Source organism: Larus michahellis, chromosome 3, assembly GCF_964199755.1.
Source record: "Larus michahellis chromosome 3, bLarMic1.1, whole genome shotgun sequence".
Taxonomy (NCBI): domain Eukaryota; kingdom Metazoa; phylum Chordata; class Aves; order Charadriiformes; family Laridae; genus Larus; species Larus michahellis.
Window position 1 is genome coordinate 26400269 of NC_133898.1, and position 287197 is coordinate 26687465.

Genomic DNA, 287197 nt, shown 5'->3' on the forward strand with positions numbered 1-287197 from the left:
GGCACTCAGGAGCCAGAGCTGCCTGAGAGGGAGGGGAGGGCAGAGAGCAAAGACCTGGGTTTGTGCTGCATCTCCCTGTAGAGTGAAAGGTTTTTGTGAGCTACCACGCCTAGGCTGAGGGTCATTTTCTTGCACCCTGAGGTCAACTGTCAACATCAATATTTGGCTCAAGTTTTCTGCTGGAATTTTTTTTTATTTTATCATCACCTTATCACAATCTTAATAGAAAAACCCAAACTACTGTAATTGCACTATGAGATTAAAATCTCATTTCTTTAAGTCTAATACTACTCTTTACCTATGACTGATACTGTTTCTTCAAGGAGAAAGACCTTTGAACCTAGAAGTTGACCATAATTCAACTCTCTGCGGGTCTCATTCCAATCTAACAGTTAGAGATTGCTTTTAATCCAGGAGCAGGATTCTTTCCATTCTTTTGCATTTGTTCTTCTTTGCTGTTAAAACTGTAACATTCTTATGGCTGACACAGGCCTTGGACCACAAATACTTTTTTTTTGTGATCAGACATAATGGCAGAGTTCATGATTTTGTTAGGAGAATTTCATAGCTACACGTTGCATTGAACTTGACCTTTTCTTTGTTTGTCTGAAGATGGGATGTACACATGCTGGTAAAATGTAGTATTGCTAAGCCAAATGGAAGATATAGCGTTACCCAGCTGCGTTTCTTTGTGCATGCAAGTTAATTAGTGAATTAATTTTATTGTGAACATTAAGCAAAAGAACAGATTCTGCTGAATACTTAACCTCTGCAAAAAAAAAAAAAAAAAATCCTGCTTTATTTGTCTTTATTAGGTATCCAGCTAATTGTTACACAATGCAGTCGTTGCTTCTCCCACTGAACAGTCAAGGATTAAACAAATGCCATTAAAAAAAATAAAACAACAATTCCCTGTGTACGATGAGGTACATTATCAACATTAATGTAGGAGAAGAATCTTTTAGGCTTGGTGAGTCACCCAAGACTCTTATATTGTCAAAGAGTACCTAATCAGAGAGTAGTTGCGTCTAATAAAGTAGTAAGTTGCAGGAGCTACTCATCCCATTGTGAGGGCCAAATATTGATCATGAATCATACACTGAACTTGATTTGTTGCAAAGATTGTTGCTGACTTTAAAGATCCTCAAAAGCAGACACGAAAAATAGGTAAAATGAGTCTTTCTAACCCTCGTCTAGGTCAACAGCGAATGGTCTTGAAAATATCTTGGAAGTTAGCAGACAATGAAGTAGTATGTACAGGTTTTCAGGTGAGGAAGCAGCTGCTATATATATATACGTGTATCTCATAACAGTGTGGCTCCACAAAAGAAGACCACGTGTGCATTTCTCCCTATCTTGTTTGCTCGTTGCAAGAGAATTCTAATTTTTCATTATATTCTGCTGAAACTGCTGCACTTTGTGGCTTGTTGAAAGTTTTGCTTGCAGCAATCCCCACTTCTGGGAGTTTCAATGTAATTCAGTACGAAATCACAGAGGCCTTACACATGGGGAATCTGATAGTATCACTTAAAGTGCTGTGTGAAGAATAATGGCCGTTCCCAGGGATCAGTTTTACCCGCCTCACGGGCCAGACATATCATGTTGTAGTAAATTGTGTGTAGCTGAAGACATTGATTGCAATTAGTTTCCCAAGTACACGAGAGGTCAGATCTATAACGAGTTTTTTTTCTCTTATTATTTCTGCCTGAATGATCATCTTTCTCTGGACACAGCACAGGCTGTGACTGTATTCCAGACCACTGTGGCAAGAAGTGGCAAGCATGAGGGAGGACTGAAAAAAGCATCGTATTGTGGATCACGGATGCGTAGGCTGAGTAACTGTTTTACCGTGAGAAACACAGTGAGAGTAGAACATTTATGAAGACGCAATTTTAAACGTAGGCATTGCTTTTCTTTTTATTGATCTGATAACTTCACATGCTGTTAGTGCATTTACTTATCTGATCCTACCAGATGCTCTTTATCAGTGTGGATTGGGGGAGGCATTGCCTTTGCTAAGTCTTGCTGGGAGGTTAGTTTTGTTGCTACCCACCTTTATGGCCATGACCAGCCTCACCTGGGGCCTCCACCCACGCCTCTGCCCATGGGCCCTATTTCAGCTTAGCCCTGGGCCTTCAGTCTCTTCCTGAGTTATGCTTAGGAGTGCTGGTCTCTAGCTGTGCTACAGACATATCCAGTCATGGATGTTGATCCTGACCTGCAGGCTGACTACCTGCTTTGACTTCAGCCCATGCCCATAGAGGTGCCTGATGCTGTGGGCTGCTCCCTCACGGAGGGTGGTGGGATAGGCCCTGGCTAGAGAAACCTGTGCCCTTCTAGTCCCCATGGGGATTTTCCGTGTGTTCCAGCCCTCAGGCTGCTGCATGGTTACCTGATGTTAATTGCTTGATATTCTGCAGGGAGCAAAATACCTGCAGGAAGAAGATGGCAGTGTGGTTTTGCCAGGAGCACAGAACAAATGTGCTGACCTTTACAAGATTTGAAGCTAAATAGATCATCATAGATTTAGGACAAGGTCCTGTTTCTCCTAAGCCATGGCAGTAATTTACTTCCAGGAACAAAGAGATAAATTTGTGTCCATTCCTCTATTCTCTCCACCTGCATTTGAGGGGTTGTAATCTTTAATGTCTTTGCAAAGTGGAAAACTGCTTTTTGTTGTTTTTTTCCCCAGTCCTTCAAATCTACCTTTTGTTCCCCTGGCATCTGAGGCTTCCCAACCTGTTGTTTGGAGTCAGCAAGGTAATTAAGCTAATTCCCTTCCCTTTCCTTGGGGCAGGAACATTGCAACACTGCCCTGTGCCCTGGAGAACCCCTTAGTACTTTTGAAGGGAGTGGTGAGCTCCCTCAAGTGAGTTGCAGCCAGCTTGCTCAGCTATTCTCATCTCACTTTTCTAGGAAAGTCTTCTTGCACTGCAGCTTCAACCTCCAAGACCTCTCTCTTGTGCCTAGGCCTTCCCTGCTGCAGCTACATCGCCTGCATGTATCACTGATGGAGAGAGACTGTAGGGGAGAGGTGGATCACAGGTGAGGTTGGGTGAAAAGCCAGAGCTAATATGCAGCCAAGCCATGGCCAATGCTTTCTGCTGGCCCAGTTTGTCTAGAAAATGTTCTGGAGAAATCCATTTAGTCTCTCAACTGCATCCACTTAACATGATCTCTCCATGCATGATAACATGTTAACTGCATAAGCTTTTCAGTATTGCCATTTATGAAGGCCTTCCCACTTAGAGTTTATGCGCTAATTCTGCTGCATAGCCCCACAATAATTAAATATATAAAATTTGCCTTGAAGTCAGAACAAGATGGTTCATTTACGACAGCCAGCCCACAGCATTTAGATTCCAAGGTGATATGGACAATATCTGTGATAGTCTTTTCATGCTTGCCCCTCTTTGATTACTTTCTTAACACAGTGCTAAATTTGGAAATGTTCCAGCTTTGGGTTTCTTTTCGAGAGTAGGATGCAAAGCCAGAATCTCTTGTTCACTAAAAATAGCCATATATGTGATTCCGTATGGAGTGAATTGTGCTGACACTTGCACCTGCCAGCTCTCGATTTAATACTGTAATTCTTTTGAAACCTCTGCGCAGAAGTGAGAATGGGTTTTACTGAACTATAAGCTGGACTGAGTCTTTATCACCTTTGCAAACCACTTCTATATATGATTTTTCTCATATAGACAATAATTTTGAACATATAGCATTTGATTTAATTTCCCCTGGAAATGCAGCTTGATTTGCTGGAGAGATGCATATTTATGGAGAATTCACATGCTCTGTTACAGATGGAGTGAGCTTATGGCATTTACAATGCAGCAAACATGTTCAAGAACGGCTGTGCAAGAACTAGTAGAGAGGGCAATGAAACTGATGTAATAAGCTGAGAAACCGCCTGTCTTCCTTGTAGCTGATACATTTATTTGCAAAGATATGGCTCCAGTTTTCAGCGTAAACGCCCATCAGTTTCTCAGCTGGATCCCTCGCTCAGATAAGTGTGGCTGATTGCTTTTTTCTTTTTTTTCAGTGCTTCCAGGAGTAGACCCTGAAGTAGCAGAGAAAACCCAGAATTTTCTGAGGAAATACAGCAGCAAGATCTCCTGTACAAGAACAGATCACTCACCAGTAAATTGAGCTAAGAGCTCTGTTGCAGATTGTGGCATATGTTGTTAATCCAGCATCATGCACCTTTACCTCCTTTGGCAGAAATGGGGAGAACAGGGTAAGTTATAGCAGGTTTCCACAGTGCAGGTTACTTTCTGCCAGACAAAGTTCTATCCTCCCCTCTGTGGAGACCTAGAAGAAATACATCTCTTCCTCTCTCTTATGCCTGGTGCTGTTCTTTGGGAATAGCTGCGCGAAGAAGACAGACATGCATCAGCAGTCCAGGCTGCCTCTCACACCTGCCATGGCCACTGTATGGTTAAGGACCATTTTGCTTCACGTGAACTTAGGCTGATTAGGCTGATCAGCACATTTCTTCCTGGGAAAAGATGAAGTGCTGATTCCCCTGTGGTGATGTGCGATAAATGAAATCAAGCCTCAGTGTTAACAGAAAAGGATTGTTCCAGACACGTAAGGCGTAAAGGCAAAAGGAATAGCTGAATTTTGAAGATGAAATAGAAACAATACAGAGAAAAGAAATGTTATAAAAGTAGTTGCTTCCAGCTAGTACTGGATAGAGGTAATTTTAAGTTTTGACACTGAGTTGCTTAAGTAGCTAATGGTAAAGTCTGGAGTCATTGGCTTGGTGCCACTGCATCTAGAATTGCATTTCACACCTCCAAGGGCTTTTCATGCAGGTAAATGAGAAACTGAGCTTTTGCCAAATTGTGGAGTCAGCATCCTTTTCTGTTCACGTTAAACCAGTTTTTAGTATAAGGTCATATAGATGTTCTATTGAAGAGGATCTGTCCCTGGACGTTTCGTATCATCAATTTATCGTGCAGCGCACTGTCATCCTGACTCAGCACAAACACTGAGCCAGCAGGAGCAGGCGAGCAGGGCTGCTGAAGGGAAAACCTGTGGAAAGGCTGCCTGCAGGAGGAAAACACTGGCAGATTCTTTTGTCTTTGTTCCGTATAAGCCCTTCCAGGTAGGGAAGGAGTTTCCTTTCCTCAGGCCTGAGAGAGGGAGCAAGATAGACAGTTCTTTGTCTCTAATGCTTGCCCCAGGTTCCATAGCATTATGGCCTCAAGGCGGATAATAAAGGGATAATTTGGCTTCCAACCATACAGTGAAAGGTATTTAATTTGAGTTATCATTGTCTATGACCTGTATTTTTGGGTTATCCAATCAGAGCAAAAAAAAAAAAAGGTGTACCTTTTCCCAAAGATGGAACTACTGGAATGAAAGGGAAGAGAAGGAAATAATTCACCTCCTTAAAGCAAAAGGAATTACTGATCAAAAAAGACGTTATACAGGAGGAGTCTACAAGCTCCTGAATCCACGAGGCATCATTTTAAGGCTTATGAGAAGTGAAGGGAGCCTTCACAGAAATATAACTCCAAAATTAAGTTACATCATCTGAACTGTGGAATGCATCTTGAATTCATTCGAGGCCCTGGGACTGGTAGGCAGGTTCTCCACTGTAATTGTGACACAAAGCTTTCAGAACCACTAAATAGGCATCAGTGAGGAACGGCTAGAGAAAGTCTCTGAGGGCTCTTCTAACCTTCTGGCCCTCTCTCACAGACCTTGGCAGACTTCTGTGTACTTCTGAGTAAAGGCTGAGACAAACAGAGAATGAAATGGAGAACAGGAATTGCTGTTTGTGGAAAAAGTCCCTGTTTCAGGATATTTACAAGTGGCAGACGTGACATGGAGTAACCCTGGGCTCAAGTCCTTTTCTGCATGGGCTCAGCTGTAAAAGTGATTTGGAGTCTTGTGCACGGGAGAATACTTTGCTCTTGGCAGTGCAGCAGCCTTCTTGTTGCCTTCTGTTATACCACCACCCTTCCTTCTGTATGAGGAAGAGTGGTTGTGACTCTCCTGTATATCAACTTTTGGAAAATTATCATTTTGCCTTGTCTTTTACTAAATACAGCCAAATGAGCTCTTCAGCTATTAAAAGATGCTTGTAGAAAGCGGCATTCAGTGGTGATTTATGTCATGCGCTGGTTTAATCCATTTGTGCTTATTCGACAGCTAACCTCTCTGGGAGGCCTCAGCATCAAACTCCAAAACCTGAACAAATCTGATAAACAAATTTCTTCTATCAGCAGAGGGCGCATCCTCATTAACCAAGCCAGGGCCCTGCTGCTCGATGCCAGACCCCGCGTCTGGATGCTCATCCACTGGGACTTGGACTTGGAAGATGGGATGAAGTGAGGCAGTGACAAACCGGTGAGTTGGAAACCTGTCTCTGAGATCCTTTTGGCACACACCAAGCAGCAACACAGTATGCCACCCTGTTTGTTGTTTTGCTAGAGTTCATGTGTTTGCAGAGTGGGACTCATTTCTTGGGATTGGGCACTGAAATGCTTATTTAATTTCCCGGGAGTCTTTCATCAAGGCTGGCCATATTTGATAGTTGAGCGTTTTGTCAGGCTGTTGCCTGTTCTGTCAGAGGCAAACTATAAATACACACGTGCTTCTGCATTTCCCTATCTCTCACTCTGTAAGAGGAAATGGGCTTCTTTTCATGTGATTAGCAGGCAGAGGAACTTGTGAAAGTGACACAGCTGTACTGTAGAAACTCCAGCCCACAGACTTTGCTGCCAGAGGAACTTAACTGCCAGTGCTGGTGGACCCAAGAACCAGGATTACCTGAGACATGGAGCGAGAACCGATGCGCATAAGGGAGGGCTACTTGGTTAAGAAGGTAAGTGGGCATTTTTGGACTGAGTGGAGGAGGAAGCTAACTCTGAACAGGTTGGGGAGGACTAGGGGAACATACTTTGGTTTCAGTTATTTAAAAAATGATCCTTTTTTCCTAAAAGAAAAGGCAAATGAACAGAATTCCTTGAGCAGTAAACCAATGTGGTGTTAGTGATTATAGAGGTACTTGCTATTGGTTATATCTTGTCAGAATACTACATAAGGCATTTTGCACGTATCTCAGATGTACCTTTGGATCAAAAGATTTGTATTTTTATGAAGTAACCTAATACCATTAGTGGAAGCTTGGCAAAATAGGTAAAAGCTTGAAATGGCCACACCTACTCAATAGTACTTAATCACCAAGTTAAACATCAAGGAAGCACAGTGAGATTAAAGAGATAGAGCACCTTGGTCTAGAGACAGCGTGTGTGGCCATGGGCACTAGCCTTATTTGGGAATGCAGTCATGCCCCACAGCAGTTTTGGAGACTTTTGTGGGAGGGCCCATAGGATAAAGCCTTGACTTACTTAAATCCTTAGTGAGATCAGTCTGGCTTAAAGCAGCTTAGGTAAACAGTGTCAGTAGTGGAGCAAGATGTAGTGTCTCTGCTCATCAAAATGAGAATTTCACTCATTAGAGCAGCTGGCTGGAGGGATCTCTGATCTGGCACCCGTATTGTGAAGAGGCCACTCCTCAGTCTTATTTCCACTGATGCTGAAAGGAAGTAAGTTCATAAAGTAATCGCAAAGCTGCACAGCAAGTTGTGCTATCTGCTATCTCCAGCAGATCTCCAGTTCCAGTGGCCTGATATGTAGAGCAAGTGGCTCACAATCTATATTCCTCTGTGATGGGGAATGGCTGGAAACTTAGACGCTGTGACAATCCCAAACTGTGTGCCTGGCTGGGTCTGACAGGGATAAGATGCATACAGATGTGTCAGTCCCTCACATTCCTGTGGGTGCTGGGTCCCCAAAAAGTCTCTCTGTGCAGGTAATACTAAAATTGCTGCTGGGTGCTGTTGCAACGACAACAGGGAAGTGGAAATTGTGCCAATTTCCTAGAACAGCCAGCCTTGTAAGTGGCTCTGTCCTTGCAGAAATGAGCTTCTGGTGGTGGTGAGGAGCAGCAGTGTGCTAGAGGAAGGGCTGGAGAGGGGAAAAGGAGCAGAAGATACAGATCAGACTAGTACCAGCTGTTTGATATATCAGTGAGGCTGTTGTGAACTCCATAACCAGAGCTTCCAGCTAGGATGAGCATGCTCCTGATTAACTTTACCTGCTAATTATGTAGTCTCTTCTTCTCCCTTTTGCCTGTAAAGTGAAACCAAAGATTTGACCTCCCAAAGGAGTCAGCCATGCAGTCACTGACTTTCTCGTCTTGATATTTACATCAGGCTGGGGAACAGTGCTGTGCTTGGGTGCCAGTGCTTTAGCTGGGACGTGACCTCCAGTAAACCTGGGTTCAGACTTCAGCGTTGATTTAGATCAGCTTAAACCTCTGTTTGTGTATTTTGGCGGCCTTGTGTCATCTTCTGAGCATAAGAAACAGCTAATTTTCTAATCTTGTAGTGCTGCAGATGTTAAAAAGTTGTCCTACCAAAGGGAAGTTGCGTGTGTTTTTAAAGTGGCTAATGATTTCAAGAGAGCAATTAAAGGAATACCTGTCTGTATCTGCAGTCTTTGGAGTAGGTGTGACAATTTGCTTTCTAGTCCAGGAAAATCAAATCCAGCATCCTGCTTGCTTATGTTTTGTGAGATGTTTTAGATGAGAACAATGTGACCGTGTTTGCTTTTGCTGATGGTGTGTATCTGAGACTACCAGTCTAAAACTGCTCCGTGATGGCTTCCATTGGCAGAGCATGTCAGAGTCTGTTGCTTCAGTCTTCAGAAAGTCTTCAGAAAGTACTGGACTTGTCTGTTTATGAGTAGAACTGTTTTAACCTGTGGTAAATCCCCAAACAAAAGGAAATTGCAACAGCTCTTGTCTTGGCTCGTCATCTTAATTGATTTCTTAGCAGAAAATCAACCAGTGGGTCAATTTGGGCTCTCAAAAAAGGTAAATTCTTAGGGCTGCTTAAAAAAAAAAAAAAAAAAAAAAAAACAAAAAAAAAACCAAAAAAAAAACCCCAAAAAACCAAAAAAACAAAACACAACAAAAAAAATATCAAAAGAAAATAGCAGTCAACCCATATGTGGTATACCCAGATGAGATTCTTTTTTGTAGTTCCCTGTATAGCTGGGTTTCCAGAGAACCCCCAGGGCAGTGACTTCCCTTTGGAAGGTAGCATTCATTTGTGGGGCACCTTCTGCTTCCAGTGAGGGCTGCAGAGGCTGGAAGCCGGTCTTGCTCTTATTAAGATCTCAGCTGACTGTTTTCCCTCCCCACCCTGTAATTTAACATAAGGTCCAATTCAGAGTGCAAAAGGCCTTTCTTGGAAGGTAGGGCAGCCACAAAGGATGTGACAGACAAAAGGTTAATTTGGTGAATAATAAAAAAAAAACCTCAGCCTGTTTCTGTCCCATTCACTACTGCAGAAATACAAAATGCAAAAGTAACTAACTCTGCCCAGCTTTCAGGTTTAACAAATCAAATGAAGCCATTTGCACAGAACAACAGTAGCTGCCTTGCTTCTGTCTGCAGCTTTAGCACGGCTTAGCCACCGTGGTCTGAGAAGGACAGGGATGCTGTGGATGGAGTTGTAGGAGTGGGAGGATAAATTTTGGTCTCTCTTTGTAACAGAAAAAGCAAGGGAAGCTAGTATTTTTGAAGGATGGCTTCTGATTTGGGACCCACAAATATTGGTTGTGTGTATTGGTAGTAACTCTTCAGAGGAACTGTTGGTATTCAGCATATCTAAATGTTCATTTGGCTCAGCAGTAAGTCACTTGGGTATCTGGGATTGTGACCACTTCTGAAGCCAGTTGCAGGCAGGACCAGAGGGATCATCTAGCTAGAGTGCAACAGTCTGTGTAATTTCAGCAGTTAATTGTGCTCAACACAGAGAAACAGGTCGTTCCTCTCAGAGTCCCTAAGAGTTTTGCTGTCTGTTTCACTATATGTAGGATCTAGCCATGTTTTTATCTCTGTATTTCTTGCATCTAACAGCTGTGTTTCTGGAATAGGAAGTAAAAGCTTTACAAGATGAAATTAAGAACCTCAATTCCTCACCACAGCAGCTGGAGATCTCTGGAGATCTGCAACCTCAGGCCCTTAAACTCTTAATTACTCTTACAGTTTGTCCTTATATGTCTAGAAATCCTCTGAGATGTGTGCTTTCTTATCAGACAGCCAAGATTCAATGACTGACTGTATTGTAGCATCAAGTCCTAAATACAGCACGGGATACCCAAGTTAAAAAGGCAGTCCTAATGTGCTAGTTTACATCCAGAAATTTTGAGGATTATTCGTAATATTAACACTATGTCATTTTGAAGACAGTGGTTGGGACTGATACCTGCTGGGGCAGGCAATGGGATTTTGGAAAAACTCATGGCTGGGATGACTACAAGGGGAAATTAATGGTGGTCAGAAGAATAACAACAGTGTTTTTTAACTGCGTGGTAAGATGGGTGTGGTTGTGGTATGTTCCCCTTGAGACACTAACTATACTTATCTTAGCATCAGTCAGACACTCCCTGAAAGGTTATATCTTTAGTGGATATCACGTGAAAAATGATTTATTGAACCTAATATACACAGTGGTTTATTGATGCAGGGCAGCATGTTTAATACCTGGAAGCCCATGTGGGTCGTGCTCTTAGAAGACGGAATTGAATTCTACAAGCGGAAGGCTGACAACAGCCCCAAAGGGATGATCCCACTGAAAGGCAGTTCTATTAACAGCCCATGCCAAGATTTTGGCAAAAGAATGGTAAGTACTTTTTTAATAACAATGATTGACAGCATACTTATACTCCTGGAGGCACTGAAGGAGCACAAGGGTGGTGGTTACAAATTCCTTATGCTTATACTACTGGCAACTCTAACTTGTTTTGGAAGGTCACAAGCAGGCTTGGACTTGTGTAGTGTTTGAAAGGTGTGACTGCTCAGGAAGAATTCAGGATACTTCAAGAAGAGCAATTCAGAAAGTGATTTTTACTTTTTTTTCCCCTGTTTTTTAAAAATCTCTGGGTCTGTCAGAGAGCAGAGACAAATTATATTGTTGTGAGTATGTTTAGCAACTGAATGGCACAACTCCTGTATTAAATATAAATCTAGCTGCCATGGAATAAAAATGTGGGGAACTATTTCATGAGCAGTGGAAGTGTTTATTTATTGTCAAAGAGCAATAACTGACTTGCTCAGACAGGAAGGAAATAAATGCTGTGACATAAATACCCAAGTAATGCAGTAATTCCAAACCTTTTTATTACCATTGGATAACTACCTGACCCTACACACTTCACATTCATGCAATCTCTATTAATCGCACACTGCATTGTTACTTGTAGAGCTTTTGCAAATGACTAAGAGTCACATCTACACTGAGAGAGAACAAAAGCCAAAACTGATTTATAGAAAATAGTTGAATCATTGTCTATGTGTTTGGGATATCTAAGGTCAAGGATAGCAAGTGCACAGACTGAGGTCCCAATTCCTGGTGAAACACACAGATCACTATATTCACAAATTTGGAGTCTTATTTGACAGAAAATAAGGTACAGGAAGATAAACGTACAAGCATATGTATTTTGTTATAGGGTTCCTGAAAAATAGTTCTTGGTAAAACAGGATTTCTAGTATGAGCAAAAAGTCATATCTTTAGGCAGTCATTTTTTATTTCGGCAACTGTCAATTTCATCAAATAGGCATTATACCCCCAGGATTTCCTCTAACAAAGGGGTCCCCCAGAATCTGGAACGTTATCCAATTACGGTTTAAAGTTGATTCTTTGTTGAGTCTTGTTAGAATTACATCTGTTAACAAAAAGGGGCTCTTGCCTCAAAGAGAGCTTTTAAGTTATTTACAATAAAAAGATGGGGCAGAGAATAAAGATTGCTGTTAATCCTGTGCTGAGTCAAAGAAATTGTAGATGGCTGCTTTTCCTGGTAACAAAAAGGTTTTAGAGGGCCATTACCTTGGAAATCCCACCCAGAGCAGGATTATCAAGAGCTCCCTGCTCTTTCTTGCTCTTTCTAGGTACAGGGAGTTGTCCACAGAAGGAGACTGTATTATCATGCCTGGAAGGAGAATTGCATGGTCATGCATTCCCACCTCATGCCAGTCACAGACATTTTGATCCCTGAGCTGGCTGACTGATTCGGAAGGGTTTGAGATTGACTGCTGGTCAAGCCCATTTGCTCTTCCTCATTGCTAACAGCTCCTGCCTGAGCCACTCTCCGGCAGGGCTGGGGAAACCTGACTGCTTAACCCCTTCAGCCTCAGATCTGACCTTCTACTTCAGCTGCGTGGCTGTGTGTCAGTCCATTGCCTGGGCACCCACTGGGAGTTCTTTGTTACAGTGCTCGCCTTTACATTGTCTGCAAACCATGAATAAGAGAATTGAAGCATAATTACATCTAGGGACTAGAGCACAGAGCAGGAACACTAAATAACCAAGTAAAGGAATAAAAATTAAGTATTTTATTCTAATTCTGCTGATTTGAAGCCATGTTTCTACATCATCTGATTAACAAACCTCAGCACAGCACTCCTTACTCTATACATGAGGTATAATGCATGGGGAGAAGGGTACTATATTCAAGAGTATCACAGATCCTTCATTATAATGGTAGAAATGAAGTTTTTCTTGCAAAGCATTCCTTTCCAAACAGTTTTGTGGTGTTTTTTTGTTTGGTTGTTTTTTTGTGTTTTGTTTTTTTTAACTCCCACAGAGATACTGACATCAGTATTGGTCTATAGTAGTTGCTTGGAAATGTCAGTAACAGTAACGCATTTAACAATAATAAAAAGATAATTCAGTAGCATATATGCATTCTACAAAATAGGCAGAGAGATCCAAAGTATCGGATGTCTGCTGAAGGCAGAACGAGAGAGATCCTCGCCTGCCTGAAGGGTTGCTTGAGGATGTACCAGTTTGCAGAAGATGCACTGCATCTGTGTCAAAGGGAGGTGAAGCCTTTGAGGATCAATTTTTACATTATGCTTCATTTTACGTTATGAGTTTACATAATAAGTTTTACATTATGTTTAATTTTATTTGCTGGGACCTTTTTTGAGGGAGAATAGAGAAAAAGGGAAGGATCTTAGACCTGGGGGTTGAGGCATTCAAAACACCTTTTCGTAAGTAAGATCTGATGCAGAGCTTGATGAAGGGGGTGGAAGCGAGCCAAATGACACTTCAGCAGGTGTTGGAGCAGATCCTCCTTATTGAGTTGATGAGATCTTTCTGCAAGTTTGTAGCCCAACAGCCCTGGAGATGTATTTTCTCTTAAAATTTGCACTGTTCAAATAGTCAAAATTGCAACATGCTCATTCGTATGAGCAATGCCACCACTGGGATTGTTCTTACAAGCAGTTACTGCCCAATATGATTAAACCTTAATTTCTACATGTATTCCTTGGAAATATAATATCTTGATTTTTGTATCTTACATTTTACAGCTTTAATTTACTGATGAATCCAAAGCCTCTGCATTCCATCCTGCCTTCTTATCGGTTATGTGCCGAAACATACAGTTCTTCCTCTTATGGGAATTATTCTGGTTCTTAGTGGTTTGCGTACATTTACTTCATACAGCTAGAAATTAAAGTGTATTTTTAGGGCAGGAGTTCTGTAGGGTGAAAAGTGGGATAATTCTCATTAGGCCAGTTTTAAATCCAGTCTCACTCACTTGGGCCCAGTTTGGAGCAGGGGCTACTGAGCCACGAGCAGACTTTTATATTCATCTGGTTAGATTTCAGCTTTTTGAATACGCTTGTATCTGCATCAGGGCCTAGCTTGAAACATCAGGCACGTCACCAACACACTTTGTTTACTAAATCAATTGCAAAAAGCAGGTGCTGAGGGGAAAGGAAGCCATTCTGGAATTGTTAAACAGAGATATAGCCTGTTCAGAAGAGGCTGCAACTGCATATTTTGAGATTTTTCTTTCAAAATGCATTCACCGCTGTTCACTGTTCTTGATCTGCAGTTTCATCATTGCTTAATGTGATGGTAATTCTTCTATATTTGTGTTTTCTGTGTTTTCTCCATGGCTTTCCTGTGCATAGCATTATCACATATGGTTGCTTATAGTCAGATTAATTTGTCCTAACTTAAAGTATCTAAAATGTTGGTGTTTAGTTCAGTCTAATGGCCTACTTTTCTTAAGAGCACAAACAGATACACATCATCTCAGAGAGACTTGGTCACTTTTAGGATTGGAGACTCAGCCTTCACCAATTTAAGAGGAAGCTTGAATGTCAGTTTTAGTGATCTGGCTTTCTAAAAGCTCAAGTTAAGAGAAAGAGCTTTCCCAGCCTCCTCTGTGTACTGGAAATGAAAACTCTTCTTTAGCATTTCACCGTACGTTGCTTCTCAGCTCTTCAACTTTGAGAATGCTGATTATCGCTTTAGTAAAAGCTTGCTTTAATGCTTTGATAATTCATTCTGCTAACCTGGTGTGTTAGCATGACTCATGGATGTTGGGATTTGGAGAGATCTGTCTGCTTTTCACATGCACCCTACATTGATTTTCAGGATGTAGCTCTTTACTGCAGAATAGAAAAGGTAGGTGATGCTGGAAATATGAACAGTATCAGATATGAAGTGGTTACTTTTCTGTCTGAAATGGATTTTTGAAGACCCACTGCTTTGTAAGTTTGAAATCTGTCTTCCATGAAAGTCAGTGGGACTTCTGCACAATTGCAGGGTGTCAGAATTTTTCACATTGGCAATAATCTGGAAGGTGCATATTAAGGATGTTCAGAAACCTGCCATTTACAAACGTGGGCTTCAGTAGACTCATTCAGTGTTTTGATTTCGTTGCTGTAGGCTCACCCCTCTCTGCTCTTTGACAATAGTCTCTGCTTTCATTGCCCTCCTAAACCCATGCTGTTTGCTGCCGATTAGCCTGTCATTTTTAGGTGCCTGCTGAATCAGTACCTGTTGTATTTATTCTAATAAAATTGTGGAACAAAGTACAGTTCAACTTATGGGGAACTATGTTTTAGAGGAAGTGGAAACCCTCTTGCCTGAGTAATTAGATCCAGATTTTCCATCTGAAAGATCACTGGATGAAAACGAGATCAAACAGTGTGAACTTTGTGGTTTGGTTTTGGTGTTTGTTTTTTGTTTTTTGTTTTTTTTTTTTCCAAGTTGGTGTTATGTTTTTTCTGCTAAGAACTACCTTTAAAAGAGCTTTTCTAATTTTTGGGAAATAGTCTTTCTATTGTTGCTAGGGTGTGGATAGGCAGTGATCATAAGGTATAGCCAAGGGTTGGATGTGTCATCTCCCTACCAAGCCCTTAAAGGTTTGCTGGGCTACGAATGTGTTCAGCTGCTCTCCTGTGTGACTGTGACCTTTTCTCCCCTTGTGAATCACTAGCTGAGCAACATGATGGTTTTTTTTTTTCTCCTTCAGACTGACGATGTCCCTAAGTGTTAAGACAAATTTACACCCGCTGTAAGCCTGCAGGGGCTGGGCACTTTCTTTCAGCTGTGTTGAACTTTCCAGCAAAAGTTCAAATCAGCAGCTATATCAGTGCCACTCACCTTGGCTGTACTGACAATGTCAGGATCGCTCACAAGGAAATAACAAAAGGAGTCAGTTACCTGCACTGCCTGTCCATGCTTTTCTTCAGAGTTTTTTTTAGTTTAACTGTGGCTCTAAGGCACTTTCCACAGTCCCTTAGGCACAGGTAGGCTGTATGTTACGGTGGTACTGGGTTAATCATGCCTCACTGGCTACACCAGAGTAACTTTTTAAAAAGCCATCATGTATCATTCCAGTTTGTCTTCAAGCTCACTGCAGCCAAGCAGCAGGACCACTTTTTTCAAGCTGCCTACCTGGAGGAGAGAGATGCCTGGGTCCGGGATATAAAGAAAGCAATTCGTTGCCTAGATGGAGGCCAAAGGTTTGCCAGAAAATCCACAAGAAAGTCTATCAGGCTGCCTGAAACAATCAACCTGAGGTTTGTTCTTATAGCTCTGCTCACCCGTTTACTTCCATCTGCAGGCAGTGTGACAGATAAGTAACCTCAGTCTGGAAGAATTATGAGTTTATCTGTCCATGCTACCTCTCTAGTTTCCTCAGAGCCCTTTCTGCATGACTAACAGTTTCAGAGTGCCTAATGTGTCAGAAATGAGCTAGCAATTAGAACTGGGAAGATAATTTTTAGTACCAAAACATGCTTGTTTATCAAAGGATTTTGCTGATAAGGAAATTCCTACACCGCAGTGCAAAAGGAGACCCCAGCCAAAGTGTTATTCTTCCAGGAGAGGCATTTTTATACAGTGTATAATTTGTTGCAAAAATATTTTAAACCTTTTGTTTGCTCTCCAGACAAACGCTGATGTTAGCCTAGTTTTTGGATAGTGAGGGAAGAGTGGTGCCTGCCAGAGAACTTGGAACTGGCAAAGGGAGAAAAAGAGATAAAGGGCACACATAGGAAGCCATCTCTTTGTGAATACCTTAAAAAAATTGAGGACAACTTATTTTTTGCCTCTGAGCATTAAATAAATACCAATATACAAATGAGCCTGCAGTGTTCCTTAGAGGACAGTAAAACTGCACAGGGCCAAGATCCAACTAAATCTGACTTCACAGGCTTCAGCAGAGGATCACCCTGACTTAGCCTGTGACATTTAATATTTGTCCTTCTTGTCATTCCAGAGCTCCAGGGAATTAAGAGTTCTGAGCAAGTGAAAAGCGTCTGGGAGGAAGGAAGTCAGACCAGGGTCACTGAGGTTACTTAGGGCCTCTGAGAGCATGCAGGCTTTGGAGATACCACAGCCACAAGTTTTCTGCTCAGCCAAGGACCTCGGGGGGAACGTAGCAAAGCAGCGAGCACCCCTCTTGGCACTGAGGCTGTGGGACCCTGTGAATGTGCCTCAGCGATGGGTGTTCCTCTCTTCACGCTACAGTCACCACAAGTTGTTCCATTCTGAAAATATGGGGGTGTGGTGAGCCGTCTGTGCACTCCCCGCTCTGCTCCCACAGCTGTGACAGTGACGTAGTGAGGCCTCCAGGCTTTGCAACATAAATTTTTCAGGAGATTAAACTAAGCCATGCTATAGCTCTGCAGAGATTAATAGCCAGCAAAACATGAAGACCCCATGAATGACAATGATATTATTGCATGAACCCGCTAAAACTTCTTATTTGCTAACAGTTTCTGTGGTTCTTTTTATGCACAGTGCTTTGTACCTCTCAATGAAAGATCCTGAAAAGGGAATAAAGGAGTTGAAGCTGGAAAAAGATAAAAAGGTGTTCAATCACTGCTTTACAGGTAAGGAGCTCCTGTCCCTCTTTTCCATACGATAAAGGGAGCAAAGGGCCGAGAGGCTATAGATAGATAAAAGAGCTCTAAGCTCTATAGACCACAGAGAAGTTTGAAAAGAAAACCTGTCTTATGTTTTCTTGACCAGCAACAGGAGATGCTTAAAGGATGAAGTTTGAAAAAGTGTTCAGTTATGGCCATAGTAAGCAAGAGAATATGAAGAAATTTAATCAGTGCCAGAAAGATTGAACTAGGTCTTTGTAGAAAGTTGCTGAAACACTTAACTCCACAAGAATTATTCCTTTCTGAATTTTTCATCAACAAACTGTTACACATTGTCATTCCTGTCCTGCTCCAAGTCAAATCTGTGGGTGCTAGAGTTGAAAGTCTGTTTGGACAGCACTGTGTCAGTAACATAGCAGCCTGGTAGACTGCCTTTTCCAGGTGTGGCTGTCCTTCCTACTTCCCTAGTCCCTGTCCCTCAGGCTTTCCAGCTCAGCCCTGTGTCTCCTCCCAGTTCTTGTCTCCCTCAGGTACAGTGTTCCAAGAGTTGTACTGGCCCCTGCCATCAGTTGGATCGGCTGTACCTCACTGGATGACCCAGGCACTGTTCCAGATTAGCTCTCTGCACTGTCACCAAGAACACCTTTCAGGATATTGCTGAATAGATGGAATAGGCTTATTGCCTGTGTATTTTTAGGCTTCTTTGTGTCTGTCTTGGTTTGTGGTTGATATTATTGGTTCCTTTGTAATCAGGTGCCTCTGTGATTGACTGGCTGGTGTCTAGCAACTCCATCCGAAATCGCAAAGAAGGTCTGATGCTTGCCTCTTCCCTCTTGAGTGAAGGCTACCTACAGCCTGCAGGAGATACATCCAAGGCTGCTGCTGAGGGACTGTCAGACACCCCCTTCCTAGATCTCAGTGATGCCTACTATTACTTTGTGAGTGGTTTGGTTTTTCTACTGTCTCAGACTTGCTGATGCTCTGCTTTTCTCAGGTTTTTTATCGGGTTTCTTAAGTCCTGGAGGAAAGATTGTACAGAAATAGAGAGATCCATGTTAATTGTCTTTCTCTACGTGAGACTCGGAATGAACTGGCTCACTTTAATGATTGTAAGCAGGACATTTTTTATGGCATCCTTCTAAGTGTGAACTGAGTGCTGAGATCAAGCTGGGTTCTTTTTAATTTAGACTTTGTTCCTGGTAATTTCATCAGCGACCAGAATTTAGCCATTGGTTCCCCTGATGATTCAGTGGAAGGGAAGAGAGTAATTCATTATCATGGGGCTTCTCAGAGTGGCACAAGCTACAAACCCATTTTTGTGCAGAGCCATCAAATCTGACTCAGCACGCGCACACACACCCACACACACACACACAGACACCCTCACACCCACCCCTTGCCTGTGAGGGGAGAAGCAAAAGTTTTTAATATTCCCCAGTGACACCTGTGCTGGGTAGCTTACCCAACCTTTTCAATTTATTGCTTTGTATTCTCTAGATTGATTTGAAGAACTTGCAATATCACAATCACAGTCAAATACTGTTTTAAAGATGTTTCACTTAGGAGCTTGTGCTAACAAAAAAGTGTGCCTTCTGTCAAGTAAAATGCTTAAATATTACAATTCGGTTTATATTTAACACATAGAATCACTCCACTTCAGCAAAACGAATCTCCCATTATTTCATTCGTTTTCCTAGAATGTATCCCTGGTAGGGACAATTTACCTGTGCAACAACGGAAGCAGAGATGCTGGTGGCGAAGGCAGGCTTGTGGCCATCACAGTTCCTGGCTACCTGGGACACTTCACCAAGCAGCCCATGTGTGCTCTGCCAGCTCTCAGCTTGTTTCTAGTTTGATTCAATACCAGTGTGGTGTGAGGAAGTCACAGCTGGCCAATGTCTGACTTGCTATCATACAAGTAGGCAGCACACATATTTATTCTGAGCTATGTGAATGGTTACCTACATTGACATTTAAACAGTGTAAGGTTTCAGTAAGTAGCATCACAATTTATCTGGTGTGGAATGGATGTGATGCATGGATCCTGAGACAGACAATACTCAGTCCGCACATCACAACATCACAGCTATAGAAAATGGCAAATTTCAAAAACTAAGGGCAGTTCTTGTTGTTGAAGACAGCCTCAATGGAGCATTTTTCTTCACAAATTCTAGATAGTGGTAACGATGGATGGAGGAAGAGAAAGGGTGTGTTGGCTGCAGGGATGTCCAGCCTGGAGTGTATTGGCTGTGCTGGCATTGCTTCATATGAACTGCTGTCTGTGTGCTTTTAAAAACCTGTGATATCATGGGATAGAGGCAGCCTGTCCATCATGGAGAAAATGTGACACCAAGAATCATGGAGAATGGAGGCACTAAGATACACACAGATGCTCCAGCTGTCCCCAGATCCCCTGAGACCCATTGATGTAGTCCTAACTCACACTGAAATGCTTCCATGGTAACTTGGAGAGCTTCTCAATTTCACTGGGAGATTTTTCCAGTAAAAGAGTTGATTTTTTTTTTTTTTGGGGTGGCAAAAACAGGGTGGAGAGAAGCCAGATATTTATGTGTACATAAACATGCAGCAGCTGTGTAACTTCTGAATTTTCTCTTGTGGTCATGCAGCCAGACAGTGGGTTTTTCTGCGAGGGAAATTCTAGTGATGATGATGTGGTCCTGAAAGAAGAATTCAGAGGCATGGTAGTCAAACAAGGATGTTTGCTGAAACAGGTCAGTATTGCACGTGTTCCATCCTGTCACTGGGATGATGTTGCATGGATACAAGATTACTCTTTTATGCCTAAAAGCTTTAGAGAAGAGAGAAACTAGCCTATGCCACCTCTACACTTGCCAGGTTTCACCTCTCTCCCTTTTGGCTTTGCACAAAGAATGGTTGCTGCAGCATGGCAGCAGGGCTTTTGCCCAACATTGCAAGGTTTATTGCTCTTACTATGAAATAAGACAGTTTATAGTTTTAATTACGAAAGAGTGCTAAAGCAGAAGATGTGACAAGTCATTGGTTAAATGCAGAACTGAACTCAGGTAAAAAGGCTGCCAGTCCAGTGTCCCTCTGGACACACAACTGGATTCAGTTTCCAGTTTTCACAGGCATTTTCAGCATACCTGAGCAAAGGAGTCCTTTCAGTCACTTAACATTTGATCCTGTCCCATCTGTAAGATGGAAGATAACTGTATACCTTCCTTTTCCAGCAAAACTTTAATCAATATGGTGAATATCATGGTAAGATCCTGACTTGCCATTAATCACCTCTCTAGGATGCCTGTTCTGGTGTTTGACCACCCACTGTGTAAAGAAAGTCCGAACCTCTACTGTTAAAATACTCCTTGGGAGCCTAAGAACTTTTTGGTGGTTCTCACTTGTATATCTCTTGCTCAGTCAGATTACTCAAAGGCAATGGAAGAAATTAGATACACATCTTTCTGCTAACTTTTACACTGTCACGTTCATGTCTGTCTAATTAGTAAGAGCTTCCTTGCAAACAGCGGAGCTAATTGAGAAACTAATATTTTGAAATGCTCGGAGGAAGTGAGTCATGACAGTTTTCCAGCAGTATTAGTCTGGATTTGGTCACCCTCAGTGAGTTGTAGATCGTTGTTTGGAAGTGTCGCTGCTTCTGCTGAAAATGCTTTCGGCAGACCTATATTTTCCCCACCCATCATTTCAGTCTTGAAAACAGGCAATGAGGCATCTACATCCATATCGGATGGTGGTGTTATTTTTGCTTGAGCTTCTCAGCCATGAACCCTCTGCAGAGTGCTTGAGCCAGATAAGCCTTTGTTGTTGTTGTCTTTGCAGGGAGAGAAGAACCTTCAGCTCATTGTTCCCAGTAGTTCAAGGTACCTTCCTGCAAGGCATTTCACAGCCAAGTTTTCTGGCAAGCGTTTAAGCCCAGTTTTCACAGCCCTCATGTGAATGTCATAACTACCAGACTACGAGACATGTTTAGGGGAATCTTCCATGTTGAAGCTGTTCTGCTTTGTACAAAAAATACAAAGAGAAACAGTGTGATAGCCCAGTTGTTGTTCAAAACAGTGGGATGCAGAAAGGCCACATTCATGTCCTACTCAAGTGAATATTTCCTGTCCAAAATATTCAGCTTCTCCCTTTTGTATTTCCCAGTTCTCTCACCTGTGGGTAAGCTGCCTGTAAGCGCTTGCAGGCAAATGAGTTCACGACATTCCTGGTTTTGCATTTTCCTAGGGACATCGGAGGAAGAACTGGAAAGTGAGAAAGTTTGTTTTAAGAGATGACCCTGCATATCTTCACTACTACGATCCTGCTGGAGTGAGAGACATTTGGTTTATTTCCCTGTTTGTTTTAAAGCCAATGCCTTGTAGAAATATCTGAATGGAGTATTTGCAGAGGAATGTGTAATAGGGAAGACCAAGCAGGACAGCAGGGCTGTTTGTGTTCACATGGCCTAGCCGTCCTCTGGAAAAGCAGAGTGAAGGATGGTTTCTGGGGCTGCCAAGTCAGGGTGGCAAGTGCTACCCAGACCTGGGAACAGATCACACTGAACTGGGCTCTCACCTCTTACATGTGATTAACTAGAATTAATGTGTGCTCTCGCTTGATTAAAATGAACTAGGTCATAAGTGCAAATGAACACAATACAGTCATTTTGCAGTTTATAACTGAGATATTTTCTGGTCAGTCTGAGACATGGTGTTCCATTTCTTTTGTAATTCTAACGGGCCAAACCTTGCCCTAAGAAAGGAAGGAGCATTGCTATGGGCAAAACCTGTCCCCAGAAGCTGGCATTCAGGTAGATTCAGCCCACAGGGTTTATTTCATCCTGCATTGCTGCAGGAGCAGTGCTGTTGTGGGTTACAGGGACTTTATGTCGTGCCTGTCCCCCTTGGCAGAGGCAGCCTAAACACACTGCAGAATCAACGCTGAGGAGTTTGTGACCTCCCTATTCCCAGCTTGCCTTTCCCTCTCCTGGCATCCCCTCCCAAAGGGCTGAGGTGTGTCAGCTTTTAGGAACTGCTTCTTTGGAACTTATGACAACAAAAATGCATCTTCACCTATTCATTGACTGTCACAGTCCTCAAGTGCACAAGAGGCCAAGTTGTAAATAACAGTATAGCTGCTCTTGCTGCTCGATAAGAATACTTCTATCATCTACTCTTTTTCTAACTAATCTTTTTTTCTATTCACTGCAACATCAAAAGAAAAGTTACAGTTGGCACAAGGCTTATATTCTTCTTGTACATTTGTTCAGGACATGCTAAATACTCTGCAGATCCTGAATTCCAAATCCCAAAAGGGACTTCCTATTTATTTGTAGGTCTTCCCCCTACCACACCCCCCACCCTCCATGTCACACACAGACTGAGGATCCCCTGGTTTCCCAGGGGACATACTAAGTCAGCAAATGTTTTTGTTTCCATTCTGCCGTTGTAGGCAGATATTAACATGTGAAAGTTTCAGAAGTGTTGCATTTCATTTCATGTCCTCACCAGGGAGAAGAACCACTAGGAGCAATTCACTTGAGAGGCTGTGTGGTGACAGCAGTGGAAGATATGCCAGACTGTAAGGAACCATATTTAATGAGCTCTGTAATAAGTTTTTGGTACAGTCTTTCAATCTGTCTGAAATCAAAAGTTGTTTTTACTCAAAAGCAATCTATGTGCAATGATTCAGTAACTGTTCTAGTAAGTAGTCTCTCTATTGCCGTCTTAATTACGGGAGGATACTGTGGTAAAGGTAGCAACAGGGAATCTTGTGTTTTCTCAGTTGTTTAGAGAAGACTTGTCAAAAGGATGACACCATCCCTATGTTAGGATAAGTGGCCTTAGACAAAGTAAGATGGGTTTGCTCTTTCTAGTTGATGAATCTGGGGTGGAAGCTTTGTGTTAGAAATAGTTATGCCAACACAGTATTACTGTTCACGTTCTGTTCCCTCCCAAAACTAGAAGTTGTGGGAACAGCAACGGTTAAGCATTGCTGCAAGGAACAAGAAACACTCATTCCATGCATTCTCCCTTCCATGGGAGAGGCAGACTATCATAACCAGCAAGAAAGTCTGTTGGCATCTCAGCATCTGTGTAGGCTGTGCTGGCAGATACAAAAAGAACCGGAGCTTGTGGATGTGACATGGACCTAAACATCTTGATTTTGTAGCTGGCATGGGAGGGTTTGGGGAATATGACCTGTCTGCAGGACTGCAGATCCTTTGATGATTGGAGATCAATTAACCAGAGACTCTTGAAGGTGAAAAGTGCAGATTTCGTGGGTTGTTTCTCCAAGAGGGAGACCTATCTCATGGACCCGATTTGCAATCTGTTTGTGAAGGCCTGATCAGGCACTGGTGTAGAAAGGAAAGACATCCCCTTACAGTGTGTAAAGGAAGAAACATTGTAAATACAAGACTTTATTCTCTCATAGCTGATTTCCTTGTTTCTTCTCTGTAGCCAAGAAGTATGATGTTGACAACATTCTCTTTGAAATCATCACAGCAAGTGAAATCCACTATTACTTGCAAGCAGCCTCATCTGCAGAGCGTACGGAGTGGATCAAAGCAATTCAGACAGTTTCTAGGACTGGAAAATGAAGATGATCTGCCAGCAAGAAGACAGACAACTGAAATTAGTTACTCAAAACAAAACAATTTTAGCATTTCACTGAGAGAAAGCGATATCATCCAGAAAGGCATCCTAAGGCTTGTGGGTTGGGGGTGAGGGCGGGTAATAAGTTTCAATTCTATAGTGGGCACTAACAAACTAACATTTTTCCACCTGTGTTATGGTAATATTTTACTAAATTATAGCATAGAGCATGCCATATTACTGTGTGCTGCTTAGAGTAATCAGTCTACCTTGGGAAGGTTGCACCCTTCCCTGCTGCCACAGCTGACAGTAAGAATTTCACCATTAACAGAGGCCAGAGTCATGTCACTGACTGAGGAACTCAAACCAGTCACCTACCATTCAGCCTGTGTTGTGTTTCAGTATCTTCAGATATTTCGAAGTCTTCCCAGGATAAACTTTACACTTTGTTCTTCAGCAGATCTTTTTAGTGCTTGTTCACCCATACAAGTGATGCTGTAGATTTAAGGAAAGAAATCAACTTACTTGGAAACCTGATCCACTCCTTTATAATCTTTCAGTGTTAAGGAAGGGAAAAATGCAGACAACTATGGAAATGCCATGTGGAAAGCAATGACAACTCAATGACAGCGGTATGAGGAAAAGTCTCTTCCCACAGTATTTCAAGCAGGAAGCAATTTCAGTTCAACTTCTTTATCACCTGGTTTTGATTTTGCTAAATTTCTCCACAAGAATCTGCTCTAGGACCATTGCTTCCCTTCATTTAGGTCTCCAAAACGGTTGCTAGGGTGTCATGTACTGCTGATTTGACCTGTATTTGAATTAAGAATCTTGCAGGAGAAGGGAAAGGATCCATGGGTTACTTATTTGAACTGCTGATTGAAGTGGTTTTGTTTAGGTTTTTCTCTTTTAACCTCCAGCAACATACTCAGTCCTTGGTTCTGTGCCTTAGTAATATAAGAGAAACCTTATGCTTGCTGTAACCGAAATAAACATTATTATTTGATAGGGTCAGTTTACCTGATGAATCCTTATTTTTTTTGGCTGACTGTACGTATCAAACTTCTAAGTTTAAACTTTAAGCAGGAGTTGAAAGTCAAGTTCATGTCAGACTGTCAGTCTGTCACACGTCATACTGATGTTTCTGCGTGCAAGTAAACTTCGAAACTTTTAAAACTCTCTTTGTAGATGTAATAAGGTACCTTATCTTTAAAAATTCTTATTCACATCTTTTCAGTCTAGGGAGAAATCTAGAGCTAAAGCTTCTCTTCAATGCTGCTTAATTATACCTGTATCTGAGCTGATGAGCCTGAAGTTGTTTTGTGCTAGTGTTGCTTATCACAATGAAAACACAGCCTTGCAGGGCAGCAGGCTGGCCAACATGGCATTGTCTTGTCCATTTAAGACATCCAGAGGAAATCAGCTTCTGGCAGGCATTTCCTGTATCTCACGCAAGCTGACAGGACTGCTGAACCCTGGTCTGTCATTCTGAGGAAGGAAGACTCATGGCAAAAAGATACCCTGTTTGCACAGCCTGCTTTCTTGATAATTGCTTTGTGGTCGCTGCTTATTTTTGCTCTCATAGCTCACTAACCCAAAAATATCCTATGGCACAGGAAAATAGAAAAAAAAAAAAAAACCAAACACAAACTAAACCACACAGAACCAAACAACAGAAACTTGCCAAGCTTAGCAAAGGAGGGATGCAACTGCCAATTTTTAATAAAATTGAAAAGTTTTACCAGTCTTTGACCTTGTCATTTCGTCCTGCGCCCAGTCCAAGGGTACAGCTGTCCACCTATGGATGGTATTTTCTCTGGAAGGTGATGGTAGGCATTGTATTTGTGGAAGAGCTCTGATGTTTGTATCGGACTATATCAACAGCTTTCTAACCTCATAGGTATCTTTTGAAGATAGATCACAAGGGTTTGTATGTGTCTGTGCTTCTTGGCGGAAACGGGAAGAGTGGAAGTGCCACCCTGCCTACATGTCCTGCTATAAATGCTTTCATTTGCCTGAGACAGGTACTGGGAGTGACTCCGAACTGTTCTTCCTTATAATCAGGTTCTCATGCTTTTCTGGACATCAGTAATTAGCTCTACATTCCAGAGTGAATGTGCTCTAGTCTATTTTCAGTCAAGGCCTGACAAGAAAAACAATACATTTCACAGATCTTTCTTTCTGATAAGCTCTTCACAGGGGATGAATTGGAGACCAGGGTTGTTACGGGGCTCAGTTTCAAAGATATTTGGTTTCCTAACTCATGGCAGTGCTTTTGAAAAATCAAAGTAGGTACCTGAATGCCACCAGCAGTCTGACCTTAGGAATTGTGCATGAGGTGATGACAATTGTCACAACCCTTGAGCTGAGTCAGGAAAGTCTCTAAGGAGAGAGCTACTGGAGTTGAGACAATGTGTCGAGGATGTAATAGATGACTGCCTGTGAGAAAAAAAAAAGGTTAGTTTTATATCACTATAATTTCTAGAGATACTAGGTAGATCTTGTCCAAGGGAATTCAGTATTACAAAACAACTGCAAGTCTATCATAGGTTACAAGGCCAACCCAGTTACTCAGAAGGCATGAAGGGAAGAGGCACATATCCTAAATACTAGCACAAGAGGGAGCAGACCTAGTACAAGGAACTGCTAATTGAAAGAGGAAAAACAGAAGAGCAGATCTTCATGTGCCATGCTTCCTCCATCTGTTTTCACCCTCAAACTATTTAAATTGCGCTTCTACGCACTCACAAGTACCACATCAACATCAGTTCCTTTTGTACTTATAATGTGAACTAGTCTTTTCTGTTAGACTAAAGGACAGCAAATTAAACCATTGTGGATAAGGACTGTATAATCTTCAATTGCTGTAAAACTTGTATGATATAATCTACTATAAAGATCCTCTTAGGTTTGTGTTTGACTTGCCACATCTTACATGGAGCAGTTTTCCCCTCCCCTGGAATGCTGATTGCATGGTTATTACAGTCAGGTTTTCAGGAACATTGATTAACCATGCATCCATAAAAACACACATGTAGACATGGAGCTCCTTATTCCGTGGTTTGAAAGAAAACAGGAGAAAGCAAACCCCACGCAGTGAAAAAATAACATCCATGAGGACTGCAACAGCCTTACAAGCTTTCAGCCACAGGTGCTGCTGCTTCTTATAATCCAATACACACCACATATGGAGGTAGTTATTTCTTAATGTGTTTCTAGCAGTGGTTTCCAAGAGCTGTTTACTTTCCCTGCACTGTAGCTTTCTTCTGAAGGGTGAGGTTACTATTATTTTGTTGCTAAATGTAGCTATTTTGGTGGTGTTCTTTGCAGTATGCTGTCTTTGCTTTTTATTTGAAAGAATAGTTAACAGAAAGCATTAAAGGTCTACTGAAAATGTGTTTTTAGTAACAGAATGCTTTATTGAGGAATCTTTAACCAAAGTTTGTTCATAAAGAAGAAAAAACTTGTTAATGCCTCTGAGGTATGATCTATTGTGTACTGTAAAATCCCTCTTTTACACAAAGTTTTTATTTGCGTTTGTTAGTGCAGTATTGCAGATAATTTTTCAATGCAGCAACACTCCTGTCTTTTTCTTAGATTTCACTTTATTACAAATGTTAAACACTAATTATTTCCTTTTTTTTTCACCCCCTATTTTTTTCTCAAATATCTAGAAGGCATTTTAAGTTTAAATGACTTGCTTCACAGGGCTCTGGATAAGCGCTTTTATTGTTTGTAATGTCTCGCTGTTTGTTCCGAGTTCAGGCTTGGTAGTGCTAAAACTAAGAATCCTGAAAACTTGCTGTAGATAACCTTTTTGGTGAGGGCCAGAAACATTGTAGTAGGGTGGGGGTTTTTTGACGGGGTTTTTTTGGCTGGTTTTTTCACTGGGGCTTTTTCTGTTTATACATTTTAAAACCATAGGAGACTATAGTGGGAACTTTAAAAAGCAAAAAAAGAGAAGATAACAGTCCTCTGCTGATTGTTGTTGGTAGTCGATATTTCTGTGGGTGCCTTCAGTTTGTGTTTTGAAAAGTGCACGTGTTTTCACTTGTGAACTGTGGTCTTCTCCTTGATATATTGAGGCTTGATCGTGCTCAGTATAAATGTCTGTGTGCAATGGAGGACTTGAAGCTGGGCTTCAAATTAGAATTTCTCTCTCCCATTTGGGTTTCCTGCTGGCTACTGAGGGGATGCGAACTCTCATCTTCTTACCAGCCACTTTTTGGAGGAGTTTTTGTGTTTGATAGCTTTGGCAGCTTGAGAAAACTGCGTGTGCCACGCAATAAATAGGGCTAAGTTCTTTAGGTTACCTAATTGAATAATTTTTAAGAAAATATGTTATGTTGAGTTTGTCCTAATGTACATGGAAGTAGAATATGTGTGTTCTTACACGTTAGTAATATGCCACAACATGCAAGATGTTCTTTTCAAAAGCTAGGATGAAGTAAAATGCAAGGCTGTTTGCACAGCCTCTGGTGGGAAAGATTGCTTCTGGATTATACAATGAAGTAATTGCATAGTTATATCATTTAGCCTGTAAGCTGAGCAGTCCTTGATGTGTAAAGTGTCAGATGTCTGCCCTTTACCATCAGGACACAGGATGGAAATCTCAGTTGTGCTTCTCGTGACCACTGTTGCCAGTGATTAAGGAGCCTTTCTCTCGCTTTCTAATCTTTTCTCTGCTACCCAGCAGCATTGTTCCTGTCGTGAGTATCTGTCTCATATCTTTCTGTGTTACTTGTGTGACACTGAGGAGCGCAAAGACAGCTTAAAAAGCAAAAGGTGGAGGCAGGATCAGCGTTCTGCCTGAGGGAGCACTGGTGCCTTTGCAGATGACTTTTGCCTGCCAACTCCATGTCGTTCAGCTGCCTGAGGGAGCCTTGTAGCAGTGTGGAGCCTTTGTAACGCTCCCACCTGCCTTCAGCAGTTGCTGGATTGGAGCCTGAAATAGGAGATGTCTCTTGGCCAGATCTGTGGAAGTAGCATCAGTATGAGAACGTGATGTGGTCCTGGTCAGTCCGCAAAATGAACGTGGCAGGGAGCCACCATCTGTAGCTGTGAGTTGTTTTTGTTGTGTGGGATGATGATATAGTTGAAGTATGAATCTGTTGCATGAAGAACAATTTGAATGTGGTTACTTCATCACCTTTTGGAGGTATTTTAGGAACTGCTTTACCTCTTAAAATAGCGGGTTGGTGATCTGCAAGCCAAACAAAAAAACAGCCTTGAAAATGCTCTGGCTGAAAACAAGCTGCTGCTTTTGTTGTTACTGGTGAGGCTTCTTGAAATAGAGCTTCTCGTTTGGCTTCAAAATGAGTATTTTTTTTTTTTTTTTACTGGATTAGAACATAGGACTTCCTGCTTTGCATTTAGAACCAAAACTGTGGCTTTCCACGCTTTGTTTCTGGTTCTTGTAGGCTGCTTAATTTTTTTACCTTTCAGTTTGGTTGAAGGGAGAGTAAAACTGTGTATGAAAGCTGAGGAAAATGGTGCTTTTCATACTTCATTGGACTCCATTGTAAGTGTAATGGGGTGTAGGAAAACTCTTCACCTTCCCTGCATGGACTCTGCTTTTTTTGTTTTTTTGAGATGGCAACACGTTTCCCTGTCTTTCTTCATCTCACTAAAAAATGACTGAGAATGAGTGAGGAAAGGAATCGAAGGCAAATACTGATGAAACTGATGGATTTTTGCTTCCAGCAGTTGAAAGGGAGGGAAATTATGTTCGTATTTTTTTTTTAAAACTTGCCTTCAGTATGTCTTTCACAAAAACCTTGAATATTAATAAATCTCTTCCGCCATCCTCAAACCCAGATATTAAAAGGACATTGAGAACTTTCTTCTTAAGAGTATTGCCATTAGCCTCTCTATCAAATATAGAAGAACAATGTATTACAGGCTGATAGAATATCAATTGTACAAATCAATAGATAATCAATGTTGTCATGTACCTGCTTCCACATCATAAGGAAAAGTCTGAAAAGTGCTAAAGTGTATCAAAAGAAAAACAAGAAACTATCTCTTTTGTCCTTCAGTGCTTCTGCTACAAGTGTATGTACGTGTCCTGCTTTTGAAGGCTTAAGTTGCTGTGTGACTCCCTCGTGTGTGATGGTGAAAGTACAGGAACAAAATCAACGTGCACATGTGAGATATTTTTGAATAATAGGAAGAGTTGTTTCTATCAGATTTTTAACGCTTCTGTGCAGTTTTCTTATTAATAAAAGGAAATATTTAATCATTCTGGTATGTAAGTGGTAAAATAAGGTTGGTGGTTTTCTTTTTTTAACTTAGTATTTTTACTTAAAGGAAGGCGCTTTTTTTCCCAAGTTACAGCTTCAATTTCCCCTTTCTCCTCTTCCCCCCACCCCGCCTCCTCCTCCTTAAAGCTGTTTTCACCTAAATTTCCTAATTTACAAAAAGAGCTTGTGGCTCTGCTTTTTAGGCATCACAGAATGGAACTCAGATACATAAATTTTGAGTGGCTACACTGTGTGTGCTACAACATACCATGTAGTCTTTAGTCACCCCTCTAGAACAGCAAAAACTTCCACTAATCTCATACCTACATGCTGTATATAGATGTTTGGTTAGGACAAGCTGAGAGAGTTGGGGTTGTTCAGTCTGGAGAAGAGAAGGCTCCGGGGAGACCTCAGAGCCCCTTCCAGTACCTAAAGGGGGCCTACAGGAAAGATGGGGAGGGACTCTGAATCAGGGAGCAGAGTGATAGGACACGGGGTAACACTTTTAAACTGAAAGAGGGGAGATCTAGATTTGATATCAGGAAGAAATTCTTTACTGTGAGGGTGGTGATACGCTGGCCCAGGTTGCCCGGAGAAGCTGTGTCTGCCCCATCCCTGGAGGTGTTCAAGGCCAGGCTGGATGGGGCTTTGAGCAACCTGGTCTGGTGGGAGGTGTCTCTGCCCATGGCAGGGGGGTTGGAACTAGATGATCTTTAAGGTCCTTTCCAACCCAAACCATTCTGTGATTCTTGGGTATTGCATGCCATTATAGTCTCCCTGTTTAAGCATTTGCAGAGCCCCTGGCATTATTATCTCCAAGGGTGCGTGTTGATAAGAGCTGAATGTTAGAGCAGTATAATTTAGTGATAAGATGGTCTACATACTAGCGATGTTTAAGAATAAAGGTGCATTAGAAAAGCTGATTGGTTAGCCACATTAGATGAAACTTGAGGCACATTTCTGTTATTAGCTATGCTGTCAAATGGCTATATAGTGTATCTTATGAAACATAAGTGTTAGGATCTCCTAGCTAAACTTGTACAGTGCTCTTGTTCTTTAGCATTGGGATAGGAGAATAATGGAAGCTATTGAAAATATTCCCTCAAATGAACAGATAAATTAATAAAGTCCTTATGGGGTATTGTCGTACTTCATTTATTAGCTGTAAGATATTGCTGGTGCAAAAAATATTTTGCCTTTCTCAGCTTTTCTTCTTTCTCCTGTTAGGATTAAAGGCTTAAGTTGGCTGGTTTGTTTGTTTGAAGTTTTCCCTCTGTTCCAAACTTGCTCAGCCTATACCTTCAGTTCAGCCTTCATGTTGAATCCTCCAATAGGTAGCTGATAGTATCTTGTGGTCTTTTGTAATTGGTGTTCTGAGATCCCTGAGATATTTAAAAGCCATATCTAGTGCTGCAGCTATTACATTATCTCATGGGTAATGGTGTCCCATGGCATCAGGAGAAGTCTTTGTGTGGAGCTTCCAGTCTCTGGCATCTCAGCAACAGAACAGGCTGTGCAGTTGACACCCCCGTATTGGCAAGCAGCAGCTCCTTTGCCTGTTAAGATTTTTAAGGACCGTGCATGTGCCGTTCTAACAATATTTTAAAATGAGAAACAAAAAAATCTAATGTTGTAGCTGATTTGCATGCTTTTGCAGGCTGGGTTTGTTGTTTTTTTATCTATTCCCTCCTTGCTTTGTAAATCCTCAGTTGCTGGACATGGGTAGCAGTGTTGAACAGGGTGATTCTGAGGAGTTAGAGGGGGCTGCAGGGATAACTGTGGTGGTACGTAGAATTGTCCTCTTGGGTTTCGTCTTGGTAGGTCGCCCAGGACCTCTGAGGTTTGCTGTCCATCACCTCTCTCCTCCTCCTCCTTCTCCCCACAGTTGAAGCTTGGGTTTTTTCGGTTTACCAAAATACTAGAAGTGGGTCTAGCCCTTAGCACTGAGGCCTGAAAAAAAAAAAACCCTACAAAATACACCACCAGCCCCTGATTCTTAGTGGTGGTGTGCTGATCAGAAGCTGCTGCTGACTCACAGTGTTAAACGCAGCAGGTGACTTCTTCCACGGTTTTCGGGACAGAGTTTCCTGAACAAGCTGAAAAACAGCCGCAAAGCGTCAGGATGCTCTCAGGAATCTGATATGCCTCTACCCGAGTTCATTTGGAGAGAAAAATAACACCACCACCTCGCCCCAAATCCGCCCATCTGCATGCCTTTATCGCCCTTCTCTCGTTTCTGGTGGGCTGAAGCAGCTGATCCCAGTCCTAAGCCCAACTGTTCTGTCTTCGGCTGGGATAACTCTGTCACTTTGGACCTTCTAGACATGAAACGGAAGTGCCTGCCTATCAGAAGAAATATTTGTCTTGGGGGAAAAAAAAATCACTTTGAAATTTGAGTGGCCCAGTGAAGAAAAGTCTACGGTGATTAAACATCTCATGCTTTCTTTTTCATTTAGTCTGACTCGTAATGACGATGGGCTGAAGCCACATCCTGCACTGTGATGAAACAAAGCCACACGCTCAGCTCCTCCCTTCAGAAACAGAGCACTGCAATACTGAGTAGTTGCAAGGAAGGTTCTAAAACCACCATTTGGAAATGCAGAAATAAAATACCGACCTCAGGAGACCTGAGGTTGAGCTTCAGCGCCGGACATTTTGATGTCCAGCTGTGTGCAGCAGCTTGGGACCTTTTGTGCAGCAGGGAAACATTTTTTTTCATTCCAGAAGCCTGGCTGGTTTGAGGCCGTGTTGCATAGTTGGGGTGTGTGGGCGGAGGACATGCTATTTGCTGTGCACTGCACAAGCTCCTCTCCAAAGGCCTCTGCCTTACGACAGCTGGGTGGGCAGGAAGGAGAAAGGCAGGAAGGCTGTGTGGCTGACGGGATGCCTGGGTGATGGGTGCCTCTGGCACCTTTCTGCAGCTGATGCCTTCCAGGTAGGAGGGTAGAAGTGGTGTGTGAATGCAATGGGAAGGTTGGTGGGGTTTGCTAAACTAGAACTTTCCACTTCCTCAAAAACTTCTGGGTAAGAGAGCTGGGTGTTGAAGCAGAAAAAAAGGTTTCACCAACCACCTAAGTGTGAGAATAGCTGGTGCCTGTCCTGGGGTGGTAGGTGGGTTTTACGTGCCTGACCTCATCTGCTGAGGATGCTCTCTGGGGAAAGATACCTGTGCATTAGTGCTAATTTAGGCACGATTACGGTCTTCCTGTTGCCGGCATTTCAGTGGTTTTTGCGTGGAGGGAAAGAGATGAGCCTAAATCAGCTGGTGTAGGAGGTGCCAATGTTTGGAGCAATGGACGCTGCTGGCGTGTCTTTAAAAGGAAGAGAGCTGAGAGGCTGAGGAGATGGTGCAGGGGCAGAGCGTGGGGGAACAGAAGAGCAGAACTGATGTAATAAAATCTCCAGGGGGAATTAAAACCCTTAAAGGAGGGGCTCAGAGTGGGGAGGGGAAGCAAGCTTTGTTTTCATGAGAATTTGTGCCTAAATACTTGGGGTTTTTTCTTTCAGTAAGGATTTTCATGAGAAACTTACAGCACCACTACTCCTGGTTTAAAGATCCAGGCCTTGTCTAATTGCATAGTTGAGCAACTAATTTCTGATGTGTTTAAAGAGTCACAGCCACCTGATCTGGACAGAGGTAGCAGCACGACAGATGCCGGTGATTCCTATGCGCATACCAGAATGGGGAAAAGCTACAGCTAAGTGCCCAGTGAAACAGCTCTGTGTCTTCTAGCTCTCTTAAAGACAGGGTAAAAGATACTGAGAGCAGGGAGTGGTACAGCACCCTCAGTGGAAAAAACTGTTGTGCTTCGGTGTGGTTTGTTTTGCTTTTTTTTATTTTATTTGAGCTAACTAGATATGTTGTTGATGGGAAAGCTGTCTCAATTAGATATGCTATTCATGATTTAGAAAAGGTACTGGTGCTTATGACCTGAAAACCTGTTCTAATGGGGCAAGTGTAGGAGGCTGAGGGAAGTGGATCAGTTTTAATGAAATCTGTTGAATACTCCAAACTAGAAAAGGGATCAGGTAACTTCCTGTTCTTGGAAGCATTTCAGAACTACCAGTTTCACTAGATCACCAGTTTCAGTTGTGTTTCTTCCTTGGCCTGTAGATATGGGGACCTACAACAAACAGCCTGTGAGCCCAGACACTTGCAATAATGGGGAGTAAAAAATACTAGGTATTTTCACCAGGTATTCTCCAATGGTTAAATAATTGTGAGGGGAAAAAAAAAAGCGTAAGTTGGAAGCAAGTTTAAACTGATGGATTGTTTAACCACCAGCACCATGAAACCAGAAACCTACAGGATCTGAGCGCAGAGGACCATGGGGTGTATTTTCAGAGCAAAGCTGCTCTACTGCTCCATCTAGTGTTATTGGGCCCCCCAGTTAAAGGTAAGGGCTGGACGTCATTTAAATAAACGTTTATCTAACAGGAACCTGATCTAGCGCCATTGAACCTCATGTTCAAGACAGGACACTTCTGTCCTTATGTTGCCACGAGGTCCTCTGCCAAAGTCCGCAGTAGTTAATTTGAAATCAGTTCATATTAGTGAAGTTTCATAAGCATGGCAGAAGTCTTCCTATGGAAAACGGGTCCCAGATTGGTGACTGAATGTTGTAGGGATACCTCAAGCGATAGGGACCTTCCCTGCATTTTCCCACTTTATACTCTTTAGTGCAAAGTAGGTAGAGAAAGGTGATATTCAAACAGAATTGTAATAAAATGATCTTGTGGTCACTCTTATGTTGAGTACATGACAGGTATCTCCTCTTTTACTAGCAGCAGTTTGTAAAGTCAGTCCCAAAAATCAGCTCTGGTAAAGCAGGGTCTGTGTGGTGGGAAATCATCATGTAGGAAAAAATGAAGTTTCTGAATGTGTTTTAGCCTTACTAAAAAAATATATGAAGTTGTGTTATCTCACGTGGTTATCAGAATTATTTTGTGTAAAGTAGTAAATTTTGCTCTACTCCCTGTCATGCAAATGACTAAAATGCATAGCTAATGGCAGAGAGGCTGCTTCCATCCTGCCTGGTGCCTGGATCTGGGAGTCCTAATCCAGAAATCCCACAGCCAGGCAGTGGAAACGCAGTGTTGCCGAGCCCTAACACCTCTGTGGGTGCAGCTTCAGAGAAGATCCTTGTAAAGACTCACTCCCTTGAGATGAGCAGTGGGGATATTCAGCCTAAGGTGGCTGCCTTGTCCTCTTTTCTTCCCACTGTCTGGATTTGTCCCTTTTCCCAGCCTTCCTTTGTGGGCTCTTGTGTTGTGCTGCTGGTACGATACCCTTCAAGTCAAACACACTTTTTTTTTCCCCTCTTAAAAGTAATGTCTTCCAAAATAAAAAGTGCAAATTGAAAGTACAATCAACATCTTTTTGACAATACAGCAGAACATTAAATTTACAAATATAAAATTACAACTGAATATTTAGTCTTATTTAGAATTGAAAATTAATAAGATAAAGTGCAAATTAAAAAAAAAAAAGGACGGGGTTTTTTTTGAGAAACTTTCCTCATATGTTTGAAAACACAACTGATTTTGAACAGCGAAATATTTACAGTTTGGCAGTCTGTGAGTTGTTGATCAAATGTTCTTGAGTTGCAAGAACCAGCACTAGTTTCTCATCTCTCAAGTTCTGCTTCCAGGATTTCTCCCCACGTGTCGACATCCATCGGATACATGCTTTTCTCTGGCAAGCTGTTTTGTGAAGGAACGTTGCTGTATTTCCCACTCAGCCATTCTTGCTTCACTTTGCTTTTCCAGTAGTTTCTCAGTAATGTGATCTGGTGGAAAAAAAGACAGCTCAAATCTTGGAAATGACCTGATTTAAGTTGCATTCAATACCAGTAAGTTTCGCATTGGAAGATTAATGCTAGAAAAGGGATTTGTAACGTGTCTTTGGACATCTAGTCACTACGCCCAGGAAGGTGCACTGCTGCCAAGAAGCAGACCTTGGTCTACTTCCAGCTTTTCTAAGTTGGGTGGAAAATTGCTTCTTGCCTTAATTCCTTGAGGGACAAGATGAAAACCCTAAAGCAGGAATTCATCTTACTCCTTAAAAGAGGTGCCTTTCACTTTCTCTTCCTCTTTAGATTATTTGTGACCTTTAACTCTTGTTTGGGCTCTTACTGCAGGCTGGCTGGATTCTTCTCTTCAGCCAACCTTTTAGTGCAAGAAAATGCTGACTTGGTGTGTGTTTGCTTCTACTTCAAATGCCCTCTTCAAAATACAGATAAAATAGAGAATCCGTGCAGGGAGCTCTGGAAATTCCTGTACAAGAGTAGTACAATCTGTACATTCGAAGGGCAACCACTACCTGCTTCTGACTTTGCCTCATACTGAAACAACTCTACTGAAATGTGGGAGTTCTTGAACTGTTGTTGTTTTTGCTGCTGCTTCTCTTTTCACTGCTGTAATGCAGCCCTGCTCTCTAAACACACCAGATCCCCACACCGGGTGGGGATCATCCTTTAGCTGGTCCAGAGCAGTAACTGCAAAACCACTTCTATTCCGATCTACCTCAGCTTGCAAGCTGGACTCAACAGTGACTGACAAAATCATAGAACTGTCTAGGTTGGAAGGGACCTTTCAGATCATCGAGTCCAACCATCAGCCTAACACTGACAGAAAACATCATAAAACCGTGTTGCTAAGCACTATGTCTACCCGTAGATCTTCCAGCATGTTCAGCTCCCAACTCCTCAGAGCAGCTATAACTGGGAGTGCGAGTGGGGAGAGTTTCAGAACAGCTTCTCAGAGCTCCTGCTTCTTTCCTCTTCTCTACCCCACCTTTCTTTCTTCTGGATAGAAGTCGCTCAAGGTGTACTGAGACAGAGCCACCCAGGATGAATTTCCGGGAGGCAATTCCTCACTAGCAGGGCTGTTCTCATGAAACCAGAGCTCACACGCTGCCTAGCAGGGACATGTTGTCTTCTCCTCCCCAGCCCTGTCTACTGGTATGTGGCCTTTCTTCCCTGTCAGGGCTGCGCAGATGTGGGTATGATGAAGACGAGTGCTGGCCAGCGTGAGGACTAAGCGGATGTGCTGAGCTGGCCAGGTGTGGTCCTGGGCAGGGAACAGGACAGCATTGCTGTCACTTCTCTGTGTGTTTAACCAGACGTCCAGCTGTTGAGGTTCACTACCAAGCCAAGCCGTGACTATGGCGGTTCCCCCATTAGCCTGGGACAGGTGACGTGTCCTGATGTCATTTCTTTACGTATTCCTATTACCAGCCCCAGAAGCCTCGCCGCTGCGGACGTTACGTGGCTGGCGCTAACTTTACCTTCCAGGAATACCCGTTTCCCCGGTCGCAGTCGATCTCCCGCCGGCAGACGGCCCTCAGGCTCAAGCAGTGGTGCCTCCACAGGCGCTCGCTGCCCTCGATGACGCGGTGCCAGCCCTTGCACGTCGCGGCCGCATGACACAAGCTCTCAACGTCCAGGTCGCCGAAGATCCGACAGCTGACCTCCGCAGGGAGGACGGCCACGAAGTCGGCCGGGTCGTCTTTGTTGTCTTCTCCTCCTCTCCGCTTCTCCCGGCCCACAGGGCGGAGCGCGGCCCCCTCCATCCCTGCCTACCCCCCTCACCGCGGCTCCGGGCGGCCGGTGCCAGAGCCGCTCCTCCGCCGCCCGGCATCTCCCCGCCTTCCGTCTGCGGTGGGACGTCCCTTGTTTTTAAACCGAATCTTTCGGCTTTTCGGGCCGGCGGAGGTGAGTGACGTAGAGGGCTGCGACGTCATCAGGCGGCGCCCGCGCCTGAGGTAAGGCCGGCGCCGTCCCTCGGGAGGGGAGGAGGCCGCAGTGGACCCCTCACTCCACTCCTCCCGAGGGGAAGGGGGCGGCTGCCGCCCCCGGTGCGGGTCCCTCGGGAAGGGGCTGGCGGGGCAGCCCCAGCCGCCCGTGTTTCTCCTCTCCAAGCAAGGAACCGGTGGGCTTGTGCCCGCCCTGCGGCGCTGAGGAGGAGGCGGCAAGGACTGCCCGAGCGGTGCTCACTCTCCTAATTTCCTCCTAATTCTCTGTGCTGGTGAATTGGCTAGTAGAAGGGCAAAGGGGTGAAGGAAAAATAATTGCGGTTTTGGTGCGCTTTCGCGACTGAAAGGCATTTCAGACGCGGTGGCTGCGACCTGAGGCGTTTAAAACCAGCGCCCGAGGACGTGGTGTCGCCTCAGAGCTGCAGGTTGTAGCCCGTGTTGAGAACTTGACAACTGGGCTGCATCGTGGCCAGCAGGGCGAGGGAGGGGATTCTGCCACTCTGCTCCACGCTGGTGAGACCCTACCTGGGGTATCACCTCCAGCTCTGGGGCCCCCAACATCAGAAGGACATGGACCAGTTGGAGCGGGTCCTGAGGAAGCCACAAAAATGATCAGAGGGCTGGAGCACCTCTGCTGTGAGGACAGGCTGAGAGAGTTGGGGTTGTTCAGCCTGGAGAAGAGAAGGCTCCAGGGAGACCTTACAGCAGCCTTCCGGTACCTGAAGGGGCTACAGGAAAGAAGGGGCTCTTGATCGGGGAGTAAGGTGATAGGGCAAGGCATAATGGTTTTAAACTGAAAGAGGGGAGATTTAGATTAGGTATCAGGAGGAAATTCCTTCCTGTGAGGGTGGTGAGACACTGGCCCAGGTTGCCCAGAGCAGCTGTGGCTGTGGTGTCCCTGCCTATGGCAGGGGGGTGGAACTAGGTGGTCTTTAAGATCCCTTCTGACCCAAACCATTTGATGATTCTAAGTGCTGGATTCCTTGGGCATCTGATCCTGAAAACTGTATCTTAATGTTGTTACCTAACTGTAAGTATAGAATTAAATTTTGGGAAGTTGCAAATTCTAAGCTGTAATTTCACCTTTCTCAAAGTCTTCTCAAAGTCACTAGCAGTGCCTAGTATAAATTACGTACTTAAAAGCGAGAACACAGTACAGTAGGGTTCTGCAGCAATTGGAAAATATTTGCTTCAAATTACTTTCAGTGGAAGGTGGAAAGGAAGGCATGTTTATTTCCTCTGTAAGTTGATGTAAAATTATGTTATGTTTAATTTAGAAGTGTTTTAATGGCAAATGTTCAGACCAAGTTCTGTGGTTATGCAAAAAGTATGTGTTTATATTCATAATGAGTTTGACTAGCTAAAAATGAATTTGTTTTCTCAGAAAAAAATCAGGAGGCTGATGTAGAAGCAGCACCAACTGTTCATCCTGTTGAGATGTCGTGTAGTCCATCATTAAGAGAACCAGCACGTTCCAACTGTGAGATACAGGGAGCTGCAAAAATTAGGAAAAATGATGCTACTTCCAGACATCTGGTGAGTGCTTAATTTTTAAGTTAATATTTGTAAGCATGTGTTGAAAATGAAGTAATGGTGTGTTTTCTAAACCTTTTTCTCTGGAATATAAAAAAAAAAAATGGCTGCTGCTATAGGAATATTTTGAACTAACGATATGGTAGCTGAGTTCAGTACTGCGGAACAAAATCCATGGTCTCTGGTCTGTGCTGTAAGTACCTGTGCTGCAAGTACCTGTGAATGCCCAGAGGAATGAATGGCTCTTCTTCCAACCTAAAAGCCTCTGAAACTTATATCTGGAGAGCGTGCGGTTGGATTGTAGATGCTTTGTGCTGGCTATGAGTAATATCTGTTTATAGTGTACTAGCAGCCCATTTCATTTGAATTGTACAGTTTTGATGGAGTTGTGTTGTCAAGATCCATACAAACCCACAGAAAATAACTCCCCTGTTTTTTCCCTGGCAGCCAGCACCTTGTCCAGCAAAACAGAGTTTTCCAAGCAAAAATCTTTCGCTTTTTTAAAATGCGGCTGAGTAAAAATGGCTTTCAGACAGTCTGGTGTGTGTACAGAGCTGGCAGGATTTTTCTTAGGTCTTCTGTTGTGTATCCAGCGATGTAGTGCTAAAAGGGACACATTGGTCAATGTCATTGTACAGTAGATAGCTACGTACGACGAATGAAATGTCAGCCTTTACTGTAGCTGAGATTCCTGGGATGGATACTTGCCTTTTAGTAAGTAGAGATTCAAGCTGATGGTATTACTTCCAGTACATAAGTATGTACTGAACATGACTTCGGTGTATTTAATTTGTTTAGAGTCTGGTTCCTTTCTGGAGAAAGGAATTGAGAGAATGCTAGCAAGACTTTTCTGGTTTTTTGGTTCTTTTTTTGATAAACAGGCATTTGTTTGTTAAACATTCTCTTATTTCAGTGTGTTGAAGCTCTATAGCAAGATGCTGATATAGCTCTTCTATGACACTTTCAGTCTGTAGCTTTTTAGATATTTATTCTAAAGATCTAAGGAGGTGTTTGGGTTTTTTTTACTACATGAAGGTTTCTATGGAATTGTTTTTCTGAGTGTGTAGGAACTATAGAAAAAAAAAAAAAACCAAACAACAAGCCCAAATCAGGCAACGGGCACCATCCAGAAAGCAGGTAGTTATCCAGGATGTGTTTGAAGAACGTAACTGTGTATAAACTTGTGATCTAGTTTTTTGCCTCTCTCTTTTGCAACTGGAAAAAGGTACTAATCAGTAAATGTTGTTTCAGGTTCCTCTTTCTGATGATAATGAAAATGAACAGTCAAAATCTATTCAAAGAAAGAGAGTGCTTCCGTCTTGGATGCTGGAAAGAGATCTCCTGGTTCAGAGGATTTCTGAGCCTGTAATGAAAGGAGGTAGGTTTGCAGTGTAGTACACTTGCATACCAATATACATTCATGTGTTTTGATGCTATGTTCTTAAATTATAATGGTGGTGATAGAAAGTATTAGTTTGCTACTTCTCTTTCCATGTTTTGCCCCTGGCAGCTGGCAGAGACTGACTTCTGTTGTCGTCTTTATTATCAGCCCTATGGGTGTGACAGAGCTCTTTCTGATCAGTTGATTTTCTTCCTGTTCTTTTTTTTTATGCCAGATAGTATACTCTCTTTGGACAGCTGAACATCTGATGTTCTGTAGCCTGTTCCTATAAACTTACGTCTTTCATTTAGTATGTAAATTCTAGGTAGTTTCTGTGCCTTTAATTCTAAGCCTTCTCCACACTTAAGTCACTGATGTAGTGCCTTTCTAAGTTTAGATTCCTCTAATTTCACAGGTTTTAGAGCTGGGGTGTTTTGGGTGGTGGTGTGTGTTAGTTTATTTTTAACTGTGACTGAATCAGACTTGATAATTTCAAGTCCAGAGTTTCTTCCTAGGAGGAGCAGTTCATCGCATTATAGTAATTTCTGACTAGTATGAAGCATTCCCTTGTGTCCTTCTTGCAAAAAGAAATTGCTGAATATACAATAAGCTTCGACCCCTGTGTATCAGTGGTAGCAGCATCAAAATTACTGTGTTTAGTCACTATCAATGGGAGACACATGGGTGCAAGATTGGCACAAGCCCAGGAAAATTTTCTAGCAGTCTGGCTTCTGTCCTGGGAGCTTGTAAAGAGTTCTAAAACTGCTATTAGATGGTCTCTGACAAACTTATTGCAAGGCATTTATGGAACTGAAGGACTAAAGAACTGAGAGAAGGGAAATGACTAAGCACATTAACAGTGCTTCTGCGTTTCTATGTTTCTCTCTGATGAAGGCAGCATGCCCCACCCTGCTCACGCTTCTGTGGTGAGGTGTGAGGTAGTTTAGGTGCTAACGGCTGAGTTTCCTTCATTAGTCAATCTAAGTGTATGAACTGTGGCTGGTGGGTGTATGTCCGCTCCTCTGTGTCCAACAGCTATTCTGTCATGCCTCTGTTTCCATCTGCTATCTCTGCTGAGGTGATCTAATGGAAAAATTTGGCTCTTGATACCCAAGCAGGCCTGCAGAAGTATTTCATGTGGTGTCTGACCAACTGCTTCTTATCTCCTGTAGTAAATGCAGGAGTCTGGATGGATTGACCTGGGCAATTCTGGCTGTAAACACCTCTGTCATATGCCGTTGGCTACTCTGCCTATTCCTCTCCTCAAAAGCTAATTTTGAGAAAATTAGAAGAAGCAAAAGAAATTTTACTCCCCCCCCTCCCCCTTCCAAATCTAGACTGTTCCCTGCTGGCTTATTCCCTCAGGTGAAAAAATTGCATGTACCAGAGGACTGCCACTGGCCACGTTGAGTTGTTGAGTCCTGCACTACTGTAATTGTTTTCTTTATGTTTGATTCTTGGGGGTTTTTTGGGTGGGGTGGGAGGTTTTGTTTGTTTGCTTTTTCTGCACAAGTACTAAAATGTCTGTTCTATATGTGTTTATAATGTTTGTTTCAAACATTATAAACTGAACATTTTGATCACATAGGTGCAGAGATTTGGAGCTGTCTGAGCAAGGGATATCTGTCTGGTGTTGAAGGCCTGACCTTGGGGGAGCTAGAGATACATAGGAACGCTATTGGAGCTGTTTAAAATTCCCTATAAGCGGGAAGTGCAAAATGTGTTGTTGAAATAGCAAATGCACAACTGCTGCTTTTTCTCATGCTTTTTGCCCAATCTTCTGCTTTGATGTAGCTTTAGATTTCTAATGCGGTCAGGATTTTTATTGTAATAGTTGCATTCCAAAAGTACCCTTTTATTTTTCTTTTAAGGTAGTAGAATGAAAAAATGCCAAGGAAGGGGAGAAAGTAATATGGACTCATTAAAATCAGAAGTAAATGTGCAGCAGAAAAAAAGATTAGCTTCTGAAGAAACTGTAGAGGATTTTGAAGGTGAAGAGCAAGATCAAGGGAAAAGGAGCTGTCTTTCCATCCCTGCCCCTTCATCTCAGGTAATTTTTTGGCTCAGGGCAGAACCATGGTATTTCAAAAAATGACAATGTAATTGGCAATGTCATATTGAAGGTTGAGTTTACAACATAACTATGTGTTCTGCTTGTGATTTGTTGTTTGAGTTGTTTTAAAATGCCAGTCCATTGGACAGCACTATAGCAAGGACCTGGAAGTCTTCAGAGACTTGGTTTTCTGCACTTCCTTCTCAGGATCTGGGATTTAAGCCCCAAATGTTCCACAGAAATACCAGGCTTTCAGCTTTACAGCAAGAGGCTGGAATATGTGGGCCGAAGTACTGGTCCTAGGATTGGCTTAGTGTGTGGTTTCTTTTTCCAAGAACCGTTTGGGGATAGGTGATGGTGTGACAGTGATATAATGTGACACTGGACTTTGCCCGAACGAGTGCCATTCTAGTTGGTGAAGTTTTATGGTCAGAAAATTATGGCGTGTGGCTTAGCAACTGCTATGTCTTGAAGAAAGGTAGCAGGGAGTGTGCTTATGGCACTATCTAATAATCCAAGCTCAAAAAAGGAAAGCAAAAAAGTAATCTGAAATCCAAAACTATCTGTGGCAGTGAGCGAACGGGCACTTCAGTCCAGCTGCTCGATGTGTCTGTGTCTTTAAATTACAGCTGCATTTATAGGTGGTTAAATGCTTACTGATAGCACCCTGCTAATAATGAATGGAGAAGGGTCATTATCAAAGACAACATATTCTGATGAGAGGAAAGTGAGGCTTTCACAGACTTTTCCTTTAAGTGAACAACCTGGGCAGGTGTTTCTAATGTCTAGCATTACAATTACCTGGATCTGTTATAGGATCTGATAAAATACTTAAAATACTACTACTTGGTAAGCTTCATGGTTTTTGACACAGAAAACAATTGGGGGTTGGTTTTGTTTTTTAATTAAATCTTAAGGTTAATTGAAATTAGCTACTCAGCGTACCCTTCAGGGTGGTATCTTTTAATCCGAAAAAGTGTTCTGAGAGGGGAGCTTTGTTGTTGGCTGGGTACGTTAATACCAGCTGCAGTGCTGCTTTCTCTTTGTCAAACTACAAGGTGAGTGACTACATAATGAATTGTTTCATTTTGCAATTTGTGAGTATGAAGCCTTACTTATTTTCTCCTAATAATGTCATAAATCATTTTTATCTTGAGCACAGTGTAAGAAATTGCCTTCAGAACTTTGCATAAAAAATAATGTCTTCGTGCAAGCAAAAATAATAATCATAGAGAACTCTAAAAAAAATTGGAATTTTGTTAACAAAACCAAAATCATGCTCCTACTGTCACATTTAAGGCAATTGAGAAAATCTGCTGTAGGGTGGGAAGTAAAAAGAATATTAATTCTCCTAAGTGCCAGGGGCCACCAGATGGCAGTGAGGCTACATACGCGCTATAACCAGTGCCAATAGTCTGTTCTGTGGTTTTCCTTGACTACAACCTGTTTTTTAACTAATTGTCATAATAAATGTGAAAGTGTTTAGTCTCGTTATATACAATATAGGCAATGGATTGAAGTATGTTTAGAGAAGTCACAAGTGGGAGTGGCAAATTAGAGTAATTTAGTCCTCCTTTTCTAAAAGGAGGACTAATTTCCTAAACTGCAGTTGTTTGCTGAGCCTGATTTTGGGAGTCTCGATAAAAGAGTCATCATTGTCTCCAAGTTGACTTGCTAAATATGCTGCTGTCAGGGTGATTTGATGTTACTGCTGACTTTGGCCTTTCTTAATCATGTTGCTGCTCAGATGTAATTGTCTCTGGTTTTGGTTATCATTTTATGAGACTTGCATCGAAAGGAACAAAATCAAATAGGAAACCACCAGCTGATTTTCAAGCTTTGCCAAACACATACTTGTAAACCCAGTATAAATTTACCGGAAGGGAGCCTAGATAATAAACTGTAGAGAGCAGAGACCTTTGAATAGTTCTGTAGTGTATCAAAGTAGTTCAGCCTTCAGTATAGGTATGATTCCAGGTAATGTCTCGGTTGTCAGGATGATGTTCCTGTCTTGATTATGTATCTTATTCTTTTTCTCAAGCACACATCTCTTATTTTAAGTGCATATATGATCCAAAATTTAAAATGCAGTGTCTGTCAAAAGTGAAATTCTTGCCTGATGGTATCTACTGACAAACTGTATTATGATTTAGAGTCATGAGCTAAAGCATTTAAGATGTATTGGGACGGGATTAAGCTCAAGGTGTATATCATGAATTCCCATATATAGATAAATATATATATATCCCCCGTATACCTTGGTACTTCAGGGATTAAAACTGATTCTTGTATAGGAATGTATGTTCTTCTAAAGTGTATCTATAACCCCCATTCATTCTCCAGGAGCAGTACGTTTAATTTAAAATTAATTTAAGCTGAAGTCCTTGGGCTATTCACAAACTGAGGTGGTGAGAGAGGAGCCTGTCTGTGTTGGGAGGGAACTGAAGCTGAGGACAGGAGTACTAGGATAAGTTTTTCTTTAAATTGTGTGTGTGTCTGTGTGTTCCTAACTTGAGCCTTTCATTCAGCAGCTGCATTTTGCAGCTAACTTCAGTTTGGAAAGTGGAGTAGAAGGTTTTAAAGGCTGGACCAGATGATTTTTTGAGGTCCCTTCCAACCTGGCTGTTCTACGATTCTCTGATTTTGAAAACTGGAATGATGAGATGAGGCAGAGTTTGACCTTAAAGCTTTTAATTCTGAAGAACGTAAATTTTCAGGTCCTTCAAAATGTAACCTTGTTCCACAGAATACATCTGGATTTCCCCTTGAGAGTACCGTGAGAAAAATGGAAGAAAATGGCAAGACTGGAACAAAAACCCCTGGAAGTTCTCTGGAAAAAAATGGTAGGCAGCTGCATAGTAAATGTTCTAAAAGAATAGGTCAGATCTCCAGTAAAACAAATGTAATTGAGGAAACAGAAAACAAAGAGCAGATTACTGGTTCTACAAGCCAACAAGCTCACTGGGGCAGGACTTACCAAAATTTTGGTGCCCAGGAAGGGATTCTTGAGCCTGATGCAAATCTGGATTACGAGACTGAAATTTCTGATTCAACCAGAAGTGCAGATGCTTCAGAAAGCTCCAAACAGATCAAGCGTAAGAGGACACCTTGCATGTATGGAACAGGCTGTTACAGGTAAAGCAAAATTAAAACTAGCTTAAGATAGCTTATTATTAAGAAGTAATGTATTAGCTATGGAAGAAAAAAACGTAAAGTCGTTACAAGCTTTGATTTGAAAAAAAATCTTTTGGTAAGCAGGGGACTGATGAGAAACAAATGGCATAACAAAAATTTTAAAAGTATAAAAGGAGGAGCCAGGATGTTGTGCTAACTGCTACTATAACCCAAACAAGGGATGAAATACTTCAGCAAATTAAAAGATGAAATGTAGGAAATAAGAAACAAAGGTCCATTTTAGAAAAAAAAAAATAAAAAAACCCACTGTGTGTACAGTACGTGTACCAGCAGGGAGAAGAGATGTAAATGGTTTAAAGCCCAACATAGACCCTGTAGGCTTGCTTTATTACCAGATAAAACTTTTATGAAAGATGATTGTATTTATTGAAGTTATTGCATGCTTTGTGATCTGAATATTTAAAATACTTATTATTGGTCCTCGCTAAATAACCAAGAATGATTTTTATTATAAATTGGCCGGTCTGCCTTTTTTGTTGGGTTTTTTTTTTGATGCTTTTAGTTCCTACCTAAAACCAGAACAAGGCATACTTACAAGCTCCATGTTAACCCTTGTCTGGTCAGTGTCTTTGATAATACTTCAAGTGAAGAACAATTTTACTCTTTTTTTTCCCTTTTTTCTCCTACTCATATCCTCGCACTTCACAGTGAAAGATCTGTCATACAAAAATTGTGTGCGATACAAATGTTCCAGCAAAGTTCCAAAACACCATTGCTGAGTGCCTGGCCTCCTGATAGTTCTTTCTGCCCAGAAAAGATCTGGGGTGCTGTGTATTGATATATCAAAGAGAAGATACAAATCTAGAGGTGGTCTTGAGGCTAGCAAATGACCAATGACCTGAGGACTGCATTTAGAAGACTTTTGGCTCTACATAAATCTGTGTACACCATAAGCACAAAATATAAGGCTAAGCCAGGAAACAGGGGGCCCTGTGACTTTTCCTTTTTTTCCCTTCTCCTCTCCCTTCTCCTCTCCCTTCTCCTCTCCCTTCTCCTCTCCCTTCTCCTCTCCCTTCTCCTCTCCCTTCTCCTCTCCCTTCTCCTCTCCCTTCTCCTCTCCCTTCTCCTCTCCCTTCTCCTCTCCCTTCTCCTCTCCCTTCTCCTCTCCCTTCTCCTCTCCCTTCTCCTCTCCCTTCTCCTCTCCCTTCTCCTCTCCCTTCTCCTCTCCCTTCTCCTCTCCCTTCTCCTCTCCCTTCTCCTCTCCCTTCTCCTCTCCCTTCTCCTCTCCCTTCTCCTCTCCCTTCTCCTCTCCCTTCTCCTCTCCCTTCTCCTCTCCCTTCTCCTCTCCCTTCTCCTCTCCCTTCTCCTCTCCCTTCTCCTCTCCCTTCTCCTCTCCCTTCTCCTCTCCCTTCTCCTCTCCCTTCTCCTCTCCCTTCTCCTCTCCCTTCTCCTCTCCCTTCTCCTCTCCCTTCTCCTCTCCCTTCTCCTCTCCCTTCTCCTCTCCCTTCTCCTCTCCCTTTTTTTTTTTTTTTGCCTTCAAATTATTTTTTCTCCCTAAGGCGCTTGAACAATAGGAAAACCAGTGAGGTTATTTAGAAAACAAACAAGCACAAGTAAATGGATTCTTGTTTATGTTCAATCTGTAAATCAAAAGCATAAAGCTGTTATGTTAATGAATACATCAGATTTCCAGCTTTCATGCAGGTTTTTTTCATGTATCTCAAATTTTGCCCTTAATGAATATGATGAAAACATGTTTTATTAGGCAGTTAAGCTCATCCAGTAGTACAAATGCAGCCTCTGGTTTGCTATAGCTACTTTTAATTTTGCTAAGATAAGTTTTCTCCTGTATGGGGGTTAAGCTGATTTAATGCTCTAATATGCTGAAGGATTCCTAATGTTTAGGAAGGCAAATTTTAGCTACAGCTAATATGGAATAGGAGTCTGTATGTGTGTGTTTATTCTTGGGTCTTTATTCACTTCAAAAGCAATACTTTTCCAAAAGTATAGGTAATACTTAAGTAAAAAGAAAAGTAAAGTAAAAGAATGCTCTGGAATAACGCATAACAAAATCTTCTTCTGTTGGAGAAGTTTGTAAATAGGAAGTATCAAAAACATCAGCTTTGATCTGCCAGAAATGTCATGCGACTAAATAGTGAAAGAAATACTCTTTGTAGTCTGTCTTAGTATTTGCTTTTAATACAAGATGACCAAGTCGTCTTTCTGCATCAATGGCATAGCTATGTTAGATTAAAGCGAATAACTGCAACTACTCATGTTTTCAACAGACCATGTATGTAAGTGTGACGTGTATGGATGCTTTGAAGGAACACGTTGATAGCATATTCAGTTTTTCATTGTGTAGTGTTTTCCTTGAGCAAAAACTAGTTTTTAGAGTTGCTAAGGAAGAGGAGGTGCTTTGAGTGCTCTTTTGAGTACAGTGGATAGTTTCCCTCTCCTTCATTACTTTAACCTTATGAAAGGTGTCTTCCAACAAGATATGCTATAGGAGTCAACATCCTAAAATAGTACTGCTTTGGTAACTATAACATTTCCTTAAAGTTCTTTTCTAGGTTAGATTTCTTATTCATAAAATGTCATTTATCCAATAACTAAATACTCTTCAGAGTTCTAGTCTTTATTTTGTAAAATCCTATTAAGAGATACTTGTCTTCTGGATATGATCAGTAAAATAGTACAAATCGAAAAGATTAAATGCTAGTTCTGTTAATTTTATTAGATTTCTCTAACACATATCTTAAACGTTTAGGAAATAATTTTGTAACCCACAGTTCAGTTTCTTCATTTATGAATTTGAAAACACTGCTTTTGAAAGAATCAAGCTTGATGCACACCTTTTGCTCCAGGGTTTCTTCTTGTCGTTGTCCTTCAGTGACAGATTCTCTTTCTGAGGTAGCCTGAAGCTTTACCAAATTGAAAGAAACTGCTGTTACCAACAGGACGCAAAGTGCTCTGTGTGTGTTATATCTGACTATATTTGTTGTGGAGGAACTTACTCTTTGAATACTGTCTTGTGTTTGTTTTCTCTTCTGGTGCTTCTTTTTCTGAACTTAGAAGAATAGGGAATTAAAAACAAATCCGAACCCAACCTCACTTTTCAAGGGCTGCATAGAAGGGGTGCGGTAGACCTGAACTCCCATCTCTAAAACCGTAACCCACAATTTTCGTCCACACTGGGCATGTGTAAATCTTTCCCATAGCTGTCAAAGCAGGGGAACGCTCAACCAGCCTTTGGATTACTATTGTGTTCTTTTAAATACTTAGCTTTTTGTTTGCTTGTGAAAATAAGTATTTTTCCTTTCACCTTAAGCTTTTAAATCTGGCAGCTGAAGACCTGAGTGTGTCTTTTGGAGTCCTGTTTTCTAATAAGACTTAAAATTTATAGCTTACAAACATCTTAAACGGAGTTGTGGCATAACTTCAGGCTTGAATTCTACAGCTCCGTAACTCCTGCTGGCAATTCGTTACAACTTCCCTACCAGTTTCTTTAGTAGCTGAGAAGATAAGCTCTTGAAATGGCAGGGGTCTTCTGCATGTGGTTATGAAGAGCCAGGGATTCTGACCTAATCAGTTCAACTTGCGCTGGAAAAAGCATTTAAGTTGTTTTTGGTAGCTGCACAGACAAAAAACTGTCTTAAATATTTCACTGAGCAATACTCAACTTCTGCTTGAGATGGCTGTATTGATTCTGAATAACTTTATCAGTTTTATTTGCATAACTTTTATTTGCATAATTTTCTACATCATGAAGTGTGAGTATACAAATTCAGAGCGTCTGTGAAAGTAAAGTTACAGTAACTGTGTGAGTACGTTTATGAGAAGGCAAATCTCCCATAAAACTTCATTCTTAAAATAGGCTTTTAATTGGTTGATTTTTTTGTGTGAGTAAAGCTTACTGATTTTGTTTTTATCAAATGAGTAACATATTCCTGTGCAGTGGTTTTGTTGTGAAACTAATTAACTTTGGAGTGCAACTCATGGCGTGATAGATGTTGTGCTCTTACAACTCAAATCTTTTGTGTCTTAAAAAAACCCAAACAACCCCAAAAACCCAAACCAACAAAAAACCTCAAACAAACCAAACCCTTAATAAAAGAAAGAAGCCTCAGGTTTTTGCAAGAAGGGAAAATGTTTGCCTAATATAAGCTGTGTACTTCTCTGCGTCTATTTATTTTGCTGGATATCATTACACAACACATAGAGGTGGAATTATGGACAAATTATCCCAGTAAAAGGAAGATAAAATATGATGTTTCTACTGGTCCTGAGCATCTGAAGTAAGACATGTTTAAGATGCTTCACAGGTAACGTATAATTTGAGGATCATCATCCACTGGACCAAAGAATCCTGAAGCCTCGTAATCAGGAGTGTACATCAAGACCTTTTAATCTCTTCCTCCTTCCTCCCGTACTACTTTCTTTTTCTTTTTCCTTTTTTTTCCTCTCTTCCAACAAGGGCTGTTTGGTGTTGTCCAAGTAGGTTTCAAAGTAAATTTTTGAAAGAAAATGGGTATCTTCTAACATACGATAGGTTGGCTAAATGACAGCTATTAGGCCTTCTTTCCTCGGTGGCTATGATGCTCCATGTATCTTATTGTAGGAATAAATATAAAAATGATTTCACAGAACATTAGTTGCTTCTGTATCCCTTTCAGAAGATAAATCGTGTCTCAAATGACTCAAAACTCTTGCTTATATTGCTAATAAGCTAGCTTCATGGGTTTAGAAAACAAAGCAAGTAGCCTCTAAAATTACTTGATTTCATCCCATTTTACAGCCAGCCTGAATTTGGTGTAAGTGAAGTTTCCTGAGAACTTGTGGTAGAATAAATGATGAGTAAATGCAATCTTGCAATGACTTCTAGTGAAAAAATATTTACTTACCCTACAGTTTGCAGGAGTTAACAGAAAAGACCGGGATAAGAAGTTTGTCACCTCTGTAAATAGATCAAAGAGTTACTGGGTCTTTGATAAGTATCTCATTGAAGAGTTTATCTGTAGCTTGCTTGTTGAGCTTCCTGAATGAAAGATACCAGGCAAATGGAGATTTGAAGTATCAATACTAAATATCTAGTAGTTTTTGAATGCCTAAAAGGAGTCCTGAATGGCTGGTAGAGCTCACAGTGCTTAATCATTTTGCAAAAGCTGTAACAGAAGCTTTTTTTTCTTATGGTAGTAGGTGAAATGCTGAAATTAACATTGGCTGTTACCTATAAAGTTTGTAAGAGGTAGTTGTGAATTTAAAGGAGAGAATGGCTGAGATCAATGAAGAAGCTGTTGTGTATGTAGCTAGCTACATACATGTTTTTGGCTTTGTGTTTCTAAATGCAGCTGTAACAAGTGTAAATAAAAGCAGTAATCACTCTGTAGTGTAAAGTTGTCATTCCTCTTGCTTGAGGCAAGAAGTTCGCCTTTATAATTTGCACAGATGCATTGAAGGTTATGTACTTAGTGTGGTAAATCACTGAAGTATTTTGTGGATGTCTTTTGGAAAATAATTTATTAAAATATCTCACATTCCATGCTTTTAAATATTATGCTTGGAAAAAAGTGTCTCTAAAAGAAATCTTAGGGAAAAAGTAGATTTGCTTTTGGTATGAGTATGTTCGCTTTGACATAATTTTTGTAGTGTTTTGATCTGTCACGTGAATTTCTCCTGAAGTTGTAACCCGTTTTTCTGTGTTCTTTTTAATGTCACTTACAGAAGTTTTGTAATGCAAACTCTTCTCTAAGTAGTGTTGTTATAGCTGTCTCGTGTTGTATGGTGTGTATCCAGACATATTGCCTAGAAGCAATAGGAATGTTCTTTCAATAATGCATAGGTTTGTATTCACTACTTGCACACCCTGGATTCAACTCTGTAAGTGTTGCAGAGCAAAATGTCATGGATGCTACTAATGTGCCCTCATCACTAACATTGGTGTGACTCAACTACATGCAGAGCCATCATGTCTTATGGTACAACTTCATGTCATCGTTGTAATTTGGTATTTCAAATAAAACGTCATGGTAGCCAACCAAACTTGCCAGCATAATCAATGTAACGTCTAATAGACTGCTCCATCTGGAATAATGTGCTAGCATTTGAAGTATTTGAGTGAGCAGTAACTTGTATACGGAACAGAAATAATAGTTGAGGGCAGATTGCCTGAGGCTAATATGCGATTACCCGAGGATGTGGGGAGTCTTTAGTGCTGCAGTTGTTCAGCTGGCCCTTCCAACTTGTGCTAAGGCTTCAAGTAGAAGTTTCTATCGTGCTTCGATAGCTCCAGAAGGAGTCATAACAGAGCAAGTTGTCCACTGAGTAAGGTTCATGCTATGTGACTACATCAGTAGATTGTGTATTTGTTGGAGGTCTGAAACTTAAAGCTGAGATGGCAAATAGGAAAATTCCTGTTTTAACCTCCTTTGCAGCCTGTGCTGCAAAGCAAAGCTTTTCTTCTGTTATCATGAAAGTAGGTCTTACATTCTGTATAAAGTTAGATGTTAGAAGCTCTTTCTTATGTAACCACAGAAAAATGAGTTGTCACTGATTCAGTAACACCCTTCTTATCTCCACTTCTCATGTTTAAATGGAACAGTCAGTTCTCTCTATATATTTGTCTTTTCCAGGAAGAATCCCGTTCACTTCCAGCAGTTCAGTCACCCTAATGATGATGACTATCATGAAACGGAGATCGTAACTCAGGGTAACAATGATAACCGGCCTGAATGTCCATATGGAACGGCTTGTTATAGGTAAGAAACACTGTACAAAATGGCTTTTCTTGTTTTACAGGTTAAGACTGTTCTCCCCTGGAGTTACAAAATTATAATAGGATAATGAGTAATTCTTGACGTTAAATCTTGAGTGTAGGCTATCATTATGGTTCTTCCTAAAGTCTCACTGCCTTCTGAAATTTCCTGTGGACAGACTGCTACCTTTAAAGTACCCAAGTCTGTGCAAAATATTTGTTAGTGATTTCAGCTGGTAAACATGAAAACTTGACTTTTGGAACCTATTCAGTGACTCAAAGATCAACACGTTTGTCAATGTAGTAAACTATTCCCCCTTTTTTTTTTTTAACATAGATTATAGTTACATGTTGTTCTTGATATGTAATTTATAAATTTTGATAAAGTATTTGTTGAGGTTTTGTACAAAAACTATTTTAATCGGTTTTGATTTGTTAGAAAGCATAATTTAGGTAACAGCAATAAAATCCAGTTTATGTCTGACTTCAGTTTCTTCTAAGCACTGTTGATTTTCTTCAAAAGATTGGTTTACCTCATTGTATTTCTCAGTGTCTAGGTTTTACACTTCTATTTAGCAGAGTTTAATGACTGCTCTGTAATGGAAAAAATGGACAAAAGGATATATTTTGAGGCAACAGCAATTCTGTGGGAGCATATTGAAATTAACAGCTGCTGTTAATAAAGATTTGCCTTAGCAGAAACACTTTCTCCTCTCTCTCACAGAAATTGTGATGATCCTAAAGAGCATGTTCTCTATGAAATGTAACAAAATGAGGGTGGCTTTTAAGAAAAAGCCATGTTATATTCAGCTAATGCAGAAAAGGTTTCTCTTCTGAAAAACAGAAAATTGAGAAATCTGGGTTTATTTCGATAACGAAATTGACAACATACTTTTCAGGAGTACAACGGATGCTTTATGCAATTCCAGATAAGACAACCTCTGTGCTGTATTAATTGATAATTTCTTAAATGATCTAAATGCTATGCCTTGAGTTGGGATCAAATGGTCTGATGCTGACAATAGTAGTAAAACACTGAAATAGGCAATTCTTCTTGTTCCAGTACAGTGTATTTAATAAGAAGCTGTATTTTCATTTTTTATTCAGGTAACTATCACTTCTGTCTAATGCACACATAATGTACATTGGGATGGCAGTAGAGATAGAATTGTAAATCAACTTGAAGCATGTGAATTTGTGACAATTTTTTTGACATAAAAAATAAGACTTTTCTAGTGAAGACTAACTGTACTATTCTGTTCTTTGAAGAATAAGAAAACATAAATAAGCAATTGCTTTTACAAGGCAGTCTTCACAGCAAGGGTATTCTGTAAAATATAGGAAAAAGGGATGAAAATTATCCATAAAATACCAAGGAGTTCTGGGCTTGTTAAGTGTGGAACAAGGTGGCAAATCAAGCTTTTACTGTTTTCTTTGCAGGAAGAATCCACAGCACAAGCTAGAATACAAGCACAGTGCACCTCCAGGTAAGCCAACTTGTTCGATGTAGCTCAAAGTGTGGGAGGGTGAAACTCCAGAACCCAGTAATGGATACCAAAAACTTGGACTAAAATGCTTTCAGCTACTGTAAGTGAAAAACACCGCATTTACAGCTTGCTTTGTATTGCCCTGCACCCTTGTGCTTCTTAAGCTTGAGTTCTTGCCCTTGTCTGTGATAAGGAAGGTTGCTTGGCCACTGCAAACCTGCGCTCACTTTTTCATATGTTTTTCAACTGAAGTGAGATGGCCTGGGTCAGACACAATTGACATAGTTTATATGCGTTTTATCTTACATATTGACAAAACTGCTGTGTGGCAAGTGGCTATTTTCATAGGTTTTATTGAAAGTTAAATATGGTGTAGTGTGACATTACTGGATCTCTGTATTCTACTTCCTCCATTCAGAGCTGCAGTATTACAATGAAAGCAGGCAGTATAGTTAGGTGTTACTGAAGTTATTTGTCAACACTGGGTACTGCAGTAAATTATTTCTGTAGCTTTTCTCTCACCCCCATAGCAAAATGTGTACAGAGAAATATTTTATGTTTTAACTGTATAGATTTATATGTTAAGACTTCATACTTACTTTTTATTCTTATTTTCCTTTTGATAGGAAATCCTCAGGTAATATGATTTTAAAGTCTTGTGATGCTCTAAAACAAACATTGCAAGCGTGTCTGTCATCTTATTTTAAATTTTTTTTGGACCAATGATTTTCATACTGAGAGAACAAATTTTTTCATGTATGTTCTCTTGAGGCTTGGAGGCAATATAATTAAAACTGAATCTGAGTTTCTATTCTAAAACTTTCTAGTCTTTTATATTCCAATAACTAGACTTGTTGAAAAACACAGGGGAATGTGCTGTTTACATTTTTTCTGTTTGTAAAGAATTCAAAGAGATACTTTGCATTTTTTGTGCTTTTCTTGATTATTGGACTTGAAATTTTTTTCCACTTGAAATCCCAGTGCAATAAACAATACTTCAGAGCATGACAGTTATGGAAATGCAATGATATGTATTTTACTTTAAAGAATCAGCATTATGACATTATTAAGGAGAAATGGCATTTACGGAAACAATAGTGTGAAATATTTAAATGTTTTGAAATACTCCAATTTTCTACTTAAAAAATCCAACCAGTATTGATGACATTTGTCTGCAGATGGCATGATTCATAATAGCAAGAACTGTTCATCTGGGTATTCTCTCAAGAATCATTCAATACTAAAAAAAAGGGGGGGGGGGTTGGGCAGCAGAGTAGTTTCTGTACTTGTAAATACAGCAGAACCATTGCAGCATTTATTTTAATAGGTCAGTCTTCTATTCTACCAACCTCGATGAATAACCCTTATGCTAGGTTGTACTCTGTCCTGACTAATAACTTTTCTCTCTTTAGTAACCGAAAGAAGAACCCGACAACGGACTTCAAAAAATGGTGAGCATGTTCTAACGTTGTGAATGGGCACATCAGCACGGGGTGCAACTGATCTGCCTTGGTTTTCGGGCATTTAATAGTGCTGGAGATGCTTGATAATACTTAGCTGAGGAGAAAATATTCGTTATTTTAGTATAACCCTGCTTGTTTTATCACATGTAATAGTGCGGAAATTGTCTTTGTGTCAAGCTTCCTGGGTTGACGTACCTATACTTCCCTGGAAGCAGACAAGAAAGCAAACAAATGTTTTAAAGCAAGACACGTGGCTAAATTGATTCTTCCTTCCTTGCACAGGGGTCATAACAGGATGAAAGGAATCCAATATTTCATCCACAACTAGTTAAGGTTGCCCTGTAAAGATTGATTGCTCTTGAAACATTGGTATATTCCTTCTGCATTGCATTGACCTTTAAATAACTTTCAAGTGATATCTGTGCATGTGCTAATGAGCTTTTCTTATACTTACTAAGAGGTATTGATGTTTCAGGTAAGATACTGGCTTGTTAGGACTAAAGTATAGAAGAAGGTTAATGTCTTTGAGATCGGGGCAGCTTTAACTTTAAACCACATATATATCCTTCTTACTTTAATTTCTAGTAATCAGTGAGGATTATGTAGTAGCACAGGTGAGCTGTAGTCTCTCTTGATAATGTAAATTGTAATACTGTGTGTGAATATCTCCTCCACTTACCAGTGGCACACATAGCTTGCTTTGCTGCTGCCAAGAAGGTTAACTTACACATTGTGAGTGCGTGGACTCCAGCTTTAAATATCCTTTCGGTCTGTTTTCAGGCTTCTTTTGTGTCTCTTTCATGTGTGAAGCTTCCTATTCTTTCTAAAATAATTTTAAAAAGAGCTTTAAAGAGCAGCCTGAAAGTCTGATGGTATGCCATCTTCACTTCCACTGGCCTGAACAAAGCATGAGGATGTGGAACTGCGGCATCTCAAGTAGAAGTGGGAACTGGCTTGTCTTCCTTGAGATCACCAAGGTGATCTCCCAAAGAAATCGTCAAAATAGAGAGATCTACCTTCTAGAGAAAATAAATAAAAGTGCAAATAAGTATAGTTAGTTTTCTAGGCAGGGTGTTTTGCCCTCCGTTTCCGTTGTGGGTAGATGCAAGAGTTTGCCGTTATTCTTTCTGCTGACAAATTTTTTCCCCATCTCATTTCCTTATCGTGTATGCACGCACTCTTGCTATCACTGAATGCTTGATAGGGTTGTATCTGTGCACTAGTATATTCTGAGGCGTATTTGTTACTGTCTGTTTTGATGCATCCCATGCCCCATCTTGGTCACTGCTCCCTTGTAGAAATGTGTATTACAGCGTCGTGAGAATTGTTAGCAGCATTGTAAGAGCAGTGAGGCGTTAAGATTTTATAATGAAGCAAGATGAACTGTGTGCATATCTGAAGTCCTCCTTACTCTAAATCTAAATCTTGAAGGTTTTAAACTGTAGCTGTGCTTTCATAGGTATACCTTCCTTACCTGAATGGTAGATCTTGCGTGTACAGCTCATGGCACGTCGTCAGCCAACCGTGACTATGGGTGGAATAGTCCTTCTCTTGTAAGCACATAAAACTTTAACACGGAAGTGAAATTCAGTTTATCAAATTCAACTCCTCTTACTAAGAAAGAACCAGGGAAGAACTGATGTTCCGTGCACAGGGAAAAGAAGGGAATTCATTAATTAAAGTGCTGTTCATATTTACTGGATTTTTAGTTTATTTTTTTCTATGTCTTGTTGACTGGCTTGCTTAGCTCTCTTGAGGGCAAAGCTTGTAAAAGGCTGGGCTCCACAAGCTCATGTCTGAGGCAGTCAAATGGAGGCATGTAAGGTCAGTCCCACAGACAGTCAGGGCTCCACTAACCCTTATTTCGTGCTGTTTGTCACAACCGCGCTGTTAAGCACAGCAGCATTAATTTCCATACAAGTGTATTTAAACTCCACCAGCCAAGAAAAGAAGGGTACCATCTACGTGACATTTGATATGTTCAGTTTTTAACATTTTTAGCCTAATTGTTACCAGAGGGACTGCAGATTGCCTGTAGAGAATGCAGTCTATGTTTTGAGAAATAATCTAAGGCTAATTTCCGGGAGAATAGTTGTAAAGGAGGAAACAAAACAAAACAAAAAAAGGTTAGAGTTATGCTGTCATTAAATTGTCACTACTGAATGACCTCACTACGTTGTTGCTACCCAAGATGAATGACCTGCTGTGGCTATAGACTATACAGGATTCTCCTACATGCTTCTTTGTAGGTTTTCTAGCAAGCTAATCAGCTCACTTCCAAATATAACTCTTTGAAAAGGGCAGTCAGCATGTCAGCAAGCTTTTTCTCCCCACGTGGAGCAGATAGATACTTTCAGAGAAAGTTTTAAGGTCATCTTTAGAAATATGGTACTAGGGAAAAGGCAAAATTGCGCCTAATGAGCAGCTTTAGGGGCTGTGGGGCTGAGTTAAACTGTAGTGGAACGAGGTGGAGTGGGAAGACATGGAAGGAAGCACATCATTCACTGCTGAAATCTAAAAGCATTGATGTATGGGGAGGAAAACCATAGTATGCTCCTTGTACATTTGTAGGAAAATATATGGAAGTAATCGGTATTTTGCCAGAATTGCTACTTCTGTTCTAAAATACCACCCCATAGTGCTTTGAAAGTGAAGAGCAGCTTTTCTTTGCTAAGCAGGTTTTGGGCTTATTACTCTCATAAGCTTAGCCTTGGAAAAGGGATTTTGTTCTTATTGTATTTAGCATCTTTGTTTTGACCTCTCCCCTCCAAGACATAATCCATGCCGCAGGACCATAGTCTGTGATTCTTAGAAGCAATTCTGCTGGTGTGGGTAAACATGGGCGTGATTAATTTCCTCTGAAGTCTGGTAAACAATAAACTAGCAAGCAGAATAGTGGATTACAGCTCAAATTTCAGTGTTGGCATTTTCAGGATTTTTTGCTAGGTAGTGCACAGTCAGTCCTTCAAAGAATATAGATTGCTAGCCATAGCATATTTCTCAGCTATGTTATTGGCTGTGTCACGCGTGGCTGAGGAGGTCATTCAGTGCCCCCGTAGCACAATTCACCCATAAAACTGTGTATCTTTGAGAAACTTGGCTAATGTTGTAAATGCTTTCGAAAGCCTTGGCTGAGAGTTGCTATAGAGTGCAAAATGTTAATCAAACCATAAGATAATTCTGGAATAGTAATGTTCCCACTAGTAGAAAAATGTAACTGATAGAAGATGTGATCTGACTACATAAGGTACTAGTGTTCTCATTAGTTCACCACAGGCATAGCTTGCATGCCTGGAGCTCTGACCTGAGGTTGCAAGAAGCTGCTAAGAAATGCTTATGGTTAATATAAATGTTGATGATTTGGACTAGGATCTGTAGCTGAGAAAAAAAAATACATGTTGATAGTTTCATATGAAAGATGATAACTGCTCAGCAGATAAATTTTCTGTATGAGATCATTGACAGGCTATCTCTAGATGAAATAAGAATGCAGAAATTGGAGGCTTGGAAGAAGAGAAACAAATATGGTTTTACTCAGAGGTATGACTGAAGGGCAGAACACTTGGTTGGAATATTAACAGACTGTGGCTAGTTAGGAATTGTGGACATGTAAGAAAAAGAGAGAGAGTGCAGGCTTTTAGAGCAAGGGTTATGCACATCTGCCAAAATCACGAAGCAGTGGAAATAAACTTGTTAAGGTTCACAGCTACCAATAAATAAAAGGAGAAGACATGGCAGCAGCTTTATATAGACAATACCAAATCAGATAAGATAAGGCTTCTTCAAATAGTAGAATTATCCTTCCCCTGGGAATTGATTTAAATGTGCCAACGTAGTCAAACAACTAAAAGAATACTGCAAAACAAGCTGTCTAAAAAAGTTTAGGAACATGCTGTGAATAGCATCCATTTCTTGTAAACAGAGGTTTCTGAGTCTTTGATTCTTGCCAATACAGAGTATTACGAAATACCATGAAGGCAGGAGGCAATTTGATCACAAATGTAATTTGTGAAGAAGATGGATGGACAGCCAATTAGAAAGCAGTGCGATAGAATAGACTGAACTGGGAAACAGGTAGGCTGCACCCAGCTCAGGAGAGAAGTGTTCAGCACGTGTTGTTTCCTTAACCTGTGTTCAAAAAGGAAGCACAGACTATCCAGCATGGATCCAAGTTGAGAATGTAGGAGGCGAGTGATCTAGCAGATTCCCTTCTCTCACCTGAAGCTCAGGAAAGAAGTGAATGGAAATTAAAAGCCATGTCAGATTCCAAAGAGTATGAGTATCTAAGTAAGTACTAAGTAAGTATATATGGATGAAGGCAGAAAAGCGATGGTCAAAATAGCCCTTTGACAATAGCTAGAGGCTAAATGGCAAGATAGATGGATTGTTTAGGTACAGAAGCAGCAGGAAGCCAACTAGGAAAATTGTGTGTGCCACTCCTTAGGGAAAGGAGGGTTATCAGAAGACATTATCTCATAGTGTTTTCATCTGATATCAGAAGACATTATTAGAAGAGGCCTGATTCTGTCTTCCAAGTGCCGGAAGAAAAGCCAGTAAGGAAGACTGCTAAGTAGTCAGAGTGCTAAGTGGTAAGTGCTGCAGTAGGGGTCAGAGAGAGATGGCACAGCTTTTCATGAATCTTGAAAATCAAACCCAAAATTGTCAGCATTGCATAGAGTGCTTTAGTTGATTCTTTCCCCTCCTGAGGGGAGAGACTAACTAGATGGTCTCTGGAAGGTCTCTCTAGTTCTGTATTCACGATTCACGAATATATGACATTTTGTCCCTACAGGAAGAAGGGCTGTGGAGAAAGACAGTGCCAATGATGATGAACCAAATGAATATGACCTTAACGACAGCTTTATAGATGATGAGGAAGAGGAGTGTGAACCTACTGATGAAGACTCTGACTGGGAACCAAGTTCAGAAGACAAGGATAACGAAGATGTTGAAACGCTTTTGCAAGAAGCACATAGATTTGTTAAGACCAAAAAATAGCTGCAGGGGAACAACATTACGAATGTCCAGTCTGATTCTGCTAAAACATGGATGTGCAAGGAAAGGAATTGCTTGGAAAACTGTTTTTTTCCTCAGTGATGTAGGCACTATAGGAAGATTTTAATGGGGTCGAGGGGATTCAGCAATGCCTCTCTTGTCCATATGTATTATTTTGGTGGGGTTTTTTTGTTTTATTAAGTGGTGGAGGCAGAGGACTGAGCTCTGGAAGTTTTTGGTTTTTCTCATCTATTTCTTTTGCAACACCATTGGTGTCTCATAGTTTGAAATACAATTTTAAAGATTGTTAATGCTTCCTCTTCCTGTGCTTGAAAGAAATACTGGCATTAGGAAAGCCATTTGTTTTGCTAAAACACAATATATTCTGTGTTGAATTAAGAGGAGTTACACGTCACACTTGCAGTATCACAGGCTAACTCTTGGGCATTGCAGGAGAATCCGTCTAAACCATTTTTTAATGTTGTTTTGAGTTAGTGCAGTCTTAAACTTCATTAGTCTGCTACTAGCTGTCCTTTTAGGTGTCATTTCTTTGATTCTCTTGATGTACAGTGGTTAAATACAGGTTGTCTAAATCACGTGAGAAGAGTATCTCAGTGTATTGAACCACTTGGTTGCCTCAATAATTTTGGTGTATTTGCTCTAATTACAGTAGTAGCTCTTTCCATGCCTGTACATCACTGGAATTGTGTTCAGTTCATAATAAAGCTGAAGTCTTGATGACTGTATTTTTGCACAATTAAACCTGTAACATACTGTGGGAAAAACGTGTAACTGTGTCTGTGATTTCTAAAGACTTTGGGGGGAAGTCCTGCCTTCAATGTGTTCACAGCTTCTCTGAGCTTTCAAGAAAGGTAAGGTCTCAGTGTGGTTTGGGACAGATGACTGGAGCCATGTGAATTGGGTGCTTTTTTGGACATAATCCTGAAATTCTGCAAGGCAGGCATTCTGTGGTTGTGGCTCCCCTGTGAACACTGCCCAATCATGGTTGAAAATAGACATCCAAATACACTCAAGCTTTTCAGTTGGGTGGCAAAATATTCTGTGCTTAAAATAAAATGGCCATTGCTGCAAGGTGGCATTGCTTTTAGATGCAGGATCATCTTTTGTCAATTGTTGTTAGAAGCTTCTCTCAAAAATTGTAGATATCGAAAATATAAACGTTTACAATGGGCAACTGTTCCAAATGTGGAGAACATCGGCTTCTCTTGGCCCGTGGGTTACTGTTTGCTAAAGCTATTCCATACAGAAACAATCTAGTTGGTGTTTTTTACAGTGTCTGATGATTTCTGTGACTGTAACCCTCCTCAAGCCGAAGCATTCTGCATTGTCGTGTTATCTTGTGAATAGCTGTTTAAGCTGCTCTTGGGTGCTGCTAGCCTTGACTTTGAAAGTAGAAATAGCTTTTTGTCACTGGAAGCTCCCAGTCAGATATGTAATCACAAAAGCAAATTTAGAAGTAATTCTTGGTTTTTCATGATAGATCAAGTTTTATTACTGAACTGAAAAAGGACTGAAATTATGTATGACCAAAGCAGCACCCTGGGACAGTCGAAGCCATAAACCAAGCTGCTCTGTACTAGTAGATTGATGTTATCTCTATTTAAGCGTATTTTCCTGCTCTTGTATTCTTTCCTTAACACAGGATATATTTTTAATCTTATGGAGGGATGAATGTGAAACTCCAGGATATTGGAATATTGATTGAAACCACTCTGAGGTATGGATGAGGCTACTCCGACTCTCCGCAGACGCCCCAATGTCAAGTGACCCGATGCCTTTTCAGTGAGTCAGGAATGCACCACAACTTAGCGGGCTGACTCTAGAGATAGTCCTGTGATTACACTCGCTCTGGCTACCGTTTACTCTGTAAATGTATTAGTGAAATAATAAGGGGTACATTCTGACCATCTATGCCGATTGCCTTCGAAAGGCAAAGTATAATATTTCCCCAGGTAGTCTCTGCATCACATTACCCTGTAATATATGCTTATTAGTTCTGAAAAGAAGAGGCTGTTGGAATCTTTACCACCCCCCCAAAAAAAGTATTTTAAAACGGTGTACTTTAAATGACGTGAGTAAGAAGTGCTTTTTTTCAGCTGTCCCCCTTAGCGGGTACCCATCCATTTTCACAAGACAGGACTAAGATGCGTAAGCTCTCTTTTCCTTGCATTATGAGGCGCAAACCGTAATTCCTCCTCCTCCTCCTCCTCCTTTTAACTCATGATACCATCCTTCCAAGCTGCCCCGGAATTCCCTTCCCGTAGCACCTGCAGGTTTTGGTATGTTTTCCCTCATTCCCGGCTTCCCCTGGGGCTTCCCCCTCCTCTTACTCCACCGCGCCGCCCCCCACCCTACGTCGGCGTCGGTGTAGGCGCCCGGCGAGGCGGCCGTTGGCGGCAAGGGCCGTCGCGCGAGGCGAGGGGGCCGTTGGCGGCAAGGCCCGTCGCGCGAGCGCGGGCTGTGGAGCTGCCGGGAGCGGCGCCACCCTGAGGAAGAGGAGGAGGGAGTTGGGCGTTTTCGGGGAGGACGGCCGGGGGAGCGGACACCTTGTCCTCAGGTAGTGGGGAGAAGACGGAGCCGCTTTGCTCCGGAGAGTGGGGGCAGCGGGCGGGCCAGATGTGTGGAGACTGCGCCCGGCCCTGCCGCGATGGCGGCCACAAGCACCCAGTGTGTCTCAGGCTGTGGGGTGTGGGTGTCACAGTGGGTGTTTGGGGCCTGAGGTTCCAGCAGGCCAGAGGCTGGGCACCTCAGGTGCTGCCTGTTTGCACCTCAAAAGTGGTCATTACACACCGCTCCCTTGGCATTTGGGAACTAACAGAGTTGGTTTAGTATTGAAAGTTTCATAAATGTAACTGTATTCAAAAGCTGTTCTTCAGACAGAATTATTTGTGTTGAAGAATTGAATCCTGGCCCAAGCAATGAGGTACACCTGAGGGGGCGGGGGGCAGAAACCAGCCAAGAGCTTTATGCTAAGGGAGCTCCAGTCGTCTTGTGGTGGACATGGGGTGAAGGGAATGTAAATCACCCCTGAGCCATGCAGCTCCCTTCGAGCTTTTCCGATGTGCGTATCCTCCAAATAGTGGTACCTGACACTTCCCACCTGTCTGTCTGACAGGTCTGCTTGCACTCAGCCACAAAAAATGGAGAAATTTAGCAGCATCTCAGATTATTCTAGAATACCCTTTGCTTTGAAATGTATTATTTTCTGCTCAAAAGTGGGAAACGAGCACGACAAAAATACCTTCCACTTGATGCATTTCATAAAAATTCATCTATATTCTTAGATCAGCCTATTGTCTCTGAAGTGTATTGCATTCCTAAAGGGTAATCTCCTTAGTTCCTTCCTCTCTGCCTTCCCAGTGTTAATTCATTTGGTAGGGTGGAGGGATTCCCCTTTCTGCTTGGTAAGTACAGTGTCATATCTGGTGCTTGTTGGTGACATCTTGCATTAGGGGAAAAGCAAGCGAGAAACATTTGTTCCCATTGGGGAGGTCAGTAGCAAGATTTGCAGTTGTTGTGGACCCTTGCAAGGCCATATGGCCCTTGAGTCATCCTGAGAGAGCTGTCCTGGGGAAACGTGCTTTCTGGGAAATGAGTTTTCTGGGGAAATGCGGCTCTCTGCTTGAAGCCTAGTCCTGTCCGCAATGCTAGCACATGCTTTCTTTCCTGATCAGGCAAGGGTACCCCGTCCCTGGGCCAACAGTCCTTGTTTCTCACAGCAGAGTCTTGTGGTCATAGGAGCCAGAGGCCTGACTGTGCCACCAGCCTGATGGTGTTAAGCATCAGGCTCTGTTTGCTCCTGTTTGCACCTTCCTGAGAAGCGTCCTGCCAGGGACTCAAGCTCTTCTGCTAGATAATGCTTGGTGTCATTGATGTCTGTGGGGATGCCTGGGAGAAAGGCAGGGGATGGGAGGAAAGGAAGGCAGGAGGTGGCTGCACAAGCATGCAGGCAATGGAGAAGGCCTGCCCTGCTTTCCCCAGCCCATCAGGATGTATTCTACAAACCAAGAGAGAAGTCTTGCCTTGCCTCGCCCTTCTGCCTGTCCTCTACACAGAGTGAGTCGCCTGTGTACAGGCAGGAGCACCCCACCTTCCCCTGCCCCTCTGGGCTGTTGTACAGATGAGCAGTATATTTTCTAAGTACAGAGTCATCTCTTTGGTCTATAGACAGCCTATATTCCACGTAGTCAGAATAGCCCAATACAGCCTGTGTGCACCAAGTCTTTACTCTGCAAAGACAAAGGCCTCACTTCCCCTGTTTGTGTGCCATTTTATCGTCTGTATGGTGACAGAAAGGTATTGCCTCACCTCACCCTTTTGTTGTTTTCTGTTCTCTGTACAGCCAGTGTCCACTATATAAGCAGACCAAAAAACCCTGCCTTGGCATATCTAGTCTATGACTAGACAGAAAAGACATATTCTGTCTGCATACAGTCTATCTATAGATGGAATATAGTCTCTATCTGGAGAGAAAAGCCTCGTTCCCTCTTTTCTATAGGCAGAGTATATCCTATTATATGCTACAGACTGAGAAACCAAGTCTGACTTGCTTGTCGATGTGTAGTCTTCAGGAAGACAGTATGTAATCTGTATAGTGACAGAAGAACCTCCCCTTGTTGGAATGTTGTGCATACGCAGCCGGTAGATACTAAATGTAGACATAGGTGAGGCATGCCTTTTCTATGTATGTGTATATTTAGCCCATATAGTCTCTGTGCACGCAGAAAAGCCTCTCATCCCCTTGCCTGTGTATATTCCACATATAGATAGGCTGTGTTCTTTGTAGACTGAAAAGCCTTCCTCTCCACTCTGTGTATGAGCTACACACAGAATGTATTCTACAGGGGTAGGCATAAAAAAATCCTGTTTTTAGGATTGTCATATTGTATTGCGTGTCTTCATACGATATGATATGGTATTTCTTGTACTTATGATAATATATGTATTCTATCTATTATATTAGTTCCATTGTATGAGCCCTTGGCCACAACGCCCCGGAGGAGCCCTTCACTGTGAGGCCCCGGAGCGCAGCCCATCATTTCCATGCTGCAGTGGAACCCCTCACTATGCCGCACCAGAGGAGCCTTTCATCATGCTGCGCCAGAGGAGCCCATTGTTGCACCATCCTGCAGGAGTCCATCATGGTGCCACCCTGGAGGAAGCCATTGTGGTGCCACCCCAGAGAAGCCTTTTGTCTTGCCACCTTGGAAGAGTCCTTTGCTGCACGATGGCAGAGCAACCTGTCATCGTGCTGCCCCACAGGAGCTGAATGACGCACCACGCCAGAGGAGCCCTTGCCCATGCTGCCCCAGAGGACCCCGTCATGGCTAGATGGCAGAGGTGCCTTTCTTAATGCTGCCCTGGAGGAGCCCTTTGTGTGTTGCCCTTGTCTGCATTCTGTGGTGGGGTGTGGGTTCTTTGGTGTGGTGTTTATAATATTCTATTGCATGTTTTGCATACGCTATGGTATGGTATTTCTTGTGCTTATGGTAATATATGTATTCTATCTGTTGTATTAGTTCCATTGTATGTAGTTTATGCCATGGTATTTATTTTCTTGTATGTATTGTATGGTGTGTCTCGTATTGCTTGTATTGTATGGTACGTATTACTTGTGTTGTTTGGTTCCTTGTGCCGCCCTGGAGGATCCCTCATCATGCTGCGCTGGAGAAGCCTGCTGTGCTGCTCGGGAGGAGTTCTTCATCACACTGCCCAGGTCTTCTTGGAGCCCCTCGTCACGCCACGCCTGAGGACCCCATCATCGCTGGAGGAGCCCATCACGGTGCTGCCCCTGAGGCATTGTATGAATAGGCCCCTATTCCATTGTATGGTCTGCATTGTATTGCATCTTTTCTCTTGTATTTTGTGTGGTATGGTACGTATTGCCTAGTCTGTATTGCATGGTACGTATTTTATGACATTGTATTGTGATCTTTTGCATTAAGTGTTTTCTTGTGAGTGTTGCATTGTATTGTACAGGCTGGTATTGTAGGTGTAGTGTTTTGTATTGCACTGAGCTTGTGTTGTCCAGTGTATTGTGTGTATGGTCTGTATTTCTTGTGTTGTATGTATTGTATCTCTTGTGTGGATTCAGTGGTATCGTGTGGTACTTTTTCTGTTGTTTTGTATGTCTGGCATGACATGATATCGTTATTTACGTATTTTCTATATTCTGTTAGTTGAGTTGTATGTAGCTGACGTAGTCTCTGGTATGGTATTTATTTTTTCTGTGTATGGTATGTATAGGATGGTATGTATGGTATTGCTTGTAATGTAGTATATTGCTTGTATTGTATGGTATGTCTTCCTGGTGTGGCTTGTAGTGTATCTTTTATTTCTTGTGCTGCCCTGGATGAGCCCATCGTTGCGCTGACACGGAGGAGCCCATCATTGCGCCAGCTGAGAGGAGCCTTTTGCTGTGGCATCCCTTAGGAGCCTTTCCCAGTGCTGCCTCTGAGGAGCCCTTTGTGGTGACGTCCTGGAGGAGCCCTTCATCGCGCCATGCCGGAGGAGCCACTGATTATGTTTTCTCGGAGGAGCCCATTCTTTTGCTGCTCTGGAGGCCCTTTGCCGTGCTGCGCCAGAGGAGCCCTTGGCCCCGAGAAGCCCTTCACTGTGAGGCCCTGGAGAGGAGTCCATTGTTGCCGTGCTGTGGTGGAGCCCTTCATCATGCTGCCCCAGAAGAGCCCTTTGTGTATTGCCCTTGTCTGCATTCTGTGGTGGGGTGTGCCAGGAGGGAAAAGTGGTGCTTGCTCTCAGTGTGTCCGGGGCCTGCTTTCACTGCTGCAGTAACCTCGGTACTAACAGTCTCCCGAGAGCTGGGCTCAAAACCAGCAAATGCCTGTGGATTGCTCCCACATGGAAAGTGCCAGGAGGCAGAAGTGGTGCTTGTTTTTACTGTCTTTTGGAACTGCTTCCATTGTGGCATTAACCTCTGTGCTAACACTCTCCCAAGAGCTGCTCTGAAAAACAGGAGATGGCTGCGGATTGCTCCCACATAGAAAGTTCCTGGAGATAAAAAAGTGGTGCTTGCTCTCTGTATTTCTGAGAAAGGCTTTCATTGCCGTTCTAACTTCTGTACTAACAGCCTCCCGAGAGCTGGGCTCAAAACCAGCAAATGCCTGAGGATTGCTCCGACATGGAAAGTGTCAGGAGGGAAAAGTGGTGCTTATTTTCACTGTGTCTAGAAAGTGCTTCCATTGCACCAATAACCTCTGTGCTAACACTCTCCCCAGAGCTGGGCTCAAAAGCAGCAAATGACTGAGGATTGCTCCCACATGGAAAGTGCGACCTCCCACATGGAAAGTGGAGGGAAAAGTGGTGCTTGCTTTCACGGTCTCTGAGAGCTGCTCTCACTGCTTTTTGAACCTAAGTGCTAACACTCACCCTATTAAACATATAGAGATTACTCCAACATGGAAATGTTAGCACTTAGGTTACTGGGGCAGTGAAAGCCGTTCCAGAGACAGTGAGAACAAGCACTATTTTTCCCTCCTGACACTTTCCATGTTGGAGCAATCTGTATATGTTTGATGGTTTTGAGCCCAGCTCTGAGGAGAGTGTTAGCACAGAGGTGACTGGAGCAACGGATGCAATTCAGAGATACAGTGAAAGCAAGCACCGCTTTTTTCTCCTGGTGCTCTCCACGTGGCAGTAGTCTCTATATGTTTAATCAGTTTGAGCCCAGATCTGGGCAGAGTGTTAGCATTTAGGTTAAAAAAGCAGTGAGAGCAGCTCTCAGAGACCGTGAGAGCAAGCACCACTTTTCCCTCCTGGCACTTTCCACGTGGGAGAAATCTCTATATCTTTGATGGTTTTGAGCTCAGATCTGGGGAGGTAGTTAGTGTGGTGTATGAAGGCACGGACTCCGTCTGTGATAAGCACGAAATTGGTTATTGCTTCTCAAGTCTCGACTTTTATACCCAAGCTCTAAAACTTTCCGTGCACCTGCTAGGCAAGTAAACACATATTTCAGATCACTAACCCAGTCACCTTATTCAGTTCCCACTAAGATAAGTATGCGAAGTTGTTTTCTGTTCCATGTTTATATTGGACCAATTCCTCTTCATTCCATCCGTATCGACGTCTGCGTTCCTGTTTCTGTGTGCTCTGCTCACTGTGTCTTTGGCTGTATGCAGGCCTCTGCTTCTAGATCTGCCACAAGTTAGCACAGAGGTTACTGGGGCAGTGAAAGCTGTTCCCACAGACAGTGAAAGCAAGCACCACTTTTCCCTCCTGGCACTTTCCACGTGGGAGCAATCCTCAGGCATTTGCTGTTTTTGAGCCCAGCTCTGGGGAGAGTGTTAGCACAGAGGTTACACTGGGCCAATGGAAGCAGTTCCCAGAAAGAGTGAGAACAAGCACCAGTTTTCCCTTCTGGCACCTTTGCTGTGGGATCAATCTCTATGTGTTTGCTGTTTTTCATCCTGGCTGTGGGGAGAGTGTTTGCACCAGGTTTAGATGGGCTTTCATAGCAATTCCCAGAGGCTGTGGAAAGAACAAGCACCAGTTTTTCCTCCTGGCACCTTGGGTGTGGGAGCACTCTCCGGACAGTTGCTCTTTTTGTCCCCAGCCCTGGGGAGACTGGGAATAGCTGTGTTTTGAGGATGACATCGCCAGGAAAGCATGGAGCCCCAAGGTTTGTGGGGCCATGAAAGCAGTTTCCAGAGACAGTGAGAACAAGCACCACTTTTTCCTCCTGGCACTTTCCATGTGCGAGTAATCCCAGTATGTTTCCTGTTTTTGAGGATGGCTCTGGGGAGAGTGTTAGCCACACGTTTAGAGGGGAAATGAGAGCAGTTCCCAGAGAGAGTGAGAAGAAGCACCAGTTTTCCTTCCTGGCACTTTCGCTGTGGGAGCAATCTCTGTATGTTTGCTCTTTTTCAGCCCAGCTCTGGGGAGAGTGTTAGCCTGAAGTTTACAGGTGCAATGAAAAGGTTGCCCAGAGAGAGTGTGAACAAGCATCAGTTTTCCCTCCTGGCACCTTGGGTGTTGGAGCAGTCTCTGGACATTTACTGTTTTTGAGGCTGGCTCTGGGGAGAGTATGCACCACGTTTAGAGGGGCAATGAGAGCAGTTCCCAGAGACAGAATAAGGATATCATTTCCCTCCTGGCACTTTCCATCTGCGACCAATCTCCACACATTGGCTGATTTTGAGACGGGCTATGGGGATAGCGTAAGCACAGAGGTTTGTGAGGCGATGCAAGCGGTTCCCAGAGAGAGTGAGAACAAGCAACCAGATTTCCCTCCTGGCACCTTGGGTGTGGGAGCAATCTCCGGACATTTGCTCTCTTTGAGCCCGGCCCTGAGGAGAGTTAAAAAAGGTGGGTTTGAGGATGACGTCACCAGGAACGCACGGAGCCGCAAGGTTTGTGGGGCCATGAAAGTGGTTCCCAGACACAGTTTTCATTCCTGGCACCTTCGCTGTGGGAGCAATCTTCACACGTTTGCTGTTTTTAGCCTGGCTCTGGGGAGAGTGCTAGCCCCAAATTTACAAGGGCAATGAAAGGGGTTCTCAGAGGGAGTGAGAACAAGCACCACTTTTCCCTCCTGGCATCTTGGGTGTAGGAGCACTCTCTAGACATTTGCTCTTTTTGAGCCTAGGTCTCGGTAAACTGAAAAAAGGTGATTTTGAGGATGAAGTCGCCAGGAAAGTGTGGACCCCCAAGGTTTGTGGGGCAATGAAAGCGGTTCGAAGACAGAGTGAGAACAAGCACCAGTTTTCCCTCTTGGGGAATTGGGTGTGGGAGCAATCTCCGTACATTTGGGTTTTTTTAGCCCGGCCCTGCATATAGCGAAAAAAGGTGGTTTTCACAATGACCAGTCATTTAATCCAGACCACTGAGAGATATGCATTGAATGTGGCAGCACTTTTTGTTTCCTTTTTTTTATATTATGATAGGGTCCTTTAAGACCCCTAGATTTGGAGGTTTGTTATTTACAACTATATAGACAGTGTTTGCTCTGAAGAATATCTAATTTCTATTTATTTCTTCCACTTGGGCCACATACATCATTCCTTCTTTGTTTTCAAAACTCCTGTTTCTGTTTTGTCATCTTTTGTTCTCTGGTGCAAATCACAGCTGCTTTAATTTTTTTTTTCGCTCCTGCCTGCTCTTCAGCTGTATCATATCTTCATGAAAACTAATTTAGTTAATTCTCTATTTTAAAACTAGGCTGTGGTGCCTGGTCCACAGTTGCTTAGGAACAACTACCCTCCGCACGCAGAGATAACTGGCAGGCAGGGATGCCAGCCTGTGAGTCTGGCCTAGAAAGGTGAGAAAAAAAAGAGCAAGACATATTGTTTCCCTCCGGGCTTTGACACTGCACATCCTACTGCTACACACCAGCACATATGTTTGAAGGGCATGGTCTGCTTTTGTTCCTAGAACTGTTTTTTCCAATAAAAAATACTGGCTTAGCACAGGACAGGAATCCAGTGCGCACAATACTATGTTTTGGATGCATCTATAAAGATCTAAGGTATCCTATTAATAAGCATTAGGCATGGATTACAATTAAACAAATCCCAACACTGACAACTTCACATAAGCTCAAAGTGCACCAAGGAGGAATGTGAGTAACTTTATTACACAGAATTTAGGGGCCTAAGTGTTGCAATCTCCAACCAGGAGGCCTGGCATTTCCATGATGGGTATGTAGGATTTTTGCTACAGATCCCTTCTGTCCCAAGACTGCCTTCCAAAAATGCAGAGGAAACTGTGTGAAGAAAACTTTGTGGATTTTCACCATCCTCTATAGGTATTTGTATGTGGGAATGTACCTTGGCTCTCTGTTAAAAGTGTTTCAACCACATCTGTAGGTGAAAATTAAGAAATGCAAAAGATAAAACTCTGAGTGGGGTAGCATCAATCACAAATATTCAATGATGAAAAGAGATTCAGATTATCGTAAAAATCTTATTCCTTCAAAAATAAAAATCTGGAGTATGAATTTAGGATTCAAATTATCTAGAGTTTTGATGTGATGCCGTGAAATGCCAAAGTTAAGACTCAATAGCCTCGGTGACTATTAAGCAGGTACTCTTTATTGAAGCGGTGGGCGCACAGGGGATTGGTCCACCTAATGTGCACGCTGACTGATTTAGTTGCACAGTTTAAACACATACTATGTATACTTACTCACCAGTTTTCCAAGAAATTATTACCTATTCATTAACTCATTATTACAGGTTACTGCCCACTCCCACATGCACGTTAGAGTCTCTCGGTGGTCTTCAGAGACATCTGGTGGTCGTTTACTTCCTTCATGCCTCTTCATTTTTGTGACCTTCTGGTGAACTGCAGGCCTCTACTCGACTTCTTTATTCTTGGTGGCGCATCAAAAGTGTTAGTTTTGACTAGTCTCTGCATACCTCAGTAATCCTGGGCCCCTTGTTTTGAGAGATAAGCTTCTACTACAAGGCTATATTGTCCTAAAGCATTCCGTCTTAAAAAATAAGAGATAAGTTCTGACATTTAGTACTACAACTGTTGCATCTGCTCTTTGTACAGCCTTAAGGCACCTAGTCTCCCAAATTAAGCTCCTACTCTAACTCACAGTTCTAATATATTAAGCCCCTACTTCAATTAGTTTACAGCTTTAATATATCAAACTCCACTTCAGATGAAAATGTTCCTTTACTTGAAGGCCAGGATAGTAAACACACCTCTCCAGACAGATTTGTGAATAAAATCTCAGTAGTAGTCAAGTTGAGACACCAGTCTTCATGCTTTCCACATTACCTCAAGCAAAGGACGAAACTGGAACAAGGCACAGCCAGAATTTTGTTAAGCCTTATGGGCTCTTGTAGATAAATTTCAGCTGGAGCTGCCTGCGGCAGCCCACCAATGTATGCAGAGAGGAAAAAAACATTGCTTAAATCCAGACTTAACCCGACTCAGAATGATCAGAACAGATGTACTGTCTGGCCCTCCCTCTCTTCACTCCTGTCCTGCCTTTGCTGTGAGTCAGAACAGCTAATCTAGGGGCAAAATGGAAGTAATTTCTTCTGTATGTTGTTTTCCCTTCTCAAACTCAGGCTTAGCATGTATTTTTTGATATGCAAGAAATGTGGTTTATAGGAAAAGAGAAATAGCAAGTGCATCTTTCCATCCTCTGTTCTTCAAATACAACCTTTCCTAAATGCCATAAACTGTCTGTAGCAGCACTAACGAAACTTTGTGCTTCTAACCCTGCCCCAGTTCTGCCTCGTGCCCACGTGGGAACGAAGGCATGCCTTGGAACAAAGAAGTCAACGCCTTGTCCACTGGGTAGACAGAAAGGTCTGTTACAGACATCCCAAGAGAGATAATTTTGTGACATACAGCTCTTTTTATATTTTCATATTTTATATATCTTTATATGAATCTGAATTTAGAAATTAACATAAAGATATAAATACGCAAATGGATGTTCAGAGGTGACAAGCCACTGTAAGTTATGCTGAAGCTCTGGGAATCGCAGATATTTGGCGTGTGTGAGACAGACACCACTTACTGTGGCACTAAAGGACGCAGTTCTGTGCTTAGCTGTGATCGGGCAGCGGTGAACGGCTGGGCACAAGTGCGAACGTTTGACTGAGATTCTCCATATTCTCTCTGTTCTCTGCATTTTATTGAACACTGAGTAATTCTTGCTCCCTCCCCATAAGTGCTAATTCCATTATGGGAAGCCACTTATGCACGTATTTGGTAAGGTGACAGTTTGTATCAAGCTGACATTATGGTATAGGTGTGTCTGCTCTATTACTGAATTGTTGGTTTCATTTTCACTTCTTATCAAAGACCAAATGCAGGGCTCTGGCTATGATAGTACAATCACATTCATTTATGCTAACTATCATGACTGAATGACAGGTGGAGATCATCACATCACTGATGATGATGAAAGCAGGGTTTTACCGGCAGTACTCTGCAGATCTGTGGATTGACCCTGAGCAAATCACTTAATCTTTCATTACCTTTCTTTCCCTGAGTGAAAATCCCCAACATCCATAATTATGCATTTTTGTAAACTGCATTAAGGTCTCCAAATGACAGGACCTATGTAAATGCAAAGTATTGATTGTTATTATTGTAAATGTGTTGTTAATTTTGGATATAAAGCACTTATCTGAATGGCTTCAAGAACTTTGATTAATATTTATGGCAGAGATTTTTCAAAGTGTTTTTTTTTAATAGCCTCCCATGTAATTATTATGAATATTTAAATATTAGTAAGTATTGAAGAAGGTATAACAAACACACAAAAGGTAATTCAGTAGCCAAAATGATAACGTGAGATCACCAGGGCTCAATCCTGTCTTGAAATATTAATTAATTTGCTGAATTATTCATTGCCTTATTTTATACATTAATTAATATCTTGGCAGTTTTGTAGCTTGACTTCTTTGGGTACAGCAAACCAGGCAGGGAGATGACAGCGTCTTATGCTGTTTGCTAGTGTTTAAATAAGGCAATTTTCATAATGTGATGAAAGCGTCACTAAAGAACGACAAAAGAGGTTGTTAATTTAATTTCTTGCATACTCTTTATTTATTCACTTGACATTACTAGTGCCTTTGCATATTACACATCTAAAATGTCATTGAATTTTTTCTTCCCCACAGGCTTTACATGTTTAATTAGAGCATCTTCAAAGTCATTAGCCATTCCTCCGTACCAGTTGCTTTCAACCTTTACCACACTGTGACTTTATTTCTGAAGAACCTCTTTCCTATTGGTACGCAGCTTGTAATTTTATGATTGTTCAGAAAAACAGAATTCAACAACTCCGTATTGAATAGCCACGGGATTATTCATCTGCTTAAATTCAAGTCTAACCTGTGTATTGCCTGAGCAGCCACAGTTTTCAAACGTAAAAACAAAATGTCCCTGCTGTTGCTAAGGGCAATGTTGGGTCCCCGATTGCTGCAACAAAATAGAACAGCTGAAGGCACTAAAAAGTTGTTGGGGTAAGTTAAAGCCAGTTTCTTTGAAAACGTGACAGAGGTTTTCTAGAGTTTATAGTCAGTTACAGTCCGTGCCTTCAGGAAAGTACAAATTGATTCCAGTTTGGAATTAAACTTCTCTTAGTAAAAATCTGTCCAGTCTTAGAAAGTCTTGAGAGACCACACAAAAAACCTAGACAACAAACGAAACTTTCAGAGTGACTTGGACTATTTGCTCAATCATTTCTACTTTTAACTACTAAAGACACACACGCATTATTATCTATCAAATAAAAGACATCTGTGTGAAAAGAATCAACAGGATTTTATATTAAAGAAAAAAAAAAGGCCTGGTAAAGTAGCATCCATTAAAAAAAATTGTAAAGGCCTGTTGTCCTGGTTTTGGTGAGGATAGGGTTAATTCTCCCCAGGCTCCAGCAGGGACACAGACCTTCCATCGACCGTGAGCCATGCCCAGTCTGAGCAGCTCAGAGCAGGCTGGGGCATCTGGGTCTGGTCGGTGAGCATCTGTTCCATAACTGTGTTTGTATATTTCTCTATCGGTGTTACTGTTGTTTTCTTGTTCCCTTTTGCTGTTCTGTTAAACTGCCTTTGTCTCAACCCACAAGTTTTGCCTTTTTCTTCCGATTATTCCCCATGGGGGCAGAAGCTCGAGAGAAGGGCATGTGGTTATTTGTTGCTGTCTGATGCCAAACCACAACACCTGTGGATAGGTCAATTTCTTTCTTTGAGGCCCAGAAAATGTCCCCTGGTGTTATTTTCACACGTGCTTTTTCTCTCCTTGCCCTAGGGGGGAGATTTTTGAAGCTGTGGATCAGCTGTCAACACTATACTGACGTCACTCCACAGCAAATCTCACTCATCATAATCACTGCTTCCACTAAGATGCCTTGGTGACCAGAGATGGATTAGAAATAGTTTGACATTAAACCCAAACAAAACCTTTATATTCACAAGAGCAATTAAGATGATTGAAAGAAACCCCATCCTCACTACTTGTTAAAGGTGTTCCCTAATCATCAAAGTAACATAGGCATTTAGGGCTGTACTGGTTTCATCATTAGCCTGGATGATGAAATTTTATCAGCTTCTCAGAGCACCTTCCTTTAGACTCAGGCCAGCTGGGAAGCTGTCTTGCCTTCCCTACCAAGTATGCAGTCATTGCCATCAGTGAAACTCTCACATGCCAATTACTGCCACGGACTGCATAATGATGTAGCCCTGAAAAGCCAACACAGGGCTTGGCGGCTATTCTTCCTCATGGAACAGATCATCCTGAGTGCCATTATGTGGCACGTGAGGGACAACCAGGCGATCAGGCCCAGTCAGCATGGGTTCATGAAAGGCAGGTCTTGCTTGACAAACCTGATCTCCTTCTATGACAAAGTGACCCGTTTGGTGGATGAGGGAAAGGCTGTGGATGTTGTTTACCTGGACTTTAGTAAGGCCTTTGATACAGTTTCCCACAGCATCCTCCTGGAGAAACTGGTTGCCCGTGGTTTGGACAGGAGTATTCTGCACTGGGTTAAAAACTGGCTGGAGGGCCGGGCCCAGAGAGTGGTGGTGCATGGAGTTAAATCCAGTTGGCGGCTGGTCACGAGCTGCGTTCCCCAGGGCTCAGTATTGGGGCCACTTCTCTTCTTTAATATCTTTATCAACGATCTGGACCAAGGGGATTGAGTGCACCCTCAGTAAGTTTGCAGACGACACCAAGTTAGGTGGGAGCGTCGCCCTGCTTGAGGGTAGAAAGACGTTGCAGAGGGATCTGGACAGGCTGGATCGATGGGCTGAGGCCAGTGGTATGAGGTTCAAGAAGGCCGAGTGCCGGCTCCTGCACTTGGGTCACAACAACCCCATGCAGCGCTACAGGATTGGGGAGGAGTGGCTGGAGAGCTGCCTGGCAGAAGAGGACCTGGGGCTGTTGGTCGACTGCTGGCTGAATATGAGCCAGCAGTGTGCCCAGTGAGCCAGCAGTGTGCCCAGGTAGCCAAGAAGGCCAACAGCATCCTGGCCCGTATCAGGAACAGAGTGGTGAGTAGGACTAGGGAAGGGTCACCCCCTGTACTCAGCACAGGTGAGGCCCCACCTCGAGTACCGTGTCCACTTGTGGGTCCCTCACCACAACAAAGACATTGAGGTGCTGGAGTGGGTCCAGAGAAGGGCAACAAAGCTAGCGAGGGGTCTGGAGAATAAGCCTTGTGAGGAGCGGCTGAGGGAGCTGGCATTGTTTAGCCGTGAGAAAAGGATGCTGAGGGGAGACCTTATCACTGTCTACAACTACCTGAAAGGAGGTTGTAAAGAGGTGGGGGTTGGTCTCTTCTCTCAAGTAACAGGCCATAGGACAAGAGGAAATGGCCTCAGGTGTGCCAGGGGAGGTTTAGACTGGATATTAGGAAAAATTTTTACACTGAAAGAGTTATTAAGCATTGGAACAGGCTGCCCAGGGAAGTGGTTGAGGCACCATCCCTGGAGGTATTTAAAAGACGGGTAGAGGTAGTGCTTAGAGATATGGTTTAGTGATGGTTTTTGTCAGAGGTTGGACTTGGTGATCTCAAAGGTCCCTTCCAACCTAGGCAATTCTATGATTCTGTGATTGGTTTGCCAAGACCAGGCATTCACAGCCACTCGCTGGTGCTGGCACCTGGGCCGTGAGCAGAAGTAGCCCCGAGGGCCGCAAGCATATGGCAGCTCTACCCCAGCTGCGCTGCCCTCAGACAAGGCCATCACAGCGGCCCCATCCAGCTGCAGGTCAAGGTCCCGGGAAAAAAACCAACATGTAGCCGCAATTCTCCTCAGGAACCGCGACAGGGAGGCAGCACTGGCCAATGCCAACCCTGCCACCTCTCCGCTGGGACCGTTACCTGAAATAAAAGCCCTCGAAACCAAAAGTAGCTTAGAGAGGAGATATTGCTTTATTCGATGTCGGGTGCTAGGGGGAAAACCCACAAATCTAGCACACCGTACCGGGGATATTCACCCGTTTTTTATACACAAAATATTCTCATAATTCCACCTACCTAATACATAACTCCACCTAGGCTTACGTATTCATTAGGATGACCGAATAGTCTTTTTGCACATGCGTAACAAATTTTGCTGCGTCAGCAAAACACTTCTGCGAGTGTCTCGGTGGTCATTTGTGTAAGGAGACCCTTCCTCACGCTATCCTTTTAAGGTATTGAGTCATCTCAGGACAGTAAAAGTTTGCTGTAAGTTTGCCAACTTCTTGAAGATAATAAGGATGTTCTCTGAGGCAGCCATAACTCTGTTCTAATTGGTATAGCAGTATAGACGTATAGAAGAACCTTGAAGTGATTAACTACTTCTGGTTGTCTCCTCATTATCACTATTTGAAACATCAGCTCAGTGACTAACTATTTTTACACAGTACGAAGGTCAGTAAGTCGCTATTTTCTCACACAGTAAGAAGGCTAGTAAGAAACAACTATTTTAGAAGCAAGGCAGAGGCCTGTCTTTGGTAACAGGACGCTTGTCTTGCGACGGCCAGCAGCCACGTCGCTGCTCGGCAGCGGCAGAAGAGCACGAGCACGAGCACGAGCCCGAGCCCGAGCACGAGCCCGAGCCCGAGCACGAGCACGAGCCCGAGCACGAGCCCGAGCACGAGCCCGAGCACGAGCCCGAGCACGAGCCCGAGCACGAGCCCGAGCCCGAGCCCGAGCACGAGCCCGCCCCTTCTGCGTCCCCTCCGCTCCCGCCGGCCCGGGGCGGCTGAAGACCCGCGGGCGCCCCAGGGTGCCGCTGCCAAGGGCGGCCAGGGCCGCGCAGGAGTGGAGGGGGAGGAGCGTGCCGCTGCGCCGTGCATGCGCCCTGCGCAGGGCCGCGCGGCGCCGAGCGTGAGGGAAGTCCGCGGCCGTTTCCGGGTTGTGTGGCGGCGGTGGTGCCATGTCGTGCGCTCTGGTTCCCTTCGGCCATTTCCAGGACCTGGAGGTGGCTCGCGACTTCCTCTGCCAGCATCGCCGCCAGAGCAGCGCCACAGCCGGCAAGGAGAGCGGTAGGTCCGCCCTGCGGTGCCGGGGGGGGGAGCTGTGGGACCGGCCCGGCCCGACCCTGGCCCGGCCCGGCGCGATGCTCGTGTGGGCGGTGGTGGCGGAACTGTGACCCGCGGGCCTCTCGGGGCTCCGTGGGGCGGGAGTCTCGGCTCTCCCGCCGAGAGCCGCCCGGCGACAGGGGACTGTCCTGGCGGGGCCGTGCGCCCCGGCCTGGTGGCCACAGGCGGGGCTGCCTGGTGGCGAGGTCGGGGGTGCTGGCCGGGCTCTGGGCTCGCTCGTCGCCGCTCTCCTAGCCGTCCCCATCAGCTCAAGGGCGTGCCAGGGGCATGCAGGGGGTAACCGCGGGTAGCTGAGTGCCCCGGCATCGTTAATGCGATAAAGGGCTGTAAAGGGCGGGCGACCTGCTACAGGTGCCGCATCTTCATCTGCAAGTTCAGATTTTCCTGCTGTCCGGAAGTTTCAGGTGTTCAGCTGTTGTCAGATGCCAGTCTGTATCCTGTAGTGTGTAGGCGAAGCTCTTTGTCCGCCCATGCTGTGTGCCACAAACTTCGAGATTAAAGTTTGTAATTTTGTCGTTAAGAGAGTGCAGTTGTCTGAAGCTGTTCCAGTAAAGTTAACAAATGTGCATGCAGGGTTGTCTAATAATGCAAAACTCAAAGTATAGTGAAGATTTAGTTTAGCAGCTTAAATTAAAAGACAATACATTTTAGAGCAACTACAGTCTGAAGTCGTGGACTAGACTTCTGTTGAGTGAGACAATGCACAGCAAAAGCTGAGCCGTCTGGCATAGAAGCTGTGTTCTCAACGGAGAAGGACCAACAGATCCACACCCAAGACAGACTGTACAGGGAAATGAGACACTGGCCTGTATGTTGTTAGTGCAGTACTGTGTTAACTCTAAATTTGGCTGATGTTTTGGCTTGGAGGTAAGGTCTTTGAAGAGGTTAATGATGATGCTTGTAAAGCCCTCTGAACTGTAAACAGAGCTAGAGAGAAAGCAGAAAGCTTAAAAGGTCTGTGGGGGAATTAAAAGAGAGGGAGATCATAAGATGGTTTGTGTCGGAAAGGACCTATAAAGTCCATCTAGTCCAACCTCCCTGCCATGGGCAGGGACATCTTTCACTATATCAGGTTGTTCAAAGCCTTGTCCTTGAACACTTGGAGTGATGGGACATCCCTATCTTCTCTGGGCAACTTGTTACAGTGTCTCACCACCATCAGCGTAAAAAGTTTCTTCCTTATATTCAGTCTAAATCTACCCTTTTTCAGTTTAAAACTGAAAAAAAGAAACAAACCAAACCTGAAGCCTTTGTCCTGTCACTATAGGTCCTTGTAAAAAGTTGACACAGCAATTGTGAAAAAGTTTTAAAAGTACAGTATATGTTCAGCTAGTAAGCTTTACCGCTAAAACTTCTGTATGCATGTTGTTATATTTTATTATTGCTTTTTTTTGCATTCAAGATTGAATTTTATTTACTTTGTTGTTGAAATGCACTTGGAAGGAAGTAATTCTGGAAGAATTTTATACAGTCAGTCTTCATTGTCCAAAACTTTTGGTAGAAGACAGTTATGTGGTGCTACTTGTGCTTGTTTTTTGACTTTAATAATGCTCTGAAAAATGCATACAGATTCCATATGGCTTTTCTTCTGGTATCATCCATATCTAAAGGGATTCTGGAACCAGTAGGGTCCTGTTAGTGCCTCTTGAATGCTGAAGATAAAAGCAAAAGATTGTAATATGTTTGTGTTTCTAAAAGTATGTGCTGAAATAAATGAAAATATTTCTCTCATATGTGGTGGTTCATGTGAGAGAAGTTTGTGTAAAATAACTCTTGAATACCTTTGTTGGAGTGGATTTGTCAAATGGCAGCTGTAAAGAGAGAAAACATTTAGTATGTTGTAAAACCACAAAAATGATAGAAACAAAGAAGCAGCAAGTTCTAAAATGTGCTGTTCTTCCATTTTAGTGAGTTGGCTGTGTTCTGGACTATTTTTATATTTGCTCATTCAGTCATTGAGGCAGAGTGTCAGAATTGAGTATTTTTCAAAATTTTGCTCATTTAGATTTTTTGAAGTCTTTTGGATTTGTGCCTGTAATTTTGTGATACCACAGCTGTTTTCATGGCTCAGGGTAAATGAACATAAATGTACGCAAGTGAGAGTTCTCAAAGCAACTTTTGTATAAGATCATAAATTAGTAATTTTGAAGGAGAAATCTGTAGTGCATTTATCTTTGACAGGGAGAAACACTGTTACAGCTTGCAGAGGTATCTTAAGTTACAAATAAGTAAATTGTGGAGGTATCCTAAGTTAGAAAAAACAGGGTTCGGCTGTGTGGAACTGGAGATTCTTTTTCCCTTTGGGCTGGTTCCTCCAAGTCTGCTTTGCTGTTACTTTGTGGCCTGACCAACTCGATAGCTAAGCTGCAGGGTTGTGTTGAAACTCAGGCTGAGGCGAGGTGGTATCGATCCTACAGTTGCTGCCGGTCTCTTGGTCTTGCACTCACAGTTATTGCTCTGGTTGGAAACACTTAATTCAGTTTTTCATTCTCCCTTCCTTTGTTTTTTTCACCTACATACTAATCCATTAATTTTTTCTTAATAAGCAACTAATCTGTTGTGTGGCAATCCAAAATTACTCCCTTTTCTCTTTGATGATTGCTGTGTACCTTGGCTTTTACGTTGTTCACATGGAAGAGCTCTTTGCTGTAAATCAAGTATAAGAACATAAAACAAATCTCTGCTTCTAGTGTTGTGCGTCAAGGAAAGAAAAAAAAAAATTGTCCAAGCAAGTTTTTGTTGGGTTTTTTGTTCTGTTTTTTTTTTTTTTTAAAGTGCATATTGCACTTTTATGGCACAAAAAGACAAGGCAAATATTTTTAACTAAGCCAAGATGTAAATAAATGTGTTTTTTTTTTTATCAGGGAATGCTTTAGTAAAAACTGTTCCATCAGCAGAAAGTACTGTCTTAAACAGTAATTTAATAAAGGTGTATATTTAAAAACTTGAATTTTAATCTGCTTTTGTATTTCTACTCTTTAGGGGGAAAAAATAAAGAGTAGTTTGTTTTTGCTAGTATGTTCAACAAAGAAAATATGTTTGTTTTCTATCTAATACAGCTTTTGTACTAAACTTCAGCTATATTTATTCCCATATAAGCAATTACATAAATATTAATAAACACAGGTCAAAGTTCTAAGTATTTTTTTATTTTGAAGTGGAGAATCAGAACCTCTTATTTACTATTCTTTTCTTGTGTGGTTTTTTTTTTAAGTTATGCTGCATTTGTATGGAAACTCTTTCACTAGTATTTAAACTTTATAGTTAAATGCAAAATGCTGTCTACCTTAGGGAAATAAATGTTTGTTAAATATTTTAATTTTATTTATTTTTATTTAACAAAGTCTTTCAATTAACAAATTGATTACTTTTATTTTGAGTCATAACTTAATGTTTTAGATGCTTAGAATTTTCAAAAGCTCCCATCAGATTTTTGCATAACAAATGTTTTTGAGAAGGTGCCTCCAGACTCTCCAGTGCGAGGGGTTTAGGGTTTTTGTTAGAAGCTGTAGGTCTTTTCTTTTTCAGTTTCTTAGTTAAAAGTCAAAGAAGTTTTTTTCCGCTGTTTTAGCTTTGGCCATTTTTTCATTCTAACCGAACAAACCAAAATATTTTCTGTGAGTGTATTTGCTACGCTAAAATCTAGGGTGATTAATATAACAGCATTTTTGTAGGTACATTTTCAATGAAAAGAGTTTGCTTGGTTCTGAAAATGCAAGCAGTATACATTTCTAAATCACTATGTGACACTGTGACTTTAATAAATGTTTGAAGTTAGGTGTCTTTAGTATGAATAAAAAAAACCTGTGCCTTCTCACATAGTTGTATTTGACATAGCAGCATATTTAACTTATTTATATGTTAATATAGGCTGTCAATTTCAAATTTAATTTGAAAAGGTTTATCAAAATGCTACATATATTAAAAATACTGATGTAGGTAACTAACTTGAATAAAAAAAATTACTTTTTTTTTCTTAGGGAACTTGATTATTATTTTTTTCTTTCCTTTGTTCGAGTGAACATTTAAACACATTCAACAGTAGAAAAAGATAATGGGAAGCATCCTATCAACTACAACTACACTTAATCTTTTTCTGTAGCCCAACACTGTCTAGTTTGTGCAAAGGATATACTTGTGTGGTAAACTGGGGAGGAAAAGAAAAGGTTTCCTCCTCCTTTGAATCCTGTGTAAAGTCAGTTCTGCAGGTGCCTGTCGACTGCTAGGTCAGGAAGCACTGGAAGGAAGGGGTCATGTCGTTCTTGCTTGAATTATGTAATCATATGTTAAGATTGCTAATAATGAAATGCTGAAATAACTTAATGAATGTTCATAAACTATTTGATCTGCCATGAAGCAAAATATAGCTACTTTTTTATTGTACATATTAGCATAATAGGTGTTGGGGTGCATCTTGCCTCAAGTGGCTTAAAAAAAAAAGGTATTGTGGAGTAAGCTGGTTAAAGATGCTTCATATGGAGTTCCCATGCTTTTATTCTGTAGAAAAAGAAGGGTTTGAATGCTTTTTCATATTTTCATGAAGAAGCATGAGAACTTAAGTTTCTTGGGAAAAGTTAATGGTAATAATGAGGCACAAATCATGTGTGGAGCCCACGCCCAGTGGTAGCTAAGTGGCTTTGAAAACTGCTGTTTCAACTGTGCAAATACTGGGAATAGAAAGTATTTGCGTTACATTTAATTTGACAGCTTGCTGTTTTGAAAGTGTTTTGGGATGTGTGTTGGCTAGATCAGAAAACAGCTGTAACACTTAACTCCGTTATACAACTGTCTATAATAAGGTGTAAATATGAATGAAAAAATCCATCTTATTTGAAAAACGTGATGAAGCTTCACAGTCATAACAGAATTTTAGCGTTAAGAGACTAATGGATATTTAACTGAAGAGAGCAGAAAATTGAGCAATAAAGACACATAACATTTTCTATAATATTTATAAATTGAGGAATTTAACTCACAGCTTTGAGATACTGTTGCTTATTTGGGGGGAAGAAAAAATCGCCCCCCTGATTTTGGGGGGGGCCTGCTCAGAGCTATAAGGTGTCACTTTACAGCTTTTTTTACAGTAAGAATGATGGCTTAAGCCTGGCAGAGAAACTCTTATCCAAAATCCAGCTCTGTTACACTGACAGCATCCTGAAAAGTGCTCTTCAGCCCAGTTCCTCTAAACAACATCCTTGGAATTGTGCTTGCACACTTTGCTTTATCTGGATCAACTAACTTAATTCAGGAATACAGAAGGACAGGCTTTTTATTTCAGAGTTGCAAACAAGGTTACAAAGAAAAAAATACATTCCAAAATCAAATTTTAGATTGCATTTAGCAGTAGGGTTGTTCCTAACTGCTCCTGTATCCCTCTTCCTGAATTTGTTATATTGCTATTGAAGAGTCTTCTGACAAGCTCTTTTGTATTGCCTCTTTAATCAGATCGTCCCTCTCCAGATTGCATTATATACCTTTAAGATTCCTTTCTTTCAGTTTTCATGTAGAATATCATAAAAATATGTACTCGACCTGAATTGTGTTACATTCGTAATTGTTAATACATTCTGAGATATGAGGGAGACTAAATGACATGTTCTCAACATACATGTTGATGTGTGACAATGATGTCAGAGTACTTTGTCCAAATTATTTTTGCACCTGAGTTTTTTGCTGCTTTAGCACCTCCTTTACGGGGTAGACTTCTTTCTTGCTCTACTGTAAGCTGTCACTTGCATGTGAAAGAAAGCTGAAATACTATGTTCTGTATGTAATCTGTTTCCTGTGCTATATAGAATCACAAAACTCCACCCCCTACCATGGTACCCCGAACTTTGGTTTTGGAGTTAAGTTATAACTGTAAGCCATAGAAAGCTGCAGCATTACTTTAAAGAATCTATGTAGTACCTGGGTTATTTTTAACTTGGTGATCTTTTATTCTATTGAAAGCTATTGTGACTATCTAAAGGAAGAGAAATTGCTCAAGTTATTCTTTTTCAGATTAGTGAGCTAACTTAGTTTGAGTGTAATGTTTAGTTGTTTTTTTTTCCTCACTTACGGATGTCTGAAGTGATAAGACAAATGTAATACTAGTCTCAAAAGGGGCTTCCTCGTAATACTGGCAAAACAATCTAATGTATTTGTCAGTCCCTGTGTCAGAGGAGCTTTGGGTAAGTGGCCTATGATTACTGAATAGCAAGAAGATTCTAAACTGTTTTTAAAATTTGTTGACCTGAAGAGAAAAGAAACTGCTTATATTTCTTCACTAATTATGCAATCTGATGGTATCAGAATTGCAGTAAATATACATAGAAAAAAGTCTGAGACTCTTGCACTTCAGTAATAGTGCAAGAAATGATTGCTTAATAATTTTATAAATTCTTAAAGCATGGGTGGTAAACAAGCTGGAAGACCATAAACCCAACAAGCTACACACCTGCAATTAAGTGTTATGGTTTAACCCCGGTAGGCAGCTAACACCACACAGCTTGCTCACTTCCCCCTACAGTGGGATGGGGAAGAGAATTGGAAGGGTAAAAGTAAGAAATCTTGTGGGTGAGATAAAGACAGTTTAATAGGTAAAGCAAAAGCTCTGCATGCAATAAAAGCAAAATAATGAATTTACTCACTGCTTCCCATCAGCAGGCAGGTGTTCAGTAATCTTCAGAAAAGCAGGACTCTGTCATGCATAACAGCTGCTTGGGAAAACAAACACCATAACTCTGAATATCACCTCTCTCTCCCCCAGATTTTATTGCTGGGCATGACATCACATGGTATGGGATAGCACTGTAGTCAACTGGGGTCAGCTGTCCCAGTTGTGTCCCCTCCCAACTTCTCACACACCCCCAGCCTGCTTGCTGCAGGACATGTGAGAAACAGAAAAGGCCTTGATGCTGTGTAAGCATTGCTCAGCAGTAGCTCGAACATCGGTGTGTTTATGTCGTCACAAATCAGAAACATAGCACAATACTAGCTACTGTGAAGAAAATTAACTTGATCCCAGACAAAAACAGTACATTAAGATATGAAAAAAATTGATGCATTACTTGTTTTTTAATAATTTTTAAATGTACAAAGAGTGTACATATTTTTTTTGTCTTATGCAGCTTGATATTTTATGGCAAATAATCTAGATGATTGGCTTGTGCATGAGTTGAAATTTTTCTTATCTATTAAAAAAATAATCTATGAACGTAAACTTGCTTGTTTTAAAGCTGTAGATCAGTGTAGATGGGGGTAGTTTGACCTCTGGGGCTTTGAGGGTCCAGTTTTCAACACATGCTCTCCCACTTGGGCAAACATAGGCTCTTCTGGGAAAGCCCATGCCAAGTGTGTCTGCTGGTAACCTGCTGCATAGAGCTGGAACATAGATGTGAGTGTGGGAGGGAAGGGCTTCTGCTGCCTGCCCCAGGTCATCATGCTGCTCTGGAAGCGAGGACACTGGCTGTTTTCTGTGCTGAGAGATATATTCTGCAATTTGGGGAGGAAGTCTTAGACTGAGTAAAAACATGTTTCATATTTAATTGGACCCGTTAAATGCCAGTTAGACCTCATTGGTCTAGATCTGTTGCTACAGTTTCTCTCTCAAAGGAGAGTTCTTGTCTTTTAAACAAAACACGCTTATCAGTAGAAATAGTTCTTTTGGGTATTGAGTTTATGATAAATATACTTGAAATGAATTCTGTTATACATTGACACCAGGGCTGCACATGTGCAGCATTTAAAGCAGCTCTAAAGTTTTAAAAGTGCTGCTGCTGAAGTTTTAATGCTATATGCTTCAAATTAAAGAATTAAGTGGTTCTTGTAGACCCAGTAGATTAATCTTTATCTTTTGCAATCTCTCCAGTAAAGCAAAATCTGGAATACTGCTGCTGCTTTATCAAAGTAGGGAGAACCGTTTACCAGACATCTACTACTAGTCAGAGGTTGAGGTGAATGGGAATGTAGATTTGCACAGGAAAGCTTGATTTTTTTTTTTTTCCCCTACAGTAGACTGGAAAAACTGAACATGTTACAAGTCAAGAACTGCTTAGGGCTTGATTAAGCTTGGTTAATTGATGATGTCTTAGATTCCACAGTTGCTAGTTATGATCTGTAATGTTACTAAAGGAAATGATGGGGTATTTCTTAAAATCTTTGTTGTGAACAGAGCTTTGGTCAAGTGAGAAATGACACAGGATCCACCTTATCAGGTGCTGGTGCATGGGAAAATCTCTGCGAGCTGACAGCTTCTGTGGCATATTTTGTAATTCATTGGCACAGGTGAATAACACCGTGGTTTGAGTTGAAGTATAACAGGTATATCCCTCTGTTGCTTCTCTGTCCATTGTTTCAGAGGTTAGTTGTCTATTATTTAATACCTTGCTTCAATACCCATTGCATAGGTGAAGTGTCTGAAAAATATGGATAAGGAAACACTTATTTTTAATTTGATTTCTTTTTTTAAAAAAAATTTAATGTATGAAAGAAGGGAAAGAATGCATGCAGGGGCTTGAGAAGTACGTATGTTTAACACATACAGGAGCAGTCTATGCAATTTGGAGGATGGATATGAAGGAGCAAGCTTGTAAACTCTTGTTAAGTTGGAGGAGATGCTGGCTTTGCAGAGCAGGCTGCAGTTCTGAAAGAACTCTGCAGCTTCATCAGTAGGATGACGGCTCACCGTTACCTTATTTTTTCCTCCTTTTTTGATTGATCGAGTTTCATCTGTGGACAAATGAACCATGAAAATGTAGCTACTCACAAACAGGCCGCAAGAATCCTCACAGCTGAAGTTCTGTGTTGGGTGTTCAGTCTCAGAATTGAAGTGACTGAGGTTTCTTGGAAAGGTTCGTCTGCCCTGTGCTGCAGGGAAGGCATTGGCCCTGAATGTGTTTCTTGGATATGGTTGTTTCTGTCTGTACGGTGGCACTCTGACGTGAATTTTATCTTTGCTCCATGAATTTTATAGGAAGGCGATTTTGTTGCCTTTTGAGATAATAAAATGCAAACAGAAGTAGAATTTTGTTAGCTATCTTAAACTAAACATTGAAGTTAGTTAATGTTTTCTTCTTGTGATTTATATTCAACAGTATTTGCCATAATTCTCCTTTATATACACTGGAAAATTCTCAACCTCAAATATAAGATGAGACCGTGACCCCGTGGAAGCTTGTTGCTGATATAGTTAGGCCTGAAATAACTGTTCAGTCAGATCTGTATTGATGATGATGCAGTAAAACTGGCTGACTCACCTATTTTGTAGATGGTGCAGACTTTCCAGTTTCAACAAAGGTTATTCATGGAGCGGGCATTTTGTCTTCTACGGTCTTGTGAAATACCTTTCTTAAGCTAAAATATTTTTTTAAAAAAATTTCGTCTTCATTAGTCGTACAAAAGTTTAAAAATCTGCCTAAACGGACAGAATACAGATTTCTGTTCTGTTGTACTGGATTCTGCCTTTGTTTGGTGGTAAGGGAACCAGAGTTTTTAGACCAAATAATATTGGAGTGTTCTTGATAGAAACCTTCTCATCCATACTGTTTGACCATCTAATATGGCAAAAATCTTCCTTGCTTAAAACTAAATTTAAACTAATTTGAAACATGTCATTTAAACTTCTTCTTAAGATCAAAGCGGCCGTGACATCAGTTAACAAAAAACTTGAAAGTCTTGAAGTCTTATTGATGATGCTTCAGATTTCGTGCTAGTGCTTCTAGATGGAAGTCAGTGCTTGGCTTTTCTACTGAACTACAGTGATGGTTATTGGTTTGTTGAGGGTCCTGATGATGATGGTGTTTGAGTTGTACATCTTGTACTACTGAATGCTTGTGGATAATTACCCTTTGCTTAGGCTTTTAAATTCACATCAAATTCTGTGTTTTTAGATGAAAGAATTTCAGATTTTTTTTTATATGACTAATACATTCACTCTTATAAGACAACTGAGAAGTAGGCCTGTCTCTGTGAATCTTCATTTTCTCAGGTGTTTGAGGTATTTTGTAAGCTTGTGGTTTCTCTGAGGTTCCTGAATGACCTAATTGAAACTGATCAGTGTCTCATTAATTTTCCTCTGTGTTGTCTTCCAAAGACCTGAATAGCCAAGGTCCTTGTACTCACTTTCCCTTCAGAGGCCACAGCTTCAGCTTTTGCTTTGGGAGTGGTGGTGGGTTCTGCATTATCCTGGGCTCGGATGTTTTGTTGTCACAAATTAATTTCCATATACTGTTGCTCCCTGTTAAAGTGAACTTATGTGCTACTGGATGAACCTGCAATTGACTTGAGCCAAAGCAAAATCCACCATTAGGGAAAGGAAGATATTTTATTTGTGTATAGAAAAACTGTTTATCATAAAATTGTGCATATGTGGTTCTTGTGGTGTGTTACAGGTCGTCTTATGCCAGTTAGTAAAACATCTGGGGGCATATACATAGAGTCCTGAAGGGCTGGAGAAAGCCTGTTGTCCCCTTACTTTCCCTCTGTAGCTGCCTAATATGTACCATATGGGTCTTTTGTTGTCTTTGAAGTAGTAATAATTAGATAAGCTGAAGCTTAAATTTTGCAGTGAGGTCTTAGGTCTCTCTACCTCCTGGAGAAAGTTTTTTGTCAAGTGGACACATAGGGTTTCCCCACCTTATGCCCTCACTCTTCGCTTCAGCTTACTGTATAAAACTAGAAAAATGTCTTAGCTCTCTTGAAGCGTTGGTGAGAAACTGAGAAAAAACAAATTTGATTGAATAATTTGTTCCAGTAAAGTGGAGAGTGGCCCTGTAGAAGCATTAATGATGTGTTGTACCAGGAACTGTAAGATGGTACTTACACAGAGTTCTAGCTGCAGTCTGTCAGAATTAATTTTACAGAGATGTCATTACACCTGTTTCCAATTTGTACTTAGGTTACATTTTCTGTTACTACTTCTCCATAGTGTTAGAAGTGCAAGTAAATGCAGGGAAATAAGACAGCCATTTCTACTGCTACATGGTTCTTTCTGTAGAACTTGTTTAGTATCTGCCATAAACAAAATTATAATGCATTGGTGGGGAAAGGAAAGCAACCACTAGCAATCCTTTTTGGTTGTGTTTTTCATTGCCTATGCTATATGCCTGTGACAAATCTTTTTTTGTTTAAAGCAGGGAAGTCAACAAGCTGGGAAGATGGTGGCTGGGGAGCCTGGGATGAAGCAGAATTACAAGAACCTGTAAGTTCATATATATATGGGTTTTCATTGCTAACTTTCCCATTCTAAAAGACTTTTCCACTTGTTTGTATGTGTGTAAGTTGTTTTTTTTCCTCCTATGTAGTTATCACCTGGACGAGGGGGATCTTGAATGTTGTTTTAAATGTGACTGCTTGTTTGTCCGTTGCTCTTCTAATTGTTTCTAAATATAGCTTGGATGTTACCTATTGTGATAATTACTCATATTCTTGTATGCTGTATTTTTTTTTCTCACTAGAATATATACACATCTTTCTGTGCTGCCGCAGCTGCGGGTATCTTTTTTGTCTTATAGCTAGTCAGAGACAGTAGGGCATGGCAGTGGATATAATAATCTACTATGAATTAATATAAATCAAGGACTCCTAAATCATGAGCCAGTGACACAAGCATCTTTCTAATGATCGTGTAGTACTCCTTTTATGTTGTGATGTGTGGATGGTATTACAGGTGGAGGATGGGACAGCACAGTTGCTCGTTAAAGGGGGAAAACCATCCCTCTGTCCAACCAGTTCAACTAAGGGTAATATGGCTAGTCTATAACTGTTGGTAAGGCTGAAACTTCTAGCTGCCAGCTGACTTGCATAAAATGTTAGGGAAACTGTGAAGAAATCCTCTACACCTGAATGAATCATCTGAACAGAATTGTTTGATTAATTCCCTGTTAGAGAGAGCTAAGGGGGTAGACTGAGGAATGCAGACCTCACCTCGCTAACAAAACTCTCTTATCTGCTGTCTTTATCTCAGTATGCAGGAAGTATGCCCAAGGAGTTGAGCAGTATCCTTGAAACTGCTTCAGCAGGGAAACAGATTTTTCAACTGAGGCAAGAAACAAATTGAAATGAGCATGGTGTCTCCCAGGGATGAATCACTGACGCTGATGTCAGGGAATAACAAGAGTACAAAAACTTTTAAATAGGATGGCTATTCAGCTCCCCTGTAACTTCCAGGAAATGAGTATGTTTCTCAGGCCACATCTTCGTAGGATGTACTGTAAAGTTTATCACTTCCTTAATGAGGAGAGCAAATGCTTTGTTTACTACTTATGTTGTAATTTGATAGAGCCAGCAGGTGTTGCTAAATTGAAACTGTTGTCTTTTTCACTCTTTAAAATGTCAAACTCTTCTGCCAGGTAGTTCACACCCTTCTTGCTAAAGATCTCCTTCTCCTCTGCCTACCTGTTTTCCTCCAAAGTTGCTAGTGGTTCTGGGTCAAACTCTTCAGAAAGAAAGAACTGTCATCCACAGCAAACAGGTTGTTCTGTGTAGAAGCATATAAATATGTGAGTCTGTCTGAACGTACACCAAAATGAGTGCATCAGTCTAGCACGGAGTTGAGAATTATTAGTATAATATAACAATGAAGTCCCTTTTTAAAACTTTTAACTGTTGATTTGCATTATAGTTGATCTAAAATGACTCTTTTCTTGGAATTACTCAAGTTGCTTGGACAAGCATCTATTTCATGGAACATAGCAATGTTTCAGAAGGCATTGAAATTTAAAAAAAAAAAGAAAAAATCTAAAATTTAAAGTTTTCTTTTCTTTTTTTCTATGAAGTGTCTTTTTATAGAATTCATTAGCTATTTTGTAGGGATGCTGATGTTGAATCCTGTCTTAAATGCTGATTTTTGATCATTCTGTCTTTCACCTTTTAAAATGGTTTCTTTTGACAAGTTCAGTGCTTTTCCTGTTTTAACTCTTAGCTTATTTTTGTCACTAACATGACATGGCCGTATTTTATGTCTCTAGATTTCAAGTTCTTTGTTTATGCATGCAGATAACTTCATATAAATTCTCTGAAATATAATTTTAATTCCGCTTAATCCTTAGAGGAGCCTTTCATTTCTGTTTCTTTATCCTCAGTTTGAAAATCATTACATTAAAAATTACTAAAAGGATTTTCTTTGCGTTTTGATTATGCATTTTTTACACATGATATGTTTATCTCTGTCATGAGGAGTTAAAGTTGTCACAAGTATCACAGTCAACTTCATTATCTCTTTATAAAGTTTTGAAAAGTATCAGTAATCAGGGAAAATGTGTTGCTATGGAACTTGGTATCCATCAACAGGCAAAAATGACATGAAAATAGAATGTCGTCTTGCACAAAGCAAGTGATAGTGTGGACAAAGATAGGTAGCTGAATATTTGTACTGTGCTAATGTAGACTTTGATGGACATACAGAGTAGTCATGTGTGCACAAAGTGACTATTTTTATGGTACAACCTTATGAAAGGAAATAAATATAATGAATAGCTGATTATGAGTATGTTATGTAAAGTTTTTTTTCTGCCTGAAGTAGATGTGTGTATTTTCAAGTACATGCAACTTTATTACAACAGAATAAATTGCATAGATCAGAAAATGATCATGCTGAAGTTGTTGGGCTTTTTGTTTGTGTATAGCTGCTTTGAGATGCTAGAGGACGGAGTAGTATTTTGAGCGGCTAGGAGGAGGTAGGATTGGAGAGGTGGCTAGGGAAATGGAGACTGCGGATAGGGCAAAGTGATTTTCATTGCTGTGGTCAAGAGGATGGAGCTAAGAAAGCAGGAGTAGCATCTCTGAGAGACCTTGTAGCAGTCTGCCTAAAACCTGTTGTAGGAAAAAAAAGATGCAATCGTTTTATATGTAATGATGGTATCTAATGTACCCATTGTTGAACCCTTAAAATTTGGCACTTCTTAGTTTTAATTTGTTTCTTTGTAGTTCCTTGTTGTGGAAAGGCACAAGGTGATAGCCTGTTGTATGTTACCATGAGGCTTTAGTGTGAATGTCAGCTTAGTTACTTTCTTCATATGTGCATATATTTATTCAATGCTGGTCGGTGTGTAAGCTTGGATAAATGGTTTATTTTCAGTACAGATTACAATGAGAATAACTGAGGACATTCTTTCCAGTCTCTAATGAATAATAATAAAAACTTCTCAGTCTTTTAGTGTTTCTGGTGAAAGGAGAAGATTTGGAGGAGCAGTGATGAGTTCTTTGTTTTCTGTTTTGTAAACATACAGATAGAATTAGTGCAAGGTTGATGCATTTCTCATGGCCTTTCGTGCAAGTTGGAGCTCTAGTGACTTGACAGGTTCATTTAGCGCTGGTATTGAGGGTGAGCCAAAATGTTATAAATCTTGCAAGTGCTGCAGCATTTAAAAATTGTTGCATACGTTGATTAAAGCTTTACTTGTAGGAAGAAGAGGAAGCTGCTTCCAAGAACCAGAGAAATTACTGGCTTCAGGACTGTGTGTTGTCCTTGTCACCAACAAATGACCTGATGGTAATAGCTAACGAACAGAAAGCAGTCTTTTTAGTGCGTGAGTATACATTCTAATAAGTACATATACTAGTACATTTAATAATAATAATTAGGGCAAGATTGTGTCCTCATCATCCCCCACCCTGCCCCACCTGATTACTTGCAAGAGTTTTGGAGTGGTATATAGTACACATCATGCATTTTCTAGGTATTGCTTGGAAAGTAAGTTGTTTTGTCTTTACTCCTCAGCTATATTTTGATCTGAAAAAAACATTTTATCATGAATAATTAAATTTAATGTATAAATTTGTATAATGCTTGTGATGTTATTGACATTAATTGTGGTCAATAGCAAAACAAAACTTTTATATTACTTCTAGCCATTAAGAAATATTTGACCTTATTTTTCTTTTTCCTTGAAAAAAAATGAGCTAACTGAGGCAGTGTCACTTGGAGGAGGAAGTATTGAGCAGGGCTCTCAGAACAGCTTTGTTTTTTACTCTAAAGGAGGTGTCTCAGAACTCTTTTAAAGGTACCCTTAGTAATATGTGAACACTGATCAGCCAGCTGCTTTTTACAGATGTGCTGTTGCCTAGGGTGCCGGTGCTATTAACAGCTGCAGTTGGTGGCACGTGAGCATGATGAAGGGAAACCTCCTGATGTAGGGAATATTATAACAAAAACACAGTGTTGAAGCTTGGAGTTGCATAATTAGGCAGATTGCACTGAGTTGTCATGCTGCATGTATCATTCTCTGCAAAGTTGTGTGTTCCAAAACTGATGTAGGTTAGTCACTAATTTTTCACAGAAAATGAAAAGATAGCAATATTCCCCAGAAAATTCCTACTGGATCAAGAATAAGGAGATGATTTAGCTCACCTGCTGCAGAACTGCTTCTGATGAAAAGCACAGTGGCAGTTTACCACACAACAGCAGAAATGTCCCTGTGTCCCAAGTTTTGTCAGACAAATGGCACATAACACTAATATATTTTTTTTTAAGTTGTCCATTGGCACCTGGGAGGTGATTCAACAATCAAATGTTATCTGTAATAGCACCTCATGAATAACGAAGTGTAATGTTTTCTAACCTTGATGATGATGGGATGATTAAAAATTGTCAGTCACTGTAGGATTCCCATGTCTGTCTTGGAAGTTAAAATTAAAATTTTCTATTTATTTAAGCTCATCTTCAGTAATCATTCCAGAATAAGCTTGCTCTTGCTTAGTACTTGTTTCTTAAGGATCCCTGTTTCATTAATTGAATCTTTTAAAATTTGATGAAGTAGATATTACTGTATAAATCTTTTAAAATTAAACTAGGCATTTCAGAATTTCAGTAGATTGTTGTTCTGTGTAAATTTCTAAGAAAGCATAGGAATTCCTTAGAGAAGTTACTAAAAAATGTAGTGTTATTTTTATGATCTTCAAGGTTTATAATTGATGCTTAATCTAAGTGTGGTAGGACGTATCGTACAGAAGAGAAGGATTAGGAATAGAACTATATCTGTGAAATGCAAGACATTACAGTTTTACAGATGCTGTATTTGTTCTTAATGGCAGCTAAATGGAAGCAGAGTGACAAGGGAAAAGAGGAAATGCAATATGCTGTTGGCTGGAGTGGCTCTCTGAATGTTGAAGAAGGGTAGGTGTTGAAATGCAGCTGTGATTAAAGTGTCATTTTCATGTTTAATAATTAGTAGCATATGCTTTTTACTTGTACTTTTTTTTTTTTCTTTCATCAAAGTGCATTCATGGTCTTAGGCATTTTAATGTCAAACAGAAATGGAGTAAGCTGGGTGACCAGAAACATTTTCTGCAAAGGTCACTCTTCATGTGTAGTGGGATATCTCAGAACAAGTTCACGCAAATTAATAGAAGTACTCTGTGTGCAAATCAGTGTATTTGCATATAACATAGACATCCTAGTAGATCTGGGTTATCATGCTTTTTATAAGTTCATGTTCTAGAAGGGGGGGGGAAAGTATACGTACCCTTTTTGAAAATCTACTTTTATAATAGAGATGAAATTCTGTTAGCATATGTTGCAACCGGAAATGTATGAAGTTGTTTTAGAAATACTTTTTAATTTTCAGAATCAAACAAATATAAAGTTATCTCACTGATCAAAAAGTCACTCCAAATTATAAGCAGTGAGCAACATTTGTGTGATAGAAAAAGTGTTTATCTTTTGAAATGCAGTGAACTTCATCTACGCTTTTAATTTTTTACCTCCCTTGTAAATATCCTTTTATGTTGTCAGTCGGTTTAAGAACTGTTTTGGGGCTCCAAGCTGTTTAGTGGACTTGTGAAACTTGCTTTGGTCATACATTTGCTATTTATACAACATTTCTGCTCGATCTGTCTTCAAATCAACCAGGCAGACGCTTTCTTGAATCTCCCATATGGAAGAACATTTTTGCATTTTGTTATTAAGTTTGCAGCCTTGAGTTGCTGTCTCCCTTTGAATATGCTCCCTGTTGGCTTCAACCTTCTGTTATGCTGCAAGAGGTGTTGATTTAATCAGCCTCTCTCCAATCTGTAAAAATCATAATCCTTTTTTATAAACCTGCTGCTACACATTTCAACTGTTTTATGTGCATCTCTTTAAGGTTTTTTTACCCCATACTAACACTAAAATTACTTTGTCATCTTTTATTAAAAAAAAGGAAAAGAAATTCTATTTGGGGGTTGGTTTCTTACTACTGTTACATCTCCAAGAGACACTATTGTATGGAACAGGTAGCTTTCTTTAGATAGACACGGTTATATTCACTACATCTTGATTTAAGGTTTGCGAGTGTTTCCTGGAGGTGTGGGTTCTTGGGTTCTATTTCTGTGGCAGTGCAAATATGGCAATTACTGTCAGACTGTGGAAAGACTTGACTTTTTTTTTTTTTAATTCCTTAATGTTGCCGTCAACTGACAATGTTCTGTGGTGGCCAAGCTTTGCTGTTGGAAGATGAGTTTTCACTGACATACTTAACGTTGCTTTGAAGTTGTAATTGAATTGCAATTCATGTCAAACTTGCATTTAGAAAACTGCTTTTTCTGTAATTGTCTAGCCTGATTATTTAATCACTCATTGTGGAATGGAGGTGACCTGAAATGCAAATAATCAACAGTACTGCAGGCATTTATGCTGTTTGGGATGTCATCTTGAATTTATATAGTCTTTCATAAAACCTTTGTACTGGTTCTGTTTCCCCAGTCACTGTAAAGCTTTCTATCATGGTAACAGTTAAATAACTTTTGATTTGAGATAATGAGGCCTGCTCATCTGCTTGCCTTCTGCATGCTTTACCTGTCATGCATTGAGCATGCTCAGTTATTGCATTAACTGGGAGGACCATATTAGGTCTTCAAATGCTTTCAAATTATAAAGCAGTAAAATGCAGTGGATATAAACTCTCCCTAATTGTGTAATGTGTTTCAAAAAAATATTTTGATAAATATAGTTCGGTTGTTTTTTAAAAATAGTGGTGGTTCTTGGTATATCATTATAGATCAGAAAAAAGTTATTTACTGTAAGATTTAACTTGAATCTTTACTGAAGAGTACTCATAGAATGTGAATGATGAAAGACAACATTAACAAGGTGTAATAAGCACTCATGCAATCTATTTGGGTGCTCTTGAACTTGTAATTGAAAATGTCTTTAAGAATGAAAGGGTGGGTTTTGCCTTTTTAGTATGAATTTGATATATTGTGTGCTGCACTAATATATTGTTAAAATATTTTAAATGCTGACTCAGCAAGGTCTCTTGTGTAAAGCAAAAAGAAATTTCACAATGGGAGAAAAAATATGCTTATTGGTTTTATCTTTCTGTTTCTAGTGAATGTGTGAGTAGTGTACTGTGTATCCCTTTGGCAAGTCAGAAGAGGTAAGGATTGATATTCGTATGTATATGCATTATCAGTCTCCTTCCATTACACTTCTGTATGTCTGCAGCTTAGGGTGGTATTTTTTTTTTAACTTCTAGTATATCTTTGTGAAACAGGAGTTCAACAGGCCGTCCTGACTGGACCTGCATTGTTGTCGGCTTCACCTCTGGCTATGTTCGTTTTTACACCGAGGTATGTTTCGCGGCATGGCAGGCCCACAAGCAAGCTATTGTAATAAACATCTATTTCTATAAAACTTCTGTTTCTACAGATAGTGCTTTTTGCCTTCCCTAAGAAAAGGGACAGAAATGTTCATGCTTATTATTCTTTCTGTTCTAGAGTGGAGTACTGCTTCTTGCGCAGCTTTTAAATGAAGATCCTGTCCTACAGTTGAAGTGCAGAACCTATGAAATTCCCAGGCATCCTGGTGTCACAGAACAGGTTTTGTCAGATTATTTCAAAAGCAAAGTGGCAGTGTTACGGGGTATGGAAGGGAGTTTTGTCTGTGAATCCTCTATGTCCTTTACAAGTTTTTGATGGGTGGACAATTCCTTAGAACAAGAGACTCTGGTTTTCTCGTTCTAGAAGTATTCATGCCTGTATAGTTTGAAGATTCAGAATTTCTTTTTATTTTTTGTAGTATTTGGTTAGCTCTACAGATTTGTTCTATTTATCTCTGTGGTGGCCTTGCAAAGAAAGGCTTCATTCATTTCCTGTTTATTCATTAATGTGCACAAGATACGATAATGTATGGATGAAAGGAGAAAATGCAACTTTACAGGTGCCAAGAGATATATGTACTCATTCATAAGAACTTACCTTAGTTATTTCAGAGAGAAGATAACTGAAAATGAAAACAATCTATATAGGAGATAGTGCTAGGAACCTGCATGTCATTATATTTCCTGCAGAGAAGGCTCTACTAGAGCTCAAGCTATGTAGTAGAAAAGCCAGCTTTTGCTCTTGGCAGAGTGTATATGCTTTATGCAGAAAACTAATGAAGTTACAGAAATTTCCAAGTTTGCTTTATACAAATGCTCATGTGATTTAGCATGACATTTTGGGATCAGTTTTGAAATACAGAAGCATTAAGGAATTTGAGTCTTGAATTTATATCACCAAACTAGCATTTACGTGCCCAGTTGGTAATTCAGAGGCTAATGCAGTTTCAGAATTTGGCTCATAAAACCTTGATTCTTGCATTCTAGATAAACTTGTTTTTCTGTGGCCTTCACAAGCTGCTGTAACTTTTGTGTTTTTTCCCTAAGCCATAAAATATATTAAGCAAATATAAAAGTCATTGAAAGAAGATAAAAGTATAAAATTATGTGCGTAGATAACATACTTATTCATATATTGGATTGTTTAATACTGAATTTCTGTAGTTTTGCCTTACTCTGGACTTGTTAGATTTAACTCTCTGGATGTAATCCTCATCTTTATGTAGTTAATAGTACAGAAAGCTAGAAAGGAAGCTGTTACAACAGTAACAGTGATTTTCTTTTTCTTCCACAGAATGAAGAACTAAGTATCTTGTACCCAGCAGCAATTGTGACAATTGATGGTTTCAGCCTTTTTCAGTCCCTTCGTGCATGTCGCAATCAGGTAGCAAGAGGTATGTTTGACAGGAAACGTTTATTTCTGACTTTGTTAATAGTACTTTACGTGAAAATTACTTACGTTTGTTAAATACAAATTCCACCCTGATTTGATATCTGCCTTGCTTGTCCATCAATATGTAGGCATCTACTGCATATAAGCAAATTTCTTCCTCTGCAGAAAATGTTCTTGAAGCCCAAGTTGTGCAAGTAGCGTTGGCTGTCTTGTACATTCTCACCACAATACTGTATACTGGTTTTGGCTGGGATAGAGTTAATTTTCTTCATAGCAGCTGGTATGACGATGTGGTTTGGATTTGTGATGAAAAACAGTGTTGATAACACACCAATGGGGTGTTTTTAGCTATTGCTGAACAGTGCTTACACAGCATTAATGCCTTTTTCGTTTCTCACACTGCCCTGCCAGCAAGCCGGCTGGGACTACAGAAGAAGTTGGGAGGGGACGCAGCTGGGACAGCTGACCCCAACTGACCAAAGGGATATTTCATACCATATGATGTCATGCCCAGCGATTAAAAACCTAGAGGGAAGAAGGCAGAAGGGGGAGAAAGTTCAGAGTTATGGCATTTGACTTCCCAAGTTATGCATGATGAGGCCCTGCTTTCTTGCAAATGGCTAAACACCTGCCTGCTTGATGGGAAGTAGTGAATGAATTAATTATTTTGCTTTGATTGCATGTGAAGCTTTTGCTTTACCTGTTAATCTGTCCTTATCTGAACCGACAAGTTCTTTCACTTTTACTCTTCTGATTCTTTTCCCCATCTCACTAGGAGGCAGTAAGCGAGCTGCGGTATGGTGCTTAGGTGCCCACTGGGATTAGCCCACAGCATGCTGCTTAGGTGCTGCTTAGCACATCAGGATGCTGATTTCACTGACTGTTAGTGAAATACTTTTTCTTCCCTGTAAGGATTTTGTGGCAAGAGATAATGCTGTGATGATGACATCGGTAATGGTCACTGCATTTTGTGTTAATGCCTCAGAGATTTTGATACCTTGTTTGATTGTGCAGCCTTTGATCCTGTTCCTTTAGTGTAGTTCGTGTTTATGCTCTATTTTGGAAATAGGGTCAGTTTCCTGGGGTGAAAGGAGAACTGTGTGACAGTATTGTGTAGTAGATGGCACAAGTATGGGGCTGTTACCATTCTGCAAGATAAAATGTTAAACTGGTGCTGTTGCTGAATTGTTCTCCCGAATTTCCTGATGGTTGTTCTCATTGAACTTCAGATTTGTCAGATTCTTGTTGCCTCTACAGCAGGCCACACCAGCAGACAATCATGAGGCTGGGTGTAGGTGGGAAGCACAATGGATGTGCCGGCATGACAGCATTAGGAACTGTTGGGACAGCAGCACTCTTAATCTAAAGCTTGAAACTTACATAGAAGGGATGAGTGGTAAAGAAATGAGAAATGCTACTGTGGTGAGACAGCTCTTTTCTGAATCCTATGGGGACATTCAATAGAAATGGATTGCTCACTCTTTCTTCCAGTTTAGGATGAAATGGCATGAAATGAAGCTAGGTGATAGTAAATTCAAAATAAAAAGTAGATGGGTGTTTGTGCAGCGTGAGGTTAAACTGTGGAATTCTTTGCCTGAGGTTGACATGGATGCGAAAAGCTTCCTTGGGCTTAGAGGGAAACTGACAAAAAAAATCAGTGGAGAAGAAAGCTGTGGAGGTTTACTGAGTGCTTAGAGCTTACCTCTGGCTGAGGAGGTCTCTTTACAAGCTGGTTTAGAGGAAGTATCAGATATGTGTCCTTGTTCTAATATTCTTCCCTAGACATCCAGTTTTAGCTGTGCTCAGATCCTGAGCTGCTGTGCTAAATGGTTCCCTGGGTCTATCTAATAATATCTGTTCTTATCCTCTTAATGAAAAGGTAGCATTTTCATGGAAAGTAACAGAAGACAAAACTCTTGTAAATCAGAACTTTAAAAACTTGATACTCTGTGAATCATACAACAAATAAGACAGAGACAGACACTAGAATGAGAAATATCCATCTACTTTCACAACCAGAACATGCTCTGTTCTTTCAATGAGAGATCACTATTTGCAGGGAGACATTTATGGCTAGTTGTAATATCTGCAGCCAGAGTAATACATCTTCTTTCATTCTTGATCATTTATGTTCGTGGCAATAGATATTTTGAAGAGTTTAAATCATCGCTTTAGTTTTACTACTGTTGTTACCTCACATTGTTACAGACCTAGTGGGTATGCTGACTTTGCAAGTACTTTGGCAGGGGAGCTTCCACTTAAATGTGCCCAGGCCATAGAAAGAAATAGCATTTTAAAATTGTACAGAATATTACACCATAAAACAAAGCTCTCTGCAAGTACAAGATATAGTTGTGATAGGATATCATATGCAATTTTATTAGGTTATTTTTTTAAAATGTTTTAATTTCATTAACGTATGTATTTCAAAAGGCCATTTTAACTCAGTGGGTGTTTAGATGTATGTTATTTTAAAACTGGCTTGTTGTGTGGCTTGCATCAGTTTTTTTCCCCTCTGTTATGCTATTACTTTGCATTTTACTCAGTAGGAATTTTGTGTTTTGTCAACTTTTGTCAGCTGCAGCATCTGGCAATGAGAATGTTCAGCCTCCACCATTAGCTTATAAGAAATGGGGTTTGCAAGATGTGGATACGATTGTTGACCATGCTAGTATTGGTAAGCATTTCTATTTAATTTGAAATATTTGGCTTAAATGAGACTGAATGTTTTCATGCTGTTAAATTTGGGGTGAGAGCACTTAGTGGTACTGGCTGGATATAAATAAATCATGGGAGAAGGCTGTAGTAGTGATTAACCCATCATCAAAAATATATTTTACTTTCTTTTCTTGTCTGATTGAGCCTCCTATCTCCACTTGAAGGGAGAAAGGATGTTCAGCTGTAGCTGTCTTGTACTCTCTTGTTTGGTAAGAGACAGCCAAGACAGACTGGATCAGATGCAGTTATTGCGATTTCTGCCAGGTTAAAGAACTGTCTGGCAGGCAGGTTATAACTGGTATGGGTCTTTACTGAGTCTGGCACATAAAGAAACTGAATTTGAGATTGCTCCTTTCCAGAAAAGACAAACTGACTTCTAGGCTCTCAAAGACTTTTAATCCTTAGGGATTTGCAGAAGCCCAGGTTCTTGTCAGACAGGCAGATCTGAGGGACAGTAAGCTTCATTTCTCTTCCACTCTTTTCACAGAAGCAGGTAAGAGGTTGGAAGGGGGCTAATGAGGCAGGTGAAGTGAATTTGGTAGATGTGTTTTTCTTGCTGAACTCTGCTGTTTTTTTTTTTTTCTTCTAAACAAACCAACTTTATATGCTTTATAATTAACCTAAGTACATCAGGTTCTTTGCTCTGTTCCTTGTAATTTCTGTGGTTAAAGCTGCTCCTCCTCCCTTCCTTCTGAATACTGGCTGGTCAGTCAAGAAGACAGGAATACATTTAGACTTTTAGAGCAGTTGCATACCTTTGTTCTGAAAGTATAAGACATTCACCTTAATGTTTTTGTTAGGCATCATGACGCTGTCTCCTTTTGATCAAATGAAGACTGCCTCCAATATAGGTGGATATAATGCAGCTATAAAAAACAGCCCACCTGCTATGTCTCAGTATGTTACTGTTGGATCCAATCCTTTCACTGGTTTCTTTTTTGCCCTTGAGGTATGTACTACAAAGCTGACTTGCTGAAACTTTGAGTAATTAATCTTTCTCTGTTCTGTATGGGTATTTCTGAAGTATCCCTATGTTCATTTTATGCTGACAGTTACCCCTCTTGATCTTCTGAAACTGGAATGATTTGGAGTAGGTGTGTTAGTAATGCCTACTACAGGTTCCTGCTAATGAGAAATTTTCTTTTTTGTCTTAAAATGAATGTGATAGTCAAGTAATTTTAAAATTTTTTTTCATTTGTTAATTTATTGCCAATTAAGTAACATAAGGTTTTTAAAAAATCAGGTTGAGATTGTGTAAACATACATCTTACGGATTTTTGGAGGCCTTTGGCCTTTCAACATGTACATATATGGCCTGAGTATACTGTGGTGATTTCGTATAGTGGAACTACTACTTGTAAGTGTGCTATAGGTATCATTAAGCATAATTTGCAGTTTTCTCCTACATCTTCTGTTGTATCGGAGGAAAGGGGCAGCAATGTAGCTGTGTGTCTTTTACATTCAGACCGTATGTGTGTGTTCTCCTTACCAGGATTGAAAGCTGATTGAAAATGCTAGAATTAGGATTTTGACTTTGTATTTGCTTTTCCAATATGTTTATGAAAAGCTGCTTACATTGATATTTGCAAGGATGCCAAAGCCATACACCAGCTAACTCTCCATGGTAAATCATACACAGGGTTTTTTTAACTTCTGTTGCAGACAAACATACTGAGCTACCAGTGACTTGCAGGAGGATTTTGAAATGGTAAAGAGATGTCAGAATGGCTTTTCTGGGGGCAATGAATTAAAATTTTGCAGAGTCTTAAAGCTATGCTTTCTGAGCTGAAAGTCCATAGGAGGCCTGAAAAACTATTCTGCGGTTGAGTTCAGTGTAAGAACTATTTCTTCGCTTTCTAAACACTTTGTTCCTTCATTTCAGGTTGGCTCACAGCTGACTACTTCTTGACTTTCTAAACACTTCATTCCTTTCTTTCAGGGTAGCTCACAGCCACTGTTGTCTCATGTTGCCCTAGCAGTTGCAAGTAAACTGACTTCAGCATTATTTAACGCTGCCAGGTAATAACATAAAAAATTACATTAAACTATTTTTGTTTTAGTAGCTACATAATAGTTTGAGGATTTTTAGGACCATTAGTATGATCCTCCTAATGTGTTTTTCTGTTGCAAGTGGCTGGCTTGGCTGGAAGAATAAACATGAAGAAGAACCTGCCCAAAAACAGAAACCAAAAGTTGAACCCGCAACCCCATTGGCAGTGAGGTAAGTTTTACATACTGTCTCAATTGCTTTAAATCTCTTGTGGTTTTAATTGTTTGAATTATTTTGAAAGGTGCATAATTGATGAACATGTTTATTTTTCTTGACTTGAAGCAGCGATGATAGTTTGCAGGTCATCACATTGTGTTTTAAGTTTTGTTTTATTTCAGTTTATAATTATGGACAAATTACTCATCTCTTTCACTTCCAGTGTGTAGGTTCATTGCTACTGTAAAAGAACAGTGTGCACAGTTCAGTGACAGTATAAATACATGAATATCAGTCCTGAAGTTTATCACTGAAGAGCTGCAAAGAAGCTGCCTGAAGTGCTTGCTGCTTAAGATATTTTAAAGCCTCTTACAAAAATATTAGGAGGTATTGTGTTTCCCAGTTGATTGTGGAGAGAGGAGAATGGGAACAACAGGTTGTAGCCTAATGTTTTTAAGAAAGCTGATAAAAGACTAAATTAATTCCGTATTGATTTTCGTGATTTTTTTTTTTTTGAAGCATTCTCAAGACTAGTCAACAGTAAGAGAGGGCTTACAAAGTAACCCACTGCTCTGAGATCCTTGCCTGACAATGCATGACAAAGCAATTGCTTATCCTATTTTTTGAACTTTGGTTTTCAGTAGGACTTTAACAGACCTACAAGATCTCCCAGTAGACAGCACAAAACCCTTTTTTCATACTTTGCTCTTAATTTTACCCATAACTTTATGTTATAAGCTGTCAATTTTTATTTAGAAATAGTAAACAGAGTATCTAGTGGTTTTGCTTGATTTTTTTTTTTTTTCTTTTTAGGTTTGGACTTCCAGATTCCCGTCGCCATGGTGAAAGAATATGTCTTTCTCCATGTAACACTTTGGCAGCAGTAACAGATGATTTTGGAAGGGTTATTTTACTGGATGTTACAAGAGGACTTGCAGTTCGCATGTGGAAAGGTATAGCAAATAATATTCTTCAAAATACTGTGGCTTATTATGTTCGGACTTAAATTCCAAGTGTTTTTCCATTATTAAGAAAGACTTTAGTACATTAAGAATTTAGTACATTTAGAACATAGCGTTACTACAAATCAAATATTAAAGTCAGATGTAATATAAAGTCCATAAGGATATTGTTTTACCAATTCCTCAAGTACTGATATGGCCAAAGTAAAATTTTGGTCTGTATTGTATAGATTTCTTAATTCTTTTTTTTTTTTTTTCACAGACTGTATCCCAACAGAAAGCTTTAGACCTAATAATTTTTTCAGAAGAGCTTTAGCTCGATTCTCCAAGATGCTTTCTCTTGATAAACTCTAGAACTCTAGTTTCTTTTTTAATTCTGCTGAGGAAATAAACAGAAGTATGAAAAATCAGTAAGAAGATATACAGCTTGTTAGATTCTCATTTCATCGTGATGACTGCACAAGAAGGGAATGTTCAGTTTCTTCTAAACTGATGGCTTTTTGAGGGGGAAAAAAAAAAGCAGATGTTAAGCTCTCGAATTGTAATTATACCTAATGTTACAACTGTTTTTTTCTATTTAATGTTTTTCTATTAAATAAAATTTTGCAGCTCTTTAGGAGATGGAAGATAAGTTTTAATAACAGATAGAAAATCTCTATCTCGTTCTTTCTCTCCCACACTACCAGTTCAGAAGATTAGTGGTCATTAATATAGCAGCTACTTGAGCAACACACAGTGTGATAGCCAGAGTAATCATGTTTCCACTGGGCGTTCTCCTTCTCTCGTATTTTGAAGCTTATTAGCTATGATATGTGCTTTCTGATATTCTTGGACTTTTTTTTTTTTCATTACTGAGAATTTCATATTATCTAGGAAATACTGTTAGAGTCCTAAGCTTTATTTGATAGTCAGACGCATATTTACAATAAGCAGAAAACAAAGCTGTATATTGAATTAAATCTTTTGGATCATACCTTTTCTCGTTAATTGAGTTGTGGATAATTTTCAACCTTCTTGGTACAATATATCTTTCTATAAACTTTTTGTATAGATTAGTATTTCACTTGTGGTTTGGAGTCTTCATTCATACTTACTAAACTATTACATAGTTTAGTGGTGTCATCAGAGCATCTCTGCCTTTTTTGTTTAGGAATATTTTATGATGGAAAGTATTTGCGTTACCCAGAGAGAGAGAGGGAAGATGAGTAGTTTTATTTGGTTCCTAAAAATTGCAAGTTAATGATGAAAACATATGAATAAAAACTTACATATCCTATTTAATAGGTTATGCAAATTTCCTTCCTTAAATCTTCTTTTTTTGTTGTTTTGAAACATGAGAAATCTGGACGCTTACTTCTTCGAGAAGCTTTTGCACTGGTGTAATGTGCAGAGTCATAGACCTGATGAGTTTTAGTTCTTTTCTGGCTTCTCCCAGAAGAACTTATTCCTTTCCAAAGCATTCCAGAAGGCTGCATTTGTCATTGAGGAGTCCTCTGGTGAGCCCTTCTCTGAGTCAATAGTCCAGAGATGGTTTTTGACAGCAGTCTGGCTACTGGCTAGAGTTGCACAGTTTGAAACAAAGTTTAAGACAGCTTGCTGCTGGAATAGTAATTAAGTGGATGGTGATGTGTACTAATTGTGTATTAATTGCTGTACACTAATGAACTTCTGTCTTCTCTCACAAAGGATACCGTGATGCAGAAGTTGGTTGGGTACAGACTGTAGAGGACCTTCATGAGAGGGAAACTGAGAAGATGGATTTTTCTCCTTTTGGAAATGCACAAGGTCCAAGCAGAGTGGCTCAGTTCCTTGTTATCTATGCTCCAAGGAGAGGCATTCTGGAAGTATGGAGCACACAGCAGGGGCCTCGGGTCGGAGCCTTCAATGTGGGGAAATATTGTAGGTAAGAAACAGTTAGCAGGTAGGCATATTGACTGTTCTGCTGCAATAGTGATATGTGGATGTGCCAATGGTAACACTGGAAAGTACCAACAGGCACTTTTTGTGTCGCTCACAGTGTTTCTACTGAATGCAGCTTGTTGTTTTATAGAAGGGGATATTGTCATGTTTCATCACTCCACAGTCTTTCCTGATAAAAGTATTTAGTGGTTGGTAAACCTTAGCTTTATAAAATTTGTCATCTTTTTATTCAGTGTGTGGAAAGGGAAGGTTGCTAATTTTGTTCTTCACTGTGAAGGCTGTGTTTTTTGTTGGTTTCAGATTGTTGTATCCTGGTTATAAAATAATGGGTCTAAACAATGTGACCAGTCAGGGATGGCATCCCCAGACTTACCAGATATGCCTTGTTGATCCAGTCTGTGGAACTGTAAAAACTGTCCACGTACCTTTCCATTTAGCATTGAGGTAAGGACTTTCTGTGCTCTGTATAACCAAATGAAGTTCTTTATTGCTTTTGGAATCAATGTTCTATTTGGAGAGAGCAATTCTGGTTTTCCTTCTCAAGCTGAATAGTACTCTGGTAATAATCTCATTGGTTTGTATGCATTAACTTGATTTTTTATTAATGTGATGTTACCTTAAAGTAACATAAATAATGTAAAAAATATTTTTTTTCTGAATCATTCACTTTAGTTCTCTTCACTCATACGATTAAAATTATTTCCCTTCAGTGATAAAAAGAGTGAGCGAGCCAAGGATATGCATCTAGTGAAGAAGTTAAATGCATTACTCAAAGCTAAAACCTCAGATCCAGGTAGGTACTCTTGTATAATTTCTTATGGTTGTGTGCTATCAAATGGTTCTTGTATTATCTGTACTGTAAGTGTACAGACACAGGTATGATTGTGGTGCATTCTGACATTAATTATGTGCTATGAATTATGATCTTTTAGTAGCATTTAATCTTGTACCTTATTTAAAAAAGCCAAACTCGTACAAGGGTGCTGTATAAGCCTTGTCTGACATGTAAATCTTTAACTAAACTCTACTTTGAGTGCTTGTGTAAAATGTGGTCTGTTTGCAAACCTTTATGCTATGTAATGGAGTTCAGCATTTGACTCTAGATATCCTTCTTCTTGTAAGTAATACATATTTCTTACAAAAGACAGATTTGGAGAAGGAGATGCCACTGAGCTGTTATTTTTGTTTCATTTTCCCCAAACTTATTTTGGCAACTTCTGTAATAGTGTCTTCATCTCGGTAAAATGAACCCATGTGCATCTTAACTGTGGTGCGGGTTGACTTGCTTTTCAGAATGCATTTAAGAAATATGAAGTTGTGATTGTCTTTGTTTGCAGATTTGATTGAAGCTGAAGCAAAGGAATTAATACTTGATATCAAATACCCTGCTACAAAGAAACAGGTGAGTATTTAGAAGCCAGTATACTTTAATACTAGGAAAAAAAAATATTGCGTTATCAGATTAGAGTGCTAAATCTTTCAAAAACTTTCAAAATGTGTTATTTTTTCCTAGAGTTACTTGAAGCAAATAATTAAACTATTTTGATGTGTGTGTTTGTAGTGGGGTTTTTACAACGTATTGATTGGAATCAATTTTGACTTGCGACTTCCCCAAGGCATCTTCCATCGTAAAAGTCAAAATAATAAAAAGAGAACTGACCTTTCTGTAGGATCAAATTATGCCACAAGTATACGTGAAGACAAAATATAGATAAAAAAATCATTGTCAAAGTTGTGCTTTGTTGGCTTACCTCGTATGTTTTTACACTAAAATTAAGCAAATGTTTAATTCACTTGAATGTCTGCATAACAGGCTCTGGAAAGTATATTGACAAGTGAACGTGTGCCACTTTCATCTCTCACAGACATCACTCAGACATTAATGGTTAATTTAAAAAAACAAGGTAGGTGGATATTTATCTTGCAAATATGAAGAGGCATTTGCACTTTGTCTGCAGTGCTGTAAGACCATTGTAGAACTGTTCTGTTCCACAGGGACACCACACTTGGTCTGCTTAGTTTTGCTGCTAGATATCACAGGATGTTGCTTCTACATATTATTTTTTTTTGATACAGACTGAAAATAGCTTGCTAGTAAGTATGCTTTGCTATGCTTGCTATGTGCCTAATAACTTGTGTTTATATTCCAAAATAAAAAAAAAACCCCAAACAACTAAGAACTTGCATCTGGTAAAAGCTTCCTTCAGAAGGGAGCTTTCACAGTCTTTTGCCTGAAGTTTTAGTTTGTTGTCTCTCTCCGAGGAAGGCAGTAAGGATATGGTACTTTGGATCCGTGAAGAAAATCCTTATCAGTGAGGATCTGAGCTCTGGCCAGATGCCTAGCATCTTGTCATGGTAAACTTCACCGAAGTTACATTTCATATGTTTTGCAAGAGATTTCAGAGATAATGTTGGGAAGTGTCATTGCCTATTCAAAATCCTGTTGCTGGATGTCTGCAACATTGTTTTTTTCTTTTTCTTTTTTTTTTTTTTTTTTTTTTTTAAATGATACGCTTGGAGCTTTCTAAATTGGGAGAGCATTCTTTGTGCTTGAGGAGTGTCCTGCTTCAGGCAGGGATAGTTAATTTTCGGCAGGCTCTGGCAGGGACACAGGTATTCCATCCCGTGTGAGCCATGCCCACTCTGAACTGCCTGGGGAAGGGGCAGGAAGTTGCTGCTGGGAGCAGGCTGGGGCATCCTGGGGTCCGGTTGGTGAGCGGCGGTTCCGCAACCATGTTTGTATATTCCTTTATCCCTGTTATTATTGTTGTGTTCTTGTTCCTTTTGCTGTTCTGTTAAATTGTCTTTGTCTCAACCCACGAGTTTTGTCTTTTTCTTCCGATTCTTTCCCATATTGGGAAAGCTTGAGAGAGTGGTATGTGGTTCTTCGTTGCCGTCTGAGGCCAAACCATGAGAAGGAGACCCAGATGGGTATTGAGGAATAGAGTGGAGAAGCATGTGCCTGCCACTTCCTTTGCGTGTGTTGGGACTGCTCAGCAATAGAAGTCTATTGGTTTTGTTTGGGTTTTTTTGTTGTTGTTATCACTTGAATTCATTTCAGCTTGTTAGAAGATGAGACTTTAGCAATAGGAGTTGAAGAACCACTACCACTGTTGTGTGGAAGACTTGAATAAACCACTTGTCAATTAGAAAGGCTGTATCCCTTGTCCTACCTCAGTGACAACGTGACAACACATTTTCATAGTTTCAAAGCCTTGAGAGGAAATCTTTCTTTCACTTGTATCAGTGTTTGGTTTTTTTACCATTTTCTTGAAGTAGATAGAGGAGATTGAGTGCTTCACATGTGCAGTTCTCCTCCTAATTTTGGTGTCACATTTTAAGTCACTAGCATTATCCATTTCTAACAGAACTCCTAAAAACCCAAAGAAAACCAGAAACATGCTCTTTTACACTGAAGAGAGATTGACAGAACTGTGTAATTACTGAGGTCTGTTTGAGTGCATATTTTTCATCATTAATCTCTTATTGTCATACATAACGTTATTTCCTCATAGTCACAATAAAGAACAAACTTAGCTGATGTTCCAGCCTTCTAATTTCAGAAGAGTAGTGGCATGTCGTTCCACTTGTGCTTAGTAGGTAAAACACAACGTGAAGCAGATGCTGTGGTTGTGAAGAAGAGGTCAAGTGACTGTGTGTCAAGCTCTCTTCGTTTCTCTTTTGTTTGTACAATTTTTGATAGCAACCTGTCAAAAGTGTTTAAGGGTCTGCAGGGAGAAAATCATGTTTAGAAGCTGCTTCGTGTGAAGATGATCTATGCAGAGATATCTCTTCTATAGAAAGGTCCTTTTAGGATCTGTGTAAAATGCTTTCTTTTAAAACAAGTTAGAATAGAGGTTTTTTTCAACATTGTGTTGTATTCTGATTGCTTTAATTGCTACTGAAATTTGAATGTCAATAGATACATGAAATTTCGGAGATTTAGATTGTAGAAATAGAAGAGGCGGTGTCTTGCAGAGATGATCCTGAATTTCTATCGGTAGATATCAAGCTCTCTTATGATGCAAGGATGCTTAAAATATTGGTGTAATGAATAAAATATTATAGTTTGATATTTAATTATTGATAAAATATGTTTGAAACACTGTATTTCAAATTTTGGCAGTCTCTAGTTTGGCTTTAAACCAGGAAAAGACAATAGATTTTACTTCGTTCAGTTCCGAACCTCCTTCAGTTTGAAAATGAGCCGGATTTCTTTCTCTGATAATTCTTGTAAAAATAATCTTGTTTTAGGCTGCTATGAATTACATATGAATATTGCAAGCAGCAGTGCATCAAAAAATTACACTGACGTAAGTTCTCCAGTTCTAATAAAGGAGTTAAATGCAGCTGCTGAGTGTTTTTCACTATTCCAGACTATCTATTCAAGTTCAAATGCAGTTTTATTTCTCCTCAGAACTTGAGTGTGTGGATGAAGGACTACTGCAGTTCTGCGCAAACAAGTTAAAGCTGTTACATCTTTATGAACTTGTTAGCAAACTAAATTCCCAAAGCATACAGAAACAAACTCCACCCTCAGATAATGTGAGTAAATTCAAAATTCAATTCTCTTATAGAATCAAGTGATGATTTAAGCATAAAAATATGTTTTTAAGGCCTTGGGGATAAAATAAGAAGGTAAACAAGTTACATGTTTTTGTGGCCTGGAACTTTTAATGAAGTAATTGTTTTATAATGGTGTTGTGGTTTGTTTCTTGGTTCCCCACCCCCACCCTGGTACAAATATCTGGTAATTAATCTACCTAATATTCTTTAGCAGTCACATAAAGTTGAGACAGAAGTGAAAATGGAACCAGGATCTCCTGATTTCAGTCCTTTATCCAAAGTACATAGCATATTCTTAACTTTGTTCAGTTTTGGAGGGGTATTTTGGGACCAGTAGAAATTACAAATTCTGATACTTGCTTGTAATAGCATCATAATTTGGCTTGCTTTTGATATCATTTATAAAAGGAGTGGTGTTATATAGGCTTGTTTGCTTGATGGGTAATTGTTATACTATGAGCAGGATCTAAATATGGGAAATGGATCTGATGATGTCCTTAAAAATGAAGATAGACAAGGTCTTAATTTTGGCCCTTTTTAAAGACATTTTTAATGTTCAAATTGACTCGTCTGGCTTTTAGTTTTTACTGTGTTTTGAAAAACATCCTTTTGCATTAGTCCTGTGGTGTGTGCTTTTTTTTGGCTTTTAAGGACTTGGCTAAACTGCTTCGGCTGGAAGAAAAAGATTTTCATAGGCTCCAAACTTTATTGGAGAACTACAAGAAAGAAGACACCCAAACTAGTGTTCAGTTTGCTGATGAGAAGGATGATGTCTTGTCTGTGAGAACGTTCTTAGAGTATTTGGAATATGAAAAGGGCATGATTAATGTGAAAAATATGGAAGACGGAGAATATGTGGCTTTAGGTAAGAGCTACTGAACTGTTTGAGTTACTTAAAGACTGATTATAATCTAAGATGGTATAAATATTTTAGCGTTAATTTGGGCCTTTACAAGCTGGTTTGCCTTGAAGTAGTATGTGAAAGTGATAGTTCCAGACTCTTACATTTAGCCATAGGACAAGTCTTTCTACGTAGATGGATATTAATACAAATTAACTATGTCTCTGGATATAATCACCCTAAAGCCATGTTATCACTGTGCATTAATTTATTAACGCCACTAAGTTGAACAGTGGTAAGTTAAGCTGTAGCCCGCTGTCTCTTTTGTGGTCACAGCACCTCAAGAGTTCAGTTAATGACAGAACTGACTTTAGCCTCAGAGATGGGGGAGCTGACAGAGGCAGCACAAGACCATTAGGTGACGAAATAAAACTCTCATTTGTGGAGTTGCAAGAGTTTTGGACAAAGTGATCTGAAATATTATGGTTGACGGGGGTGTCTGTTGGGGTGTGGGAGGGGGTTATTGTTGGTAGTTCCTTCAGTTTGCAAATCTGTTCTGGACTGTCCTTGAAGGGCTCTTGGGAAATAACTAGTTGAAAGCAGCTTGAGTTAAATCTGTCTCAAAGGCACTATTTTTCTTGATTATTTCTTTTCTGGGAAGATTTTGGTGCAAACACAGAATTCTGTGCCCAGGTGTTATATGGTGTTCACTTTGTAGCCTTCTGCTTCTTTTGGCTTTAATCATCAGACTTTGAGAGGAACTGGGATTGAAAAGTTAGGCAGAAGAGCTTGGCTTTCATCTGTATGAAGGTCAAAGGCTGTTTCTAAGTAATCTTAAAATTTTCTTTTTCTCTACCATAACACTATACTTGATTTGAAAACTGGAGTAGGAGTACTCTTCTCCCCACCCCCTTGAATAGGGATTACCAGTAACTTATTAGGGTGCTCAGCTGTAAACAAGTATAATTGAAACATAAATGGCATGCTGAGCAGTTTAGATAGTTTCTTGAAGATCTTGTTTTTCCAATCTTCCTCTGCCCAGATGGACACTCACAGTTTTTGTCGTGCTGGTAAGGTATGAATTATGTAATTGTTTGTGGTTTTTTTTAGTTGGTTGAAGTACCACTAGTTTGCTGTAAAAAATACAACATGCTGCCACATAGTTATGGGCTACTCCATGGATAAACTTGTCTGACACTTCAAGCCATTCTTTGAGTTGAGCAAAATGTGTAATCCAAGCAATACAATAACCTTTGTTTTGTTATAAATTCGTTTTCCGTATGACTCCTGTAGTGGGAGAAACACTTGTATCCTTTGTAATGAACCACCTTCTCCACTAAGGGTAAACCATCAGGATATCCTGGATGTAAGTTAGTCCTTAGTATCGGACTCAGTGGGACCTGATCAATAGATGCTCTTTCATATAAGTGTAAGGGGAGAGGCTGTGGCTTTAGATGTCATTCATAATGTCAAATAATTTTTGCTTCAGGCAGCTTTTTCTTCTGGAAGTGTTTGTGTGGGGAGAGTTCCACAGAGGAAACGTGTCATGCATTGGAATCGGCAGGTTTTAGCCCTCAGACCTTGTTGGTAAGATATTTATTACATAATTTAAAACTTTGATTTAGTATTTTGAAAACAAAACATTGAAAGGAAAAATTCTGAATGTTGATCTTTAGATTAATGCTGTGTTCAGGCTGTGTTCAAATGTCCCCATATTCAGTTCTTTAGGTGCTCATATTTTATTTCCCACTTAAGAGATGTCAAAGGAAAATAAAAAAGGAAATATTCTAGTAGAAAATGTGGGTATTCTAGTGGGGATGTCTAGGGTATGCATTTAGGGACTACAAGAAGATTTGCTGAAGATTTCTTCTACAAGGAAGCAAAAATTAGAGTAGTTCATTTCAGATACTGATACATTTGTTGTAATTCCTTTTTGCAAGCAAGGAAGTTTGAAAAGCAGTAAAAGTAAATTTTTTAGAATCAGTAGTAGCGTTCAGGCAATCATCTTTATCTTTAATCTGCATGTAATTTTATTGTTTTGCTACTTCCATCCACTGTGTAATGATAGAAATATCTATTTCAGTATTACTTGCCTGTGTTAAGATTTTCAGCTGTAATATTAATAACTACTAATGTTTACCAATTTGAGATGGCTAACATACTGGTATTAGCTGGCTGTGCCTTCAAAAGAGGGTGTTTTCTAAGGTATCTTCCTAAATAAATGGTATAGATTGTATTGTTTGATTTCAAAGTCTGCCATAGAATGCCTTATGCAATACGTTTTTAACTTTCTATGTAAATACAGTAAGGGTTCATGGATATAACATTTCTGCTCTGTGACACAAAATTCGTTCGAGAAAGTGTTTGCGTCGGGTATATTGCGATATTAGAGTTTCATTCCATTGCTTTAATTCCATATTCTCTTTTTTTTAACAGTCACTCCTTCTCAATTTATGGCTTTCCAAGGAAAAACATATTCTAGACAAACCAGATTCTGTCAGTTGCCTTCACACTATGCTGTCACTTCTGAGCAAAATGAAAGGTGAAATGTGCATTTGGAACACTTAAACAAAACTGCTAATAATTTGTTACTCTGTCTAGTTTATGTTATCACTTAGGGTTTTTCCCCCTCACAAATTATGTAACAGAGCTAAATGTTGCCTGTCGATGAACTAACTAAAAATACAGTCACAATCTGAAGAGTGTGACAATTAAAGGCTTTCTTCGTGGCCTGCAGTTTCATTCTCCTCTAAGTTGACACAACTCCTGTTTGGCACCAGAAGGTGGCTGTCCGGCTCCCCCCTCCCTTTTTGGGGTGTATATTCCCGCCCCTCTCCCTTGTGCTGACTGGCTCTCAGAAGTCCTTCAAGTTGCTTTAACTCACTGAGATGCCATTATTCTAGCAGCAGTTGTATATTGAACATCTCTGTAACTTGAGGGCTACTCTATAAAGTCAACTTGCCATTATTTGGGGTAAGTTGTGTAATGAATAAATACTGATTCTCCTGCTTCCCACAGAGCTGCAATGGTTGTGTCTGTGCCACGTTCCCCTATGCCTAGTTCACCATAGGGCACCATTATCAGCTTGAAACTGGAAGCTTGAATAAGCACCTGCTGTTGTATGAATAAATTAATTGTGCTGAACACAAGGTAGCCTGAAGAGAGCCAGCTTGAGTGCATTGAATATGTGTGGCATCTTGAAGTCACAAAAGAAGCTGTCTGCATTGTTAAGTGTCATTTGGTAACATTCCTTAGATCTAGTAGGCACGCAGCAGGTTTTACTACCTGGTGATTTAGGTCTATTGCCTGTTTCCTACAAATGAAACTTGGAGAACAAGTAATGTACGTTCTGATCTTTATTTTAAATTTGAGTTATAATCTAGGAATTGTGTGCTACAAATCTAGAAAACGATTATGTAGAGTGATTGGAAATTGCTCCTAATATAAGCTGTATTAATTCATGTGATGCTTTCAGGGTTGGTTGCAGGAAGTTTTAACACTCAATGACTCCCTTTCTCTACAGTTGCTATAGACGAGTCATGGGACACTCAGTCGGTTTCCCCCTGGTGGCAGCAAATGCGTACAGCTTGTGTTCAGTCTGAAAATAATGCAGCTGCCTTGTTATCAGCTCACGTTGGACATTCTGTAACCGCACAGATAATTGACAGTGTGACAGAGAAAAAGGTAAGGCATCTTGGACCTCCCCCTTTTATTTACCATATCAGTTCTATGAAAATTGCTGTCTTTGAATCCTTGTTATTCTATCACATTTGTTGCCATTCTGACATGGGCACAAGCATGCCATCCTGCAGACCTGAAAACTTGTATTTGAATTAGAAGAATATTGTGCCAAGGTGAATGAATGATATATCGGAATTGTTTGCTGAACATACTTAAATATGTGATGGGAACTCTACAGTGAGTTTTTCCTCTCAAATCTCTCCTCCAAATGATGTTGACAAAGCCTACGCAGTTTCCGTATAAATTTGAGAAGTTGACTGAACTTTGGGTGGTGAACCTGCTTCAATGCAGTTTGGATTGATTTTTTTTTTTTTTTTTAAATATACTGGTGAATTTTCTTAGCCCTTATGTTACTATACTTTACTTGTTAAGGTGATGTGGTTTTTGGCAATAATTATCTTTTCACAAAGTTATGATTAACACTGTGAAATTTCACACAGCATTGCCATTCAAAATGGAAAAAGTTACTACGTTCCTAAATAGCAGTAGGCATATTTGTATTCTACTGCTTAGATGGGGTTTAGGTGATATTCAGTCTTGTAAATAGACTGCCTTTATAAATTATAACTAGATTACTGGGAAGTGTTTTGGTGTTTGTGCACATTCACCTTAACTATTGCAATTGCCTATATTAAAATTGTTAGTGTTGCCCAAATAGGAATGTTGGTATGTTGCAACATATTATGCTTTACCTATATGCTATCTCCTTTGTCACCTTCTCTTCTACTCTTAAAAGAATAAAGTAACAGCCTTATTTCCCTCAAAACTTCCTTTTTATCTCTTTTATCTCTTCCCCTGCCCACCCAGTCCTTTGATTTAAGCCTAACACTGTTAATGGCCAGGCTTCTGAGAACTCGGGGTTTGCTGTTTTGATGCACAAAGCTAAAAATCAGATCTGCACCCTACTGGAAAGATTCTTGGGCTTCCTGGCAGAGCATTTGCTGATAAACATGAAAATGATCAAAATAATACACAGAACTGTAATGTGTTGTGATGCAGTGCTTTTGGGTGCATGATACATATTTTTTAATATGGTAGGAAATTGAAATGTAGGTGGATTCATCCTATGTGTAGGAAACGTGTATATAGTGGAGGACTTAGAATTAAATCTTTTTTGAAGGGTTCTAATCCACTTTTCAACTAAATATTAACTTTAAAACGAGACTACAAGATGACCTTTCGGGTCCTTTTATTTCCTTATGTTTCTTATTAAGAATCTGTGCCTTCTGTGAGCACTGTCAGATATTAATTGATGTTTGCATAACAGTTAATGTACATATCTTGAACTAAATTATTCTTTAAAATGCAGTAGCTCTTAGGATATAGCTTTCCATTTTAATACTACGCATATTTTTAGACAAAACTGTGCTACTTTACGTGAACAGACCTAAAACAGTTCATATGTTCTGTTAGTTTTCCCAAATAATTGTAGGTTCGGACACAGAATCCTGGGAAGCACTTTCCCTTGATACTGAATATTGGAAACTTTTGCTAAAACAGCTAGAAGATTGTCTGATACTTCAAACACTACTGCATAGCAAAGTGAGCAAAAGGACGAAAAGAGTTTCGTCACTCCAGACTGAGCCTTTGGGCAGGCTTTCTGTAAAGAAATTGCTTGAAGCTGGAAAAGGTACATTTTTTCTCTTGGAAAGGTGGTTGATTGTTTTTCTAATAGACTTCTGAGTCATCCTTATCTTAATTTATGGTATGTGCTGCACTGGAATTTGTTCTGCTGGTTATTTTCCTTAATTTAAAAACCAATGCAAATCACGTAGAATAGTGTTTTAAAATTGTAAAAGAGTATTACTGTAAAGACTGCATTGTAAACCTCTAATCAGTTAATTAGGAAGTTTTCTAATTGGCAAAGTTCTCCTTATATAATTAACAGTATTAGTTAAAAATCCCGTGTCTCCACTTGTCCTTCAATTCTGGACCATAAATCTTGTGGGATACATTGACTATACCTTATCATTTTTTTACAATTTTTCTTTTTAATGTCCTAGGAGGTATTGCTGACGCTGTAGCAAAGTGGGTTTTTAAGCAAGGCTTCAGTCCTCTTGTACTGAATTTGGCCCAATGCAAAACCAATACAGATAGTACTGAAGAATCTGTAGAAATACACACTAATATCTTTCTTGAGGAATCGGAAGCAGATGCAGGCTTGGATACAATCCTAGGTAAGAAAATAACGTGAATTTTTTGAATTCTAAATGTCTGCAGAGAGATTTTAGATATTTTAGTTGTTGTGAAGTAATAGAAATTATAGTAGGAAAAATCTGTCTTGTAACTTCAGATTTTCTTTTTCTAGAGCTGCTGCAACTAGCATATCAGCAGTTTCCGTGTAGTCTTGAAGTGGATGTACTCCATGCACATTGCTGTTGGGAATATGTGGTGCAGTGGAATAAGGACCCAGAGGTAAAAGAAGTTCATTTGCGGGGAATAACAGTTAAAAACAACTCAATCGAAGCAGTTTCACAAGTCTATAATAGTTCATAAAAACTTTCATGCAGAAGACTGACTTTGAAAGCACGCTAGTTACAGTTTTTCTGTGGTAAGCGGAAAGCAGAAACTGAATTGAGAACTTGAATGCAGGTCCCAAGGAAAGACACAACTGTATGTTTCTAAGCTATCAGATTCTCAAAAGTGGAAGTGTGGATTCAAATAAGCAGCATGAAGAGGCTTTTAAACTGTTTTGTACTTGCACAAAATACAGTCAAGTACTGGAAAATAGCGATGAACCTTTTTTCTGTTCTAGATATACTAAAACAGATCACAGAATACTAAATTTGTTAGAGCAGAATTCATTCCATTTCAAGAGGAAGGAGAGAGTACTTGAATATTCTTAGATTCCCTGTTGGGAACTGTCACAGGAGAACGAACAAAAAAAATCCTTTTTTACACTGTTGTCCTGTAGCTTCGCTAATACTTGAAAATGTTATCCTAAGTTCTGATGATATCAAAATTGAAACTAGCACTCCTTAGACCTGTGCAACATAACACCTTGCTGTAGAACAGATTGTTCCTTTGAGATTGTTAAAAACTTAGTCCATCATAATGAAATGGAGTAAAAATTAATGTTTCTAGCTCAAACGGATTCTGTATTTGAAAAATTACTGTAGTCACTGGAGGTACCTTTCAGCAAAGGCTATGTTAACAGTACATATACTAAACCAGAGCCCTGAAAATAGTCCTGAAATCACAATGTGTGATTACTGATTCAGTGATTACTGAAACACACTTTGCCACATACACATGTATTTTTGTCAGATAGTAGCAGAGAAGATTGCAATATCAGAATAACTTACAAGTTTTGTAACTGTCAAAAAATAGTAGCTTTAAAATGGTCTGCCAGAGCCTTTTAAGAATTAATAGTTTACATTTAAACTAGGTTTTGAATAATGTAATAACTTGTCTTTTACTTTTTTGTTTTACATAAGGAAGCATGTTTTCTCATTAGGTCTATAGATCATCTGAGATGCATCATTAATGCTCATGTTCAGCATGGTAAGTATGAAGCTATTATTAAACTTGATCTTTGTTGATAGTGTAAAACAACAGAATAAATGACTGTTTGTTGACTAGTATAAATATATGTAATTTGTAGTAGTGATGGCCATTTTGTCTAAAAAAAAAAAAAAAACAACAACCCCAAAACTTTCTGCTGACGTTCAAGCTTTTGCGTTTCATGTTGAAACTGTTTCCATTAGAAACATGAAAATAAGTTTGTTAAATAAAATTAATGTATTTAAAAATATTTTAAAATACAATTACTCTGAATTTTTTTTATTTGCATTTAAATAGTGGCACATGCTTATTGCAGTCGATTACTTTTAATGCATTTCTTGATACACTGTTTTAGTGAATGTGATGACAGTTGTCCTTTTTGTAGGCTATATATGCAAATAAGTGCACTCTGCCTAAAGCACTAGTCTTAAACCTTCATGCTTACCACCAAAGTTTCTGTGTATCTATAGTGTTTAACCCAGTCTGCAAAATATAATAATTTTAACAAATGATTCATTGTCCTTCTGACTGCATTTCCTCCTGAGAAATCTGAAATCTAATATAAAGCGGTGAGGACAACTGCCAGTTCCTTCTTGTTTCATTCACCACCTTTTTCAAATTCCAACCCCCCCATCCCCCACCCCCAATTAAAGGAACTGGCCCATGGCTTTTCACTCCATACCTGTAAGATCTCTTTTCTATTCACTTGGAGTTTACAAATTTGTGGTTGTTCTAGGTATCGCTCTGATGATGTGGAATACATTCATAGTAAAAAGGCTTTCTTGTGCTACATATCTAATGGACAAGGTGAGTGCAGTGTTGTGACAGTATTTTTGAGGATGAATTTTTATTATTAACTGAAAAGTGAAACTAGTATTTTTAAACCACTGTTGTGTTTTTTCAAACTAAGTTTGGAATATCTGATTTAAGCATCAAAACCCCCCTGCTTAATTTGATTTATTGTGTAGCTATCTTTTGGAATTGATGAAGGCATGCATATTTTAAAATATCAGATCTGTGGAATGATCGGCTATGGGCAGCTGATCAGCCCTGGCTGATGTGCACTGAAGACTTATGCGCAGTGTTATGTTGTAATTGCTAAATAAAAAGTATTTGTGAAATAGTTTGAAACTATGTATGTGTGTATATAAAATTTCTAATTAGAAAACAATAAATAACTTAAAGTGTGTTCTCTGTGCCTGTTTCTTAGCAAGTTATTTCCATTGAAACATTCAGGTTCCCACAAGCAGCGGCTTTTCCAAGTGTTGTGGGGCAAGTTTTGCATTTGTGAGCTCTTATTTTGCAAAATGCAGAATGCTTTGTGGATGTTTGAGCATTTTTAGGTGTCGTTACCATTGTAAATCAGATGCTGTTCTAGTGTGCAGCTTGTTTGCTATGGGTTTTAGCAGTCTTTTGTCCCTGCTAAACTTCAGGTTTTTCATGCTTATAACTATGCAATAGATCTGTTTACTGTTTAGACAAATCTGTTTAGAACTGGAAGGCAGTTTAGGAAGAGCACTGCCAGTAAGTGATAGATCTGTTTAAATTTTAGGGGAATCTGCCTGTTGGTTTCCTGATGTAGAACAGCAGCTAAACATTTTTCAGCATAAAATTCCAGATGCAAAAGAAAGAAATGTTGACAGTGATTTAAAAAAAAAAAAAACAAACAACAAACCCTCAAAAACTTGCTGGCTTGTCGTCTTCTTTCCTTTGCTCCTCTCATTTTCTGCTTTTGCTTTTTGTTTAACTCTGTAAGAATTGGAGAATATAATTTTGCTCATTACTTTCAGCAAATAGGCTCAGTTGTGTACAGTTGTAGTAGGTGTTTCTTCTGCAAAAGCTCTTTTCCAGTTTTTCTGCATGCCTTTATGTAAGTACACCACCAATGCTTCTGCCTAGATTAACACCCACATAAGAGATAAAGGTTTTTATTAACTGTTTTTGGACACATCGGCTACCTCAAACCATTACTGTATAATAACAAATGTTGCTAACTTTTAATAGTTATTTATGTATGTTTGAAAGATGAGAATTAGTCCTCGAGATTTGTGTTATAGAAGCAGTAACATAACTGTTCTCTCACCAACTTCCAGAAAAATACAGTTTCCAAGTCTGTTGGCACTTAATCAGTCCCAGAAGTGACAGCTGAAAGTTGTACTGATTTCAGACTTTGAAACAGCATGATGGATCGCTTGAATTTGAGTTTAAATAATCCTATAATTCAGGACCCTGGAATCTCACTTCAGCTGTTGTTTGGACTCTGCCATGATGTTGTGGTCATTACTCTTATATTTTTTTTTGTGCTATGGAAGAGAGAACTTCCACTGATGTGTATGTGCTTCATCATGTGCAGCATGCAATTCAACTGTAGAAATTGGACCTCAGAGTAATATTCCTAAACAGGATATGATTGAGGTGTCTCTCCTGAAGAATTCAGATGGGCAAAGCAGGGAAACCATGTAATAACTTTCTTACTAGACTTTCTCCATCTCAGTGAATATGCTGGAGCTTTTGTTCTTCCGTTCCTCTTCCCTTGTTCCGTAATGTTTCTTTCTAATATCACGCTTGGTATTGTATCCCTAGTTCTGTATTGTAGAAATCACTAGGAATATTTTAGCTGCCTTTGAGATTTGAGTGAGGACCTTGGGGCCTTATTTCTAATTCTAGACTTTAAGAAGGATGAACTAATTATTGACATTCGTGATTCATTTCAGAATTGTATGATCTGTGTCAAATCTTTCATTGAAAGCAAGCTACGGAATGTGTTGCGTTATGCAGCTGTAATTAAGTATTTTCTCATTTTATATTAGGAAAATAGTAATAAAAGGTTAAAATTTGGGGTAACGGATACCTTAGGATGAAAATTATTTTATTGTGCTGAATTTTTTTTTTTTTAAACAGGTTGGAAAAGCTCCAAAAGACAGGTTATGCAGACGGGCAAGTAATACCACCTTTGTCTAAATGGAGAAAAAAAAAAAGCCTTAATTTTAGTACTAATTTGTGATTTTGAAAGTTTGAGGAAAAATTCAAAATGCAGTCCTAGAGAAAATCTTATGAATTTTAAGAAATGTGAACTAATCTTTATCTGACAAAGCAAATTAGAACAGTAGTATAACCATGAATACTAGACAAGGTAGACTTGAGACTATAACTTCACAAATTACTATTATTTTTCATGCATAACTTCATTAGTTATAAATTTTTTGGAAGACAACTGATGTGTGTAGAAAATTAGATTTACTAGATGTGATTACTTGAGGAATTCGGTCTTCTTTCAAGATACAGTATTGTAAATAGCTACATTTAGCTTTATTCCTACTTTTTCCCCTTTTATTTCTAATTCTTTGTTGTACTTCAGTGAATATTTGTTTACCTTTAAATATGTTAGGTTAATAAACTGGGCTTGACAATGTGTTTTATGTCAGCAATTGTCTTCTCAAACACAGGCCTAATAAAAGCCTGTTTCAATTCCAACTGAAACAACTTCAATCCTGCTGTTTGTTAACAGGACGTAGGTATGGGTGACACAGCAATGACAGCTTTTCTTGGCTGCTGTTCAGATCTTCTGCAAACGTTGCTAGAGGTAAATTTTTAATTTTTCAGTAGAAAGTAAGGAACTAATTCATTCAAATTTAATTTTAAAGAATATGGTTATGCTAATTTCTGTACCATTCCGTTCAGATAAATAGTAATGAACTTCCAGACAATATGATATTTTCTTTCTCATTTCGCTGCAGAGAGCTTGTGACTAAAACTGTGTCTTTTCTGTAGAAGGCCAATACAGGTGACATTTTGTGCGTGACTCCTTTTCTCTGTTCCCCTGGCAGGCTGATGTTAGCAGTGACGAAATGCAGGCTCCTGTCTTAGATACGGAAGACGCGTGGGTGTCGGTAGAAGGACCAGTATCGATAGTAGAACTCGCCCTTGAGCAGAAACGCATTCACTACCCGCTTGTTGAACACCAGTTTGTGTTATGTACTATCTTGTACGCCATCATGAGGTTTTCCCTGAAGAGTGTGAAGCCTCTTTCGCTGTTTGATAGCAAGGTACATCTTTTGAAAGCACGCATCTTAATATCGCTATCCTTCCTCTTGGCACTTATAATATATATGCTAGCTTTCAGCCTTTAAGCAGTTCATGCATAATTTTATGAAAGACATTTAGTCCACTGTGGTGCATTAATGAAGTTGTCACCAGAATTCAGGCTGAGACCCAAACTTGGTGCTTTTCCTCATGAATAAAAGATTCGTAGTGACCTCAGATGCATGAAAACCTCCTCCTTAATAATTAGCTGGCCTGAAAATACTGCATGGTAAAAGCACTGAATGACAAGTTGTTCTAGGTGCTTTGAGAAGTGCCAGATGAGACAAAACATAAATATTTAAGGTCAGAAATGTTATGTTAGTGTCACTGTTGTATCCATTATTGCTGATGATTATTCCAGAATTCTTAGCATCTTGAAGAGAATAAACAGCTTGTCATTTAATGCATATAAACCACTTAAAAAATAAAAAAAAAAAAAATAGAGAAAAGAAAAGGTCACTGCATTTGAAATGCAGTATATCTCCAATCAGAGCTCGACCCCGATACAAATCAGGTACCACAAACTGAGCTTTCTTCCTCCTAGCTCTACCACACTACAATTCTGAAAAAATTTAAACACAAAGTACTGGCGTAGACTGTCACTTAATTCCTGCTGGTGAGAAAATTATTTAGTCCTCTAATGCTGTGCGGATTTAGTAGGCTTCTTAGTATTGGATCAAATGGATTATTTTTATTCCCCTGTATTTCTGAGGCCTGTCTTTGCGCTCAATTTTAGGGCAAAAATGCATTTTTCAAAGACCTTACTTCAATTCAGCTGCTACCTAGTGGGGATATGGATCCAAATGTGTTATCCATACGACAACAGGTAGGTCTAAGTTTCGTTAGAAGTTCTTGAATTTCTAAAATCTCAAATAATACTGAAGTAACCTGCAATTTTTGCTTTCAAGTTCTTGGTTAAAGTTGTGAGCTCTGCTGTTCAAGCACTATGTTCATCACAAAAGGCCAAAGAAGTCTCAGAAGAGGAATTGTTTCCTTTTGAAAAGGGGAAGAATTGGCCAACTTTGGCTGTGGACCTGGCTCAGTATCTTCAAATCTCTGAGGATGTGGTCAAAAGGCATTATGTCTGTGAACTGTATAGTTATGGGATGGATCATCTCGGTGAAGAGGTAATAACAGCTTTTAACAATTTTAAATCAATACAGCATTATGTCAGATGTTCTGATAAAATTATTTTTTTCACTTATTTCAACACCTGGAAGGGTTAGGGAAGTATTATCAGGCTCAAAAAATCCCCAGGGTGGAAAAGACCAGTAATTACCCTCATTTTTCTTTCTTCCCGACAAGAATCTGCATATAGCAACTAGTGGAAACATTATAGGGCGTCACTCTACTGGTCTAAACCAGTACAGCCTTCTTTATTTTACTATATTTGATAATTTCAGGAATCTCTTCTTTTAAGAAAATTTTACTAGTCCTTGGACAAGAAAATCCTTCCCTTTCTTTAGGGGAAAAGCAAATGAGATTAGATGGAAGTTAGGAGTATGTTGCTGAGCGTATGCTTATGCTAATCACTATGTAAAGTACAGAGTAATTCTCTTTGTTCACTCCTCTGCTGTTCTGAAGCTTTTTAATAATATGCTTTATTACACTAACAGGTAACACAAGAAACAGTCTCAAAACTATTGTCCTTTTAGTATAGAGAAGCTTCTTTTGATACAGCTTTTCAAGCCTCCAGGTAAATGAGCTGTGTCATGCATAAATGGTTTCTAGTTCCTTATATATTTCTATTTTCAGGCCTTTTTTCAGGTGAATGACAAAGAAGTGCTTGCGTCGCAGCTGCTCATACTGGCTGGACAGAGACTGGCCTTCACTTTACTTCATATGCAGACAAAGGAGGGAATGGAACTCCTTGCTAGGCTGCCTCCAACACTCTGTACTTGGCTCAAAGCTATGGTAAGTTAAGCTCAATTTAGGAAAACAGCTTGATTTTTCAGAAGCTTGCGTTCACCGAAAGAGAGATTATGTCTGAGTGGCCCTTTCTTACTAATGGAAACAAGAATTTGTTCTCATTTTCCTGGTGCTAGTTCTGTTTCATGAAAGGTAAAGCAGCGTCATGGCTCAGAGCATCAGCATACTTGAGTTAATTAACCTTAGTAATCTGTTTTATACAAGTTCAGGAGGGCTTATATGCAGATGATCATCTGTAAAATTACTCTAATGCTGTGTTTGTTCCTTTATACAGGACCCCCAGGAACTTCAAAATGTAGAAGTGCCAATTGCAACAACAGCTAAACTAATTAACAAAGTCATAGAGCACTTACCGGAGAATCATGGGCAGTACAGCCTTGCCTTGAACCTGGTGGAGGCGGTGGAAGCCATCCCATCGTGACGTTCTGGGTTAGCGCGGTTCTGCTGTGTAGCAGCAGAATGCATGATGTCACACAGGGAGGCTGTGTTTCTTACAGAAAGAAACTTCCGTGTGGCTCTTGTTAAACAACAAAGAGAACGATGCTCCCCATCCCAGAATTTCGGACGGTAACTTTAAATTGGAGTAGATTTTAAATTCTGCACTAGTACAAAGATGTTTAGTTTCTTGTCAGTAGCTGAAACGCTTTGTTATTTATTTCTGACTTGAGTGCTTTTTGCGGTAGTCTAAACTAGGTATATTTGACAGCAGTTTTAGTCCACTTACCAAATCACATCTTGTGAAATTCTGTATCTCATGCTGTCAGTAACTGCTGCACTTTCAATGTTCCATGTAGGATTTGTTTTGCAAAACAAGCTGTAGAATTACACATGAGGAAAAACTTCAGTCTCTGAAGTTACCGTGTAAAGCCAACGCTGCTTTTTCAGAAGCTGGAGCTGGTGTTGGGCTCACACCTTGTAACTGCATTATATGTGACAGTGACGACTGCACTAGACATAGGATGAAATGAGCTGGGGCCGTACGCAAAGGGAGAACAGCCCACATTAGAAACAGCTTGGGAAGGAGAACCCAGTTCTCCAGACACAACTGTGGACACATCTTTTAGTCCAGACCTGCCGCTATTGTCTCTAGGGTGCTGGGCTTTCGCTAGAACTGGATTTACATCCCTCTCCTTTATTATTAAGCTCTGTGGAGTTTAAGTAGGACAAGGAATGTCTTATTTTAAGATTGTTCCCCTATCTTATCATGGTAGAAGATGTAGTATGCTATAAATCTCTGCACATATTAACTTGTAGTCAAAACAGTTGACCCAGCTTCACTGAGGATCCATAGAACTGAGTACTTTAGCCTTAAAAAACACACTTTTACTTATGGTACCTACAGGGAATCATATAGTATCTTCACTATGGGAGTAGTATTAAACATGATTATCTTGCATCAGTTAGTACAGAAGCCAGGAGTGAAAAATGAAATTGTGCAAACTGTTTTTTGTCTTGGAGTCAGCTGAAATTACTAGCTCCATCTTGTAACCTGTTCCTCTTGCATTACATGTAAGAAACATTCATAGTGTTCTGCCTTGCTGGAGACAGAATTTGGTCTTATCTTTCTGAAGTATGTGCTGCTGTCATCTAGGGTGACTTTACCATCTTGCCTCACAGCACTTCAAACTTCTGCAAAAAGGAGGATGCTGGAGATTTGGTCATCATGGAACCTGAGAAAACCCAAAAATGTTTCTTAGTTGCATTCCATTCCTGTATCCTGGTACAGCTGTGGAAAGGATTTTCCTGTCACTGAGTATCATGTCAGAGCTGACACACTACACCAATCCAATCTGTAATGTATTGTAAGTAATACTCTGTATATAGTGCTATTTTGTGTCTAATTTGCTGTGGATTTGTGTAAATTGATTAAATAAAATTTGAGGTTTCGTTGTGGTTTTTTCCTTCTTTTTAGGGAAGGGTAGTTACCACCTTTTCTTCTTCTGTTTTACAAGAGGAGTAGACATTCTAGGGGAGGTTCTGCAGAACTAACTGGTGCCAGGGTAAAAACTAAATGATAGCTGTTTCACTGCTAGGGAAGTGAAATTCCAAAGAATGCAGGTTGCTAAACCAAGTAAATTGGTCAGTTATTTTGAAACAACCTTTTTATTAAGCTGAAAAGTGATATACAGAGTTAGGGGTGTATATATATACACGCATAAGGTTTTCCCCCCAAAACACATAATAATTCTGCTGAGGCTGGGGCTTAAGCATCTGCTTCTACAGGCTTTGGTACACAGACCGTCTGGCAAGCCACCGCTTTTGCGTACTTCAGTACTCATGACGTTGGGGCAGCTTGTGGCCAGGCACTTCATCTTCATGTGCTCCCTTTTCCAGCCAGGACTTTCAGGCACCGTGGGCAGGGAGTGCTTGAGGAATCAGAAGTGTATCTCCTGCAGCGAGGGCATTTTGCTTTGGCAATGGGTAGGGCTATAACTTCATATGAAGATTCTTCACGGATATCGCCACCTGTTAAAGCAAGCATTATCACTGAGATGGGGTAGGTGCAATGCGTATACTCAACTCTACATACGAAGCAAATAAATAACAAAGTACGGTGTAGTGCAGAAAAGAACCAGCTGCTTAGCACAGCTGTCCCTCTGGAATAGTTCTCTTACCTTCCAAGTTAATCAGAAAGGTCCCTTTGATGATGTTTGCATCTGCAGGTGTTTCTTTAGGTAGCTCACTCAGCAGGGTTGTCTGGGAAGCCATCATTATTTCATTCAGCTGTGAAACACTGGAAGTTTCTTCAGCCTGGAGTGCCTAGGGAGGAAGAGAGGTAATTTTCAGGCTTGCAACCTGTTTTTTGTTCCTCAGCATCCTCCTCCTTAAAAACGTTAAAGCAAAAGTAGAATTAATGTGTATGTGATTGCAATGGCTGCCATAGCCTTGTCAGGGAAGCAGCACAAGTTTGTTACACATACATGTGTGCCTAAATAAATGCATATACAAGATTACATTTAAATCCAGCATCAAACCAGCTATCTACCACTGCAAGCTCTTTAAAACGAATGCAGAGACAGTGGTTCCCAACCAGAGTGGATAACTTGAACCAAGAGTCTAATTTACTTGCTCAGGGGTCAGTATGAGATCCAGTACCCTTTTAACCCACTAATGAATAACCTGGATGTTGGGGGCAGAGCACACCCTTAGTAAGTTTGCTGATAATACAGTGCTCGGAGGAGCTGCACTGTCATTCAGAGGGACTTCAACAGGGTGGAGAAGCAGCCTAGCAGCTCTCTCGTGAAGTTCAGTAAAGCAAAATGCCCAGTCCTGCCCTGGGGAGGAGTAGCCCCAGGCACCAGTACGCACTGAGGGCCGACTGCCTGGAAGGCAGCTGAGCAGAGAAGGGCAGCTGACCGTAAGCCAGCAATACGCTGGCCCAGAGAAGGCCAGCAGCATCCTGGATGACCTGGAGAGATTCAAAATCCAACTGGCCACAATCCCGGGCAACCTGCTGTAGCTGAGCCAGCCTGAGCTCAGGGCTCAGGCTACACACTCTCCAGCAGCCCCTTCCACCCTCAGCTGTTCTGTGATTTTCTGTCAAGTGCAAAGCAGAAGAAAGTTTACAGAAATTAGTACTTTGTGCACAGATGACACTACTCTTAGTTGCATTTTTTACCTCCATTAATTCAAACAGCAATCCAGGCTCAATTACAATGACAACTTCATATTCCAAAGCATTCTTGCCAGAGATGGACCCAAGGAAAGAGTCCCTCATTGCACATGCACCTTCTATTGCTTCCTCAATGCCAGGCTTCTTCCACGCTGAGCTTGCGTTAATCCATCCAGTACGAAACACACCCTCTGAGTCTTGAAAGCAAAGCAAAGGAATTTTTAATTTAGTGTAGACAAATAAAAAAGAATGGCATATCTCTGTATTCGCATTCCTTTTAGCTGTGCAATTAAACAGTGCACTAAGAGAAGTCCTTAGAAATTACACGTGCTTTACCTTTCTTATAAGGGAGGTGCTGGAAAACCTCCTCTGCCAAGTGAGGAAGAATTGGTGCAAAGGAGCGGACTACTACGTCCAACGCCTCTGCTAGCACAGTTTGACACGAACGGCGCTTTGGATCTTTTTCTTCTTCACAATAGAGCCTGCAAGACAGAGATGAAAGCTGGAAAGTATCTGTACGTTCATGTTACTGTTCTTGCTCAAGAGCCACCGAAGGGACTGAAGTCTGACCTAGCTCACCTTTCTAAGGAAAGCTTTTCCTAACTGCCCTCCCCCGGCAAGCACAGTGGTATAGGTACCGCAGGACCATTTGCAGGTGCAGCCACATCTTGTCATAGGAAAGGAGATTTTGTACATGGCATGTTAATTTGCTTCGTGTAGATGAGAATCTTAGGCAGCTCTGTTTGCCCTTTGTTCTAGTTCATCTGCCAAATTCTAGTTCATCTATCCCTGCCTTTTCTTGCATTCTGGAAACTAAAGGTCAGTATAACCCTCCATGAGAGAGCCCTTTCAAAATTTACAAAGCTTTCACATCATTTTTTCATTCACATCCTTAGGTTTCTTTATCTGTTTTGGTTTTTTTTTTTTTTTTTTAGATCAGTAGAAGACATTAAGTTGCCCAGAGAAGTGCTGAAAGCCTTTCCCCTGCCTTCCCAAATTCAGATGCACACAATTCCAGGTAGAAGTACAGATCCAAGAATTTATCGTTAAAACTTTTGTTTAGTTTTAAATCTGCACACGTGATTACCTTTCAAAATGATTCAGTGCCCCCAGAGGACAGAATATAGAAGCACAACGATGACAAGACACTCAGCTGAAAGCAGCCAAGCCTTCGCCCATCTGCTTTATTGCACTAAAGCACAATATATAACTGAAACGTTCTCTGAGAGCTGCACTGCCTCAGCGTTTGCCTGGAATGTTATTGCCTCCATCTCAAACCGATTAACTTGTTTTTTCCCTTTTAAAGGCAGCAGTAATGAACTTACCTGTCTTTGATTATACTGAAATAAAAGTTAGACAAGTTTCTGGAACAGAACGCTTGCAATAACCGAACAACTTTGCTATAATCGTATTCTTTGTATGCTTCTGTAACCTGGGAGAGGGAGCAGAGAGAGAGAAGAATGGAGTAGCAGTTTTCATCAGATGGCCTACAGTGACAACCCCTGATGAACCCGAACTTACAGAAACTGTGAGCAGTGACACAAAATCTGTGAGCATCTTTAAAAGGCTGGGGAAGGGGGAAGTTAATTCAGTGAACAATTATGACAAAGAAATAATTTTAATTCAAATTTGAGGGGAGAGCATGGGGGAACCCCAGAAATTATGCCCATACTTTCTCCTTCAGCAGAACAGTTCTGAGTGACAGAAACAACTAAATTTTAGACTACAGCAGATTTCCAAAGCTCCAGAAGGTTTTTTTTTTGTTTTGGTTTGTTCTTTTTTTTAATTTCTAACCATTTCTAAAGACTTCTAATTTGACAAGTTAGGAATGTTAAAAACAAAGCCTTCCTCTCAAAAGTTGAGACGGGCCTAATGTAGTGCACGTGGCATCAAAGAAGCCTCTGTGGTCATAATTTGCCCACTGTTTACTCACACTTGAAGAATTTTCCCTAGAGGGTATAACCAATGAAAAACTTTACATATATATTCATCGAAATACAGTTTTTCCCTACCTTGCTGCCATAATCTTGCAATAGATGCAGCATGTATTGATCTACTATGTACATCTCTGAAGCGGGGATGGAATCGGTTTCTGGATTGAAGCCAGCCATGTTTCCCAGCATGAAGCGTAGTGTATTCCGTAGCTAGGAACAAACCAGACAAATTAACATTAATGGCCTGCACTTTAGATGAAACACAAAATGATAATATTCTATAATGAATTAGCTAGACTTGACTGCTTTTAAAAATGATTGTTTGACTAGTTAACAAAGGTACCATGAAGAACATATGCTAAAAGGACCTACAGAAAAGAAGACTGGCTATTACTGAAGCATGCTACAAAAAAACCAGTGTTTTCCTTAGTACACTTTACTATTTGATCCACAGACGCAAAAAGCAGTAGTACCTACCTATCTAAGTTTGGGAAAGCTTTCTTTAGTCTAATAACTGAAAAGCTTTGCAATAAATTCTACTCAGCCAACGCAAAACCAAATATAAAGAGGGCCTGTCATTAGAATGAAGAGCATTAGCGTATTTGGCTCTTACCTTGTTGATATCATCTCTCGCAGCATTAAGTACAACAGGCCCAATCAATACCTCGGTAAAAACGTTGGATTCTGCCACCCACCAGCGGAGAACATCAGCACCATATGGAGGATCCTTGCTGTGATCCTATGTCGAGACAGAAAGGCACATGAGTGAAACTGCTGGCGGTCCTGCAGCACGGGGAGCAGTGCAAGTCCATGTCGTCAGTGCTGCGAATATACCCACAAGTGTGCCCAGAAGGCCACTGTATCTGGAGGCCTTCACCCTCTGTTAGCAAGATTTACTGTTAAGCCAGGGATACAATATGCAATATATATAATCGCAGCAGTCTGTGTACAGGCAATGCTAGAACTCAGGTAAATTGAGATAAGCTCATTTTACAGCCTTGAATCCTTTGAACACTTAACATTAAAACAGCAATGTAAATACCTAAAACTACATACTTTTTATGTCTTCTCTCCTTTTCGAAAGAAGAGAAGCTAATGTGTGTTTTATTGAATCAGATAAGCAAGTCTTTGTGAGGATTGATTCTTTTGTCTAGAGAGCTGCAAAATCTGCTCTGCCGCCTCAGAAAGCGCAACAGCAGGACTGGGGAGGGGAAACAAATTCAGAGCATCACCTGCAGCGCAACCTCCGTGACCATGGATTGCAGCACGTTTCCAGAGTCAATAGTGAGCCCAGGCTGAAAGCAGCCGGGCTGCTGGGGTGCAACTGCTGCTCTCACTGCTGTACTGCTGGGCCCAGCTTGTAGGTTTCAGTTTGAAAGCAAAGTTTAATTATTTTGATTTTTTTTTAATCCCTCCCTGTCATTCCATCAACAGTGTTCCCAAGTAAAAAGGAACCATTCTACACCTCCTATACAGTGTATTTTCTTTTCTTTTAGCACAAAACAAAGTTGGGGTTTTTTTAGGCACCACAGCTGAAGCAAAACAACTCGAGGTTTTCACTCCAGCCACATGGAAGTGCAGTGTAGGCAAAGTCTTCAGAAAAGCTTTACAGAGTTCTGCCACAAGCCAGCTGTTTAGAGAAAAACATGCCATAAGACAGCTGCAGAATCTGGTAGCGAAAAATTGTAACTAGGGATTTTAAGAAACTCAAGAGCTTGACTTACTTCGCCTCCATTGATTACTACATCAGGGTCAACCACGTTGCCAATAGATTTAGACATCTTCTCCCCTTTCTCACCAAGTGTAAATCCATGAACTACCAGAGTCCTGAAAAAAAAGATTTAGTGAAAACAAAATCCCAGAAAAAAAATAATAAAACCTGTTTTAAGAGTAAGGATATTCTTAAGTCAAAACATACAGAAATCCTCTATTTTGGTAAGCCTGAGGCTTCATCTGTTGAGTTCAACCAACCGTGAATATGCTGCACTACCATCCAAGTAGTGCATACTACTAAATTTTCCTCATTTATCCAGGGCACGTGTATTTCAGACGAATTAAAGACTAAAGAGTTATTTACTCTTTAAGCCAATACATTTCTCCAAATTGTACAACCTCCTTGCAACTGACCTGCATCACCCTTCCCTATGCTTTTCATCTTCAAGGGGACAAACAGTATATGGCACAGCTCCCGCACAAGACCTGCACACAGTGATTCTGAATTCCTTATAGTCCAACATTCAATTCACAAGTCAACGATCATAAGAGATTTTCATACTGCACCTCCCGTAATAATCCCTTTGGTTACAGGAGTGAGAGAGATGGCGAAAGAACAGACCTGTATTTGATAGTGTAATAGGATATACCAGAATGACTGAGAAAGAAAACATCTATTAAAATTATGATGGAAAAAATTTAAATAATAACTCCATTACAATCCAACCCGAGAAAAGCTTTATACTGAAAATATAAGAACACAGATCGTCCACTTAATAATGGCTTGGTTTCTCTTGTTTACACACTACTGCCACACTATCAAAAGCCCAATATTTAATAAATGAACTAGCAACGTGTTTGCAATCCATGCACTTACTTATATGGTGCTTTTTTCCTCGCTGCCACACTAGTTAATAGAGAGGACTGAAACCAACCTCCCAGTTGGTCTTTTCCTTCAAGGTACGTATCTGCTCTTTGCTCTGCTCCTTTAAAAACAGAAGATTTTTTTTAAAAATATCAGCCTGTATCTTCAACAAATTAGTACACTTAACAGAAAGTGTCTGAAAGTGATTACTAAAGCTTACTCTGCTCTTTAATGCTAGTAGATAAGTTGCTTTTACAAAGAGTGTCTGGTTACTTGAACATGATACATGTGATTCATTAGTATCACAATTTTTTTTTAAAATCCAAGACTTGCTGAACTCCAAAATCTAACAAATAAGCTTGCTTTCCCCCAAACAAAAGATAAATTTTGAAAACAGAAGCTATCATGCTCAGAGCACTTCATAAGAAGTTCTCAAAATACTTTCCAAGTACTCCTAAGCCAACTGAAGGACCTAAGAAGAGCTCACATACTTTGGAATTAATAAAAATTACGCTACAGCCTGAAACTTCATCAGTTGGTAATTACTCAGAATACAAGTCACAGATGTAACATGCCTGAGTAGCCTGTGTAAGGCAGCAGGTATTTTCGGAGGAGACCAGGAAGCTTTGGCAGTGACCACAGCTCACCTGCGACAGAATTTACATTTCTGGTCACTGGCGTTCCAGGAAGATTAAAAATTTCAGGAAAGGATTAAGACAACAAGGGAAACAGAAAGCCTGTTGTGGGAGAGAGTGGTCTGGAGGAGCCAGGCTTCTTTAGCTTATCCAGGTGAAGGCTGAGTGGAAATATTCTCTATAAATACACAAAAAAAGAGGAACGCTGGAGCAGAACAACTGGAGCTAATGAGTACTCTTGGCGTTAGAGAAACAATGGGCTACAAGGCATTGGCTGACTGCACGTTAAAAGCAGCAGAAGAGCACACCCAGCTTTCTCAAGGGGCTGAAAGAGGGTGGCAAACCTTTAATGGCTTTACTGGTGGAGTTCAGTCACGCTACAAAAGGGTGCAAGATTTGTTGACTCAATAAGTCCCTCCTCATCCTAAACAATCCCAGCCAGGTCATCATCAGAGTGAGAACAGAATAATGTCGAGCACAGCAGAACGTGCAAGTCAAAGCCTACAAACGTGCAACATTCTATGCATATTTGGCAGGATCCAGGATCTGGACTCCAAAAGTTGATGGTGTTATTTTCCAGATATTCAGACAAAAGTTTCTCTACTCGGTTTTTATCTACTAGCTCCTTTTATCCTCCTCCTAGGACTCCTGAGACAATGCTTCTTTCTGCTGCTGGCACTTGATTTATTTGTTTAACTTAATGGAAGTTTCGATATTTAGATCCATCCTGCAATAAAAGGAAGTTCAACATTACAAAGGTCAAGGCCAGCTAGCACAGGAAAAATGTGTGGGTGGATGTTATGGTTTTTAACACATTTGTTTATTCCTTCAAGAAAATATACTATGAGTTTGGGTTTTAAAAGTAGAATAAGCAGGCATCAGCCTTTGTATTAACAGAACACAGAGATACTTGTGAGAAGACAAAAAAAAAAAAGTGTATTTGCGGTAAGGAAGAAAATAACAGTGGAAAAATCCGTAACAGCAGCAGCAACACGTTTCTTATTTACAACTAGTTTAGTAGGCACTGGTTTTAGAGAAGTGAACTTTTCGTGGAAATGCCAGTAGTTACAACTTAGAGGAGAGAAGAATTTAAACAAACAACCGATTACAAATAGCAAACTGTACTGGTCTTTTCTGACAGGAACCAGTACATCTGGCAGGCTGGCTAATGTAGCTTACAAAGCTAATGGAGGCCTGAACATTTTATCTCTGTAAAATACAAACACGGGTTTTGCATATACAAAGCCTGCCTTTTGGCCTCCCTAACTCAGTTTCATTAAAGTTGCAACGGTTATATACCGAGGATTATATACACAGGATTTATTAGAACAGTGTGCCCGTTTCTCTGTAAATGGAAGAATATGTCCAACAACCCAGAAGAGACTTCTTGGTTGTTTATTTTACACTGAGGTATAGTACATAGGTCATTAAAGAGAATTACAATTTATGATCCTTCTGGTTTGAATTTCAAGATTCCATATCTTTGATCTCACAGACTTTGACTTTTAGATTAAATGTATTGTATTTTAATGCCAGCAATGAATCAGCTAAGATAAATTCAAGTCTCTCAGTCAGCACAAAAGTTTAAACACTTAGATAGGTAAGTTGTAAAATAATCACATTTGTTCAGTTAAATATTAGCCAATAAGATAGGGAAAAGTTACGATGCTGAAAACTACTATCATTGCAATACAAAACTATGGGTAAAAAGCTTCTACCAACGGCATGTCACACTGCAGTACCGTCCAGCGTGCATTCTTATACGAACTATTTTGAGAAATAATTTCAAGTTTGCAGTGCAGATGGCACTCTGCCACGTGAAAACGAATTTTAAGACACAGAAGAATTCTCTAAAATGGATACTCCAAAGACAGCTACTGAAATTAGCCCTGAACACAAACCGAGCATCAAAGAAAGAAAAGAAAAAAAACCAAACCTCCTAGGCACTACAGCATTGAGTATTCAAAATCAGAAAATGCTTTTGAATCAGATTTTGCTTTTACCACACCTTCTTTTTGGAGGCAGGGTATTAACACTCTTCTACCTCGCACCAGTACTGTGAAATAAATTTATTCATGTACGAAGCACTCCGACATGAAATTTTAACATTGCATAAAAGAATACGGAAACTGTTCTTTCAAATAATATTTGAGGCATGTGTAGGAAGAAATAAACAGGATTAGGTAGCACAACAATAAACTGTTCAGTGAAAACAGTGTTAGGCAAACAAAGCAGCAATGAAGCAAACTGTAGCCCAAAAAAACTTTAGTAGCAGCGGGGTTTTTCAGAGCACATGGCACATGTGGATCTCTTCTCAATGGTGCAAGCAGGGTAGTATTTATTTTACATACAAACTAGTTATATCTGTTCATTTTTGGTTTTGTGACTACAGGAGCTAAATATTTGATTTTAGTGTGCAAATCACACGTTCCTAGCTGCTACACTGCTGATCTAGGACAGTTTGGTTAATTTGTCATTTATCTAGAAATGGTACCTTTGATAATCCCAGGCCCGAAAGACTGATTTAATGAAAAAAAGCATAATTTTCAGTCACTTCTATCAGAACTATGCCCCATATCTGGTAGGAAATGCAGCAGGGCAAGCATTAGAAATAAGACTGAATGCATTCAGCCTATGATTTAGGCCACTGAGCTTGCTGTTACCGAGCAATTCCTTTAACCCATTCAGAAACCTCATATTGCAGAATCTCTCTCCCCTCTTCCTCGTCCCCATCCTCTTCCCAACCTGCCATATGTTTTGAAAGCAATCTGTGTGGCCATTAGCTAAACGGATGAATTTTATAACTGCTCCATCTCCTTTAATAAGCTCAGACACAGCTAGTTCAAGTCCAGGGAAATCCCAGGCCTAAGTTCCCCAAGTTGCAGAGACGTTGAAGAGAAGAACTTATTTTTGCGAGACTGGAACTGGCAAGGGAATCTGTAATACTCTTTAGCCCTGATGGTTTCTAACAGACAGATCATTGATTTATAATTTTCCATCATTTGGGTTCATGGTAGAGTGAAACAATTATAAACATTAGTCTCACGGTTTTAGCCATCTATTACATACTCCAGTAACTCATATGCTGTGAGAGAAACACTGCCGTGCATGACACTGTCATCAGAAGGCAAGCAGTAACTGCCATTATCACTGATCTCCCACTACAAAATTAACAGGTAGCACTTTACAGGTAGCACATCAGCTTCCATATGACTCTGTGCTTTCATGAGTTTAAGCCATGGGAAGTTCTTCTTCCTGTTGTGGCATTCTCTAAGCAATTTTGGATTTCTCGTTGGATTTCATCCATTTTTCCCCAGGAGTACTTTGGAAAATAATCCCATCAGTTAGCCTGTTTGTGAGCCTTGCTAGTTATTTTTATTGACATAAGAAGTTCTGCAAAAAGTGCATTTTTCATAAAGCCTAAATTAAAACAGTAATTTTGTATGAATCACTGAGACAGTACTTCCACTTCTGACAGTGGCTGGGGCCTCAATTACATAGGAAAAAAGGTAATGCAACTTTTGTGTCATTTCTGAAGATAGAGAGTCTTACAAGATCACACTGCTTGTTAATCGTTCCCCCAACTTTAGAACCAGTGAGGCCACTCCAGTCATGTCAGACAGCTAAAGAAGATGCCTTACACACACCCAGTTCCAGCAAGTTTCATGAAAATAGATGACTAGATAGAGGAGAGGAACTTTCAGTGGTTCCATGAAAGAAGTCTGTACTGTCAAAGACCCAACATTTATTAGGCATTACAGAATCCAAATGGGAGCCTTACACAAATTAACAGTGAATCAAGACTCTTGATTCTGCTATTTCTTTACGCAGGATGAGAAGTAGTTTTTGCATAATGAGGTATTAAGCCCTTAAAGAATGCAAGTATGTAACTGTGCACATAAAATACCATTACTTTGTTATACCTTTCAGAACCAAACCAGAAACATTTTTAAAGAGTGTGAACTTTAACATATGTAAAGGTCTTCCAGAAAATGAATGTTTGCTGATGGTACTATTGCCTGACCACGTTGCTAAGAAATAAAACCTCTGGTACCAACGTGTTTTATAATTCAACAAGATTGTTATCACGCAATTGTGTACTGAGGGTTTAAAGTCCAACAGAATTGATGTATGGGACCAGATTCCTCCTTCAGAAGTGACTCCTGACTTTGGACTGTCCTCCAGACAAACAGTGTGTATTTTATATATTTTTATACAAATATGTATCTGCTACCTCCTAAGTAGCAACTACGGGCAGTAGGAGCTATAAATAGCATACAGCAAGTATAAATGTTTTAAGCCACAATATACTGCTTTAATTACTGGAAGTAATCAGAAGTGAAAAAGTACACCTACACTGTTAAAATTATAAAACTTACTTAGATTCAGCAGAACAAAACTGAGATCAGCTGCTTCAAATAGCAAGCACATGCACGAAATGGAATTTGTTAGCTGAAAGTAATTCAAGAGTTACCAACTAGCAGCAAAATACCTTGGCTGTTTGTGTCATGAAACATAATACTCAAAACAAATATGTTCTGATGAGAAGATATATGGTATGCCACATGGCAGAATCGGTCAGAATAGAATACTAGAAAAAAAATCTCGGCTTCAACTATGCTGAAAATGAGTTTGCGGACATTAAACCCTTACCTTTACAAGCAAAAGCCAGTTCACAAGAAGTCACAATCAATTTGCTGCTGGCATCATCTAACTCAGTTTTGCTGATATGAACACCATCACGCTAAACAGTTATATTTTATTCTCCAAGTATTTTAAAAGAAAGATAAACATATTAATTCTGTACCTTCTAAAACATGAGCCCAGGAAGTTCCACTGTCAAACCAGATGTCTAGGACATCCTGTCCCTTGACATAATCCAAAACATCATGACCACCAGCCTATTAGAAAAACAAGTATTAAATAATGCCAATAGAATACTCCAAATCACCACTGCTTCTCAAAGCTAGATATAAAGTAGATTTTGTTTCGGGACCAGTTTTGTACAGGCTCTGCTACCAACTTTGTGAGTGAACACAAAATATATTAGGTAATTTTTCACAATAGTTTTCAGATAATTACTGATGAAAATCCAAAACAGAACAAGGAAAAATTAGAAAAAAAAAAACCCCTGAGATGGCAGAGTAACACTACAGTTTTTGTGCTAGTTTAAGAACACAATTGTTAAAGGAACAATAAAAAGTTAGGAATAACTAAATAAAAATTCTAATCCATTTTAATGACAGAGACTTCAAATATATTTTGCATCTTAATTTGATTAAGATGTCACTTTCCTCCTGAACTAAAAGGAGGATGGAGATCTCTGCCCTGAATGAATGGCACAAATCTGATTGTATGTATTTTACCACACTCAGATTTCACTTTCTGAATATTCCTTTCACAGGATACCTTCTCATGAAGGTACAAGATTGAAAAGGATCACAAGAATATACGAAGGTTTTATATTATTTCCCGTCACTGAACTGTCTCAAGCACCCTGTATCTGAAGTAAAAAAATTACCTTCGCTACAGCCTCTTTTGATAGTAGTTGTTCAACAGGAAGGGTCCACCATGCATCTGTTCCTTGCTGCTCCACTATTTTGATGACATCTGTGATAGTTTCACTGGGTTAGAAGGAAAAAAGGGGTTTATGAACCGCTGAGTTAATCTTACCTTTCTACAAGTATCCCAGATCCAAAGTGGCAAGATGTACCAATAAAAAGATCAAGCTATTTAAACCTGTGATTTTTCAGCTTCTAATCCAGACAAGACTCCACAGAGCTTTCTGCCCCTATTTTTTGTCTTCCAAGATGTGTAAGATTGTGTAAAACCTGGACATACTGAAACTTGCATGTATTCCAAATAGCTTTTTTCTCCAAATACTCAATAACTGGGCACTTGGAAAAGACGCCAGCAGCCTGAGAACTTCTAAAATACATTTCACTTGTTATTTCTTGACCTTGAATTTACAGAAACTAAACAACTACTTCCTCAAAAAATATCTGCTCTGTTATAAAGAGACCTTGAGAACTCATGTGGAAATTGAGAGTTAGGAAATGGCAGCATTTCAAATAACATGCGTATATATTAGACTTCTGGTTGCCTGGATTCCCCCTTTTTAGCAATGTATTTTTCAAATGGTAAGAAACATATATATAAATACATTAATCCCAATAATGTAGGAAACTGTAACTTCTGTACCCAGTAGAGGAGGGATGCAAATGACCACTCAACATATGCTCTGAAGGCAATATATGAGTTCATATGGTATAGCACCAGCCAGGACTAAGGTCCTGAAATAAACATACTACAGAAATAAGAAAAATAAAAAAACTAACTAAGCATTTTTTCCTGATGTGAGCAGACAACACAACCACAAGGCGTGCAGTTCTGTGTGCTATTTATGACACATTCAACTGTTGTCCTCAGTGCGTAATGCTATGGGGAATTCATTTTTAATATTATTTAATGCCAAGTCTAGACATAAATTAAGATAGTTTAAAAACCGAAACAAACCCCACACACTTCGTCTTGCTGACTCACAAAGCACTTACTGAAAGAGGTGATTTTTAAGGCATCTGCTCGATTTACAGAATACAGCAGGTCATCATGACATGCCAACTTCAAACGAAAACCGCTGTGTTAACCAAGCCACCAGAGATTTGTTTTTAGCACAAGAAGTGAAGATTTAATCAATTAACTAACTTCTTGATACAGTATTGTGAAAGGGGAAAAAGTAAAATAATGATCTGGCATCAATATCTTGAAAACACAAAAGGCAGATGATCTAGCTTCTTCAGTGTCATCACTCAGTTTTGTATTTGGACTTATTAGCACAATATTATTTCTGCACTGCTAATAATCTGAGCTACATCACTACAACATTTAGTGGACTCTTAACACACAGAGTTTAAGCATGAAAACCCATGTTCTCCAAGATGATGTAGAACAAATTATCACTTAATTACATGACATGAGGTACAACAGTAAGAAAAAAAAAAATGCAGCTTTGCTCTTGGTCGTGGGAATAAGTTTGCAATGATAGACCAACAGTTCTGTATTAATCAATAAATCATCAATTAATTAATTTAATTCTCAAAGTAAATTCCTGTAGAACATCCCAGTAGGTTTTCTAGAGAGAAAACCCACTAACCAGTAACACTCACAAAGTGACAGCCAGCTAGTATACCACCACTCTTCTTACCCTTTCAGACTAGAATGGGGATCATTCACCTCCCAGTTTAATGATGATAGAAATTTATGGCTTTGCAATATATCTGCTAACATTTATCTTGGTAAAACAACATTTAGGAGCTCCGGTTCTGAATGGTATCTTTTCCTTTCAGAAATATTTGCACAGAGGCCTATTTGCCTGTGCTTCCAGTTGTGAAGTGTTACTTCTCCACGACAAAAGCAAACAACAGCTCCAGTCCTTGTAGATTCCTGGCAGAGAGCTGGTAAGTATCCCTTATTTCTTGCCTCCTTCAGGCTAAATCTTCAAATTTGGAAAGCCCTCAGGAAAAACCAAATAAGCCAAGGAAAAGTTTGTTTGTCTCCGCGCAGACTAAACTATTCCACCGAACTTGTCTCTCTCTTGTGGGGTCAGTATCTTCCACTGAAGAGGTTGGCTCTACACCCAAACCTTCAATGATGACACAGACTGTAGCACCTGGGAACATTTTAGAAAAAGCAATGCACGACATCATTTTTTCACTCCTTGCCAACAGAAGGCTCCACCTTTGATTCTTCTCAAATCAAAGAGAAGAATAACAGTAGTATTTTTAAAGGCAACTATGGATAACTAGCTGTCTCCAAGTGAGTATTTCAAGAGCTCTCTCCACAGCCCCAGTGCCTTCCTGTAACTGGCCAAGTCTTACACTTGGAAGTCACCAGCAGAAGACAGAGTAGCTAAATTAAAAAGACGACTATTTACCCTAAAACATGCTTATTACCACATAAAATGTTACTGCATGTTGAGTGACTCATGGAAGAATTAATTCAGTCCTTAACTAATGGCTCTGGCATCAAATTAGAGCCGGAAAATTTTTCTAATCAAGAATCATCCTCATAACTAGTATAGAAAAGTTGCGAGCATGCCCTATAAAGCAAGTAGAAAATTTAAACAGGAACTAAACTTGTCATCTACATAAGTTTTCCATATTGCAAATACACTTCAGTGGAGGGACATAAACTGTAGGGCTGAATTCAGTTTCAACCTATACATTTTTAAAACATTCGACAGGTATTTGATGATAGCAGTATTTGTAGGGTTTTTTAAAGATGATAAATTCAGCTATAGACCAAAACTAACAGCTACCTTGGAGAACACGTAGGAATATACTCTTAACAATGTTTTCCAGCAACTATATGGATTCAGCTTGATCACAGCAGAAATCTCAGTTTGACAGATGTTCTAAGCTTTAAGTAAAGGAGATACAGCCTGAAGCACCACCAGTTTTCCGACACTGCAGCTGTTAACTGCAATGACATCTTTCCTCAATGGAAGAGATAATGTTTAAGGTCAGGCCTATCGCACAAATATTAGGAGAAATTAACGGGGGGGGGGGGGGACCTGAAACAATGTGTTAGTGCCAACTTTACCACCTGCAGTGAGGATGAACTGTTCTCCTTTCCATTGGAAGTGGGGGGAAGGACAAGAAGGAAATAAAACCTTGCTATCAGTCTCCCTTGGGAAACCATCATAAAACGACTGCCTTCATTTACAGTAAATAAGTATCGCCCATGCCACACAACAGTTGCCTTACCATGGTAGATACACCATTACTACAAAACACACTACAGACTAACCTTTTACGAAGTGTATTGCTATGCAACGCAAAGGCTTATATTGTTAATTTATGAAGGCTAAAGTTATTTTAAAGACACATTTTCATGACACGTGAACTAACAAAAATGATTATGCTACAGATAAAAGTTTTCAGACAACTAAAAGAAGGTCAGATTTGCGTTATCAGTCACTTACAAGAAATAAAGATTCAATGACTGTGAAGTCAACCTGTTATTGAACAATATTCTCAAAATTCTATCATAGTTTCAAATCAATAATAAAAACATTTTAGCAGTGCAAGTCTTTTTCATTATATTCAGTTTCCCTAGAGAATATAACCCAACATTCACAGACGAGTATTTCATAAGAGGAGACAGTTAAGATCAAAGATTTCCAGGATATGATTTCAACAAATGGGTTTTTCAAACTGTAGGAGGAAAAATTAAGACAAACAAACAAACAAACAAAACCCTGTTCCTCTACTCTTTTCCCAATATCCTTATGATTAACTATTACCACAAGAGAGAGAAATGACTACATTTAAGGTATCTATATTGTAAGAAGGCAGATTTTTGCAAAGTACTTTTATGTAAGGTACAAGTGAAAACCACCTTTCTCAAATAACTACTCATCACTTTATAATCTGTGGGCTTCAACATGAGCAGGATAATTCACCAAGCTAGCAATAAACACCATTGTAAAACTTTGCCCTGTATTCATACGCTATCTAGAAGAACTTGCATTACGTGTCACTTGCTACGTTTTAACACTGAAACCCCTACGGCATTTCACGCTACCACGACACCAGCCAATCACTCTGAAGTTTGATATTGATTATGCTGAACACTTATTTAACGTGTTAACAGAAATTAGGCAGCATTAAGATATAGCCAGGAGGAGAAGAATACAGTGCCTGATGTTCTCTCTACGTCTTTTCAAACAACAGTAAAGAAGGCAAGTTATCTTCTTTTTTACGTGAACGTTGACACTGCAGCAGTAAGTATTTAGGTTACGGTAAGTTGCCATTGCTTACAAGTCACTGAAACATCTTAATATTTTAAAAAGCAAATTAAATCGCAGAGTAGCTCTACTTCAAAAACAGGTTAGCGTTTTCTCTGTCAGAAATTTAAGTTACTTGTTTATCAAAGTCACAGAAAAAGGGACAAAAGCTCTCAGGTGTTAGAATAATCTTTGCAATAGTACTTATTATTACCAATATCGAAGAGTGAATTTGTAAAGAAGTAATTGCATGAGGTCAGATTAAAGTATGTATCTCACATTTATTACCTGGTCTGAGCTACTAATGGAAATACAAATCTTTCGTTTTACTTTTGGAGCTCTTTCTCTCTTCTCTTCAATAAGTTACAGAATTTCCTAGAATCAGAATGTTTTCTCTTTAAATCTATTAAATTTTGAAAGCTGACAAACACTGTAAGCATTTATTTGTGCGTGTATTCTATTTAAAGTCTTTTTTTCTCTGCTCCTGCAGAAAAATCACACAGAATCTTACCACTGAAAATGGCTTAAATGAAAAAAATGTTCTCTTTTCTCTCTCTCATAGAGGGTTTTGTTATTCCATAATAATTTTTTAATTCCTGATTACAACATGATATGGTACACTCTACATAAGTAATCTACGCATCAGTAGAGTATTAAATTTTTAACCATAGACAACAGTGTCATACAATCAAATGTCTTTTAGGGCTATGGGGGGCCACAGCAGCCAACAGGAAGACTCATGGGAGATCTTGCATCAAACTTGTTGCACACAAGATCACAATCTAGCTCTTGGCTTTCAAGTTAGAAAGACAGGGTTGTTGGTGTGGCAAAAAAATTCTTCCCCCCCCACCCCGAGATGAGAGATTGCATCTTGCAAGAGAAGCCTTCTGCAGCCTTTCACATGACAAATTCAGAAGAAACTCTCACAGAGAGAAACAGTGGTGTATTTTAGGGACTGTTGGTTTTTGGTTTTGTTTGGGTTTTTTTTTTTTTGGTTGGTTGGTTTTGTTTGTTTGTTTTTAAAAAAAAAGTCTTTTTTACAGGTGATATATAAACAGGATCAGACAAGATCGACCATTGGTGCTCTCATATGTAACAGCAACTCCATGTGGACTACACTGACTTCCAGTGGAGATGCTGTTACTTTTGATAGCCACTCAAACTCCAGAGCAGCTGCTACTGAAAGTACGCTTATCCATCATTCCAGATAAGAAAACTGCTTTTGTTTTGAAATGTTAGTTATTTACTGTTGCTTTAATGATATTAATTATTCACAAAACCTGAGTATGAAAATTCTTAAAGTGTTAGAAATATGTTAGTAACTTGCTGTGCTATGATTTTCAAAATGATAATGCAAATGCAACAAAATATTTAGGCTTAGCTGTTTTTTTTCAGTAAGAACTGGTGTCCAGGAAAATGACCTATGAATTGACAGACTGCTTTCTAAATTTGCCTGTCATTTCTATAGGCCAATATTCTGTGCACTTTTCCTACTCTGGCTACAGAAGTCTCCTACAGCTATCTTTAAATATCTTGTGAGTCTTCTACCGTTTCTTTCACCTCTACTGTAAAATATGTTAGAAGAGTATTGACTATAAATAAGCATCATCAAATGAAATAAATCTATTTTCCAGCATATTGGATGTGTCTCTCTTTTCCCCTAAATGTCTCTCTTTTTTTCCCCAGATCAGATCTAACTAATCATGTCATTCTGTCCCTTTCTTCATTCACCTACATGCGCGACTGCTCGGACAATACCTACACACAAAGGCTGAGTTGTTAAACTACTGCAGAGTTTATAACATCAATATGTCCCAATTGCCACACATCATACAACTCCAGCAATAATCTCTCACGGCTCCAGCACTTACAAAAGGCATGCTTTTTAATATAGGTGACTGGCTTTCAAGGTAATTTTACTACAGTCTAAAGGAATTCCCATGCATCCCTCCTTTCAAATGCTTTCTGTACGAGCTGGGTCAGCTCCTCTATGTTCTGAAGGAGCTATTGCTTCACGTTTGGCTGCCAACTGCTGAACTCTTTTTCATTACGCTCTTACTTTGTTGTTAAACCACATATTTAACAATTTTAAGCAAGCACAAGTAACACACTGAAGCCTACTCCGCAAACAGGTTACAATAAGTATTCCTTAGAAACTGATTTTTTTAATGTGAACATATACTTACTTTTTAATACGCTAACAGTTTTTGCAGGTAAAATGATTTTAAATCCCACAGAGCCTCCATCCCTTTGTTTCCTGATGTGCGTCAGCATTATTCAGGTACTATAAACGGCTATGGTTATTGTGGTCTTTTACCACAGTTATTGCCTACTGTGACAGAGTCAAAGTACATATCTGTGCACCTACACACCCAGTCGCACCAGGTGAAGCTAAGGACTAACTGCCTAAAGTCCATTCCCTGCTCTCCACATCCTAAGCCTCACCTACTTAAGTGCTTAGTCCAGTCTCCGGAAAACATGCTGGACTCTCTGAAGTACGTTTATTCAACACCAGAATAAAAAAAGTTCCGCAACACTACTGAAGTTCGTCTCCAGCTATGCAATCTTATTATTCATAATGAAACTGCACTAACAATTGTAAGGTTAAGATGTGTAAAATGGAGTTATGCTAGCATTTCTCAAGACAGAAAACAATTATGGAAATAAACAATGAATGTAGAACTCCACAATACTATTTTTATGAAGCCATCTATTAGAGGACATTCATAACTGAAAACCTCTATTTCCCTAACGGGTAAAAGCAGAACTCTATTACTCATTAAAAGATAGAAAAAGGAACATATTTGGTTGAGTTTTCTTGTTGTAAAGCATAGCTTGGATTTCCTCCACATTACGTTGTCTGGAATTCAAGAAATGCAGTGTTTGCAACATCTAGATATTGCAAGATGGCAGAATAAGGCTGGCATCTGAAGCTTTAGACATGCCAAATCATAAAGCTAAGGGTCACTTACTTCCATTTATTGAGGCTGGCTCTTCAAAAACACTCTAATTCTATCTTGAAACAAAGTGCAGTTATTTATTCCGCAACTGATTTGGTTATTCCACTTCAGATTATGTCATTGTCACTTATTCAGTTGCAAAAAGCTATTTTGACAAAATACCCGTATTGTCCACTTTACAGCGCTACAATTACAGTTGCAATCTACTCTAACTAAAACTTGCATTTTAGTCCTTGCCTAAATGTAAAGGCCAGCGATTACTGTCAGCTCACTTAAATTGAAGATGAAGGATGAAAGTAGCAAATACTATGAAGGGGACTTCTCAGATAACTTAAGTATCTAAGTAAATTGATTCCTATTACTTACATACAAGTCACCTTCAGCAATGAGGTTTTGATTGTTTTGATTTATAGCTGAATTAATTCTGTGTATAAACAATTACAAGTAAAAGCATGTATTTATACTTAAATAGTTAGAAGTTTTATAATATTGTGCAACTACAGCACAGGCAGTGCTCCTTCTTTCAGTATATAAAGCTAGACAAATACCTGTTTATCAAGCATTCTCCTGTGTTCTTCTGATAAAAAGCAGGAATGGGAACACCCCAACATCTTTGCCGTGATATACACCAAAACGTCCTTCTGTCCAGCATTTCAAGCATTCTGTTCACTGCAGACGTAGGAACAACTTTCACTTTTTTCAGCACTTCCTATAAAGCAGACAGGGAATTGTTGAACACCCTTCAGCATTCGACAAGCACTCTTTACGTTACCAGTAAAAAAAGGTACAGGTCTACACTCCCACTCCCAGTATCGAGTAACACGTTCTTGGGCAACTGTCACATTTACTTTGTTTACTTCACCGCATGTTGCTCTTCAATAACACACTTTGAACGCTTTGTATACTGTACATTTCCCAACAGAGCAACCAACTCTTTTTTGCCAGCTCTGACTCTCTAGCAGATGTGCCCTAAAGTGAGTTCGAAAAGGCATCAGTATCTCTACCCGAAGTTTAGTAGCTCGTCGTGTCTTGGTGCTGTTGTCTATTTTGAAACCCCATCTTGATACATACTGCCTGTATTACAGAGTGTTGGCTACCACTCGCTCCCGACTCCACTGAATAGCCATCATATTTTCCTTCATTCTAGATAAAGATGAATATGGAATAAACATCTCATGTCCTAATTAGATTAAAATCACTGTTACCCAAGACAGCCTAAGGTGCTGGTCTGAGTTTTCTGTGTGGATGTACATCATTTCAAAGAGCATCGCATATTAAAAAAACACGTTTTGAAGTTATTTAAAATAGGACTGCATCAAAATTAATACTAGAGCAAACAAAGATGTCTGGCCATGCAAGGCTACCATAACAACAAATGTAATTTTAATAGTGATAAAGTTGCATTTTCTCATTTAATTCCTTGAAACTTATTTTTAAAAATATTTTTGGGAAAAAAAAGCCACTAGCTCTAAGAAACTTCTACATCTCCTGTAAATGCAGTGAACAAATATGTCAGTCAATGCATTTATCCTGGATTATATCAATATTGACAAAAAACCAACATTCATCACTTTTACAATTAACTAACACTTTTCCACTAGTAAACCCTAGACAAGAACATATTCTGGAGTGTGCTATAGCAAGATTGTTTTGCTGATTCTAAATGGCAGCAGCTGTCTTTAAATGTCCCATAAGAAAGCAAAATTATATACCTGTGCTGTAGCCTTCACACTTGCTGTGTTTACAAACCACTGTTTGCTGGCACGAATAATCATTGGTTTTTTAGTCCTCCAGTCATACGGGTAACTGTGCACAAATTTCTCCTCTTTTAACAAAGTCCCGGCTGCTTGAAGCATCTGAATGACTGAGAGAAAAAATGAGGCAAGATTAATATCCGATTTGAACATACCGCTACTTTTAACCTCAATTCATTCCTTTGCATGATCAACACATAATAAGAAGTGCCTGTACCTCATCAATGTTCAACATGTGTTCATATGAACACATATGTTTATTGAACCCTCAAGACTTACCTGCAGGAAAGTAACTGTAGAGTAACAAATGGCTAAACATCAAATACTCACCAGCTTCATTCCCCTCTTCAAGGACATTCTTGTTTTGAAGTTCAGGACCTGCAGCTTCAGTAAAAAACCCACCTTCATCCACAAGGCAATCCTTGAAATAAATATGTTAATCATGTCAATAAAACCATGCGGCAATTAATTACCTTTTTTTGGTATTCAAAAGTGAGTTAAGTACTCTGCTGAGTAACTACTTTTCTGATGAACAGCAAAGTAGGTTATATTTAGGTACACTTCAGATTTAGTGAACTGCAATTTAGTTATCTACCAGGCAAGTGTATTTTACTTATCAGAAGAAATGAGCACCATTACATTTGCCAATATACCACAACTGTCTTACATCAACCCGCTGGTTCGTATTGCAATGACTTTCCAAATTAACAGTGAGAACCAAAACCAAACAAACAAAACCCCAAGAAAAAGCCTACCCTCAAAAAAAACCCAAACCAGAAACATGAGTATAATCAGGTTCTGAAACATCTCAAGAGTCACCTCTTTAAAAACGGTAACACAGAAAAAGAATACCCTGCAACTTCCTTTCCATCAAATACAAACTGATTATGCATAACTGAACTGTATCCATGTGTTTAGAACCAGATCTGCTGAAAAAAAACAGTAATAATGACCTACATAACTGTTGATTTACTGGTCTGCAAGATAGAGCTTTAAAAGCCAATTCTGAGTACTGAGAGCCCGTATCTGAGAGTTGTTGTCTGTCCTTTTAAAAAAACCCCAAAAGCAAAAACACAGAGAGAGAAGAGAAATCAGAGCCTATTCTACCACTTCCCTGTAAGCTTTCACTAGCAGATGGATGAGAAACGTCATCCTATTATTTTGATACCCACTTTTTAAAGGTTAGTCCTGCATTCCTGCAGGCATTAGTGATACTCCCACTTACGTGAATGCTTCAAAACATTTTCAAGTTTTATGCAGAAATTACAACAATCACTTTAGTGGCACATGATCAAACAGTTGCAGGAAATCAAGAGCAACAGCTGAAAAAATAAAGTACCGTGGGTAACTGGTGGTGGGAAGCTACGCTGTAGTCTTCCATACCATGAGCTGGGGCTGTATGAACTAATCCTGTGCCTTTTGCCATTGTCACATGATTTGCAGGTAACAGTGGAGAGACTCTGCCAGGAATTGTGGGATGAGCACAAGAACCATCTGCCAAATCTGCACCTGGGGGTGAAAAAAAAAAACCGCAGTGAAAATAGAGAAACAATTCATGCATTCAGCTGCTTTTATCAGAGAGCAGAAATGGAACAATTATCAGCAAGTGTATGCACAGGATACTATTCAGATGTACCACTTCTTTATCTTGTTTGTGGGTTCCCATCCAAATACTTTCAAATTCTCTGCACTGTTAATCTTGCACACAGACTTTTTTCCCTTTGAAGAAAAAACTTTCCTTCTACCTTAGATAATGGTATTCTGTTAGTAGTGACATTCCACTTAGAGACACTCCACACACTCCCATTCCTTGGGGAACACTATGTCAGTGTTCCAGAAAAGGATCTCGATAATGATTTAGTAGGCTAAAAACCCTGAATTTGGGATCTATTCCTTGTTCTGCCACTAAGTCCTAGTATTGTCATGAAGTATTAATTTAAATTTTCTAAATTACATACAAATAAAGGGAGTACAGCATGAATAAAGCTAGTGACAATTTAAGGTTAAAACAAACGCTGAAGAAATCAGTAGTAAAGCTTGGCTGAAAGTCAAGAATCACAGAGCTTCAAGAATGCCTCATGTGACAAAATGGCCATCATTGAATGCTTTCTTCTTAGAAGGAACATTTTTAGGAACTGCTGTCAGAAAGGCAACAAATATAACTAATAACTGAATATACGGGAAGATAAGAAGAACAGGTTCTAATATTAAATTTCTTTTCAAGAAGGTAGAACTCTACTGTTGTATGTTATCTGCAAATCATGTGATTCAAGAAGGTGAAACCTGTGAGAACACCTCCAGGTAATTTTATCATCAGGTAAAAACAAGATTATTAAGCAGAAACAGACATTTTTTCTTCCGCTCTGAAAAAGAGGGCATGGAGAGACACGAAAACAACCTGAAAAGAAGGAGTCACATATAAACAGATTTTCCACCGCCTTTAAATACAGATATATCCAGCACTGAATCACAGATAAATGATGAATAAAAACGAATAAAGTTCACAGATGACACATTAAATCCCAACTCATGACAGTGAATCGGAAGTCTGCCTATTAAGAAGTATCACTATGCAGTTTGTTAGGACATAAACTTAACTGCTTTGGTTTGTCCGTACAGACGACAGTCACCTCCAATACCTCAATAGTCTTCATGGTTGTGGTGAAGGCTTAAAACACGTCTTAACAATGAAAAACTTGGAAAGTAACATGAAATAACAACAGCAGCTGATAGTGCTACCAATTCTGCTACACTAGGTAATTTTAATAGTTTTCATAGAATTTAGCAATCAGGCAGTCTGCAAGCACACTTGAAATTAGCCCCTTGTTCTCATAAGCAAGGGATGAAAAAGACAAACCGTGTCTTTTTCAGTGTAATTAAGATTTTCACACTGAACAGACTTCCACTCTGTGTTTAAGTTTTCCAAGTGTGAATTGAGATTTTAAGAAGTACTTTGAAATCTACAGATGAAAATTTGAGCTACAATACACCAATACAAAGTCTGACAGATTATTGCTCCTCTTTGGATTATTTTAGTGAAGCATGTTCTCAAAATATAAACATAATACATCAGAACTGAAGCAGTTTTCAGACACCTGCAAGCAGATTTCTAAGCAACTTAACAACAGTAAAGCCTACCTTTACACGTTGACATAACCTCAAACTGTGTGTCCAAAACAGCAGCTGTAGATTCAACTCTATCTGCAGCTAGAATGAAGCGCTCACCAGTAGTTGTACATTTCACAATTGCGTATCTACAATACAAATATATATTTGTGATACTAAACCATTGCAAATGCCATAAAGCTAGAAATGTTTGAAGGCTCCATCTCTAAAAGACAGAAAAATTGTTTTAAGATCTACATGCCCAATTCACTCTTAAATCTCAAAAGAATTTGAAGATAATGTAACTTCTAAACTTGTAACTTGTATTTCTTTCTAAGAAGAAATGACTTTAAAAAAAAAAGAAAGCAGAAACTAATACAGTAAGAGATATAGAACAAAGCTTACAATTGTGTCACGTACAAAAAAAAAGGAAACAACACAAAAAAGATGCCTTAAATAAAATGTAATGCTAGTCCAGAACTTTTTAACTTTGCTGATGAATATTAGTAAGTACTAACACAGATCACTGAACCAAGTCAAAGACACATACTCTGAATCTGGCATGTAACAAACTGCTTGATTGGCTGGCACAGTCCAAGGCTGCGTAGTCCAGACTAGCACACTCGCAGGGGTTGATCCATCTATAGATGCAAATTGGAAGTACTTTACTTACAATTATAATAAAAATAAAAGCCAGCAGTCTTAAAATCTATACAGAAGTCATACCTATCACAGAAGTCAGCTTAGGTGGTGACTTTAATAGGGGAAATTTCATATACACAGAACGACTGACATGCTGCTCATTGTATTCAAGCTCTGCTTCAGCCAAGGCTGTTCTGGATAGATATCAAACAGAAGTTAACATGCTTGAACATGAAAAACTATTAATATTGTTGCTAAAATTTTAAAGACAAAATAGTAAGTTGATTCTTACTTTGCTGAAGGGGACCAGAACACAGGTTTATAGTCCTGATAAATGTAACCCTAAAGAGGAAAGGGGGGGTGGGTGGGAAGAAAGTTAAGAGAATCAAAACTCATGACATATCAAAACACACTTCAGCAAAATTTCAACATACCTTACAATACATTTTGTAGAAGACTCTCAGCTGGTTTGCCTCATACTTTGGATCAAATGTACGGTAGCAGTTAGCCCAATCTGCCATTACACCCCAACGAATGAAGGCGGATTTCTGTTTCTCAATTGCTCTTTCTGCAAATTCTCTGGCTGAAGGGAATAGTTCCATTAAGCACACGATTTATCCACTAAGATCGATATAATACCATTTAAAATATGCTACTGAAGTTTTTTAGAAAAGCCTGAGCTGAACAGATTGAAACTATGCACTAATTACTGATATGGATTAAGTAGATTATTACGTCCCCAAAAAATATATATATTTCAGAGACATAGCTACCTAAAGTAACCACAAAGAGTAAAGAGATCTAGGTGTGGCATTTTTTGACTAATATCAGGACATACAGCAAGCACGTCTCTGGAATATAAACTTTCTTTTTAAGGAACATGGGGGGAAAAAAACGTAGATTTAGTTACGAAGAACAATTTCTCAAAATGCATTCTCAATTAATGTAAAATAAATGAGTGAAAATTAACCACCTCTGTTGATGCTGATCAAAACTTTTCAAAGCAATGTATATCTGAAAATAAGTTAGCCCATTTTATTGCCACAGTTTCAAGCTAAAGCAGTTTAAATTGCTCATTACAAATAGCTTTGCAGATGAATGTTGATGTCTTTCAATACCTATGGTATTTGAAATTACTTCCTCAAAACAGTTCCCATATAATACAGACTAACTTTCTCTGAAAAGATCACCCCTATAGTTTTGTAGTATTGTTAAAAACACAGTTAACAAATACATTCCTACTTATGATACCGAGATGAGCTGTCAAAGCCTGATTTTTACATCTGTCTCTTCAGCTTCTTATCAAATTCAGTCTTCAAAAACCAAAAGGATGGTGATCTAATAAATACCATTTTCATGACGCTACACAGTTAAGCAAAGCAGAAATACAGATCCTCTGCCCTCCTCCTGTTTTTTTAAACTCGAGGTCAATGCTATGCATGTTCATTACAGCAACAAGTTAAGCCTGTGTTCAATTATCCCATTTCATAAGATTACATTGTACTCAATCTGCTTGGCAAATACGTAGAGTGATCACAGAAAACGTCACCGACAGCAAACAGAAAAGCCCACAGTGAAGTACAAAAGCTACATATAAAGCATAAAATACAAAATATGAACAGGCTGTACAAATACTTAAGCCAACATTTTCTATAAATACATTGCAAACAGTAATTTACCTCTCTGTCGAATTTCCATTGGTGAAAGATTTTCAGCTCCTTTGACTTCTGATAACGCCTTCAACTCAATTGGCAATCCATGACAATCCCATCCTGGCACATAATGTACTTTATAACCTCTCATTACATAGAAACGATTAGTGATGTCTTTCAAAATCTGCAAGGACACGAGGGTCTGTTATCACTTTAGCTCCCCCAGGTGGAATAGCTACATTATTAAGGTCCTCTTACAAAAAGCCAACCACGCCGCACGACTACAAAAGGCTGCATTATAAATTTACGTTTAAGACACTGCATTTGTGATTTTTCTTATCCATCATTCTGTATTTTGGCAGAACCTCTAAGAACCTCTGATCAAAGGAGTTCACATTCAGTATAACTGAAAGATGCAGTTTACACACTTGTGAGACTTGAAGTGAACAAATCCTGCTTGCTCACATTTTTAAAACATTGAGCTGCATCTACAGTGTTGGCCTAGTGCATACCATTAACAAATTTTGTTAGATGATCACTTATATCAAAAAACATTTTCACATTTTCAGCGCTAGCACCGTAAGAAGCTGTGGGTCACGTTGTAGTCTTTCCCACTTTGTAGCATATGTAACTGCGTCACTCTCAGGACTGAATCTAAACACATCCAAATGTATTTAGAAGTACTCTTTTAAAGCTGAAATTTATATTTTAAAAGCCATCAACATTTGTTCGCTGTGGTTCTACTGAGGACACCCAGAAAAAAATAAATGCAACATAACAAATTTGCAAAATACTTCAAGGAAAAAAGAACAGTGAGTCACAGCTCACCCATCCATTACAGTAACATTTTTACATATATACGTATAGAAACATACACTCACCCACGTGTATACATGTGGTAAGTTCAATACACAAAAAAACTGTGCACATAACATTGCTTAGGAGTGAAGGCTGAACTTTCTCTAAAAAAACCCAAAAAAGTTCTCTTTTTACTGAAATATTCAGCCTCATAAACGAGCACTCAGCATATAGATACCATATACTGCTATACAATATTTGTGTCATGGTATGGTATCTGTGTCACTATGGTATCACATGGTGTCTATGTAACCGTGTCATTTGGTTTTTAAAAGCCCTGTCTACCAAAACACCGAACACTTTAAAGTGTTATTGATTTAAATGGGAATAGAAAACACGCAGCACGTTATGGGAAGTATTTACCACTTCAGAACAGCAGAGTATGAACAAGTAAATATTTACTTTATTTAATGCATGGCCAACATGAGGATCTCCATTGGCATAAGGTGGTCCGTCATGAAGACAAAATTCCTGCTTTGTTTTCCTTTGTCTTTGCCATGAGTACAATTCTGAGAAGCCACATTTCTGTAGAGACAACAACAAAACACCTAAATCATCACAGGTCTTTTCACTTCCAAAAACTCTGAATTTTGGCTTCATAGTAAAAGGTATATTGAAAACAAACAAAGAAACACAGAGAGCCAACTTTTCTAACTCTGGAATAGTAGACATTAGTGGTTTAAAAGTATTAAAAAAGCCTAAGACAGGCATAATACTAAGCCTCACATCGCAGGCTCCTGTGCAAGCTGCTCTAGGTGAAGCTGCTCTGGCAGGGGAGTTGGACCAGATGATCTCCAGATGTCCCTTCCAACCCCTATCATTCTGTGATTCTGTGACCATTCCTCTGGCTCTCTGCTATCAGGAGGGACGTTTCTCTTTTTCCAAACGAAGCCGTTAACAAACTTGAGAGTCACCAGACTACAAATAATAATTCAAGACCCCTAGCCCTTCACCTTCCCCTGACAAGCAACAGCAGGCGACCGTGCACAGACACCTGCGAAGGCCCACACCGACGCGCAGGTAAGGGCAGCGATAGCGGGCCGGTAAACAAACCCCTACCCGCCCTCCGGGGCCCAGAGCAGCGCACCCCACGGGCAAGCCCCGGCCCCCGCCGCTACCTGCTGCGTCTCCAGCTCGGTCTCGGGCTGCAGCCGCCCCGGTAGCTGCGCGGGAAAGCGGCTGCGCGGCAGCAGCACCGTGTCCCGGTACTGGGAGTCCTGCCGACTCTCCGCCACGGGCTGCTGGCTGTCGGCCTCCGAGGCGGCGGAGTGGGCCCAGCCCCGGGCGAGCCCCACCTGGGCCCTTAGCCCGGCCCGGGCAAGCAACGGCGCCCGCCAGGCCCGAAACATCCTCAGGGACTCCCTGTCACAGGCGCTAGGTAAACACTTCCGCCTGCGCTACGGCAAGCGGCGCGGTGACGGGCCGCGGGGAGGGACGTGTCGCACAGCAACGCGTTTTCCTCCCTATTGCGGGCAAGCGCTTCAGCCGGCTCCCGGAGCCGGAAGGATTTGGCGTGTTTCGAGCCCTATTTTGCGGGAGGTGACCGGCGGGACTCGGACTTCGGTTTCGGATACTTCACCGCCTGGGCAAGGGGAGCAGCAGGAAGCGCTGCTGGCGGGCGGGGACAGCGCGAAGGAGAACGGCGCGCCCCGGAGGGGTGCAAGGGACGGGTCCGTCCTTCGCTACAGGTGAGCCAGGGGCTACTGTAAGAAATGGGGAGTTCTAGTCATCTTCGGCTTTTAAGAGTTCAGGGGAAGAAGGCCCAGTTTCGCACTTGCATTTAAAGGCACGCTGTGCGCCCTGTTTTCTCCTTTCATCAGGTGAAATTACAAATTTGGAAAACGAATGTTTGGGAAAACATTGCCAAACCTCGTACTTGTTCTGATAAACCCACTGTAGCCATCCTGCGATATTTACATATTCCAAAGTTAAAATGTGTAACCAGAACTGCAGAACTCATTTATCTTAGTAGGTACGAAAGCAGGCAAATGAATTTGTCAACCAGTTGCTAGGCTAGGAGAAAGGACAGATGGTCTTTGGAGGACAAGGTGTGTTTTGAAAGTGATACGCAAATTTAAATTGAGGGATAGTTGTTGGGCAATCTTTGTAAACTCTACAGTTTTGTAAGAGTCAAATGTGTTTGTGCAAAGCACAATACATTCAATAATATATTTCTTGGAAGTATACATTAGACATTGCCCTCATTGGAAAGAATGTGCCGTAACTTATAAATAAACTAGTTAATTTGAGATCAAACAGTTACAGAGATGAGAAACTTATAGCCAACTAGCACACACGCTTACCTAACCAAAAAAAGGTCCAACACACCAGAAAATGTGCCACACAGGAGATGCGGCCCTGTAAAAATATAAGGTACCTTTTGCAATAATAACGTACTTTGCAACTTTATTACTCTATATCAGGGGAAGAGGGTATTGGACCTCCCATTTCAGTCGCTCTTAATAAATCTTGTTTTTTGTAAGACTATTTTAATTTTAAGGTTTGCTTAGAGATTTCAGGCAGGTTCACTACAGAAAGAAAGTAGACTTGGTTGCCTTAAGAATGCCCATGAAAAATGTGCCCAAGAAACATCTTGAGTCAAGGTTCAAGAATGTAAGATACTATTTCTGTATTGTTCTCTGAGGCTTTTGAAACTTTATGCAAACATATAATAAACCAAGCCTTTAAAACAATTAAGTAAGCTTTAACCTCATTTTACAAAGCAGGAAAAAATGTGCAGTAAAAGGTCAAATGAAGAATGAGAAGCTGAGTATAAATTACCTTCTTCTGAACTCAATTCTTTAACCCAAACTTCCCATCTGATATGCTAATCTTTTACTCTCTCTCAAAAGTGCTCATATTCCAGATATTTACAGTATGGAATGAACTACATTCAATTTTCCTTCCTGTTAACTTGTTTCACAGGATGGTATATACTTAAAATAGTATCTGTCTTCCCATTTGTTCTACAACTTTCAATTGTTTGAGAGCTGCTTTTTGCCACAGGTGACATTTCCAAAATTTCCTCTGTAACCATTGTTACCAGTCTAAGATAAATCCCGTGTGTACTTTGGGTATGGACCTTGGCTATTTTACAGGAATCCAGAGCACTTTGCTCCCATTCAGGAGCAGTAAATAATAATTAACAGTAGCAACTGTGCTTTTTGAATGTACTTAGACAATCACGCTACTCTTTTAGCTTCATAGATCTTCTGACTTTAGAGATGCCCATACCGTGTTTCTAAAACGCCAAAAAGGTTCTTAAACCAGCTAAATTTGGGGCTTTGATACCTCTAACATTGCTGTTTGCCTTTGCTGTAAACACATGAGGTCACACCAATACCATCTACAGTAGCTATCCTTATCACCTCATTATAGTATACTTTACTGAGCAGACTTCTCAAGCAAGAAAGGAAAGGTACTGTATAATGACCTGTTTCCACTTAGGCAATACTTGCTGCAGTTGCTGCAAATACTGATTGTCAGGGAAGCCTAATGTATCGTCTCCTATATGCATCATCTTCTATGTGCTGATTAATGAGTTCCTCTCTATTTTTTTTCTATCTCTGTGTTCAAGTGTTTACTTGGAAGTACATAGAATCGTAGAATCATAGAATGTGTTGGGTTGGAAGGGATCTTTAAAGGTCATTTAGTCCAACCCCCCTGCAGTAAGCAGGGACACGTTCAACTACATCAGGTTGCTCAGAGCCTCATCAAGCCTGGCCTTGAACGTCTCCAGGGATGGGGCCTCCACCACCTCTGTGGGCAACCTGTGCCAGTGTCTCACCACCCTCATTGTAGAGAACTTCATCCTAACGTCTAATCTAAACCTACCCTGCTCTAGTTTAAAAACATTGCCCCTCGTCCTATCGCTACATGCCCTTGCAAACAGCCCCATCCCCAGCTTTCTTATAGGCTCCCTTTAGGTACTGGAAGGCTGCTATAAGGTCTCCCTGGAGCCTTCTCTTCTCTAGGCTGAACAACCCCAACTCTCTCAGCCTGTCTTCATAGGAGAGGTGCTCCAGCCCTCGCATCATCTTTGTGGCCTCCTCTGGACCCGCTGCCATGTCATAGAATCATAGGCTTGGAAGGGACCTCTGGAGATCATCTAGTCCAACCCCCCTGCCGGAGCAGGGTCACCTAGAGCAGGCTGCACAAGAACGTGTCCAGGCAGGTTTTGAATGTCTCCAGAGAAGGAGATTCCACCACCTCTCTGGGCAGCCTGTTCCAGTGCTCTGCCACCCTCAAAGTAAAGAAGTTCCTCCTCATGTTTAGATGGAACTTCCTATGCTCAAGTTTGTGCCCGTTACCCCTTGTCCTGTGGCTGGGCACCACTGGAAAGAGCCTGGCCCCATCCTCCTGACACCCACCCTTTAAGTATTTATAAGCGTTGATAAGATCCCCCCTCAGTCTTCTTTTTTCCAGACTGAAAAGACCCAAGTCCCTCAGCCTTTCATCATAAGAGAGGTGTTCCTGTCCCCTAAACATCTTTGTAGCCCTTTGCTGTACCCTCTCCAGCAGTTCCCTGTCCCTCTTGAACTGGGGAGCCCAGAACTGGACACAGTACTCCAGGTGCGGCCTCACTAAGGCAGAGTAGAGGGGGAGGATGATCTCCTCGACCTGCTGGCCACACTCTTCATGATGCACCCCAGGATGCCATTGGCCTTCTTGGCCACAAGGGCACATTGCTGGTTCATGGGCACCCTGTTGTCCACCAGGACTCCCAGGTCTCTTTCCACAGAGCTGCTCTCCAGCAGGTCAGCCCCCAACCTGTACTGGTGCATGGGGTTATTCCTCCCCAGGTGCAGCACCCTACACTTGCCCTTGTTGAATTTCATAAGGTTCCTCTTTGCCCAAATCTCCAACCTGTCCAGGTCTCTCTGTATGGCAGCACAGCCTTCTGGTGTGTCAGCCACCCCCCTAGCTTTGTGTCATCGGCAAACTTGCTGAGGGTGCACTCTATCCCCTTATCCAAGTCATTGATGAATATATTGAAGAGGACTGGACCCAGTACTGACCCCTGGGGAACACCACTCGTCACTGAGCTCCAACTAGACTCTGTGCCCCTAATCACGACCCTCTGAGCTCTGTCTTTCAACCAGTTATCTATCCATCTTACTGTCCATTCATCTAGCCCCCTCTTCCTAAGCTTCCCTATGAGGATGCTGTGGAAGACAGTGTTGAAAGCCTTGCTGAAGTCAAGGTGGACCACATCTACCGCCCTCCCCTCCTCTATCCATCTAGTCATGCCATCATAGAAGGCTATCAGATTAATCAGACATGATTTCCCCTTGGAAAAGGGGAATCATCTTCTTTCCCTGTTACTTTCCCCAAAGCGTGGGACTCCTGAGTCCTTCTTGTGCTGAGGGCTCCAGAGCTGGACAGGTGGGCTCTCATAAGAGCAGAGTAGAGGGGTAGAATCACTTCTCTGGATCTGCTGGCCATACTTCTTTTGATGCAGCCCAGGATGCAACTGGCCTTCTGGGCTGCAAGCACACATTGTTGGCTTGTGTCCAGCTTTTCATCCACTCCCCAAGTCCTTTTCCGTAGGGCTGCTCTCTATCTTATCATCCTCCAGCCTGTATTGATAACGAGGATTGTCCCAACCCACGTGTAGGACCTTGCACTTGGCGTTGTTGAACTCCATAAGGTTTGCTCAGGCCCACCTCTCTAGCTTGTCCAGGTCCCTCTGGATGACATCCGTCCCTCTGGCACGTCAACCATACCACTCAGCTTGGTGTCATTGGCAAACTTGTTGAGGGTGCACTTGATCCCACTGTCTGTATCATTGATGAAGATGTTGAACAGCACCAGTCCCAGTACGGATCCCTGAGGGACACCACTTGTCACCCCTCACCATCTGGACATTGAGCCATTGACCACCACCCTCTGGATGCGACCATCCAGCCAGGTCCTTATGCACCGAACAGTCCACCTGTCAAATCCGTATCTCTCCAACTTAGAGAGAAGGATGTTGTGGGGGACCGTGTAATAATAACATAATCCATGTGAGTCCAACCCAAAAATCTGTGATCTATATAGATAGAAAAAAATTACAGTAAAAACAAAAAAAGCAATTAGCACTGTGTTTTAAAACGTACAGCGTGGTCAGCAATACTTCTTTTCCCTGAGGTAGAGAAAAGCTGGAAGGAATGGACGATTGCTAGCCTTTTGCAACAGTGATAGTTATTCTTCTTGGGAACTAAAGGCAGAGTGAATTGCAGTGGGGAACAGATGTAGAAGACAACACAATGGGAAGAATGACAAGATGCGCAGTGTCAAGGAGAGGAAGGGAGATGTAATAGATTTCCTTAAAGAAATCAAGAGAAGTTAAAAGAAATACAGAAAAGACAGTAAAATGTAGATGAACAGATTTTTGCATACAGGTGCAGTGTTTGCAGTATCTGCGTTTCATTAGCCTATTTTGTGTCCACTATTGGGCCATCTACAAAAGCCTATTTTATATTTAAACAAATAAAAATAGTAGGTAAAGTTGCTCTTGTCATCCTATTTGGTAGCCTTGTACTTGTGTCTGGGCACAAAGCAACTCTGGAGGTTCAGCTCTGAAAAAATGAACGTATGTTCAAAACATACAAAAAATGAGTACTGTGTGTAGACTACAGTTTTTCTTAATGTTTATGATAAAGAGTTTCTGCTTCTGCTGCTGTTCTCCTTTAATGCCAGATTTTATTTTAGTGTGGAGAACTTGGTTCACTGTCAGATATTTGAAAAATCTTGTCTAAAATAGCTTTATATCCCTACATTTGTTAATTGTATTTTTAAAAAAGTCAAAGCTCACTCCATTGCTACTCACTGGCAGTAACCCACTTTCCCCTTCCTACTCAACTTAAACTGTATCTGTTTGGAATGTTATGTAAAATATTTTCCTTCTTGTCTTCTCTTGAAGAGAGAAATGTACAAGTTTGATTTTTGTTTCTTTTCAGCATTCAGAATGTCTTCTCCAGCTCTGCTCATGCGTGTGGTTGCCTCTGCGTATTCGGTTGCAGAGAAAGCTGCAACAATTGTTAGAAATGTAATGGCTGCAGGAGATCTGGGGATAGTAGACAAGGTATTACTTTTACTTTGTTCCAATTTAATTTCTCTAATTAATGCTGAATACAGGTCAAAGTGTTATTTTTGAAGATCGGCCACTGGGGAAGGAAATACAGTCCTCACCTCTCTGATACAAGAAATATTTCGTATTAAAAGAGCACTGGAGAAGTGTCTTTTGACCACTATTTCTACAGAATGTTCAGACGCTTAAAAGAAACGCACCATAATTTTGTCCTGATTCCCCTCACAAAACACAAGCTTTGGATAGCATGTCAGAATTCATAACAATGTATCTTTCCCAATAATTTCCATACCTATGTTCAAGTATCTGTAGTACAGCTTAAACTACTGTGCCCTTGATGAATTTTGGATTAGGATAAATCAGCATTTAGTTTCTTAAAACAAAAAGGAACCTTAGATTTTATTGTAAATCACAGTTTTCAAAATAAATTCTAAGCTTCAAATTTAATTCAAAGTAGAAAACAGAAATTAAATTACAATCATCTGCATGAAGTTCTTAATTTGTGCTACGTTAGTAAGCTGCACTGATGAGCCAGGATCTTTGTTTTGACTACGCTACTAGAATTGATGGAATTAACTTTTGAATTAATTCTTGCTTTACAGGTATGTCACAATAATATAGACTGTGTTAAATATCTATGTTATTTTCGGTCTTTACATTGAAGTAATTGCTTGTGTTTACCTTTTTCTGATAGTAAGCACTTTCAGCCAGTTGTGAAAAAAAGCCTGATCCTTTATGACTTATTGTCAGCTCAGACAGTAGATGCAAAATTAAGTTTTCTATTTTCGTCATTTGGTCAGTTATATTCACAGAATGGTGGGGGTTGGAAGGGACCTCTGGAGATCATCTAGTCCAACCCCCCTGCCAGAGCAGGTTCCCCTAGACCAGGTTGCACAGGAACGCGTCCAGGGGGGTTTTGGATGCCTCCAGGGAAGGAGACTCCACCACCTCTCTGGGCAGCCTGTTCCAGTGCTCTGCCACCCTCAAAGTAAAGAAGTTCCTCCTCATGTTTAGGTGGAACTTCCCATGCTCAAGTTTGTGCCTGTTACCCCTTGTCCTGTGGCTGGGCACCACTGGAAAGAGCCTGGTCCCCTCCTCCTGACACCCACCCTTTCAGTATTCATAAGCATTGATAAGATCCCCCCTCAGTCTTCTTTTTTCCAGACTAAAAAGACCCAAATCCCTCAGCCTTTCATCATAAGAGAGGTGTTCCAGTCCCCTAATCATTCACCACTAAGAAAACAAGCTAGATTAATTGGACCTTTAAATCACCTTTTATTAACACCTTCCCTATATTTCTCCTCTTTCCTAATATGCCGCGTCTCTCCAGTGAGCCTTAAAATATTTATTTTTTCCTATTAACATCTTAATTTTTGCTTTTTCCTCTTCTTGTATTGTATCTGTGTTCATACTTGTATCAGTTTATTCTGTACCTAGTGTAGTATTTGCACAAATACACATGCAGTACAACTGCACCAGTGCATGAGAAGAACACAGCATGTAAATATTGTTCTAATACCATATCAATCTGTCTTAGCTCTGGGGTGTACAGCGAAACTCTGCTTCTTTCAGTTTTCAGCCTGCCTCTCACAAGATTACTTACTAGGTTGAAAATGTATCAAATTAGACTTCTTTTTCATTACCAGGTAGATATTCAGTGTAACATATGGGCCACTGTACTGTTTTTTGTTGTTGTTTTGAAATACACAAATTCCTATCCATCCTTTGACAGACCGGGGACAACGACTTGCAGACCAAAGCTGACCGACTGGTACAAATGAGCATTTGTGCTTCCCTGGCACAGAAGTTTCCCAAGGTGACAATCATAGGAGAAGAAGTAAGTACCTAGTTTATTTCATACTAACAATTTAACTTGCTGTAACTTGCAGTGAAATTTGCTTTGGCTGGTTCTAGGAAATCATCTGTTTGTTTGTTTTTAAAAAAAGTATTTCCATCCTATTTCATCTTCCCATTGCATATGCTTTGTCAAGTAAGTTGCAAGCAAATCCACAGTTCTAAGGCTAACTGACGTTAGTCCAACACCTTTTCCTAATAATTCTGAGAATCCTTTTGTTAGGAACTGTCCACTGAGGAGGTAACTGAAGAATTAATTGAAGATGGCCACTGTGAAGAAATACTGAAGAAAACTTGCCCTGCTCAGTATGCAGGAATTAAAGAGGAAGAGGTAATGTGGTAATGTTATACATATTTCACACTATCTATATTATTTACTGATTTTAGCTAAGAATGTATTAAGAAAAAAAAGGTTATTTGAACCAATATTTCTTTTGGGTTTGAAAACTGAAATGTAGTCACGAGAATCACACCTCCAGAGCTAGAAATGCTGCATATCCGTGTGTGCAATAAAGGGAAATGGAAATTTGCTTCTTACAACTTGTGATTCAAATTAATTTGGAAGGATTCTACTTTGGACGTAAAAAAGTAATGGCATTTTTATGTTCAGTTTAAGCCTTCATACCTCTATTAAGGTATTTGCTGAGAAGTTCCAGTCAGTTTTTATGCTTTGTGTAAAATACTATTGTAGACCTCAGTCATATCATAACATTAAAAATTTGAATCTATAAGGAAATAAAAGCAATAAAATTAAAATATATGTTCTGCACAGTAATTTACATGATTGGTATTTGTTAATTTTCGTTTTTTTTTTTTTTTTTAAAGCTTGTAATATGGGTTGATCCCTTGGATGGAACCAAGGAGTACACCGAAGGTTGGCTTCTCTTTTAATTCTGCCGATTCAAAAAAAAAAAAAAAAAAAAAAGGCAATGTAATAAAGCAGCATGTATATGTAGATAGTTTTATCATAGAGGTTACATGCAATATCGCTTCATAAGGCTGATGTTGGTTTTGTACTTTTTGATTTCTGTGGAATTTTTTAATTATTCCATTCAGTTCTAACCAGTATTGAATATTCCTGATGGGCTACTGAGTGACCACCAGTTTTTATCATTTTAGGGAGCAAAGGGCTGCCTTTGATTGCTGGCAGGTTGTCTTAAGTTTTTAGTCAAACTTACAATTTCACATAAATATTGAATTGAGCGACTAAATCTCCCATTCGCACAGGAACACGCTCAATCATATTTACATCCTCCTCTTCAAACAACTCAAATGCCACAGCTGTATTTGTAGCCCTTTCAAATAAAACAATACCTTCCCAGAAATCATAATTTTTCAGTTACAGGAAGAAACTGTTTTCAGCAGACTATTTTGTGTCCATAGAAATAGACCCTAAAATGAAGAAAGAAAAAAGAAAAAAAAAAGAAAAACTTCCAAGAACAATATGCTGAAACCTCACTTTAGCCTCCTGCTGCATCTTTTAGTTGATTAATGTAAAATCTTTTAGGCAGGTTTTTTTTCCCCTTTTCTGGGAAAGAGATGTACAACTGTCAACAGATTGCTAGTTTTGAATACCATTAAAGAATCCACACCGCAATTATAGAAGAATGTCATCATATACTGCTATTTATTTGTATCTTTAAACTTGTTTCTCATTATGTGTTAATTATAACATAGTCCTATTAAGAGAATTCTACCTGGGACATTTTTTTTTTGCAGACCTCAAGGCTAAATGACTAAAAACATTACATCAAGCAACCTATTACACCTGAAAATCCTGATTAGTACTTGCATTTTTGAGATACCACCCTGCATATCAATTTATGGACTTCTATTGAAGGTTTATTTTTTATATACATATACTGTCTCTTTTTCAAGCATAACTACATTCATATTATTTCTGTACAGGTCTCCTTGATCATGTAACGGTTCTTATTGGAATTGCTTATGAAGGCAAAGCAATAGCAGGAGTTATTAACCAGCCATATTACAACTATGAGGTATTAAACGCATTGATCTGTTTCAAAGCATTAGGTGATTTCTAACTGTCACAGTTCTAAGCCATTTCTAGTTAGCACACTTTCAACTGAAAAGCAGTGTGTAGTGGAGTTAATGTTGTAATATAAGGTGGTGGTGTTTTTATTAAATATATACAAATTTGAATGTTGGTTTCCAGGAACTGAATCTCTGAACAGCCATACTGAATCCCGAGATGTGTGTAATACACTTATACAGTATATTTTACATATATACTGTACATATTACCACAGTACATATAAAGTATGTACTGTAAAACAAGTGCGAAATGGTGTTTTTACAGTCTTCGCTAGAAATTCTTTGGTAAATCCATGCAATAGATGCATTTGTGATGTATGGTAACTGCCATAAATCTGCAGCCCTAAATAAACCAAGCGTACCTGTCACTGACAGCTGGGGTAGAGTGTATCAGGCCAGGTTTCAGGTGTAAGTCCAGGATGGCCAACCTACAGGCATTTACACATGTTTGGAGATCATTTCTCTATTATCTGTGAGGGGTAAAAGAGCTCAGGGTGCAGTCTGATTAAGTAAACTTACTGGAATTTAAAGAAAACGCTCTTGAGCTGATATATCATCAGCTAAATTCTGTATGTTCTGTGTGATATCTATGGTGAAACATATAAAATGACAATGAAGATATTTTCAGTTACAGATTGTGCCTGAAGTAGAGAAATATACGAATATTAATTTGTCAGTCATTGGAAGCAGGACATAATGCATCACCACGATGTCACAGATAAGAAAATGATGTCATTGCGTTAAAGGGAAAGAGAGATGATTTCTCACTCAGGGTTCTAAAGTAGCTCTTTTTAAGTGCCACTGTTTAAATGGATATCCCAGTATTAATAGTATACTCCCTAATAAGCAAAGATTTCTCCAGGTTCTGTTCTCCATTTGTGCTTTAAATGCTGATCACTATGATTGACTATCATCTGGACCTGTGTACCTTTTTCATAGGCAGGAGCTGGTGCTGTGTTGGGCAGGACAATCTGGGGAGTCTTGGGCATAGGTGCCTTTGGATTTCAGCTCACAGAAGCACCTGCTGGGAAACACATCGTTGTTACCACCCGTTCTCACAGCAGTACCCTGGTAAATGACTGCATCAGTGCCTTGAACCCAGACAGTGTCATCAGAGTTGGAGGGGCGGGAAACAAGGTATGAACACTCCAAGTGTTTTGGTTTTACTGGGAGGTGGTACCTTTGGAAAAAGAAAATAATTTGCGTACTTGCATGAATGTACAGATGACATCCTTCTCCTTCTAAATGCCTAGTCCTTTGCAATGATTTGCTCTATTCATAACAGATCATTCAACTTATAGAAGGCAAGGCATCTGCTTATGTATTTGCTAGTCCTGGGTGCAAGAAATGGGATACATGTGCACCTGAAGCTATTCTGCATGCTGTGGGAGGTAAGTTAATAGCATTCAAAATTTCAAGATAAGCGAAACTGCATCAATTAAAAGTTATTTATACTTTTTATAGCAAAAAAGAATTTCAAAACATGTATGTGGAAAGTAATATATGTATTTTTAAATAGTCACAATTCACTAGGAGCTTTGAGCCCTTTTAAATCAACAGTAACTCCAAAAGGGCAGGAAATTATGCTCTGAAAAGCATGATATGATCTGTTTTGCCCTGGGCTAATATAGAGAATAACTGTCAAATAATTAAAAAAGCCAAATTCCAAAATTTTGTTTATAATAATTTTAATATTTCCAAAACAAATGGCTTTTTTTTTTTTTCTGTTCGCTACTATTTCACAGTAAAATCACGCTGTCCTACTAACTGGATATAGTAGTTTATTATTAGTAACATATTATATAATATGTGGACATTGAGTTCTTTAAAACAACAAAAGCACATCATTCAGTTGTTCCTTGTGTGTACAAACTCCAAAATTGAGTCACTCATGTAATTCAGTAATATCAGTGGTCTCCAGCCAACCTAAGCCTCTTCACCTTTCAAGGGGGTAAGGTAAGGGGTTAAGGAAGTTATGAAAAGTCTCACTGACAAGAATTTAAGTGCTATTATTATACTATTTCTGCTGTTCACATTGATAGATCTTTTACCACCAAGTGCTAAAATTATGGGGTTTTGATCTTCTGAATTCTGTCAAGCAAAGATAACGGGCTTCATAATGAGATTATTTAACTCCTCTGCAGTCTCTGGTGTTGACAACTGGGATAGCTTTAAACAGGTTAGTTCAGGCACAAAAAAGCAACCAATCTGGGGCAGCACAGTGCTGTATTTAGCCTCCTTGTTATGTAGGTATCTCGTGGTTAAATTAGGTTGCATAAAGATCTGTGTTGCTCTTGTTAAGTGATTTCTAGAAACTCATCCAAAACCAGCTGGAGTACTATATTATGTTACAGTTTGTTGTATAGACTTACCCTGGCTATTACTTGCACTGAGGATTTTTCTTTCCTTCTCAACGGCCAACGTATTAACTACTCAGGAAGCATTTTAATTAATCCATAGGCGAGAGATGTTGTTTTCGTTTTCCTGAAACACAAGGAATTTAAGTATTGCTGAAAGAAAATAAAATCATTAGTTACTTGGTTTCAGTTAGTGAAAAACTGTTGCACTTAAACTGGGAGCAACGATGTTTCACATCTGAAGACAGGCACGTGTACCCCAAAGACTGTCTGGTTTTTTAGTTACATCACTTTTATTAATAAAATAGATTATCTCTCTCCAAGTCATGTTTGCTGGAATAAGGTGGTTTGGTTTTTCTTTTTTTTCTAGGCAAGATAACTGATATCCATGGAAATTCATTTCAGTATAACAAGGAAGTGAAACACATGAATTCAGCTGGGGTCCTTGCGACTTTGAGAAATTATGACTATTATGCCAGCCGTATTCCCAACACTGTTAAACAATCTCTTGTGCCTTAAAGCAGTAAAGCGTCTTCACTTGGCCTGGAAGGCTGGCTGAGAAAGTGAACTTGGAGAAAAAGAAATAAAGAAAAAAAAAAAGGAAGAAAGAAGATAACTGAGCTTGAAATTTTGTTTTACAGAATCCGAACTGAATTCTTACATTAAGGTGTTCAATAATTTCAAAATTACATACAGAATCTCTAGGTATATGTTGGATCAGATTGTTTTGCTGTGTTTAGCAGACAACATCAAAACAGTCTTCAACAGTTGTTTTCCTTGTTCTTTGTGAGTATTCATTCTTCATGATTGTGCTAAATATATTGCTAACAGTCCAAAACTCTAAATTACAGTCCAAAAATCATCTTAATATTCAGGGCACAAAATCATGTTAAGTCATTTACCTGATCTTGCTCAATGTTTTTTGTTGTATGTAGTCAACAACAGTTTATTGTGTTAAATACAAACGGACTAAGAATTTGCCTGGATGGATTAGACCATTTGTTATAAAGTTGACAATTTTGATTCTTAGAAATGACTCTTTGAATTTGTCAATCTGCACTAAGTTTTGGGATGGCTGAGATTTCAGCTTGTGGTGAATTGGGTTCTCTGAGTTTTGCAGGAGCCAGAACACAGTCCCACAGGGCCTCTGACATCTCAAATAGGGGATCCTGGATCATCCTGGATCCTGGTCTATGCCACCTCAGTCTTCGAGAGCTTTGGGCATCTTAGGTCACTTTGTCATACATGGGGACAACAGAAATGCTGGAGCTTGAAATTTTTCATGTCCAAATTTTGAGAGAAAAAACCTCCAGGTGCCTTTCCAACAGCCCCAAGAACTGAGGAACCTGACACTACCACTTCCTCCTCCTGTGGAACACAGGCATGTTAGGGGAGAGAGCAGGAGACAGGATCACCAAAAACTGGAGAGCCTGTTTCAGTCAGCTTTCCCATAGGTGTGGGGGTTAGAAAAGAAGGATGCAACTGTTCAGTCCACTTGAACACAAAAGAGAACAAGAAGTAAATTACATATGACTAGCTAAAATTGGCAACCTTAGCCAAAACAGATTAAGTCTCTTCAAGCTGAATTTAGGATTCTGGAGTATCTTGAACTAACGGGGCCCCTATGTTTTCTCCAGATTTTGTGACCCAAGTTCCTCACCCTCAAATTAAGGAGTCTTAGGGCCTCCCTTTCCTAACAATGTGACACATACTGAGGCATGCCACGAAGAGAGGCCAGTTTCAGTGGACAAAACATAGTTGTGCTTTTCTTTCTGTTCCATGTGTGGATAGAAGAGTGGTGTATGTCAGATTCTCAGGCTTGTGGGATCAGAGAGGATGCCTGAACTTGGCAGCTTGCTTACATAAAGACTGAATGCCTAAGCTCTCCCAGCATGATTATTTTTTGCCTTAACCTCTACTGACACCATAAATTGCAAAGTAGCCTGCAAGTTGCACTGCACCCATTCTCACTTCCTCCCTGCCCACAGGATTAAGTCTTCCTAGTAATTACACTCTCAGACCATTTAAACCGTCTTTAAGTTAGCACTGAACTTCAAGATACAAAAAGCTGTTTCCATACAGAAGAAAATTTCAAAATGCAGTTTTCAAAAGTGTGTTCAAGTTATTTCTTTCTCCTTTCATCACACAAAGTATTTATCAACTCTGATTTACTTACAGTCTTTAGATTAGATTCTTTCCTCACAACAGGGTAAGACCAATATGACTTCATTACCTTAAAGCTGTCTCTATTTCCAGCAAGCAGGAACACATTAACACCAAAAGATATGAACAAGGCAACTCTTGCTAAAGTGTTCCCAGTCTCTCCATGTGCATACATGAAAAAGGATCTAAGGAAGCCCTTTCCTGAGTGAGGTCAGCTTACTGTAACATTTGCAGACAGATTAGCAAGATTATCACTTACCTCATACTATCATCATCAGCCAGTTCGTAATGCTATTGTGACACTGGATTAAAGCTGCATACATAAGAACAACACATGCTTCTACTCCTTTCATCTATAGCCTGCCTTTCTTCTCTTTCCACAAGCGCATGACTAGTAGGAGCATGAAGGACAGATTCAGCCTTCTTCATATTTTGACCCATTGAGAGTTTAATCATTGTAATTTTAATATTGATTGCGACTGAAGCTTGAACCATGTACCAAGTACAAGATTAATCTAATTCCACTGCTTCCATTATACATAATCCTCACCTTCTGCAGGATTCTTGGATATGTGTGCTTTAGTATTCGTATCAAAACCTGCATGTGAATTTGCAAAACACAATAAGATAAAATGTAGAACAAGTTAGACAACACAAAATCTGCCTTAATAAGTCTTTCCATGTAATCATTAAATTACAAAGTACAGAACCCACTATTAGTAATCTTCATCTACGTCTCTATATCCCTGTTTTCATCTGAAACTTGCTATATGTTTGACAATTTCCTCAGCATAAGCACTTTTCTCATTCTGCTGTAATTTATCTCTCTGCTCGTTTACAGTTACCTCAACGGGAGTAGAACACACAGGGCATACACCAGCTTCTACCTGATGCGTAAAGACACTTATCTATGGAACCACTTTCCACACTTACAGAAACTGTAAAGCTGCTTACACAAGAGAATATTTAGGAAATTTGAAATAAACTGCAGCAGCAGGAACCAAGGATAAAAGCCAGCATGTAAGGTGCAGTCACGCTCTGGCTATACCATCACTCCCTCTGCACAAAATGGCACTCGGTCTACCTATCAAGCATTTGATAATTTCTCTGCTAGCACATTAGGTGTCAGTACCGTCTATAAAATAGACTGGAGAAAAAAAACCAAACCGCACAGTGACACTGCAATGTCCTTGCAACAATGTGAACTTGAGCATCTCCTGTGAAAAACTGCTGACACAGTGTTTTTGTAATTCATTCCAAGCCAAGTTTGACTCACTGCAAAACCAGTGAGGAATGTAACAAGTAACACTCTACAGAAACAGACGGGCTAAACCACTGCACTCAAATGTGTCGGTGCACGTTGCACTGTTCAATTTATTCACATCATTATACACAGAAAAGGGACTGAAACTATCTCTATGGCTGGTGCCAGGCTTATAGCTCTGGAGTTTTTACAGTTAACTTCTGCAAAGCTCCGGGAAAGGTTCTGCATCGCCACCGCAGCTGTGAGAAGAGACGCTCCGGCACCCGGCCCCGCTGGGGGGCAGGGCAGCCTCCACCGAGCACCCCTGCGGGGCGGTTTCCTCAGTGCTTCATCTACCGTGGGCGGGCGGGGGCCCGGCCGGTCGGCCAGGAGAGCCCTGCGCACCGCTACTCATCTCCCGCCCAGTTCCAACCTCCCCGCCGCCTCCCGGTGGTCTCGGGGCTGTGGCTGCCGCGGTCCCCACAGAGACCAACCCGCCCACCGCCACGCGCACTGCCACTAGAGCACCTCTCCCGCCGGAAATGACGCAGCGCGGCCCCGCCCCGCGGCGGCGGGGGACGGTTCCTGCCCAGCCGGCTCTTGCTGAGGTGGTGCTGCCGCCCGCTCTGGCACGCCCCTTTCCTCTCTTTTAGTTCCGGCGCGGCGCTGGCAGCGACGGTGGGGATGGCGGCGCTGAGCCTCACTGTCAGCGTGGGGAGCCCGCCACTCGGTAAGGGCCGGTCGGGCCTTGTTTCACTCCTTTCCCCCCCGCCCCGCCGTCCTGCCCCTCCCGTGTGGGCCCAACAGGGCGCTGTCCCCTCATCGTCCGCCCGCCGGCCGCGCGCGGGGCGCGTAGCCGCCGCGTTGCATCATGCCGGTTGCCTTCGTGCCGCGGGGACGGGCGAGGCGTGAGGGGGGGCCCACGCCCTCCATTCCCGCTGTGGCCTCAGTGCCAGGGCGGGAAGGGGATAAGGAGGCGGCTGGCGGACCCCCTCTCGCTGAGGGCAGGCTGGCCGGCGCTGAGAGGGGGGACACCCGGCCCCCGGCGGATCCCGCTGGTACTTGAGATGCTGAGGAGGCGCCGGCCCGGGAGCCCGGCGGTGTGTCGGCTCCGCTGGCGGCTGCTCCGCCGCTCCGGCCTGGGCCCGGTCTGCGGGGATCGGGTAGGGCTGGTCTCCAGCAGGTCGCTTTTCGGGGAGCTGTTGGGGCCGTGGTGACAGCCGCCGGCACTTAACTTAGGCTAAAGAAACTGAGTAATAAGTACGCCCCTCAAGTGACTTGGCACGTTGAGGCTAAATTTTCGAGGCAGCCCTAATTCAAGTTGCTTGTTTGTGAGCTCTGCCTCATTGCTGCTATCTTTGGTTGTCAATTCTAATCTGCTGCTAAAGTTTGTCTCTTCTGGGGAGCTGGTTCAAAGTTGCACTGCAAAATTTTGCTTTTTCAGTTGCTTGCTGTCCTTTGATGCTATATTGCCTTTAAAAATGGGAGAATCTCCTTCATTACACTTTCTGCCATATGGAAACAGCCTTTTTATACGTATTCCATACCATTTCTCCATTTGTTACAAGTATTCAAAATAAATTTTCTTCCCATTCTTCATCTTAGTTTATTGATTTCTTTTTCATGCTGTTATTCTCAAACGCATTTCAGAGTTGAACACAACTTGCATGACTACTGATTTAAGGTATAATATACAAATTTTAAACAACATTTTTCCTGATACTTGTTTATACTGATTTGCTAGAAAAGGTATGATGCAACATGGGCTATGATTAGCATCGGTTTAGGGGCTTTGGAGGATTCTTTTCTTTTGACAGTTGGTGAGTGGCACTAGATATTTAACTCAGGAGGTTGCCTAATTATGTCAGAAATATTACAGATGAAACACTTTGGTAAACGTTTGTATCAAGAAGACAAGCATGCTCACCCTACTCGTTCCTACTTTGTACTGTTCATCATGGCTGCGGACTGGGAAAAGTGTAGTAGCTTTTAATGTCATTAGAATTAATTACATAGCTTGGTGTGCGTAATACTTGTCATTTTCAAAGCATTTCCGTGCACGTTATTAAAATACTTACATGTCTTACAAACATGTTGCATAAGGGATGTCATCCTGACTTTCACAGATGGATAACTGAGGGATGTGAAGAACCTTACTTTCTGATGATAAAAGCTTAATGCCATAAGAAGGGTTTACAGCTGAGCAGAGGTGAGAGCTAGGGAATTCCTGATCTTTGTATTTAGGCCACTGTATTAATACCTTACAACATCTGCCTTCGTCAGTCTGTGCATTGTTCTAGGGAAGATAAAGTGCACAGCACACTAGGAAGACTGTAACAGGTTAGTTGCCTTTCAAGACCTAGAGTATAGTCCTTTGGCTAGTTTTAGTAATATTTGCCTATGCCAAAGCTTGCTGTCTTTGTACGTGCTTCTGAGCAAAGCAAAGGAACACAAGCTCCTCTACTTGTGCTCAGCAGGCTAAATCTGGACCAGAGCCAATCGAGAAATACTGCCAAGTTAGATCGGTGCTTTGTTTGAGCCTCTGTGTCGTGCAATAGAGCATCGAGATCAGAGCACGTTTGCATCAAACCACTTTGAATACTGGCAGAGCTGTCTTCCAGTTGGTGATGTAGCCTAAAAACTTCAGTAATTCTTTTTATTTCTATCCTTTACTGTCACTGGTGAACTACTTACTCTGAAAACCCTGGTGAACGTCCTGCACTTTTACATGGATAAAGTTGCTTGGTTTTGAATGGCTGATCTTTTCATAAACATTAAGTCAGGTTAAAAGTAGTCTCATCCTTGTTCAGAAACTACTGGTATATTCAGTATTTGATCTCCTTTGATGCAAATGTCAGGGGTGGGCTGGAGCACATTTCTATACTGTTCAATAATTAAAAGCAATTTGATTACATTCTCTACATGTATTGGGAGACAGGACTAATTTTTATGATACCCTTAGGAAGCAAAATGTGTTGCTGCTGACATTTGCTGAGCTCACTGCAGGTTCCTGTATGCTGGACATTATCAATTTGAAACTGTAAGGATTGCCAAGAATAAGAAGCCTCTTGCATATGAGACCAAACATTGATTTCTTCCCTGGGCAGTCTTACTTGAAGGAGTCAATTCAGTCACTTGGTCCTATTTGATAGAAAATGTAACTGTTTTTTTGCTACTATGAAAGTTATCTTTCCTGGAAGAATTTTCAGTACCTTTTTCTCTTGTTTTTTAAAGGAGCTCTGCTGACGGTGGAGCATGTGAAGAATGATGTTGAAATTTCAGTGGAGGAAGGCAAAGAAACCATCCTCCGTGTGTCCGAGTAAGTGACTTTGCATCTCTCCTTCTAGCTTTGGGTCAGCAGTTCTAAAAATCGCATGGTTGTAACATTGGCAGTAACCTTTTCAGGTAGGAAGAAGAAAAGAATACGGTTTTATACATCACTGCATTACTGATGTCACTTCATAGCACAGACAAAACATTTACAATATATTCTAAACTTGATCTTTATGAAAAGAGCTCTGGTATTCTTATTTAAATGCACTTAGCTCTAATTGTTTATGCTGAACCAGTCACTTTATTGTTTATTTGCCTTTTTGAGCTGCCATGGATTATCAAAAGCAAGGCCGTTTTATATTTGTCGGGATTGGTATACAAGATTCCTTGGACTCATACATATGTGGTGGAAGGAATTTTAAAGGTTTATATGGCATTATTTTGGGCTCACTGCTGCATATAAGTGAAAGCATGATGCTATCTCAGAAAAATGCTAATTAGCTATGCCATGCTATCCAGTGTATCCATTTGCATCCTGTAGAAAGAATCTTGGACATTTTTGTAGAAATCTATTGTCTGTCCTTCCAAAAATACTTTGCCATTGGCATAAATATTTTCAACTTTGGGGCAGGAAGGTGGTTTTTATGATCTGAGTAGGATCATATGCATATCAGAAATGCAGGACTAATGGTGTTAGTTTGGGGAAGCTGCATTGTCATCTTAGATTCCATATCAGGTAAGATATCTGGATATATCAAGAGGAGGTACTCTGATATCTTAGGTACTACTAACATACCAGTGGAAATCCCTGAGGTCTAGTATATACAGTAAGGAGCGTATTTTGACCAATAAATATTGCAGGCCTAAACTAAAGTATATTAATGCTATGATGAGTTTGGAATTAGTGATTATAAATGTAGTTTTTGAATACTGATTAGCTTCTGAAAGAACAGGGAAAAAAAATCTATTGTTCATGGACTTGCTGACAAACTAGCATTTTGTGAGGTATTTCAGTAGAAGATGCTGTTAAAGCCACCAGTGCATCATAAATAGGTATTCTTCATGTCTATAGATCAGTTATATAAAGAACAAAGTATTTTTATGTTGTGTTTTGAAGATCCTGACCTGATTCTCATAGATTAACACCGAATGAGCTTTTCCACTGTCTTATAATGTTAGGGAAAGACCTTGTTACTATGTATGTATTTCTGCAAAAAATCAAAGCACAGGATGATTCACAATCTTCAATCATAATGATTGCTTTACTGGTTGCAAATACAGCTTTCTGTTTGAAGCGTTGGACTTGAACTCAGATACGAGTTTTTTCCTTAATTTAATCTCTGATTTTACGTGTTGTCTTTTGCTATGCCTGGTGATAGCATTGAATTTGTGATTTTGAATTGAAGCAAGAGAAATGTGGCAGGTTGTATTGGGACTTAATTGGTACAGCATTAATAATTTTCAGTGTGTCTTATGTGTATGTGGTATACAGCATACATAACAGCGAGTTAACTGGATGGGTTTTAGTTGCATGAGAGAGTTTTCCCCTTAAGTAGTCTTGGTCAGATTTTGATTTTATTTTCCTTTCTCAGTTTAGGCAGTGTGTGTACATACCAAAAAGATATACATGCACATACACACTCCTGTGACGCATGGAGATGTTCTTGGAATAATAAAAATTTATATACTCAGCTTTGAAATAATATTTTATTTTCTTAAATAATTTTATTTTTCCATGCCTTCTTCCCACTACATTGCAAAAGCTCATCTTAGTTTTAATGGAAATTGTCAGAAATGTAAAGCAAAAGCTCTTCTTTTGCACTTTGTCCACGTGTGGATAATGTCTAGAATTATGGTTACATCAGATGGAATTTTTTCTGTGTAAGTGTGCTCTCATCCCTGGCATTGGATTATGTTTAAGAAGTTATTCCAAACCTCAGTATTGCATTAATATTCTCTTGCTCGGTTGTACAATCATTTTAAAAATTGATTCTCTATTTTAAAGTCTGTTAAAAGTGTATCTGTAACTTGAGAAGCATCAGCTGAACTCATATCTCAACTAATGTCTTTGGTAAATGGATTTCATGGCATCAGTTCTGCTGAAGCTATCTTATTTTGGCATGACTTGAAATTCACTTGAGATATTTCAGACTTTGATTTTTTAATTTTTTTTTTCAGAAAACCATTAGTCCTAATGACTTGACCTGAACAAGAGAGAACATTTTATTTGCTGTTTTCCTAGGTTATATTTTGAAGTGCAGTTAAAATCTGGTGACAAACTTTTCAGCTAACTAGCTGACAGGTAAGTTTCAGCTAGTTAGCTGAAAAGTTTATCACTAATTTGAGATGATGAATTTTATTTTAAAGGTTATTTCAGAAGCCTTAGCTTCAAAACTTCATGTGGTAATAGCTCCTAAACAAACTACTCTGCTAAATGCTGATGGCTTTATGGAGCGTTTTAGTACACCTGCATCTTACCAGATAACAAACTGCAGTATAACTATTCTGTTTTGTGTTGTGAGCACATGCATACTTCAGAGTGGTATTATTCTTAGGCAGATGTATCTCACCTCTGCACAGAACCATTCTGGAATGCTTTTTACAAATTAATTCGAATAATGATTTATTACAACTGCAGTTTGTTTTTTTTTTTCCTTCTCCCATCTTATCTTCTGCTTCTTGAATATTTGCCCTGGTATTTAATTATGTAGCATTTCATGTCACTTTTGAGACACACTTGCACTTTGCCTGTAACATTACGTTGTCCCTGTTTATTCTTTCGTACCCCTGGAATTAGCAGGCACTAGCTGCAAAGAGCAGCCTTAATGTTTTGTAACTTTTTCAAAGAAAGGACGCCAATTAGGGCTATGTTTGGATGGAAGTAGATCTCTTTCCCAAAGAAAATAAACAACTTTTTAAGCATGAGTAAGATTTTACTAAGAGTAACATTGTCACATTTCATATATTTATTCAGTTTTGCTCGAGTAATCAAGGGTATTTGTTTTAGTATGAATTAGTGAAAACAATAAAAACACATTTCACAGATTTTCTTTAGATGCAAATGTATTAGAAATGTTTTATTTTTCTCAGTTTGAAAAGGCTTCATTAAAACCTTACAGCAGTGTGAAGTTGTAATAGGGCATACTTTGTGTATGTTAAGCCCCCCACTGTGGCTTTTGTTTTCAGTTATATTTTATGGATCTTCTGTATACTGCATCCTAGAAGCTTGAAAAGCTAGAAACAAAAAAACTACAAAGGAACCATGTTCATTAGTTTTTAATGCAGTTAACCTAATGAGACTGGCTGGTCCATTTGTACTAAAAATGGGACTCATTATGATTGTTAATATATCAAGAAGTCTTCTATGTCTTTTTCATAACTTTCATTGATTTTTGCAAGGCTTTTTGGGGGCTTTCAAAAATTCTTTTGTAAAGGACATAGTAGATGTAACAGGAAGTACAGAACAATGGGAGAAGAGAAATGAAACCTTGTTTGGACAAGTTAAAGTGTAGCATTCAGTCCATTAAATTGAGTGGAACAGAACACTTACAAAACTCTCTCTGTTGATGTCAATGCTTGTTTAGAAGCAATTGGAGCTCTAATTTTGTCCTACGTAGGACAGTGGAGATGAGTATTATCTGGAGACTTGACGGTTGTGATGCATCTTTCTTCCAAAGCTCTTTAATAAATATTAATGAAAATGTTCACATTTACCTTAGATTAATTTTAAGCTAGATTTCTGACAGTATGCAGCTTTTTGTAATACTGTATGTAAGGTAGAAAAGGGAGATTAAAACACAGAAAGAAGTACGCGCTTTGGAGAGCCTTTTGTCTCCAGATAGATCTATTGAGAATTTTCAACAGCAGAATGGGGACAGCAATTTCAAATTAGTCTTTCATCTGGAGAAGACTGGGTGAAAAACAGAAATACAGACAGCCAAGTTGTTCAACAGGGGATAGTCTCTATGAAGTGTGAATTGAGTAAAGTGAGTAACAAATGAACAGGTTTTTTTACTCTGATGCTAGCCCTTAAAACCACAGTGGACGCCTCTTGATTCCTCTGTAGATTCTCTGGGAATCCTCTTCAAAATCATCCTTCTTGTATGAAAAGAAAAGAAAACAATGTTGATTTAGCTTCTTATATTCTGGAAGATATGTAGCTCAGGTTATGCTTATTCATTCTGTCAGATGTGGAGAGTTTAATTTTTTGAAAGAATAATCAGAGGGTTTTTTTCATTAGAATCATTTTGGTTGGAAGAGACCTTTAAGATCATCAAGTTTCTGTCTATCTAAACAAAATTGTTTCATGTTTAGAAGCTTCTATCACCATCTGTTGTTAGAAAAGCAAGGATTGATATATTCTTTTGCTAGGTAATATTTTTTTATTCTGGTGGCCTGGTACCTGTTGGTTCACTCAGAAATTATTTTGCCTTTGCTTTACACATCTTTCAACTCTGTGTGTACAATTAAAATTGAACTGGAGGTAGTAATTTAATACACTTTTGTCTTGCCTCTTTCTTTTTTTAGGAATGTTTCATTTACCAATGTGAATTCAATAGCTCGTTATCTGGCTAGAGTTGCTGGTTCTGCTGGGTTGTATGGTTCGAATCTGTTGGAACACACTGAGGTGAGAAGGAATCGTGCTCATCTTTTTTTCTTTTCCTTTTTCACCTCTTGTTTGGCCTGTGATCAAAGTTTTTTTTGGTTGGTTTGTTTGTGGTTTTGGAACTTGTGTCTATTGTTCTGCATTTTATTGTTAGATTGAGGTTCCAACTACGTGGGATGCTGAGGGTTTTGTTTTCTTAAGCTTGCTCCTTCTTATAAAGAAGAGTAATCTGACCTTTGAAAGGGCTGCCCTTTCCACCCCTGGAACAGCAACTAGTAACATGACAGTTCACTAATATAAGATAATTCAGGTGGGAAGGTGACATCTGCAATTTTCCCTCTTCACTTTCCTCAGCTCTGTTGCCATCAGTTGCTACCTTGTAACACTTAAGTGGGACACTAAGGAACACTGTATGACATTGAAATACTAAATTAGTTTTTTTCTGTATATGGTGGACAAAACCCTGACTCTGATTTCATTCAGTGAAATGTGTTGACACATCGCCACATAGATGGACTGTTCCGTTGTGCAGAGCCCTGCATTCTGTAATGCTTCCCTAGTGGTGCCATGAGGGCACCAGAATTTTTGTGCCAAAGGGGGAACTTTTTGGTCTTGCTTACACGGATTACAAAAAGTTATTAGGAACTGTGGATATATATGAAACGAGAGGGAATTTTTCCTGAGTCTAGCTCAGAATAATGATATGCTGAATCTTAAATTGTTAGCTGAAACCTACAAAAAAATTGAAATTTATTTCCTCTGAAATTTGGGGAGGGGCTGAAGGACTTGATTCAGCTCTTTTCTACAACTACTTGAAGCTAGTAGTAATCACTCTTCATCCCTTACAGCTGGTATCAAGGGAAGTGTTGTCTTAAGATGTTGCTTGTAAGGCATTTAAAAAGTTGTAGGTTATTTTGTGGCTATTTAAACTTTCTGACCAAAACCCTTGTTTTTAAGTTAAGCCCCAAGATCTCTGCAAACACACTTTCAAGATTGCTATTCCTGATAAAATACTTTTCACTTCTGCATCTTTCAAAAATAAACTCTTACTTCGAGAAGTACAGTGACAGCTGCATTTATGGTGCAAATATTTTGGAGCATAACTGCAAATGACTGAACTGAATTCTGTGGTGGTGTAATTACATCTGTGCCTGCCACGTTGTCTTGAATATTGGAAGGAGTCCTGATGCAATTTACAGAACACTTGCATGTGAAATAGGAACAGAGGACTAGAAGAGACACTTAGTCTCTTATGGGATGGAAGGATTCAGTGTATAGACAGGGCTACAGTATTAACCAAGGGCTTGATTCTTAATATTTTTTTTTGTGTTTATGTACCAAGATATATTTCCTTTTATGGGAAAAGACTTTTTTGCAGGAGAGGGGGGAGGGAAATGAGGTCGAGGAGGGATTTGATTTCTTCAAATCTAAAAGGAAATGAGACAGAGAAGATAGGGAGTGAGGGGAAGATGGTATACTTACCCAATAGCAGTACCAGGAAGATCAAATAGGTCACAAATGTAGTGTGTAAATAGTTGAAGGATAATGATGTTTGTGTGTGGTAAATAAGTACCTGAGAACTTCTGACTATTTTTACCAATGCAGATATCTTCAGTGAAGTTGGCATTTTCAGCAGTTCGAGTACAACCTGAAGGAAGAAATTAAATTTAATCATGTAGTATAATTCTGGGTGAATGTTTTGGTATATTTTATTTTAAAAATTCTTTAAGCACATATTATAATTTATTGTCCAATATATTTAATGCTATTGTTGCAGTTAATATTTTCTGATCAACTATCAAATAGTTTGTATATTACTTCAATTTTTTAACAAGCTTCTTTCTCATTCCTTTAGTAACTTTGACTGTCTTTTGTCTGTTAAAACTAGATTGACCATTGGCTGGAGTTTAGTGCTACAAAGTTATCTACAGCCAGCCAGTTTCTTTCAGCAGTCCAAGAGCTCAACCACTGTCTGTCTCTAAGAACGTACTTGGTCGGAAACTCTCTGAGTCTTGCAGACTTGTGTGTCTGGGCTGTACTAAAAGGTATCAGTATATGTTCTCGCTTTCATTGGCTTGCAATTAGTGTATACCAGGAGTCCTCAAATTTCCTTATTTGTGGATGCTAGTAACGACTCTTAAGTTGTACGCCAGACTGTATACTATTATGCATATTGCTTTGGCCTATGCATTGCTAGTGATGGGAATAATATAGCTTAGGAAACTTGGAATTTTTTTAAATTGTTGTTATATTTGGAAATTCATAGGATGTAATCATAGATGGGAATTGTTTTAAGTTCTTTTGTGTTAACTGTAAGAGTGTCTTTTTATTATCTGTTGCCTATAAAGGAAAATTTCCTGTGATGCAAAATTTTTGATTAAATCTTTAAGTTATTTTGTAATACAGACTAAAATTATATACACAGACCTTTCCATGACATTATCTTAGTAGAGGAAATTTCTTTGGTGTTTAGTTTGAATTATTAAAAGAGGTGTATGTTACCCTGTGAAATATACTTTGGAGGTTAAAAGAAGGTTTGATGATCTGTTTTTATGGATTTGGCTTTTATATTCTCTCAGATGTGTGTCTAAAGTTGATAGGTGTCAATCTACCATTTGGTATACCCGAATTCCTCTTGAAAGTAAAATGCATATTCAAGATTAAAAGCTGACATCTTTTGGTATTTTTTTCAAAGTTGCTGTTCTTGAGAGAAATCTGATGGGAGTGGACTTCTTTCATGTTTTTTCTCCTTTCCCTGTCAGAATCTTTCTAGTGAAGTTGTGTTCCTTGAAAATTAGATTGTGGGAACACAGCCCCTCAAAAATAAAGGGTAGTATTGATACGTGCTTCACTTCTGATAAAGCTTAGAAAACATCAAATGTAGACACAGTAGAGGGATATCCTATATTTCTATTTAAAAAAAAAAAAGTTGTTATTAATGTATGTTCCCCAGTCCCCCCCACCTTCTGCTTTGACAATTCCAAGAAAGGATGCAGTATGTTTTGGGTTTGGAGGGAGTTTATTTAATTTCCTTTAGAATGACTTGTGTCCACATGACTAAATGTCTTTTCAGAAGAGAGCATAAGTAGATTTTTTAAAAAATCATAATCTTTTTTTAGTCTTAAAAATTGCTGTTGGTAATCATTCCATTTTTATAATTTAATAGCTTGAAAAATGTTTTGTTTTCTAACAGATAATAACATATGGCAAGAGCAATTACAGCAAAACAAAGCTCCTGTGCATGCAAAGCGATGGTATGGCTTTCTTGAGGTACAGCGTGCTTTTCAGTCAGTAGGAGCCAAGTGGTCTTCTGGTACAGCAAAGGTTAAAATGGTAAGATTTGCTCAGATCCTCTGGAGAGCGTAGCTTTGTTTGTGTGAATACACTGTAAGACAATATTTCTTTTTTAAGTTAGAGAATTAAAAGTTAAAAGGAATCAGTTGTACAGTACATTAAATATTTGTAAACTCTTGTTTAAAGATAAAGCTGTCACTTTCACATTTAGAAAGGCATGAGTGGTGTAGTCCAGTGCTTAAATAGAACCATGTAAAAATGGCACCTCTAAATCAGCACTGCTTTTTAGATATATTGCTTGATTTTTCTAAGGAGGATTTTGAGATCCTGATAGACCTGCAAAGATTGCAGTCCTTGGTCGATTGAACTTGTTGATCACATTCAGGTTAAGAACACTAAGAAAGAAAAACTTGGCTAGCAACTGTTTTCTTCTGTGGAATAAATTAAACAACTTGAGGATATTTTTTCACTCCTGGATCAAGTTTGAAGACAGAATAACTTAAAACTCCAGAATTAGTCTTGTCTTGAAGTAGTACGAGTAATGTGAAAGTTGTGAAGAGATGAATTTGGGGTCCGATATGGCAGCTTTTTGTCGCCTGGTTTGAAAGGACACCTCAGTGCAGAAGCTATTCTCTAGCATCCTATATCTGATTATACAGCTAGTGCAATCTGTAATTATGTCTCTTAATTTTTAAGGCAACAGAAAAGAAAGCGGATGTTGGAAAGTTTGTTGAACTTCCTGGTGCAGAGATGGGAAAGGTCATTGTAAGGTTTCCGCCTGAAGCAAGTGGGTAAGAAACATAAATACTTGAGAAGGTTCTATTTCTGTTATTTCTTAAAAGTGTGCTTTGGTGAGGATGTTAATCAGCTTACCAGACAAGACTTTTAAGCCAAAAGATTATTTAAAGCTTTGTCCACACCTACATTAGAGCTGTATATTTACTTTTCCTCTCTACCTCATTGCACCGTTGCCTGAACTTGGAGTAGGGATGTTAGTTGCCAGCAGGTGACATGGTGCTGCTCAGCAGTGGGATGAGGAGAAGCTGAAGGACAGCATTTGCATGGATAATGGAGGCATGTGCACTGACAAGAGCTATGATGTGTAAATACAGTCTTTATGAGTTGGGTGAAAGGACTCATAGTGCTTCTCAAGGAAGCTTAGATTTGAGAAGGGAAAGATGCATGGTATAGCTTCCCTTTGGGAAGCTTGACATCAGATGTGCAATCGACACCTTTGGCCCAGGGGTCCAGATTGTATGTAGTTCCGAAACACGAACTCCTTAAAGACCACACAATGGTGATGTGATGAGCTAATTTAATAAATAAAATTTTCACCCAGCTTTTAATTTTCTGTTTCTTTTTAGAATTGCATGATGGGCTGTAAAATTTCCACGACTGCATTTCTTCATTAATCTGGTTGTTCAGCATCATGTGACTTCTGTAGTAGTGTTTCTTACTCTATTAGTCCAGTATAAACTGTTGCTCAAATATCATAAATTATGTATGTGTATAACATATATCGTTCTCACATTAGTAGCTTTTAGTGTCTTAATTCTGGTGTTTTACTTAAAACACTGTTCTTTAGGGACACATATTTTTAATTTTCTTTGGAAGTTATTTTCATTTTGTGGATTTGGGATTTTTGTATTTATTTTAAATCGACAGTAGCTTTTTAGCTTATGTTAAAAATACATAGCAACCACCATTTCAGAAAATTCCACTTTTCTGAATGTGGTAAGTTCAGATTATCTGGTAGCTACTACTGAGTATCATCAACAGTTAAGTTAGTCTGTAAAATTGGAGATAATTGCAGTCCTATCTTTTATATCCATAGTTCACTCCAATTTACAGATTTAGGTATTTTTAAACAGTTAACTACTGAATTTATAGTAGAAAAAATGTAATCTATTTTCATAAATGTATAGTATTTTAACAAATATCGTGGTTTGTTTTTTTTTTTGTTAAACTTAGGTATAACTTTCCATTCTTTCTCCTTCCCTCACCAAAAAAAAAAAATTCTAGCTGAAGTAGTGCTGGTGTACATATTTATTTTTTATTTCCTTTTTTAGGTATCTGCATATTGGTCATGCCAAAGCTGCCCTGCTAAATCAGCACTACCAAGTTAACTTTAAAGGAAAACTTATTATGAGATTTGATGACACAAATCCAGAAAAAGAGAAAGAAGACTTTGAAAAGGTATGATAAGAGAGCAGGGAAATCCATTCACTGTATAGCTAATTCAAAGGTAAATGGCGTGCAGATCTGCTCTTGCACACTTTTTTTGCGCTAGATTTTAATGGTATTAGTATTACACTTAATTTCTTCCAAGTGTAAGACTTTCCATCATCTTTACCTTTCTCCAGTGTATATTTTACAGTATGTCAATAAGCAACTCTTGCAATACACTGTTGTTTTGATTGTATAAATACTACTTAGTCCATAACAAGTAATTTGTTTCAGCTTTCATCTCCTTTTCTTGTCTGATCTCATATAATTGTAGGCTGTGAATGAATGATACTCTCTTTCATTCATATTATTCTTTCATGCGTATTATTCTTATGGCTTATCCTTCCTGGACAATGGAGCATTAAAAACACCACATCTAGCATGAAGAGGATAGAGGTTTAAGAAAACTATCTTTCCTGAATATTACAGTATACAATTTCACACTTTGCAGGTTATTCTTGAAGATGTTGCAATGTTGCACATCAAACCAGATCAATTTACGTATACCTCAGATCACTTTGAAGCAATAATGAAATATGCTGAGAAGCTTATTCAAGAAGGGAAGGCATATGTGGATGATACTCCTGCAGAACAAATGAAAGCAGAGCGTGAGCAAAGAATGGAATCTAAACACAGAAATAACTGTAAGATATTTTAAGCTTCCATCTTGCTTTCTTATCTTTTTAATTTGGCATCAAAACTTGATTTTTATTAACAAAGATGGATGAGATGACTAATGGCATATCTCTAAGGTCCTTATAGGAACTTAGAAGTGTTTAGTGCTTTGTTCTGCAAGGCTAGAGTAAGTGTAGATTTAGACAGGTGCATTAAACTTGTATATGTATGAATTCATCACCATTCATTACTACTTTTAAAAAATTAAAAATGTAAAATGTATGAAAATGAATTCTGGTGAGGAGGGTGACACTGCTTTTTGTTACTGCAGTAAGAAAATGTGGTTCTATATCAACTTTGTCATACCTTAGAAAATGATTTATTTTTATTGTTTTTAGGTGTTAATAAGAATCTACAAATGTGGGAAGAAATGAAAAAGGGAACAGAATATGGACAAACATGTTGTCTAAGAGCAAAAATAGATATGAGTAGTAACAATGGATGTATGAGGGATCCAACTCTTTATCGTTGTAAAAACCAGCCTCATCCACGTACTGGAAATACATACAAGTATGTCCACTTCCTCCATGTGTGGTTTTTGCTCTTTTCAGGGCATTTACCATTCCTTAATAAACTTCTTTAATGCTTGGAACCTGCTAGTATTTTTCAGGCAGAATATGTAATGAGTCTCTCGACTTTCTGAAACTTCTGCAAATGACCTTTAAAACCTGTGAGTTGGCCATCATGGTCAGCAGTGAATATTATTTCAGTTTTGGTCCATAAATACATTGTATGCTAGTGAAGAGCTTTGAGTCGCAACGTGAATTAAGATTTAATGGCTGTATCTTCAGCAACAGAGCTGTTTGCTTTAGCTCTTGGAGCTTAAACAGACCCACGGCAATTTTACATTGCTACAGCTTTATATTGCTGCAGATCATCCTTCCTTAATCTACTTACCTTTGTGGCTGCTTCCATTTTCACAGCAACTGCTGTCTTTGTGCAGAATGAAGAATTACTACATTGTGCATTGAAGTAAGCCTACTCAATTGTTCAAGGCTATGGTTCAGTGCTTGTTTGAAACCTCTGCTTCCAGCTGTACAACTCCCTTTTTGGAAACATTGATTTAATGTGTGTATAATACTAAAGTTATGTCTGTGGGTAGCGCTTTGTTTTTAAACATGAAAGGTTTGCTCATTATTCAGTCAACTAATGATTCTTTTTGATAGTTAAGGAAAAAATGCCATAAGCTAGCATTTTACGTGTTTGAAAAAAAAAACAGTAGCAGTGTAGGGATTAGGATTTCTGTTTTTTTTTAGTCTTTAATATTAAGGCTATAATCAATTAATTTCTTGAAGGCTTTCTTTGTTTTAAAAATGTATTTTCCTCTATCTTTTTATGGACAATTTGTTGTGTATGTGCTATTTTAGTCTTCATATGAAAGTTTTCAGGATTGTAGATTATAAATATTTATAATCTATAAATATAAATTATGCTTAGTTTAAATGCTTACATGTGAGGAAAGTGTTTAGTTGTTCTGCCCTGCTAATTTAAGGTCTTTATTCGCAGGGTTTATCCCACATATGACTTTGCCTGCCCCATTGTTGACAGTATTGAAGGTGTCACACATGCATTGAGAACAACTGAATACCATGACAGAGATGAACAATTCTACTGGATCATTGAGGCACTGGGCATAAGGAAACCATATATATGGGAGTATAGCCGACTAAACCTCAACAACACTGTGCTCTCTAAGAGAAAGCTTACGTGGTTTGTCAATGAAGGGCTTGTGGATGGATGGTATGTTACATGGTTGTAGTTCAGCGTTGTTCCTTAAGATACTTGTGACTGATGCACATATTCTCTGTTTTGGACAGTGTTTAGACATCAAAGCAGCATGAATGAATATTCAAACAATATTTAAAAATATAGATTAAGCACAGTGGCTTCTGCATGTAGAGTGTATCTGTTTATTACTCTACAGTAACTGTGTAATTACGTATTCATATCCTGTAATAAACGTGAGGTAGCTTATTTTTGGACTCTGGCTCTTGCTACGGGTGCTACTTAACATACTTTCCACTCTGAGTCATGAAATACATTCCTGAGCAATGCCAGAAGGGGGCCTGAATTGAAGAACTTCTGGTCCTATCCATCTAGTCAAATCCATCCTACTTCCCTCCCTCCTGCATGCCGTGGGTTTACACTTCTGCAAGTAGTTTCCGTGGAGCCATTTTCTTTTTTTTTAGATGCGTAGCTGGTCTTATGATGACCTCTCCCTCCCTAAGCCTCAGCAAGGTTTGATTTGTGTTCCCACCAAAACATATTTTGCATTTCAGATTAGGCCTTTTTACTTCTTGCATAAAAAAATAAAATCATAGAAATCTATCACTTATGTCACTGAGAGATAACATTGTAGTTGTGACTCATCTCTTTTTGGTTTCTCTTGAGCAATAAAGAATCAAGTGCTGTTGTTTCAAGTTCCGTTATTCAGGTGCCATTGAAAAGAAAGTAATGTGATAGGCACATAACTTTTGCCTTGCCAGTTTGAATAGTTATAGGTGAAGAGCCTCTTCACCAAGAGATGGCTTCCCTCCCTGAGGTGAAGCAGAAGAAAATCTGCAACACACATTTTGTATGGATAAGAGGTCAGTCTTTCAGTTAGGTGTTATCTAGCTCTTAATTCACACAAGCAAAATACATTGAAGCTGTACCTTTTATGTGTGGCAGTATTAGTAAAGTTTTTGATCAGTCTGACTAATAAGTAGAATGTAGCATGTGACACTGGTGAAACATCTTTTTCTACTAGGGATGACCCAAGATTTCCCACTGTGCGTGGTGTCCTAAGAAGAGGCATGACAGTTGAAGGGCTCAAACAGTTTATTGCTGCTCAGGTGGGTGTTTTCTTTTCTTCTGATGCTTTGAATTTCATTTGTTAAGGACAAGGTTTTGTGAAGTTTCAGTTAAAGTATTTGTCACCGGGAGGCTTCTTCTTTTAAATTTTTGCTGCTTCCATGTGTACTGCTTCAACAATATTAACACCTGTGAGCAGGTCCTGGCAAAATGGGGTAGGAGGTTTCTTACTTTAGAAAGTGTCTATTTTGCAAGTTCAGGATGCCTTTCTAAACTGTTTTGATGAATGCAAACCGTAGTGGGTTTGTAGTCTTTAAAGGAGTCTAATAGCTAGAATTTTTATATTAATGTGGTGCGGTTTTTTTCCAGGGCTCATCTCGATCTGTCGTGAATATGGAGTGGGATAAAATTTGGTCCTTTAACAAAAAGGTATGTGCTTACTTGAATTTGATGCTGCTCCTGGTATCCTCTTTCTGGGATGTGTAGAGAATCCAACGTTCATTGGAGTGCTGCTTATCACAACAAGTAGCAGTTGCAATATGTTGCATCATTTGGCACACTTTCAGGAAAATGGAATGTCCCCCCCCTTTCTAACCTGAACTAGCACTAATCCTATTGATTCTCCTATACCAATACTTACTTGCCTTACTTAGTAGTATGGGTAAAGATAATGATATTTGCTGTAAATCTGATGTGAAAACTGCATTTCATTTTTCTGCTTTCAAGCTGCGAGCTATCTGTAAGAAGGTATTACTTAATGCTTTTTACCTTAGCATATAGCTTACAGTGCTGTAAGCATACATAGCATAAGCTATCATTTTGCAGCTTCATAGCACAGTCACATTTGCTTATATAACAGGAGCTCTACAAACCCACTGAAAATGCATTATTCCTAGTTTTAAAAGGCTGCCCATTTCTGGTCTGGCTTATTTGTTAACAGAAACACAAATCTTATTCAATTTGATTCATGTTGGCCGCTTTTCCTTTCTGTGGCAAAAGGACAAACACACTGGGTAAACTGCCTTTGTAGATAAAACCAGCACTGCTGATGTTTCTGACTGAATGTCAAATAAGGAATATTGCATCTTGACATGGTTATCGCTTTTTGGCAGCGGATGCTTGGACACTATAATAAGGCGAATTGTTATAACGCTGGTTGCATATTTTGTGTGATTGTGGAAACACCTGTTATTTTGCATTGGGATTCCTGCTTGGTTTTGCTTAGATGGTACCCAGATCTGTTAATTTCAGTAGTTTTTGCTTGTCTGGCATGTGTCTTGTATTTCTTCATGTATTTTGCGTTTGGTCTGCTACATACACGAAGGCTTATGAATTGGTTCTTTCTGTTGCTGCATAAATATACTTATGACTGAGAATTGGTTTGTGGGGAAAAATCTACAATAGACTGTCAGGGATCATTTTTTTAATTGGCTTTTAAATGGAGTTTCTTAGACCTCTGACTCAACTCCTTGGACAGCACCATATTTATTAGCCAATTTTATTTACACGTATCTGTGCAGATAGTTTGCAATCTGCAATATGAGCAAAAACAATTGGTTGCGTGCAGGTAGTTCTGAGCTCAAAGACTTCATCAGTGTGAGAGCTCTTATTTCATATCTTACCCTGTAGTTATGCTACTGACTTTTTAACACCTGTCATCTAAGGAAGGATTGTGAGTTTTAATAAGTAAAATAAAGAGCCTGGTAATAACATTGTAAAATTCATTCATTTAGTTATCAAAATTATGATATTAAATGACATAATACACTTATATTTTGAGAAACATACATGAGTCCTTTTTTGAAATGTGTGTCTAACGTTCAGGAGTCTGACTTCAGTGACTATGAGCTTACAGACGTGTGACTTCTTAAAAGTATATCATCATATCGCCTTCCTTGCTAATGTGAAGTAATTAGATACTAAATATTTTTTTCTAAAATTGCCGTGTGGTTTTTCACTTGAGCAGGAATAAACTAACGAGAAAACAGTCAGTTTATATTAATAAAAGCAAGTGTTTTCCATTGTGTTAGTTTCCAACTAAACTGCTAGATCTCTGATGCTCCTTTTGGACCTAGACAACTGTTTTATTTGAATTATGTTTTTAAGTGCCTCTGAACAGTTTGACAAACTGGTATTTCAGGTATGAAAAATGCTGTGAAAAACAGACAGTAGAGTTTGAAAATGGACAATAAAAATACAGGAAGACATTTTAGTGGTATCTTTTTCTTGCCAAACTCATGTTGTAGAAATCCTGATGAAGTCAATGTTATGGTGTTGCCTTATTATAGTATCTAATGCGTCTGTATTAAAATTGCAGACTTAATTAGTGCTTCCTCTATAGCCAGGTCTGTCCCTGATTCTGCTGGAGTACTGACCTGGAAAATGAGTACAGGATCAGGTCTTGTGCTGCTGGAAAAAGAACAAACTGCACTGATAAATTATCACTTACCACTTTAAATCCAGCTACCTAGAGAGAAAGTGGTACAGATGTAATAGCGTATGTGCATAGTAAAGCTATATCAAAGTACATTTTGCTGTCTTTCCTATGAAGAAAGCTCATAATTTTGGTTACTTCTGGTGTCAGTTCTACCCAATCTATTGGTTTTACACAAAGTATTTCAGTAAAGATGGGAAACTGTGAAGTATTACCACTGTTTTCTTACTTTTCTATGGGTTTGGATTAAAGTAATATTAAAGCAAATATAAAAAAATGCAGTAACATAAAGAATACCAGTTGAATATTCCTTTTTTGGTGGTTGTTGTTTTATACAACATCTTATTTCTCTGTCAATGCCATATATTTATGATCCGCCTCATTTGTTTTCTGCAGGTTATAGACCCAGTAGCACCTCGGTACACTGCTTTATTGAAAGATGCAGTGGTCCCAGTAAATATTCCTGAAGCTCAAGAGGAGATGAAAGAAGTGGCTAAACATCCAAAGGTTCTCACTTTACTCTCTTAATATTCTTGTATTGCAGATCAGTAAGGTTGGAAGTACCTTGGCTTGGAGCAGTCAGCAAGGAGAGTCCTGCTTTTAGATTGCTCAGACAGCATAAGATAAAACAAAGGTGTACTTTTTTTCACAGAATTGTCTAAAACTGGACAACTACTGAATGTATTTGTTCTGTTAAGAGGATGTAGGAAACTGCTTTTGTAAATATCTGAAGTGCATATAGACAGTGCATTGAAAGCCCTCTCTGGGAGTTTTCAGAAGAGGTGGGATGTTAATAGTATGGAGCTGTGTTCAGACTGTTTTTATTATTGTTTGATACTACCTTTCGCAGAGAATTTTAAATATAAAATTTTATTCAAGCTTTATGGGTATAATGCAGTGGATACTGCTTATCCATAAAAGTAAGGAATGCAGGAGATTTTTTTTAAAAATGGTTTATAAAATTAAACTTATGTAAAGAGGTGGTATATTAACCTGTTAATTCTACCAGTCTCTGGATTTTCTAATATCACTTTTAAAAGCAAGTAGTTATTATCAGAAGTTAAGAACTTGCTAATTTGATACTCTTAGTATCCAGTAAACAGAATAATATCCCTTAGGAAGGGGAGTGTGTTACTGATACAATACTTTTTTGGTGCTACAATTAGGAAAGATGCTTTTCTTTGAGCATGACATCTCAAATTGTGCTTAAGTTTCACTGAAAGCATCCCTACACACTTAGCCTGACAAAAAAGTGAATATTGTTGAGATTTTTCTTCATTTATTTCTTTCTATTTTGTCTCTCTTGAGTGTTCCTGTAGCCATTTCTTGTAACTGAGAGGTGGACATCTAGTTTGCGCTCTTCCCCTTGGCAGATAAACAAGGAAACAGGTTTTGAGAATATGCAAGTGAGAATTGTGAACTCTTTAAGAGTCGGAAAGTCTGGTCAGATGCAAGCCAGCGTATTAAAACATTGACATTAAAAATGCTGCCTCCAGAATATAATAAAATAAGTACTGACCAGAAGAAACAAATTTCAAACTCCCAATTGTTTGAAAAAGACTGAACTCACAGATGGCCTTAAAAAATAAAACAATTTAAAGCTGAGTATTTTTAGCGTTACAAGTGATGTATTTCTAATTTCTGTCTTTAGAAATCTATGCAGGTGAGAGAAGCTCCATATTTTTAAAAGATCAAAAAGAGAGCTATGAAATTGTTTTTGAAGGGAATTTCTATAGCAAAATGGAAACTTGAGAAAAACACTTAGTTTTTACCTGTAAGATGTGTGGACCTTAAGGAAACGGGATATGCTATCAGTTGTGTTGGAGCTGGTATTTGATAGAAGATAGGATTTTTTGAGTGTACTGTCAGAGAAATGCATGCAACACTTGTGGACAAGAAACCTGAGAGTGTTGCGGAAGAATACTATAGCTTTGTGTTGATGTTATTGTCCATCTTCTATCTGCATCTATTTCCTATCATAAATTAAGCAATGTTTTGGTACTGCATTAACTTTACTCAGTTTATATAGTGACAATTTCTCCTTTGAAATGAAAATCATTATTCACAGAATGTCGATGTCGGGTTGAAACCTGTGTGGTATGGCTCCAGAGTCCTGATCGAGGGTGCAGATGCAGAGACCTTGACAGAGGGAGAGGTGGTTACATTCATAAATTGGGGCAATATTGTCATCACCAAATTAAACAGGTAACCTGTTTTCTGGGAGATGAAATTAATTTTTGCTTTTCACCTTTTTGTTGATTTTTCTTTTAATAGGTAGCTTGTAACAGTAAAATATTAATGGCTGTCCATATATGTCCATTCTAGAATTCTGTAAATAGGTATCTACTTTGAAATATGCTACAAAACTGCATTTCAGCGTGAGCATATTTTACTGTAGATTCAGTTCTGAAATCACCAGTCAGTCCTGATACTGCATGTCCCTCTCATCCAGCATTCTCCATGTTTCTACAGTAATATTTCCACTGTGAAACTGCTTTTTCAGACACAAAAAAAACCACTTGGAATTTTAACAACTTTCACCCTGTAACTAATACTGCTTTTGCATGCTAAAAACTTAAATCTATCACAGATTCAGTTGCAGAACTGTTGAGGTGGGGAAGGAGACCGTTAATGTCATCATAGTATCTTTGAAATGGTTTTGTGTTGAGACAGTGGCAGAATGGGTGAGCTGGGATAGAGAACATAAGTATGTAGAGATTTTTTTCCCATGTTCTTTACTGTCTCATGATATTTAAGAAAATCAAATTAAAGGTGAGTTTCAACAGGAATGAATGCACTCTTTCATTTCCTCCATCTCCCACACTTCAAAATTGAGTTTTTCAGTGAATCTATTGATGGTCTGTAGTATCAAATGAGAACTAATCACTTAAGCTCTACTCTGATCATTTCTGTTTTTGTATAGAAATTCAAGTGGAAAAATCGTGTCCATTGATGCCAAGTTGAACTTAGACAATAAGGACTTCAAAAAAACGACTAAGATCACTTGGTTAGCAGAAAGTCCATGTGCACCGCTCATTCCAACTGTCTGTGTTAATTATGAACATCTGATCACTAAGCCAGTTCTAGGTAAAGATGAAGATTTCAAGCAGTACATCAACCAAAATAGCAAGGTAAGTTATCTTTTTGTCCTCTTTATTCCACAGAGCTTAATGTCTGGAGGTTTTTTTGCCATCACTATTTCTAGTTACTTTTTTTTAATTTAAAGATTTAATTTGTTGAATCATGTATTGGTGTGTCGAGTTTCCATGTTTCCATTTAACCTCTCATAACTTTAAAATATGACTCACTTTTTTTTTTTTTTGATGTTGCTTGGCTTTTACACATCTGGGACCAATAGTTTTGAGTTTTTGTCATGATGCATTCTTATGATACGGCATCTTTTTCTAGTACTTGATCTGCTGCCCCTGGAGAAAACTAACATTTCAACACTTCCAAAATCAGAAAATCACTATTATCCTTCTACAGCTCTACTGTATTTCTTCCTGTTTCTTGTGCTGTGTTAGATTTGGACTGATTTCTTTTTAACACTTAACAGCAAGAAGAACTGATGTTAGGTGATCCTTGCCTTAGGGATTTAAAAAAAGGGGACATCATACAACTTCAGAGGAGAGGATTCTTTATTTGTGATCAGCCCTATGAGACAGTGAGGTAAGCTACCTAAGAATGGCCTCAGCAGACTTCACAGAATTTGCTTTAGCTTGCTGTGTTCTAATGCCTTCACACATGCATTGGCAAGAGTAATGTTGCCTGTGAATATATTCCCCTTTACCATGACCTCTCTGTGGAATATTTTTGTGGACTGGCGTGACTTTTAGCTTGTACGTTCCTACCTCTTCGAACTGTCTGAGCCAAGCACATGGCAGTTTTGGTGCACCCCAACTAACTGGGACTTAGTAAAGAGATCATGGTTTCCTTGTGATTCTAAGTATATAAATTAAAGACCAATGTTATGGAATATAACAGGCATTTGCACAATACTAGTACTGAATATACTATTTAATTGTAACAGTTCTTTAGCAAGCTACCAAGCATCTAAGTTACACTGCATTTCAGCATAGTATTATAACATAAAGAAAACTTGTAGGTAACAGGAATCAATGCAGATCCCCAATTATGTAAATTTGGATAACTACACTTGTGTACAAAGGTAAACTTGCAGTTGTGCCAGAGCATCTTGTAGAAAAAGTAGAACATTTGTTTCAATAAATGTTTTATATGTTTCTTGTATGTCCTTTATTATTGTGTTTTCTATAAATCCTTTTATAGTCCTTACAGCTGTAAAGAAGCCCCATGCATTTTGATTTACATCCCTGATGGACACACTAAGGAAATGCCAACGTCTGGGTCAAAAGAGAAGACCAAAGCTGAAACTGCAAAGAAAGAGGTAAACTTGGGTTTTAGAACAGTGCCGTGAAATCTATTGCTGTACATGTATTGCTGTACAAGATTACCATGCTTTTTTTTTTTGTTTCTTTAAGGCTAGTTCAGCTGTAAAAGGAAAATCTGCTCCACTTGTTGCTGATACCTCTACTCCAGCCAGCACTGTATCAGAAGGTCACCTGGTCCTTTACAACAGGGTGGCTGCACAGGGTGATATAGTTCGTCACTTGAAAGCTAAGAAGGCATCAAAGGAAGATATTGATAAAGCTGTGAAAGAGTTGCTGGCCTTGAAAGCAGAATACAAAGAGAAGACAGGCCAGGAGTATAAGCCTGGAAATCCTCTAGTACCTGTAACTGAACTGTGTGTGTCTTCAAAGCTTGGGACCTCTGGTACCCTGGACAGCAAAGCTCTGTATGATAAAGTGGCAGAGCAAGGAGAAGCGGTCCGAAGACTGAAAGCTGAGAAAGCACCTAAGGTGGCTGATTAAACTAATATTTTGTTTGTTTGTTTGGGTTTGCATAGCCCATTGTCCTCTGTCTGTGGAGGTGAATGGGTGCTTGTGGATCCATGTTTTCATAGTGATCATCATTTGGACTGTCAAGATTTGTGTTTTCCAATGCTTATCTTTTAGCTAGATATGTATGATAAAGATTGTGTTAATATTCATAGAGGCAAGTAAATTCCTGTATTTCTTAGACTCCTGTTCTGAAATGTCGACAGGATTCACCCTACAGCATGAGTTGATTAAGCATCCAAATCTTGTCGTTGGGGTTGAAATGTCCTGCCTTATTTATTTATTTATTTATTTATTTAACTAAATATGGTCAAACTATGTGACTTCATAGGATTGACTTGTTGCTTTTTAGACCTTAAAAACAAAACACAGAAAGGAAAAAAGAAAGTAAAGATAAAAATACTACAGATATTTTTGAAACCTCTTCTTGTCTGGAGCTGAGCATAGACAACATAGCTACTAGTAGCTTTTTCTTTCTGTTCTTTCTAATGCAGAGCAAGAAAAGATGGGAAATAACACACTTTACCTGCTGGCTAAGTGGTGTTCGTAATAGTATCTTGGTGGCACCATAAAATCTAAATAAATGGGAAGATCTAAATAATTTATTGCTATAATTTGATTTAGGACTATTAGGAGAGAAAACTTCTCTGAACAACTCTACTAAATAGTTAAGAAAATGGAATAGGTGTGCATGAACTGCAGGTCTTTTCATATTTAAGGTGCACTTCCAAGTCTTATGTCTGTATGTCTTTGTTCCTCCCTCTTTCTGCCCCTTCCTTTCTCTTTCAGGATGAGATAGGTGCTGCTGTGGAAGTCCTTTTATCGCTAAAGGCAGAATATAAACAACAGACAGGCCAGGAGTACAAACCCGGAAGCCCACCTGTGGTCTTTGTCCCTCCTCAGTCTTCTCCTATTTCTACTCTTCCATCCCCATGTTCAGTAGACAGCAAATCTCTATACAACAAAGTAGCTGAACAAGGCGAAGTGGTCCGCAAACTTAAATCAGAGAAAGCTTCAAAGGTGTAATAGCAGTAAATACTTCTAAGTGGAACAATATTTTCAGTTTAGACTAAAACCTAATTGCAGGTTTTGCAAAACTTGAGGAACAAAATATAACTACTTTCAGATTCCATGAAGCGCTTTTTCAAATTCTCTTAAGCTGATATGGCTGACTTCATGGGTTCTGTGATAGTGCATGGAGAGCCTGGAAAATAAATAAACAATATCTTTTTTTAAGTGATACAAGATAAGTGAAGCAGAATATAGGCAGTAACTTGAAAAAAGGGCTGTAACTTGAAAGCTAAAATTGCAACAATGAATTTGGTAGTAAATGGATAGTGGCCAGCCAACTATTCTTCATTCAGAGTCTGAGTATTTGTTCCCATTCTCCAGTATACAAAGTCATGGGCTGCTCTAACTGCAGGAAACTAAGCTGCCTAAATGGGAAGCTTTCATGGCACAGAAGTCAGCCCATACATATACTGCATGATTAGGTCCTTTGATGTGCAACTCGTAGGTATTTTGGCTAAAAAGTTTTACCACAGAACTCAATAATGACAACTTATACTAGCAAGTTAGCTCTAGAATTTTTATTACAACAGCCTTGTTAGTGCCCAGGTTATGTTATCTTAGCTATTGTGTTGCATCTCTGTTGTTTCTATCTTTATCTGCAACTGCTGTTTTTCCTTTCTTGCTTCAGGAACAAGTAGATGAGGCTGTGAAAATTCTTTTAGATCTAAAAGCAGAATATAAACAAAAGACAGGTCAAGAGTACAAGCCTGGAAATCCACCTTCAACTCCTCCTTGTATACCTTCTACTGCACTTCCATCTTCTGTATCTAACTTGGCAACCTGTAGCTTAGTGGATGGCAAAGCACTTTATGATAATGTAGCTGAACAAGGGGAAGTGGTACGCAGACTCAAAGCAGAGAAAGCCTCCAAGGTATAATAGTAAACAGAGAGTAAGCAATTGTAATTCTTACCACGTTTTGCCACTGGGGGGAAATCTTTCACCAAGTAATAATCAAACAGTGTACTAAACTGCCTTATGGCCTGGTCATAGCTTAGCCATCAAACTTGCATGTTCTGATAATGTCACACAAGGCTACTCTGATGCTGGATACTTTCTTGACTCTGAGATATAAATTCTAAATTTGACTGTTGTAGAAAGTCAAACTTAACATTTGACATCTAGATGAATAGGCACAAGCATGGCAGATGTTAACCCTGCAGAAATTTTTAATGTATTTTACTTTTTCTTGCTATATTTGGGACAAGTAAAGATAAAAGTATATAGTCTACTGCAACAATAGCAAGACTTTTCAAAACTTGACAAATTCAGTGATAGTTGTAGAAAAGAAAACGAGACAAACCTATACGTTTTTTCCACCCTTATCTCTACCTTGCAGTATTGGTTTTGGTGCTGGGTTGTTTTTATTGTTTTGTTTTGTTTTAAAGCCCTTTTCTAAAGCAGCTTATTGTATTTTTCAGTGTAGATTCTGCTGCAGTTATTAACAGGTTGTAGCTGGCCAGGCGGGCTGGGGAACATTCTGGTATAAAGTGGCAGCTCTCAAACACATTGTTGTTGCTTGGGGAAGAGCTATTACTTGAGTCCTCCCCTAATTATGAAGCACTGTTTATTGCTAGATGGAAGTTTTATTTTCTTAACCTAAAAATCAATGCTTCTTGTGAGTTCTGTGTCTGATTCTCACCGGTACATCTTGGCATTTGTCCTCCATATAGGATGAAATAGATGAAGCAGTAAAACTCCTTCTTTCTCTAAAAGCTGACTACAAGGAAAAGACTGGGCAGGACTACAAGCCAGGAAATCCACCAGTAGCTCAAGGTGCTTTGCCTCAGGCATCAAACACAGTACCCAGTGGTCCAGACACGCCTGAAGCTAAAGCCCTGTTTAGCAAAGTAGCTCTTCAAGGAGATGAAGTTAGGAAATTGAAAGCAGAAAAAACAGAAAAGGTAAAAACATACTGTAATATATGTATTTAAATCTAACAATCTATTTTAAATTCAGTGTGATTATGGGAATTAGAAATGTATGTTTAGAATAGGCAGCATTTGAATTCTGAGATCTGAAATGTACTTTTAAAATTATTCCTGTCAAGTATGGTCCTTAAAATGTTAACGCATTTAAGTTAAGTATTGGCCTTTGCAGATTTTTCCCCCCAACACTGTATGGATGTCCACAATGCAATACATAGATCCATTTTACTTTTGTGATAGAGCCATTTTATTCCTGTGATTTCTGTATAAATTTCTCTTTATGCTTGAATTTCTTCAAGGAAAAGATAGATGCAGCTGTTAAGGAACTTCTTCAATTGAAGGCCCAGTATAAGTCTGTTGCAGGAGTGGACTATAAACCAGTTTCTGCTAGTGGCACTGATGACAAAGACAAGAAAAAGAAAGAGAAAGAGAACAAATCTGAAAAGCAGAGTAAGCAACAGAAGCAAATTGATGGCCCAAAAAAAGAACCTTTGCAAGGACAGACTGGTAATGAGCTCTCCTCAAATGGATCAGGAGAAGGTCAAGGCCCTAAGAAACAAACCAGGTAAAGATGTGATCTTCAGTGTATTTGCTAGAAACCTCAGTTGTTTACTTCTATTCAGATTTACTGAATCAATTTTACGGATTTCTCATTTCTCACTTGAAAGCGTGGACATTTGCAAAATAACTGTTCATTTTCATATTTAGGATCAAGCCAAAAGCAAGTTACTAGAGTTTATTTAGTGTCAGTTGTACTTCAGCATCCTACTGCAAATGTGCTGCTGTGTCTTGCCCAGCATAAACCCTGGAGAAAAAAACAGCCTTATGCATATTTCATTGTACTGTGGTTTCCAAAGTATTTGCTGCTAGTACCATGAGAAGCCCAACCCAGAGCCAGGCACTGCTGTTGTTGATGGTGGAACTCTACAGTGATGATTGCGTGCATCCCCTCTCCTGCTGCCACACAGAAAGTTTCGCAGTCTTCCCACAGCACGTATTATGCAGCACTATTTATTTTGTGTTTTAGATACATAAATCACATATTAGAGACAGAGGTGTGGTTATTTTGTATGGCAATTATGCCAGAAAATGCATTTTTCATCCTTAAATATTCTCTGATTGTAGAGATATAACAACTTTAGTTTTGTCAACTGTCATTTGAGCCTGGTGAGTTTAGCCTTCTTTAGAATTTCGTAATTTTACTGCTTATCTTCATTTTGGTGGTAGGGTCAGTTTTCTGTCTTAAATAGTATGGCTGACATTCACATGAATGGTGAATATGCATATGAATGGTCAAGTTGCATATGTTTCCTCAAATCGTAGTGACCAGCTAGGTAAGAAATTTTTAAAATAAAGAGTAAAACAGCCTACACACCAGTCTGGTTAATCTTAGGTTTTTACTGGAGGTGCTTGGGTTTTTTAATGCATCATTATGAGGTTCTTTGATGAAACCATGGTGAGAATTAGAAGAGTTCAAACAGTAGAAAAGAAATTGAGCTATTTTTATGAAAATAGCCAAGGTAAGGAAACACTAGCAATTTGTACTAGCCAATACATACTCAACTGTCAAAAGAAAAAGTAGGAAAAGTTAGATTTATGAAGTAAAATTAAAATACGCTGTTCCATGCCTCCCTTTTTCTGCCCCCAAGAAAAAAAAGGAAAAAGGTTAGGATAAATTTCACTGCTAAATGCTGCACAGCACAAATCAGGTTCTTTTTTAATACCGTAGGCTGGGTCTAGAAGCTAAAAAAGAAGAAAATCTTGCAGACTGGTTCTCTCAGGTAAGTGCACATCAGTTTGAATTAAAGAATTGTTTCATTTTGTTATAAATCAAGATCTGTTTTGGTTTTATATTTTATCTTGTGTTTATGTTTGTTCTAAATACAAAGCAAAGTACTTGCTCTTTTCTGTTTCTTACATTGCTGTCATGGTCTCAAATGGAAGGGCCTGGATTGAAGAGCTGAATAAGTTTAGGAAACAGTAAAAAGCATAGCATGAACCATTTCACCCCTCCCCCCATGCATGCCTACATACATGTATTTGTATGATTTTCTTAATTCATGTATGAATTCCTCTTTCATTAAGAGCGCAAAACATCAATGAAGTGATACGAATTTCACAGGCTTCTGAGTTTTATTTCACCTCAAGATGATGTGTACCAAAAGTTAGTGTCTGTTGATACTGAACAAGTTTGCTGGCTCATGAGGTTCAAAACAACCAGAGTAGAGATGATTAGTTTAGATTAGCCTACTTATCTATTTACAATCTTTCATTTCACTGGTGTACATTGCCTCTCACTAGTATAATTTTTGCCTATAGTGTAAGAAATAAAAATCTTTTCTGAGATAAGCTAGAGACACTTCTTACAAAAGTGCAGTTTGTTGCTTCCTGGAAATTAGCTACTGTCTTTTAATGAATTAATGAAATTCAGTTTTAATTAAGTGTTTACATTATTCAAATCTATTATTAAACTTAATGTTCCTGCTTAACTTTCTCTCATTGTAGGTAACAAAAGTGATCTTAAAGTATATCTCTGATAACTTTTTGAGCACAGAGACTTTTCTTGAGTTGCATGCCACACACTTGAATTACTGAATGTTCTTTGTGTATGAAATTTAAACTTCATTATCTAAATAATCTTTTGAAAGGTGATCACAAAATCAGAGATGATTGAATACTACGATGTGAGTGGCTGCTATGTTCTTCGTCCTTGGGCTTATGCTATTTGGGAAGCTATCAAGAACTTCTTTGATGCAGAGATCAAGAAGCTTGGAGTGGAAAACTGTTACTTCCCCATGTTTGTGTCCCAGGCTGCCCTAGAGAAAGAGAAGACTCATATTGCTGACTTTGCTCCTGAGGTACACTTCAAAACTTTGTTTTAATCTGAGTGCAAGAAAACCCAAGCACTTAGTCTGCAGCTTAGTATGAAAGTAAGGTTTTTTGGTTTGGGTTTTTTTTTTCAAACTTGTTTTGTTTGGTTTTCTTTTTTCCTCTGGGTCTTTTTTTGTTTGGATTTTTTTTTTTCCCCCTTTAGGTTGCTTGGGTCACAAGATCCGGGAAAACAGATCTGGCTGAACCTATTGCTGTACGTCCAACAAGTGAAACAGGTAGACCCCTTTTTGTGCAGTTTGGCTATAAAGAAAACAGTTACAGGTATAGTGTAACTGACCGACAAGAATCCCTTTTGAAAAGTGGAAACCCATTTTTAAGAATATTTTCTAAAACTCTTTATCAAAATTTCCTATATTTGCTGCTACTTGTAGCTAATGTCACAACACTATAGGTTTCCTTAACTGGACTTTTGTAGGTACCGTACACTGTAGGAATTTTTCCATTAATATCTTGAAGATTGACTTGCTTTGACTGAAAAACCTGTTTGATTGGGGTTTTTTATATTGTTTGTAGGAAAATTTCTTCATCTTATAATTCACTCCAGTTTTGCATGTACTTTAACTATAGTTGTGCAAGTAGCTTTTACTAAAATTTCCTCTGAGTAATTTAAACAAACATTTTAAGACCTAAGGTTGGATGAATTTTTAACTGAATCAGGTACGGTATGGCATCCTGAAACCTTGAGGCCAGTAAATTTCTATTTGTGAACCTAGATGTATTTATATACTCTTAAGCCAATGACTTAAACATAGTGTCATTAGATATTAAGCTTTGGATTGTACTTTTACCAGCAGCAAGCAAGCTATTTTGCAGAGACACAGGACAAAGTGAAAGTACTCCTTTCAGTGAAAATATTACATGTAAAAAAAAAAAATATGTTTTAAAGAAATTAAACATAAAGCATAGTTCTCACAGCAGAAACTGTTAAGCTTGTATGTAGCAAAAAGAAAGGGTCAGCATAAACTGGCTGTATTGTGTAGAGACCCAAAGCTGCTTTCTTTTTACAGTCATGTATCCTGCCTATGCAAAGTGGGTGCAGTCACACAGGGATCTTCCTATCAAGCTTAATCAGTGGTGCAATGTTGTGGTATGTTTCTGTACGCAATTTCTGAGTAACTGTTGTGTCATAAACTGTTGTGCAGTTTAGGACAATTATTCTGTGTGGGCATGGCATGATGATACTAATCACAGCACATATTTCATGGCAAAAGTATGAATGTGGTTTATGTGATTTGTTTTTCTCACTGTTTTTAATAAAACATAGTTTATCAATGTATATTGTTGATTATATTGTTTAAGTAGAAATCTGTGAGTAGTTGACTTTTTATCTTTATTCAGAATTTTCTAATACTTATTTATAAACATTATTTTTAACAACAATTTGACACTTCAGTGTTAATCACGGTGATTAATTTTTTTTTTACCCCTCCCCCCAGCGTTGGGAGTTCAAACATCCCCAACCTTTCCTTCGCACTCGTGAGTTCCTTTGGCAAGAGGGTCACACGGCATTTGCAACATATGAAGAAGCAGCAGAGGAGGTAAAAAGCAAATGCACTGGTGCTTTTGCTTTCAGAACATTACCTTACTCCATAGCAACACAAACAAATCTTCTTACTAGGACCTTGTAGAAGTCCTCCTTTTCTTTGGGAGCCCTTATGAAAAATGCCAAGTGTACTGAAACCTTTTTCTTTTTTTTTTTTTTTTTTTTTTTTCTCTCAGATGTAACCCATGCCTGAGGCTTTAGTCTCTTCAACCAATATGGGGAATTTGAAGAGTGTGATATATAAAGAATGCTTTCCTTAAAAATTCTTAAAGATCTGTTTTCCTTAAAAATCTAAATAATGTGTTCACATGTTAACTGCTAGAAGTTTTAACACTTCCTTTGCCCAAAAGATAGATGTTTTATTGAGTGTCAGGTCATATCTTTATTTACTTAGCAGACGTTCAGACTTTCAGGTGGAAACTAGAAGTCAATATAACCATTGGACTGGCATTTCTGCAGTGACTCTTCTGTCATGTTTTATAGTTGTTGCTATTTGATTCATAGAAAATAACAGCCAAAGTTTAAAGCAATTGAAGAAATCTTATTTTTTAATCACAATTTTGAGAAAGTGTTAATTTTTTAAGAGCTTAGACTCTGGCATATAAAAATATGTCATGATTAAGCAAATGGAAAATACTGAGTAATTCTTAAGACAATACATTCATCATAGGTGATGCAGATACTTGATCTCTATGCTCAAGTGTATGAAGATCTCCTAGCAATACCTGTTGTGAAAGGAAGGAAGACAGAGAAGGAGAAATTCGCTGGGGGTGATTATACAACCACTGTAGAGGCATTTATATCTGCCAGTGGAAGAGCTATCCAGGTATTTATCTGTTAGAAATTTTTTTTTTCAGTGAATACAGTAAGATAAAAGCCTTAAACTGATGCTTGATAGACTCAGCTTTCCATTGAGTAGAATTTTCTTTGTGCAACTATTTCAGGGAGCAACATCACATCATCTAGGACAGAATTTCTCAAAGATGTTTGAAATTGTATTTGAAGATCCCAAGAAACCAGGAGAAAAACAGTTCGCTTATCAGAATTCCTGGGGCATTACAACTCGAACTATTGGTGTAATGACAATGATTCATGGAGATAACATGGGATTGGTGCTCCCACCTCGAGTAGCTTGTGTTCAGGTGTGTAAAAAATGCTTTAAACTACCGTTGTGTTTCCTTCCCTGTCTTGGAATTCATGAGCATTTCATATTGGGCACCTGGAAGAGTTAACGTAGGATAGGAGCTGTCATAATTACAAAGCGTGCTATATAAAGTTAATACAAATCATTAGGGTACTTGCGGTGGACAAGCTCTCTTTAATAGTCCATTCATTTAAAATAATTTTATCTGTATCATTTGGATGAAAAGTGAAATGTATCCTTTACTTCAGAGAGCTTCAAAGAAATAACTGGGATATAGGGCCACAATATTGTTTTTCAGTTTTTGTAAGAACTAGGAGCTAATTTTTTTTTTATAACATACGGTACTTGTCATGTTATATTGCAGGTTGTAATTATTCCCTGTGGTATCACAAACTCTCTTTCTGAAGAGGACAAAGAGGCTTTATTGAAGAAATGCAATGAGTATCGTAACAGGCTGCTTAGTGTTAATATCCGTGTACGGGCTGATTTAAGAGATAACTATTCACCTGGTTGGAAGTTCAACCACTGGGAACTTAAGGTACATTTCTTTCCAGGAGGTGTTTTGAAGCTTATATGCGGGGTGTGTGTATGAGGCATGTTATGCATGCATTGTATTCTGAAGGCAGATGTTTTCTCTAAATGAAAAATTTCTGCCTGGTGATTAGTGATCAATTTCATTAATAAATGAAGAAAAGATGTTTTCTGAGACTTGCTCTGTTTGCTAGAATTTGCATGTCACTAGCAATTTTTGAATCTCCAAGTCTCCAGTTTGTATACCTAGAAAATGAAATTAATAGTACAAATTACTTGCATGTTTAAAAATTTGTACTAATACTTAAGTGTCTCCAGAGTCACAAAAGTGCCTTCTTTGCACACAGTGGAACAGGGAAGATAAACCTGTACAGCATCAACAAAGAAAGGACCAATTGATTGGTGTGGTTTGTTTTCGTTAAAAATTACTGTGTTCCCCTCATATAGTAATAGAGAGGAACAGTTCTGCTTCATCAAATATAAGAGGTTTTTTTAAAACAAAAATAGTGAGCAGAATGAAACAATGGTAACTAGAAATTGAATAATGTATTAAGTCATGTTATGGTATCATATTTTTGTTCTGAATTGGAAATTAGTTTCAATATGTTAATCTTCCATGTAAGAGTTGTTGAAAGTTACCATTGTGTCCAAATTCACTTCTCTTTGTGTAACATTATTTTTTAAATGGAGCTCTAGTACCATGAATCCATGCTGGGAGACTTTTTAAATAAAATAAGGTTTATCAAGGAGGCACAGCATGGGGCAAACATGATGGTTTTGATAAAATCTACTAATGTGTCCAGCATAATACATAAACTTCATCTTCAGGCTAATTGCAGGCAAAGCACACTCATTTTACTGAGTACTGATAAGGAATTTCATAGGGTAAAAAAAATACAAGGGTACTGGAGTAAGAAGTACAAGAATGAACTGGAAAGTAGTTTGCCTTATGTACTTTTCAGCTTAGCAGATTTCTGTTGTTACCTCCAAAAAGATGCAAGTCATTGGTATTTGTTTGATAATGTCTGGTATTAGTTCCATTGCTTTTTCTTAGGAGGTCTTCCTACATGACCCTTAGGCATTCTTCTTTCACTGGAAAGTAGTATTACAATTAGAAATACGAGATCATTTCAGCAGTTTTAATTATGGAGACAGGTTTTTTTGTATGTCATAAACTAGAATGTTCATTTTAAATTGCTTGTTAGTAACAGTTTTGAATAGCTTTTTATGTAGCTTTGCAGTAGCAGTAGATATTTTGCCCTTCAGGCAGATTTTTTACTATATTAGCATAAATAAGGGGTGGGGTATAGGGAATCATTTGGAAGCTGTAAAATTGAAGAGATTCCAGAGCACAAAATGTGTAGGAAGCTTGGGTAAATGTCTTTGATTCTCCTGTTCACCTGTTGAACCCTGTAGAATGTTTTCAGCTTTTAGCTTTTTACCTTGGGCGGGGGGGGGGAGAACAAAACCACCTATTGAATGCATTTGCATTTACTCTCTTCATTTCCCGTGAAAGAATGTGTACAGCTTGGGACACACGTTAGCAGGATGTAGAGAAAATAAGTTAGACTCACTAGACTCTTAACTGACTAGTAAAATGGAAACTCTTTTTGTCTGATGGTATATGGGAGATGAGAAATTACATGGTTCTTACACCAAAGTTTATGAAGCATAAAAGCTTTACATAAATAAAGCACCTATCTGTTTGTAGTCAAATATTTTATGCAATTAATGTTGATATTAGGGCTATATTTAACAGAACTTTTGCTATTTGCTTTTCATACAGTTAAAAGTGTTCTGTGAAAACAGAATTAACAAGTAGTATTGGGTGAACTAGAACATTAAAATGACTTAATCATTCAGACTTCAAAAATCAGATTTGCGCTATCTGGGATAATTGTCTTACTGTAGTTTCAGTTGTGCTTTAACTGTCTTAGTATTACTTTTGTGTTAGCACAGATGCAGTCTCCAAGCTAGTGAAGCAAGGTTGGAGCAAGGTATAATGCACAAGTGAAGAGGGTGTGGATGGGAAAGACAGAAATGCATAAAAAGCAGTGGAATATATGCTGATTTCTTTTTTTTTTTTTTTTCAAAGAAACTTAAATGTGTAAAGTGGTTCCATATTAAGACAGGGCTTTAGAACAACAACAACAAAAAGAGAGGAAAAAAATGAACTCTTCTGAGAATGACTTATTCATCGTAACTTCTAACTTTTTTTAATGAAGGGTGTTCCAGTCAGGGTTGAAGTGGGACCACGAGACATGAAGTGCCAACAGTTTGTAGCTGTTAGAAGAGATACAGGACAGAAGCTGACCTTTTCTGAACATGAGGCAGAAGATAGACTGAAGCAGATTTTGGAGGAGATCCATGCTAACCTTTACAACAGGTAAATTGAGAGGTACAATAAATTGCTGTGCTAATCACAGATGCACTTTAGCTATCAGAAGAATTTCTCACATTATTGGTTCATCTGTGGAGAAAGACAGGTTAGGCCCATCTTCCTGTTTGTGACCTTTCATTTTTCTGCCTCTGAAACTTGTTCACATACAGTGATAGAAGTTTCCTATTGTGCTCATGAAACAGAATGTTAGAAGTTGTGAACTCATTTTAAAAAATACTTCCATGAATTCATGTGAAGTATTAATAAAGGAATACACCCTAAATAGTTCATGGGATAATAATGCACAGGTTTCATTCCTGAAAGATGCTTTTGGTAGAAAATTTTGAAAGATACGAAGTTGTCCAAGAAACTTCCGTAGCTGAAGTTCTATGTTCAGAAGTGTATTTTAAGACCCTATATCCTATTGTTTTCCTATAAGCAATCAAGTGCTTTGGAACTGTTATTTGCACTTACTGCATATGCCAAAATCCCTTGCATGTCTGTCATTGCAAATTGTTGTTTGTCAGTACACTGAGAAAGAACAGGGTGCTGATCCAGCACTGCAGCAGATGAATTTTCCTACTTTCTTCTGTGGTGATCAAAATTGCTTACAAGCAGAATATTTTTACCTAGTTAAAGAGCATTTTGCTATTTAGACTTAGAACATAATTAAAAAAGAAAAATCTGCATCTGTAGTACTTGTCTGTTTCTATCTATAGCTGGTCAGCGTTGAACTGATATGCACAACGATGTGAATTAACATGGTGAAATGTGCAGCAACCTGGAACACCCCATCAGCAATTACTCAAAATTTTGTTTCTTTAAGGGCAAAAGTGGTAGAAAGCCATAACCTGATTAGGAAGTTTGGAATTAATATATAGCTTCTCTTGTAATTTTTTGTTTTGACTGACTCTGAAAACTTAGTTCATTTGACAATATGACAATATTTGAACATAAATCTGCCCTGACCGAATATATTTTTCCTTTTATTAGAGCTTCTGAGGACTTAAAAAGTCATATGGTGGTGGCCAATAATATGGAGGACTTTCAGAAAGAGCTTGATTCAGGAAAGGTAAGGAAATTTATTTCATTCTATCCTGGTAAGTGCCTTCATACACTTTCTGTTTCTTACAAATAGTAAGGGGCTAGAAATTTCAAAGCTTATATATAAATATTGCTGCGGTTTATATGGAACTCTCTCCTCACAAGCAGATGGAGCCTCTTCTGTAGAACTGCATAAAAATAAATTAGCTTTCCCAAAATTTATTGCTTTCTTCTTTTGCTAAAATACTGTATTTACTAAATATGGTGTTTCAGGCTACCAGCATTCAAAATGCCAGAGGTGACAGGGTGTCTTGAAGTGACTTACAATGCTGCAGTTTGTTAATTTGCATTTGAAGTGTTACGGTTCTATCAGAAAGTGCTTTTCAGAGAGATTAATGTAAATATTTTATTCAGATTAAGATGAACTTGCTGTCATTATTCTAATGCAAACAGTGAAAAACACTTTTCAAGTCTTGTAACGGGGTCCAATTAAGAGTTTAAAGTACATGCTATTTACGTCAAAGAAGTTTTGCATTTACGACCTGAATAGAAGCCATTGGGTTCATTGAGAATTACTTGGGTTGATAGTAAGAATAACCCATAATGTGGATGATTGAGCTCTACTGATCTAGAGATCTGTGAAAAATTTAAATTTCTGGCAAAGTATTTGAAGTTGATTAAGTCTTCATTAGAGAATTCAGCTGCTGTTTCTTTTTCAGAGATCCACTGACAGAAATTCTTAACCCTGAAATTCTGTCACAAACCTCAGCTTGTGAAATTGTTCATGTATTTAGTTTAATGTGTTCAAGTAGTAGGATCCCCAGGATCAATCATTAAGGCTGTGTATTTTATAAAGAGAGATCGGGGATTTTGTGTGTCCCAGTTAGATCTACTCTGAAAATTTCAAAATTTCTGATGGAAAATGCACGAGTGCCAAGAATTCATAGTGCTTTTGTTAACTTCAAAAATAGTTTTAAGTTATCCTTGGTTAGGCTTGACCTTCCATCACGCTCTTTTCTTGCATTTCTATTGCACGTACTTTAAATTTATAACAAGATTTAAAGGCATAATTGTGAACTTCAGAGGAGGGACTGACTTAGCACGCTTATGAAGCTGAGGATATAGAGTTTTTAAACATTCTGTGCATAGGTGCTCTAATAGTAGTACTGCTTTATTTTCCTCTAAAAAACTAAATACAGGTGTGAAGTATTCTGTTTCCAAACAGCTTTGGGCTCTTCCTACTGACTGCAAAGTATCTTTTCCTTGGTGCAAATGTCTCTAAAGCATCTGGTGATTCTGCTGGGAGATTTAAAAAACAAAAATCTTTAGTCTTTGCTTAACAAATAATTGTGCTCTGCATACGTATTGCACTAGTACTACTGCTGTCACATATTGTGATTTCAAGATGTGCCATCACGTATCTTTCACTTTTGAATTAAACAAGCACTCTGAAACTATGCTTGATAGTCTTCAAGACAAGGAAACAGTTGAGAAAGACATAAGCTCTTATAAAAAACTTAACAGATGCAGTAAACATGTATTTATAAACTGAAATGAAGAGTCAAGCTCATTCCAAGAGCAGGAATGGAATGAAGTTAATTCTTTCTGTATTTGGAGCATGCACATATATTATTATCCTTTAATTATGACGAAATACTGTGGAATCCCCTTTCATTTCCTCCGACTGCAGAAGTTCCAAGTGATACCGTCTGCCTATGGAGATGGTAAAACGCCTGGTCTTCAATGTCTAACGCTTACTGTGTACAGATAGATTCTAGAGAGGGCCAAGAGAATTATCCTATTTATATTATGTTTAGAACTATAATATAATCTAGTTTATAATGTAGTTAAACTTGGAAACGTGAAAAAAATATTTTCAAATTCCAAGTTGGATACTTTGGTATTTAGGTTATATAAGTTTATTATAATCAGCGTATCTGAATTAAAAAAAAATGCGTATGTCATTTTATGACTGTTTCACTCCCCACCTATATATGTTATATGGACAAAATTCTCCTAGCATATGTATTCTGTAATTTCTTGAAATTACACTGTGTTAGCACTAGCTGCTGTTTAAGAAGAAAATTTGTAAGCTGAAGTACTCCCCCTTAATTCCTGTTGCTGTTTTCCCGTTACTAAAATTGCAGTGCAGACTATTAGCTCTTTAAAAATGCAGACTGCTTCTGTGTTCTTTAAAGTTCCATGCAAATTTTAGTTCAAACTCTAAGAATAATTGCACAGGTATTTAAACAAAGTTTCATTTAACTAAGGAAAGATTAATGCAAGAACAGTATAGTAGAGAGGTAATAGTTTCTTTTTTTCAGTTGCAAGAAAGTGAAGCTATAAAGTGAAGTCTAATAAAGGCGTGTTCCAGTTCAAGGCAAATTGAGAATTTTGCACGAAAAATGTAATTTTGGTGAAAGAAAGCCACAGATGAGCAAACCTTATTTGGAGTTGGGATAGGATTAAAATAACTGTGACAGCTGAATTTAGTAGTTGTTGTTGCCCTCAGCTATTAGCATTACATGAGTGTTCAAATGTGTGTAGGAGGTGTCTTTTTAACAGTAATTCAGCTTTTTAGTCATAAACAGGATTTTCACTGTGAAAGTCCATTAAAAATAAAAAAAATCAATAAAATGGAATATAAGACTTTGGAAAAGAGTTCGGTACAAGAGTAGTGCTGAGAAGAGTATATGAGTTTATAACTTCAGCTTTACTTTTTCAGTTTCTTCAGTTAATCGAACTGAAGGAAACAGCAGGAAAATATGCACCACTTCCCCCCGCCCCCAAGAAAAATGTGCTGTTGGCAATTCTGTCTTAAAATATGTATGTCCATGTCATGTTCAGAAAATGTGAAAATTCATAGTAATGGAATTAGAATGGAAACTTCATTAGGAAAGCACTGTCTTGCAGCATGTAAGCAACCACTTGTTCTGAGGTTTGAAAGTTTTAAAATTTTCCTGGAAAAGAGTATTTCGGGAGAAAACAGTATTTATACATTCCACAGAAGGAAGAATATTGGGTTAAAAAAAATAAATCAGCACCCTGACTTGATTTAAATGCTACTTTGGGTTTGTGTAGGTCTTTCCAATCTGCACTATGGAGGGATGACCGTGCTTATCTATTTCTCTGATGAGAAAGAGCTATTAAAATTTGATTGTAACAATCACAACTTTTCCCACTTTGAGTGTATAGAAAATCTTAAGGTTTAGGAATCTTACAGAGATAAGGATGTGTTTTTCATTTTTTAGATGTATGACTGGTTTTTCTTCTCTCTTCCCCCCTCTCCCCCACTTCAGATTGTACAAATCCCTTTTTGTGGGGAAATTGAGTGTGAGGATTGGATCAAGAAGACCACTGCCAGGTAAAGTGTAACTGAACTGGAGAGTATCTACCGAGATCAAAATCGAAATGTTTTGAATACAAAACAGGAATGTAAAATGCCTCTGGTTATAACAGTGATGTACAGTCCTCACCCTTGGCTCTTGCTGTCCTGCATAATTCAGTGTATTTACTCTCTTAGCTCTGGAATTTTCAGACTAATTAGTGTGCTTTGGAGATTTTATGTATAATACACTTCATTGCATCTTTATTTTTAAATTAAAGTGTTTATTTACTAGTATGCTTTTATTTCAGGGATCAAGATCTTGAGCCTGGTGCCCCTTCCATGGGAGCAAAAAGCCTCTGCATACCTTTTCAGCCTCTCTGTGAACTACAGTGTGGGACAAGATGTGTCTGCGGCAAAAACCCTGCCAAGTTTTACACTCTATTTGGTCGTAGTTACTAAATTACTAGTGAAAGCACCTTCTCCTTTATCTGTGAATTAAACTTTTTTTAACAAGACTGAAATAGCCCCCAAACCTAATCAGTTTTGCAACTTTTTAAATGATTCCAAAAGCAAAGCCATAAACCATAAACCCACCTCCCCAATTGTCAGTCTTAGGCTAGCAGTAATTCACAGACTTTTCTGTAAACATCTCTAATAATAAACATGTATTGTGAGCTGTAATATGCTTTGGTTGTTTTTTTCTGTGTTACTCAGTGGAGAAGATAGGAATCCTTTCTTCATGTCTTTTTTCCATTTGGACATTGAGAAAATACCTGTAAGATTGGAGAGAATGTCATAAACACTGTAAACACATAAACACTGTACGGTACATTTGGGTGTGCTGACACAAACTTTATAGGTAAAACATCTCTTTTAATTTTGCCTTCAAATTTTTCAGTTTTTCAGTATAGACTTGCTACTAACTTGTAGGCATGGTAAATGCTACCCTTAATGAAAACTCCCTCTGGAGCCAGGTGTTTGAAGGAATATTTTCACACCATCATAAAACAAGTTTGAAAGGATATATTAGATTAAATGCCACATTGATAGCAAGATGCAGGTGAATGCCATTTGTTGCAGATATTTTGCAAAGCCCTGTTTCTCTTATCTTATAAACTGGCATTTATAGGTGTCTCACAGTGATAACTGGAATGAGTAATGCAAAGGCAATCTAAAGAGAGGTATTTTCAGTGCTAAAGATTTTATACTATGGTTATATCTGTAGCATGTTTCATAAAACCCTTTTGCTTTTCCTGAACTTACTATATGCTGCTTTAGCAGCGGAGGCTGAATGTTGCAGAGTTGTTAAATTATTTCAAAAATAAAATTACTTCCACTCTGAGCGTAGCATTGACTTAAAAAAAGGAAAAAAAAAAAGAGAGCGAGCCCTGGCTCAAAATAACTTTTGGATGACACATGGTTAATTTGTTACCTTTTTTCTCCTATATATTTGAAGGCTGTCTACATAAACCCCTTTCCCTGAAATGAATTGAGTGAAAACTTGGCAATTAAAAAGTTGGACCAGTAAGATCCTCCCCAGACTCTTCCTGGGACAATACTACCTGACTGCCTGTTTCCAAACCCTATTTTTACGTAGCATCAATAGTCTAAAAGTCTTAAGTAAGGAGACTTACAGTGCTATTCCCAGATCCTCATGCTTCTCTGCTTTTCAAAAGCATGCAAAATGTTAGCTTTTGCCCAAATCCCTGTGGTCAGTCTTCCTAGTCAAAATTTTGAATATTAAATTTGAACCAGTGGCCTGTCCACTTTAGGATCATGCCCCTTGTGATAATACCCTCGTTTTTCACAGAAAAGTGTGAAAATGATTAAATATTTCAGATCAGCTTGCGCAGAGTGCTTGAGCACTTGGAAATTCTCAGTAATATTCCTTGCATGAAGGTTAGTCCTGAAGGGCTTGCTTCAGTTGCATCCTAAAATCATCTGTCTTGCATTCATCCATCTAGCTATTTTCTCACTATATAGATGAGGTCTCAGGGGTAGTAACAAGCAAAGGATTCGAGGAGTGATAGGTCAGGGCATACATTTGTCTTCTGTTTTCAGTTGACATACCAAAAGAGTGGCCCTAAGGTCTTTCTGTCCCAGTATGCTGTCTCTAATACTGACTGGAGCAATAATGTGAGAAAGAACTTAAGTAATACCAACCAGAATGATGGTTTTCCAGCCTCACATGATGGGTAACTAAGACTAGTCTTCAGAGGTATTGCCTACTGCAGCCCTCTCCTGCTGGGGGGAAGGGGAGAGGCACTAACCGGCAGCTTCAGTGTCCTCGGGCATAAGAGACAGGAGCGTGCCAAGATTTTTTGACAGAGCAGAACAGATGATTAAGCATAGATGAGCACTTTCGGCTCCCATCGAAACACTCCACAACACTGGTATTTTAAAAAATTAGATATGGAAGCTGTTAGTAGCGCAGAACAAAGGAAAGGCAAAACTAAATGCTGCCTCTAACCTTCCTGCAACCTTATCGGTTTGAACAAACAGCCAACCTTCAACCAGTTGACTGGATCAAATTCATGAGTAAACATGTTGACAACACTGTTCTTAGAAATGAGTTGCTCTCAACCTACAAATGGGTTTGTTTGAAGCCGGAGGTTTCAGGGAAGGCCAGCCTTTCCCCTCCACTGCTTCCTTCTTTTCCCCAGCATGTTTCTTCCTGGTCATACTAGGGCTTGAAGTGTCTGGAATGTGGGTGACTCAGCTGCAGATATCTCTGCATCTCTCTTCTGAAGAGATGCTAATGCCTTCCTTCCTGGGAGGGACAAGTCCATGTCAAGTATCCTTTCACCAGAAGCACAATCTGAGCTATCTAAAGCGTTATAGGAACAGCCATACTCTGATATGAGTATTCATATCAGCCATACTGATATGAAAACTTTCAGAATCTTAGTAGATTGTGTCTGTTAGAAAATAAGAACATGAATCAGAATAATACACTACACTTGATTAAATGAGGCTACTGTGTGTTTATAATAGAACTGCAAATCTCTTAGGGTTCCTTCGTTCTTATAGTTCTATAATGATAAATTCGGGTTAAATAGCATAGTAAGGTGGGACATAGGGAACTGCCTTAACATGGTGCTGCTCCTTATTGACAAAATAGAGCACACTCGAGCATTTTAGCTCTGCTGCAAAGGGAAGGCTTCATTTAGCTCGAGCTCTTGGTAATCGAAACCTTGTGTAAGGCAGGACTTCTGAGAACTCTGAAGTTTGACCGTGGTCTGTTCCCATTGAAAAAAAATTCTCGCTTTCCATGCTTTGTAGTTCAGCTAATAAAATAATTAAGTAGTTGAACATGGCTTTAATACAAGAAAGAAGAAAGCACCATAGAAATAGCTGGAATAGAAATAGTAACACAGGTGGGATATGATGAGATCAAAAAGAGCAAGTACCAGTTTCCATGCTGTAATTGGTTCTACCGATTCACCCTACCAGGGTTAATGGTGTTCATAAAATGGGGGGGAGGGGAACCCTCAAGAGTTGTAGCTGCAGTCTCTAGGCAGACAAATAACCAAATGTTAAAAATTACATCTGTTGGCAGGCAAGGCTTCTAACAAACTGGACTTTAAACATAAATATTTCGCCTGTTGGAAACCTTGTGAGAAAATAAATAAACAAAAACTGGGGGTGGGTGTTTGAGTTTTTAACCTAAAGTTAATTCACCTTGGGAAGTCTAAGGCCAGCAGGGACAGTTGGTCAGCTCAGGTTATCGGTATTATTATCTTATCTCTCTGTGGCTGTACTGCATGTAATTTCCTTCCGTTTTATCTTGTAATTGTGTGTCTACATGTACGTAGATGGACATTTCAAACAAAAACTGTATCATAAGCTTTTCAAGGAAGGCACCTAGTCTTATCATCTATACTGGGGCCATTAGCAGTGAGATTTCCTTCACCATGGTTTGTAAGTGTGCGTAAACTATGCATACGCTCAAGAGCTCAAGAGGTACTACAGTGAGCAACAACAAAAAAAAGTTACTGCTTCAGGTTCTTACTCTATTCCAGAAATGGCACCAAGTACAAGCTAGGACTTCTGCAGCTCTCATTTCCCCTTTAACTTATGGTTGTGCTTTCCCCAAATCTGACGCTTCCTTGCAAGCACATGAGGATTACTTTGGGATTTTGAGATAGGCAGGGGTTTTTTAAATGGGAAATAAACAATGCACTCTCGGTTTATTGTTAAGGCTCAGCTTCCATGTCTACTGGCTGCATATTTAAAAAATGGCTTCCAACTTTGCTCCATTTCCATAAGCAATATTAAAACGTGCCAAAAGTACAAGCAGTTGAGAACTCTGGGTTGCTAAAATGGAAGATTAATTCAGTTGTCTTTGAAACTTGCTCTATGGACAACATGTTTAATGACCCCTCAGGCAGTTCATGTTTACCGTGTTCTTAAAAATAATGTCCACCCAACATGGATTTCAAATGTCTTATTCCACAGGCATGAAGTAGTATTTTCTCAGAACTAGAGTTACTGGCAACAGACATGGCTGAAACAGATATCAGAGGAGAGTTTTACACAAAAGAAGCGCCCTCTCTAACTGCTTAAAATTCCGAGCTGCCTTCTTATGCTGTCCTGTCTGGGCCTCATGTGTTTTTTTAGGACAGTGCCATTGGGTAGAGGAGCAAGTGCTGGTGCTCCTGGTGGTCTCCCTTGATTTGTTTTTGGTTTTGGAGAAAAAAAAAAGGCCAGGCCTCCTGAGGGTGGAACGCCTAGAGACAGGAGCCTTCAGACTGCCTTCGCATGACAAATCTTGCTAAGCTGCCCTTTAAACTGATTTATTGCTTTACTGCTTCCTATAAAAGTGGCTCCCACATGTGAGCAGGAGTGACAGGTGAAGGGCAGGATCGCAGAGAGTGAGTTGCTCCTTGCACAGCTCTGTCTGCAGAACCTCAGAGCACGGGGAAGAGAGAGCAGCAGAAATGGGCCGCTACTCGGGCAGGAGCAGCAGGCTCATCCTCATGTGCGTGGTGAGCCTCGTGCTTTTTGCTGTTGAGATCTCAGTAGCCTACGTTGGCAATTCTCTTTCCTTAGCTTCAGATGCCTTTGCTGTTCTCTCTCACTTGATCTCCATGATCATCGGTTTGTTCGGTGTTAGGTTCAGTCGCGTCAGGTGGCACAAGGCTAACACTTTTGGCTTCAGCCGGGCAGATGTGCTGGGAGCTTTTGGCAATGCCGTTTTTGCCACCGCTCTGACGTTTAGCATCTTCGTTGAGGCAATCAAGAGGTTTATCAACCCTCAGAAGACTGAGAAAGCGCTGCTCGTCCTCATTGTCGGGATTGTGGGTCTGTTCTTCAATGTGTTCAACTATGTTATCTTCATGGACTGCTGTTATTGTCGTGCACCCCAAGGAGACACCGAAGCAGGTAAATAACCTAATGTGGTTGCTCAGCGTTCCCAGCCCTCTACGCTTCTGCTTAATTACTTTTCTAGAGACTGTTTACTGCTCCTCTGATATGGGCAAGTAAAATGTTGTCATTTTCTTCATTCTTTTGTTAGCAAGGGTAATGGATTTTATGTCTGAACCCATACGTGTTTCCAGCTATCACACATGTGTTTCTCAGAAAGTAATGTGTAAGTAGGGTAGGCGTTGACTTTCTAAAGTGTTCAGTCATCTACACTGTACACAGTTTTCTAGGAAGAAATTTTCTCCCTAATCCACTGGCTGGCCATACATGGGATAAAGTGTACAACCACTCTAAAGAGATAATTACTAGAAAATACTTCATCCTGAAATGCCAGTCATCCAGAATCTCCACTCTCAATGCGTTAGTAATTCTGCTGTAACTTTTGCCTGGGATGTGCTTGTATTTTGAGAAGTGTTCACAGTGTGTATGAGGCAAAGGAATAGGCCAGGGCAAAAGGAGAGTCTCAGCTTTCCTTGATTTGGGGGTAAAAACTGCTTTGAGAATATTTGGGAGCTGACTGAAAAGCCTGTGAATCCACAGCTGAAGTATTCTTTGCTGCTCTTTGTTAACCTGTGCCTGGGAGAGCACACAGGGGAGAAACAGGGGTACTCTGCTACATAAATCTTTTGCAGGAGGTTCTGCTGAGTTCCCAGATGTTTAGCCTTTCAGTTTATTTTTCTTAGCACAGGATTTTCAGATTTTACATTTGGGAGGAGGGATGGGGACTGTTCCTTTATTCCTGCAGAAACTGTCTCACTTTATTTGACACAAGATACAGGCGAGTTCCCTTTCTCTCTCTCTGTACGTATATATATATATATACACATATTTCTTAAAAAGAGAAAGATTTCAGTTGGGATAGGAATCAGACACTTGCACAGTGTTAACTGGACATCCTGAGGGAAAAGCTAAGAGAACCTGTCTAATAAAGCAGCTGCTGTTATGTACTGCTCTAGTTGAGGTGAGGTAAGTCTTATATTTGACTTTCAGGCTGGATAGGGCCTTGGAGATAGAAATTAGAAGTTTGTTAGTTTACATTTCAGTGTTTAGTGTGTTTTCTGTAGGACTTAAAGTGGGAAAAGATTTCTGTTCTTTATAAAGGGTATCTCCAGATGATATTGAAGGTTTAACTTTACTGGCCTATCACACTAAAACCAGACGTGCAGCTTATTTTTACTGCCTGTTTGTCTAGATGCCCAATTGTTTAAGATTTGAGCTGCTCTTAGACTAAAGTTGTGGTGGTACGTATTAATGGGCTTTTATGTTAGGAACTGTCAGCAATTCCTGACAAAGTTGCTGTTTATGATGGCTTCTTGGGAAGACAGCTTCCAAAACCGTGCCTCTGGGTGGAGTTAGGGAGGAGGAACACGTCAGCACTTAAAACCAAAGCCACAGAATGTCAGGCAATTAGGGAATTAACTGAAATTAATGGCAACTGTGTAGGTAAATGCTGTTCTCGCTGAATTTCCAGAATACTGCTCCTAATAGCTCTCTGGGACAACACAGCCATCCCTCTCCCTCTGACAGGCTCATGTCCAAGTGCCTACCAATTCTACCTTCCTTCCAACTGAATTTCAGTTGCGTTAGCCAGGGATAAGTTTTGTACCATCCCATAAACACAGTGTGTAGATTTGTCAGTGATTTTGCCTCTCTATTTCTGGTACGGCAAGTCTTCTCTGCTTGTGGTAATGTCTATAGGCAAGACAACGCCATTTTACACTGTAGAGGGAATGCTCCTTTCTTCTAGACTTCATTTAATCCCCACTTAGGTAAAATTTCACATTTTTTTCCTTTAATTCTCTCTCTATTCAACCTGAGTGGGATTTTTATTACATTTCTTCTAAAAGGAATGTTTTTCCCCAAATAATTGTACTCTGAAAAGTACACTTATATGCTTTATATATATTTTATTTATACATTAAAAAACATGAAAAAAAGAGGGGTTCCATCTCCCTCTCTTGTCGTCCTCTGTATGACAAAAAGATACTCTTTCCTGGAGGTGGAAGTCAAGGCAAATTTTCTAGTGCGTCAGCGCCACTAGCAGAAATTCAAGTGGATGTATATGGTCTCTGAATCCAGCTGTCCCCAGGCAATACCCTCAGTGACACCAGAGCAATCTCCTGACATCAGTGACGGTTCGCTGGAGGGTAAAGGTTTGTAGAGTAGCCCTCTACCTCTTTGGCTTTCCTGGGAGTTGGGAGAGCTGCCTTCGAATCTCTGTTCTTCAAGTAGGGAATGGATTTAAACAGCCCTCTCCTCTCTTATATGTGATTGTTTGCATCACTTGGAAGAATACAAAGCAAAAAATAAAGAGTTCAGTCGTCTAGTGCTGTATTGCGAGTGCTGAGGGCAGTGGGAACATCTAAATCCACTGAAGCAAAATTCTTCCATGTCTATTAGTGCCACAATTAATTCCAACAGCCAACAGTTCAACTCATTCCTCTGTTGCATGGTCTACCATCAGGGATGGAAAAATTAGATGGTGTGTTTCCTGGATGCTGCTGACAGCAAAGGCAGAGCAAGCCATGCCTACAACGAGCATTACTAGCCGGGTCTGAGATCCAGCGGACGCAGAGGGTGGTGTTTACAGGTGCCAACCCAGGTGTCTGTCCTTTTGCCTTGTTCCGCTTCTGTACTCCTCATTTAGCTCGTTGCAACACCCATGCCTCAGGTTCTCATCTTAGTACAAATATTCTTTTGAGCAAGTGTAAATGTGTGTTTCCAAGTTGCCATCCCTGCTTACCCAGGCAGACCCAATTTCCCTTCTCCACCCACAGCCTGGGTTTGTTTTGCCTCTCACCCCTTTCTCTTCTGTCCCTCCCCTTCTCTTTTTTCTGGTTCTCGCTATCCTTTCGCTCTGTGTCCAGCTCCCTAAGTCTTCATTTACCACTGTCCCCCTTTGCCCCTCTCTCTCTTTCAACTAGTGTTGAAATTCCTGTCTATCCCCTCTGCCAGCTGTAAGCACCCACCTCTCCCCATCACATTAAATTAAGGTCTCTGCCCTCTAGGTCCATCTTTGCACTTGATTCAGACAGTGTAGGTTCCCACGCTACGTTAGGACTAAGAGGAGAGGTCAGCAAGGGCACAGGGAGGACATGTCCCTCTTCTTTCTTTTGATGCTGGCCAAGAGCAGCTATTACAGATATAAAATATTTCTACACTCTCTAAAGGAACTGCCATGTAAAGGTACTTGGGCCAGCTGGGCCATCCATAGCAGTGTGGAGGGCAGCACAGACTAGTTATTGCTTTGACTTAAAATCCAGGAAATAACTTATTAAAACATAGAAATATTAAAGCTTCCCTAAGAAACTTTTGCCAGGAGTTAACATTCACAAAACACTTTTCTTACTGTTGCTGTTGGAAATGACAGAGCAGCTTTCACCAGAGTTTTCTGACAACTTTGAGGTCTCGTATCTTACACAGATAGTTTTGGCATGAAAATGCAGAATACGTCAAGGAATAAGCAGCTGAAAAAAAATAAATTGGGCTCTCATAATAAATACCAGACAACTTTAATACTGGCCATACCCTTTATAGTCGGTCATAAAAATACAGAAGCCTGTTTTACTGCACACAGGGAGGGATCAGCTTACTCTTGTTCATGCAGCTCAGTGTAATTGTCTCTTCTACTCATTTATAAACAATTTTAAAGTGCTAGGGGACCACAGTTTGAACAGCACCACATTAGTCTGATTATAGTAAATCTCTGCTGTTTGTCTTGAGAAAATGAATAAAGATCTAACATGGAAAAAACATTTGTCCTGTCGTCTTGTGTGGGGAGGAAGGGGGGAACCGGAAATGAAGATGTCACCCAGCCCAATCCGTGTGATACCGAGCCACCCCTAAAATGGCTGGGGCAGAGAGAAACAGCCCTAGTCTTCTCATGAGACACCTCATCATCTTTGCAAAGTTCACAACTCATTAAATAAAACATGTTCTGTGTTAGCAGGCAAGTGGCTTGCTTTTATGTTCTGGCAGGTGCAATTTAGCAGGCATGTGTATGAGCTTTTTATGTGATAGCACTGTTGGGTCTTGATTTTCCTATCTCATTGCGCACCAGGAGCCTGCCTCTCAGATAAGAGGTGGCATGTAAGCTAGGAGTCACATAAGTGGAAAACATACCTTCTTTCTCCTCCTGGACCTTATGCAGAATGACTTTGTTAATTCTGAGGCTTGCTGCGAGGCGTATCTCTTTTTCCAGGCTCTTGTAAATAGGAGAGAGTTGGGGGTATACGTGTGTGAATGAAGTGAGACGCGGAGAGGCATTAGCTTTCACTGGTTGTGTGATTTGGGAAGGCTTTGTTGCTATAATATTCTGAACTCAATTTTCACATCTGTCGTTGCAAACATTCTCATCCCAGGGGAAATGAGAACATTTATAGGCCAAAATAAGTGGATAAGTGTCTGCTTGACCTGTATCTTAATACCATAGACCTTCCCACTGGAGACCTGGTGAGCAGAAGTGTGCAGGTATTGAGAAACAATTGTGTTTTTAGCAGTACTCCCTGATTCAACAGACCCAATGGTCTACGCTGCACAAGACAAAGCGCTCTGGGGATTAGAGAGCAAGAACAGAGGATTTCAGTTTCTTAGGTTGTCAGTGTGAAGAATTTCATGATCACTTAACTCACCTGCATTTAAGAAGGGAAAAATAAGTTCCCTGGTCTGAACAGGTTTCTGCTGAAAGGGTGCAAGACTAAGCCAGGACGATGGTTTTGGGACCTTTTTAAGGAATGGGAAGGAACCCTGGCTGTAACGCCTGTAACAGCAAACCTCTGGCTTACTGTGCTTTTCACACCTGAAGAACCTGAAAGCTTTACCTCAAGCTCAGCATTACTACCTCTACTTTACCTCTCTTTTGGGTATTGATACTATTTTTCCCTGAAAGCACCAACCCTTCAGTAAAGACTTCATGCCAATTCATCCCCTGGCTGCATTCATAGACAAGTGATTATTGAATGTGCAGCACCGGAGTTTACCAACAGACAGTTGCTTCATTCACACAGAACATCCTCATCCTCATGGAATTATGCCGCCTGTGTAGTCCACTGTGGCTTCCAACTCCTAAATGCTTGCCAACGTAGTATGTACAAATGAAGGGACATATGCCTCATGCATTTATTTCCATAAATCCCAGAGGCATGCAGGTAACCAAAGCCTACTCTAACCAAATATTTAGATTTTCTGGCTTTGATATCTACAGCATTACTGGACATAGTCCTCTCAAATGGAATTAGAAGGCCAAGAGAAACTCTTGAAGTAATTTAAAGTGTTTGTCAGATATTATGACTGAACACGTATCTTTTCTGAAGGTCTTCTTTAGTTTAATAGCGTGCCAAATAATCCTCACCAAATTCTCCCAAAGCTTTTCTGAGCAATTACCCCAAAGGTAACCAGATCTGTGTCAATTTACATTAGCTGAAGCTCTAATCCAGAGTCTTTAAGAAAGACCAAACAGATGGCAAGAGACTGGGAACTTTATTTAGCAACATGCTTCACTAAATTTTCTTCAGATCTGTTTTGAATGCTTCTTTCTCTTAAAGGAAACCTCAGAATATGATCTAAGGGAGAGACACTTTACTTTCCCCAGTTGTTTCCAGTGAGAGAATTTTTCATCAAAACAAGTAAAAGCAAATGTTTTGGGGCTACTTTTTGGCCAAAACAGAAAGTGCAGATTGCAAATCTGAAGTCTGCAAACATGTAAAGCCAGCAAAGCATCCCCAAATGGCTTATGCAACAGCATAAAGGTAAGATCAAAACTCCTGAACCTAGATTCCAACAGTGCGACTACCACTGAACTTTGGGTAAATGCGTTCACTCTCAACCTTGAACCAATTTCACAGCAAAGGCATAGACGAACTGCCTGAGTTACATCACAGTATCTGTGGTGAGCTGTAAGGAAATAAAAAGGACTGTAAGATAACTGAGTTCAAAGTCATAAACAGTTTCAATACAATGGAGGTTTTTTAAAGCTGACATGTTATATACATTAACTGCAACGGTTTCATTTCAACTCTCTGCAGAAGCAGAGAGTTTGCCACAGGCACGGGTTTGGTATCAGCTTCAGTCTAGAAATGCTGCTGGGGTAGAAAATGAAGTTTTTGCAGTAAGACTCAATGTACTTTACAATGATGAAATTAGTGAGTGGCTTTCTCCTCTTCATGTTCTTTGCAACATGCTTTCCCCGTAGGGAAAGGTTATATGGATATATAGGTATACACAGACACAGACATTTATATGGGAAACTTAATGGAACTATACTTTTTAAAAAGTGAATTATCAAGTAGTTGAAATATTCAGGGAAGCACGATCCAGGTGCTAGAGAAGATACTGACTGGATATACCTTAAAGTACGTAAAAGGTTTCTTTATGCTAGATAATAAGAGCAAGGAATCATGGTTTGTACCTAACAAGCTGAACAACCATCTTAAAATAGAAAAAAAAAAAATCTAACAAAAAGAAGACGTTCCAGGCTAGGAACTAAATAATCACACAGGTTCATCATTCCAGATTGACCTTCCAGTGTATTCAAGTCCTTTTTTGGAAGGGCACGGAAAATCTGTTCTCCACGTCCAGCGAGCCCACAGTCTCTCCCCTCCCTGGGACAGTTTCAGGACTGTTGTGACGAGTCACAGCTGTGATTAAAAAAGCCAAGGACATTCACCTCTGTACTCCACCGAGGACACTGATAAAACTTTCATGAAGACTGCTGAACTCTTGCTGAGGGCCAGCTTTTAGACTTCTGCTCCCTGGATAGAAGCAGGCCTAATGAACTGATTTCCCAGCCCTCCTGCCCTTCAGCATACGCCAAGAGACCCCATCTTCCTCTTGCAGGTATGGTTCTGAGCAGAATTAAAGGGAGATGCAAATAAAATGATCAAACAGCTAAGAACAAGCCACCCGCAAACAGAATAGTCTTGTGCTAACCACCTTCCACAACAAGGTTGATTGGTCCATGTTTATTTTGTGATTAATTTTGTGGTCAGATTTATCTGTGGCAAAAGCCGACCACATTGTTTCAATTTAGGTTTGCTATGAATTTGGTCCAGCCTTTCTAATTTAAAGAAACGAAGCTACACAAGCTTCATGAGAGCCTTCAGGGCTGTCACCAGGTCTTGTTGGAATGAAGCCTGAAGGTCCACCCTCACCCACCCATTGCGTTTCAGGCTCTTACAGCTAGGGATGCTGACTTTAAATGTAATGCGCCTAGGGTCAGCCTCAGCTTTTTAGTGCAAATGTAATATTTTTCTCCCCACAGTCTTAAAGAGGCATGACTCCTTTATCATGTACAGTGATGTGTGGGTTGGCATTTGTTTCTTTCATTCTCTAGTTTCCTCCAAATCATTCCTGAAATATCTTTTGTAAATCATTTTTATATTGGGTTAAAAAGCAATCTCTGCCAGGACTTTAATAAGCAGGATGAAGAGTGATCTCTCTTAATTATAGTGTTCATAATTAGTTCTTTATTTTCATGAATTTTTCACAATCCAAATTCTACAGCACCAAAAGGCTATGAGTGATCTTATTTTCATTCTTCATTCATCAGTGGAAGAAAATTACCGTTGTTACTGCTGTTATTGTTGTCATATTTCATAATAATACAGAGATATCCTATTTTCAAAGGCTGTTAATGGCTTCTCTGCAAGGAACAACTAAGTAGATTTTAACCCGTCACCTTGAAAATTTAAGGAGGGTGTGAGAGAAGTCTGCAGCACCAGGAGTGGCATAGGGAAGGTCAGTAGTCGTTGACTGTTCTGTCGTCCGATACAAGAACGAGGGTATACCAAATGAAACTAGCGGGATCCAGGTTCAAAACAAAGAGAAAGAGGTGATCATTCACCACATGGGTAGAAGATATGTGGACTTTGTTGCCAAGCAATGTCGAAATCTACATTGGTGAGTGAAAGGCTGGACCAGTAGGTGGAAGAGAAATTAATTGAGGGCTACTAAATACAGCTGTCTAGCTTGGAAACTCACTTGAGCTGAAAATACTTGAAAGATTGAAGAGTGTTCTGGGAAAGTATCATATATACTTACCCTGCTCTTACTGCTACCTAAGCATCCCCTTATGGCCACAGGTGGGCATAGCATGTTGGCTAGAGGGCCTGACTGCCAATGGGTAAGTGTTAAAAATTGGCATGTAGAGAACTTTAAAAACTTGGCGCACAGAAATCTAGAAGCTTACAGGAGTGCTTTGCATCTTTGGGGTTCAGACAGAAAGTTGCCTTGTTTGTATAATGTTACCAATTTGTAAGAATTTTACCAATTCCTGTGCCTGATTAGGATGAATAAACTGCAGCAACACCTTTTCTAGAAGTATTGTAGCTGAAACGAAAGTTGGCAAATAATTCAGAAGACCAAGGTGTTGGTCAACTTTTTCTGAGCCTCCTATGAGTGACTTGTTCAACTCAGCATAGTTAGAAACAGAGGGACTGGAGATATCTAGGTTGATTGATTGTGTTGTTTAACAGTATATAGCTTATTCAGGCAATCTCTGTCCTGGATAAATACGCTGAACTGTAACATTATATTGTTGAATGTCTGCAGTCAGTATAAAACACACAAAAATACTAAGCATGCTGCAAAACAATCAGAAACACGGTTCCTTTCTAAAAGGATTTGAGATCAAACTTTCCGCTGCTGTAAGCAGATCGGTGCAAGCAGAACGGTCGGGTCCACAAGGGGGAAGAGCCTGAGTGAAACCCTTGGTAACGGCGTCGGTGCCTCCTTTGTGCAGGATCAAGTCTTTCTTTTGGACTGTGTGGAAGAGGATCGAAGTGCAAAAGAACTATGGGGATAATGCAGTCTTTATTCTGAAGAGTGAGCTAAATTAATTATTCTTCTTATTGGAAGTGATGACTTGCTGAACAAGAATGATTGTGTACTTTTGTTCAGATGACAGTTTTAGGAGTAATTTGTCTTGAAGTGGTAGTGGTACCTGGATGAAGAGGGCCAGGGAGGCTTGGATGTGTAGTGGGGTGAGTGAAAACTTGGATTTCCAAGAGGCTTTGTAAGCAGCCGTAGAGCAAAGGGAAAGGCCCTTGCATGGGTAAATAACTGGTCAGAAGAGGAGAAACAGAAAGCAGGAGAGAATGATTCAGTTCCATAAAAACGTTTGCTAAATGCTCAGAAGACATAAAGTGAATCAAACAGGAAGCAGGACTGGGAAAGGAGTAAAGGAGAGAGTTGGGACCTTTGCTGTGCCTCTGTATCAATCTGTGGCTGACCTGTGCTCTGAAGACTCTGCTGGTTTGGTTCCCTCACCTCCAACAGATGTAGACGGGAACTGGAAATAGTTCAGAGACGGACCTCTGGTCTAATCCAGCACAGACATTGCTCTGTTCCTGTGTCAGCATGTGGTGCTCAGACTGACGCTGTATTGTGAGAAGCAGATTGAGATGCGTGAGCTCGACAGGCAGAAGAAGGAAGAATCAATGGCTCAGCAGACACAGGTTCAGAGACGAGGCTCTGAACGTGTATTGCTTCTGACTTCTTCAGTGAGTCATCTGTAATTGTGCTCCATGTCAGAGGACTTAGTCACAGCCTTATTTGCTGAAAGTAATATTTTTAGCTCTATTTCTTCAAAATAACGGTGATATTTTTATGTTTTTGAAGTGAGTTCAGGGCTATGACACGTTGTTTTTTTTTCAAAGAGAATTAATGTATATTTTGCACGGGCGGATTAGTGATGTTCCAGCTACTGTATTATATGTCTTCCTAAAATAAGAACCGCTGGAAATTCTTTTCAGTTCTATGCAAATAGAATGAGCTGAGCTTTAGTAAATTATTTTTTTGCTTGTAAGTGAAGTGCCAGAATTTTCTGTCATTAATTATAGTAAAGAAGATATAGCCTGTCATTTTAAAGTTTACATCTAATAGACTATTTAACTTCCTATAACTCTTATATATTTTTCTTCTTTTTGTTCCACCTATGTCCCACTGCTTTTTATTTGGCACAACTGTTTAAAATCTCTCATCTTATGTTGGTAGATGTAATTATAGAGCTGAAATGTGTGTTGATGTAAATTATGCTATCTCCTCTCACTACTCTGTTTATCTTTATGGTGAGCTTCTTTTAAACACATTTATTTTTATGCATTTGTTAATTTGAACATTGCAGGGTACTTTCATTGCTCGGGCATTGAATGTGTGAAGGACATGCACAAGAATCTCCAGTTAATTGGGAGTTCCGTGTGTTAATCCTTGCAGATAACACAGGAAAATGTCCCCTGAACGGCTAGTTATGTCCACTCCAGGGGTTTAGATACATCTTGGGTTATGTGTAAGAAAGCCTTTGGTTGTATACACAGAATTGAGGTGAAATTGAGAAGCCTCATTTAAAAGAGGTATTCAAGCAAGGGATCAAACTCCATTAACAGCTGTAACAATGCAATTGCTTCGGAGTTAGAAGAAAGAGGAAATTCCTGAGGGCTTTTAATGAATTTCTGGTTGTAGAGAACACCATCTTTGGTAGGAGGGACTTGACTGGCCCTCCCTGTCATGCTGCTTTATTATCTGATTGTGATGTACACTTTGTCAACTGTGGTGAAATGTTTGATGTGGCACTTCAGTGTGAATCGCAACTGCTGAAGCAGTACCTCCAGCGCTGCTGTGCCCCTTGCATAATTGAAATACTCCAGACTCTAGCAGGATATAATTTTAAGGACGTTATTTTCTTTAGTTCTTACGTCTTTTATTTATTATTGGTGCCAGTTCTGATTTTCTTTTTTACCTACTTCTGAAGTCAAACATGAAAAAGAACTGTATGATGATCAATCCCAAGTCCAGCCTGGGGTCACTGAAAATCTAGTGACATTATCAGTTGTTTTTGACAACACCAGAGTTGAGAACGGCTTAATTTCCCGGCACCTCCTTTGATTATCGAGTGGCTCCCATCATCCCGAAATGCGGTACTAGCAATTTGGCTCTGTCCTTTTTCCATTTGCGTGCAGAGGCACCGCTCTCCCAAGAACTGTCGTAACAACAACAACAACCAAAATCTATAAAAACAAGGTAGAAGTTTACTCATTTATTATGCTTCTTATAGATTATTCTGTAGGGTGAAAAAAATGCATGAAAAGATTTTCCTCATAGGCTGACGACAGGTTCATGCACGCTTAGCTACTGTTTCGACACACCATTTACAGTCTCTCTGCAGGAGGTGACCCGGTGCAGTAGATGGCACCCTATCCTTCGATTTCCCACTTAAGCTATCACTAAAGCCCCAGAACGGGTACAGTTACGGGATCCGTCACTGAAACGGATTCGGGCAGCGCGGAGGTACCTGCCGTCCCGGAGGGCGGGCAGGACAGCGGCGGCCTTTTGGTATTTTCTGGAGGGGCTCTGCCCGCCCCCCCCCGAGCGGTCCCTTCGCCGGCCGGCCTCTCAGCTCTGCGCCTTCCCGCCGCCTTTTTGTTTCCTATTCATTCCCTGTTTTATTTATTTCGCGTAAGCCACCGTCGTTCCTAACGAGCCGTCAGCCGCGGGAAGGGGAGCTCCGCAGCGGCGGGCGGGCGGGCGGCGGTGGTCCCCCGCAGCCCCTCACCCGGGGGGCGGTGGCGGCGGCGGGGGTGTGCGGGCGGTGCCCCCCCTGCGGGGCAGGGCGGCGGGCGGGGCCCGGCGCGGTGCGGCGCGGCGCGGCGCGGCGCGGCGGGGCGGGCGGCGGCGGCGGTGTTAAGGGCCGGGGCGGCCGCGCTTGTTGCGGGTCGGCGGCGCTGGCTGCGGGTCGGCGGGGCATGCCCCGGGGCTAGCGCGGAGAGGGGCGCCAGCGGGAGCGGCCGCCGCCATGGGGCGGTACTCGGGGAAGACGTGCCGCCTCATCTTCATGCTGGTGCTCACCGTCGGCTTCTTCGTGGCCGAGCTGGTGTCGGGCTACCTGGGCAACTCCATCGCGCTGGTGTCCGACTCCTTCAACATGCTCTCGGACCTCATCTCCCTCTGTGTGGGCCTCTCCACGGGGCGCATCGCCCGCCGCAGCCGCCGGGGCCCCCGGGCCACCTACGGCTACAGCCGCGCCGAAGCAGTGGGGGCCCTCAGCAACGCCGTCTTCCTCACCGCCCTCTGCTTCACCATCTTCGTGGAGGCCATCCTCCGCCTGGCCCGGCCCGAGCCCATCGACGACGCCCAGCTGGTGCTCATTGTCGGCACCCTCGGCCTCGCTGTCAACCTCGTGGGGCTCCTCGTCTTCCAGGACTGGGGCGCCTGCTGCCGCCACCATCGTCGTCGCCGCCAGTCGCCCGCCCCATCACCTGCTGCCACCGCGCTGCCAGCTGTGCCCAGCAGTGCCCCAACGGGGCAGGAGGATGAAGCAGGTGCCTTTCGGCTGCATCCTCGCCGCCTCGCCTTGCCATCCTCATGTCCTGCACGTCTCCCTGCCCCTCGCACCCTTCCCCATCCCTCCCTGTCCCCGCTTTCCCTCCTGTTTGCCCTCGGGACCCGCCGAGCTGCGGGAACCATCCTCTGGGCCCTTTTGTAGCCCCAAACCCACCCGTGGGCTCCGGGGAATTTCACTAAGCTGCCTTGGACACCCACCAACTCTTTCACCTTGTACTTTACACTGGTGTCCCCTTTGGACAGGGGAGGGAGGTGCTGCTCAAATAGCTGCATGGAAAATGTTTTGGCTTGTTTTCTTTAGGGTTTGTTGTTTGTTTTTTTTTTTTTTTTTGCTTGTAATCTCTGAAATAAGTTGGTTTTGAGAAGGATGATGTTTTTTCTGTTTGTAGAACTTATACACAACACAGCGTTTCTTCTTTGAATGCAGGTGATTCACCAAATGACCAAAAGAGCCCTGAAGAGGGGCCTGAGAAGAAAAAAGAGAAAAAATCTGAAGCGTTGAACATCAGAGGTACAGCAGGGGGGTATATTGCTAATACTGTATTAACTTTAAATGCTTTCTGATTTCCATTTCAGATTTTTTTTTTCTCAAATATGAGCAAAAGCCCAGCGCTCTTCTATGTATATGGACACAGTTATCTTTAGCAGAAGGGTTTTGGTTGTATGAAATGGCATAGATGACAAAAAAATTGTGTGATGCTACTTTGGCTCCAAGTGTGTTTACATTTTGATTTTAGTTCTTTAGAAGACTGCAGCTGAACTTTTTGGAAAGGAGACAAAGCCTCTTGCACTAAGCTTGAGTCACTAGAGGCCTTATAAGAAGGTAAAGCAGATATCAATGAGGTGCTTCTTTGGGTGTCACTGCTGTAGTACTTGAGCAGTTTTCAACTTTAAAATGCTTTTGGGCAGAAAGCAGAATTTCTTTAAAACTCGAGGTTAACCATGTTTTGTAGTCAGCACGAGGAGAAAGGTGCTGAAACTGGTGCTTCAGCACAGTGTTTTGCCAGGTCCTTGAACTGTGAACCTGCCCCTGAGAGAGTGTGACAGTATCAGCCCTTCTTACGTAGAGCTTGGCAGGTCACTGTGTATCTGCAGAGTGAAATAAATCAACCAAGTGTCTCTTTCCCTGTCTGTATAGGTGTTTATATGCATGCACCTTTACATACCTATTCTGAGCAGTGTCAAAAGCAGGTACCTTTCAGTATATTAAACATTGAGTTTGTCCCTCAAGGGAAGGGCTGCCAGAAAGCTGAAACAGGATGGTAATTTCAGGCTTCTTATGGTCACCTATCAGCATCTGATATTCCTCCGAACTTGTGTGAATTGGCATCACGTGAATTAATCTTAAAGAGGTTGACATGGCAGTCAGGCACCTGGGGTTCAGTTGTTTGGTTTTTTTTTTGGTTCTGTGTCTATCTGTCAGTCTTTCAAAAGTGTTTTCAGTCTTACACAAATGTGTCTGTAAGGGAAGACACTTTGGAAATCAAATCATGTGCCAGAGCCACAATACTTTCCTGAACTTCTAGAAATTGATGTCACTGGATATTATGGCATTATAGTGGTAAGATTACTGGAGCAGGAAAAGCAAACCATCACTTTCAGGGATGGAGAAGAGAAGGGTAAGAAGCCGATGAGTGTATTTTAGGGAAGACCTTACTTGCCTCAACAACAATGCTTAGGCATAATGATGCTGGAAACTTTCAAATACGTCTGAAGGATAAGGAGTTTTGTATTGGTTATTTTAAGATACCTGTCATCTTTAACTTTTAAAAAGAGCCTTTTTCTCTAAGTGCCACTTTAACTTTAGTCTGTCATCTTTGCAAAATCTTTTTTTATTGTCCTTACAAATATTCTTTGTCTCTTTAGCCAGTGTTACAGATACGTCTTTAAAATTCTGATTTGAAATCTGTGTTTTTTCTTTGCTGTTGTAAGTTATTTGTATAGCTATACTTACTTCATAATCACTTGACAAAAAATTCTGTACATTATAGAATCAGAGCCTCCCTGAAAAGCATGGCTGGACAAAATGGATTGGTAGAGGAATTGGTTCCTTGATTTTTAAAAGTGGTAGGAACAGGAATCCAGTCATTCTGCCTGAGTTAATTATTGTAGTGTAAAATTATCCCTTTTACTTCTTGAGTATATGCAGAGTATTTCAGACTTTCCAACACAAGCTGCTGGAAATTATGTGTTACCTATGGTCTTGCCATACTGACTTTATTTACTAAAAATCCATTTTCAGTTCTATTTTATAACCATAGCTTTAGGGGGTCTATAGGGAAACGGGTTCATTTCTGTCTAGGCCTTCATTATGTGATACGTAATCAAGATGTATATATTAACCATGTTAATAATGTAAAATAAGCATTTTCAAATTCCACATTCTCAATTCATAATTTGTCATAATTCTGACATGCTTACTGTTTTTTCTTAATTCAAAAGAAGACTTTCTGAAACATTTTCCTGTTCTTTTTAAGCTGTTAGTTAGTTGCTTTGGCAGTTGCATCCCGCCTCTCCCTCTTGTTCGTGCAGTAGCTGATAGCCCATGCTGAATCGGGATTATTTGTAAGTGAAAAGGAAACACTGCAACACTGTTAGGAGGAGTAAAGCCCTGTGGGAGTCTGCCAAATGGGGCAGAACATGCCTGACTCCAACAGAAAGGACTGTGCTCGCTGGAAGTTTGTACTTTCTTATCTGACACAAGTGATTCAGTGGAGCTCTGGTGGTTATTGCCTTCCTTTCTCACACTGAAGATCAATGTTCATGCGAAGAGCTGGCAGGAAACGGCAGCACAACCATGGCTCTAGATCTAATCCAGTGTCCAGCATCACCAGTCAAAAGTCTTATTAAACCTTGAGACAAAAGTCTTTGCTGTGTTGTTAATGAGTTTCAGAGCCTTTTACAGCTTCTTCAGCCCAGAGGATGTGATTAAATTGGAGTGAAGCTCTTGAAAGTGCTCGTCATAGGGATTTTAAAAGGAGATGTCCATTTTATTGCCTCGTAGGCTCCAAATAAAATGTATTGGCAAAGAAATTAACTTAATATATTTAGAGATGTTATGAATTAGGCATGGGCTGGGATGAAGTCTGAGTCTGAACAGTAAAGACTGACAAAACTGGAGTGCATTTGAGCAATGGTGGGAAGAGGGAAGATTATGTAAAGTAGTCAAAAAGAAAAAGGAGTTCTTAGATTATTGTAACTTTATAGCAAGAAGATTACTTTGGTCATCGTAGTTGAAAGGGCAGCTAAAAATGTATTATTACAACAGCCTGTTTGGTGTCTTTACCTTTTGTGCAAGAACATATCTATAGATGTAAAAAGTGGTACCCAGCATTCCTCTCAATTTAGAGTAGTCCAGGCACATATTAAACTGTGGCATCCATGTCACTGACTTTCAGACCAGATTCTGATTATTATTTTTTTTTTTTTAGGATCTAAGGGCTAGTAGCCTTGGTGGGACAAAGTTTAATATGACTAGTAATCAAGCTTGATCCAAAAATTGGAGTTTGAAGGTGTTTGGAGCCATAGGAATGGGCTTACTTAGGTAATTTTTCAGATTTCAAAAGTGTCATAGACGCTGATGGAGGAGGAGAACTGTTACTGGGGGTGGTCTGTGGCTCTCTTAGCTTCCATGGTAGAATGGATAGATTTAGTCACCAATTTTTAATTGAGATATAATGTGCCAGGATCTCTTAATAATCCGCAGGCATTTAAGCAAACACATTTTACGTTGCCATGGCATTGCAGTTGGACCACAGTTGCTAGCATACCCTACATGTTTAATAATGCATCCCTCTTAAGAGCTGTAGTTCAGAGTTGGTATTTCCCTTGCTGTTTTCTTCTGAAAGCCGTTACTGAAAACTTTGATTATGATGTTACTGCTTGGAATATTGCATTTTTCATGTCAAGTAGAACAGATTTGAAAAATGTAGCTTTACTCCTCCCCCCCCAAAAAAAAACCCAAACAAACAAACAAACAAACCCCCCAACAAAATAACAACACAGTAATGGAAATTGTGCCATTTCTTTCAGGTGTTCTTTTGCATGTTATGGGAGATGCACTTGGATCTGTAGTTGTGGTAGTTGCCGCTACAATCTTCCAGATACTTCCTCTGGAGAATGCTCCATGTAATTGGCAGTGCTACATCGATCCAAGCCTGACAATAATTATGGTGTTCATCATCTTGTCTTCTGCATTCCCGCTTATCAAAGAGACCTCAACTATTTTGTTGCAGATGGTTCCCAAAGGTGTTAATATGCAACTACTGAGTAAGTCAGATTTATTGTTGAAATGCTATTAATTTTAATGATATATTTCAATGCATATGTTATTTCTGAAGTGACACGTTTGGATTATTTACTTGTAATAGCTCTAAATTCTCAAGAACCGTGAGAAACAGTCACATGCCTGTGTCCTAGCAACATGACTCAAATCTCTGTGGATTAGTTAAGGCATGCATTTTGAGAATGTAGTACTCCAACAGTACATCAAAAATACCAGGTCTTGAGCTGTTAATGCTTTGTGTGGGGTGTTTGTGAAAGAAACAACACTAAATTACAATATTTCTGAACCCTGCACCGGCTTCTTCCAAAACAGCTTAAAAATTTCCATCAAGGTTGGTTAACTGTGTAGCTCTCTGACATTGTCCACACTGGTTAATTGTGGGGTAGCACTGATTATTTCTGGAATTCCACCATACTCGGGGCTAAAGAAACCAGAAGATGTGTGGGTTTGGCCAAGGATGTGGTGCTCTAACCTTGCTTCTATGAATGGCTGGTAAACGGCCATTAAGGAGCCTGAGGGACGGGGTGAACCCAAAAGAATGGGTGGTCTGCTTGTGTGGTTGTCTGGAAGTTGAACAAAAGGCAGCTGGGAGTAGGCGTATTTATTAAGTACAGCTCTTTCAAAAAGATAGTTTGGAGACTGCTGCTTTCGGATAGGGCTCTTAATGGGAAAGCTAGTAATTAGCCAGTACACCAAAGCCTCTAATATCTTTCTCTTAACGTTTTCCAGCTGACAGACTAGCTCGTGTACCAGGGGTTAGCAGCCTTCATGAAGTGCATGTTTGGGAGCTTGCAGGTGGGAAGAATATTGCTACTCTTCATATCAAGTGTCAAACCCCTGCTGATTACCAAGATGCTGCTTATCAAATACGGAAGGTTTTCCACGAAACAGGGATCCATTCTGTGACCATCCAGCCTGAGTACGTTGACCACAAGACCTCCCAGCTACTGTGCAGCTCACCATGCATCTCAAAAGCTTGTGACTCTCAGCTGTGCTGCAGTCAGCGGGAGCACCCCCTGGCTAAAACTAATGGCTACACTGAGAAAAAAGATAGTTGCCTTTCTGCACAGCATAAAGACAATGGTTCAAGTAAAAATGATACTGAAATCCCTATCGAGTACCCACAGGTAGAGGATGGCATTCAAAATGTGAAAAATTATGGTGTGTCTGATGACAAATCACAGTTGAGCAGTACACGACTTTAAGCAATTCCCTCTGTGTAATGTTTTCACAGAACAAACATATCCCGGCTGGGAAGGGGGTCATCAGTGGCTGAAGCTGACGTTGGCGTGGCAAAAAGATTTCTGTGCTTTAGCTGTAAACCAAAATACACCTAAAAACCCGTTTTATCTGAAATAAGGATTAATATTTCCATGAAGGGTGTTGCATTCATCTAAGATTTTTCTGATACAGCCTAACCCAGTTCCTTACCAAACTGTGTGTGAATTTCTGTTGTAAGAGTGGATGAGGTGTATTGCTGTCTGCACTGATGCTTACATTTAATGGCGAGTGGCACTGGGAATGCAACTCTGGCCTTTTCTGATGAAGTGAGCTCTTTCCTGAAAGCCCTGTGGCCAGTTAACGATTGTACTGGGCTGAAGTACTGTGTATTTATAAAGGCCTTCAGTAGAGATGCTTTACTGATCTTTAAAACCCATTTTTGCATAGACAGTTCATTTTTAACAGTGATGCTTGTGCTTGTGGCCATTGGGGTTTGTGAATGAAATTTAGAGTGTCTAAGGGGGAAGGGAAGCACTCAGGAATTTTGAGTTGCATTATTTTCTTGATTGACTCTTGTATTTAGGGACAGAGCAGAAGCTGGTTTTGCTTCTCTACTAGTAATACTGGAGTCCTAGCCTAATCACAGATAAGTATGCTAAAGAATAGCTTTCTTGTCATGATAGCAAAGAAATACTTATTAATGTTGTCTGTACTGAATCTAGCAAATGGAAATGCAGGCAGTCATCCAGTTAACTTTTATCTTGTTCGCTGTTGTGATTGTACAACTCAGTCTCTTTTATTATTTTATTTTCCTCCTGACAACAGAAGTTATAATAGCCATGGTCTTAATTCATCATTGTGCGAGATGATTGCAGTATCCTCTGTCATTATTCATGCTGAATAAATAAGCTAATATGTTTATTATGAACAGTTAAAATCCTGCAGTTATATTATTAAGACACAATTTAATATTGTATTAATTAAGAAGTCCCTTTAAAGTTTTATATGCAATGTTATCACATGGAGGAAGCTTTAAAAACAAAACGAAAACCCAACACAGGTAATTTTTCCTTGTTTAGTCCTGATTATTTCTTGCTGATTTATTGTAAAGGTCTAAGTCTTCCCCTCCTCCCTGCCCATCCTCCCCGTGCCCAATAGTGTATTTCAAAGTGTATGTAGTGAAGCAATTCCTTTATCTCTTTGCTGCTATTTCTTTTTGAAAAGCATGCAAGGGTGCTCTAAAGAAAACAAGATGATGTGCCCTGTCACCAGTGCTGGATTTAGGTCAGGTCTGTTCTCCAAGTTTTTAGGAGAGGAAACCCACTATCTAATCCACAGGGTGTGTAGTTCTTAGCCTCAACAGCTATACAGACCAGATCCAGAAGCTTTCAAATACATTCTGCTGTCAAAAGCAGTCTTTCAAGGGTCTGTGTGGCCTGGGCTGGCTATTTTATTCATCTGTTTATGGGGACACCTCTATAAAATAGTGGTGTCTTTACCTCAGTGACACTTTAACAGAAAGGGAAAATTGATTTCCTGCCTGGGCTGGGAAAATAGCAGGGCCGCCTTGTAAGGCTGGCTTGAAAGCAGCCAACTCCTTATTAATAAGGACAATTACGTTAAGTCAATGAATATTAAAACACACAGCAGGCTGTTTTGCTGGTTGGAAAATTGTATTTACTGAAGCAGTGATTGCAGCCTAAATAGCCCATTTCTAGATTTGTAGTTGCCCCTTTTGAACAGATTCTTGGGTGAATTAATATATTTTGTAGCCTTCCATCTTAGGTTTGTTACATAAATAAGCTATCTGTTAGTATAATCGAAAGCTTAATCCTCCAGTCAGTTTCATTCTGTTGGCAGCAGCAGACGTGAAAGCAGCAGGATCTCGCTTGGCGTTATTGCACGAATTAGTGTAAATCAGGAAACATTGTAAGAATTGCCCTGTCTGTTGAAAGTATGTAGCATAAAGGAAGACAGCCCTTTCTTCTGTTCTCTTTGTCCTTTTTTTCATCTGAGGTGATGTTTTACATGTAAATAACAAATATATTTGTAGGTTTTTTTGAGAACTGGAATAGAAAGCTCCCAAAATAACAACAAAGTCTATGGGAAAATTTGCTTACCGGTTATCCTCTAAAACAAGCACCCTTTCATAGTTACGCATTTGTGTCTTACATCAGGTAATCTTTTTATACATACATTTTATTAAATGGCTGAAAGGTGGGATGGCAGTATTGTTTACTCTGGAATTAGAGAACACTAGTATGTGTAGCATTGGGGCATTTGGCAAAATAGACCATCTTTTTCTTTATCCTTCCAGTGTTTCTTAGAACTGTGGTTATCTATTTTTTTAAGGTTTTGAAAGTGTTGTAACATGAAAATATAATGAAGTAACATTCTTAAACTTCTTGTCTGGTTGAATGTACTGTAATTGTTGCCTGTGGATAAATAGGAGAATACCAGGGATTATAGAAATCTTTAGGTCTAGAAAACAAGCAGATTTAAAATTTGCTTTATTACTTAAGCAAGCAAAACCAACAGAGCTGTATTATTGATGAGGTGAATCTGCATTTTATGTGTAGGGACTTTCAGGGTACGCAGCTAAGGTTTCTGACCCGGTATCCTTGCCTTCCTTTGAGTCCTACAGCAACATATTTTTCTCCTCTGTTTTAAGTGGGGCACAACTAAGCTCTACTGGGTGGCCCCTCTCTACTTTTGTAGAAGACTTCATTCCACTCAGTGTCTATTTGGTATTGGTTTATCTCTCTTCAGTTCTTGGCATATCTCTTCTAATTCTCTTGAAGTACGCTCACCTTGTTTTGAAATGCAGTGTATTTCAGTATTTGGCCTTATCTGTGGGCACTTGTTCTAAATTCAGTTTTGTAGCATATTGCACTGTCATTAAAAATCCCTTCTCTGGCCTCTTTAGCTTAATTGCTTTTCCCCCCTCCAATTCAGTAATGTAAAATTTCTCATGATTGCAGATTGATTGTGCTACCCTGTCCTCTTCAATTACTCCCTTCTGATTGCACCATTATGGCATTCAGTTTCTCTTGTGGTGGTTGTCCCCCATCTGTCCATCACTGTCCGTAGCAAAAGAAATCTGCTTAAAAGACAGGTGATTTTCAACCAGTTGTCCAGTTTATGTGGCCCTCTGATCCATAACCATTCATACACGTGACAAAGTTGTATGACGACTAAACATTTGCTAGCCTTGGCAGATAGTTTTGGAGCAAGAGGGAAATCTGGAATAAATTAACATGGCATTGAATGCAAAAGAAATTTACTGGCCTTCATCAGTTGTGGGCCTTTCTTTAAAGCAAATTCATGTTTTTGTCACCTCTTCATATGTTATCCTTTAACCAAACGCGTCAATTTGATAGTTAATGTTCCCTTCTCCTGTAAGTCTCTAAATGCAGATCTTGCCTTTGCTCTTCTATGTAAAGAAAAATAACTGATGCTATTTTTAGGAGTGTTGCTTCTGTGTTACCAAGTTTTCAGTTGACTTCCTTCTCCTTGTGTTCTTCGAGATACTTGTTTTGACTTGTACTGCCACTGCGGTTTTTTTCCTCTTAATGTTTTTCTTATTCTTTGTCTCATCAATAAAAGCAGTATCATTTTGCTAGCCTGATCGTGCTGATGTACCTGTAATACAGTTTAGAAATACCTCTTTTATGCACTGGCTTAATTTTTGCACTCCACTTTATTGAAATTCACCTGCTTTCACTATATGATACACTTTACCATCGCAAAACACTTTTTGACCTTGTTTAGTTCTTTCTATTCTTTCCCCCTCCCCTACCTGATTATAATGCTTACCATCCTGAATGCTCCCTTTTTTCCTGAACTTTGAAGGGAATATGCCAGCATCTGTATTTTTCCAAAGTGAAGTTCATCACCCAAGGTCTATGGATGGCTTGATGTGAGTTACTCCAGGGACTGTTTTGTCTCCTGTGATCCGTGTGGAAGTGTTGTCTAAGTAGTCTTCCTGACATATAAATATATATATATATATATTTATATATATTTAAATTCTTTATAAACACTCCACCTGAACCAGCTTTTTAAAGAAAGTTGGTTTCTAAGCCTGAAAAGGTATAATGAAATCACAAGGGTTCGTTAGTCATTAGCATCTTTGGGGAAATTTGGATCACTAACTGGAAAGCAGACAAGAAGGACGTTTCTGAAAAGATAATCCAAACACTATGAAGATTTCCATAGGTTCTACTACTTACTCTGCTGTACAGTGGAAGCACTTTCTATGTTAAATACTGTATTTAAACAGTGATACCTTGGCAAAAGGATATCACTGTATAAAGTTGTTACATTTATGGAGTTGTGTTGCTTAAACGTTTCCTTCAGTTTTTCTGTTCATTATGTGATTTAAATAATGTGCCAAAATGTAATTTCCATGGTTACTGAATCAATGAATGGAAAATCTCACTGTGGTTTTACTAACTATTAGTGAAAAATTACTTGAAGTTTTATGTACAGTTAAATTTTTTCAAAATGAAGTTTGAATGTCTTGTAAATAAAGTGTATTTTTAAATAAACCCATTGTTCTGAGCTTGATTTACATTAGCAATAGGGAGCTTGTGTCAGTTTGGATAATTTTAAGACCTTTGCATGAGTAAAGTTTGCTCTTAACGTGAGTTTGTTAATGTCAGTATTAAAACTGCACACTCCGAATCTTTTCCTTCTTATCCTAAAGTGGTGGTTTTCAACATTTATTAATCCAGGCATCACCTTGTCTCTTTGAAAAGAAATCCCAGAATCACTTGGGCAGCATTGCTGTGATAGTTTTCATGTACAACCAGTAACACTTAGATTGTGACTGTAATGCTGACCATCAGCTCTCCAGAGAAGGCACTGGAGCACCCCTGGAGGTTTGTGGCTGAACTTGTCTCTGCTAAAGTGCAATCAAAATGTAGTGCTATTAAAGTGTGGTCCCTTGCTGTGATGGGTTTATTTTCTTCTTTGAGGCACAGAGACCAATTGGTATTGAAGAGCTTGCATCTGTGCTAGTAAAATACCATCCACTTCAAAAGAGGGTGGCTCCATGCTGATGGCTAGCTGACATTAGGTCCTTGACTCCGGGCTGTGCCTGGGAATGGCTTGGGGGAGCAGTAATTGCCACAGGCCACAAAATGCTCTGACAGTTTACTAATACAGATGCTCACGGTTCATCCCTAGGCACCATCTAATTTGCTAATACTGATGAGGCCCTCGGTCCCTGAGCCTCTGCGCTGTTTCGCAAGGCAGCAGTGCCTGCAGACAGAAAAGGAGATGAAGCTGGTGGTGGTTTCTTGGGATCTGGGCTTGAAAGGTTTCCTCTCCTTCCACACCTACAGCATGCTGTATCACTGTGCAGGGCGAGCTGGGAGGGGAAAGGCTGCCTGGATCGGCAGTGCAGTCAGCAGATAATGCTATCATCGCCGCTGCTTGCATGGCTCTGGAAACAAAAGGCGCCAGGCAAATGGCACGTCCGTTATGGCACTGCACTTTGCTTTACCGCCTTCCAGTCCTAGTACATTTATTTATTTATTTCCGCATTCACCCACGTTTAATGAAGCTCTGTAGCTGTTTTATCACATATCACTGATCACCCTGTTGTGAAGGGATGGAAATAGAACTATCTCAAGAAGCTTCGGGATACATATGGGAAAATGAAGCCATAAAGACATTATGGTAAAGTCATTGAAATGGCACAGTAGGTCCACAGCCTAGTATAAAGTTTTCTAAGCAAGGGATTGCATAATTCAAGTGATAGAAAACAACCATTTTTTTCAATATACACCTTAAAAATTAAACTTGTAAAAAGCATCTGATGTGGATGAGCTGATCCCCGAAGTTTTAAAACAGAAGTACAACAGGCGGTGGGAAATCAGCACGAGTGCCCTGACATCTTGCAGAACAGAACTTGCTTTAATTATCTATTTCTCTTTAAAACTGCCATATGAACTAGGGATGGTAGCCTTTCTGTGTACCCCGGGTACCTTCGCTTGCCTAAATTGTTCACAGAAAGTCTTTGCTTATTGGCACAGTCTGGCTGGAGAGCCCAGCAGCATGCAGGGCCTGCCCTGTGATAGGACACCTGCCAGCAGCACAGTACCTGCAGTTCTGGTGCTGGCTGTTGCATGCTTCAAACATTTGCACCCAAATCATTTTGGGGACATTGCCATCAGGGGATCACATTGCTACTCGTGAACATCTCTGGCGCTGTGTGATTTCTAAGAGTGTTAGTGAGTAGTTTGGTCAGCTGTGAATTGTCTGTGTGTAACTTGGTAAGTCACAGCAGAGGGAGATAATCAGGGCCCCCAAAATAATCGTGAGCCATTGCACGGTGCCGAGAGGAGCTGCTGCCCAGCCCTTGCTGAGGAGCACGAGGGTCCTGCTTCTTTCCCAGCTTGCCGTGGTGGAGCAGACCTGCCCCCGTTCTGCAGCAAAGGGTCTTCGTGCATCCCCTGGGATGAACTTCAGCTGCTGCCGGGGATGGATTTCCTGAAGCTTTTGGAGAGGGAAGAGTAGGAACCTGTGCAGCTCCCTCGGTGGCCCCAGAAACCCCGTTCTCTGAATAGCAGCTGTGTGTTCAAGCACAGTTTCTGAGGCCATCCAGAAGCGGGCAGTGGAGTATATGTCATCTTTCTGCCTCCTACTCCTGGATGCTTTTTATGTGGAGGGACGGGACTTACTTGGAAATGTGTTGAGGCTTTTTTACAGTTTCCCTTCGTTCCCATTGTCTCCAGACATGAGTTTTTTCATTTGTTTGCAGCAACTCTAATTTGCTTCTGCTCGTTAGTATCTGAAATATGAAACCTGATCTTAACCAACCAGCTCCTTACATTCACAGTTGCTGTTAAGTCCATCTACCCCTGAAAGTAATATTAGCACTTCTTTTATGCTAATAGGCTGTCACTGTGTGTCTGCACTGAAAAGAGAGAAAAAACCAAAGGCAGCGATCCCAAGGTATAGTTCTCCTAAGGACTATGAAGTTCCATAAATGAGGAAAAGGATTATGCTTCCGCCTGGTTGTAAGGCAGAGTACTGCTCCTCCAAGAAGCAAACTGATCTTTTCGGGTTAGTGGTGGACTGACGTGAAGGCTATTCCCAAAGCCTGCCTTTGGCAGACTGAGCGTTACTGTCCTTGTGGTTCTTTCAGCTTTGCCAGCCCAAGAAGGAAGAGATTCAGCTCCTGATGCAGGAACACAGGGGCAAATTATCTGCTGGTGGAAGTAAGCACAAGTGTGTTGGCTAGAAATAAGTTCTGGCTATTTTCACCAGCTGAAAATTCGTCTCTGTGTTCTGCTCTTCTCCACGTGGCAGGGAACTGGGATGCCCGCACAGCAAGGAGTTACACAGCGGCTCAGCAGTCACCTTAAGGGGACGAAAATTTATTTTTCTGTCTACAATGGCGATCTCCAGGGGCCATGGAGCAGTAAGGCAATGACACCCCACCCCCACCCCCGACAGTGGTGTTTGTTCCTGTGCACATATATATTATTTCTGTCAGAAGTCAAAGGCTTCTGCTAATTGTATTATATTTGCAACCCCCAACTAACACTGATGTTACATTTCCTTCTGAAAGACAAATACTGTCTCTCTTAAGCACTCTGTGTCCTGGCCAAAGAGTAATCATGTGAGGCAGGAGCAACGGGAGACTGAGGGGAACAAAGAGGAGCCCGGCTCACAGAGCTCTTTCAAAGTAGCCATTCACTTGGCCAAGGAGTTCGGCAGCTTGCCTGTGCCTTCTTTGAATCCGCCGTCTCTCGTACAGCCCCATGCCTGCCGCTGCATGGGTAAGGCTGACCTTCTTCGTATGGGACACACACACACACACACTGAAAAAGCAAAAATCAGGCTGGGCAAATGTGGCCTCAGGACACGTAGCCCGACGAGCACGTCCCTCTCCGTAGGATGGAGGTTGTTTCCACAGCAAGTGCCAGCAGCAGCTCTGCTGACTTCCTTGCAGGCAGCAGAGAGGGTCTGATGAAATGGAGAAATGTCTTACATTTAACACACACACGTGCACAAACACATATGTGCATGTATTTATTTTTGCATGCACACACACGTATATATACACGTGCACACATATATACTGACATGTATGACTGTATGATACTGACTATATATGACCATATTTATTATCATTCAGCAAATGAGAGTTTTTGCTTTAGTCACAGTGCCATAGAAATACCGCTTACTGGGTACCCCCGATTTCTTCTATCTGGTATATCCTGATTATCACTTTGAAATTGGACCAATTCATTATGTCAGGATTGCATAGTTGCCCTTTAAATAGTTGTGCATCTGCCTGGCAGAAACTGCCAGGGTCTAGCGGCAGGGTTTTGTGTGCATTTGGTATAGATTCTATGCCATTAATGAGCACTGCCGTGTGGATCCCAGCTGCATGAGGCAGCTTTCTGCTGGGTACTGAAGGGCAGAGGCGTAATAAGTGGACTTTTCTTGTTGTGAGGTTCAAGCTGATTTTCCCTGCTGTGGTTGATCTGGGCAGAGAAGAGCACAAAAGTGGTCTTTAAAAGTTAGCTGGACATGCACAGGGAGAAAAGAAGAGGCATGGATGGCCAAATACAGCCAGACCCCTGGGGAAAGTCCTCATGCTGCTTTGTTCAGTTGGTAACTGCTACTACAGTCTGGTTTTTGGCTGGCAACAACAGCTATGATCTGACAAGTTCTTATCGCCCTTCCTCAAGCGTGCTGGGTCCCACTCCACCCTGACTCTATCTGGGGGCTCCAAACTCTGGCCCCTCCGACCCCTTTGATTATTTTCCTTCCACTTGCTCTTTTCAGATGCTTTCTCCCTTGTCACCCAGTGCCTCCCTAATCTCATTTCTTCCTCACCCTTCTGTCCAGGGCTGCTAATCTCTCCCTTGCTGGCATGCAGCTGGCTACCTTGCGATTGCTGTCTTTCTGCTTGGCGTCCTCTTTAGCTTAGTGCTGGAAAAAATCGAAAAAGGAGGTGTTCAGAGTGCTCAGGTATAGGGCTTGAAAGAGTGGCCAGCTCAAAACCTAACTTGCTCTTTTGAGAACTGCTGCTGAATTTTATATCTAGACCTGAAGGTAGAAAATACATGGCTGGCCAATTTTCTCCTTTTTATTGAAAACTATCAAGTGGTGTGTTAGAGTTTAGAAAGTTTGAAGATGTGAAAACTCAGCTCAGTTACAGTGGCTGAGCAGAAGTGGTTTTTAATACCACTACTACTACCAACATGAAAAGGAAAGGCTGTGGTGAGTAGTTTCAGGCAACTTAGAGAAGGGGGATCAACACAAAGATAGCCTGCAATATTGCTACTTAAAGAAATATTTGTGAACCCTCAAAACTTCTCTGGGAAACCATGTAAATTCAGGGGTACGGGAAGAATTGGCTAGAGCATCTTCCGCGGCCTCCTTCAGGGTCACACCGTGACTCCCAAGACAAAGATCCCTCCAGCCGCTGCGTGCTCTCCCTTTGACAAAGGCCACAGATATCCTCAAGACCACCATTGAGGGTCTGCCCATCTGCAGCACCGACAAACCACCCCTTTTTTAAACCCAATTTTCATCTTATTTGAGACCCAGCTGGCTAGACTGTGGCTGGACAGGGCTGCCACAAGGCTGACCTGCCCTCAGCCTTTCCTTTCTGCCTTTGCCACCTTGGTGCACTGCCTCCCAACAGCGGCGCTGGGAAAAACCCAGAGCATCCTTCTGATGCATGGTTTTTCTCAAGATATCAGAAGGATTTTAGAGCACTTTGGGTGAATACAAAATCAAGAAGGATGTTCTTGCGTGTGTCTCTTGTTATCAATTTATTGTTTGGGGTGGAGAAGGAGAGAGGGTGTTTTGGGTTCAGTTACAATAGAGATTTATATATGCTCTTTACTCAACGCTATGTGCTTTAGCATAAACCTCCTAACCCCTTGGGAACTGCTGCTGTCATGATAACAAGCAGACATCATGAGTTAATGCTTATAGTAAGATTTCATATGGTAAAAGATTTCCAGGGTTTACAACTTTGAACCTGTTATCCTATACCAGAATGATATAACTATATTTACAAAAGTGATTACAAGGGCACTTCTCTTGAGCTAGGCAACTTTTCTTGTATGAATGATTAAACAATTCTGGCTAATTTGACTGCCATTACTCTTTTTAAGGAAAGAAGTCTAACAGATCTTGAGCAAAGATTCCAGGCACTTAACCTTTTAATCTGATTAATTTAAAATGAAGTTCTGCTGATTTGGAAGACTGGCGGTTCTACCTTCACTGAGTCCATGGGTATTGTAAGAGCTGTGGGACTGAACCTCATGAACCTCCACTGTGACACCCGTCACTGCTGCTTGTTTAGCCTGGGTGAACCAATGCCTCTGTCCTCTCAGATGGATTTTTTTTAATCTACTCCCTCCTCTCTGGGAATTCGGTGATAAGACTATGTCAGTAAGATTGAATTTTGCTTGCCCAGACGAGCATTGTAAAGAAACCCTCCGAAGCCTTGTTTGACTAGCAAATGTTTAAAAATGTTAATCTGTGTAGAAATGTCCTAAAGTTTATTGTTCTTAATATTACTAACCATTCCTTTATTAGGAGAGCACCTGAGAACAGGTGAAGGCCAGAGCTCTGTTTTGCCAGATGGACTAGAAACATAAAATGAGCAGCATTTCTGAGCCTGAAGAGCTAAAAATGTAGACCAAGTTCTCAAACTTCCTTCTAATTTGGGGATTTTTTTGATGTGAGTTTTGCTTTTGGTGGGGTTTGGTGGGAATAGACAATCTAGCTAGGGGGAAGGGGATGTCAGAAGTATATGTAACACTTGCTTCTTGGTTGCTTTGTCTTGACTTCAGATTTAGCGATGTTGGGTCCAGTTACAAGTTAGTACATCAGGATTTATGCATGTAGTTGTATTTTAGTCAGTGAAGTAATTGATTTCAGTTGTTCTATATATAGCTTAGGCCTAGTACAGAGACTAAGAATTTAATGAGTCCATTTTTCAGCTCTGACAAGAGTGCTCAGGCTGGCTGCCGGTGCTGGTATCTATGTCAAGCTTTGTGCGTCACCTGTGGTTTCAGAAAGGAAGTTATTTGCTCCCTGGTCCCAGGCCTGTGGCAGTTAAGGGGTGTTACCCTTCTGTAGATTTTGAGTTGTCAATAAAATTCAATTAATATTTTTCAAGAAATATTCCATGAAGTCCTCTGTGAAAGGCAAACACAAGCAGCCAGGAAACAACCTTTGCTTTTACAGAAATCATGCTGAATTGGAATTGTCTGGGAGTATAGGCTCTATACTATCAGAAATTCTATTATCTGCCTGAACCAGTTCCCTTTTTTCTTATCTGCTTACCACACTGTGTAGCCAGAAATCTGCTTTGCATGCTGTACACAGAACAACTTAAGCATTTATTTTAAACAATGTGTGTTTCTTAATGAGCTAGTAATGAACTACGTAGCCTGCCTTTTGGAAGCACGCACCTCTTCTTTTACACTGCCCAGGGACTTTCTGGGTCTGACTCCAGGTTTCGGATTGCCCACTCCCAGTGCTGCTGCTAGAGGTTTCCAATAGGCCTCGAGCTCTCTAGTCCTACAACGGGTTTCAGTAGGACAGCAAAGAGCATCAACAAGGCATGCAACTATACCAAACCTGGAGAGCGTCTTCAAAGGTGAGATCAAAGAAAAACCTCAACATGAAGAACATGGCAATTCTCTGATGACTTGTTTCTCAGCTTTAATGTCCTTTGTTGAAGATAAGCCTGTTGAAACAAGTGGCAGCTTAGTTCTTACATGTCAGAGTAATGCTAGGAGGGTGTTTTGTGAAGACTGCAGGGTTTCTAAACAATAAAAATCTTCGCTGCTCCTCTTTTCAGTACACAAAGGACTGGTCCAGGGAGTGCTGCTGTGGGGTAGCGGCAAGGAGTCAGCAGGACTCATCTGGAGTGAGTCGACCGACACAAGGACACGCTGCTCTCTGGAAAGCTGAACTTCTTCACACCAACAGAGATTTCAGGAAATGGCAAGAAACAGCAGACTACTGGCAATTGACAGCTCCTGTTGGACTTACTTTACTTATCAGAAGTTGCTTAGTGGTGAGAGAAACATAAACTTTCTGTAGCAGTCCCCTAGCAGTCTTGCATTGTACTTAAAAGGCATGATCCTGATGAGCTGCCCTATACTTGCTGTATAATTTCAGTCAGGCAGTTGCATCTCAGAATGAAATAAGCTAACTATGTAAACTGAACCACACTTTAGATTTTTATTGAATGGAAAAAATCAGAATGGGTTATGCTGTCACTGTCATCTTAGTGATGTCTTTGGTTACACATGCGTCTGTCTGGGCCTGATGCAAATAAGCAGAAAATCACACGACACATTATGTGTTTGTCCTTCTGCAGTTGATATAATAGGTTCCCCCTCATCCCCAGGTACTAGAGCTTTCCTTCTTACTCATCTTTTCAAGCTCTAATTGTTGAATGCGTGTCTTTTTCTAACACTTTTTTGTTATTTTAACTTACCTTTAGTATATAATTTCCTAGGGGTTTTGTTAGTTTGCATAGGAACAAACTGAAATGGCAGCACCCTCAGGGGTCTGGAGGCACATACAGGACTGCAGCAGTGAGGGGACCTCTGACTCAATCAGAGACCCTCCACGTGTGCCAGCGCTTTAGTAGGATGAAGTTGAGTCTTTTTTGATGGTGAGTTTCACAGGCAGGCAATGAACATGCCTGTGGGACAGTTGGACATACACTCTTGCCAACACTATTTCCATCCTTGTTTCTATTTGATTTTCTTTTTTTAACTTGGCCACTGCAGTTAAAGACAATAAGAAGAGATTCTTTCAGTATATCAATAGAAAAAGGAAGACTAGGGAAAATGTAGGCCCAGTGATGAATGAGACAGGTGCCCTAGTGGTGGAAGACACAGAGAAGGCAGAGTTACTGAATGCCTTCTTTTCTTCGGTCTTCACTGCTAAAGCTGCCTCTCACGAATCCCACACCCTGGAGGCAAGGGGAAAGGTCTGGAGAGAGGAAGATTTTCCTTCAGTTGAGGAGGACCAGGTCAGAGACCACTTGGCCAATCTGGACATTCATAAGTCCATGGACCCTGATGGGATGCACCCGCGAGTGCTGAGAGAGCTGGCAGATGTTATTGCTAGACCACTCTCCATCGTCTTTGAAAGGTCACAGGGAACAGGAGAGGTGCCTGAGGACTGGAGGAAGGCTGACATCACTCCAGTCTTTAAAAAAGGCAAGAAGGAGGTGCCAGGGAACTACAGACCGGTTAGTCTCACCTCTGCCCCTGGAAGGTAACGGAGCGACTCATTCTGGATGTCATCTCCAAACACGTTGAGGAACAGGAAGTCATTGGAAGTGGTCAACATGGATTTACCAAGGGTAAATCATGCCTGACCAATCTGATGATAGCTTTCTATGATGTTATAACTGGTTGGCTGGATGAGGGGAGAGCCGTAGATGTCATCTACCTTGACTTTAGCAAGGCTTTTGACACTGTCTCCCATAACATCCTCATTAGGAGGCTGAGGAAGTATGGGCTAGATGAGGTGAGGTGAGGTGGATCGAGATCTAGTCTCGATCTTCTAAGTGTTGGGTTCACATCCTTGACAGTTACAGTGTTGGTTAGTGTGAGCAGTATATACATGTTTTTAGATTTACAAATAAGCTCAAGGAACATGCTGGGATTGTAGGTAGGAATCCCACAGCTCCATCCTCCCATGCTGGGGAGCAAGACTTGTCATGTCACAACTCCCAACCACCTTGTTTGTATAGGCTGGTGCTAAATACGCTTCTGCCAAATAAGGAAGGAATCTATTTCACTGCATGGCCTGCTGCCCTCCAGTCAGGGTCCAATTCAGTGCTCGCTTTAAGGCATTTAAAGCAGCCCACTTTTAGACTTTGGGCTCATTTCTGGGGAATGGAAGGTTATTGATTTCCCTCCTCCCCAGCCCACACCTATATGCAAAATCGCCTGGGGGAAGGTGAAACTCAGTAAAAAAGAGAAATTAAATGGGAAGTCATACTAAATGGTGGGAAAAATGAGGTCTGAGTCAGCGTTCTTCACCTTTAGACTTGAAGATCAATATAATCTCCAGAGCCATGATATAAGAGCCTGGCTTTAGGTGTTGCTCTCTTTGCCTTGACATAAGCCAGAGATGTAAACCTAGTAAATATTGTACTGAGTTAAATCTTTCACTTGCACTGGTTTCATATTGATGTTGCAGATGGAATTAATCCTGGTTCATGCTGGAATAAATCAGGGAATAAATCAGTCTATGCCACGGTATCTTGAAGTCTCAGTACGAAGTCTAATCTGAAGCGCAATAGATTTAAAATCCTAGTGAGTTTACTAGGTGCTGCCTCATGGTCAAAGTTAAAGTTTATGATGATTTGTGTACCTTTGGTTCTTGAGTCACTAATAATTAGTAATAATGATTCATAGAAGAGGCAGGAAGTGGTGGTCAAAGGTAAGATGAACCAGGCTGCCAGTGAAGCTCCATTTTGCTACTGATCCATGTCTTTCTAAGCCTCAGGGCTTTCCTTTTTTCGGAAGAAGTAGCAGTTCTCTGAAAAGCAGCTGTGAGAATGGCTTCAGGGGAGTCTTCATATTTTTACTACCAATGTTTTGCAAACAAAGGCATCCTGCTCTTGTTTAAAACCAGCGTTTTCTCTCCTCATTGCCAGTCCTAAATATACTTGTGGTTCTATAGCCTTATACATTAACCTCCCAGAGAATGAGACTTGTGATGCCACTACCAGGGCTGTTCCTCCAGCGGTGCACAGGAGGAGCTGCAGCGTGGAGCAGGTTGTGAGGATGCTAGCTCCTGACCCTCTGCCAGGGGGAGCATAGCCTCAGAATATTTCCTCCTTGCCTTCATTTTCATCTCTTTATGAAAGGTGCTGCAGGCCAAATTGTCACCTCTGTTGCCTTGCCACCTGCAGTGCTTTAGCTACAGGTAAGCTCCCTCTGCAGTCAGTTCTTTGCTAACATTAATTGAATTCAAAATCTGTTGAAGATCCAAGTTCACTGAAGTCCTTACAGGGAGTCACACATTAGGGGATCAGGAGACAGGCCTATGGGGTTTTGGATGTGGGAGGGAGCTCTTGCTGGGCTCCTGAGTCATCCTTTAGTTCAAGTCAGTGTTTGAGGTAAAAGATACAGTTGTTCAAAGCACAGGCAGGTTAATGTGTGCTAAGACCCCCCTCCCAAAATAGCAGCAGTTGTGTGTGCTCAGTACAAACAATCCCAAAGTAATAAGATGTTGGATAAAAGCAGATGAAACAACACAGGGAAGGAGACATGCTGTTCTGGTTGACTGGAAGCTGACAGACATATTATCTCATAGTATTCCTCATACAAGGAAATTATAATGAATAAACTAGTGACCTTACACCCAGCCTTCAGCTGAAGTACGCAGCAAGGCTTGAAGAAGTACGTAAAGGAAGATCTTTGCACAGTACTGATCTTTCTTAACTCTCCTTTCCCCCAAAATATGATTTAAAAACCTATTCAGTGAAATTTCTACCTCAGAAAGAATATCCTTTAGGGAGTTCATTTGTAGTATTATGAACAATACCATATATTCATCTAGGAAGCAGAAGCATACAGGATTACTTAATAAAATATTTAATAAACCACTGGGATTATTAGTGGGCAATACTGAAAACAGGTGATGTCTCAGATGAACACAACAATTTTCAGGTCTGAAAACCTTATGAAATTGATCAGCCAAGGTAATCATTGTTAAGTTAGATCTGTCTCAAAGAGATAGCCCGATGGAATACATTTTCTCTTTGCCTTAGAAGACTTTTTTTTTTTTCCAGATATCTGTCCATTTACCACTGAACTCTGATGAGGTACGGAATTAAATGCATTTTCACGATACGCTTCTGCATGATATCATTAAAGTTTGGGAGACAGAAACAGCCCTAGGAAGGCTATTTTAAATTCAATTGCAGCAGACTAATGGTCCTTGTCGACAGATATAGATTTTTTTCTTTACAGTCATTGTTTTCCTTATTCTAATTTCTGAGAATAGAGGAGGCTTTTATTCTGTCTCTACCTTGGAACACTAACAATCTTCCCAAGGTGAGCTGTTTAGCAAAGGTGAGACAGAGTTTGTGACGATGGAGGTGAGGCCAATATGCAGGGAGGACTGGATTTTCCTCTGGAGCTTCCAGAGGAAGTTAGAGCTCTTCCACAGTAGAAGTGGTAAAACATTCCAAGTGTAGGGGTAAGTATTCCAAATATAGGAATGAGTATTAGAAAGCAGAACAGAGTAGAAAAAAAAGAATATTTCAAAGTCTGGGACTATCTAAGGAAAGAAGTATAAGAAATATTAGTTAAAGGCCATCCCATTTCCTTTCATCTGAAACCTTTCCTCCAAAAACTTTTTGAAAATGGATTTTTTCGAACATTCATCTTCTTTTGGACTGTATACCTCTGAGCCGTGAGAAAACGTGGCTATTTCAAAAGGCCCAACACAATTAAGAGTTAAAAAATAAACCAGACCAATCCACCATGCCAAACCCAGTTCCTTTAATTAAAGGCACTTTAAAAAAATTTTTTTACAGTCTGTTGAAATTAATTTTTGACCCTTTCTTCCCCAGTGTGCGTGACCTCCTTGTTTCTTCTCTGTTCTGTAAACTAGAAAATAGTAGATTAGATGTTATCATTGTTGCGTGCTACCACCAGTTGGCACAAAGGTAGCAATGCCTATGACGCAGGCAACCACACGCGTTTTTGATGTTTGAGGCATTTTGAATAAAAGTGAGAGATATGGCAACTAAAGAGAAGATCACCTAGGCTAATTAACACAGTTTGAACCCAATAACTCTCATAACTGTAATATGCAAGAATTTTCCATTGCACTTTCTCCTCTACAGTGGACATATCTGTTTTTCTTTGGAGATGGTTGAAGTATTGCTGGCCAAATGTAAGGTATGGCATCTTTTCCCTGCAAAGAGTGGGATGTCCTGGGTACAAGTTATGTATGTGTTCTGATTGCAGGACGAGCCAACGCTGCTGAGTCTTCCATGGAGGGTGGGAAATCAATCATTTAGCTCTTCTTTCTACCACTGCAGGACACTTCCCTACATTAAATTTCTGTACTGTAGCATCGGGGCTAGTTTCAAGTGGAAGCGATTTATTTCCCTTGCAGAAAGCGTTCCTTACTTGACTAGATAAATGCTGAGAAAGCATGGAGAATTACTTAACCATAACCAGGAGATATGCTGTAGGGATCTCCAGCTAGAAGTTGAGGTTACAGTCTTTGTCAAAAAAAAAAAAAAAGTTACTGTTTGATGAAGAACAGCAATAAAACAGGGAAAGAATGAGACGCTTTCTACAAAATAGCAAGACACCATGACAAAATCTGTGCCTACACAGCAGTTTTCAGATTCGGATGACGCAGATCCTGGAGCCCATTTGTGCAAGTTATAGCAGTCTGGTGACAATGAGTTTGCTCTTCTGCTATCAGCCTTTCCTAGTAGGCATCGGGTTCACCTTATGGTTTGAGTTCACATTCGAGGTGGCTAACAACCCTTTAAGAATTTGCTCTTTGTATGTAAAGATGAATTGTATAACCTGAACTTTCTTAATCTCTGGGTGCTATAAATGCTTGTATGTCCTTGATGCACACGTTGCTTTTGCAAACAAGGCCCATTCAGTACTCACCTCGAGGGAAGGCACCAGCCTCTGGGCTATCTGCATTCACAGGCTCTTTTCGTCTTGTAGGACAGAGGTCAACTCTGGGGCACCAGCAGCATCCACTCAGCTCTACCCTGCCTCCCATTTGTGTCATTCCCCAGTGCCCTGAATGAGATCAGCCTCCCACTGTACGGATAAACAAGAAGTCATTTGCTCAGAGGTCAGTCTCAGTCCTTGAAATGGATCTATTTGTCTCATTTTTTAGCTGCTTTTCACCAAAGCCATCTGAGCACTGTTCCTGAAAAATCAGTAACAATAGCAAAGTTGCTAGCAGATTATTTTGAGTGTCTGGCATTTCACACCTCTCAGATAAAAAGCCATCCTTTGGGATGAGTTCATATCTGCCTTTGATTTCTCTTTTTTGTATCTTTTTCACTGATCTCATTTTTTAAAGGTCTTTTTTTTTTTGTTGTGAGATGATTCATGCTTCTTTGCTAACATTTGGGAGTGTTGCATGCTCTGATGTATTGTGAGTGTTGTTCTTAGGGGATAAGGGCTGTTACTTTACATTAGAAAGAGGATAGATGGAGGGTAGGGGAAAGGCAGGGCTAATACCCCATGGATGAATGAGGAAAATGGTGCTCAGCAAACTCATGCTTGTGCTTTGTTAGACACCCCAGCTGCAGGAGCTGCGCTGCTGGCAGCAGGGGCTCTCAGATGCCTCCTCTACCTGGGACCTCTCAGGGTGCGCTGTGGTCAGGGGTGGGATGCACAAGATGTATACACTTCTCTAGAAGGACCATTGCCTTTTGGCACCAGGACGGGTACATAGTCACAGAGGAGGGGGAAAAGACCTAGGATATGCTTCCTTCATTTTTTTCAGTTGCTTTTTTCTTCCACCAGGAGCACTAGAAATCTCCTTTCTCCCAAATGAAAGCTGAAGTCACCCATTATTGCCAACACTATCCTGGGCTGCATCAAAAGAAGCCTGGGCTGGATGAGGCTTTGAGCAGCCTGGTCTAATGGGAGGTGTCCCTGCCCAGGGCAGGGGTTTGGAACTAGATGATCTTTAAGGTCCCTTCCAACCTGGACCATTCTATGATTCTACGTCCGTGCTCATTGCAGGGAGGTTGGACTGCCTGGTCTTTAAAGGTCCCTTCCAAACCAAACCATTCGTCAAGTGGGTGGCTTAATAGACCCATGCAAAGACATGAGACTTGCAATGATTTTACGCCTGCTGGTGGCACTATGGTTTGTACAGGCTCACAAGCCACCCCAGCTCCCTCAGCAGAACTGCATGGGGTGGGTGATGGGTGCTCTGGGCTTTCTGGGGGCAGCAGGCAGTTTGAGATCTCATGAGATTCAGGTGTGATCCATTGCAAATTAGTGTGGCTGTGAGATGGACTAGATCCTTAAGGGGGGTTTAACCTCCAGAAACCAGAAGCTATATGTCATTGTGGGATGGACACTCAGGTAGTGAGACTAGTTTTTGTGTTTTACACTTCTTGAAGGAGACTGGGAATTTTACAAGATGAAGAACTACTACCTGTTTAGTGACTTTTCATTCTTCCCTCAACCTTGAATAAATCCCACTTTGTCAGAAAAGCCTTCCATTTATTTCAGTAGGCTTTAGACATATATATTGATATCCCACCTTTTCTTCTTTTTTTTTTTAATTTTCTCATTTAACTTGCTTTGCTGCTGCATTGTATCAATCTTTTATTCTGAGGTTAATTTTAATTGCAGATGTAAAATAGCTTGAAGAGCTGAATCGAGTAATTCGCTCTCATAAATCAGGCAATAAATATGCATCGGGTATCTATCTGAGCTGTTGCTGAATCATTAACGCTCCACAACAGCACAGAGGCGTACGGGCGTTCGTATGGGCTGGTTTGACTAACAGGGATTTGGATGCTTTTAAGGAGCTCGGCCTTCTGTGCAGCTGTAGCTCTGTGGAAACGAGCCCTCTAGTGGGCACTTGAAAAATTAACCGCTGTTGCTGCTTGGCAGTGCAGGAAGCCTGATGAAGGAAAGAATGGGAAAAAATTGCCCAATATTGGGGAAAAAGGAAAGGTATCAAACAAAAAAAAGAGGCGGCCACATTTTCTTAAACTTTACCCTTGAAAAAAAGATTTTAAGATGATTGTTATGAGAAGCGATAAACCACCAAAATGCTCATTCAGTGACATTTGAAAAACTCTTTAGAGCAATTTTATTTAGATTTTTTCATTGAAATAATGAGGTTTTTTACATATTACCATAACTATCATCTCCTTGGGAGAGAAAAAGATTTTAATATTTGTGAAGTACCTTCTGAATATTCAGCAAAAAAAAAATAAATTAAAAGTCTGTTGTGATTTCTTCCTCAAGAAGAAGGCATAAATATTTTATTGAAATGTCTTTTTAATTTTTCAGTCTTTACGAAGAGATTTTTCAAGAGATTCAAACAATTTACAACCAAGAAACAAAGTCAGGCTTTGTGCTCTAACAAGCATTGCAGGCACAACCTGCTTCTGGGCCAGAGACGTCACGTGCCTTTCATTACTATCATTGCTTATTGTTAGCACATCTTGTTAAGAGCAACGCATAAAAGATCAAGCTTGCTGGGCTCTCTAACACATACGTGTGTAGTGAAGTTACTGCGTGTTCTGCGAGGAAATGTGTGAAGTGCCTAAACAGCGGCTGATGGAGGTCTGAGGTGCCAGTTGTCTTTAGCTACCCTGAAGAAATAATTTGCAATTAATGTTTTCTTGTTGCTCCTACTGTGACAAATCTTTGCAGGGTGGCCTGTGGCAGCCTCTGCAGTAGGCTCTTCTCTGTGTGAGCTGGTGGTGCATCACTCCATACTTCCCTGTAGAATCAACAGTGTAAGGTTGTGTTGCAAGAAGTGTTCCTTTGTGTAAGGTACAAACCTGACAACTTTTGGGTAAAGCTCCAGGTGACCCTATGCCACGGCTGGAGCATAGCTCCTCTCACCAGCCCCTTGCTCAGCTCGGTGGTAAAAGGGGTGGCCACAAGCAGGAGTTACACTACTGAAATCTCATTCCTTATAGATTTGTGCTGTATCTCCTTTCATCCTCTGCTATGTCTAACTCCAGTGCTTCCTTTCTCAGGTCCTCCATCCCACAACTACTCTGTGCCTCCCACTCACTGGGGTGCTCACAGGAAACAGTGGAGCCTGCTCCACTAGGCAAGCCATGAAAACCCACCCCTTTCCTGACCCAATGTAAGCTCCTGCTTCAACCTAGCTGGGCGCCTGGCCAAGGGCAGAGCTCTTGGACCGGTTCTCCAAGCCACGCAGCCACATCACTAACAGCTCTTTTCAAGGTAAGAATTTCAAATGGTTTTGTTTTCAGACTTTTCTTGAGATGTGAGCAGAAAAGGCAGGGCTCCAAAAGGAGGTGTTCATGCACCAGTCAGGCAGACAGTGGTATTTCATTCCCCTTTGTGTGGCTACACAGATCTGTGCTGATAAGCTCTGCCACTCACAAATGGTGCTTATCCATGCTGCTGCTGCATGAAGCTTCAGTAGAAGGGATCTATCCTTAGATCTATATTGCAGCTTCCATATGTAACCTACAAATATTTTTATTCTCTAGATGTGTCCTTGTGCTCTGTCATTGGAGGATCTCCTCTTTACCTTGTGAGACTACATCTGTCTGATTTGGAGGCTAAAAGAGCAATGCTCTTTCCTTTATATTCCTAAAACATAAGTTCTAAATGAAGATTAGTGTGTGTTGGAAGCAGGAAGAAAGAAGAAACAAGAGATGGGGAGGGGCGGAGGGAAGAAACGCAGTGCCTTGACACTAGCCTGAGACTGAGTGATAACTTGGTGTCACTACACAGTCTTGTGTTCCCTGGAATTATAAAGCAATTTCAAAGAGAGAGGGGATTAACATGGTTTTATGTTTTAGTGAAACTGGTTCTACTTTTATCAGACAATGGAGGATTCCACTATTAGGCATTGTGTGTTAAGCGATTCAGAATAGAGATGTTTGAAGCTTTGATAACAGTTGTAACTTTCCTTGATGTCACACGCTAAGTTATTATCTTGTGGCATTTTAATTTGGATTTAAATTGTGACTGAACTAAAGGAGTTTGTCATGTTCATGGCTTGCTTGACAAAAGTATGAAACCACCGAAATGTATGGAATTAGCTCTTTCTGCATATTCATCGCTTATTCACACTATTCTTGCATTAGATAAAAGTGTCTGTTGGAAAACTACTTGTTTTGCAAAGAACTACTAAAATATTCCATCAAACTTTGACTTCAACACACCAAGAAGACTCATGAATGGAGTTCCAGTGAGTGGTGCTGGTGGAGTTCCCCACTCACTTCTCTTTGTAGAGAGGACGCTTTTTTAAAAAAGTTGGGATTTCTTCTATCCTAGTCTGTGGATTTTCCGAAGGTGCAATGGAAACAAAGGGCTTTTCGTGACTATTTTGACTGTACTTCATGGGAACCATTTTTCCAGAGTTTGTGCTGAATTCAGCCACTCAAAGAAATTGTATAAAACAACGTAAGTTCAGGCAGCAGTGAGTCTGTAAGTTGGACAGGATCACAGCTGACCTTTTCTCTCCATCTCTGATCAGGAGCATCTTGCAGTGATTCTTCCAAGTAAGAACATGGCTTGCAGGTGGAGGAAGTTGTTGGTTTTGTAGAGGCTCCTTTGCTGTGTGTGAAGACCTTAACGCTTTGTCCATATTTGTCTGTATGTAGTTGTTCTGTTTATAATGTGCAAATTTAGTACCAACCGTTTTATCTTCACCAGAAAGAACTGGATCAGGCTCTTACAGAAATGAATCCATTTACTGAAGCTGTCTGTGGGTAGCTCTGCTATTTTCCTTACGTGGCATCATTTGCAAAAAAATAGTTCTGTATTTGGGATGCAAATTCAGGGAAATTAAAGCCTAATGCCCTGTCTTGGACACGTAAAGATTATGTCAGTGGTGTTTACAATGCATTGCCTACTTTTCTTAAGACTTGCAAAATTTGACTTTTATGCAAACTATTTCTGCAAACTTCAGTAGTAGTAGTAATTGCCCTACTGTACTGTGCAACCCTAAGTAATCAACAGTAATATGTTAATTAATGTAATGACATGTTTGCACTAAGGAATAGAGTATATGGGCTAATGATGCCCAATCTCTGTTCTTTCAACATTTGAGTTGTATACAGTGTACAGGAAGTGAAAGCAATTTATGCAATTATGTAAATCATCTAATCAATCAGACCTGACAGACCATGGGTTTTGAGGGAGTGCTGTTACATGCCTCAAATGTACTCTTAGGCAGGAATTGACTCCAGCAACCCAAAGAATCCATAGAACACCCCAAAATACATCACCCATAGGGTTTCCCTGCTGTTGGGAGGCTTTGCTTTCAAAAAATAAAATTATAGGTTATACCCTTGCAGTGAACTAGGAATACAGTGCAACCTTGTAATTGGCAATCACAAACCTCTGCCTTCTAAAATCATGTCAAAAATGTAAACATCAAATGCTCACAAGGTTATCATGAAGTGAAGCCAATGTGGGGATTTTGAAGCACTGGTAAAGTTTTGGCTTTAAGTACAAAAATCAGTTTAGTTCCACATTATTTTGTTTTAAATGTCCTGGCAAATATTCTCATTGAACAAGAGTGTTCATTTGCAAGGTGGAGGATGAAAAGCTGTAGTGCATTTCTGAGCACAGGTGACAATCCAGTCTTTGAAGGGTTCACAGCACTCAAATGACTGGGGTATTGGAAGAACCACGTTTTCAAAGAGCAGGCTCAAGACAGGGCAGTTTGGAAGAGCAGCCATGTAGGTAACTGAAAGAACTCCAGGGAGCAGACTCAATTTGGGCTAAGTTTTAACTGAGTAGGGCATGACTAATAGGGTTTTTTAACAAAGCATTTTTAGGGTCTGAAAACATGTATTTCCCTTGAAGGAAATTGAACACTTGCAAGTTTTTTGCTAATCTCACATTTAGCTTCTGTGGTTGGAAACTGCATGCAATTCACTTTGGAAACCTTGCTAGGATTTAATCATCAGTGAACAGAACTGCTTAGGTCATTAAGCATTCAGCTGTTTTGCCATCTCAGTGTAAAACTGGGTGCCTGCTTTTCATGTCAGCTGGGGTGAGAGTGTTGGAGACCAGAATACAGAATTAATTAGCAAATTAGCATAGATTGAATTACACTTGTGGAAGCAGTAAGTAACTTGGATAGGAAGGCTGGAAATGTTTACTGAGGGGTGGAGCAGTGTGGAGAGCCGGCATGGGTTATAAATGCATGGGTGCAGGAGGATGTTCTGCAATGTGGTAGTTCTTGACCTGGAGAACAGGTGGAATTCATGCCATGGTGTTACATGGCATTATTAAAACTGTGCAACAGTGTCCTCTGTCCCCCCCCCCCTCCTCCCAGTGGCTTTGTGTTTTGGGGCTAGGCCATAATGTAGAGGATGACTTTCACTGATTGCCAAGTGTGTCTTAGCAGACTATTGATTAAGGGTGTGATTTTTATTAGTTTGCTGGGGGACAGACTTTCTAGTAGGGTCTGTTGTGATAGGGCAAGGGGTAATGGTTTTAAACTAAAGGAGGGTGGATTCAGACTACGTACAAGGAAGAAATTCTTTACAATGAAGGTGGGGAAACACTGGAACGGGTTGCCCAGAGAGGTGGTAGATGCCTGGAAACATTCAAGTTCAGGTTGGATGGAGCTCTGAGCAACCTGATCTAGTTGAAGGTGTCCCTGCTCGTTGCAGGGCTGGCTGTCGGCACAGAAAGGCTGGGACTAGGTGACCTTTAAAGGTCCCTTCCAACCAAAACCATTCTATGATTCTACTTAGTAACCTTTCTGTTGAGGAAGGTTAGATTAGTTGGATTCTGTATAGTTGGCAAATGCCATTCAGAAGGTGGTAGCATAGTTGGAGAATGAGCAACAGTTGTAATTTCTTCTTAGTCCCAGACCTTATTTTTAGTCTTTATATGAGAATATTGATACTCTCCTTTCAAGTCTGCAAGTCTACCCATAACCACAATATAGTAACTCTCTGCCTATTGCCCACAGAGACTGTTATTCTGAACTTATGCTTTGACAGAAGAGATAATTAAGTGGAGCGCATTCCCAGGTCATGTAAGAAACATTTCAGCAGCAGACACATAACTCTGAGGTGATGGGCATTTTGATGTTTATGGTGCTGAAGTAATTACATGTTTGTTTTTTGACTGTCTTGGGGACAGTCTAAATACAATTGTGACTCTTAGCAATACTGAATATTATTTGTAAAATAGACTCTGGATCATGTGAGCTCTCTTTATGCATTTGGTTGGATATGATTGATAGGAGTAGACTTGCACTTGAGAGTGGGTTGTGTTTTTGTTGTAGACTCTGTTTTCTTTTCATGTAACGCTTGCAAGGTGACTGTAAGTATGTTTCTTGGAAACAATTTTATGTCTCTCTTCTCTTTCCACTTCTGGAAACTGTTGCTGTAAATCAGTTGCACGAGATGGCCTGTTATTTTGGGGAGATAACACCAACATCTTAGCTGATATCTCTGTTTTGGATGTGGAGGTTTGAAGGACAGCTGTGAATGTGACTGCTTCAAAGATTTGGCATGGAAATTCAAAAACAAACATCCACCCTAATATATTTTAATGAACCCTCTGCTGTTTATGTAGCTTGGTTTGCCAAGTTAGCCTAATTTCTCAGCTAGAAGCATGTGAGAAAACGAAAATCTCTGAAGGAGAACAGTTCAAAAATTACACTCCTAAATATCTCTCTCTATGTCTGTAAATATTTTTTTTTTATCTCTAGATGGAGTCATGAGTTGTAGGTACGGTAAAGCATTTCAAGATTTCACATGGCTTTTTCTTTCAAGAAATGCTGAGTTTAGTGCATGGTCAATTAGTGCTAGGGGATGATATTGGCCTAAGCAGAGTAGATGACTATGCCACAGGGTTGATACCTCAGAATCTTCACTGGTGTTAAGCTGCATTGCAGTGTTCCTCAGTATGGATTTGTCAGAAAGCTTTGGGAACAGTGTCAGGTCTTCTAGCAGTTTAGCTGGAAACCTCACTGGAGTAGAGGCTCTTGGTATTTATGGTTCCAACCACCAAAGCAGCAGTCAGAATTTCTTTTAAAACCATACTGAGCTGACTTCAACTTCTGGCAGCGCTTTAGGTTTGGGGATCCATCTCAAGTAGCTTGCCCCTCTGGAGTCCTTGGAGGAACTGGGTGAGAAAAGGAAAAACAAGCCAATTGATTTACTTCTCATAGACAAAATAATTCTTTTTTTTTTTTTTAAACAAAACATACTAGAAATTTCTGTTCTTTAGAAAAATCTCAAATAATTGAATTTTTATTCCCAATTGGGTTGTTTTCAACACAAAGCACTTTCTAAGGAGTTTCAGGTGGCTGTAGGCACAGAAGGGATGGGAAAAGCTAGATTGTGTCATATATATCCATAAGACCACTTTCTGCTGTTTTCTGTTAAACTACACTATAAATGTTAAAATATGTAAAGAAAAGGAGTGATTTGCTACACAAGCGAGCAAATTGATTTGTCAGGTATGATCACACTGGTCTTATGTTACATGGCAAAATAACACGGATATCTAGTTCATTGCTAACGCTTGTGTCTAGTTCTGGGCTCCCCGGTTCAAGAAGGACAGGGAAATGCTGGAGAGGGTACAGCAAAGGGCTACAAAGATGATTAGGGGACAGGAACACCTCTCTTATGATGAAAGACTTCTGTCTTTTCAGTCTGAAAAAAAAGAAGACTGAGGGGGGATCTTATCAACGCTTATAAATACCTAAAGGGTGGGTGTCAGGAGGATGGGGCCAGGCTCTTTCCAGTGGTGTCCAGTGATAGGACAAGGGGTAACAGGCACAAACTTGAATGTAGGAAGTTCTATCTAAACATGAGGAGGAACTTCTTTACTTTGAGGGTGGCAGAGCACTGGAACAGGCTGCCCAGAGAGGTGGTGGAGTCTCCATCTCTGGAGACATCCAAAACCCCGCTGGACGCGTTCCTGTGCAACCTGGTCTAGGGGAACCTGCTCTGGCAGGGGGGTTGGACTAGATGATCTCCAGAGGTCCCTTCCAACCCCTGTCATTCTGTGATTCTGTGTCTGTAGCATGATGTTACTCTTCCTACTGCAAAACATGAGGCATATGCATTCCAAGAGACATGCAATGTTATTTTAATGGGGGGAAAATGTTAATTGTGAATTGAAGCATGAACATAGCTTTTGTAGAAATATGACTGGGTGGAGTGCAATTCAGGAAACTGGGATGTTTTGTGTATTTTTATAGGACAACTGGGGTCAGTTGTGACTGGCATCAAGTTAAAGATTCAGCCTTCTTGACGTTTGCATGGGAAGCCGTACGTGACTCCCTGTCTTCCGTCCCTGCAGTTCCACAGCTTCATCCACATTGCAGCTGAGCAATGTTATTCTGCTGTTCTGTTATTCTAAGTAATTCTAAGTAATTCTGTTATTCTAAGCCTGAGTAACACAGGAAAGGCCTGTAATGCAGTCTTAGTAGAAGCAGGCTTTGAGTATGCTTTAGATGGGTGATATTTAGCATCTTTATTCATATTGTGCCAGTGTAAGTTGAGAGATGCAGTCCATAATCTACTCTGTTGTTGCCCTGAAGAACAATTGTCACAATTCTTGTTGTCCTCGCTATGGGTAAAGAAATGTACAGTTTTGACTCCAGCAATAAGGAATAAATCTTGAATCTTAAGCATGGCATTCTATGGTGCAAAGTAAAAAGGGGTAATAAAAAAAAAAAGTAATAAGTTGTTAATGGGAGTGTGATGACTACGGAAAGCTTCTCTGGAAAAATTGCTTGTAAGAGAGTCTTCTGTTGGGGTTTGGAGAAAATCAGGACTATAGTAAGCGTGAGTGTGTATATATAAAAAATGTTTTTTCAGTCTTGAGAGGAGGAAGTAGAAGAAAATCAAAGTGAAACAGAAATGGATGGAATTGTTACAGAAATGAGAAATTTCCTATGCTGGTTTGTTCTGAGAAAGTGAAAGGTTTTTTTTTCACGCTTTTGTGTTGAGTTTGGAACAATTTGTATCTTCTTCACACTTTCATTTTTTTTTTAAGTAGCTGATATTTATGACATGATTTTTGCTATTCATTTTATAAAATGTATATTTAAAATATACTTCAGTAAAAATTGAGAAAATGTATTTTTAATGCATAGGTATGCATATAAATCACATGTAAAGTATAGGTGCTGAATATTTGTCCATGTATGAATGTGTGTATACATACATATGTAAAAGGTTAATGGATAGTCTGGATTTTCCAATATCACACTGTACATTTTCAAGTATATTTTAAGGCTCAGCATGTCTCTCACATTCTGTCCCAAAGCCATAGAGACGTCTTTGTCCAAGGATGTGTATGCATTTATGGAGGGTGTGAAGTTTTTTACAGTTTCCTTGGCAACCCAACAATATTTACACCACCGCAGTTTTCTTATGCAATAAACAACATTTGCTGTTCAGCTGGCTGGGGCATCCCTGCTTGCCCTCTTCTGAGCTGTGTGGCTAGGTTATCCCAGATAACGTTTCTCGAATTGTCATTTACTGGGCATATTCATGGACAAAGGACCTGTTTGGTGTCTGTAATTTTTTTTTTTCATGGAAATACAAACAAGAATTCTTTGTGGTTCCATTTGTTGGGGTGCTTATAGGAAACAGGGAAGATTTCTCTGGCAAAATACTGATTCTGTGGCGTTTCTTGCTGCTATTTCATATTTCCTACAAGGAGTCTTCCCATGTCCCTTGAAGTCTTTTTCCTCCTCATTCATGCAGCTTTTCTGCTTTTCAGAGTGAACTCTTTGAAATCCAGAAGATATTGTCAGCATTTGTACCTAATTACGTAATCAAAGGATACATTCAAATATGTGGAGGAGGGTGTTCTTTTTCAGCTCACGCAAGGAGTGATGTGTGGATTCAGAAAAGCCTTTCAGGAGTGGGTGCTGTAAATGTTTCTCTTTGACCTTACTCAGGATCCAGGCTGGATAACCAGCAGGAGTCACCTTCTATTTCTAGTTCCCCCGTGGAAACTGGAAATATTAGGCAAGCCTGGAAATTTAAATAAATAACAAAAAAGAGGGGATATTATTCTTAGAAAAGAAGATTGGTTTAGAAATTGAAAAATTACTTGTCAGTGGAGAATTTATGTCTGAGTTTCCTAACAACTAACTCTCCTCCTCTGGCCTGGGAATGCTGTTTGTTTTATTTCAAATGGTTAATGTAAGCCTGCATTGTAATGTAGCTAACAGCTCCAGAAATTCATGGTTCTGCTGTGGGTGTTGGTTTATCCCGGTGTCAATATGTACTATTGACCACACAGTATCAACGTGGCCTGAACTTCTCTACCCCTTTTCTTCACGATCACCTTACGCTCTGAAGGAAACAGCAGTAAATTATACTTTCTGGAGGGGACACACAAAAGGTAAGGGCTATCTCACCTGGCAAAGGAATGATCGCAGGATGCCACATAAACATAAATATCAAATAACATTCATAGATAGAGGGATGGACTGAAACATTCGTCAAGGCCAAATGGACGAACAGGAGTGGCCGCAGGAGGGCACCAGAACCTCAGTGATGGAGACGCGCTGCTGCCTCCACCCTCGTGGGCTGGGGAAGCTGCTGGGCGTGCCACACCTTTGGAAAGCAATCTTGCCAATGACATTAGGTAATCAGAGGGGTAAACATGTCCCACAGTCATAACAGTAGATGAACTCAAATGCGACTCGCTTCCGCTCTTACTTCCGTGGGTGATTCTTTAATTATCTGTACTGTGTCCATCCAGATTAGACTGTAAGGCCCTCGGGGTAGGGACTTGTCTAAACAATGTATTGCTTTGCACACCTATGACAGTATGCAAATAATTAACTGCTGTAATTATTGTCCCTGTAAAGCACCCTCCCTTGACATTGCTACCAGGCAGTTACTATCATCTGAATGTGACTCTGCCAGCCAGACTAGGACCTTGAATCTAAAACTGAAAGAGGTTAAACCCTCACTCACTCCTATGTGCTATTGCTTCTAAACATTTGTAGGAAGAAACAAAAATTTTAGCCATTAAACTTTTCGCAAAATGCTTCCTGCGTGAGAGTAACCAAAGAGCCTGGGGACCAATGCTTCCCAGTTGCGAGCATCTGGGAGAAACAGGTTCTGACCCATTAAACATTAAAACCACTTTTATTTGAGATAGAAGGAAATGCATTAGCAAGGGCTGTTGTGGGACCTTGGCAAGCTTTTAATCTATTTTACCCTCTTCCAAGGTGCTTACCAATAGAAGATAAGGTTTCTAGGGTCAGCACAGATGCTGACCACGTCCTACATACTGTCATGATGCTCAGTGTGTTGAAGTGGACATGTTGGCTCTTGCGAATAGTCCAAATTGGAAGCTGTGGGCAATCCCTTTCTCACCTGGCTTTAGAAGAGCTGCCTGGGATGTCCTCCATCCCTTTTCTTGGCTCCCAAAGTGATGGAGTCCCTTAAGTATACACTGACCTTACTAGAGCTATATGCTTGCTGCCAGAGTTAATACATGAGGAACAAATGCTTTTCTTTCACAGACAAGAGCAGGTAAAAGATCATGAAGCCTTAAGGAAGGAGGGTAGAGCCATCAAAAAACACTACCAAAGCTCTGCTCCTACTACCTGAGCTTTTGGTGTACACTTGGGAGCTTCTTCAGTATATTTCCTTCCCAGTACTCTTAGCAGCTCTGCGGAAGAACAAGCTCTTGTGCAAAGGTGTTATTTCTGCAGAACAGGAGCCCTGAGCTCTTGCAGAGGGGTAACAGGGGACTGCTGGTTAGTAAAGGTGGCTGTCAACAGAGGACATGTGCAAAAGTAACTTCATATCAAGCATGTGTAGAGATCAAACAGGATTAACGTTGCAGAAAACCAACACAGGCGTGTGTGTGCTTGTGTGCATAAAGCTTTATCCTGTGGTTTCACGGAAAGGGTGGTGTTTGCTGCAGAAAGCACGCTGGTGCCAGCAGGACCTGGCCTGGTTGTGTGAGGGCTGTAGTTAAGAGCCTGAGACCAGCACCTAGAGCAGTGGTCAAGCTTCTCAGCTGGAAGGGGTAACTTAGGGCTGCTGGTTGCTGCTGCCTGGGTTATTTCCTTTCTTTATCTCCAACACCTGCAATACCTGAACAGCCCCCTAAAAGGAGGAAACAGCCCAGGTCACTCTCTTCCCAGCTGAGCATCTCAACTGCTTAACTTACAGCATCAGGCTCCCTTCACTTCTTTCCCTTCTGAGTTTCACCTTCTTGGCTGTCCACTGACTTATCATCAAGAGGGGCAATGGGCTAGGATCCCATCTGGTTTATTCACTGCGTGGTGCTGAGGCACTGCCTGGGAGAGGGGATGCCACGGATTCACGTTCCTCTCAGGCTGAAGAGGCCCTAGGCATATGTGTTAGTGCCTTTCTACCTCTTGGGGCTTGGCGTGGACATTTTGTGCACCACAGGTTCAGGCAGAGTGGTGTATTGTGGCACCAAGGAGACCGTGCCCTGCACTCCAGATGCTAAATCTCATCAGTTGCCGTGCAACTGCATGATTCTGTACTGACAATTTCAGTCTGCAAGAAGTCACACATACAAAAGCACTCGATTCAGAAGGGCCAGTGAGCCTGGTGTTGCAAATTCATACCAAACGGGCTTTGTTACGTGGCTGTGCTTTAGCCTTTCAGCTCTCCTGGGAAGCAGGTTGGTGTTACTCCCACTTTAAAAACGAAAGTTAATTGACTTTCTCCTAAGAGCTACAGCGGATCGTAGCTACACGCAGACTGAGTTGTGTCCTGTCGTCAGGCTGTGCTGCCCTGTTTCAGTGTCCCCTCTGTGTCAAGGCCAGAGGCCAAGTTCTGCAGCTCTCCCAAGCGCATCTGCAGCTCTATTGAACTCAGCAAGATCAAACACTTAAGAGAGTGGAATTTGGTCCTAAGCATGCAAAAGATTTAAATGGATGATTTGAGACACTAGGACAAGAGAGGGCTTTCTAAAAAGTAACAAAAGGTTGTGAAATTGCTAGTTTGTTGTTTAATAGAGCTGGAACAATGATTCAAAAAAGGTATAAATTCATTTCAATTCTTAGCGGATTTCAAGCTGCCAATTTCTGAGCTTTCATAGCCTTTGATGTGATTCCAGCTTTCTATGATGTAAGTGGATTATTTTTTCCTTAATTCTGTAGAGGCCATTTCCCTCCTGGCCCCCTCCAGAAAAACATTGCAGCAATCGGACTCTAAACAAACACTGATTTTTGGCTCATTGTGGTTATTAACCCACTCTCCACAGTGGTCTATTTTTTTGTATACTTTTTTCAAGACTTGAGTGTAAGATGAAGATACCAGAGGTAAACTGCTATTTTAAATAACAATGATCCTAAAACTCATAATGGACCATGCATTCCAGTTCCAAACTGCGTATGTAAAGAACAGTTAATCCATCCTTTAAATACAGCCAACTTTGGGGTGGAATATGGCAGCTTTTTAGCATGCGGAGCAGCAAAACACTATTTAGGCTGTAGCATGAAGAATAGTTTAATCCAACTGAAAGCAAAAGGGAAACACAGACAGGAAGAATGCAATTATACCTGGACTTAATCCAAGACACCTGAGCTGACATCTTTGCTCGAGCTGAAACAGCCCCAGAACCCGTGAATCAGGGCAGACAGTTAAGACTATCCACCTTGTGCAGTGGGCAGGGACCTCCAGTGGTACCAGGGTCCTTCCTGCTGATGCGGATAAGCTGGATCGCTGCAGGTTCAGAGGAAGACATCTGCCTATTGAATTATCACTGTTACAGCCTGTACATTTCTAGCATAGTAATACCCCTGACAAGAATAACATGCCGTGGGAGAATTGCTGAAATTACAACTCAGGCAAACGTGGCTGAAAATAATGATGTATATTTGGGATCAAAAGCAATACAGCTTTTAACAGAGAGTTGCAAGGATGAACTTTGTGTTCTGTCCATTTTGTACAGGTTGTACTTCATAGAATCATAGAATGGTTTGGGTTGGAAGGGACCTTAAAGATCATCCAGTTCCAACCCCCTGCCATGGGCAGGGACACCTCCCACCAGACCAGGCTGCTCAAAGCTCTGTCCGACCTGGCCTTGAACACCTCCAGGGATGGGGCATCCACAACTTCCCTGGGCAACCTGTGCCCTTCTTCATGGGGTATCCAGCACCTTTTAAATTACGCTGGCAACCAATGTCCTAAAGGGTCTGGTGGAGCATCCAGGAGCAGGGAGACATAGAGAGCTTCCTACGGGTACTATGGAAGAATCACTACTCTGTGATGGGGTTATGGGGGTATGCACCTCCCTTTTTGGTGACTGGCACACACTGCAATTTATCATACCATAAGCAGGAACTTGGTTATTGTCCAACCTGAAAAGTGGTTTAATTTTGCAATGGACCATACTCCTGCAGATTAAGCTCTTAGAGTAGACCACCTCCTTTGCCTTGCATAGCACTAAGCATGTACTATCATGGCAGAGACGTGGAGAATTTGGGCAAATGCTCCTGGCTTCTCCTCTGGTATGAGCTTGCTCACAGGTGTGCTGAGGATTGCCTGGTGCTGCTCTGGCAGGTTTTATTTTTAGAGTCTTCTGTGCTATAAGTAACATCTTTAGGCTTTCTGTATTAATTGCAAATGTTGCTCTCATGAACAAAACAGCGGTTTGTAAATTTAGATGTTTAGCTCTTATAAACGCCTTATCAGAACATTTTAATGAGCAATCATAACCAGTCTCATCACTTGAGACCCGCTAGTGATTATTCTTTGATTGCTTTACTCTTCCGTAGGAAAATTCAGTACACAGGCTGTGAAACCGATACTGCTGTGATAAAAGTATGCCTCATTTTGGGGGTGGCTAGGAATTTGTCGTTTTTTGTAGGGTAGATGTTTTCTCTACATAAGCATTTAATGAAAGAACTCGAACGTTGAACAGATAAAATTAATTTGCATCATCCCAGACCTAAATTTTACAAACAATCGAAACTTGAAACATTGCGCTAAAGATGTGTCCAGTAGGTACCTTCAGGTTGTTTTTGCTTGGGGAAAAGGTTGTTTAATGCAACATCCAACATACACTAGATGGCAGTGTTTTATAGCGTGCGTACCTGTCGTTTGTCCTGCAGCTGAGCTTTACTCTGCAGAGAAAGTTAGTGCTCAGATAGTTGTTGCGTTTGAAATACTGGTAAACAAAAACATCTTACACCGGGTGTGATTATTGTCATTTAATACACAAATTGGCTCAAAGCAAAATACTGAAACAACAGTTGGTTCGCAGTTTTTGTCCTGGAACCTGGAAGCAAAGTCCACAGTTGAAGTTTTAAATCATACCAACTACAGCAAAATCAACTAACATTTTTGGGAGGTTTATACAGACTTTGAACCCTCGCAACCCACCTTAACCCCTAGTCTGAGCAGTCCTGGAAGCCATGAGGAGCACAACACCAGAGACAAGGTAACCCTACAGACACGTGTGTGTACTGTATATACCCTCAGACACTAACTCACTGTCATCACTAAGCCCTGGATTTGGCCTAAAGTATACAGCATAAACATACCCTGCCTGACTTCCTAAGTTCACCACTCTCATCTGTAAAAAAAAGCATTTCTCTTTATTTTCCCTCTTATTGGATTAGGCTGTAAATTGCAGCTACTCTCAAGTTTCCCTTTTTTTGGCTGGGGCCTCATGACCGCTTTTACTGTGAATAATGCTACGTCTTCATAATGTGTTATGGTCCCAAAATAGCAATGATATAAGAAACTGTGTCCCAGAATAATACCAGTGTGTTTTTTACAGTCCAAGTAGATATTCATTGAAATATTATTAAAATTCCCCCTGCATAAATCCCACCCTCCCATATAAAAAAAAAAAAAACCCAAACAAACACTAGTGTAAATTTAGGTGTTACACCCAATATACTTGAACACAGAATGCCTTTAAGTTGCTGATTATGCTTTTGCACACCCTTACTGCTAATGTCACTTACGGGGCTGTGAGAGGATAAGAGTGAGACTCAGCTATTTGTTTTTCTTTCCTGTGACACAGAAAAGCTTTTGGTGGCTTTGGATTACCAGGTGACATCCATTTCCAGTCCTTCTAGGGTTTGTAACTGGCAATCCATCAGCAATGGACAAAACCAGTAACCTAGTGAGCCACCAAAGCAATCTCGAGAGCTAGTCTGCAAGCATTTCTGAGAAGGCCAAGATCTGCCTTCCCTCTAGCAAAAATATTTCAACTTGGTTTTGTTCACTAGATGGCACAAATGCATAAGAGATTGATTCAGAAACGTTTCCTCTGCAGTATTACAGCTGATGTTATAGATGTGTCCAGGGTAACGCTGAACGTGTTTTCAGGAATGATTTGTGCTCCAAAGGTCATTTTTGAAGAAAGACCCATACTGGTCACTGGGGACCAGACAGTGCACCAAGCCTTAGACATCTGAGCAATGCTTCTTCCAGTGCTTTGGTACCACCAGCTGCATTCGTGTCCTTCATGTTCGCCACCACCCTTCTTCCCTTCTCGGTCTTCTCCCAGGTCATAGAACAAGGGGAAGACAAATTTTCAGTAGAACAACACTTGCGTAAAGGTGATAATGTGCATTTTTCTTAAGTGGAGAGGCAAAATGCTTGGGAAAAACACTACGTTTTCTCAGCTTTTATATTTTCATCCGCTTTAAAACAACAAAAAAATTACATGTAGATAATTAGTTATTGGGACTTTATCTCCCACCCCTGCCACATTCAGAAGTAGAATTGATTGGCAAGAACCCCAAAGATTTACCAGGAAGAGGTATTTCTTGACCCTTCTTTTTTCTTGTGTACTTTTGACAGAGAAACCTTCAGAATGGAAAATGATCAGCTGAAGAGAAAGAGAAATTTATTTTCCACTTTCAGTGAGGAAGCTGGATGTGTCAGGGAGCCAAATTTAATTGTAGAACTTAAAAAAAAAAAAAAAAGTTCAATACTGAAAAAATCCCATCAATTCCAGTCATGGAGAAAAAATGAAGAAAGCCTCTATCTGGGTAGCAAGAACAGTGTAAACTGGACAGCATTAAAAGAAATACTGGTGGGTACAATAGATGGTAGTCAACTCATTCCTCACTTAAAGTTTGGCTGGAGGGAGGGAGCAGAAGCAAAGCCAGTGACACAGCGATGGGGCCTGACCTGACTCCTGCCAGCCATGCTGCTTCTCTCAAACCTGGAAGGACTGGGATGGAGATGGGAACTTTAAAGACTTAATTGGTTGTTTGAGGTTCATTTTCTGGCTTGGCAATACAGGTTGGCTTTGCTCATGTACTTCTGGAAAACGATAGCACAAATCCCAAAAGATCCTTGTCCTCTATTCCTTTCTCTAAGGATCTAATTTACTACCTAAGATTTCTGCTATTTCACCAAAATGGTATTTTCCAAATATGATCTTTTTTTTTTTTACATGTATGTAAATATGTATATAATTTTCTGCCTTGATAAATTCCTTCTGTTAAGGGGTAACGAGCTCTTGGGTTTCTCTCCCTACCTCCACTGCTTACCTCTGAGGATGATAGAAGTGATATGATTTCAAAGTCAAGCGTGAGCGCAAGACCTGCTGACTTGCGAGGTTTGTGCTATGAATAAGGAGGGAGCAGGCAGTGGCAGAAAGCCACCACAACCATTAAAATGCGAGTGGAATACCAAAGGTAGGGAGGGCACAGGCTTTGAAAGTGAGTAACTTAAACATTTTCTTTCCAAACATTTGTAAATTGTTGGTCTGATTTATTTTGAATTAGAAAATCTTTTTTTAGCAAACTGACAGCTTATTTTAATTTTCAGCCATTAGATTTTTCAGCCATTTGAATTGCATTCTGCTCCATTGAAAGGTGCTCCAGCTCTTCAAGTATACTTGGGTCCTTTAACGATGAGTACAGTTTTTTTTCTTCCTCTTTGGAGAATACCCTTTTATTAGTTTTTAATCCCTTCTGATGAAGTCCATGAGGCTGTCTGCTACCCCTCTTGAGACTCTGATGTGGTTTTCAGTCCTACTGAAAACAGCAGTGGCTTTGCTTCCTAGGCCAGTCAGGTGAAGCAGTGTCTTGATTTAAAGTGTTGTTGCCAAACACTGTAAGAAATGTGGGATGTCTGTCTCTCTGCATGGAAGCAGACAATGTAAAACAATGTCAGGACTTAAAGCACCCCCTTCCTCATTCTTTTCCCTCCACCATTGGCATTTTGCTTTTGTTACAGAGACAATTATTTATTCAGTGAAATTACTTACTCTCTTTTTCTGGAAAACCCGAACTCCACTCATATAGGCATTTTCACCTCTGATTTCAAAAAGATTTATGAAGAAAAGGTAATGTGTTGGATTATATCTCTACCATTCACTTTGGTAGCCAATACTGACTGGAGTTCAAATAAACGCCTGTGATACTGAGTTTGATGCGCTGACAACTGAAATAGCTGGACTTGATTTTTTTTTTGATCTTCTGTTGAGTGAGGGCTTTGGGTAGTTCAGATCTGTGCCTTGCCACGACCTTTCTAGCAAATACATGTAACACTTAAATTTGGTAAAAATTTAAATCCAAATTTCTACCTGAAATCGTATGAGGTAAAAGAATAGTTAAGTGTTTCTATAGATCGTCATGTTCAGCATCAAATGATTCACCTACATATAAATATCAAGTAATCTGAAACTGCTGAGTTTTCCTTGTTTTCAGGCCCACACCATAGGATTTAATATTGTTTCATCCCAACCTATGAAATTCTTCCTTGGCATCTGAAAACCTTACAGTTTTGCTTGAAAGCAGCAGCAAGCTCAGAGAGATTTGGGTGAATGAGTTATTTTGGCAGGTCCCAGAATTTAGTCATCTGTAATAAAAGCCTGACCACACTACAACTGAACCCAATACAAGTTGTGGCAATGACACCACAGGGTGTTTCACTCTTTATGATTCCTCTTCTTAGTATCACAAAGGTCTTTATGGCCAAGACAAGTTTTCTGTTGACCGTGGCCCGCAGATAGTAAACATACCTTCCAATAGATGACTTGATCTCTGAGTGTTGTTAGGTTTGGACATTATAGTAACAAGCATGCATTAATGTTTCTAGATTCAGGCCTCCATTCTGCAGACTTCCCTAGATGCTTGAACCTGCAGGCAATATGGGCACCATGGTTACATGGGTTTCGTCAGGAAATGTATGATGAGCATCTTGCTGGATCTAGGGAAGTATTTGATTAATATGTAAGAAAGTAAAAATCTCCCTCTATCTCTGTCCATCTCCTTTGAACAGTTGACAAAATGTACACTGTCAGATTCCTGAGCAATCTTCCAAGGCAGTGGGTATCCCAATGCTTTCTGAGACCTTCCCTTGTTATGACAGGTCCTAAGCCATAGAACTAACAAACTACTTCCACCAAATACAAATACAACATGTACAGGATAAACCCAATGGAAATGCATGCAAAACAAAAACCAGTGACAGAAACACGCAAACACAGATTGAAAAAATGTCTAGCCATTTAAATTCTTAATACTCTACCATTCGTACCGTGGTTTGCGGGGTCCTCACCATCGAGGGATTCTGACAAAGTACTTTTCATGGAAAGTGTTTAATGACTAGGCATAAAATAAATGCATCATAAGTACTTGTCCAGCCTGACAAGTTTAGGTCTGGACAACTTTAGTCACCTCTTTTATACAGAAGTTGGACTGGATATTTTGCAAGATCAGGTTTTGCCACTTAATTCCTGTTATTTTCCCCCCCCCGCCTTTAAATCAGGATATTTCAGTAGCTTGTCTTTTTTATTTTTTTCTTTAACAAATCTTTCTGGAAGCTCAGAGATTAATTTATGCACAGTTATGGGTGGAGTATGGTATGGAAATGAATCAGGTAACGCAGTTCTATAAGGTACCAAATGTTTTAAGACGTCATACTGAGAAATTGTACCTTTGCAGTAAGCAGTGGATGAAAAGCACCTCATCAAATCAGACGTAATCCTATAAGTTTGGCAGGGAGCGTGACTGACTTTCCCCACAATTTAAGTGGCTGGCTCTTCCTTCCTATCAGCCTCCCATTAGCCATTCCAGCTGGCCTCTGGTGCACTGACAAGATCATGTAACTCAAGAGCTTAGGGAAACTCACAGTAGTTGCTGCAATTTGTTCTTCCAGGTTAACTAATGGCTTGTTAAGTTGGAAATCCATGCCTTGAGTGTGATGGATTTTGTTTGGAAATTGATCCCACTGGATAATTTGTTTGAAAGGGTTCCTAGAGGTCAGAAATGTCCAGGGAAACCTATTTAAAACAAGGCTCATCTCAACGTGCAGCAGGGCCAGCACAGAGACTGAGAAAGAATCCTTACATGATAAAAAGACTCATGTATATTTAGTGTGTGCACAGTCATGCTGAATGATTTTCAAAGCTGCCTTCTTCCTTTTTTTTTTTAATTCGTACATCATTCTTCGAGCTGTCTTTGCTCGCTGTCTTTCCCATGGCTCTTGGCCAAGATAGAGGACACAGTGCTACCCTATAATGGGAATACAAGAGGAAAAGGTTCTCAGCCCACAAAAGAGGACTTATCAATCAGTTGTCGGACCATGAGGTCAGAGCATCCAATGCTAAAGAAGTCTGAAATAGATCATCATGAACACCTCACAGCTCTTCTGTAGCAAGTGCACAGAGGACGTGGGAGGGAACTGAGCTAGCTGTTCCTTCAGGTCTGAGAGGAAGTTCAAAAACCTTTTGATAAACTGTCTTGCACATCCAGCAAAAACAGTACACAAAGACAACTGTCTGCAGGGGTGGGAATTTCGTATCGGCAAAGGGAGGGGATGCACAGGGACGGTGGAGAGCAAAGAACACAGTTAAAGGGATTTAGAAGAGCTATTCTTAGTCTCCTCCATGCTGCTAATTGTTTAAATGATTGCTTTTCTGGTAGAAGATTTTTTTTTCCATGTATGTATTCACAATCTTGCCACCAATCACAAAAACCAAAAAGTGTCTGGGATTGTACATACGAAGCAACAGTTGCAGCCAGCAATTCTGGAAAGGCATTGGCGCACCAAAGCTAGTGCATAGTATGTAGGATTTTAATACAAGCTGGGTAACTCAAGTCAAAGATGCAAACAATAATGTAAATAATTAACTCTGGGGAGGTTCACATCTGTATCTGAAATGTTCCAGCTGCCCTCTCCATGTGTACAAAAGGCTGAACCATCGGGCTGGATCCAAGCAGACATAATCTGGGAAAATTCAAGGCAACGTGTAATCTTCCTTACTGGCATCCATCTCCTTAAAGAGAACAAAGAAAACGGCAGATGTGAACTCTAGGAGCATTATGGACATTTGTGATTCTAATATGGATGCTATGTGTACAGCTCTTTTTCAAGAGAACAATTAGACAGCTGAGAGGAATGTTAAACTTCAGTCAGAGGGAGACTTGAAATTCATTTAGGTAGGTACCATAATATAGATTGCCCTATTAGGGGCAGTTGGTCCTAAATTTATTTGTATATATTTATTTATATATATTTATATTTACAGCAGAGGCCTGTTGACTGGAGTCAGGCCTTGCATGACTTCATCCGGGATTGCAATTTCCTGAGTTCATTAGGGATCACTTTAGTTTTGTAACACCTGATATTAATTTGGGTTTAGGCAGCAAATACAAAGCTGAGGCTATCTTAGATTCTGATCCCGTTTTGTTAAGGTATCTCTTAATGGCCTAAGGAGAAGGGTTTGGGTTAATCCAGAGATGGACTCAAGATGCTGCCAGTCTTGAATTGGGACACACATTTAAAAGCTCCAGTGTGGGCTGGGTGGAGTGCTACTTGGACCATTGTAAGTATTTTAAGATGATGAATAAACAAAGGATAGATATTTTGATTTCATTCCATTTCTGTTATCAGCTGCCAGTTCTTTACAGTCCCCACCCTAACTCTTATGGTTAAAGCCAGACTGCAGAACCATTGTAAACCTCCTCTTGACACTCTCAGCTGTGACAATTATGAGACTGAATCAGTTTGCATCACTGAGCAACATGTCCCAGCTGAAAGTGTTCATGAGTCACTGCTCATCCAGGTAATATCCTTAATGCACTCTTGAAGTGAACAACTGATCCATTTGGCTCTTGTAGCTGACAGGCATTGCCCTGCATGGGAACATTGGTGATGGAGAGCGAAATCCAATTGAGGACTGTGATGTGCTGAGCTGTAGTGGGATGAGGTGTGCATCTTGCGCACATCTTCAGTGCCGCTTTGGGATGACCAACCATGGCCACCTTGCAGAAGACCCTGCATAATGTTTCTTTCTAGTATCACTGCTGCCTAAGCTGCTAGTGAAACTGTAGGCAATGTTTCTTAGTAATGAGTTTATGAAAAAGTAAGGAGAAAAAAGGAAAAAAAAGAAGCGGGGAATGCAAGAAGTTTTCATGGGTGTTTTGGGTTTCTGGACTGTATCTTCAAGGATTTCTCTGAGGTGATTTGCAGGTGGAGAGAAGCCTGTGCTCTGAAGCAGCAAGATGTCATCCAGCTGTAAACCGAAAGTGCTATGGCAGTCTTAGGGCACTGTTGAACCTGGGGTAGTCTAAACCTGGCTCTCAGCAGAGCTTGTGTTCACTGCTGGGCTAACCATGATAACTAAATTTCACGTTTGAAGCTGGCAGGCTTGGAGAACATAAGCAGCATCACGTTGCTTCAGCCCACAAAACATGATGCAGATATGCCCCTGTGCTCGTAAGAAGTGCTGGCCATCTTTCTCCCACTGGCAGTGCTGAATTTACTGCCCAGGGTTGTCCATTAAATGCAGATGGCCATACCACACACACTCTTACATCCATGGGAGGTCCAGGACATGTATGAAGACCATCCATGTTTGAAAGGTAGCGTTACACTCAAAATTTTGTCTGCAGAAGGAAAACATACCTTGTATGTAACATCAAATATTACTTGTATAACTGAATTGCTATCAGTGTAATTAATGAATAATTATCAGTCCAGATTTAAATACTACAGAAAAGGAAAACAGAGTACAATTCTAGAAAATATCTCAGTAATGATACACACTCCCTCATATGTACCCTTTCTCTGCTGTTACACCCTTCCAATGCCCATTGGGTCCTGAAGTCACTTGCTTCAGTCCGGAAGAGGAATTACAGTGTCTCATCAGTGCCCTAAGTCCTACACAGGGAGGGCTATGATGGTGGAGGCTTTTCCTCTTACATTTGTGACTATTTTTAGTGTTTTTTTTTTTTTTCCCTAACATGCTTTAACACTTCTTTCTTTTCATCATTCTGCAGCTACACATTACACCCAGATTTGCTGTTTGAAGCATCTTACAGCTATTAGATAATTGGTTTTTGTTCACTTTGTTCCCTCTAATACTAGTTATAGACAATTCCCAAGTCTGCAGTTCTTTGATTGGTGACATGTTTACATCCCCAGGGCCTCCAGTGCTGTCTCGTGCTCCCTCTCTGTTCATCCCATGCCTGTACCCCTCTGCCCTGCGACCCGTGTCCTCACTTTCAAGCCTTCTGCTGCCATAACTTGCCTGTAAACCATAGTGTCCTTCTAGACAATATTTCATTCAACTTCATTCATTACTACAGAAGAGCTACTTGTTACAACTGCCTTTATAAAAATGATGTTTGGACAATATAATTAAGCAAAGATAGGCAAAATAAAACAGATAAAACAATTGCCACGTAGTCATTAAAAAATTACTTTTACAAGGGAATAAAGCTTGAAAGAAAGCTCTAGGCAGGCTGAGACAAGTCCAGACAGGGCTTGCAGAGTTAGTATGAAGCCTACAGTCAGTCACTAGCCATAGTAATACTGCATTGACTGAGTTTTGGTGGCGAGGAGCATAAGGTGACTAGTGGCACCTTGCATTGCCCATCTTTGATGAGGGAGAAGCTTCAGCTACCTGATGATAGCTGACCCTTTTGCTAGTTTCTGAAGGTCCTGCAGCTTTCCATAACCTCATGGGTTATTAGGCGTAAAGTGCTGCTGCTCACTGTCATGGCTCACAGGAATATGAGAACTCAAGTTTTCTTGCTCCAAAATGTTCCCTTCTGACGAATTGTAATGAATAAATTGGTATTTGCTATTAGCAGCTGTTATGGTTTGAGAAAACCCATAACAAGTTATTGTCATTTAGACAATTATTCTATCACCCGATGACCCCTCCCCACCCGGAAAGGGGAATTGGGGAAAGCAAGGAAACGCAGATGTTATGAGGATACTTAATTAGTTTGTACAGTCCCTAGGAAATATCCCACTTGCACAAGGAAATGATAACTCATGACAACCTCTGCACGCTCTGGTTGGGAGGGCAGTGCTATTCTCTCTTTTCTTTCTCAGGTGTGTGGCTATTTTTCATATCCAGGACAGTTCAATTTCTCTGCTCAGTCAGGCACTCAACCATTTTGCCTAATTATAGCTGATGTTTTACTCGTAGTATTATGCTCTTCTTCAGAGGAAATGAAAAACAGATTGCCTCCTTGGCAGCAAAGAATAACGAATGTGGTGCATTGAATAGCTGCTATATGAACAAGGGCCACAATCTGCCTCTGTGCCAGCCAGTGCTAAAGACACGCTGACAGACAGGAGGCTGCTCTTAGAGATACTCCTTGCTCCCTTGATGTCTAAAAATGCTCTGAAGTAAAGTTAAGGTGACTTTTCTGAGAGGGGATTGTGGCTGTCTGAGTAGGCAGAGGGTGTTGAAAAATTTCCAGTGGATTTAAATATTTTTTGCAGTGAATTGTTATTAAAAATAATGACGATAAAAAAAGTAGTGTGCTTTAATAAGGTTGAAAGACAAAATTTCTTTATCTGGACACACATTTGTATTTTGGCTTTTTTTGGAGGCAAATTTTATTTATGTATTGGACTTGTTGCAATTGAAATAATGAATTTCTCTTTCTGAAAGCAAATATATATATAAATGGAAATTTAAATATATTAAAAAAGAAAAATCAAATGAAATATTTTGCCTTTCAGAGCAGGATATTTTAGTGGACCTGAGTTTATTACTTTTTATGTTGGAAGTTTTGCCTCACAAACATTGTGAGTTTTGTCTTTTTTTTTGCTTGGTACAATTCCCTCTACCCTACTGAAGTGACACTCTAGAATTTGGCTAGTTTTGTGATTATAATGGTGCCTATGCCATCTATATGTGTTACTTGCACATTTAATGAGGTATTTCAGATTCCTCTTATCCATGTTACTGAGAAGCTTGATATTAAGAGTGTGAATTAAAGTAGGTAAATGTTCATGAGTTTTTATAGAGGCACAAGTCCAATGTTTGATTTATTTCCTTTAACGTTTGTGGATACTGACTATTAGATCAGAGACACAAAGGTGGAAGAGTGCGCAGAAAAACTGTAACAAAAAGTATTTACCTCAACTTTGTGTAATTCCACCCTATTCTGTTCCCTCCTATACTGATTGTCAGGGTCTCTTTCCAGCACTGTGTCAGATCACCTCTGGGGGCTTCCAGTGCTTTTTCTTGAGGAGGATCAAACAACAGTAAGCCAGAAGTCCTTCACTGGTGCCCAGTGCAGACAATTCTGCTCTAAAAATCCGCACTGGTGGATGTGCATTAGGCAGCCTCTCTTTTCTGGCATGGCTACTTTTCTTCTTCTGCTGTTACCTAATTTCAGTGAGAAATGTGGAACTCATGATGATTGCATGTTCTGCTGGTTATGCTGGTACGACGGACAGGTTTCAAGTGACTTGACATACAGTTCTGCTTGCAGCCGTCTCTGTTTGATACCTTCATAGCATATGCTGGGAACCGTATTTCATATTTCAAGGAATCTGCGATGACAGTTTGGAGTGGGCAAACCCAAACAAGGAGCCTGTGGAGTTATCCTCATTACCCTAGGAGAGGTGGTGGTGGAGGTCTAGTCCATCCCATTCCAAATGATTTCTCATTAACTTGATGAAAGGGAGCAGAAAATAATTATTTTTCCTATTGTGCTAGTAAGCCCCCCAAATATTTTGTTAAAACAAATTTATGAGTCTAAATGTCATCACTACAACCATGCTGAGTTTCAAGAATATATTAATTGTTTAATCTGTGACGGGTTTGTGTTTTTTTCAGTTTTGCTCCTGTGTGTCAAGCATCTTCACTAAGCTCACTACTCAAGACAGGATTGTTCACATCCATCGAATTTTCCGACTTGATTTCCTAACCACAAATATCTGCATTTTTTTCAGTATTGGCTACTGAGCCATTTAATTACTGCATCTGTGCAGGTAGACTTTCTTCTGCTTTTTTGCTGGAGGTCAGACATGGCATTGTCTTGCATCTTACCTTTCACTTAAACAGACGAAACCTTCCATCATTATGTGATAGCACTGTGCAAACGAGAGGCTCATAAACACTGTCTATCCTTCCCTTACCAGCCAGAAAGCCTGATCAGATATATCTTGTTCTTGTTACTGTTATCAGTCAGAGAGCTCAGTCTCCTGCTAGATCATGAATTTCAGCTTTGAGTTATCACTACTACTCCGTGTTATTAGAAATATGAGGGAGAAATATGTTTTTGTTTGTATGCACAAAAAAATGCCTGGTTTTTGTCTGGAAATGGAAAATCAAGACAGAAAGCATATTACCCTGCAGATTCTCAAAGCCTAACATCAGTCTCCTTTTGGTTGTAGCACGCTGCTGCAGTGGTTGTGTTATCTCTGAGCCAAGCTCCTCTGACCTGGGATATCTCATCAAGACAAGTGCTGATGAGAGTGCCCTGTGACTGCCTACCTCACTTCTGAGAGGTGGACACCACGGTGCGCCATGGCAAGGCAAAGTCCAGCATAAACTCTAAACTCTGTCCTGGAGGAGGATGGACAGCTATGACTACATGGCCCTCAAGGGCCTGGGCCAGTAGCTCAGAAACAGGATATTTTTTGATCCTAATGCTTCTGCGGAAAAGTTGTCTTCTGTGGCTTTCTTTTCCATTTTCTGCCTAGCTCTACTTCTGATGTTACCATTTTGGAGACCTAGCAGGTTGCCCTTGCTGAATAAGGGGCTTATTCTGCCCATCTCTTCATATCTGCTGGGTTTTCTAGGTGAGTTGCTGAGTTATGCAAAGACACCTGAGACTGTGGCAATGGTGTTAGCTCCTGTTCCTCTCCAGCTCCTCTGCTCCCTCTCCAGCTCCTGAATAGCAGGACCGAGTCCACCACTGTGGGAGCACATGGGTTCTCTGAGCACCAGAAGGACATGACAGTGCAGGGACCTGCTAGGACAGAGCTAATTTTGCCACTACCTCATAGTATGGTGAAGGTAGGGAAAATAGTCTCCCATAATGTTGGAAACAGTAGCTATGTTGTGGAGAGAAAAGAAACATTGATTAGTTCTGGAGATTTTATAGTGTAGAAATTGTGTCCTATAAGCAACGCTCACTTCTCCACAAAGTCTGCTCGAAGAACAGCTTGGGACAGCTGGTGAGACTTTCCAACTTGTAAACAAAGGGTATGGAATGGAGAGAAAATTAAGATAACACTGAGGTCTTAATTAGAAATGAACAAAGTGTATAACATTCTAGATTTTTTTGCGTGCTTGCAATTACTAACCTTGTTTTAAAGAGCAGCAGTTAGGGACTCATTCTTAATTTCTACTTCAGCTTTCATTTTGGTGGTGGGGATTTTTTTTGATGTGTTACCTTTTAAAGTTATTTTTTTTTTAAATGCATTTAATCCATCTTAGAAAACAGCCTTTTAAAAAGTGTTTTTTATTGTTCCATACAGCCCCTGCCTTCCTACCAGCTCGAATCATATTGACATATTCACACAGTTGAAGTTGGCATTTTGACACGTGTACACATCGTTTTCATCTGCTTCCTGGGGATGACTCCAATGCCTGAGGTTTCTTTTAATGCTCTGAAAAGCCTCTGGCTTTGTGCAAGGCTGCATTCCTAAACCATATGCCAACTCTGATGTTCAGCCAATGTTTACTTTGCAAGAGGACTTTTTAATATCAAAAGGAAAACAGTCCTCCTACATTCCACAAAGGTAGATGCTATTTGCCATTAAAAAAAAAGCAGTGATAATAATCATAGATGAAATTGCTATTTCAGGGGAAGAGTCATAATTACAGTTGAATAATGGCTGTGGGCTGAAGAAAAGATAAGCACAACGTGTTTTGCTGAGTCAGGCATGTGATTAAGAATACATCTTCTTGCTTTGCCCTTTATGAAACCAGGAGTGACTGGTGGTGAGGATATATTTCATTTTTATTGGATAACTACCTAATATATTCCGCTTCAGGAGGAGACTGGCTATAATAGGACAAATTGTTAGCTGGTTTAAGTTCAGACCTCTATAGTGATGATCTAGCTTTGACTTATCAGCAAAGGATGGGCAAAGTACATCTGGAAGATGTTTCTTGTTGATGACCCTCCAAGGAAGAGCTGAATTCAAGCAGTAAGAGAACTGAATATTCCACCTTTGCCACTGCATCTAATGAGATGCCCACACGCATCCCTTGCTTTGTCAGTAGTGATCATGCAGCAAGCTGATGTGGCTAAAAAAGTTTCCTTTTTTTTTTTTTTTTAACTTTTTGTTAGAGTTCCAATTCTGCCAGTTCAGCTGATTGATCTGGCTGATTGCAGGGCCACACTGTTGCTGGAATGTATACAGGGAAGGCAACAAGAACACACATGAGGTAAAGGCAAGGCACCCCTTTCAAAGGCACCTCACGGATTGGTTTAAGACATCTGTGAAAATGCTCCGTTAGATATACAGTCGCAAACTGGGACCTCGCTCTTGCTGAAGTGAGCAGTAAAACTCCCATGTGGTAGGGCTGGGCTCTTACTGAACAAATCTGATGACAGAAGAAGAAACATCTTTGTCGTCTGTGTAAAATGCATGTATTGCAGGGGTGAGGAGAACAAGAAACGGACACAATCCGTTTCTTTTATTCTACAGTTATGGTTCCTAATGCTGAGGGATTAAATCAATTATGGATAATATACATTCTGGAAATTGAAGCACGTGGCATATGGAGCATGTGGAACGCCTTCATGAGCTGGGGAACGAGGAGTCAGGAATGAATGGGGGATACGTCTTTCAGTATTTGTTGAATTCTGATCTTCAAAAGCCTGTGTTAATGTGAGTGGTATGCTCTAGCAAGAACAATGATCACTAGAAAAATGGTGCCATTAAAGATGATTTGAAGTTCAGGGTTTAATGTGCTATTTTTCCTAAATTTAGAAACGTGCTTTTATTTCTAAATATTGAGCTCAGGTACTGTCAACTGTTCATTTTGGGGAATGAAGGATAAATCTTTCCAAAGCCGTATGAGGATATATTAGTTTTACTCAGGGTGAACGTGACATGAGCACGCTTCCCTGCAAGAATGACCCTACTTATTTGTCTTCTACTCAGCAGTTTATCTGTTTTTACAATGATCCAAATAGATTCAAAGGGGAGGAGGGCTGATCCATTTGTTTTCTTCCCACACAAGATGCATTTCAAATGTTTTGCGCTTTTGCAAATGTTGTGCAATCAGTCTCATTCAAAGACATGCAGCCCACAATATTTAGTCCTGACAACTGTGCCGACATGAAGAAAGAAGGTGCAGCTTTGTTGTTCTGAATCACTTCATGAAGACCAGCCAATCCAAACAGATTTTATTTGGGTGTAAGGATTTTTTTGGTATTATTGCCAAGACGGCTTCATGCTCAATTAAAAACAAAACACGATGAAGCCTTTTAGCTTTTCCAGAGCTGCTAATGATGTCAGATTGGGCAGTTCCCCATCAAGGAGACATCATTTATTACAGAGTCTGACATCAGTAAGAAATGATGGCCTGCTATCAAAGCTCTTTACTGTGACACAGGAGAACTAAACTCGGTTTTCACCTTCCCTGTGCAACCTTTCTGTGACCTTGATGAAACCACTCCTCTCTACTTGACATCATGGTACTTAGGGAGTTTATGACATACTCATATGCTGGATGGTAGCTTCTGAAAAGAGTGGTTGAAGTGCTGTGTGGGAAGCTTGTCATCATTAATAACATGCTTTTCCAATTTAGAAGGTAGTTTAATTCTGGGTTATACATTCGGGTAACACTTCACCAGCTGTAATGTACCAAATATTAAGTTCCTCACAACACAGTAGATGTGTAAGACCACTGCTATCAAGCAGACACATGCCTCTTTCTTGGAGCCTTCCATTTCTTCTCTAACTTTAGTTCGTCTTCATTTAGGAAATTCAAACAGGACGTACCAAAATTGTCATTTGACTGTCATTGAATAGCGGCCTCTGATTGTCATTAATTACAACTTTTCAGGTGCTGCAAATGTTAAAATTGGGAAAATGAAGTTGATGGCAACCAAAATCAGGAAAAAGGACAGTCTGCACCTTTTCTGAATTTCTTAGGTCACTCTAGAGAGTGCAGTTCCTACCCAATTTAATTTTAAGGCACGTGTTTTCTCAGTGAGTTTCTGCCCCAACAGGATAGCTTGCTTCCCCAACTGCTTTTGATATCAAGTGAATTTTTTCCTTAAAAACAGTAAAGCCTTCTGCCAAGTGGCTGTCTGAACAATTACATTTGAACAGAAAAATGGAAGGAAAAATCATCACGTAGGTCAACCTGAAATGAAAGACTTCCAGTTTTCTTGGTGAGATCAGTTCTCGTCCATCACGTTTTGGTAATTAAATATTTTTTCCATTCAAAATCAAATGCACGAAGAGAAATACTGTTTCAGTGAAGATAAATGTAGGTAAACTTGATCTCAAAAAGTTGCATCAATCTGGAAAATAGATCAATTCCATTTTTGTCGTTTCCAAAATTTTTACTTTTTTGGCTGCTCTCATGACAGTAAGGAAAACCCAGAAATTTCAGGAAACAGCTTCTTGTGAATTCGTAGTCTAATTTCCTGAGAAGGATAGAAAGAGCGGAAACACATGATAACAGCAGGGAAGTTGCGCTCTCCCAAATTTTACTGGCACCACTCACTGGGTGAGTATCTGTACTCATGTTCAGCAGTAACTTTTTTACAGAAAGTCCCACAGAAACCAGTGGGAACAGTATTTTATATAAGAATGAGAACTGCTGAAGGGTTGGAAATGGAGGGGAGTTAGTCCTGGTTCCAGGGGAGTACGTGAGGCTGCCTTTTGCTTAATGGTAGAGCTCAGATTTAGTTGGAGCTCTCTAGATGCTTCCCCACCCAATCCCAAACTGCTATGTAGATTTTCCCCTTTTGAAAAGCTGCTTCTACATTTCCAGACTGCTTCCAGCATCCAGTGGCCAACCTAGTGCAGTTTCTGACTGCAGTGCACATGACCCTTGATGTTAGTGGGATGCACAAATGGATGTGTGCTTTTCTATTGTGTTTACTTCGTGGCTTGTGAGAAAGTGCAACAAGCAACCACCTGCCGTGTGTAAAGTCCCTTCCTTGCTGCTGAATAAGCTGGTCTTCCCACCATTTCAGATAAACTTTTTATGTTCCTGACAGAGGAAATTATTGAAGTCGGTAGATGACAGGCCAAAAAATAGCAACTGAAAATGTAAGTGTCTCGGAGCCCAGCTCACAATTTCTACTTTGTTTAGATTGCAAAGCATCCTGAGCTATTTGCAATAGTGACAAAAGGAAATATTGTCTTCCTATTAGAAGACAGAGGTGTGTGTGTTGTATTTGACAATGGAGGGATGGTTTTATATGGGTTACTTCTGTCATTGTTTTGGTATGATGTGTTGAACTTCAAAATTTGTATAAACGCTGACTGTCTTTCCAAGACAAGTGCCTGATGGTAGAATAGCCTGCTATCCACTTTTCTTGCTCTGTGCAACACTAATTGATGCTAAGTTCAGATGGGGAACAGTCAAAAGAGTGTCTCAGAGCTTCATAGCAGGTTATAGACTCTTTCACACCATAGGTTAGATGCTAAACCATACTGGCATTGATTGTTCCACAAGCTTGTGGAATTGTTTTAAAAGGCTCTGTTAGGCTGTCAACATTTGTGCCCTAGAAATCATGGCTAGGCTGGGCAGTGAGAGTCATGCTTTCTATAAGTCTGGCACCCTTTCTTAGCCAAGAATTCCAAAGGACCAAATAGCGCTTCTGTACTGGTGTTACAGTCTGGATCGGAAAAGCCTTACCAGCCATCACCTCTTTCTGAGCTTTGATTTGCAGCAGCCCAAGGTTGTGATGCTCATGAGCTGGATTCCTTTTGTATGAAACCAACCTGGAAGACATGCACATAAAGCCCTGCAGCTGCAAATGAACGGTCAGTACCTGCATTCAGACTAGACTTAGCATGAGGAAACTCCATGCCCTCAGGTGTACGTACAGTGGATGGCAGATCCTCAGCAACAAGTGTTTTTCCCTGCAGGGCTGCTCCTATTGATTTGCATTACCTGCTATGAAAGCTGGATATACAACTCCAATTGAATTCAAATGGGACTAGAAAAACCTAACTACAGTCTATGAGTTACCCTTATGTAGCCTTTAATGGAGAGGAGGGGAAGAGGAGAACTGGAAGACTCAGTACTGCAGGTGTGAAGGAACAAAATAAAGAAACCATGAAATGTGACTGCTTAGCCTCATTCATTGCATGTTTGCTACAGGTTCTGCTTCAACTCCAGCAAAATCATATATTTGCAAAAGTTAATGTGGGTCAGAGGATGAGAAAGATAAGTGAACTTAGTGACACATGGTAGGGAAGAAATTGGATGCAAAATAGGAATGCAGTGTTTGGCCAAGAAATGTTACTGTACTGAGCCAAAGGAAAAGGCTCTAGATCAATCAGCCAGAAGACGAAAAGCTTTAAAGGCAAAAGAAATGCTAAAGTTAGCATGTGTGGCTTACTATAAATTGGGGTAATCTGAAACAGATATTCTCTGAAGAATACTTCCAGTGTTTCCTGGCTCTGCTCCAGCTACTTCAAAGCCCTGTTATCAGTGAATTGTGGTCCCAGTGTTAGGAAAGCTGGGTGATGTTCTAAGGAAATGTCAGCTTCAGATCAGAGTTTCCTCTCATTTCTGTGAAAAGAGGTCAAATTAGAAAAAGCACTGCCCACACGCCGTCTCTGTCACAGCCCTCCGTGGCCCACTTTGTTAATGCTTGAGCTAATCCTTAGGGTAGGGAACAAAATTGCTTTGAAACAGTAGGCTATTTGATTTAGGAAGCAAAGTTTAAAATAATACCCCAACAGTATGTGTTGCCGAAAACCTGCTAGGTTGTAACTTTCATTAGACACAAGCAGAACAATTAAAGGAAGTTTTTAATTCCCCTCCTCCACCTTAGGATCCTTCCCACCCTGTGGGGTCTCTTAGGGCATTGGGTAACCCTGGGCCTTGCTATCTGGGTGCTAATTAGTACAAGGTTTGATCCGGTAATTGTGGGGAATGGAAATATTACTTCTGTTGTGTTCTCTGTAGGCACCAACATTAAATGTCCTCTTTTATCTAAACAGCATCCATGCTGCTCTTCACTGCTTGCTTCTCAGTGGTCTGAAGGGCAGAGTTAGGAAAGGTTTATATTTGGGGTTTTTTTGTGGTTTTTTTTGGGTTTTTTTGTGTGTGTAATGTGTCTATTTCATAAATCCGGGTGTTGATCACATTAAAATGCTGAAATTGCTTGGTCTGCCAGGATTCAATCTTGTTACTTCAGAAATGGCTTTGCTAGCAGGTCACGTGTAAGAAACCTTTTAGAGGTTACATATTGCAGTCAACAAGCTGAGGTCATTGAACTGAATCACTTCAGTTTGGTTGTTGAATTTCAGTGGAGCTTGATCCAGCATTTGCTGTGAAGATGGTTTACATTGTAAGACTTTAACTTTATTCCTCATCACCCTTATCAACCCAGGCCAGGAATATGCTGAGTCTCTGCATTGACATGGTACAACTCAGTGTAT

At 40.0% G+C, this 287197-nt stretch overlaps 7 protein-coding genes and 2 long non-coding RNA genes across 23 annotated transcripts; 7 read left to right on the top strand and 2 right to left on the bottom strand.

Moving 5' to 3' along the window:
• Positions 1–6241: 6241 nt before the first annotated feature.
• Positions 6242–25548, top strand: PLEK (pleckstrin). Of its 2 annotated transcripts, none has more exons than XM_074579280.1 (10): positions 6242–6363; positions 6672–6841; positions 10556–10711; positions 15734–15915; positions 17141–17232; positions 17980–18164; positions 19854–19958; positions 21451–21534; positions 22716–22785; positions 23667–25548. In XM_074579280.1, the coding sequence occupies exons 2-10, from the start codon at positions 6794–6796 to the stop codon at positions 23804–23806; spliced, it is 1062 nt and encodes a 353-aa protein (XP_074435381.1). In that variant the 5' UTR covers positions 6242–6363; positions 6672–6793; the 3' UTR covers positions 23807–25548. The 2 variants fall into 2 exon arrangements, with proteins under 2 accessions (XP_074435381.1, XP_074435382.1); XM_074579281.1 differs by having other exon boundaries at positions 6281–6363; positions 6675–6841.
• Positions 25549–28196: 2648 nt separating this feature from the next.
• On the top strand, positions 28197–29948 carry LOC141740484 (uncharacterized). The gene is made up of 2 exons (XR_012586061.1): positions 28197–28861; positions 29840–29948. It is a non-coding gene; the product is annotated as an uncharacterized LOC141740484 (long non-coding RNA).
• Positions 29949–37396: 7448 nt separating this feature from the next.
• APLF (aprataxin and PNKP like factor) lies at positions 37397–61390 on the top strand. The gene is made up of 9 exons (XM_074579287.1): positions 37397–37758; positions 39184–39335; positions 40584–40710; positions 42585–42763; positions 45513–45901; positions 52534–52659; positions 54096–54142; positions 55555–55593; positions 60398–61390. Exons 1-9 carry the CDS (start codon positions 37467–37469, stop codon positions 60601–60603), a joined length of 1557 nt encoding a protein of 518 aa, XP_074435388.1. The 5' UTR covers positions 37397–37466; the 3' UTR covers positions 60604–61390.
• A 16073-nt stretch (positions 61391–77463) lies between these two features.
• Positions 77464–85407, bottom strand: LOC141740488 (uncharacterized). The gene is made up of 3 exons (XR_012586063.1): positions 85272–85407; positions 80424–80453; positions 77464–80294 (listed from the first exon to the last, which is right to left on the bottom strand). It is a non-coding gene; the product is annotated as an uncharacterized LOC141740488 (long non-coding RNA).
• Positions 78383–126946, top strand: RAB3GAP2 (RAB3 GTPase activating non-catalytic protein subunit 2). 9 transcript variants are annotated; one of them, XM_074579289.1, is made up of 36 exons: positions 78383–78585; positions 89754–89821; positions 93026–93149; positions 94654–94735; positions 96927–96974; positions 97092–97167; positions 97315–97416; positions 98491–98590; positions 101168–101266; positions 102108–102256; positions 103247–103326; positions 103439–103528; positions 104327–104466; positions 106162–106378; positions 106696–106839; positions 107106–107188; positions 107733–107797; positions 108209–108299; positions 110813–110940; positions 111613–111826; positions 113292–113389; positions 114239–114344; positions 115326–115486; positions 116957–117173; positions 117547–117720; positions 117852–117958; positions 118981–119047; positions 119784–119854; positions 121949–121984; positions 122556–122630; positions 122875–123093; positions 123867–123956; positions 124039–124257; positions 124886–125044; positions 125334–125488; positions 126677–126946. In XM_074579289.1, exons 1-35 carry the CDS (start codon positions 78477–78479, stop codon positions 125478–125480), a joined length of 4155 nt encoding a protein of 1384 aa, XP_074435390.1. In that variant the 5' UTR covers positions 78383–78476; the 3' UTR covers positions 125481–125488; positions 126677–126946. The 9 variants fall into 9 exon arrangements, 8 of the variants coding, with proteins under 8 accessions (XP_074435390.1, XP_074435392.1, XP_074435393.1 ...); XM_074579291.1 differs by having other exon boundaries at positions 89757–89821; XR_012586062.1 differs by having other exon boundaries at positions 78384–78585; positions 125334–125626.
• A 189-nt stretch (positions 126947–127135) lies between these two features.
• On the bottom strand, positions 127136–155926 carry IARS2 (isoleucyl-tRNA synthetase 2, mitochondrial). The gene is made up of 23 exons (XM_074579303.1): positions 155696–155926; positions 154980–155102; positions 153747–153903; positions 152502–152650; positions 152360–152409; positions 152152–152261; positions 151976–152066; positions 151459–151574; positions 149660–149829; positions 148651–148741; positions 148279–148430; positions 147115–147275; positions 139341–139443; positions 138627–138720; positions 133197–133305; positions 132331–132433; positions 131220–131345; positions 130685–130816; positions 129998–130104; positions 129009–129154; positions 128679–128869; positions 127675–127819; positions 127136–127525 (listed from the first exon to the last, which is right to left on the bottom strand). The coding sequence occupies exons 1-23, from the start codon at positions 155924–155926 to the stop codon at positions 127374–127376; spliced, it is 3009 nt and encodes a 1002-aa protein (XP_074435404.1). The 3' UTR covers positions 127136–127373.
• On the top strand, positions 155759–168904 carry BPNT1 (3'(2'), 5'-bisphosphate nucleotidase 1). The gene is made up of 9 exons (XM_074579304.1): positions 155759–156265; positions 161522–161646; positions 163385–163489; positions 163730–163837; positions 164332–164380; positions 165415–165506; positions 166501–166698; positions 166847–166952; positions 168289–168904. The coding sequence occupies exons 2-9, from the start codon at positions 161530–161532 to the stop codon at positions 168435–168437; spliced, it is 924 nt and encodes a 307-aa protein (XP_074435405.1). The 5' UTR covers positions 155759–156265; positions 161522–161529; the 3' UTR covers positions 168438–168904.
• A 2970-nt stretch (positions 168905–171874) lies between these two features.
• On the top strand, positions 171875–212081 carry EPRS1 (glutamyl-prolyl-tRNA synthetase 1). Of its 6 annotated transcripts, XM_074579297.1 has the most exons (35): positions 171893–172054; positions 174559–174643; positions 179125–179224; positions 181092–181248; positions 182397–182536; positions 183194–183288; positions 184567–184693; positions 185175–185367; positions 185737–185908; positions 186905–187138; positions 188148–188232; positions 188561–188620; positions 188918–188938; positions 191022–191132; positions 192694–192830; positions 193549–193756; positions 194182–194294; positions 194913–195030; positions 195125–195502; positions 196331–196561; positions 197241–197483; positions 198284–198514; positions 198838–199103; positions 200268–200319; positions 201187–201396; positions 201573–201645; positions 202438–202517; positions 202867–202968; positions 203644–203799; positions 203918–204115; positions 204482–204655; positions 206874–207034; positions 208022–208100; positions 211372–211436; positions 211709–212081. In XM_074579297.1, exons 1-35 carry the CDS (start codon positions 172009–172011, stop codon positions 211857–211859), a joined length of 5052 nt encoding a protein of 1683 aa, XP_074435398.1. In that variant the 5' UTR covers positions 171893–172008; the 3' UTR covers positions 211860–212081. The 6 variants fall into 6 exon arrangements, with proteins under 6 accessions (XP_074435403.1, XP_074435400.1, XP_074435398.1 ...); XM_074579299.1 differs by lacking the exon at positions 196331–196561 and having other exon boundaries at positions 171883–172054; XM_074579298.1 differs by lacking the exon at positions 188918–188938.
• A 15428-nt stretch (positions 212082–227509) lies between these two features.
• On the top strand, positions 227510–238288 carry SLC30A10 (solute carrier family 30 member 10). The gene is made up of 4 exons (XM_074579306.1): positions 227510–229138; positions 229588–229671; positions 233193–233429; positions 234175–238288. Exons 1-4 carry the CDS (start codon positions 228613–228615, stop codon positions 234648–234650), a joined length of 1323 nt encoding a protein of 440 aa, XP_074435407.1. The 5' UTR covers positions 227510–228612; the 3' UTR covers positions 234651–238288.
• Positions 238289–287197: the final 48909 nt, after the last annotated feature.

Bases quoted from the DNA above. Each gene is read 5' to 3' on its own strand.
- PLEK (XM_074579280.1), top strand. From the start codon at position 6,794: ATGGAGCGAGAACCGATGCGCATAAGGGAGGGCTACTTGGTTAAGAAG. The intron at 19,959-21,450 runs GTCAGTATTGCA...GCATTTTCCTAG, and splicing joins AAGGATGTTTGCTGAAACAG to GGACATCGGAGGAAGAACTG. The intron at 22,786-23,666 runs GTAAGGAACCAT...TCTTCTCTGTAG, and splicing joins AGTGGAAGATATGCCAGACT to CCAAGAAGTATGATGTTGAC.
- APLF (XM_074579287.1), top strand. From the start codon at position 37,467: ATGACACAAGCTCTCAACGTCCAGGTCGCCGAAGATCCGACAGCTGAC. The intron at 37,759-39,183 runs GTGAGTGACGTA...TTGTTTTCTCAG, and splicing joins GGCTTTTCGGGCCGGCGGAG to AAAAAAATCAGGAGGCTGAT. The intron at 40,711-42,584 runs GTAGGTTTGCAG...TTTTCTTTTAAG, and splicing joins TGAGCCTGTAATGAAAGGAG to GTAGTAGAATGAAAAAATGC.
- RAB3GAP2 (XM_074579289.1), top strand. From the start codon at position 78,477: ATGTCGTGCGCTCTGGTTCCCTTCGGCCATTTCCAGGACCTGGAGGTG. The intron at 103,327-103,438 runs GTAATAACATAA...TTCTGTTGCAAG, and splicing joins GCATTATTTAACGCTGCCAG to TGGCTGGCTTGGCTGGAAGA. The intron at 119,048-119,783 runs GTAAGTATGAAG...TGGTTGTTCTAG, and splicing joins TAATGCTCATGTTCAGCATG to GTATCGCTCTGATGATGTGG.
- IARS2 (XM_074579303.1), bottom strand. From the start codon at position 155,926: ATGTTTCGGGCCTGGCGGGCGCCGTTGCTTGCCCGGGCCGGGCTAAGG. The intron at 148,742-149,659 runs GTACTTTATTTT...ATTTATTTCAAG, and splicing joins CCCACCACCAGTTACCCACG to GATTGCCTTGTGGATGAAGG. The intron at 138,721-139,340 runs GTAATTTTTTTA...TTTTTCTAATAG, and splicing joins CAAAAGAGGCTGTAGCGAAG to GCTGGTGGTCATGATGTTTT.
- BPNT1 (XM_074579304.1), top strand. From the start codon at position 161,530: ATGTCTTCTCCAGCTCTGCTCATGCGTGTGGTTGCCTCTGCGTATTCG. The intron at 163,490-163,729 runs GTAAGTACCTAG...TCCTTTTGTTAG, and splicing joins TGACAATCATAGGAGAAGAA to GAACTGTCCACTGAGGAGGT. The intron at 165,507-166,500 runs GTATTAAACGCA...CCTTTTTCATAG, and splicing joins AGCCATATTACAACTATGAG to GCAGGAGCTGGTGCTGTGTT.
- EPRS1 (XM_074579297.1), top strand. From the start codon at position 172,009: ATGGCGGCGCTGAGCCTCACTGTCAGCGTGGGGAGCCCGCCACTCG. The intron at 196,562-197,240 runs GTGTAATAGCAG...TTCTTGCTTCAG, and splicing joins AATCAGAGAAAGCTTCAAAG to GAACAAGTAGATGAGGCTGT. The intron at 211,437-211,708 runs GTAAAGTGTAAC...CTTTTATTTCAG, and splicing joins ATCAAGAAGACCACTGCCAG to GGATCAAGATCTTGAGCCTG.
- SLC30A10 (XM_074579306.1), top strand. From the start codon at position 228,613: ATGGGGCGGTACTCGGGGAAGACGTGCCGCCTCATCTTCATGCTGGTG. The intron at 229,139-229,587 runs GTGCCTTTCGGC...CTTTGAATGCAG, and splicing joins GGGGCAGGAGGATGAAGCAG to GTGATTCACCAAATGACCAA. The intron at 233,430-234,174 runs GTAAGTCAGATT...AACGTTTTCCAG, and splicing joins TGTTAATATGCAACTACTGA to CTGACAGACTAGCTCGTGTA.